This window comes from Coturnix japonica, chromosome 5 (assembly GCF_001577835.2).
Source record: "Coturnix japonica isolate 7356 chromosome 5, Coturnix japonica 2.1, whole genome shotgun sequence".
Classification (NCBI taxonomy): Eukaryota; Metazoa; Chordata; class Aves; order Galliformes; family Phasianidae; genus Coturnix; species Coturnix japonica.
Window position 1 is genome coordinate 42,051,317 of NC_029520.1, and position 257,405 is coordinate 42,308,721.

The following is a 257,405-nucleotide window of genomic DNA, read 5'->3' on the forward strand; positions in this document are numbered from 1 at the left end:
TTTGGAACCCTTTCAACCTGTCTGAGAGGGTAGAGGTGGGTTGAAGTAGAAACATTACTCTAGAAGTAGACTCAAAAATGCTAAGTAGAAAATAACTGCATCCCTTAAACTGCCAGCTATGCTCATACTAACTACCCAGTATGCTGCAAGATCTTTTCTTGCTTATCTTTCCAATTTAGCTACAAGAAATAGAAGATTGTATCAAAAGCCCTGCTAAGCCAAGGTAAACAATATCCACTACTTTTCCTTATCCCCTCAGCCTGCTGCCATTTTATAAGAGTAGGCAACCAAAACGATCAGAAGTTACTTGCCTTTAGTACATCAACACTGATGGCTCCCAAGTACCCCTTCGTGCTTCATGAGTTTCTATAAGGACATCTTTCATAACATCTCCAGGATTAACATGAGGCTAAACAGCCTGAAGTCTCTGTTTCTGGCTTTTCCCTACTTCTGGGTGAGGAAAGTATACAAAAGCAACTAGTAGTTGTAGTTTATTTTGGGAAATTAATTGATGAGTAAGAACCCCACAGCACTATAAATAATCCATTAGTGTAAGGGCAAGAAACACCTCTTTCATCTACAAGAGTAAACATGGAAAAGTAATTTGCCAAATATTCTATGAACTGAGTACAGATCTCTACATGGAAAAAGAAAACTATCAAAAACATACAATATTGGTTTAGTTCCATGCGAACATTATGGCTTTGATGTCCTAACCCTATTACATCAATCTTACCCTTAAACCAGCCCAGTCATGCAGAGGTTTGTAACACTAATATTAAGGGATGACTGGAGTACAAATCTAAAGACATGACAAGAATCAGCAAAGCAATAGTTTAGGAAGCCATGTCCAACAGGGCAAAATTAATAATCAAACTGGTAAACCCTGAAGAATGCACTGCTCATACCAAGTTCATGGCACAGATGATTCATTAGCTGAAGGCTCTGTTCTGGTAACAGAGTTATGACAAGTTAATAGCCTGGTATTGGTGCCATTTCTCTTCCTGTTATTCAAAGCACAATACAGACAACAGCCAGAAAACACAGAATTGTAGGGGTTGGAAGGAACCTCTGGAGATTAAATAGCCCAACTTCTCTGCTAAAGCATGTTCCCTAAAGTAGGCAGCACCAGAAAATACCCAAGTGGATCTGAACATCTCTGGAAAAAAGGAGACTCTACAACCCCCCTGGGCAGCCCACTTCAACCCTTAAAGCGGAGAAGTTTCTCCTCCTGCCTGTATGCAACTTCCTGTTTCAGTCTGCACCCATTACTCCTTGTTGCGTTGCTGTTCACACCACTGAAAAGAACCTGGCCCCATTCATTTGACTCCTGAACTTTAGACATTTTATAAAAAGTGACAAGATGCCCTCCCAGTCTTCTCTAAGCTGATCTAGGTCTCTCAGCCTTTCCTCATAAGGGAGGTGCTCCAATGGCCCCTCATGTTCTTTATGGCCCTCTGTTGGACTTGTTCTAAGTGAGGTCAAAAAGATATCAAAAATGAGAAGATGAGAAATCAAGCAGAGATCACATCTTCTGAAGGGTAAGATAAACAGAACTTTGAGATGAAAGATTTTTCCACACCAACAATTGGTTGCCATGGCTATATAAGCGCATGTTCAAAAACTAGATTGTTATCATCAGTCTGAAGGAAACTGGAAGATACAGGAGAGGCTCAGTAGCCAGAGTTCCACATCCTATATGACATACAATCCCAGTTAGACTTCTTGATCACACATACCTAGGTTTTCATTAATATGGAAGAATGGAGTTAACAAATCCAGGAAAAAGAACAATCTTCTCTTCCTTTACAATCTCACACAAAATTTTGTTAGAACTCAATGGTTTTCTGTCCTTTTCTGCATCTCACCCAGAAGGTAATCAATGCCTACAACAAAGGAAGCCAAACATATTATTGCAGAGACTACTGCTTCACAATTAGAAACGATCGGCAGTCAGATAAAGCAGATGGAGTCAAACTTATTGCTAGTTGTAGCAGGAATTAGTCACAGCCAGCCATTTGCCACAATAATAAGGTTACAATAGTTAAAACACCTATGCTACCTGGAGCTATTACTCTTGGACTTAATTACTCTCATCATCAAGTCTTTGCTTTTTCTTTAACTTGGGTTTTTCTGAATGATGGCAACCATATTTGTTTAACTGGCTTTCTGGTTTGCAAATGCACATTGCCAGTACATCCAAAGAAACATGGCCATCAGGGTGAAGGAGGCAATTATCCCCTCTCTGCTTTGTTCTCCTGAAACCCACCTGAAATGCTGCACTCATCTCTGGGGGCTGACAAAGACCCATTGTAGCAGGTGAAACCACATCACAGATTAATACATAGCAATGAAGATTGGTTCAGAAGATTGGTGTGATCAAGAGACAAGATAGCATTAAGTTAATCCATTTGTCAACTTTCAGCATGACATTTAAGCCTCAGGAAAGAAGAAAATACTTCCCTGCCAAGCAGTGTTTCCTCTACCTCCCAGCAAACACTAACATATTTCACAGCTGTCAGAGTCCTAATTAATTCCATGTATTCATAACAACTTGTGCTGGTGGAAAATCCATTACCAGGAGTCTGGCAAAGTGATGCTAGAGGAAGACACACATAATGATGTACAAACCTAACAATAAAATAAAGCAAGAACCAATATAAGGGCATGTAGGAAGTTCTAAAAAACACACAAACTGCCCAGTAATTTATTGTGTGCAATACAAATGCATCAACTAAACTTTCTTTTCACGTAAATTCAGTATGTGCGGATTGACCAAAAATCCATTAGCTCTTAAAATATAAGCAGGCCAACCAGCACAGCACCCCAGTAGAACCATACCAGTCTTTGTTTTGTCAGGCTTTCACAGACAGCGTATAATCACTTGCACAGGACTTACTCCATGCTGCTGTTTAAGCTTATGGGCAATAGCTTCTACCCATCAACTTCTTCAGAGAAGGCAGGCTTCAAGTATGACAAAGAAAATAAACGTCAGGCATCACTGTAGGAATGGATCTACATAATGAGCATTTAACTGAGATGAAAAATAAGGCATTAGACTTCCAGCTCCTTCTGAAGGCAATAATACCATCTTTATTAACACAGTCAAATTATGGTCTGTTTCAGAGAAGCAGAACCAAGAGTCTCATTTACAATGATGTTTCCTTTAATAGTTATGTCACACACAGGTTTAAAAAAAAAGACTGATTCACACAGATGGACACTGTCATCCCAATAGTACTACCTGCTACAACCCACACGGACAGAAAAACGGGGACAGTTGTTTTCTTCATTCACTCTAATATCATTTGCTTGGTATCATACAATGCAGTTTCAGATGCTGGCTATTCAGTTGAAAGTAGCTTTAGTGCTAAGATAACACTCCAGTATTCAAGTCCATCTATGATTTTCTGTAGAGGTAGGTTGAGACCAGTTCTATTACTTCCAAAGAGAAATGCCACCCTTCTCACAGAGCTGAAGAAGTATGGTTCTGACTGTATGCTTTATGATACCACACATAACAAACCCAGATTTCAAACAAAAGATTGAGTGTGTTTTTCCCCTTATTTCCACAATAAAATATTGATGGAGAAACAATATTAATCTGTAGTCAACCTTCACCTTCTTAGGAGATTCTCAAACATAACTCCTTACAAACACTCAGTAGCTGACACAGCTTCTAAATGCTGACAAGTAAACATCCTTTATGAAACAAAAAAGACACACAAAAAAGCTTTGACTGCCCTTGGGAAAGTCATTTCTACACACACAAGAAAAATTAAGTTTTAAAATAGACATATTTTCTTTGAAAAGTCAGAAATACATAAGAGACCAAAAGAAAAAAAAGAGTTCTTATTCCAGAAAAATGCAGCTGACCAAAAGGAGTACATACTTCAACCAAAATACATACAAAACAGCTTTCTGAACAGTGATCATACAAAAATCTCTCTACTGACAAAGAACAGTCCAGATACAGTTTACCTTAGAGTATCAGATTTAACCAAGGGTAAGAAAATAATGCATGAACAAGATACTATAAAGAAGATAGCTAAGTCTCCTCAGTCATGTGTTTTAGTCATTAAGTCTTGGGCAAAACAGGGAAGTTTTACAGGAAGTAAACATACATAGCTGCAGGAAAAAGCTTATTCTAAGATCCTGACCTACACGCACAGGCAACATTTGATATCCACAGAAAGCAATGGAAGATCTGAGCATAGCCTCTCCCACCTGCCTGAAAAAGGATGCAAGTTGTTAAGGTATTCCTGCTCAAATACCAGTAACCAAAGCTGGAAATCCCAACCAGAAACAGAGAACTACTATTCTCTTCCAAACCCTGGAATACAAAGACAACCAAACTGCCAGCAGTATAGCTAGAGAGAGGAAAAAAACACGCTTAAAAAAGGGCAACAAACAGACAGTAAAGCCACTAAGCAAGACTGTCCCCAGAGAAAGCACATGTAACAGGCCTGAACAACAAATTAATTAATTTTCCTACTATATTCATTTACTCACCATTTGTTGTTTAAGTTAGTGAAGGGAATGCTCAGCTATCCTCTCCTCCAATTTCCTAGCGCAATCCTAACCAAGCTCAAGCTGATTATATCTTCCACAATTACAAGTTATGACTCTCAGCTGCGGTCTCTTGCAGCCATTCAGACAGTTACCCTCTGGAAAACAAGAAAATGGTGGGATAGGGAAGGAGAAAGTTTCATCATCTGTCTGAGTTAATGCTAGTGCAGCCTTATGCTAAGATACTGAAGATTCCATGTTTTATCTCCTTAAATAGCTACAGACAAAGCCTGGCTCACATTCTTATCATCTCCTCACACCCATGAACCATTCATGATTCTTCCCTTGCACAGCTTAGTCCCTCTGAAGCCCTTGAAAGGGGCGAGTGTATTTGTTTCCAGTTTCAGAAGTTAGTGCTGGTAGCCAACTAGCTGCTGGCAGCAAATGCTCCAGCCTCATGAAGAGGGTAGAATTCCCCACATTTGCTCTTCAAAAGGCCACCTGCACTCTCCAGGTTTAGCAGAGTAGAACTCTCTGCAGCTGGGGTTCATTACACTGCTACAAATGAGCTTGGCAAATCCTTCTTGTGAACAAATAAAAGATATTTTAAAAACAAAAAAGTTTACTGTATTGCAGTTGCAAGATAAAGTTATGATCAAGGAAAAAGAAAAACAGAAGAAACTCTTAAATATGGTTCTAAAAGTTTTTATTCAATACTAAAAAGTTAGAACTAAATAAAGAGTTCAGGATGAAAACCTTCAGATCCTGGAAGATTTGAGCTTGAGGATTTTATGATAAGATAAAACTATTGCAGGGCAAGGAGGGATGGAGCAGAAGACGTAGTTAATAAGAAAGTATGACCCAACTTTCAGCAGTAAATAAAGAAAATGTGTTATTTGTATTAGAACAGGTTCAGAAAAAAGAAAAGGGAAATGACTGGAAATCAAAGCTTTTATTCCTGTTGGAAGAAGTATGGGCAGTATTCTAAAACAATACATGAAGGAGTGGAGAGTACGGGCCAAATGCTTTGTCTGGTAGATAAAACTGATAACAAAATAGACCGCATAGGCTATAATTAGCTCTATGTTTTTTCTTGAATGATTTACTTTCAGAATTAGTAATATGTGTGAAACAGAGCAAGCAGGCTGTTCCCTGTTAATTTTTCCTCTGAATGAAGGTGTGTTCTTTGAGTGGAATGCTGCAACCATGGCTGCCATTTCAGCTTTCAGTTTAATTGTATAAATAGAAGAAAAACAGCTATGCCTCTAACGAACATGGAAAAATTGGCTCTGCTGTGATCTCAAATTCAGAATAAAAGTCACTGCCAAAGGAAAAAGGCTCTACTCTCTGGGTATAACTCTGTTTCCTATGGACATTTCTTCCAAAGTCTTGGAGAAATTCTGGTACTGCTTAAAACTTTAAGTGGTATTTCTGTTGTCAGCTGACTGAGAGCGGCCAGAGATCTCTGCTGAGGAAGAGCAACGCTCTTTCTCTTTGAGAAATATAAACACTAAATTTCTTCCCATGAAAGAGGAGAATGTAAGATCATAAATGAGGTATTTGTTATTTTATTTAAAGATTTGAGTCTTGCAAGAAACTAGCTTGCTTAGTTCTTGGTTATGCCTAACAGCAGTTAAAAATAAAATACACACACCATCACCTGAGAACAGGATTGAGGTTGTGTGCATGTGTGTTTACAATTCTGGAGGCTCTTTGCAAACACATATGGCTGTTTCATACACACTCTGTGGGATGTCATTATCTCAACTTGATTTGTATTGTTTACCACCCGTAGTCAAATATGATTGGTCTCATGCTGGTTAAAGCAAACAAGCTGCAATCCTGAAATGAAATACAGTACAGCAGAAAGTCCAGGAATATGATGTCATCAACAGAGGGATGAGTCTGCTCTATTCAGGGAGGGGCAGAAAATCAGAAGTTACACTCATTCATACAACAGAAGGAGCGTGGCTGCTCACTGAGAAGAGTTGCACTCAATTGTTTGTACTTCTTCAGTAGCAAATTTGCAGTCAAGGTACGTGTTTCCACTTCTTTTTCATGTGAAAAGTTGTCATTATCTAAATCCAGTAGTTCGTTACTTTTTCACAGCCGCTTCTTGAATTCTTAATATGTTTCTAGTTCAATTAGAAAAGAACTGGCATCATTAACATTCCAGAAACAAAAGAAGAAAATAATTATCACTGATGCAGTGTGCTAACTGGGCAGATTTTGCAAAGGTGAAATATCTGCAGGAAAAAAAAAGAGCTTTATTTCAGAGTGCTCAGGATGCCAGAGACACACGGAGTGTCAGATATGGGCTACGTGAGGGAAACAACCTGTTCTTTCTGGAGGGCAGTCAGAGTGTTCTATTTGTTTTAGCTATGAAAGAACAGAAAGTACAAGTAGCTAACTTCATTTTCAGCTGAAAACTTACCTAACAAGGACCAGGGAAAAGGCAGTGACAGTTCTTTCTGTGTGCCCTCAACGTCCTCTCACTGTTTGTTGTTCTGATTGTCAACTTTGTGCCACAGCGTGGATGTGTTTGTGCTGCCCTTCTGTCTCATCTGTATTGAATGAATGGCTAAGACTAAACCTCCTGAGTTATTTCTCATGTAACAAAGAAAGGTCTCAGCTCACCTTTGAATATCTCTATTGGTTTCCTTCTGATATTTATATTAAAATGAAAAAATACTGCAAAAGCATGATTTACAAAATGCTTATAAAAATAAAAAGCTTAGAACTGGAATTGTAATTAGAATAGTATAATAAAAGGACCAAATGTTGAAATATGTGCTACTCATTTTCCATTACTCAGTACTGTAAGCAGTAGGCTGTGTATAGTAACCGTAATAACATAATAGTCATGCAGCCGAAATAGTTCACAGTTTGTCATTAGAATCCTTGGTTCTGATATGTTGTATGTAATCATAGATGCCATCTCCTAAGCTTAGAATGTGTTTTATCTTGAACAGTTGTACATAGTTTTTTAGAGAAGCTTGATCAGAGCTAGAAGAAATTCATTAAGGAAAAAACTGAAGAGAAGCATATTCACACCTCAGAATCATTCAGACAGTTCCAAGTGTATCTATCTTTTCATTCTAAAGAGCACAAACACAGAGAGGAGATGAGTGTACTTAAGTTAATAAAGATGATGGGATAGCCAGAGCAGAGATAGCTCCAGAATGGTACTGTCAAATTTTCCACTGAGCCCTGTACAAGCTAGAACAAGATTAGGTGAGTATGTCAGAGTTACCTGAACATTTTGTACTGCCAACCCAACAGAAAAGCCCAGCCTTCCCTCTTGAGTTAGAGCTTCCTCAACTAAGGATCTCAGATCTACACTAGAAAAAAAAAAATCTCAGAACTGTATTCTCAGAGCAAGTGTTACCATGCTTAAAGTCTTTTCTCAGATAGAAAACAAGAGATACTTGAGAGTTTTAGCCTGTTAGTAATGAAGAGGCTAAAATTCAGCTCTTAAGAACAGTTGGGTTTAGATAGTCTATTTCTTCCTGGAATGAATGAGGCAAAAAGCTTTTAGAAACCCAAACTCCACTGCTTTCAGAGTAGGAAAAAAAGATCTTACTGCAAATCCAGGAAGACTTGTTAGTGAATTGAGCTTTGCTTTCAAAACAAACACATTCCCTCCTAGTAACCGTCAGCAACAAATGTACACCTGAGCTCATTAGCAGTGTTAATCAATGTGAAATTTAAAAGAGAGAGAGAATGCACATTTTCTGTCAAAATGTCATTTAGATAAAACCTGTTTCTTCTTTAAAAGCTACACGTAAGCCAGGCTTGTTCTTTTGTCACCAATGGTTTTTAGAACCTTCCCTCCACTCCAAACTTCTGGTTTTCCCCTGCCTTATCTAAACATTGGTCTCTTTTCCTTCTTACATACTTCAAATTTTATACACACACAGATGAAAGGCGTCCTCCTGCTCTGCTGATGCGTGACTGCCAACAAATAGGGCCTCAAAGTGGAGGCAGAAGCCGTCCTTAGCCCGTCCTCTACAGCTGGTGAGGCTCTGTGTACAGCTGCCTGCAGCCTCCAGCTTGTCCTTACACTATGGACCTGCACTGCTATTGCCTTTCTGTTTCTCCTTCCTGTGCTGTTGTAAAGTGTTTCTGATCAGGGAAAGGTTAAACAAGTGACTTTTCTTGAAGTGTATCTATTTCCTGAGCTAGTGATATATTTTGAGTACTGTGGCATCTGCAAAAGAGTCACAGTCTACAGCACTAAAGTGGGAACACACAGTGGGGTAGATGTCTTTAAAGAGACATTGCTGCATGACTCCTCACCTTTTTGAACCAGACAGCCAGGTGAGCTCCTATCCTAGCACAGCTAAAGAAGAAGACATCCCTTGGTGAACATCAAACAGAAAAGAGGTTTGGTTTGTCCATTAGAGACTGGTATGAAATCACAATGATCAAACAGAAAAGTAAGTACGAGCCAGCAGTAAGTACGAACCAGCAGTGTGCACTTACAGTCTTGAAGTCCAACTGTATCCTGGGCTCTATCAAAACAGGGGGGCAGGAAGGCAAGGGAGGAGGTTGTCTTCTGCTCTGCCCATGCGAAGCCTTATCTGGAGTACTGCGTCCAGGCGTGGGGCCCCCAGCACAATGGAAACATGGAGTTGTTGGAGTAGGTCCAGAGAACAGCCACAATGATCATCAAAGGGCTGGAGCACCTCTCTTGTGTAGAAACATAGACAAAGTTGGACTTAGCTTGGAGACAAAAAGGCTCCATGGAGACCTCATTGCTTAGAAGCAATACTTAGAAGCAATACTATTCAATTAGCAATACTAGCATAGTGAGGCTGAAGAGCATTCACCATGGTCCAGCACCTCACTGCAAGCCCCAGAAAGTAGAGAACAGACCCAAAGGAAACAAAGACCAGAAAGAATAGGAAAAATAACACAAGAAGCAAAGCTGCCTGCTGAAAGCAAGGTGTCTCCATTCTGATGATAAGCAAGCTCAGAGAATTCAGACATTGTGGAAAATCTCCATTACAAACTGCTTCAGGATTCTGCAAAAATGCTGAAGTGGTGGATTTTACTGCTTTCTGCTGCTGTGTTATATTTATCTCCCCTGTATATTGACTCTTCAGCTTGATTCAGCAGCTCTGGGCTTGTCTTTATGATCACTACAAATAATGAGAAACTTTCAGGTTTGCAGACCCTCTGGTGCTAAACCTTGCATGTTCAGGTATGCCAGCATGATGAGGGTGTTGCAAACAAAGCCAGGCTTCAAGCTCTTGAATTACCAAAGATTGGAGCTTCCTAAATGCAGAAATCAATTTCTCACACTCATTATCTGCAATAAACTCAGCAATAAGGAGAGAAAGCTGTGGTTAGAGCTCAAGGTGATTCTGATATTAACAGGATCTACATATGAATGCACAGAGGCAGAACTGTTTATAGCAGGTTTTACTCCTGCAAGTTATTTGGGAGCTGCATCCCCATGACCTTGGAGGGCCTTCTTCCGTTTCTTGCAGCCAGCTGAATGCTGAAGGGCTGCTGTTCTGGGGCCACAGGGCACAAAGGATGGGCAGCAGGCCCCCTCCAGAAGGCTGTTGCAAGCTCCTGCCCACACGCATGCAGCACACCCCAGCCACCTTTCTGGTGCAATGGTAAACTGCTCACAGACATCGGGCAGACATCTTATATTCTCCATCACTCTCTTCCTAAAATGGGCTAGGTCCTTCACTCTTTCTATTACGTTTATTTTCTTCTTAGACTACAGGTATTTTGAGGCAAAACTTACCTGTATACTTGCAGGGCTCTTGCACATTTATTACCACCTAAGTGCCAGGTCTCCCAGTTTAAAACAGACAGGACAGTAATAGCATCATCCTACAGCTTTTGCTCTGCCCACTCCTTCCAGCACAGGGTACTGAAAATCACAAACCATTTTTCCCAAAGTAAAGAGCAAAGCAGCAGGCAAATGGTTTGTGGAACTAAAAGTGACTATGAAATCTTTGTTTTGTGGAAATGTTCTTTCTTTTCTATCTATGCAGTCATAGGAATATAGAGAAACACATGCACAGAGGTTATTAGCATCTTGTCAGAGAAGTAAAATGCACGCTCCTCTATGTAATCACTATACCCACCCAGCTCTGTTGTACTCATTTCTATGCCATCCTCTGATTTGGTGCAATCCATCTCAGACTTTCTGACTCCAACATTTGGTTCCTGGTCCCCACATTTTATATTGCTACAAAAAATTATACGTATGTATTGTCATCCATCTGTGATGTGTCCATCCATTGTGATTGACACTTATATGTTTGCTTATTTCTTCTTCTTTGCTTGGGCAAGTATTATATTTTATTTATTACAGTTAATGCTGAAATATCCAAGTAATAAGAATCTGGGAATGACACTCATGAGCGGATTAATTAACAAAAATTCTTGTCTTCTTAGAAACCATTCTTTATAGAGATTTACAGCAAGTAAAAGAATCACATGATGGAAAAAAACCTTCTGGCAGCTTACAGAAGGGTGTTGGCTTAAAATTTGAGAGCTTTTTAAATGGTGTTATTCTTGCTTGTTTGTTTGTTTGTTTGTTTTTCTGGTGAGCTGCAGGTTCATTTTCAAAGTGATGCTATTCCAGCCTGGTTAAACCTACATAACAAATCTGACAAGAAGGCAAATTGTGTACAGAGGGGAAATTCACACTTGATCTAGATCTGTAACATATGCGCTTGTAAAAACACAGGTAGAGACATGTTGCATGAGCTATGGATTGTGTTCTCTCACATTCTACTTACATCGTTTCTCTGAGAAACATTTTTTTTTAATCATTCAAAAGTCACCTCATAGCCAAGAAATTCCAGCCAGCTGGCTCAGCAGGAGGAGTATTTCCCAGAACTAAAAGGAAGGAAAAGTCACAAAGTGAAGTCAGTTCGTCAAGGCATTTCCTGCTATATTTTGGAAACATCAGTCTTTTTCAGAAATGCAAGACAGCAATTTGTTTTCTTCCATAATAGAGTTGCTCTACCAATTGGCATCTAAAGTGTAAATATGGTGCTGCACAAGACATTGGGAAATTCATTCTTCTGCACTTGTAAAAAATCCAGGTTATATAACATTTTGAATGGAAATGCCAGGTAAAAACTCTTATTCATTTGGTGCATATTTGACACAAACAGAAATTCTTATTCATTCCTTTTTGCTTTCAAGCCCCTTTCTCTCTTGGGAGATTAAACTCCTATTTCCCTTCTTACCTTCTTTCCAGCATTCCTTCCTTCCTTCCAATTAGTAATATTTCTCCAGTGTTTTCTTTAACAGTGTTATGTTCTCTTCCAGAACTCACATCCCCTCATTTCCTCACCACCTGTTCCCAGCCTGCCACGAGACTTTTCTGTCTGCTGCGGAGAGCTGTTACATGCCACAGAGAGCTTTATATGCTACAGTGCCTGCAACACTGGAGGTACCTGAGTTCAAACGGGATGTGATTAAACTTAAATGAGAATATTTTTCAAAATTAACCAAGCTGGTCAGAAAGTAGAAATTCTGTTTCACATCAAAGTTGGGAGGGGCAAAAGGAAGAAATTCCCATCTGGAATGAAAGAATCTCAAATTTTTTTGTAGCAGCAAGAAACCAAAACATGTGCACTTGTTTGGGGGAAATCTGCCTGAAAATGGGCACCACAGAATTAAGAATTTTTTATAAGGCATCTTCCTTCTGAAGCAAGCTCCTTGTGTTTACTGTAGTGAGTTGGCCACTTTCATTCTCAATGTTTTTTGGAGCTGCTTCTCTTTGTTCACTTAATAAACTATTTGGACGGCCACTGAGCTCAAAAGCGAGTCTGGGTCTCATGCAGAGCCACAAACTACTTGTCTGTATATCTCCTTCATTGTTCAGAATCAGAAAGCACATCTCCAAAATCTTTCCTGTTATTTTTCCCAAATTATTTGTGAAAAAGATATATATATACATTTTTAAATCTTTTTCTCAAGAAATTTTCAGTTTTGGTTGTTTTTTTAACAGAAAAAAGGAAATTTGCCTTTTCTGACATGTAGGAAATCATTTCATACAGAGCTGCAATAATAGGTGAGGTATGGGAAGTTGAGATCCATGAATTGTTACTACTGTACAGACAGGACAGTATCTCTGATCTCATGTCATACTACATAGCCGCCCAGTAACAACCCAACGCCACTTGACTACTCAAGCTTAGAAGTATCTCTGCTTTTGCTAGATGTGGGTACAAGAATTCTCTGAAGGGGCTGAGGCATGTATTCAAAAAAGCTCCTTTCAAACAAAATCCTCACCATGTTTTTGCATTGGTACTCATAATCTCAAAAGAGCAGACAGACAAATCTTGGCAACTGCCTGTGCTCAAAAAATGTGGCCACAGAGTGAAAAACAGATTTTCTCTATCAAATTCCAGCAAGTCTCTGACCTCTCCTGCTGCTAACAAGGGAGGACAATAAATTAGCACTCGGTTCAATTTCAGAACACTGGCAAAGAACGAAAAGGCAAAAATAAGATCATAATCCAAACACTGTTTGTTATAAATTGGTGCTATAAATCGCACCAGTTCTCAGCTGGAGAAGTATCCTGAGCCTTCCAGACCACACAGAGTTGAAAAACACATGACTGCTTATACAATCTAGTTAATCACCAAATACTTATCAACATTTATTTGAATGCTTCATTCTGCATTTCCATAGAGATATTGTGCACGTCCACATAAAAGTTGTCATCACTGTTCTGCTATGTTTTCAGCAGGAAAACACACTATTTTGGGGCGTGTATTCAATTTTATTGGTGCTGGCTTTCAAAATGACTGAAATGCAGTCTGAGGTTCACTATAGTTATTCTCTCTCTCACACACTCATTTTAAGTATATATATGGTTTTGAACTTTCCTCTGTGATGTACTCATTGTGGTAATTTATATCCTATTAGCTGAAAACTTACCATTTCCAATTACAAATGCTTCATACATTTGCTAAGGCAGGAACAGAGACACAAAAATAATATGAAATGACTGCCACAGCTACTCAGGTATAAACAGAGGTGGCCAAGTTTGACCTAGGAAGTGGCAAGACAAAATGGCTTTCTGAAGTTAGCACTGAATTGAAATTGAATTACAGAGTTTCTTCTCCTTGAGAAAGGAACTGTCTGGTACTTGGTTCTCCAGAGAGTACAAAATAGAAAAGAAAACCTACTGTTACATAGTTAATCAGACTTTCCAGCCTATTCTGTTGTCTGAGCCCAATTTAAAGTTTGAAAGCTGTGCCTTTACTGGATGACGATATCCATATATTGTATGCTTTTTTGGGAGTTATTAAGGCATTCTGTTAGTATTAGCTTCTAGAAAAGACAGATTCTGTGTGTGATATTTTCAGATATCTGTATGCACAGACCCAACAGCTTGCTGGTGAGATTAAATGTATCTGCAGATGAAATCTTAGTTGCAGCAGGACAAAGTGTGCTGTAAAAATGTAGCAGAGTCTGATCAACTCAGAGTAGAACCTACTGGAGATAGCCTTTTTCTCAAAAGTCCTAGTTGTGAGCTTCACTTGTGAAAACGTGCAGAAAATGCTGCATTATTGTAAATGCCATTAATATCTGCATAAACATGGTAGTAATTGGAGTCACTGGAGGCAAATCTGCGTTTTTGCCTAAATGGCTGTTAAAACGCTCTCTAGAAGCTAGAAGCAAAGTACTTTCAGGGCACAGAGCCATTCATTTGAAAGGCAAATCTCAACATTAATTAGTGCACAACGGAAGTAGCATGAATAAACATTATTTGGCCATTAGACCTTCACATTTTACCTAGTCAGAAGAACTTAGAGCTGAAACCAAGAAAAAAATGCTGTTAGGAGAAAGGAATGGCTAGACAGGACCAAAGTCTGGTAGGAGTAATGTAGAGCTGAAGAGGACATCCACTTGTTCATCGATGAGGGAGCCTTAAGTGGAGTCTCATACTCTGCTGAGCAACTCTTCTGAGCAACCAATACAGCAAGGCAAGTAAAGGAGCATCAGTTGCTCTGTTTTCCTGGGAACAGAAATACTTCAGAATTTACAGGTTTTTTTTCCTGTTATTATCCCACCTCTGTTGCTGTATTCATATTGTCCAGTGCTTTCTGCAGGATATTCCCACTTTACATGGTAGAGAAGATACCAAGAATTTATGCTTCTTGGTATGCTTCATCAGTGTTTTCCTATTTATCAGCCAAGTAAAAATAAGTGAATGAAGGCGGGTTCGGTTTATATTTCCTCTGATATTTTGCCTATATATATATATATATATATATACACATATATATATTTCACAGAGAAAACACATAAAAGTAAAATAAAAACAACCCATTGCCTCTAGCTCATCTCTTTTAGCTGTTGCCAAGGTACCGCAGCGCTTTGCATAGCATTCCCAGTGTCCCAAAAGACAAGAAGCAGGAATTTTCTTTAAAAACAACACTAATCCAAAGTCCAACACACTGAGTACTTCATCAAAATTACTCATTTAAAATACAGAAAATTAACTATTTTTCTGATTTTAAGTATATTTCATTGTTAAGCATAATTTTATGTTTCAATCATTTTTTCCACAACAAATCATCATCTTCTCTTGTTCAGCTGTTAAAACCTGGTTTGTTTCAATAGACTAATTCCCAGGAGACTCTTTTCATTCTCTTCTTTTGCTGTAATTCTGCATTTCATTTTATTACCATAATTCTCTATTTTATAGTCCCTATAATGCTCTGCTAAGCTTCAAAATTTGCTAGTTTGTAGTAACATCAAATGCCAAAGAGTCCCCAGCAGCGTCTGGGGTTATTTCAAGAACTCCAAGGTATCTTGCATGGCTCCAGAAGCACATGCTTCTCAGAGGTACTATCTCATTGCAAACTACCCATACTCAAGCATCTGAATGGCCTCCCACACACTTGGCTGCAGCTGTTCTTCAAAATAACTGTTTTTTTTCTCCTATGCATCTCCCCTGCTATAATGACTTAATGTCTTTTCTACAGTCTTCCAAATCTCCTCCTCTCCACACTTCTCCCTATGATCACCTAAAGAGACAAGTGTAGCAACATAAATATCTGAAGGTATATAGATAACACACATTTGAAATGTGACTCCAACAGTCCGCTGTATCACACAACAGCCTACATGGTAGTAATGCTGATGGGAGGACATTTGTACTATATGATCCTGTAGGTCCCTTCCAACCTTGTGATTTTATTATTCTATGACAAGCAGATGTGTCTGGGCACATGTCAGCCCACAGCATCACCTCCCAACCTAGGAATCCAGGCTCCCTTCTACCCTCTCTGAAAAATCAGTCAGTTAAAGTCAGCTTTCAAGATATCAGTTTGGAAAAAAAAGTATTATATAAAGAGCCTTATCTCACTTGATTGAGGTTCTGTTCTTACCACATCTTTCTTCAGTTGATTACAACAGCAAGTACTGAAAGTGTGTGTGTCCCCATCCCACCCATGGGACAGAATAGTAGTCTATTTTGGCCTTAGACTCCTTCTTATTGAGATAATTGCTCTAATAGAATACGTATTTTTCCTTTTTTATCAAACATAATTGACCCTTAGCAGTAGTGTAATGGCTGCTGTTCCATGGTGTGTTTCAGCTTTACACACCAGAGAATCTCTAAAATCTTCCATTTTAAGAAGTAAAAACGTTATTTTTTGTTTATTGCCTTAATTTTGTGATGAACTGGAGATTGGTTCTCATTAAAAAGCTTTTCCTTCTACAAGGTTATTTTTGTCCCAAGTTCCTCTATCTGGTTCAGCATAAAAGCTCATAAAACTGAAGAGTAATTGTGGGGGTAGCCATAGGGTGGAAAGGAACAGCAGAGGAGAATGAACAGGAACTGCTTAAGCCAGCATTGCCACAGGAAGTATCTGCTGATTTACAATATCATGTGAGCTAAAGCCAAGTAAAGGCTACTTATACAAAGGGCGGAAATTAGAAATGAGTCACTGAGGCCATAAAAGCAGAGAATAAATCTTTTCATCATGAAACTGAAGGTAAGAATTATTACTATTATTATATATAATATTATTATATTATTATTAAGAATTATTCAGGCACTTCTTCTGCCTCTCCATAATAATGAATACATTCTCAGTAAAGCAGAATTAAAAGGATATTCTGAGTAACTTTCAGAGCACATTTCAAAACAGCCACACAGTTCTACATTTTTGATATTTGGACACAACTCAAATGCTTGCTAAGGCCAAAGAGAGGGCAACAACCAATCCCATTGCTCTTGGTCTGGATGGAAACAAGAGAGTAAATATAATGGGGACAGATGAGAAAGATTATTTTTGAAATAGTAAAAGTTGAGAAAAAAAGTTGAATGAGCAGCTTTGGAATTAAACCCTCTAAATGTGTTAAAATGAAACCTACATATCCTTGGATGGCAAATATTTATGACCTGTCAGATGGTCTCAGATGCAGCATTTAGAGGAAGTTTTGTCACATCTTATTTTCTTAAGTCAATAAATTTTAATATTATAGGCCCTTAAGAAAGCAGAAGTAATACTTTCACTCAGCAGAAAACAGACTTTCTAGTAAGAACCATGCTGCAGAAAAGCCACCCTTACCAACAGCACCCTTTAAACTCATGTTATTTCTCATCTCAGTAACAGTAGATCTGTCGGGAAGGTGCCTTTTTTTCTTCTTGTGGCTCTGACAGCTCCACTGTTGCCTTTATTGTAGTTTTTATAGCAGCATGAAGAAGCATGGCTGCTAGACTGGTGGGCACTACCAAGGGACAGTTGGCTTCCCAAGCTGTTTTCAGGGATATTAAGGAGGACAAATCCTCAGAAAAATAAATAGCATTGGAACAGCCTCAGGTTTGCATGGGTCTGGAGATTTAGACTGAAGACTGTGGCAGGTCTTGGGTGTTCTGCTGTTTCTTTCTGCTGCTGATCTTTCTTCTAAAAAAAGCACGTCTCTAAAGTCTCACATTTCAGAAGCTGGCCAATGCCACTCTCAATTTGCAGCCACTCAAAACTATTTTATTCCTCACAGATTTTCTGCTCTTCCATACCATCATCACCTGGTTGTATATAAAGCTATATGTACATATGACAAACCAGCTTCTGGCAGTACTTAGATAAACATAAAATACTATTTAGGATGATTCCACATATACTTCAGTGTGGATTTCAGCTGGGTGTTCTACCCAGCCTTCACAAGGCCTTTGTTCTGAATCTTTATCATTGAAATGAATTTTGGGTCTGGATACCCAGCTCCCAGGCACTACCACCAAATAGGTCTGATATAATTGCTTCCATAACCGTGACAGCAGGAGATAATCATTGCAGGGAATAGGACAGGCACAAATTGCTTCTTTGTAATCTCATAAAAACATTGATTTACATTCTGATAAATAATAAAACCTTACCTGAAACAGCTTATAAGAGCCCTGAGGTTGAGTACAACATCAGTATTATACCACTTTATTTCAGGGCACACAATCTGGAGGCATGAATAGATTACTGCAATAACATTTGTCTACAAAATGAAACATGCTGTTTCATTTTAATTGAATACTCTTTCTCTAAGTTCAGTGCATGTACCCCATTAATACAGGAAGAAAAATGAGCATCTGCCTTATGCTGTTAAAAAAAAAAAAAAAAGAAAGAAAGAAAAAGAAAAAAAAAGAAAAGAAAAAAAAGAGGCTCTGGGCGTTATGATTTCGGTGTAATGATTCCAGGCTGCCTGTCTTCTTCTGTGCATGCCCTGCCTGCATGAACCCCTGCACCATGCCCTTACTAACATAACACACCCTGTTTGCCTGAACCACTCCATCATTTTTGAAATGTCACGGAGAACAGGAGAGATGCCAGAGGAAAGCCAATGTTTCTTCAGTCTTCAGAAAGGGCAAGAAGGATGAGCTGGGAAACTTCAGGCTTGCCAGCTCATGATCTAGGCAGTACAGATTCTGGTGACTAGAAAGTGTATTCTATTGTGTACAGGGAGGGAATGTTCAAAGTTTGCCTTGAATAAAATTGAATCAAACCTCCTGGCAAATTTTTTGGTGGATAAGAAGCCTTATAATGGCTCAGAGAGGTAGACATGTCTTAAGAGGCAGAGCATGGACACAGTGTGACACAGTGGGAGAGGGGTGTAGTGGTTCCTTGTGCTTATTCCAAAGTGACATGACAATGGTTAGCTGACCCTGATCTCAAAAAGGAAAGGAAAGGAGAAATTTTTCACGTCTGTGTGAAAAGCTGATAAACTGTGTAAACCCAGGACAACAGCAGTAGCTGTCAAGCACTCGGTGTGAAGACATTTGATAAAAACATAACTGCAAGGATAATCGGTCCCTGTTAAGTTTTAAGCTGTATCTACTATTGCTTGAGGGCAAACGAAGGAGTGTTTATTGTAGGAGACCATAAATTAAAAATGAAAGCATGGAGGCCTGCAGTGACTCATTTCAACCCTAAGATCTAACCAATGTAATTCGTGGACAATTTGATCATACCAGGATGTGGCTATAATTTACAAATAAGAGAAAGCATAAACTTCATAACCTGAAATATTACATCATGCTTGTAATTTCAGTACTTTTGTAATCGGGAATACTGCCATAGGCTAAACAGTCTTGCCTCAAGGAATGTTTATGCTATATTTTTGTTGGTGTAATTTAAACATCTCATCATTAATTTAGATACCGAGAACAAAAAGTCCATAAACTATTAAACACTGAGTATTCTGGCTAAGCTTAAGACAGATAGCCCTCTTCCTCCTATTTGGTCTCTAATACTTTCATTTACATAATAGTTCATACTTAGCTTTCCCAGTCCTCAAGAAACAAGAAGCCAAGAAGGTTGAGGTCATATGGCAACAGTTTCTATATTGTGCTTTGTCCCGTGTTCTTCCTGACTATTTCTCCCTATATCTCAGCACACTAGCAAATATTTAGCATAGTACAACAAAAGTTTAACACCACTGTCAGAGGTACCCAAATCTGATTGTGAAAAATATTCACTTGGTGCACCGTGGCCATTTCTCCATTTGGAGAAGAAAAGATCTCAGCTTTCCTGGAACTCATTCATGTCCATTAGTACTATTAATTGGATTCTGAGCTTTTCCCCCCTGCATCTGCATTCCTTATTTTTCAGCTCTTGATATTTAGAGGGCTTACCATCGTGCTTCATCATATTCTGCATCTCCACCTTCACACCATCCATAGGCTATAGCATGTACAGCAGTGCTGTGAAAACCTTAAATCCTCACCGAATATTTATCTCAAGGATTCCTGGACTCTGGGAATTATCTTTGACTTTCTGCTCCTCTTACACCTCTCTTGTTGTATCCCCCATCCTTCCCAGGATGATACATACAAGACCATTCTTGATCAGTAGAAGAACCCACCAGGTTTCCAGGCAGAGCCACGAGGTGTGAATGTCTGTTCACAGCTCTCAGAGTATTCAAGTCATGGCATTTGTGACTGCCACCTTTTGGGGTGCCTCTTCCCTTACTTGTAAACAATCCAGGACCACAGAAATTACAGTACATGACCCTCTTCTTCCCAGTCTCTTTGTGAGTGTACCTTATTTGCAGAATCAGCAGGATCGTGCCATTGCTCAATATACAACTGCAATAGCCAACCCCTAAGCCCCGCTCCACTGCTTGGGACAGTGTTTGAAAATAGTAGAGGACTGGGTGCCACCTGCCCAGGCAAGGTATGGCTATCTGCCACACAAGCCATGCTGCAGCCTCTGACTACCAAAACTTTGCCATTTATGCCCAATAGTACTAGCAACAGCAACAAATGAAAATCCTGGAACAACAAAAAACAGTGACTGACAATGTACTTATCTGACTGTAAAGGATGAAGTATCCAATAATAAAACGTGAACTTCAGCAGTACAAAATTCAGCTCACTACAACAGTCCTTCCTAATCAGTAATAGTAAACTGCTTCTACTAGACAGTTTACACCAAAATCACCAGATAAAATCAGTTCCAGGTGACACATTAAAACCGCTTTGCATTGTCCACACTATGTCTTTGTGAGGGGACTGCACTTATTTTCACTGGCCTCAGAATAGACAATGACAAATCAATCTCTTTTCTAAATTGATGTTGTGTAAATCATAATTTATTCAGTAAGCACATAGTTTAAATGATTTTTTCCCATGCTGCAGAGAATAGCCCCAGGCGATTGTTTAAATAGGACATGTAATGATGATTATCACATTTTACACCGTTCACGCCCTCATTTCTAACAATGACAGAAGGGTCTGAGCTAAGGACCAAGGAGACAGATCAGCCAGGAGCTGCACAGCACAAGCTTTGGTCACATTCTATCTCCCGAAGTCTGTTTCTAGACCACAGTAATGTGACAGAAGTAACTTATTCTAAACAATTCTTGGTCTTCCCTTTCTAAAGCACAATCATTTAAAAGATGAATTAAAGGAAAAATATCATCAATCATTGGGCAGTTTTTGTGCTTCCGTTTGCTGTAAAATTAATTCCTGGTTCTCGCTTTCCTATTAGTCATAACTATGAGAAAGAGGCATAGAAAATGCCAACAGTATCATAGCCTTTATGACTTTGAATTACTAATGAATGTCTTATTAAGTAACTGCAGATATTCAACCTCAAAGAATTTCATAATGCACTTAGTTCTTGCTGCTGCCTGCTCCTGGCAGAAACAACAGCTTCTGCTTACAGCATCACCCAACAGAACTTCTGTTCTCAGATGACCTTCTGTTGGTCCATTAGCAATTCACTTCACATTTTTAGAGCATGAAGTGCCAGGAAAAAGGGTTACAAAGAGGGTGTGTGAGAAACTGGCTTGCTCAGCCCAGAGTGGAGGGGGTTGAGAGGGGCTTATGACAGCTTGCAGCTCCTCACAGGGAGGGGTGAAGCAGCTCTGTATGACAGAAACAGGGCCAGAGGGGACGGTAGTAAGCTGCCAGGGGAGGGGCAGCTGGGGGTATTGTTTCATCCCTAAATGTTCTCAGTCTCCCTTGTTTTATCCAGTTGACCTGTACTGCCTGACACTTGTGTTGTAAATTTTATGGTTGAGAGGTTTTGTTATACTTAATGAAATGCAGTCTTGATCTTTGCGTTTGGTTCCCAAGCACTACAGTACTTAACTAAAATAAACATACAAAATATGGTCATCATTTTTCAGCAGTTCTTAATCTAACAGCCAAATGTCAATGTGCATACCCAGCACTGACTTTTACCAACCAACTAATGCAGTAACCAGAACATGAATGAGAACTTAATCCTTCCAGGAATTACAGATGTTTTCACTGCCAAGTTACCAGATGAGTCAGAAAAATGTTTTAGTTAAAAATACATCTGAAAAGCTTCCAGTAAAACAATAGTATTATCAGAGGTATTTTAAAGACCTGGAATAACACAAGCAATATTGCTGTCATCTAGTCCAGATAACTGTGCATACAGGCCTGGATTCTTATATTTGGTCAGTCAGTGTCTCAGAAACATAGCAATAATTACCACAGCTAACATTTTAACAGCACCAAGTGGAATATGGACATTCAATTGTTTGATCCTAGTAACTTTTAAACACATATCTGAGATTTACGTCCTTAAATAATTCCCTATAAGACCCTATGCTGTTCTGAATGTTTACAATACAACACCTGGTTTTCACATTGTGCTCTTACAGTCAAATTAGCTCACTGAAGCTTTACTGCATACAGGCAATAAAATCAGAATATCCCAAGTTGGAAGGGGTCCATAATGATCAAGTCCAACTCCTAAGATCTTTGCTTACATGATGGCCACTGTCTTTGCCAACCTGCCAACTCACCTAATATGGACCTATTAAACCTAGATTCCCTTCCAAAGGTTGGTACCATTCATCTCTTTTGTGACTTGCCTGCAGAAAGAGATGCAAACACAAGTACAGAAATATGCAGGCGATTCCAGTGAGCTGACAAAGCCACACTGCTTCCAAATACTAATGTACTCTGTGAGAGGAGACTTTTTATAAAAATAAGGAGCAGTGTGGAGAGAAAACACCTTTGAATTCCACCAGTTCTAGTTTTACAGAAGATAGAAAATGCTGAGAAACTTGCCACAAGCCTATGAGCTTTCCAGGTGAAAGCATGAGTCTCACAGTGATGCATCTCTCCTTTGGGAGACTATGAATATTGATACACAAAGATAAGAAAAGGAAGAAATCATCACCCTCATCAAAGAATTACAAAGAAAAAGAAGAAAAAAGCAGTGAGCTAGCAGTCTCATTTTACCTTTTTTTTTTTTGTTTGTTTTCCCTCTCTCTCTGCACAGGAATGGTTACCATCACAACTGAAAACATTATGCAACTTTACAATGCTACTGTCACACAGGAGTTTACCATCAGTCCTGCAGGTTTCCACAATAATTCAAGTGTGAATCAGACGAATGGATTCAAATGTATTAATCCAGATACAGTGAAATGGCTAGAGACTTTTCAGCCTGGATTCCTTTGGATTATATTTATCTTGGGAACAATAGAAAATGCCTTTGTTCTTATCGTCCTTTGCTTCCACAAGAGTCGCTGCTCTGTGGCTGAAATTTACCTAGCAAACATGGCATTTGCTGATCTAATGTTTGTTAGTTCTTTACCCTTCTGGGCCATTAATATTTCGAATGGTTTTGAGTGGCCTTTTGGCCTCTTCCTCTGTAAAGCTGTCAACACAACCAGCTACATGAACTTTTATTCCAGCATTTATTTTCTGACATTAGTGAGCATTGACCGCTATCTCGCCTTGGTAAAAACCATGTCTCTGGGACGGATGCGGCGAACAACCTGTGCCAAGTGGAACAGCTTTATAATCTGGATGTGTGCATTGTTCATATGCTTACCTACAATGATATTCCGAAACTTGCAGTATTTCAAAGAGTTCAACATCACAGCCTGCTCTCTTGATTATCCAACCCCCTACTGGCACCCTGCAAACAATTGCCTGCTGAATACTGTGGGCTTCTTGATCCCACTCTGTGTAATCACCTACTGCACCACTCAGATCATCAAGGCCTTACGAAGTAATAATTTACAAAAACTGAAGTTAATCCAGACAGAGAGGAAAGCCACCTTGCTGGTCCTTGCTGTGCTCTTGTTGTTTGTCATTTGCTGGCTTCCATTCCAGATCAGCACTCTCATTGACACAATCTGCTACATAGCACAGAATTTAGAATGCCTTGAAGAAATCAATGACATTGTGACCCAGATAGCAATCTACTGTGCCTTTAGCAACAGTTGCTTGAACCCAGTCCTGTACGTTATCGTTGGGAAGCACTTCCAAAAGAAAGCAGTGGAATTCTACAAGGAATTGATCCCAGAAAGGTGCAGAAAATCACAGTCTGTGAAGACAGAAAACTCCCTGGACACTTTAAGAACTTCCATTTCAAGTGAATATCTAAGGAAAAAGTCTGTTTTGCCATTATCACAATAGCAAAATTTGTTCATAATGGAAAAAATAAGTAAACAACACTTTTAACATATCAGTCTCCACTAATATTCATCTGCTTTGGGCCAGCAGAATGAACACATAGCAACATTCATCATTTGAGGGAAAGGTTTGATCTTAAAGCAAACTCAATACAGTGAATTGTTTCTAATACTACTGGTCATTCTTTTGGTAGAATCATTCTTTGTAGCATATTTACATTTTCATGGCTGAATTATAGTTTTTTGCATGTATCATTTGAAATGATTGTATTTCTGTGGAGTATAAGTGTCAGAATGCACGTACAGTTCTCTGAATAGAGTCCCAGTCTAGAAGCTATTGTAAGGGTCATGCATCTACTTATGGTACCTATACCCTTGGATAGAGTGCATTTTTTTGATAGGAGGGAGGCATATTTCTTTAAGTTTAAATGAATCTAGCAGGATTATTATTGAAATGGATTTGCAAATATGGTCATCTTCTGAGCTTTTCTTTTCTCTGTGCCAAAGTAATTTTATTCACTTGATTAACAAGCTGGGCCTTCTTGCAAATGCTCTGACCGCTAGGATCAGATTTATATCTGCCTGTATGTATGGAACATGGTTCAGAAAAGGCAGTGCAGTAAAAAAAGGAAGGCTGCAGCCAGCTTCACAAAGGCAGTGGAGCTTTCTTTATAGCAGGAGGCTTTTTACTCCTGCAGTGGGGTAAAGCATTCACTATAGAGAGCTCCTTTGGAGTTAATGTTATTTACATTCATACCTGTCCTTCAGCTCAGAAACTTGTTTTTGAATATTCACAAATCATAATTAATATTTGCAATATTATTTCATGGAAGGATAAATGCTCAGCACAACAGGCTGAAGAAGAAATAAAATATAGTGGAGAGCATCACCTCATTGCCTTTGAAAGATGACTGAAGATTACAGGGGTCTTTAATGCTAGGAATACTCAAAATATGGCATTTTCAGACTCTAATACTACCCAAATTTTATTTATAGAGTTAGTCTGATTAAGATACGAGATAAAAATTCATAAATTAGACTGAATTTAAAAATGAAAGAATTTTACATAGAAGAAGCTCAGTGTTCTTAATAGCCAGTGAGCACTTTTACTTCTAAGAACCTATATCTAAAACCAAGCTGGAGATGATCTAAAAGCTTCTGAAATTAACAGAACCTTCCTGTTCCTTTCAAAGCACTTAAAATTCCTAAGAAATAGAGTTTTGAGACATCAGTAAACTAAAAATGCTAACGCGTGACCTCTATTCATGAGAGCTAGAATGGAATAATAAAGTTCAATTCAAGCCAGGAAATCTGTATTGAACCTTCAAGTAATTAAACTATAGAAATTCTCCTGAAGTTTGTGAACATGCTATAAAAACTACAGGATTTAAATGGCTGCGGATAATTTATAAACAATTTGTATTGGTTTCATTTAAACACGCATTGTAATTCTATGTCATAAATATTTCTACTGTTTGTTCTAGATATTGTCCTAGATATCTGTGATGAAACACTGCAAGTCTCTGTTTTCTCCAGTGTTACCAATATTGTCTTGTTCACGAGCATGTTGTTCATATAACCCTTAAATGAAACCATAGAGAGGTTATGGGGAAAATGGAAAAGAATTTTGAGTATTTGGTACTGACAAGTAAAATATGAAAATGTTATGACATGTAAAGAATATGACATTAATTTAAACTATGTAAATAAATAGATGTGTTATTTTGCTATTCAGTAAATATACACAACAGAAAATAAACTACCTTAAGATATGACAGTGTTTTGTTCTCTAACTTGAGTTCTCTTACTTAGGAGGGACTTGTCAGATGTGCAACTGTTAACAGATACTTTCCTTCTTTCACTCCCTGTTGTACCAAGAGAAGGCAAGTTGAAAGAGTAGAATTTTAGCTACTTTAAATGCTTTGGGTCACTTTTCTTTTGGGTCATCCCATTGGATAAAGATACTGGAATCCTTTCAATAGCTTTTCTTTGCACCTTGGTAGCTCAATTTCTCATGAAGCAGCAGATGCACCTTTTCTTTCTGAGGTCTTGGAGCACCCAAGAACCTGTAGGTGCCCTCCACAGCTGTTTGCAGGATGGGCTGCCTGCCTAAAGCCTTTACTCTTCTATGAAAGCATAGATACCAACAGAAGGCAAAGACTTTCCATCAGACTCTGTAGACTGTAGAATGCAATAGGTTGGTTTCCAAGTCACCCACTTTCTAGACCTATCACATATTGTCTACTACTGGCATATACCTGTTATGCAGGTAACAAAGTAAAAACAGAGGAACAGCGACTGTATGAAAACCCAGCTGAAATTTTAACAGAATAGTTCAAATGGAAGGGACCTTCAAAAACTGTGAAGTCCAACTACCTGTCAACTTCAAGGGTAACCTAAAGCTAAAGCATTGCCTAAATGCCCCTTCACAACTGACAGGCATGGGGCACTGCCTAGGAAGCCTATGCCAATGTTTGATCACATTCACAGCACAGAAATTTTTCCTAATGTTCTATGCTCTGTGCCATTCCCACCCTTTCTATCAGTTCCAGGATCAGAGCCAGGCACCTCCTGCTTCTTATCCTCAGGGAACAACAAGGTCTCCTCTCAGCTTCCTCTTTTCCAGCGCCCTCAGCCCCTCTTGACAGGGCATGCCTTTCACTGTCACACCTTTGCTGCCCTCCACTGGACACTTCCAAGGACTTTAACAATCTTTTTAGCCTTTGGAGCCTAGGTCTGCAACACCACATGCAACGTCAAGCCACACTAATGCTAAATATAGCTGACAGCCACCTCTTTTGACCACTTGGCCGTGCATAATGCATCCCTCAGTGCAGTTTGGCCTCTTGCCTGCCATAGCACACTGCTGGTCTGTGCTTAGCGCTGTCAAAGTACCCTAGGTCCCTCTTGCTGAGCTGCTCTCTCCAGCCACTCTACCCAGCCTATGACTGGCACAGCTCTGGGCAGCTATGGGCAGGAATAGTGATGAACTTTTTACTGCCTTTTTTTTCAAATGGATTATTGTCTCTACCTGGAAAACAAAATTAACAGTCTTATAAGGAGTTAGTCCAAGCAGCTGACACTTGTTTTGGATAGGATAAGATTGCTGTTTGTGTAGGTACTCTGTGGAGAAGTCAGGAACTCAACCTAAGATTCTAAGATGTTTAAGAGCAACACTGATATTCAATGCTATTCATTTTACAATCTACATGAAATGCATAGAATTGTAATTTTGATTATTCGTTGCTGAAAACAAGTTTTAAGAATGAAAATAAAGAATAGAAAATTAGAAGCAAGATTAACAAAGAAGAGTTGGGCTTGAAAACTGAGGTTTTGATCCTATTTTGAAATGATTTCAGTAAGTTCGCATTTTTTACCATTTACTTTTTAGACATAGCCACCATCTGATATTTGACATCTGTAAGAAAATGTGGATGTTGGCTCCTCTTAGCAAATCTATGTCTGAGCAAGGCTGAATTCCAAACTTCTTGTTATTGCTCAAATGTTCTTCATGAAAAATTACTTCAACACAAATCCAGTAGCGTAAGCAAAGAGGAAGTTATGGAAAGCTTATGACGAAGATCTACTCTTCCATTGCACTTACCTTAGTGACTCAGTGACTCAGTCTGGGATGAGATATTTAAAGACTGGCCTCCTGCAGGTTATTAGGATCCTTTACGTTGTTTGTTCAAAAAAATTCTTCACCAAAATAAAAAGTTTGACTGAGATGTCAAAAAAAACGTCAGATTAGAGGGCAATTAAAATGAAGAACTTAGGTTTATAGACAATTAGTCTCAGTCTATGAAGTCTTATGTAATGAAACAAAATGCAGATTGCATTTTGCATGTCTGAAAAAATACAGTCACAATCCTGAGAAGTAATGTTCACAGAGATTCACGCATTATATAGCTATAGTGGTGTGCAAATGACATTGGTTTTCAAAAATGGTGGAAAGGTTCAGTGATTCCAGGTTTCAGCTACCTTCCCCAAATACCTCCCTCTTCTGCTCTAATCCCAACTCCTTGGCATGGCCCACCACACATGCGATATCATCTTCCCTACACCAGCTGGACAGGAAAGAGTTCTCACAGCAAAAACCTCAGAGAAAGTTTGTCTTTGATTGCATTGGCACTGAGAGACAGGTTTGGAGCTGTTGATAAAATTACCATTGTTGCTGACATTGTTATTCATACAAAGGAACTATTAATTGCCATTGACCTGCACTTGAGACCTTTAATTATGTTCACGTAAAAGTCAAGGCATATAGCTTGACTTTTTCAAGAATTTCACAACGAGAATGAAATATCTCAGATGCCTTGAAAATTACCCCAGCTGACATTTGGAAAGCTTAAAAAAAAACACAGTGGCGTTCTTCCAAATAGTAACATCATACATAACGCGCACGGCTAACAAAAGACTCAGACAGTGCTCAGTCTCACGCGCTGATGAGTCTGAATTCCCTCCGTAATCACTGAACTGCTGCTTGTCAGTTCTTCCTGGATTTAAAACTTCACCTAAACTGCCTGGAAAGACGAGAATAAGGTATGTCTATCTGTTTTTAATGTCTTAGGTAGGTGAAAAGTATTTCAGATGCTTTTATCTTGTGCTCTCAGTTCTAATGTGCGCAGACTAGTAAAACGTTCTCTTACACTGCTCAGCTAAACTCTGAAGATCAGGATTAAGTCTTCTAATCCGTAAAAGTACTTGAAATGTATTAAGGACATACATTAACTGAAAGTCATTACTTTGGCTAATTGTCCATTAGCACTAAATACTTTATGGTACTTACAGAAGAAAATTGCCTTTGAAAGAGAAATGAATTAAGCAACTGCAAATGAACTGCATTTTCTGTCAACAAGGCATCTGGAGTTCTGTGTTCATACAAGGCAGTGTCGGGGCACTGGAGAAATCTGAAAAAATTAAAATGTTTGTTACATCACTGATAACAGACAACATTTAGAATTTTATGCCTTCATTTTGCGGTTCTTTTCTCTTACTTCAAAAATGTCTCCTGTTAATTACAGAACCTTTTAAAAATGACTGAAACTCCTCTACTGAGCATTCCCTACTCAAACCAGAGTGAAAACAAGAGCAACTCAACTGCTTGCCCAGACTTGGATAACTGGTGGGAAATCGTGTACTACTTAGTACCTAAGTGTATCGACATCGTCTGTATTACTGGAATTCTTGGAAATCTATTAGTTCTCTTTGTTTACTTAATGCACAAGAGCCCCCTGAAGATATCTGAAACCTATCTTGTGAACCTAGCTGTTGCTGATCTTATTTTCCTGGTATGTCTCCCTTTCTGGGCAGAGAACATCCGAAATGAGTATAACTGGCCATTTGGAAATTTTCTTTGTCGTAGTGCCAGCGCATCCATCCACCTAAACATGTACACGAGCATTTACTTGCTAGTAGCAGTCAGTCTGGATCGCTATTTGACTTTTGTTCATACCTTGACACACAGAAGAATACGTACTAAAGCTACAGCCAAAGGGATCTGCTTGCTCACCTGGATCTTTGGGATTCTTCTCAGCGTCCCAACCTTTATGTTTCGGAATGTGAAACACCTTCCTGAGTTGAATATCTCTGCATGTGTTTTAGACTTCCCCACCCCATCATGGACAATGGCTAATCGTCTGATATTCAACATAGTGGGGTTTGCAGTGCCATCAACAGTAATAATCGTCTTCAATTTCCATACCATTCGCTCCCTACAGGAACACACAAAAGAACAAAGAGCATTCAGGACAAAGTGTTGCAAGGACCTCAGAGACACAAAGGCCGCAAGGTCGATCTTCTTAGTGGTATTGATGTTTCTTGTGTGCTGGACTCCTTACCATCTTGTTACATTCCTTGATATATTATTCCAGATGAAACTGATACAAGGCTGTTTCTGGGAGGATTTTCTCAATTTTGGTGAACAGTTTAGTTCTACTCTGGCTCTCACCAGCAGCTGCATTAACCCAATAATTTATGTCTTTGCTGGGAAATATTTCAGGCAAAAAGCTTTAGAAGTTTTTTCACAGTTTTTCTGCTGTGGGCGTTTTTTGAGCCAAGTATCCTTCCAAGAAAAGCTTTCATATTTCAATTTGTTTCCACTCAAGAGTAGTTTAACTTCGTGATTCTCAGTTCCATCTTAATTTTGATATTACAACTTATTTTTAATTGCATTAAAAAGGAACAGGAGTTGCATTGTTTCAGCATTCTCAGAATAAGTTAATTATTTATTAAGTTAAGTCACTTTACTGTTTATTTGTCCCTGGGTTTGCTTCTCCTTTTCTGTGTTACCATCCAAACGTATAACGTGTGACACCTGAATTTTATACCAAATGATCTAACTTGTCTCATCAGTTATCAGAGACTGGAAAGAAAATTTCTTTGACAAAGTATCAGAAGTCTGTTTTCTTTACAAAATGCTATAAATTGATTGAATAATTTATTATATTGTATCTATGGTAACAGCTATTGTACCACCAGAAACACTATGCAAAGAGTTACAACCAATATTACAGAGCAATTATGAGCTTAAATTTCGGCTGATAGCTGCATTTGAGCAATTACAGAACAGACTCAGCTATTTTTATCAGTACTTTAAATGGGTTGTATTTTCAGTGTAATGTATTGAAAATTTGAAGAACTGTTCATTTAAAATGCATTTGTTGCAAAAATATTGTATATAAAATGTAGCACAAAGGAAATGCACATGAACTGTAATAAAAGTCCAGTATCATCCTCAAAACTGCACTTTTTTTTTTTGATCCAGCACCATGTTATGCAACCACTCTTCAAGTAGGCAAGGATTCTTTTTTTCTGTATATGAAGAGATGACCATTGACACTGTATAGTTTTGAAATATTTTTCCATCTATGGCAAATCCTTGAGTTCATACTTATATTTTTATGAATCAATACCCACATAATATCCCACTTTACTATAACCTTGTCCTTTTCCTTATTCCTTTGGACAGGAGGAAATGCATATTTCCGCAATAAAAAACCTTTCAACTACTATAACATTAACTCTAATTGTAGCAGTAATAGTAATAATGATATAAAAATAATGTACCAAGCAGGAGATAAGAAGGAAACTTTTCCATCACAGGCACAACAATAAAACAAGTTGATGTAACCGAGATATCTCTTCCCATATCTGTGAAAATACTTGTGTGTGCAGACACTGGAAGGAGATGTTTCAGTACAGAATTTGGTTCAGCCAGAAGGACACCGAGTACAGAAAGGGGCACATAAGCACTTCACTTGTATGACATTTTACTTAGTTTAGTGTAAGTTCTGTTCAGTCTTTCACATGCTGTAACAGCGTTTCTGTTTTTAATATGGAATTAATCTCTTATTATAAAAATCTAACCATTCAACATTCCAAAAAGATTAGTGCTCGTTTTTTTAATGATTTCTTCAAACTTTTTGAGTTTGAATGTTGAAAGCTTTTTGGTGAGTTAAAAGTTTGTCTTCCTGCAACGAGTTAAGAGCTGAGGGTGGATTAGGCAATGAGGGAGGAAGAATTATTCATAACTCCATTCACTTTTCTCGCTCTGTGACAGGCTTTTTTTCTAAGAATTTTCAGCTAGATATTTGTAACAGCAACAGTATGTGAAGTCTGGTGAGTCACAGAATCATAGAATGGCCTGGGAAGGAAAGGACCACAGTGATCATCTAGTTTCAAACTAGGATCTCCACATCCTTCCTGTACTGGGGGCCCAGCTTTTCATCCACCAGCACTTAAATTTCCCATCTTTTATCTTATAGCCATTTGCCCTTATCCTATCGCTAACAGACCATGTAAAAAGTTGCTCTTCCTGCTTAGAAGCTCCCCTCCCCCTGTACTGGAAAGCTACAGTGAGGCCTCCCCAGTGCCCTTACTTTTCCAAGCTAAACAAGCCCTACTCTCTCAGCCTTTCTTCATAGAAGAGGTGCTTGAGCCCTCTGATCCTCTACATAGCCTTTCTCTGGATCCACTCCAACAGCTCTGCATCCTTTCTGTACTGGGGGCCGCAGGACTGGACACTGTACTCCACCTGGGGCCTCACAAGGGCAGAGCAGAGGGTGAAAAGCCTCACCCTCCTGCCCCCCCTCTTTTGATGGAGATGAAGTACTAACCTGGCTTGACCCTGCATAGCTTCTAAGATCAGATGATATCAGGGTGGCATGGTCAGTCTATCTTAAAATACTGCACAACATTTGTTTCACAGATTGCCATCTGAAGCCTTAAGTTCAAATAAACTAAACTCCCAGATTCTTTTTTTTTTTTTTTTTCAGCTGAAATATGAAAAAAGTGCATGGGAAACATTAAAAGGGAAAAATATCTCAACATCTCTAACTCTTGTCCAGTTAACTATAGTCTGTTATCTTGTCTGTTATAGTACTCCTACATGACTAAGGTTTGACTTTCTAACATCGCAACTTAGCCACTTCTGATTTAGCTCTGTGTCAGTATGCTTTATGTGGGAGAGAACACTCAACATAATTAAAGTGTATGCTCAAAAAACTAAATTATCATGTCTTGTATATTAAATACCACCTAGGAGATTGATAGCACATAGCTTACCATGAACTTTACAGAAATAAGTCTTTGAAGACGCATTCAATTAAATTGAACAATTTGTCACAGTGAGATTGTACAGAGACAAATGGGTCTAATAATCAGAACTGAAAACATTAGAAGAACTAAACTAATAGGAATTCGGAAGAAAATAGTCATCAGTGTCAGAGTAGGATAGAACATCCTTCTTTGTAGCACAGTATGATGCCTCACAAACAGTAGAAACCACTCTTGGTCACTGGCAATGAAGGGTCAAAACAACTTTGCCATAGAAGAGTAAGATAGGGCTTTAGATCCACTAGGTGAACAGAAGAATTGGAAATTCCCCCCCAAAAATCCCACTCTATCAATTCAGGGCATGTAGAGAAAAGCTGTAAACACAGCCCCTAGGCTGAACTATACAATTACAGTTTATTTTACTCTAAGGGAATTTGAAGCTTGAAGGAAAAAGAAGCCCACCTGAGGAGTCATCCTTGTCATTCTAGTGTTTTACCTGGTTTATTCTTCAGATTTTCAATAGTTCCTGCTTATTGCTGATCCTGTTATTTCTCACATGCCTAAGAGTCAAATCATGAGTGTTTTTCACAGCCTACTAGATGCCTGGCTTCTCCTTCCCTAGGAACATATAAAAGAAACCCCTTTCAACTAATATGATCCTCTATGGTAGAGAATAGTTATGGATCCATTTATTCATAAGTATTATGTCTTCTTTGGAACACACTGCCTTACAGATACCTTTCACAGTGAGCTGCTGAAAATATGAGCAAAATTCTGCTTCAGGGAAGGAGTAAACATGTCCTCCATCTTTTTCATTGCTGTTGCAAAAAAATGGATATGCCTTGCTGAATGAATTCACACTGTGAATGCTCACAAGGAGCCAATATTTGATTACACCTATTCTGGAGTTTCATGTTATCTATGAAGCATGAACAGATTCAACTGCCCCTCAGGGCCAAAAATCCATGGGCAGCAACAGCAAAAAACAAAAGGTGTGCTCGAGAGCTCTGCTTCTCAGGTTCAAGCAGAGCAGGAATGTCTCACCCACACAAACTACTTTGGCTGTGTTGTTGTCACAGACAGAAGAATTCTCTTGTGCCACCAAGCAGTGACATAATGAAAACCAGTAAAAAGAGATCAATGAATTCAAAACTTTCTATGTTTAAGGCATAACTGAGGCTGATTGCACCGAGTAGTATAAGAAAGAAGGCAACGGATCAAGAAATCCACTTGCCATCTTGCGCAGTCCAAGTTTGTTCTGGCAAAACCTTCACTGTCTGCTGGTTGTACTTTCTTACAGGATCTAAGGCTTATTCTCCATTGAGACCCTAATCTATAGCTACACCTTGGAGAGACATTCTCCTCTGGGAAGTAATTCACACATGGCAAAGTTCATGTTTGGTTTCGTGTATTGCTGTTCACCTGTTTCAACTACTGCAGGGCAAATCCCCAGCTGCACATTAGGAATGAAACAAGTCACCCTCATTCTCCACAGGAAGAGATAAGCCTTACATCCATCACACAACGCTGAATCAAAAAGATGAGCTGTAAGCCTGAAAAAGACTCTTCAAATTATCACAGCACCTTTTATGTATGGACAAATATGCACACAGAGAAAGAAATGCTCATCCTTTAGCACTAAGTGGATACATAGCAATATTTCTTCTGTATCCTCAAACATTTGTCAAACATTTCACATCCAAAGAACAGGATTTTACTATGATGGCAGAAGCTGAAACCTCACCTAATGTACATCATACTGAATCAAATTTGATGGAGATGTACTTAATTGTACCAGGTGAAGGATCAGCCCTGAACAGAGATAGTGACTCTGAGTCTCCGTATCACTCCACAATTTTCAAATTACAATCATTTTTCTATTAGTATGAAGACAACATAATAAGTGAGAGATCTTTCTGCATTTTATTATTTTCTGCAATGCATTTTAGCTATTAAGGTTCTGACAAAGATCCCTCTCAAATGACAAAACTGCTGGTGCATGCATGCTGTGGAAGTGACATAGATTGGTTATGTGCTCTTTTGCTTGATAGATTATGATGAAGTGAGATTCCCATTACAATCAGTTTTTACAAAAGTGACATGCAAAAGAAAGCCAAAATTTAATATTAAATTCAACTAACAGGCAACGGAGATATTTTTTTTCTTTTAAAAGAGGAAAAGCAAGAAAACTGTAAATCCCAGGTTGTCTAGTTTATGAAAACCTGTCCATCTTACAAGAAACTCTGAGCAAGGCCTCTTGACAATACTGCTCAGCTCTTATCTGCTGGTTGCATACCTGGTTCCCAGCATGGATGCCAGTAAGTCACACACAGCAAGAACATAAAAACTGCCTGGTGTGGCAAGTGGCAGCCAGACAATGCGTGACAATGTGTCTGATGGGAATTAAAGCCTTACAAATATCCTACTCTACTGGAAGAACTCAGTTTATTTGTGAGAGGCTGCTATAATGTTTAACACAGTTTTTCCTCTTTCTTTTCTGCAAAGCAGCACTGGATTGGCTAAATACAGACTTCTACAAGTGCAGAAAAACTGCTTTGCGTAACGCCATAAAATACATTACCAGGCAAACTTTATTCTTGATGGTGTTTTGAAGGAAAAGGAATATCCTGCTTTTTTTTGGCAGCCACTTTACGGCTTTTAAGTAATAACAGCCACTGGCAGCTGTCTATCATAGAAGAGGTTATCCTCACCATATTAGCAGAAGGAGGAAGTAACCATAGCAAAGATGAACGAGATAAACTTGGAACATATGTAGTGCACCATTTATCACCAGTAGCAAAATCCCTACAGCCAGTCCTAGGGGTGCTCTTTGTGTTTTGATAATAAAAAAAAAGAGAGAAAGTAATTCAAACTAATGGGAAAATACCTACCAGAAGCAAGTTCCAGAAAAAGAAAAAGTTTTTCTTTTATCAAATGACTTTTAGATGTGCATATTGGAACTGAAGCTTTACACATCCTAAAGCTCAAGGCAATTCTTGGCTAAGTTGTCACTGCAGATCAAGAGTAGCATTCAGGTGCTCATTGATGCATTAAAGACACACACTCGCCTTGTACACATGACCTTATTCACACCACAGCTTAGTATCATTTCTCAGACCTATCCAGTACAATCACCTTAGTGGCCCAAGGGAAGATGCTAGTGGTCTAAATACCAATTGCACAATCAGCAACTCAGCTTCCCAAAACCATAACATACACATGCAGATCCCAGCCATACTCAGCCAGCCTTCTGGCTTTTTGCAACAGTGCTATTGTGTCTCTCAAACAGCTCCACACTCATGCCTTGGAAATGTGAATATCTTTGACAACAACCTTAGTATTGAGAAAAAACCTTCACAGTAAACAATTTTGATTTTCACCTCAGCTACAGATATTTAGTTTCACTGGGGAGAAATCCTTAGTTTCTGTAATTAGTTCTAAGATAGCCTTTTAAAAGTGGACATCTGAGTGTCCTGGTTTCCAGAAGCTTCTCAGGAACCTTTCAGGTGGAAATAGTTCACCTTACCTGCTGCATGTATGCTGCTTAGAGACCCCTTTTGCCCTTTACCTTCTTCATCATAGGATGGTCAGCCGTGGAACAGGCTCCCCAGGGCAGTGGTGATGGCACAGAACTTGCAGAAGTTCAAGAAGTGTCCGGACAATGCTCAGGCATATGGCTTTATTTTTGGGTGGCCCTGTGTAGATCCTGGACTTGATGATCCTTATGGGTTCCTTCCAGCTCAAATGTTCTATGATTCTATGAGTCTGAAAGAAATAGAAGCAGGTAGAACACCGAGCCAAGCCCTCACAGTGAGGTCAGATTCAGTGTGCTGATAATAGGAATCTAATGACAGCCTCTCTATGAGCTTTACATGCAACCTGGATTTGCAACAGAGCTGACCCTTGACCAAACACTGTACAGAGAAGGTCACTGCTGCCACTATTAACTTTGAAGTAATAATCAATAACATGAGTTTTTAAAATTTCACAGGTGTATTACAATGCCTAGAAATAAAACCAAAATAATCTAATCATTCACACTGGAGTAAAAACAATCAAATACCCCTCAAGTACACCGTACATTATCAAACTAATAAAAAGTGCTCGAAAGAGCACACGATTTCCTAAGGAAGTACACAAAAGCACCACTGATCACATTAGAAGGGCAATCCGTGCAAAAACAGTCATGTAAGCCAACGCCTTGGTTTCATTGGAGTAAAATTAGATGTGATTCTGCACCTCCACTGCTCTTCCTGCCTGACTTCTCTCCCCTGAGCTCCGCTTCATTTCCAGGCATTTTGCACAGCCCATCCTGTTTATTCTGATGGGCAAAGGGTCTGGATGGGTTATTTTGGGATAACATCCCAGAATTTAGGGATAGCGATACGAAACACTGCTCCCTTCGTGCACTGGATTCTTTGATCTTTTTTCAAGTCCTAACCCTTCAAGGCTAATATTAGCAGAATGACCCTGTACGCCAATTTCAGTGAAACATTTCCTTTTCCACTTCAATACATTCTTCTCTGGTGTGTTGGACAATACTGTATCCAGCCATGCTGCAGGAGATATACCTGCAGTCCCTGGTCACTGTGGGAGGCAGCCTGCAGTAGCAGATGATGCCCTTCCACAGTGCCCCTCTGTCCAAACCCCAAACCTCTTTCCTATCTTACAGTTAGAGCCCCAGGAACAGCCAGCAGTGGTGGGAACAAGCTGAGCAGCTGAGGCACTGCAGTTTCACAGTGAAATACATAGGCTGCAGAGAGCCATGGGACAGGAGCCAACTGGACAAGAAAAATGCAATGGAACAGAAAATACACCTCTCTTTTTTAAAATCAGAATTATTAAGGTTGGAAAGACAGCTAAAATAATCTAGACCAAACATAAATCCACCAAGTGTGACTGCTCTAGACCATGCCGCATAATGCGTCATTCATATTTTCCTTGAAATTGAAACCCTCCAGGATGGTGACCCCCACCTGATTCAATTCCTCATTAAACACCTCTTCCTACACACTTAAGATGGCTTTTCTGCACTTGTGTCACACAAACCAATTGGGATATACATTTGTTTGCCTATGGCTACCACTATATGAAGAGAAACTTCTGTACTGACGTAGGTGTTCTGATATTGTCAGTCCCACTTAGAGTGAGGTTAATACGTTAATAACAGAGAATTAGCAATAAGCTCATTCCATAACACTATGTTACAGAAAAAGAAAAAAGGAACTATTCCAAGAAACATGAGTGAAAGTTGAGTGAAAAAAATCTAAAACCCACCAACAGATCCTAGAAAAAGATCTTTAAAGATATTAAAGACAGAAAAATCATTTCTTACTGTTTAATTGCAGGATGTTTCTGAGTTGCATGTTATACCTTTATAAAATGCACTACAGTGAGTCAAGTAATTAAATGGCTTCCCTTTTCCCAGACATCTTATTGTAAAACTGTAAATATCATTAATGTGGAAGGTGTTTTTGAGATGCATTTTAGTACGCAGCTTACTCAAATTTGCTTCTGTACTACCCTAAGTGAATGAGCCAACTATGGCATTAAAAAAACTTTTTTGACATAGGAAGAAAATTACATACAAAGGTACATACAAAACAAAGATTTGTTGGCTGAGATTGCAGGGGGTGGTAGGGATACACCAAAAGAAAGATGTCTGCTTTTCTCCAGAGGACCAGGCTATGCTGAGTTGGTAGCACCCCCTGAAGCTGCTCTGCCTCTGTGGTTCAGTTGGACCCTTCTGCTAGAATGTGGCAAGCCATCTGCTTGGCTGCACTGAGGGGACCTCTGTATCCCCCCCATGCCTAGAGATATGCAAATTAATTCAAAGTTTCAGTCTATTTTTATAGAAGCACAAACCAACCCAGAGGAGACCTTCCCAACAGAATAATAAAGAAAGTGGCAGCTGTACATGCAGTGCTGCACTGCAACTCGCAGCACCCTCAGCAGAATTCCACCAGCAGCTGTTACCCTGAGCAATTACAATATTAATGTTGATGAGCGGCTTTTTCAATGCATCTTCAGTCTCAAGGAGAGGTTGTCTCATACTATGCTTGCTGTTGCATGCAGCGTACTGCGCTCCTTGCCAAGCATCTCTCACGAAGACTAATGAAGTTTACAGAGCTTCTTACATATTTGGACACAACAGTTTCATATCAACATCTAGAATTCAGATCACCTCATTGGTCTTCTTGGAGCAGATGAGGGAAATATCTACTAGCAAAAACAATTGGTGAATCAATATGGGCTTCATAAATTGTTAATTTTTCCACACCATTATTAGTTACAGCTGTATTTTATGTAACTATAATTAAATAACTGTCATTTATAACATATAACAATTACAAAATATATCACAGCAGGTCTCTTGAAGCCTGAACCATTGCTGCCAAGCTCTGTAAGAAGCTTTGATTTGCATCGGTTTTGACCTATGTGAACTGACAAGCTAGAGACATACTGTGTGCACAGCCACTGCATGCACGCTCCTTACAGGGAAGGCTGTGGGAACTGAGCCATGCCTCTCCCACAGCCCAGACCCCCCTAATATCAGCACTGCACAGTAAAAGTATTCACTGAATTAAACTGTGCAGTAATGTTCACATAGCTTCCTCATCCAATCCCAGTTCCTTGCACACCTTTGTACAAGGCACAGCACACAGGCTGTCACGGCAGCAACTCTGACATTTTAGATTAGATGGTATTTGCACGATGCATGATAACGCCACAAGGAAGGCCAGGTCCCTAGCTACACATTTACTAACGAACATCATCAACAGAAACACCTATCCCAGGGGTGAAACCACCAATACATTGCATGTGGAAGATGCCATTACAGTTAATGCACTTGAAAGAAAAATGGAAGGAAATTGCACTTAAGCAGCAAAATGAAGGGACCAGAAGCAGGATTCTGCAATGGCCAGATGAAGCCAAGACTCCCTGACACGTTCCAAACATTAAATAACTTTATTCTCCTTGATTACCTTGACTAGGAAAAAACACAGAAGCATTACACAGTTCCTAAAATTACCCACATGGTTAAACAGCCTTTGTCAGAGAAGTCAAGAAAGCTGCCTGCATGCCCATCTCTCATTTCATTTGAGGAAGGATTGAAGAGCAAAACAAAGTTTTCCTAAAAGGTAGGGGTTAAAGTAAAATGTCATTTGTTGGGGACCCATGGAAGCACACCAGGGAAGTACAATACTTATATTTCCTCTTTAAAAGTAGACAAAAGAGATTAGCGTTCTTTTTCTCTGGCTATTGCAACTCCTTTCCTGTTTCAATCTATTTTGGTTATTTTAATTGTTCTGGAGGACTTGACCTAGTACACCAGACATAAACATCTGCACTCCAATTCTGCCCTCCTAAAACATGTGCATTGTCCTCTTTTAATTTTTTTTTTCTGCTTCCTGAGAAACTTTTGGCCCATGAAAAGAGAGCAGAGTTCTATCAAAACTCAGACACCAAAATTCAAAATAGAAGTCTGTGATGCAAAGCAAGGTGCACTACAGGTGCTCACAGGTAGTTTCTTACCAGCCTGATACTTTTCAATTCTACAAATGGCCTATTAAGGCTTTCTCACATACCAGGAAAACACATTCACCTAAGACTTGTGGATGTCCAGAGATCCTCAGCATTACTATTTCTTCCCACAGATGCAGAAGTCAATGAATGTAAGGTCATTCTGAAAGCAATGCCTCCTATTTATTTCCATGAAAACTACAGACACAAGGAGCAAAATAACACTGCCTGATAGAGCAAGTTCCCAGTGACAAAATGCTATTTATCAACATGGCCACCACCATTAGTTATGCATTTCCACCAGCCACAAACGAGAGCCTGCATGTCATGCTTGTAATAGTCTGCACCAGTGTGAGTAATCCACTGTCACCACAGCTGAAATGCACCCTCCACCATCTCACTCTGCTCACATGCACTGTTTGGTCTCCAGAAGCATTCAGCAAACATTGTTGAATGTTAACGAGTGCAACCTTTTTCTGCTTGGAGGAATTCAATGGCACACCTTGCAAAACATAATCAAATAATGGTGGGAAGGTTCAGCCTCTACTGCCATACCACCACCATCTGCCTCTGATGTCATGGGCCAACATAATAAAATAGGAGGCATTACTTTCAGAGCAACCCTCGTAATACTGTTCTGTGCAAACAAAGCGTCATTTGACATAAAGTAGAGAACTAACCAAGTGATGCAAGGTGGGTTGAATGAATTCCGAGTAGCTGAGGATATTGTTGCCTTCCCAGGGGTGAAGTGACAATGCTGACAACTCCTTGGAAAAGGAGTACATATCATTCCTAACCAACATCTGCGATGCTTCAGGGACAACATCAGCACATCACAATTGAACCATGGTGGAACAGTGTCTTTTAAAACATATGTGAATCTGAGATCTCAAGAGACGAGACAGAGAGGATCAGAAAGAGCAGGGGCATGAGACAGGAGCCAGAAGGACTAAGAACTAATAGGGATACATGCTAGATGACATGGTAACAAGAAACAATGCACGCCCTTCCTTTCTGCAGATGCATATTCGGAAATGCTCTTGCCAAAAGAGAGAGGTAAAAAGGTCTGTAAGCAGCTGAACAGGCTCCTAAGGATGTTTGCACAGAATTCTGTGGTATCCTAAACTGTTTTGCACAACCATTGCTAAATGTACACTTTATATGAAGTAAATATATACAACTGTTTAGTCTCAATATTTCCAAAGCATTTCCCCCGTTCACCAATAAAGATGAAGAAAACACCATTAGATGCAATGTTCATAATTTTCCAAGGTTTCAACATCCTGTTTTATGAAAATATTGTAACTGAGCGGAGATGATTTCCAAACAGTGTGCACTTAGGAAGAGAGCTCAGAGATGGAGAACCATTCATTTGAGAGAAATATCCTGAGATCACCCTGTTCCAACACCTCAGCTCACGCAGAACCAGATGCAGCAGGCTGCAGAGGACCATGTCCTGTGAGGCTCCAGGCATCTCCAAAGATAGAGGCTCCAGAACCACTCTAGGTAGACTGTTCTAGTGGCTGACCACTCTCACAGTAATAAATAAATACATAAATAAATATAAAAATAACAAAAAATAAAATAAAAAGTGTTTTCTTACATTCCAATGGGATTTCAAGGATTATCATTTTTGTCCATTGCCTCTTGTTCTGCCATTGGGCACCAGTGAGAGGAGCCTGGCTCATCTTCATCCTTTCCCATCCGGTATTTGTACACACTGACGGCATCCCCCCAGGCCATCTCTACTCCATGCCAGACAGCTCCACCTTTATCACTCTTCCCTCATATGGGAGATGCTCTATTCTATTAATCATTGTAGCACACCTGGTGCTGGATTCATTCTATTAAATCAATCCTTTCTTGAACTGGGGAGCCTAGAACTGGACACAGCACTCCATCTCGTTGCGCCACTGCTGAGAAGAAAGGCAGCATTGCTTCACTTGGCCTAAGAATTTAAGCAGTTCAGGTCACAAAGAAAGAAGTGGAAAAAAAATAGCAATAAACAGACATATGGCACTGTAAGAGGGGTGGCCCATCGCCACCGAGTGAAACACTGCTTTATGGTGGTGTTCCACAGCCTCGCCTGGAGCATGGGGAAAGCATGCACACAAACACACACAGGCACATAGAGGCAGGAACCTTTCAGTCAGGCTGTCTGAAATCAGGGGCACATGTGAGCACACAAGATGCAGCCCAGTGAGGTTTTCCCTTCCTCAGCAGCTGCTGAGCAGCCTCTCCTGGTAGAACAGAATTACTGCTTTACCAGAAGGTTTGGGGTTTGGTTCCTGCTGAACTCACTGCAATAGTGTTTTCATCTCTATCAATTTGCTGCCAGAGAAAATTGCAATGGGTTTATAAATACAGTCAAACATTAAGCTGAATGGCAATTATAATCTAACAGTTTATTTTCATAAAGTCTTGTATCTGAGAGAACGAATTGCTGTTTCTTTAAGCTGTCCTTACGTTATATGTTACACTCCACGTTTGCTGTGAATCTGCTATTTGTATAGAATTTGAAATGTCTTTTCAAGCAAGCACTCACACACCTCCTCCATCATTATAGGAATAGCTAAAGTACATGCATGACTAACTTCAGCTCACCTTTCCCTCACTGTTCTGCTGGATCTAATTGTGGTGCAAGATTACTCACTGTCAAGCCTTTCAGACACCTGAAAGCTTTATTTTGTAACTGTGTAAAATGGCTACAGCATATAAAATGCACGACTGCAAGTAAAGCAAAGCTCTGTACATGTTTTAATGTTTTCGAGGCTGTGCTTGTCTGTCCTTTCTATTACTGGTAAAATCTGCCAGTCAGACCACTTGCACTAGTAGTACAAGTGGTATCTAAGCTACACCACATCGTTTCACCAACACAGCAGTTTCAGTTAACCCAGCACAAGAGGAGATTCAGGCAAAATAGAAAGCAGCTCTTCCAGGTGCTGAGGAGCAAGTTAATAATGGCAAGACAGATTACAACAGTTACAAGTGCTCATAAACAGTCTGCTTAAAGGAATGCGAACTGCCTGAAATTCCTTCCAGAGAATGAAAGATGATACAAATGTAACTGATCTTGCAGAAGCTGGAGTTTCTGGAATACGTCTTTAAGGGTCACTCTCTGGTTCAACCGAAAGCTGCTGAATTAAAGTTATCTTTCCTCAACCCATTACCACCATCTTCTATGAGTGTCCACTTCAAGGAACTCAGTTTACTACTGGAAACCACATCCTGACATTCCAGTTTACTACTGGAAACCACAAATGCTTTTTAGCAGCATTACACCATTTGAGAGGTAGTCACGCAACTAAAACATACCACACTGAAACATCCGATCAACAAAGTTAACGTGACACTGCATCATCACCATTCAAGGTATCTGACTAAATACCTTCAATTTTTTTCTTATAGATCTGCTTTACCATAAAAAATGTATGGAAGTATTTTTGACACTGCAACACAATGTAATTATCATTACTCTTTGCTAGCCCACATAGATGCACATTACCCTTTCTAAATGAGGCTTTAATTGCTTTCTCTGTTGAAGCAGGACCTAACGTATCGTTGGTAGTTAATGTAGTGTTTGCCATATAAAAATGCATCATTTCAGCTGTAGGTGACTTGTAAAACAGCACTGCTTAATTCTCTGTGATATTCCATGGGCTCTGTGAACAACTGCAGCTAATACCATAAAGGGTTATTCTCTCCCACAGTACTAACTTCTTCATGTGCAGTATTTCCTACCAGTTTGATTAGAAGACTCAACTCCAGCATTTCATTACAAAGAGCTGAAAATCTTCCCTTTTGAAGATGAGGAAATTATTGCTAACCTTCAGGAAATGTTTTCCTTATTCACTGCAGAAAGAGCAACATCTGTCAGTCTTCTACATGCATCTTAACTTGCTGTGACTGTCACTGTCATTTGTAGGGACTTAAACTTGCCTTGCAGTAGGTGCACACAGCAGTACCCAAGATTGCATTCAGCATCAGGTATGGGTCTTGATAGCCATTGTCCAACACCTTCTGTCCTGGGCTGGTAGAGCTTTTGCACTGCCCTCTGTACAGTTAGTTTCTATACAGAACTGCTGCCTGGGATGAAGTTCTATCCACAGAAGACAACAGAGCTGCTGGTTTTGATGTGAATGTTCTGAAAACACATTTCAATCAATTTTTTTTTGCTCTATAGTGGTAGCTGACATTTATAAAAACACTGCAATGAAATTCAAGATTTGGAAACTTGTCTCGAATGTGATTTATTGCTGCTTGAAGTCTAGCACTTGATCTTACATAGAAAAGCAGTCTGAAGAATGAAACAGCTTACGGCAAAACAAACACAGGTTCAGCCATGTGGAAGTTCCCCTGCAGACTGGTTGTAGTCTGTCAAACACTCCCAGTTCATTGTCTTACACTAAGTGGCCTCTTCAATTTTCCAGCAGTAAAGAATTTGAAGGAGTCTTCTCCTTTAGTTCTCCTCAAAGTCTTACTTCACCCTTGTTATAAATTGGGAAACAGTTTTTTTGTTTTTCTTTTCTCATTTTTGCTGAGAACACAGAAGATACAAGCAGGAAGGTACACACAGGCCACCCGCTGGCTGTCCTGCCACCTCCCCAAAAGCACTGTACAGATGTGTGGTTCTAAAGGCACAGCTTCTGCTCTTGAGGCCAAAAGTCAACACACACCACCCAGCAGGGCCATCACCAGACTGGCTGCAGCAACATGTCCACAGCAACACAGTGATAGAACTGCATTCCTCTGGAGTCCCTCTCACTGGAGACCCTAGCCTGAGACTCAAGGAGGGAAGGACACATACATCCACAGCTTTCCTCCTCAGCAAAGGAGCCTTTGTTTGGGCATATACTGGGTTTATTATCCTTTACCTATCCAGTATGAATTTTGCTGCAGAAATAGATTTGTGCAAGCAACAGGTATGAAGAACTGACACTCAGAAACACCGGCAGGACTCTGAATATCCGCTCCTAAATTGTGTAGGAAAACAAAGAAACCATTTTCCATGTTATTTCGAAATTAATCCCATGAATCTGCTGTTCATTTCTTCCATTCACATTGCAAGTTTAAATTCAAGCAAATGCCCTTTGGTTAACTGCTCTGCTGATCAAGTAATTTGGACAAAAGAGCACTTATCAGCAAGTCTCAGGGTGGCAGTATTAAAAATACTGCTCATCTTTATCCATTATCCTTACTGGTCTTTCCTGAATCTTCCCAAACCTCTGTTTAAACCTGTTCTTGTTTAATAAGAAGCAGCATCAGAAGAAAAAAAAAAAGGCAAAACAAAAAATCAGTCTGAGGACAACAAAATAAAGATGGTTATGATGAAAATCACATCTGAAAACCTCCTCTCTCAGCGTCAGTGCGGATCTTCACATTAAATGATACGAGAGGCTTCAGGCAAAAACGTAGAGGCATTAATGGTTAATGCAGTGGGACGCGCTCCTTCGTAATTGCCTCCTGTTATTTCTGCACTGTCCCTGGGATATTTCAAAGAGACAGCGCCCAGTTTATATTCTCACATCAGTGAATCTTTTCAAACTTGGAGGTCATTTTTTCTTTTAATGAATTGTCAAAATACATCGTGTAAGCAAAGAATTTAGTCACAGGGGCATCAGCACTGGTCTATGAAAAAAAAGTTGCTACATGGTACTAAATTGCTGCTCTTAGGAAACAGTAAAAATACAAAACAGTGCCCTGAGATGGTAATTCTGAGTGGTCTGAATGAAACTCAGACATGAAGGGGGAGAAATCGCTCAGTGAACTTGGTATAATTGCTCCACCCCCATTTATATCTGCTGAATTTGGCCTGCTGATTACTCAGGAAAGAAAGCACTCAGAGTCAGAAGTGACATGGAAAAGAACAAAAATAGTATATGTCACTACAAGAAAGTACTAAATAGCTCTAATAAGCAATGAGAAAATGGAATTCAAGAGCGTGACTGAAGGTCTCATGCTTAAAATAAATACCTTTAGTGCTCTTGAAGATACTTTTGGCACCAAGTACACAGAAGCACGCCATAAAAGCTGTAAAACATTTCATTTTATTGAGTAATTACAGGAAACATTTCAGATCTGTTAAACATTACTGAAGAGATAAATGGTACCAGGAACTGCATTTCCTAATAACTGGGATCTGTATAAGTAACCTGTTTATACAACTGAGCACTACTTTTTCCATCCTCCTGTACTGCTGTTTTGATTTTCTATTAGCCTTCTGCTCACAGCACCAAGTGTTTGTACAAACATCTGTCACACAGCCACACTTAGCTGCCACTGCCAGGTCCACGTGCTGTTTGGCTTTCCATCAGCAGTGATGGAGCCAGATCTGAGAATTACTGTTCACACCAAAAGATAAACTTAGCCATCAGCTTACAAACGCTGCTATGGCACACCCTGCTGTTCTCAGTTTTTCCTTTCATTGTCCACCATCCACTTCAGCCCACCAATCCCTCACCCTTTTATATCCCCTGACCCACCATTTGCACACAAACAGCAGTTGTTAGAATAAATAGCATGGTACTGTCAAAATGCCTCCTGCTCACAACTCCTTTCACTTACACAAATCTCTCAGACTGTGTTGTATGAAGTAAAAAGCATTTTGAGCCTAAGTTAACAGAAGAAGAAAAAAGTGTTGCGAGATTAATGGAGTTGATAGAATCACCTGCAAGTTTTCAATACCAAAGAACTGCCAAGTGGTGAAATTAAAGCTCTCTTATTGATACAGCTGCGACCTGCTAACTTTTGTTGCACATTTTACCTTAGCGCCCATGAGTGACACTGGACGCAGTCTTCATTCTGTTGAGTGCTGTCATGAAGGACACAGGGCAGTCCATATCCTTAAAAACAAGGTTGCTTTTTTCTCTCCTGAAGCCTGACGATCCCGGCCTGTAATACTCAAATTCAGTGCTCAAGCTCCTAGTAAAGAATGAAATCAACAGCAAGGCAAACAATGAAATATATAACTGAGTTAAGGAACAAAATTACACTGCATTTAACTATCTCAGAAATTCTAATTACAAGCAACTAAGAAGCTTAAACCATTTCCTTTCCTGATAAACAATAGATATTTCATTGCTGACCCCCAATAAATTCTGTGTTCATCTAGTCACTCTGATCTAGAATAGCTCTGAAATGAGAACGGCCACAAACAAAAAAAGCACTTTTATACAGTTCACACAGTCTATCTATCATAATACCAGGTGGTTTGAAACACTTTTTGCTAGAGATATGAATCAACTAATTGAAACCTATAATGTGACGGAAAGCACAGCAATAATAGCAGGGTAATAAAGTCCTAGGCTGCAGCAAGTGAGGAGCTGCTCAAATGCAACATCCACAAGCATAGAAATAAAAGAAAGAAGCTGCTTACCAGAAGGCCTCAGGTACATAAGGATCTCCAGCAAGATACCCTTGCTTCCACTGCCAGCCCTTAAATGAAGTCTGAGAAAGGTTTAATACTGGCTTTACCCCTTTCAGTCACTCATCCACACTGCACGCACTGAGCTCCCCCAGAGTTGGCCCTGCCTTCCCACCAGGTGCTCAATCACTGGTTCAGGCTGTGCTCAGCATTTCTGCTACAGCAGGGAAAAAAAAACATCACTTAATAGCACAAAACAAACAAAAAAAAAAATCACTATGAAGAAAGTAAATAACTAACACTTCAGCTGGGCTCATTGTCAATCAGCAAATGCAGTTCAAGGACTCCAGCTCACGTTGCACCCGGTTGGTGGCACACTGTTGGCTTCCCATAAATTCTCAGCTAGCTGAAGTGCCATAGACCGTGGCATCTTAGCCTCTGCTCCTGGGACAGATTCTGAGATATTAGGAGACTGTCTTGCAGTCATAAAGAGAAATAGATCTTCTCTGATATTCTCCTTGAGTTGCATTTCCATCTTGTGCCATTCCATGTGATCTCCCCAGAGCTCATTCAAGCAAAATCAAGCCTTATGCTCTAACAAGGTGGATACAAGCTTTACAGATGCAAACTTAAACTACAGCAGCTTTAAATTCGGTAGAAGATTTTACATAATTGTTTTCTTACAAGTGTCAGATGAGACCCAAAAATCTTGGGGAGCACTGGCTGCAAATGAGGAGTTTTCATAGCGTATGGGAAATTGGTAATCACAGCCTGAACCTCTGTTTAATCAGCTGAGGCAAGTGTTGGGTCAGCTGTGGGAGCACAGGTGAGGGTAATTCAGCTGTGCTCCTGGAAGGGGTAGAGCTTGACTCCACCTCTTCTATACCTCATTTAAGGGCTGACCTCCACTAGGGCAGCATCTCTTTGAGATTGCTAAAGGAGGACCTGCATTGACTAGGACTCAATTTTCTTCTTAAATGTAAAGTTTCTCTTTCACCAAATAACCATCCATGCTTCTTGGATTTTTACCATTTTAGTTTTTAAGCTATAATAGGATTGCAAAATGTAGTAGGAACACTGCACTGCTACCAGGATTTGAGTATCCAGCCTTTCTAGAGTCTTTTAAGAAAGCTGCAACTAAGCACTCAAACAGGGCATTGTACCAGGAGCCTGAAGGAGTTACTAATTACACAGCTGTGTAGCCAGGTAGATTAAAAAGCATTGGCATTATTTTTGATATCTGGGGATAATTTTTGCTGTATTATTTTGATTCGGGTAGAGAAAACCAACTCAAGGAACAAATTAGTGTATTTATTTAGGTACTTTTACAAATTTGTGTTTTGTTTTGTTTTTTTTTAACCATTAAACATATTTACCAGGACCACCTATTTGCATTCAGGCCTTTAGTATTTTAATAAGTGAAAATATACACATTTAGTGCCATATAAATAATGGCCTAAATATAATTAGCACACAGATTGAGAGGACAAGAATGTTAAGCAAAATAATTCAAGTCAAAAGTGTAAATTCTTTCAACAGTGGTTTCTAGCACATGAAATTACACCCTTTACTCTTGCAGACTATAGACAATGAATACCACAAAACTACTATAAATGCAAAAATGTAAAAAATATACACAAACATTTACACAAACAGCTGCGTTTCTGCCTGAGCTAATTCACTATTAATTCAGAATAAAGGCATATGTAATCATGTATTTAATACATAGTGTTTAATTTTTTTTTTCATTGTAAACAAGATTCAGCACATACAGCAACTTAAAACAGTTGTCAGAAACTTAAAACATAAAGTCCAGAGACTGAGAGAGCTCTGCACGCTATGGATCCAAACATGATTACGGCACTTACATCTTTTCTGAGAATGCTTGTACTACTGTGAACTGTGGGGTACTTGAATGTATCTAACCATTCTAAATGAATTCTTGGATTTCATTGCTTTACAAATGCTTATGTTCCAGTGTTTAAAGTAAAATCAGTACCACGTTTGCAACGATACAGATAATGTTCAGTAAAAGTGTCTCCTTCATTAAGGTTTCTTAAAAAACCTTTCTTGCCAACTCAAATAATGGTAAATGAAACTGAGTAAGGTATGACCACAATTAACCACTTAATGAAAAAACAGGCACACCCAATAAGCATATATAAATTCATTGGTGAGTGACCTAATGCTTATCACTACAAAAGCAAGCATAGTGTATATTGCTAAAAAGTTGGTTTTCGAACTGTCAATTGATAACTGTAAGTAAACAGAGGCTGCCTTTGCATTGAAGTATTTGTTGCTCACACTGTTAAGGTTCTTATGGAGCATAGCTGTCTTTCAGGTGGTTCCTAGGCACCCACAGGTTCCTAGGCAGAACACTTAAGAAAATCCCAGTAGACACTTCTGAGCCTGAACATCTGGCTAAGTAATAGTAGTAGCAGTGTTAGTTCAATGTTACAGAATTTGTGTGTTAGAGAAAATGGTCAATGCCTGCTCATAGACTATAACAATGAGAAGTACTCATTAGTATCTATACAAGTTGATTTCAGCAGAAAACACGAGTACACTTTCATAGATCCATGCTAAGAAAACTACAGCAGCGTGCACAGTTTACTCCAAAAGTAATGTCCCCTATTTATTTCCATGGGATTGACAGCAGATAAAAAAAAAAAAAGAGCACAATAACACTACTCAATGGAGCAAATTCTCAGAGATTAAATGCTAACTTTCAGTGTAGTCACTAACACTGGCTGTGTATTTTTGCCAGTGATGAGCAGAAGCCTCCATGCTGCACTTGTCAAAATCTGCCCTTAGCAGAAGTGACACACTGTTTCACAGCTGCTGTGATGGTATCACTTCCCACAGGTCCATGTTTCACTGCTGGATAGAAGTCAGAAAGTATCATATCAGGACCATGCAGTGGGTGTGGTAGGACAGTCCAGCCAGGACTGGCAATATGCTCCAAACCGGTTTGTTGCAAGACAAAGGTTGCCTTTTTCTCTGCCCTGACTCTAGAAGTTTGATCCTTCAGCTTTGTCAGCATTGTAGTGTAGCAGCCAGAGCTGATGGTTTGTCTGGGCTCCAGGAAATCCAGAAGGATCACTGCTTTCCTGTCCCTTCTATTACTTCACCCACTGTGGGCCACATCTTGCACTTTTTCTTGATGGGGATTTCATGTCACCTCTCCTTGGCCTGCCATTTTGACTTTGTCTCGTAGTAGTGATACCGCACCTCATCACCACTGACGACACAACCCAGGAAACCATCACCTGCAGCCTTATACTGGCTCAGTGAGTCCTGACACACTCACATATGGTATTGTTTCTGCTCCTGAATGAGCATTCATGGAACCCACCTGACATAAACTTTGAAGCATTCCAACATTGCCACCACTGTTGCCAATGCATTGAAGTTGATGTTCAGATCCATACTCTCCTCCCTGGATATAATTCAACAGCTCGTGTGAATGAGACACTCCTCCATACATGGCAGTCATGACCATGGTTTGTATTTCACAGTTCTTTTGCCTCTGCTGAAATGCAGCACTCATCTCCCCCCTGTTCTAACACCTACTGTTTGTCTCCATAAAAGTTTATCAATTGTCATCGAACATTCAATGACACCCTTTTCCTTCATCCACTCTTCGATGTCAGATACCATTTTGTATCTGACTGCACTCCTGCTTCCATCTGTCACATAGTCACAAAATGTAATGGGATACTGACAGGAAAGTTCAACCTCTATTGCCACACAACCACCACCTGCTCTTGATGTCATGAGTCAACATTAGAAAATAAGAGGCATTAATTTCAGAGCAGCCCTTGTATATTATAGCCTTAATTTCCAGGAAATCCATTCAATCTAACTGTATTTGGTGAATTAAATGCTTCCAAAGTATTGAGCAGAACCTTTGATAGGCAACATGTATCTTTTGATTTAAAACTGCTCTAAAACACCATGTACAGTCTGAGGAGTGTTTGGATTTTAAAATATCCAGTGCTACATGACGTCACTGAAATAAAAAACAATACAGAATATACATTCAAAAAATTAAGAAACTGGTCACAAAAATAAAATTAAGGGGGAAAAAATCTTAAAGTTTCCCTAAAAAGGCTCAATAAAATACAAGAAATAAATTCAAGGGTTTAATTAGTGAAACATTTGAAGTTTAATGATTTGTACAATCTGTATTGTCAACAGACACTCTACAAAATATTTCACCTTGAGAGTATGGCCTCGTATAAAAATATGTTCAAACTGCATTGCTGTACAATCAGATGATGACAGAATGGAAACTGAACACTGAAATACCAGTGCTTATTTTAAGCAAAGGAAGAAAACATGCAGATTTCTACTGTTACAGTGTACTTCCATTAACTGGATGAACTAGATCAGAAGGAAGGATGTAGGATGTTAACTGTAATTGAAAATGATTAATTGCTACTTACTTGCACTGACTCATTACCACTTCTTCAGAAGGCAGACAGGAGGTGTGAAATAGCAAGCATGGAACTCATTCTTGTGCAAAATGTTCGGCTTTGAGCTCTTACTGAAGCATTTAGTAACAATACTGAAGAAAAATGTGAACTGCAGCAAGTATTTTTACATCGGAAAGTATTTCATATATGCAGGTATTACACACATGTAGGTATTTGTCCTCTCAGAAGAATTTCCTTCTGCTTACAACGTGTTGCTTAAATGAAATTATCAGGTCTTCAAAACATACTGCAACTACGAAGATTCCAGTGAATGAAAGCCAACTTTGTAATAGCACCTTCCACCCACATAAGAACTTGTTTGCAAACGGATTTGTTTTATTCAAAATAATAAAAGCAGTCTGCAACAGTCATTCCAGCAGAGGGGCCCTCTCTCACAAATCATTTACTCTCCAAACAAATTCTTTGGTGTCCAGGAACAGCTAATTAATGCTTATTCATCTTAATATACTGTTTTCCTCCATGTGCTACTTTTGTCCTGCAATGCAGTATAGCAGCAAAGGTTCTGCTAATGGTAGATCATTAAAAAAAAAAAAAAAAAAGAGAAGGAGATCACCTCCTGATCAACTTTAGAGATTCAAGTCAAATGAAAAGCACCTTTCAGCAGAGATTTGTCCATGGCGCATATGTAGGACAACAGGACTAGCAAAAACTAATGTTCCAATTGGTCACTCAAATTATTAAGCTGCTGAAATTCAAAATAAGTAGTTTTCTATTCAAAGTAGTCTTTACTTTTTATCCTCCAGTCTTTGCAAGCACAAGGAGTAAAGGTTTATTCCTGCACAGCTACTGTCTAGCCTTTTGATTTCCCAGAAATGGTGCACTATCAGCGACTTCATAAAGCTCTGCAGAGACCCTGTTCCCCTATTAAACTGTAAAGAGCGTCAGAATCAACTCTGACTTTTGAAGGTTTTTGTTTTTCAAATCCTCAACTATTCCCAGTTCAAATTAAATGGCTCCAAACTCTCACTGCCAAATAACTGATGATGAATGATTTAAATAAAATTTAAAAAAATCTTGTTAAGAGCAGCAACTCCACAACCTTAAAAGAAAGCAGATAATTAAATTTGGTGGAGAATTTTAACCATGATGTTATAAAATAATTTGGATTTATGTAGGATTCCTCATTCTTACAAAGAACATTTCGCTACAATATGTTTTTTTGAAGAACAGTTATTTTTAGCTTTGTAATTAGTGTAACAGAGACAAGAGTCTTTTTACATATAACAAGCCATTTAAACAAATTTAAGACACTTTCTGTAGAATCATCATCAAATGATGCTTTTTATCAATTACTTGTTTAAGCTTTTAACCACATAAAGGATAATGCACATTACATTTTATTCACGCTATAAAAAAGCACAATATACAGGCCATATCCTTTAAAGTGCAACACAACAGAACATTTCTGCAACATTCAGTTTCTTCAAAGACCCACAAAAGTAGGTATTTAATATTGAGAAACAAATCCTGTTCACAGGTGTATCAGTACTGAATCTAAATTCTGAATGGTTATCAAGATTGCTCCTTAAGTGCCACACTAAAAGCAATGCCTATGACCACTAAATGATATTATCATGTCTGCTTCCATGTTACATTGCCTCCGTATCTCAAGTCCAAAATGAAAGCTGTTATCTTTTAGTCAGTGAAGAGCATCTGCAGAGCCCTTTATTGAAGACAGTTTCTTGACTGAGCTCAAAAACCATCTCTGAAGTATACTTATTTTCATCATGTAGGTTGCTGCTTCAGATGTTTAATCTACCAAGAAAAATATGGTAAACAGAATAGAGCAAGCACGTCTCTTGAGTTGGCAGCGCATGCTTTGTTATGTTTGGCACTATCTACCAAATGTATTGGTAACACACAGCATAAGCAAGTACCAATTTGCTTTCCACTTCATAAATATTTTTGGTTGGATGTTTTGCTAATAATAGGCAAAAACCTTGCTTGTTCCTGAGATGAGCAAAACAAATTCAGCTTCATCTAAGGCTGCCAATGGGAAAATCTTCTGCATTTCTAGCCTTGATAGCTGGCTGCTGAGCCTGATTTATAAATTCAGTCTTCCCCGAGGCGCCATTTCTGAGACTCTTCTTGACGCACATCTGGCCTGATCTGGTTTCTCATTCCACCTAGGACATTTGAGGTTGCCTCTGTTGCAACAATGAAAGGTTTCACCACAGTTGGTGGAATTTGGCGGAGGACTCCTCCTACAGCTCCTGTTACTCCTCTGTTTTCGTGCTCACGAGCAGCAGTCTCATAGATGGTTTGGGCTGTGTCCGTAATTCCCTTTGAAAAATTAACAGAAATTAGTCACACCAAAAACAACAAAACCAATTCTCCTAATTTAAGGGCAACTTAAACTGCTCAGCTGTTTTTTTTTTGTTGTTGTTTGTTTGTTTTGTGGTTTTGTTTGTTTGTTTGCTTGTTTTGTATTGTAACTGTGATCCAACTACATTTAGATAAATCTGATTTAACCCTTCTAACGAGGCTTAAAATAACACTATCACGAGCATACAGATGAAAAAAACTTAAGTAACTTCTGGTTGCATTTCCTGTGAGGAAAGGCAGAAGTTCTGGGCTACTCTTTGCTATTCAGAAATGACAATTCACTGAAAATTCCCCATCTGAGACTTAATTTCCTAGGCATGATATCAAGCACAACCAGAACTATAATATAAAAAGTTCAACAATAACAACAAAAACCAACAATGAAACATCAGCATTTCAACTTTTAATAGGTTGTCATGGTAAAGAGACAGAGCTTTTACTCATCTGCATGCAGCATTACACTAACTGTCAAAATTAATGGTAACTGTTGTTTAAGAACGAAAAAAAGCCTTATATGCCTCTAAACAATAGAATAATCTCAGAACTGAAGACTTACTCATGCTTCTCTGTCTAACATCTTAATTTGTTTTTATTTATTGCACTCAAGGCTTTTCTTGGCTTGAAACTACTGATGAAGACAGTTGCATTCAAAATGTAGTCCTCCGGTCAGCTTAATCTAGCATCTCACATTTTATTTGCTTTGTCTTTTTTCAATATTGTTTCAATATTGTTAAGGGCAACCACATTTGCACTCACCTCTTTTACAACACTGTATGCTTTGGCAACACCTTCCCGCAGATCTACCGGCTGATGAGCCAAACGATGGCGAGGGAATCGTTTGATCTTTTTAGTTTCAATAAAATTTGGCCCTGGTGATACCATATCATACGCTGTTTCTGCAGCCACCTGATGATCAGGAACAGAACAAAGAAGTAGTCTTATTTCAGCATCTGACCACATATTTGAACAATTTGTAGGGAAACATAATTGAAACAAAACTATTTTAATACTACAAATAATAGTCATTTACATCAGATTTAAGTTCTGTACCGCAATAACTTCTTGAATGGGTGCAGCTTCAACTATATATTAAGTTCAAAAGTAAAACAACAAACACTGAAGGTTAGTTAGCTCCCTCCATACTCCCCCAACTGTTGTTGCTTCAAAAGCATCTTCTAACCTGTAGTAAACATTCAAGATGAAACTAAAACATGAACAGTGACATGTTTTCTTACATGCACACAACGAGACACATATTTCCATTCATGAAAAATACCAGTTTCGGCTAAGAACATGCACATGTGAGCACATGAACAATGCTTGCAAAATTAGGCGGTAAAAATATATTATCATGTGGTATTTAACATTAAGGATCATTAATTTGTTACCACTTCAAAACACAAGTAGAGTTATTGCCTATTACTTTTTCTTCCTCTTCAATGAATAAGTACAGAAAATGTTTTTGCAAACTTTTCAGGATCTGTTACTGGAGAAAATACATGCAAGACTTTTCTTAGTATCAGAAATTTTTTTAGTGCTGCTGTTTGACTGGTTAGTCTCTCCAAGGTAACACATACAAGGTATTAACAGTCTGGATGCTGGGCAATATTTTAGTACAATTTTCTAGAGATTGCACTTGATTAAACCATTCAAAGTGCTGTAACCCTTGCCTAATCTCATCTCTGCATCCCTATTTGTACAGCACCTATTTATTCTTAAGCATTCTCCCAAAATTAAACATAGCATTAAGATATTAGCCTAACATAAAGCACTTACTAGCAACACCTCTCACGTATGTCTAACTTTAGATACAATACGCTATACCTGTATTGTCTGAACCATTCTGTTTGTTAGCTCCAGGGCTGCCATTGCAGTTGAAGTACCAAAAGATGCCGCTCCTCTCTGAAAGCCTCTTACAATACGGCCATCCTTTCGATACTGCTCAATTGGTAGCCACACCAAGTCCTTCAGACCTTGAACTGAAATGAAGCAAGAACACTAGAGTTAGTAAGTTCTCAGTATACCTTAAGAGGAAGTAGAAACAAGAACTACCACTGTTTTGTTTTGTTGTTGTTTCAGGAAAACAAAACAATGAAAAGAACAATTTGAAAACAAAAACAAGCAGTGCCATTTTGAGCCTGCATAGAAATTAAAATAAGCTTACCTAACTGCACCAGTGAATGCATAGGTCCTACTCCTCCCAAAATTCCTGGTAGCTGGTTTTTCTTTATATCATTAAGCCATTCACTGATGGCATAGGAAAACAATTTATCGACACCTAATAAACTGAAATAAATAAAATAATTATTCTTTTTAAAAAAACAATTCCTGATAAATGTATTATTCATTGAAGCCAGCAAAGATGTCATACAAACAAGAGGGACACCAATTTCAAGTGTCATCTTTTCTTGCCTTTGGCTAACAAAAGTGTTTCATGTGTCTCATAAAAGCAAAGTCCAAAACTGTATACTACATCCAGTTCAACAGGAAGCAGTACACAAATAAAACTGAAGAGTGTAGCACCAAGAATAGCACATATATTAAGTAGTTTCCTGAAAATTGATGTCCTTCTTTAACTGTCCATTTATGAATATTTCTCAATTATAGTTTCTGTATAATTCAAAAAGCAACTGACCAGAAATTGTTTCAAAATTAAAATACTCACTGTCAATACTGAATTTGAGAAATGTATCTTACCAGAGAATTTCCTTTTTGCTTGCTATATTCAGTTATCCACTGTAAACACAACAAATTTGGAATACTGATGTTAGCTAAAATTTAATTAACTTACCCATGTCTGTAACAAAGTCTCTTCAGCTTTAATTCTGAGCAGTTTAACTGTGCAAGCCCAATAAGAATCCCAGCTAGTGTCCCCTGTAAGTGAAATATTTTGTTAACATAAAAATGCACCCATCTGCACTACCTGTATGTGAGAGATAATTTCAATATCTTAACTCTTTCTGAAGTCATTTCTGCCTGAATTGATTATCCCACCAAAACCCAAATGACAAAAGTCACAGCACTATGAATTCCATATCCAGTTGATTTGCAAGTTATACGAAAACTTGCAAAAAGTTAAAATCTGGCTTAATCAGCTACTATAAGGAAAATAAGAAGAGGGCCCTTTCACAAATACTAAGGTAGAACAAATAATGGAAACATAGCTGTGGTATTACTATGTTTCAGGTATCATAAAGCTGGTATTTCAAGTTATAACTTTTCTGACAGTATTGATGGTTCAAAAAAGCAATTCTGGTATCATTTTTTCAGGGCCGCCACAGTTGCATAGTAGACTGTAGCCTGTCACTGAGCATACAAATGACTTTCAAGTCTCATTCTGCATTAGTCATACCTGCAAGAGCTACTTCTCAGTTTTCATATTAAGAGTAAAATAAGATCAAGTTTAAGCTTTATTGAAACTGCAAGAAAAAACAAGCTCTATTATTCTCAGAATTGCATCAATAATGAGTGGGGAACAATATAAAAAATATATAGCCCAAGTCTTATGAGAGAAAAACAGAACTTTTTTTCTACAAAATCAGCATTATACACAAACCTGATCCATAGATACATGTTTGCCATGGTAATCGAGCCGTATAGGAACTTCAGATGTAAAACGAAACTCTCTAAGATACACAGAGGAAATTTTAGAGTTAGGAACATCAATAAGAAATGAGATTATCCTTTCAAAAAGAAACCCATGGTTTCCCATTCTCCCGGTACAGGATGCAAACCACAAATCCTTTAGACACCATGCTAGAGCTTAAGTGTTGCAGAGTAAGTGTACAGACTGCAAATTCAGCTTTTCTTGGTTTATTACCATCTTAACAAAGTGAATATTCACAGTAATTGTAACAAACCTGTAGAAGTGCAAAGTCTAAACATGAACACCTTCTCCCTATTTTCACAGCCTAAATATTGCAGACAAGGAAATAAACAACAAATGATGGAACTTAATTAAAAATTAAAAAATTCTTTTGGTGATATATGTGTGTATGGGAAATTGGTAATCACAGCCTGAACCTCTGATTAATCAGCTGAGGTGAGTGTAGGGTCAGCTGTGGGAGCACAGGTGAGAGTAATTTAGCTGTGCTCCTGGAAGGGGTGCAGCTTGACTCCATCTCCTCTAGACTTCATTTAAAGGCTGACCACCGCTAAGGCACCATTTCTTGGAGATTGCTCCTCGGTGGCATTTGCCTCAGCGTTTCCCAGCAGACTGAAGGCTTCCATACAGGTGAATTTTTTCTGTAAATAACCTTTTGAATATTTACTGCTATCTTTACATTATTGTCACTGTACAATGTGACAAAAGCAGAACCACAGCCATTCTTTCATAATTTGGCTCTGCCCTGCTTACCAAAACAAACATCTTTACCTACAGTCTGAACACATCATGAAGAAAAAGTTTTTGCACAGCAAGCTGTAATTTTTGTAATCAATTCTCAGCCAGGAACACATTCAGAGTTTTTCTTGTGGTATTTCAATCTCATCCCTCTCTTATAATTTATTTTATGTATTTTTTTTCAAGTACACTCATCTCTATCTATATTAAATCTAATTTACATTGTCAGAGTACAAAGACTGCTCTTTTTATATATCTGCAAAATATACTAATGGTTTTGTACATGGCACAGCTTTAATTCATTTTCTTGTCCTGTGCACAGTAGTTTGCTAAAGTTCATAATAAATGTATTAGTTACTTTCCAATTATGGAAGCAAATACATTTATTTCTTTTATCACTAAATAAACCACCATCACCACTGAACCTAAGATGCATAATTTTATCATAATACTTCTTTAAAACAATCAGTAAAATAACTGTGAGTCTCTGGAAAATTTTTAATTAATATTTACCTGAAAAATACAGGCTGATCACTGTATGATGTCACTTCTTCTGAGAAACGATGATCATCCCCATTAATCACATCCATAGAATCAATGCTACCATTCTCACTTGTTTGCTTGTGTGATGAGAAAGAAATGACTGGACTCGGGTCCTTAAGGCTACTGGAATACCTGGGCAAACTACACGTAACTTCAGCGCCAGGAGACTTTTTAACTAAAATGATAAAAGTTTATACACAGTAAATAGACTCATTTTTCCACAGTGGTTACAAAAATGACTGTATTCATACAACTACCTTAACCTTTGTAACTATTTATATAATGTAATTACATTAATTAATAATTTCTACTAATTACATCAGTACTTAAAACATTACTAGCAGGATAATAGTTAGATTATCTTAGATAATAACTTAGCTATCATTAGTAATCATTATAGGAAGTTTAAGTTGAGATTTATGCTTCAGCAAAAATAATCCATCCAACCTGAATAAGAACATAGTGTGGTACTTCATTACTTAGGCATTTCAGTACAATGTCTCAACTGAAACAAGTAAATCATAGCTGCTAATAAACTCGCAGATATAGTTAACAGAGAAAATGTGCATTTCAATATGTAAGGCTTTTTTTGCATTGGATGTTTAGTTGAAATGTTGATTTAACTGTACATTTTGTACTGCTTAGTTATAAAACTGACCTCTGTTTCTTCCTTAGGTGTTACACAACCCCAAACTGTTAGACATATTAATTTATACAAGTAGTATGAAATAATGTTTTTGTTTTATCTGATGATAACTCTCAATTGTTATATATACTTTACTCATTTTTTTCATATGCTCTTATTAAACATGCTCTAATTTTGGTGAAGCATTTTATACAGCAGAACTCCCAAATGTTGAAAATCCTAGTTGGTGTTTACAAAACATAAAACCAAAAATACCCAAAGTTTGTTGGTTTTTTTTTTTCTAAAAAGTCAAGTACTACTGTTGATTTCAGGTCAATAACATAACTTATTTTATACATGAGACTTGTGTGTATATTTATAGATATGTATATTTAAATAGGAATTACATAGAAATATATATTAATAAATATTAGAAAGAAAACATTTATGTTAGATATTTTGAAGTTTACCTTCAGGATCTGGAGTAACTAAAAGCTCTACTTCTGCAGAGAGGCTAGTGAAAAAGTCCTTCAGGAAAAACAAGGCATCCTGGTGTGAACAAAAAAATATAATCAGATTTAAAAACAGTAAAGAAAAAAATCTCAATTCTCTTAAAAGAGCATCGCAACAACCACAACCCTATAATTACAGGACTTTTTCCTCTCTGTAAAAGTGAAACAAACCTCTCTCATTGTGAAGCCTGTTCCAGAAGCCAAGTGTTTTAATAGCTATAAACTTTACTGATTGCCATTAAAAGCATAAGGAAATTTACTTTATGTTCATTTCTACTAATGAAGCCAACATCAGCCCCATCATTCTGGATAGGCTCAGCTCTCATCACTGCTTCAAATAAAAGGCATTAATACCTCTACTGTTGCTTTATGTCTTGTTAATGTCTTAATGGTATTATACTGTTTGCTTTTTTGAAAGATGCATCACACTTATCTCTTGTTCATCTTGCAATAAGTGACATCTGGGCTTCCTTTTGTCTTTTTTTTTGGAGGGGGGGGGTGGGGGTGGGGAGTGTCATTTTGTTTTACTTCCAGAAAAGCTATCTTTTATTTTATAGAAGTCAAAAAAGTGAATTTAGTTATATTATGAAATATAAGCATTAAAGCTATTAAGAGAAAAGAAATTTCTTCACTAGATGGAGAAAAAACACATTTTTCTACACAAAATTACTATAAACCAAACAGTTGATGGTTAGATTAGACTATCTTACAGGTTTTTCCAACCTTAATGAGTCTGTGATGCAGACTTAGAAAAAATTCTAAGAATAGAAGGAAAATATGCTATCTTGAAATGAGCAAAGGTAAGTAGGGATTTTGTAACTGTGCCCTTGGTGAAACATCAGATGTTCTATTAAGCAAGAAATTCCACAAAAAGTAATACCTACGCTTGAAATGTGAATGCACAGAGATATGTATCTTCCCTACTGGTACAGAAAAAAATGTTTCACTAATACATGAAAAACATTTTGTGTAAAGGTTTGCCAATAAATATACAACAGTTACTCCTGGTTCTGTTCCTCTTGCTGCTGCTGTTGATAATGAAACCTAAAGGATTCACAGTGTATCAGCAGTCCCCATGTGTCGAGTGCCCTTGACTAAAATGCTGTGAAGAAGCTTCTGGTTTAATGATTAACATTCTTCCAGTAAAACCAACAACACTACTTCATCAGTAAACAAAGTAAGATTGCATGAGCATTATGTTTTTTTAGACACCGCCACTTCAAAACATGTAAAAATCATCAGAAAATGCAGAAGATAAACTGGTAGTCTTGAGAAAACAGCCAGCTGTCATTGGCTAGTCACTGTAGTAGCTGTAGCACAAGACAAGATCCAACTTGGACATAAAAAGAAACTGAGACCAGATGTGAATGACTACAATTAAAAGTTAACAAATGAGAGATAGCAGCCCCATAAAATCAGGCAAAAGGGTCACAAGTAAAATAAAATAAAATTTCAATATATCAATCAGTATTTTTGGATTAGCCCAACTAACCTGGTCAATATTGAGGCGAAGTGGCATTAATGAAACACGTAAACAACATTCCTGTGGGGATCTGCCAGACTCTGGTCGGACATGTAATGCTTTAACTGTTAACTGAGGAATAAACAAGGTAAATAAAAAGTATTAGCCTTCACAGTTGTTAAATCTCAAAACACTGACTAGGCCAAATGTTTACTGTTAAAGCTCTACATTAATTTGATTTAATGTGCCACTCATAAACCTATTGTTAAGCAATTACTTCAATTTTTAACAACATTAATAGTAAAAAAAAATGAAAAATATTTATAAATTACAAAACCAGTAAGACTAGAATATATCAAAACTACAACTCTGTATGTGTAGTGAAGTCTAAGAATACGCAAAGATGTAGATGCTTGTTCAGAACAAAACCTGAAAGCTACTAATGTAGTCCTGCACACATTCCTTCTAAGGAAAAATGGAAAATTTATCTGACATACTAATATTTACAATGACTTTCTAGGGAGGTGTCAATAACAGTAATCATTTAAATGAGTTCCATTGCTCTGTGACCTCACTCACGTTCCTCCTTCTGAAAGATTAATAACTGTACATAATAACTTCCACAAAGACAGTTCAGCCTCTATAGTTATAAATGAATTAAAACATTCCATAACAGTACCATGTTTGAATGTGCTTTTCTGGGCATCTCCTTACTACAGTATAGATAGAGAAATTTGTTCATCTGCGATGTAGCTAAGCGGTCTCTGATCTCTAAGTCTTGAACAATAAAAATCTGTCGTGACACAGGTTGTTCCAACAGACCAGATTCGCCTTCTGCACCACTTTGGGGGTACACTTCATGCTGGAATTTCACCTTTTAACACATGAATAAAAACAACAAAATCGGTTTCAGTGATAAACAAGTTTGAAAAAGAATATCTATAAATACACACACCAAAAAACCCACACACAAAATCCTTAAGAAATCCTAAAAACTCAGTCCACTATTTTAAATCTTTGTACACCTAATATAAATCTCTCCATTCATACTTGTGCACACATTTGTATTATAGGATGCAAATTCAAGCCAGGTCAAATAGTAAGCAGTATAAAATGAACAAGTTTTGCTTTTCATTTTAGTATGGACTTCATCCTGTTGCTTTATCTCCTCCTTCTTTCAGTGTATAGAAGCGCATACCATGCAAACTAGCAATTCTACACTTCATAACACTTCTTCCCTTTCAAACAGACTTCTTCCAGTCTGTTTTATTTTAATCACCTTCACAGAAGTGTTTGAGAAAATCTCAGTTAAAAGTTTCTGCTATTCATTGCCTTAACATGAGATGTGGTTAACTCTTTGTCAGTGCTCTTCACAGCATCTCAATCATGCCTCTAGTTTCTAAGTACAGGTTTCAAATCTGCAGCAATATAATTATTCCTGGAGGGTGATAAACAATGTTACGGAAATCACAATAATAACACTATGATATAACTGGATTTTACTTAAAACCCAGTTATCAACAGATGTCCCAATGGATCTACATGTCAACAATTTCACTAAATATTTAATTACAAATAGGTGTACCAATTCAGAGGAAAACCGAGGACAATAAAAATAGAGTAGCTGTACAACATAACAGAAACAAATTTTAACTGTATTATATTAAGCATCTTCCATCTTTAGAAACATATTCAGTCATCAAATAAGCAATACTCTTCCAGAAACACAAATACATTTCTTGTTAACCAATTCTAAATCTACCACTTTCAATGTAATTGCTTGGATGTAGACAGATGCAACTGGAAGAAAGGCCTACTGAATTCAAATGGAAAGCTGCAATTAAATCAGTATAGCATGTAATGATATTTTCACAGCCATGGCTGAAGATTTTTGTCCTTCACCTTGCTTAATTGTATTTCCATGAGGAAATCTGGGTTTCTTCCTCTTCCCCCACATGCTGTACTCCTTCCATGTCTTGTGGGTGTATGTGAAGGAGAGCTATGGGGACTTCTGTGGGGAAAAAAAGAAAAAAAGAATACTTTTCTTAGCTAACCTAAAGCAATCTCACTGTGAACAGAGACTGGAACTTGAGTTAATGCTAACCAAAAAACTCCATTCTATTACTAAGCAACACACGCAGACATGGAATGCTAGCTGTATGTTTCCCAGCAAATTAACTTCTACAAGTTTTGTCTATGATAACATGAATTCATCTCTGGCTTACAAGAATTCCTTCAAACTAGGCCCCAGCTACCACAGCAATAGTCTCTTATACCTCTTAAGGTCCACCTACTTAAGAAATTTTATTTTTCACCTAACACTTAAAAGCAAAACCATTACTTCACTTTCAAAAGAAATTAATAAACAAAATGCCACAACAAAAATCCAGATTGTTCAGCCTCAGATATTAGAAACATACACTGAGATGGACTGAGTAAGCATGTTTATTGTATGGAAAGAGCAAAGGAGTAAGAGAGGCCAACTGAAGGTTAATCTTACAATGCAATCTCCAATCACAAAGGGAAATAAAGTATTTTAAAATATACTCATGTTCAGAACTATGCCAAATACTTACACGAAACTTTTAGCTGGAGATGTTGGTGGTGCAGACCCAAAATCCCTTCCACCATAAAGATGCCAAATAAGAGAGATTTCCTTCACAACGTAGCGTACCAGAGGAACAGGAAAATGAAGGGGAGCTTTACTTGCATCTGTTTTTTTCACAGGTTGACTAAAATGATTTTCCTTTATCACAATTGCATCATCAACCAGTTTTTTTATTACTGGTTCTTCTTCTTTCTCCTAAAAATGTACATAAAAATAAACAACATTAAGAAGAATGAAAAGAGACTGTTCTATACTGTTCTCTGAAGGTTATACAGTGTAGGTTTGGTTTAAGAATGATATATATAAAGTAACAAAAACCAAAAAGCATATAAGAGGGTAAGGACACCACATACTCCACAAGTACATGATGAACATAAGCACTACCGGAAAAAGACAAGCTCAAAGATAACTGGGTTAATACTACTGATCAGGAATCCAAAACTAGTTCTGTTCTTTCAGCAGAATACAAACAGATTCTACATGAAGAATGTGAACAAAAGATTGTTTTCAGACACTTTTGAGTTTAGTTTCCCAAAACTTCTAATGCAGTGGACAGATTGCGGAGTGACATGGCACACAAGCTTTTCTGTGCCTGGTAAGGATCTTATGCTCGGTCTATGAGAAAAATGAATAAATGTTGGAAGATAATAACTTCGCACATCTTCAAAGTATTGTAGTTTTCTTAACTTTTCTTTTAAACTATGCTTTGATTGTAAGCCAAATGGCAATAATTAATCATGAATAAGATGTATATAAGCTTTGACATAATATTCAGCTCGCAAAAGAACATTTTCCTGATATATAGAAAAACTTGATTTAAAAATAGTTGCATATATTTCCAATGATAACAATGAACTTCTTTCACAAAAAAAGAAACAAAACCAAAAAAATCTTCTAACTCTTTACGTATAGCTCATATGGATTTATCTTTTTTTTTTTTTTTTTTTTTAAGTAATTCTCAAAACTTCTTACAGAAACAGCAGCTTTGGGTGCAAAAAGAATGCAGAAATCATCACTTTCTGCAGGAACATCTCCCACAGTCTCATTTATCAGGTGATGAGTGAATGAAGTGTAAGTGGGACTTGGATCTTGTGAGACATTCCCACTCTCATCTGGAAATAGGAAGAGATCTGAGCAACATGGTTCCTGAGTTTGAGATCTGTCATCCAAAACTCCTGGAAGCAGAGAAAAAACATGCTTCATTGGAAAAGTCCTTATAAAGCATTAATAAAACAATGTAATGTTTAAGTGAAACCTGTTACTTTAATTGCAGTATCAAGAGAAGCTGATAGAAGTTGAAGAGACATTTTCAAAAAATTGGTCTACTATACAATTAAAACAATTACAATATATTCATAATTAGTTACTAGTAGAGATGATTTTAAAGAGAAAATGTTCATAGAAATACCATATAGATACAAAACATCATACCATGATAAGATAAGATGACTAAGAATAACTTTCAGTATCACACCAATAGCTTACCTTCAACTGAGGAAATAAATATTATCACTATTCGCAGTACAAAATCCTTAGCCAAATTAAACCTGGATTTAGCTGCACTCAGGATGCATAAACCATAATCCTTTGTTTAAATCAATTACTCTGTTATGTCTGTTAATTACAAGATTTCCTCATAGCTCCAAGTTTTGTTTGACTTGGAAGCGTACCATCCTCCTGGTCTACCTCTGTATGCAGAGTAGTGGTTTTTGATTCCTCTGCACCACAGAAAGCATATAACTTACACCCATACTAACTTGCTTTGACAGTCAGGGGTCATAAAGTCACACTAAATATGATACCTTCCTTGCTACTGCCAGTATTTAAGTAATGTGCATCTGACTATGATCTTAAATAACTTTTACATTACCATTATTACTGAGAATTTACTACTTGACTGTAAGAAGACTTCAGACGTAAAAAGTGTGCTCTAATTATTTCTGCAGTGTCCCAATACACACAAAACTTTCTATCCTAATTTCCTTCAAGAAAGATTGCACTTCATGTTTAGTTATGACTCAAACGCGTTCTTACCATTAGGCTCTTTCTTCGCAGCAGAAGAAGACTGATGAGTCTCAATTTCCTCCATAGCATCACTCATCAAATCCCGTAAAATCTGTTGCTGTGATTCAGCGAGCAGCGGTCCATGTGAAGAGGGCTGGCTAAACGTCTCCACCTAGAGGCAACAAACATATAGCAGTATTTTAAAATAATGGCAATATCATGCTAAATGAGATTCTGCTAGAATGTCCTGAAACACAGCAGTTGAACTTTATTGAAAGTCAGAAACATTATAAGTTATCAATTGAAACTGAACTATGATCTACATGATTCATAAAACAGAACAAAAACCTATGATTCCGGATACTCACATCACTAGAACACTTGGATACCTCCTTATGTTCCACCATTTCTTTCTCTTTTGTTATATATGAATATAGTACATTAAGTAAACAGCAGAAAATATTTACAACCATCTAGTATTAATCAAGCCAGAAAAAAATAAAACTAAGGGTAACATTTTACTCTCGAATATTTTTGAGTCAGGTACAAACTAATTTTTTGCAGCATTTCTCATGCTCTTTGGAGAAAGAATGCAGATATTGAAACTAAAATGGATTACCAGAAAGTGTACAGCTAGTTACATCAGTGTTACTTTGAGATTTTATACCTTCATTTTTGGCTTGTTAACTCCACATTTAATCTCTGTTTTACTTGGAGGATGTAAATCACCGTAACTCGCAATATACTGTATAAGGTTCATTAGCGCAGCACACGAATCAGAGCAAGTGCGAATATGGATTACATCACTGGAACAGCGCAGCTCAAAACGTGGTTTAGTCTGGATAACAAGAAGTCACAGTTAAGAATACTCTTAAAATCCATCTAAATATCCATAAAAATAGCTTCTATACACAGATAGTTGTAAATTACTTAACTAGTCAAACAGAACTAAAAAAAGTACACACAAACTTTAAAATAGCATATTTGATTCTAAATATAATAATGTATAAATTGCAAATCAGTCCTTATTTTTTTAGATTTTGTGGTGAAATACTTACTCTTTCCCCATCTGAATCAGATTTTACTGTTGTAATAGTTAGTTCCAGCAGGCCCATATCCATAACACGAACATAATCTGAAAAACAATGCATAAAAAATTTAAAAAGGAAAAAATGAAAAGAACAAGTATCTTCCCCTTTTTATTTTTGTTTGTTAGAAGTATTAGAATGGACCATTTTGCCAAAACTTTTCCAATACATCACCTCTAAAAACACTATCTGTGTGCAGTGCAGTCTATTAGAAATTCATCCTTATCCTGTCCATGTAAATTAGAGCCAGAGACACACAGAAACTGGGTGACAAAGCATCCTCAGTGCTTACTGTTGAAGTAGTAAAGAGGACATTTTAATACCATACCCATCTTTCAGTACCAAGAGTAACTTAATTCCCCCACTTTTTTGTTTAAACACCATAGGATTGCCTTTATTCTGTCCTTTGATAGAGATCTCTTAACTAAGCTAAATACAAGGACTTCATCACTTCTCCAATTTTTTTTTAAATATTGCTTCAATTTTCTCAATCATAACAGTTGTTACTGTATAAAGACTACCTAGAATTCCAAGCCATACAACAACCTCCAAGTTCGACTACTGAGAATGTTTAACTCATCAGAAGAGCTTTTCTGACATGCTTCTACAGCTACAAATCTAAACTAGAACAATCATGTTTCCTTCAGTATTGAACCACTCACTTCATATCCAACTAGCCACTACTCAGACCTTCAATAATCTTTACATATGTTGAATATTCCTGTGAGGCTCTAACATGTGCTATGTGATATGGTTTAGTAGCTAGCTTTGTGGTAGTAATGGTGATAGGAGGGTGGCTGGACTCGATGATCTTGTAGGTCCTTTTCAACCTTGTGATTCTACAATTCTATGATAGAAATTCAAGAACTGATTAAGTCCTTACCTCTGTGGAGGTTTACCATGACGGTGTTGCACTTGTCAGACAGATGCAAAGCAGCTTCATCTAAAATTACCCTACAACATCAGTAAACCAAAACAAACAAACAAACAAAAAACACACAAAATTCAGCAGGCACAGAAAAAGAATAGAAAAATATATCCTCATTCCAAACTCTTTACCTTAACTTTCCATCACTTCCAAATCTGTCAATTAACTCTATAATGTGTATCTAATAACTGCAAGATTCATTCACTATTGCTAATTATTTCAATTTATAAGTCTGGTCCTTCCTAAAACAAACAAAAAAGCATGTCGACGTACAGAATTATTAGATTAACTTTGTTGATGCTGTCGTTAATAAAGACCACCTAGCAGGTATTACCAATAGAAATTAGTAACCTGGCAGATGTTTCTCATCAGAACATCTGTGTGCTTACAGGTCCTTACATACATGTTCTGACATGAATATACAAAGAATGTATATTCAAATAGAGTTTCATTGTTATAACATTGAAGATGGTGAGTAATACTTAAATATTTTGTCAATTAATACAACATCTAAACATAACAAACATGAAGTGCTGGTAATTAAGAAAATACAATTTTGTTTTTTCAGCTTTCAGCTTCCTATTAAAAATTGCAGAATTGCTGGTTGTTAATGAAAGCAATCCAACAAAAAGAGTAATGTGTTTAGCCTAATAAAAAATAATGACTACACATGAACAAAGTATATTTCAAAGATATAGTTCAACAGTGTGATAATTTACACAATGTGAATGCTTCGTAGATCAAATAGCAAAAAGGCATTACGAGCTTCACATAAGATCCCACGTTTCACAAGGACTTAAATTATACCTGAGAGTAGAATAGGATTTATCTACTGCAACGCTGCTGGAAATGCTGAAAGTTTCAACAGTAAGTAGAGATCTGACTGGCAAATACACGGGCCTAGAAACAAATAGAAAAACAAATTTTTCAATTAAAAATTGTTGCTCGTTATATAAAATGTGTATTAAGTAAATAAAAAATTAAAGTAATAATTGAAGTAATAATAAATAATTTTTATTTTCTCACTGATAAACTTTTACTTTATATATTCATACATCTAGAAGCAGCTAAATCTTTCCTGTCTTATACAAGCATTTATCTTACTTTAGATTGCTTACAGTTTTGCCATCTTTCTATTTAGCGCTTTTTCCAAACGAACATAAATAAATGTTATTAACGATATGCAAACTAGAATGTTTATAATGAATAAATATATTGCTGCAGTGCCACCAAATGACACAGACTTGCATTTTATTTACCTGTAATCAAGAGCACAACTCCATAGATGCACATGAAAGGTTGTAACTGTAGCTGGAGGATTATATCCCAAAACAGGCTCATCAGAAATATTCAAAAAATATAAAATCTATAAAACATAAATATATCATTATAATATTTCAGCATCTGCTAATTTAGAAAACATTAATGCATTAGAAAAGAGAAAATCTGTAACAGGTACAATAATAAAACATTTTATAACTGGAAGGAACAGGTAGTGAATTAAGGCCAAATACTTGAAAGTGCTTACCCCACATATGAACACAGGAGAGCACTGAATGTAAATTGGGCAAAAAAATGTAACAACCAAATGTGTGGACTTAAAGGCATGGAAGAGACTGATGCTCAGAATCCAAAGTGGGTACCTCTCTAGCTACTAGCTAATTTTCTAAAATTAGCTACTAATTTCTAGCTACTATTTCTAAAATATCACACAGTTAACCGAGCAAAAATTCATCTGTGAAAGATGATGTAAAGCAGAGAACACAAAGAAGCACCATATAGAGAAAAAAGTTGTGAAATGGCTGAGCTCACGGCACCAAGTACAGCTCCATACAGTAGCACAATAGAAACAAACATAAAAATATGCATACTGTGTTGAAGGATAAGCAGGCTAAGCTTAAAGGAGAAGGTTTACTTTCTCTAATTCAGTATGGCGTACACGCAAATACATACATCTATTACTGCTACTCTGCTAATGGCAAAACAGGAAACAGAGAAATCAGCAACTGAGGTATTAAGTGAGCAGAAAGAAAAATGCAAAAATGATTTCAGCACTGCACACAGTGGGGGTTTTGTTGTGTTAGTTTGGGGGATGTTTTCTCTGGAGGGGGAGCTTTTATTTTTTTTTTTCCATTCTTCATTTAGGTCAAGGATTACTAAGGTACTTCCGTAGTAAAAAGGCAAGAAATTAATGGATTACTGATTTTTAACCTGAAATCACTTTTCAACGGGGCGAAAAAGTAGGACAAAACCTAGTATGAGAAATCTGAGGTTTACTTTCAAATTTAAAGCAACTGTCGTAAAATAATGTGGCTGAAGTTGAAAACACAGTTGAGTCTAGAAATCTGACCTGTTCGTGCCAGCTTAGACCTGAAGGCAACACTCTGTGTTGAAGGGTGGCTCCTCTTAGCCCAACAGCAACTAGAAATTCCTGTACAAGAAAGCTGTACAAATTAGTTTACATGAAATACATGCAAATGACTGAGATCAAGATCATGAAGTGTTCACACTTGTTCTCCCAAACTGACTATAAATACTCTAAACAGAATTGTCTAGAAATAGAAGGACTGGATCAGAATTAAATGAAACAAAAATGTCTGTTTCCTAAAACAGAAACCTTGTTTAATATAGTGATATTTGTTGCAATGGGAAAGTCAGAAAACTATTATCAGTTTTTCTAGTGGTGGTAGAAAGGCTATTTATTAATTTATTCTGAGCTTCACCAGGAATTACAAGTTCTAACCTAGTGGTGTCCTATATTACAGTGTGTTTTACTCAGTGTCCACTGAGTCATAGTGACATTCTACTGCTATGCAGATTCCTTCCCTCCCTAGATTACTCTACCAACCTGTTTGTCACCATTATGCTGGCAAACAGGTCATCTTTTAGCCATGCTAATGAATGCTACTGTTGAAGCCAACTCAATTATCAGAGAGCTGCATCAAACAGGTAAGCAAAGGCTACGCAATACACAATGCTGTCAGTAATCTGATCAGAATGACTTTTAACTCTTCATATTTGTTTTGCCTGGTTTGATACCAGATTAACCAAATTAAAACACAAAAAAGTAAGTTGGACAGTTAAGTATATCACGTGAACAGCAAAGCACAGTACTGGAAGAATTACCACATTGTGCTGATGGATATAATGCACAATTCACCCAGGAAAGTCTGTTTTTAACAAAATTATAGGAAAAGCAGCTCATAAATCATGGCTTCTTCATCTATAAACCTTGTAATCTGAAATCTAAACGCTCCCATATACACTGAGGCAAATAAAGCACAAACTTAAAAACACAAACCTTTGTATTGCTCTCTATTTTATCTGATTGGATTTTGACTGCAACGGTCAGCATATTTGGGCAGTTCTCTCCCACGCCATCTGAAGATGTTCTACTAAGACCATCTTCTTCCGAAAAACAAATAGTAGGTTCTAACCAATGGGGACGTATTGTGCTGGGCAGTCGTATTTCAGACGAAGGGACGGCCCCATCCACCATACCTGCAGAAATTGTGCAATGAGTTACACTGTGGGTAAAAGCTGCTACTAATGAAGCATTAAGGAAAATCCGTTTTATTCTTCATGCCCTTAAAATCCTTCCATTACTAACAAATAAAGTCAGGCACACACACTTGCAACCACAAATTGCAAAATGAAGGTTACAGGTGATGCAACATTTAAAAACACAGTTGTAGCTAAAATCTTTAACTACAGTTTTGTGAGGGTTTTTTTGTTTCTCTTCCATTGTTTCTTTTGTGTCCAGTATCTTTTTAAACTAAATGTCTAGAACCATGTACAAGTGTCTACATTCATAATAAAGAACAAATTGCCCATGATTTACAATCAAGTGATACAGTACTCGAGGAAAAAGCAAGGGGAAGGGTGGGAATAGCAGTATTTCCTTCTCCAAAAGAAATGCAAGAATATCTACTTCAAGATATTTTTAGCTCCCACGCCCACCTCAGTCCCAACTCTACCTTGATGATACAAATTGAGGCTGCTAGAATGGAGACAAACGTAGTGTCTATCTTCAAAACCTTCATATTTAGTCACACTAAAAAGTGAACCATTATTGAATTCCAACCAAAATTCTCCATATTTTCCTTCTAATGTTTTTCCATCGTCCTGCTGAAGGAAGAGCAGAAATAATATGCCGAGACAGTTCAGACTAACCTGACACTTACTACTAACACCTTTTTTCTGCTTGCATTTCATTATTCTCATGTTGAACTGCGTTTCAAAAAATTGCTAAAATATTACATCACTTTACAGTCTAGTTACATTAGAGTACACAGAATGTAAGATCACAGAGTTACTGTTATATACACTTGTTCCCTCAAGAAGTCACGACATTTTGCATGAAAGGGACCAATGGCCAAAACAAAAGAACTTTCTAAGTACCGTGTTTGATTTTATGTTAGTTTCCAGACCAGTGTCTTACCTTTACATCTGTGAATATTGACACTAATCCATGTGTAACATTTAGCTGAACCGATAGAAAGCTTTGCAAATGTTTATTCTGAGAGTCAAGTTTTTTCCTTCTGCGTGAACGATAATTTGGATCAACAGTGGAATAATATTGTAGTGTTTCCTCTTCAGATCCACTCTCATCATCTAAGAGATAAAAGAGCAAACAACTAGTTTTCCAGTTAACAAACATTATGCCAGTAACTCATTCTTTAACCAGGTGGTACAACATAATTTCACACTTGTTTTTACTTAATTGAAAAGCAATCGACATTTTTTCTTCTCAGTTTAAAAACTTTCTTTCTTATAAATTTACATTCTTTCCAGTGTAATCATAATCAATTCAGCTGGTTATGCCTTTGTATCACAATAGTTCAAGAGGATCTATTAAGTGCATTACCATAATTAACTGCAGATTTAAATTGACTGAAGCTGTCTTTACTGAAAGTATTGATGAGTTGACTGGCCACAGATAGTCCAACACCGTAAGAAAGGTTTTCAAATGTTTCTACAGGAGATGGAGCAGTTGGTTCCCACAACAGCAAATCATTGCTGATTCTAGAAAGAAATACATTATTACATACAATACTATATTCCTAAGGTGAATAAAGCATTATCTCCTTCACAGATTTAATATATCAGATTTCATAAACAAAGTGGAGAAAGTTCAAAAGAACAAGAAAGAATAATATTTCCAGGAATAAAAGCCATAAATAATGAAAATATTTTTCCTCCATAATTACAGCGTGCATATGGTATATTATAGTGCCAATAGTGACATAAAAATCTATAGTAATTGGTGCATGTTGGAGAGGAAAAATATTATTTTAATCACATCAGTTTCAAAGTGAAGTTGCAGGAAATGTTATTTGATTTTACACAAGTCTGTGTCTATTAGTGGAACAGAATTTGTACATTCAATAACATGAACATTCAATGAAAGTTTAAGCATTGCAACCTCGGAAGAGAAATAATGGCCAATACAGGATTGAATAAATCATTATCCTTCTTCATGTATGTAACATATAGCATAATAGTTATCTTTAATTGATATAATCTAGTGGAGTTACTTCCCCCCCCCTTCCCTGGTGATTAGGAACAACTAACAGAGATAGCAATGGGAATAAGGATTTAAGTCAAGTTCACTTTCCCTCATTAGTGTCTGTAAGACTGAAATGAAAATGAAAAGAAATGAAATAAAATAAAATAAAAAATGTACTGTTAGAGTTTTGCCCCTGCCTAATGAATTTTTAATTTTTAAGAGGAAAGTGGCTGAATTAAAAGGAAAAAAATGAATTCAACAGTTTCTGAAGTATACAATTTTATAGATTATTTATAAATTAAATATAAAATATTTAATATTTAAATTAATTAATTAAATATAAATATTTATAAATATTTATTATGTTTATAGATTATTTATAAGGGAGAATTCAGAAATACTAGGGCAGAACTAAGCACCGTGAACAAAGATCTGAATAAATTTTTCACTGAAAGTAAAAGGCTATTTTAACTTTATCCCCTGTTCACAAAATCTGCTACTTTTTCAGCAACTGAGTCCTCTAGCATCAATCAGACATATGATAGTGTCCCTGAAGTTAACTTGGGAGTAAAGAGTGTTTTAAAAAGTACTTCATACTCTTAGGAATCCAATGAAATGAATTCCAGCTACAATCACTCATTTAAATGCTTTCATCAATAATTAATACAGAACTAAAAGTATAGGTAATGATAACTAAATAAAACAATTATCGTACTTACCTGTTGTACAGTTTTTCATAAAAGCTTTTATTTGGTAATGTTAGATGAATGTTTGGTAACATGAGCTCCAGTACATAATGAGAATTGTTAATTGTCTTATCCTGAAACTCAGTCATCTCAACTACATCTCCTGGCATCACCATCTGAAAGAAAAACAAAACCCCAAGGTGAAAATAAAAACAAACAACTGAGGGTTAGAAGATGCATGTATGTGAGAAGATCTATGTGTGAGAATGCATTATCTACTATTAGCACAAATCAACAATAAAATTTCAAAGTACCTCTTCATTTTCAAACATGACTCTACGAGAAGAAAAAGGAGAAGGCTCTGGTCTTCTAATATCACAGACATCTTTCAAAGAATGAGGCCCTCCTTCTTCTTCCTCTTGAAAGTTACCATCTCCTTCCTCCTCCTCAGCTGCTATCCTTTCCAGAATGGAATGCACAGCCAGAGGGTTTATTTTCAGTACAATCCTGATGTTGGAGATGTTACGCAGAACAAGCCATTAGAGATGCCAAGAATTTTTATATTACTGCACAGACACGTCTGCTCTACTATTAATCCAGTAAGCACAAGTGGACTAGCAAGTCAAAGATCAGGGCTATTCTATCAGCCGGAACATTTTGTTAGAGGGAGTGACACAATGAGAAAAACAACAAACTTAAAGGCACAAAGGAAGATAAAGATTCACCAGGCCAAAAGGTTACTATATGTTATTTTCAACTCTATCAAGCAACCATTAGGTGACCAAAGAAAATGCTTTCTTGGAATATTCGTATCGTGATGCCATCAGCAGCTATTAGAAACAAACAAAAAGCAAACTAACATTCTGCATGCTCTCTGTACATCTTAAGTACAAACTGTTATAGACTATTCTATCACCATACAAAAAAAACCACAACACACTGAGAAAATGTCCATGCAGAAATACTGTCAAAAAAGCCACTGAAAATTGTGGCAAAAAGTAAGGCAAATTTAGGCAAATCCTAAAATTACCTTTTTAAACAGCATTAGGTGATTCAGTTCAGCAACTGAGGCATTGTGTTGCCTTACAAGTTGCAATAACATGCAAAACATAAATATTCTTATTGTTGTTACAGTTTTGTGCCAGTTTATAATTATTTTGAGACAAAAAGCCAGGTGGTTTTTTTTGTTGTTCTGTATTCAGTCTTCAGTGTAAACGTAAGAGAAAATGTAAAGTGACAAATTAGACTGTTTCAAGTCTCCTTCAAGATCACCTTGAACTGGAATTTACTGAAACCTATCCAGAAAACATTATCCATCAAAAACATCTTGATAATAAATACAGGAGTTTTATAAGCTCCTGGGTTTTTTTCACATTCTTTCTTCACAATTACTTTTAAAGAATTTGCCACACAAGTAATCAGCATTAAAATTTCAACAGCAGAAGTACTATCTATCTATACTGAAAAATAAAACATTATTTTACCGAGGCCAGTCAAAGTTGTCTGATGATGTTATATCACCATCAACACCACCAGACACTTGAAAAAATTTTACTGGTGCTTGAGTTTTATCTTCTTCAAATGAACCTAAACAGAAAAATATAGTAGAAAAAAAGTTAACTCTGGAATGACAACTGCTAATTACAGCATGCCTGGAATAATCTGAATGCAGAATTACAGTAGAAAATTGATGAAAATAAGGTCACCTGCTCCTCAGCTTGGAGTCCAATAGGTTAACCCATCCAAACTGTACACAAGACACCTTTGTGCATTTTCTCTTCACTTCCACAAAAAAATAAATGTCAACTTTTACAATTTAAAAGCAGTTCGGTTTCCATCTTCTGACTTTATAACATACATGAGTTATAAGAGTATTACCATTCTCTCAATGGCAATTATTTAGGACAACATAATTCACTATATTTTCAAACTAGAACTGAGATTTCTCATTTAACTGTATTGCTCCCATAGTATATACAAAATTTAGCCTGAAACAATGAATGATCCCAGAAAAAAATGATAAAAGACAACATGACAGAACAGAAATATTAGCTCAGTTCAAGCACTGCACCCATGTACATCATCCCCATCTCCTATTTCTATTAATTGACTTATGCTAATATCTAGCACAGAACATTGCACTACGGGAGAAATACCTGCTCCAAAGTGGAGACGGAAAGGTAGTCTATCAAGAGGAGTGAAGTAATTATTAACCCTTAATGGAAGACCTTTGTGTCAACTGTGTGATTTCTGGTAAAAATAATATTAAAAAAAAAGAATACTCAAATATAACGTGAACACACTTACCAGTCAGCTCTTTAAAAGTAAGTTCTAATTTAACTTGTTCTGGAGTTGACCCTCCTATAAACTCAGTTTTAAATTCTATATCTGTAAATTCCAGATGAAGAATCTCTTTCTGAAGTGACTTCTTGAACCATGGTCCTCTTTCCTGATCCGACCGCAGGTCAGGTATTGGGAAGCGAACAGACAAATTTAATGCAGGGGCAGTGACTTGAACTGAAACTCTACAGTTTGCAGGAGTGTGTGAATCATCCAGAAAAACTTCAGTGAATGCTTTATGCTAAAAACAAATAAACAGAAAAAGTTAAAAATAAAAAGTCATCTGTATTAGATGTATTAGTATTAGCTAAAAATAACGATGGAGAAAGCTTTTTCTGTAATACTCTAAAGCTCAGTTTCATATATCACACAAAATAGATAAAGGACTGTGGGAGATGGACAGGTCAGCTCGGCCTCACTGAATGTCAACTCACTGATAATGAGGCTTGAGAAAGGAGACAGAAGGTCTGAATAAACAGGGGTGTTCTGTACCTAGGCATAAGATAAGCTCTCTGCTTGTTATGGAACTTGCTTGCTTTCTAGCCAAGACTGACCTGTCTTTCTGTTGCAAAAATTCAGCAGGTTTCTTAATAAATTTCATTTTTAACTTACCAGATTTATGTGTTTGTTGTAAGAAGTATACATGTGAGATGCCATCATCTCCACTGAAGTTAACTTCTGTGGTTGAAGCAAGGAATTTAATCTGTCCACAATACTAATATCCAGCTCACAAAACACTGGACTTAACTTTATTTGTAGCTCTGCTTTCTGTGGAATAGAACTAAGTCTGCCTTGACTACCCTGGAAAGAAAGAGAAGAAGTACTAAAATCCTTAAAAACAATATAATGAAGCGAATAATTATATGTTAAATACTCTCAGTTGTACAAGATACCTTCTTGTAAAAATGAACAAAACTAGACAAAGGCTATTATGTGGAAACTTGGTGTTTTTAACACCCCTCCTTACCTGAGGTCCTCTATTGTCTGAATGCTTATAATGAAGCTGAAGGCATGGCAGAGCATGAGAATCATTTTCTTCTTCAGAACGAAATGTCAGCAGCTTTAAAATAGTAGAGTTAAGATAATTAATGGATAAGAAGAAGAGTCGCCATAGAGAAGATGCTATATTTTTACTAGAAAAGATAGCACGTAATGCTGAATTCAAGTAAATGAATAGAGCCTTGGCCCAACTAACTCCATCCCTTTGTTCAGTCACTTTATTAGATGCTTCTCATCATTAGAAGAGCTGGAATAATAATCACCATCCAAAGGAACATCCTCATTCCTTAAACTCATGAGTTAGTGTTTGGAAAATGTTAAAAGTTAAGCATACTTGAAAGAGTAAACTAGTGAAGTTTGGGTAACTAATAACACTTTCAACAGGTATGACAGCAGTCTGGTTCAATATCTGATCTTGCAACAAATATCTTAAAACAACAGCATTTATAAACTTTTTACATAAATACTGTAAATATTTTAAAATCTAGCATTTTCAATTACACAATTTACATTTTCTGGGGAAATGCCCAATTTTATTTATGTATTTATTTACCTCTGTATAGTGAGGCTGAATGGAATGAGAGTCAGTAGAGAAAAGGCATTCCAGAAGCTCCATATTCCCAATGGATAAATCCGTACTAAAACTTCGAGAAGCAGACCTTTGTCTTTGTTCATAGGACACTTTGATGCCAGTACCTATAAATCTGAATTATAAAAATTATGAATTATGGAAATTAGCATGAAACAGTAAAATTAAGAAAAGTCAAGCAGTAAGCATGGGAAAAAAGAATCACTACAAACCCTTCAAAAATCATTAAAACTGTTATCCATTGTAACTTAAAAGGATATTTCTAGTTATCATTTTAGCAACAAATTGAAAGGATTTCATATCACACGTTCAACAACAATTAATGTACAGAAATTCATGAAGACCACTTCAGACATTTTACTTAACATATAATTCAAGAAAAGCTGGAAATCTAATGTCCTTATTTAGACAAAGTCTGATGCCTAAGAAAGTTTAGATTGAGTCATAAAGTAAGAAAATATATTTTCACTCCTAAATGTTCTGCATCTCAGGCTGCATTGGGACAATTAACACTTCTGGGCAAAAAACAATTTTTTCTGAACTAGGATCTTCTTAACTGTATTGAAATTGTATTTTGCAGAAAGTAAAAAACTAAGTCTCAAAACCAAATCCTCCTTTTGCTATAGGATGGTCCTACAAATATAGCCATTTCTGAAGAAATAATTTACATAGTGAACCCAATTCCACAGCTTTCTGCATTAGAAACTTTACCTAGTTTAATCAATCTGTAATAGAAGGAAGCTAGGCTCACTCCATTATTCATGCACTTCTCTTATATTTGTTTTGTTTAATTTTTAATATAAAACAGCAGTAGTCTTAGACAACAGGTGTCAAAAGATAAGGCTATTTTGAAATGAACAGTCTAACATTCAGTTAAGTAGCAATCCCAATGGATATAAACTTTACCATTTATTCAAGCTTACTTAACAGATATATATATATACACACATATATATTTAATTGGTTTATTAATAAGCAAATTTATACCTAAGATGGTCATGGGAACAAGCTTCTGAAAATACTTCTCGGAAGGACAGAAAATCTTCAGTTGCAAACTTAGATGGCTCAATTTTTTCTATTTGGGCAAAGAAATCTCGAGCCATTGGTGTCAAAGGGTTATGGTTCAGTGAACTTTCAGGTGGAGGTAAAGGGTCGATATGAAGTACAGACACTGAGAAAGTTCCCACTGTGAGTCTAAAAAGAAGCTCAGGTCTGGATTCATCCACAGAAACAGATCTGGATGGAATAGCTGAAATATAAAATTAAGTTTGTGTAAGCAACAAATTCAAAACATCATCTTACTTCTTATTTTCATTTTTTTACCAAGTTGCTTAATCAATTTCCAGTATAATCTAGCAGAATGCAAAACAGTAGTTTTACTCACACGTCCTCCTTAAGGAAGCCTGATGAACCACATTGGCTGCAAGTGAAGAACCTCTTGGAGGCTGTAGTTCTTGTTTGTTACGATCAAGAAAATCACCCCACATTGGTTGAAGCTAAAACAAAAATATGTACAATCTTAAGTTTGGAAAATAGATGTGTATGTATGTATGTGGCTGTTCTAAAAGTAATGCCTCCTACATTACTACATTAGTCCACATTGTCAGAGGTGAATGTTGGAAGTAAGGCAATAGAGGTTGAACCTTCCCATCAATATTCCACTATTGCCAAGCAACAGATGGCAGCACAGGGGTAGTCTGACAAAACAGCATCTGACAAGAAGGAAAGGTATGAAACTGAATTCCTCCATGAAGAAAAAACTTGACATTCATCGATGCTTGCTAAACGTTTATGGAGACCAGAGAGTAGATATGAGCACAGCAAGAAGGTGGGTGCTGTGTTTCAGCAGCAGCAGTCAGCCATGTGAATGACAAATCCTGTTTCAGATAGCCATGCAAAGTCACACTATGAAATGAAGAGTGTCTTGATCAGCACATCCACACAAATCAGCCAATTATGAACATGGAATGGTACAGAGCTTAACATCAGCTACAACGCACTGGAAATGATGGTGGCAATGTTGGAATATTGCGAAGTTATTACTGTTTGGGTCCTACAAAGGCTCCTTCTGGAACAGAAAGAAAACTGTATGCAAGTTTGTCAGGACTTAATGAGCCAATACAAGACTGAAGGTTTCCTGCCTCACACTATTACTGGTACAAGATGCAATGTCAACACTACAAGAGAGAGTCAAAATTGCAGTCCATGCAGTGGTGACATGAAATCCCCGTCACAGAAAAAAGAGCAAGACATGGTGGGTAAAGTGATGTGCCTGGTCTTTTGGGACAGGAAAGGGGTGATTCCTGGAACCCAGATAAAATAAATAAATAAATAAAATTAAAAAAAGAAACAAAAATCAAATCTAACTGCTACATCACAATGTTGACTAAGCCAAAAGCTCAAACTTCCAGTCAGGCCAGAGAAAAAGATAATCTTTCTCTTGCAACACAATAACACTATGCCTCAAACCAGTTTGAAGACTGTGGAGCACAATCTTGTCTGAACTGTCCTACAGCATCCACTAGGCACCTTCTGACTTCCATCTGTTTCGTCTGATGAAAGATGCACTGCATGGACAACATTTTCCTAGTAATGACACTGTGACAGCTGTGAAACAGTGGGTCCCCTCCACTAGTACAGATTCTTACAAATGCAGCATGCAGGCTCTTAGTCATGGCTGGTGAAAATACACAGCTAATGATGGTGATTACATGGAAAAGCAGTGTTTGGTAGACAAGAACAGCCCCCATCACATAGTGTTATTGTGCTTTCTGTGCATGTTGTAATGTCCATGGAAATAAATAGGAGGCATTACTTTCAGAGCAATCCAAATGTATGCATATTAGATCAAGCAAGCAATAGGCAAAGTAACAACAAAATTTACACATTAACAATTAACAGCACACCATTTCACAGCTTGTTTCTCATTTTATGATTGTCTTTACTGCATATTTATAAACCTAGACATACTTGCACTCTCATTCAACAAATATTCTCCTGTTTCTCTGTAAAAATCACACATTTTCCCTTGTTTTAATTAAACACCAGGCACCTAACAAATTTTGAAAAGACAGAGATATTAACAGTATACATTTTTGTCATTTGAGGAATTAATACAGTGATTATCTGCTTTTTACTGCCATCACTAATGTAGTCAATAATAAAAGAAATATTCAGTTATAAAAATAAAAGGATCTTTCATAAGCTTTCTATGTAAGTTTCAAGGCAATTGAAAACAAATACATTCAATTTTCTGTCTCAGTAGCCAAACAGATGAGAATCTTTCCAATACAGTTCCTATTTCCTATAGCTTCAAAGAAAAACTGGCCTATCCTCAGATAGAAACATACAACAGAAAGAAATGAAAGAGGAAAAAAATACCGATTTCAAGAAGATTTTAAATACAGCTAATACTATACATACCACTGTTGTGCTCAGTGGAGATCCTGCTGGTGTGTTTGTATATGTACTAGTTAAAGACAAGTCTAGATCCATAGTTGGAGGGTCCCCGAGAGGCGGCAGGGAGGAAAGGCTGTGAGACATGTCCATTTCAGCCATTGAGAAGAAAACTTCTTCCTCTAATGAGAATCACACATACTAAAGAATTATTTTCTAATGAAAAAGGATTATTTTTAAAAGAAATAGTTCAGAAATCCAACAGCTAGGCAGAACAGTCAAACAAATATATTATTTACAGGAGTTCCAAGTTAATAACCTTAAAAACATTATATGTCAAATGTTCTGCTTTCATATTCAAGTTGACATAATTTCTCGAAGCTTCAATTTCACTCTTTCAACAAATTAATATATTAAATCTCAATGCAAATCAAAATGCAAATACAAGAACAATTGAACTGTTTTTCTGTATTTCATTTCCTCAATGTGTTGAAAATATGTTACAATTCAAATGCATTTACCATGTTGCACATATTAAATGAGCATACAGAACTCTTAAGTGAAGCCTAGCCTAACCTCGCTGAGCCTGATACTCGTTTTTTATTCAACAGTTCAACTAATGGCTTAGAATAATTCTACATCAAAGTTACTTTGATACTTAAGTTACCAAGAATAAAAGATCAACAGATATTTTATACAATCTTTTATTTCATCTCTCTATATAGCCTAATGATGGGCGTTCTGCTATGGTGTATCTTTTATACTTGCCACGACTAGAAGGCGTTCTGGCAGTCTCTGTCTCGTAGAAGCTTTGTTCAGATGAGGCTCCCGCAGATAAAGACTCTTTTCTTAAATAACGTTTCAATTCCATCTGAATTCGATACTCATCTTCCTGCTGCATTGGCCGGTTCTTCCTATCTTTATTTGACAATTCTATCCTGCTTAGGCTTTCTGAATTGAAAAAGAAAATTTAAAAATTCAAAATGCACTGTTATTTTCTTACCACTATCTCTAAAAACAAAAACCAGAACCAAATCTGAAAATGAACTAGATGTTGGTGCTGAGGTGTGTGTGCATACATATTATTTGAATATATATACACATACACAAATACATATAACTAAATTTATCCTCTAGCATTACTTGCAACTCTGACATATTTTGTGGTCATATATGCAGATTTTACCATTAAAGAATTACAAAAATATCAGGTTTTAAGATAATACAACTTGGAATGCTTTTTCCGTTAACCAAAACCAATTAACAAGTCCAGTAAAAGAAAAATATTAGCATCATCAGGAGATTATTAAGCATGCACCAAGGATATAACAAATCTTCTCAAAAAGACAACTAACCGTCCACCCAAATATGTAATAGTGTTACATTAGGAACACACAGGGAAAACAAAAACCAACAAAAATAAACATTCTCGTCTTGTTACTGCAATAATCTAAATACTGCTGTTGATTACTCAGCAATACAGACAAATTTTCTCAAGCATTGTCTATTAAACATTTTTGGTGTCTGTTTCCAAAACACAGTGCAGAGAACAAACTGGATTGCTAAGCTCATCTGGTCAGATAGAAACTGTAAGAAACAAAACTGTTTTGGCTTCCTGACCATCTCCAACCATCATTTCTCCTACTTCTGTCTTCTAGTATCCTTCCAATTTTTTTTATTTTTTTTTTAGCATATTTTCTTGTCTACATTTTCAAAACCAACAATCTGCAACTGAACACAAGCTGCACAGAGCAGCTAAAGAGCTTTTTTACTAAAACCAAGCAGAAAATAATAATCTATCACCACAAACACCTTTTCCATTAAAGAAACTTGTTTATCTTGTAAATCTTTGTTTTTGTCCACACAAACCCACATTCAAAATCTACAGGGTATTCACTTGCCTGGTCCAGCAATAGCTGCTACCATGTCCAGTAGAAGATGCACTTGCCTGGGTGACAAAAATAGATGTATAGAGTCTATCTGTCCATCTACATCCAACTAAAGAAAGGAAAAACACAAAATCATGATGAACACAGTTTTCCTTAAAAGTTTCAATGTTTTTGATAATAGATTTTCATACTGTAAAGAATGCAGCCATTTCAGTAAAATTTTTATCGTCTGAACAGCTAAAACTTTTTAATTACATATTGCTTCCAATTTGTATCTTGGCAAGATGAACACAGATTTGCCACCCACTATTTATTTGCTTAAATACAGATCACATAATAAGGAAATTCAAGAATGCCAGTAGTTTTGCTTGCTCAACATTTCTAAAAGCATCCTACAGTATGAAGATACTATTATGCACAAAACACTGAAATCAGCACTTTCTGAAGTAGACTTTACAAGCTGTGAATGTACACCTCAGATCTACCCTTTATTGTAGAAATTAATAGATTTAAATACTTCCTTGTAACGGAGTGGGGGTGTTTTTAAATGTCTCTTTTCTTCGACACAGTGTTCAATGAAGCAAGTCACTTACCTCTGAAAACCTACTCAAGCTAAGCTTATCTTAAGAACTTGTTCAGATTTGTCGGTTCTAGATTCCTACACTCGTAGACATTGGTCCAGACATGATTATTACTCATTGTATTGTGTCTCAGTGACAAAGAGTTGGTAGCAAAGGTTTCCACTTCTGTGAAAACGTATTTAAGAAAAAAAACCCAAAGCAACTCCTATTTTCAATTGCTTCGTTTCTTCTATCCTTATAAGTCAAAATATTATTTTAAATGGTGGTACTTAAATTTGGCTGTTATTTTAATGTACATATTCAAAAGGGGAAGCGTTCACAAGAGCTTTATTATGCTGCAGTCTCAATAAGCAATGTTGTAATTATATCCTTGTAAAACTTAAGTGTTTTTAATCAGTCATTTAAACATTCCACACATTCACGGGCAAAGTCAGTCACAGTGCTACAAGGAAAAAAAAAAAAAAAAAGGATAAACAAAGCAGTGGGAGTATCGCGAAAACAAAACAATTTTCTCAAGTCACTGCAATATATAAATTCAGTTTGTCTCCATAACAAAGGCATTCCCCAATAAGAGATGTCAGTGCAGTTCTTGTACCTTGAAATATAATTTTTATTTATTGCTTTGCCATTCTGCGTTCACTTTGCATTGAAGTAGCAGAAAAGTACCAAAGTATATAACGCACCTCTCTACTCAATAAGTAAATAAAAAATAGACCCACAATCCCAAGCAGGACTAATGTAGTTATCCATATAAGTAGAAAAATCCCCTAACAATTATGTACTTGTTGACAGGAAATATTCATGCACTTTTCCTGCTTTTTATTACAAATCCTGAGAACACACCAGCTGGTAATAAAGCAAAATAAAAAGCTTTATTTATAAAGTCCTATGCAACTATTAATATAATGACCAGGAAAGCATCACTAACCTTCGCTCCAGGAAGTACTTCATTTTGCTTTAATGTGAGGCTCAGTTCCATTCTACCAATCAGTTTACTGATCTGTACAGGGTCAGAAGGAGTAATTTCTGGCAAATTTCTTGTTAATTGTGGGTGAGGCTCATAAGTGATTTTTGGGTTCCAGCTGGGTGAAAGCTTTGGTTCAGTTGCCTAAAAACGTTACACAGAGAGGAATCAGAATGCATGACATTTCTTATCAAAATGACTTAAACCTGCATAAGCTTATTAGACAAGTAATAGTTTTAAACTAATATAAATTTGACTGTACTATTAAAAGATACTTATTAATAACTGTTAAGAAACAAGTAAAATCTTTAGTATCAGGCCTTCCCAAAATTTGGAGTAAGTTTCCAGACTGTTAACTTAGAGATTACTTCCGCATATTAGAACTAGAATCCAGATTCCAGTACAGCACCATCTTAAATTTTACTCAGTCCTAAAGCCTCAATTTTCTTCCCCCTTGCCAAAACTAAGAGAGATTATGAAAGTCACCAAGCACAGATTCAAGCAGAAGTTTAATTACTACATCCTCTAGAATGAATCTAATATATTAACACAACATTATATTCCATCCTTCATCACGTGACATTTTACACATTGCATTTCATTTTACCAGCTGTGTAGCTGAACAGACTGGGGAGGACTTTGTTGATGCGGGAAACTCGTCCCAGAAGAAAGAGACACCTGAGAGCTGAAGTAACTTGTGAGCAAAAGCTGTGGGCTGATGTACATTAATTCCAGAGCACTCATCAGCAGTTTCATCACAGTACATAGTTCTGGGAGACAAAAGCAAGGAAATAAAGATGGTAGGAGCATGCAAATTTTTACCTTTATTGTGCCATATAGCCTCTAAGTTTGTTTATACTCTCTCTCTCTTCAGACTATTTACAATGCCGTTGACTGTCCTGAAAGGAGAAACCACCACTCTCTGGGAATGGGTGGAAATCTTGAATTTTCTATATGACAATTGCAGCATGCCTTCAATGTAAATATACCCTAGTGTATTAACCTGGTACTTATGTCTAATCTGACGATAGAGTCTGTGCAACACTTCTATACGATCGTTTCCATTGGGACATACACAACACTTCTTTCAGAATCTCGACTTTTGGAAAATCTACCATATAACACATTTATGTTGTCTATAAACACTACCTGAAAGAAATATTCTGCGAGTTAGAAATAGAGAAAATGCATTCCAATCCCATGAATTATCTGTGCAATTAGATTTCCTACATTGTAATACTGAGATATAGCATAAACAGCAAACGCTTACAAAGTCTCCACGTAATTCAATCCGCAGCAGAAAAATACATCTGCTATTCCATAAATAAAATGTATCAAGCATCAAAACAACATGCTACTTCTTTCTTTCAAGTGAGAGATTGCCTCATTTGCCAGTACTATCCACTGACTTTTGAACTTCCGACAAATGGTATTCATTAACTGCAGAAGAGGACACTAGAAAAGAATTCTAGATCTCTTCTGATTTGATGGTTAAACATTTTAAATATGTTAAGCAGAAGTTCAGTGGAGAAACTCCTTGCTGACTTTATAAAAGAGGTACTCTTAACACAGCTGCTGAAGAATTGCTGTCTGACTGTATATAAAGACAGTGCATACAGGTACAGAAAATGCCAAGAAAATGTACTTTATACCAATAAACAAAAACAAACAAACAGATTATTACAAGAATTTTTACCTTTCAATTCGAATTTCAACTGCAGTTCCACTTTTGGAATTTTCTGGCACGTGTTCTATTCGCAGAACAGTATCTAAGAAGGTGACTTTCACTCTTCGTAATACTTAAATGAGAAAGTTAAAAGACAGCAAAGTCACTTTAGTAAATAATGACATTTATAAACCAAACGAACACTTTAAATTGGGGAAGATTTCAATGGAAATAAATTGCAAAATTCCACTGACAATGTAAACTAACATTAAATGTCCAATACACATGTTTATATCATGCTATTGACCTTCAATGCATGGATACCTGAGCAAGAGACAACTCAAACCAAGTTGTTCCACACCTCAGCATGGATGATCCTTAAATTACCTGCTTCATTATGCACCATGTCTAAACTCTTAAACACTGCCATAAACGTCATGTTGTTGATGCTTCTATTTCTAGAACTAATTTTAAAGATTTCTCCTTAGCTCAGACATTTAGCACTATGTGATGTGGTCATCAGTCTTTATTTTCTTCAACTTAAAAACAAGCAGTTTCTAAAGAACATCTAGAAGCATAGCATGATCACTGAAAAATGTATCATGTCAGTTTTCTGTAAAAATGGTTGAAAAATTGTTGTTTTTTCTTCAAAAGCATCACCACTAACAAGGGACCTCACCTACCATTCAGTGAAGCAGAGATTTACTTGGATGTGCTCTGGTATAAACAAAAGTCATTTTGGCCCTGAAGAAGGGCTCATTCCATCCGCTAAAGGGATACACACATTTTTCTAAGTATACCTGTTGTTTTTTCCCCCCTCCTGCTTTCCTATTTAAGCTTTACAATAAACAAGTGAAGATACACAAGACAAGTTATAGCAAACAAAATGTCACTTTGTAAGACCAAGCCACAACGTAAATTGATAATCTGTGACATTCATTCAGACCTCAATAATGAATTCATACCTGTTTCAATAGTTTCTGCGAATTTTTCAAGTCCTTCAAAAGGCTGGGACCCTTCTCCTTGTTCATCTGTCAATTTCTGGCTAAGACACTCTTTTGCAAGTTGCATACTACTGGTCATAAAACTTGACCAATACATAGGTTCAGAGCCAGATGCTGCAAAGTAAGAGAAATATTAAACAAAATAACAACAAAAAAAGTAAGACATTATGATCTGTCTTTATTAGATATACTACTTCAAAATGCATTTAATCCATTTAGATTGTATTGGTGTGATTCTGGTAGTTGAAAATTCAATATGAACAAGATAAAACCAGAGATAATAGCAACCAATATTCAACACTGGCTTAAGAAAATAACTTCACTTAAATTTCACTGACTTCACAGGCATAATCAGCAAAATGAAATCAAAAGAAATTATTGTTTTTACTCGTTATTTTACAGCTTCCTATTTTATTTGATATTCTAGTTGGGGAAGGACTAAGTAGAGTTTACAATGTTATCTTAACATATTAATTTTAAAAGCTCTTAAACATCTAACACAGACCTGAACTAATAACAGCAAAATAATAAAGCAGCAATCCAAAAGCAAAGCCTGCATTAAGCTGAATGAAATATTTTAGCAATCAGATTAATTTAAGTGAAACTCCTATCAGCTAATTCTGAGCACAAACGCAAACACTGTAAACAGAAACATTCCAGCTTAGTATTCAGGATAAAATTTGCATGACATATTTTTTCCTACTGTGTTATAATGTACTCTGCAACTAACATAAGCAAACAAATACAAGTGAATAAATAAAGATTTCTTCTAACATTACCATTCTTTCAAAGCAGTAATTCTACATCAGAGTATAAGACTGCACAAAATGTAGTTCCAGTTAAACAAACAACAATGAAATGTGGAGCACAAATAAGTAAGTTACTTGAAATATCTTGCAAAGGGAATAAATGAACAAATAACAAGCCTACCAAGCCTTGGTCTTGGTCTGAAGACCATCTCTAATCCTTTTAATTCTAATGCACAGTTATCCTGTAGTAATGACCCCCATGGAACAGATAAGGAAATTGACTGGATAAAACCATCTGTGACTTCCAGAGGTGCATCTGCAGACTCCAGGATCTCATTCAGACACTAGAAGAAGAAAAAAGAAAAAATTAAACGGGGAACCACATAATTTTAAGCACATTAACAATAAAATATACTGAATATATATAATACATATGTGCAGATAAAACATACAATAAATATAACAAATTAGGTTATCAGAAAAGGAATTCTATTCAGAGAGACGATAAACTGGTTATTTTCAAGTATTTTGATTCCATCACAATTTGCTTTCCACTTAGATCTGAGCTTTCAGCATAATACAGTTTTACCTCTGAGTAGCTGCACAACCTGTGTTTTTACAATACATCAATAAATTCTGCTATAACTTTAATACAACCTATTCATTTTCTGGTAGTACTTTCAGACAGTGAAAAAAGGCTAAGAGTAAAACCACCGCAGGTATCTGGCTTCTGTGACAAGACTATTTCATCAGTCCTTAATTCCATTGCAACGCTTCCTTTAGTTTTCTCTGTGATAACTGAACACTATACCCAAATAATCATTCCTTGCTGCATTCTCTTGTCATTTCTAAATCATATTGTAACACATTCAAATTTACACTCAGCACTAATTTCAAATTTTGACAATTAAAACTCAGTTGACAGACCAACATCCTACAGAAACAGCTCAATTACCATTAATCAAATCCATTACAGTGACATTATAAACAAAGCTACAATCACATTGTCCTAAGTAACACAAAGAATATTACTGATGAATCTGATTACAAAAATGGAAGCAGCTCTGAAGAGTTAATTCAGGACTGTGACACTGTCCCAAATCCTCAGAAAAGAAACTTTTTTGCACTATAGAGCTTTCACTGCAACTGAAAGAGCCAACTATAAAACCCAGTATATTCCTGCCAATACACACGCACATAAAAGGAACCCGCTTCTTTGTGCTGATTCAGAAGTTCAACAGTTTCCATTTTAATTCAATAAGCACCACCAAGGCTAATAAAATAAACAAAATCGAAGTCACATACCAAATTTGGTGAGTGCAACTTCCTACACAAGATCCTACAAAAGATGTGGTTGCAGTCTTTAGATATACTATCTGACAGATAAAAACGTGTGGGTTTGACCTTCCTGTCTTGAAGAAAACACTGATTTTTTATCTCAAGAAGTATAAATTTATGATTAACACACAGATAAGGATTTTAAAGACATTTTCTATTTGTTCCATAGAATCAAACATAAAAATGAAATGAAAAACTTCAGGAAACAATATCTTTCATTACTAAGTCTTCAGTTCTACTTGTCACATTCACTTGCTGCTCTATTTATACTCTTAGTAACTTTGCTTTTAGATTGTGTTTACTTTTCCAGTTTCTGTTCCAAAGTCTATTCAAGAAGTAGAAAAAGACATTCACTGCTAACAAACAGGGCCTGAAACAGCTCTGTTAGGAAGTTAACAATCAAACTGCTGGAAGGATTCAGTGACATTAAGATCTTATTTTCAATTAAATGTATTAATCATTAATAAGATAATAACTGAAGATTAAAAAAAATACTTAGCATGAAAAACTTATTTGAAATAACCACCAAATAAGTTAAATTACTCAGACCTTTATAGATAAATTTGCTATAGAAGGAAGTAAACTACTGAAACCGATTTTGAATAAATCTGAACTCTGAAATCTTTTTGCTACCTTGCAATGAAAATATTTAAGTATTCTCCATTACTTTTAAACAGGAATTTACCATTTTAAAGGAAAAACAAATATATGTATATGTGTGTGTGTAAATGTAAAGCATTTTTCTACTAATTGTTCCTGTAAAAAAGAGTTTGGATCATTATAATGTTAATTCTAAAGGTGAAGCACAGTGTTTTCATCAGGACTTGTTCTCACATGGATTGAACACGCAGAGCTGGAATCACAGCTGTACCACCAGCTAAAGCACTATTCAGTGTATATTATAATTCAACCACAACTTTTCTAAACAACCCAGAAAATAAAGAAGTTACAGCAACAGTCCCAGGCATTCCTGCTATCTCTATAAGCCATAAACACACGTATAATATTGGCTAAAATACCTACATTAAGATGAGTAAAAGTATCCACAAAAATGGATAAGCCAACTAGCAAGCCACACTCATTCTGATGATTCATCGAGAACCAGGTTACGATGACTAGAGGAAAACAGAGCTGCAGTACTTCCATAACATCTGTTTTGCAATCTGTCATACAGAGAGTCACGTGCAGAGAACCTTAAACGTGTCATTCATTGTTTACAAGTCAGAAAGACAAATACTGATCTACAAAGGGGAAAGATAACCTGAGTATCAGCAAATATGCATTTAATCACCCTGTATACATAATTAACTATTCATTTAGTACTGTCTTTATGTACTGTACTGCTATGGTTTCCAAGCATTTATATTGTAAATAATGAAGACTGCTGTGACACCCACTAGAGGGCATAACGTTTCAATTAAAGCCTCACACAAGACAGGAAAGCAAACAAAAAAACCTCTAAACAACAGCAAAACCTACATTAAAACGCTGGTCATGCTGAGCATTTCAGCAAAAGTCTGTCTTCTGCCACTTTCAAACATACTTCATATAATAACTGGAAAAGAACTATGGGAAAATCTGACATTTACAAGCATTTTAAAATAACACAGTATACTAAAAACATGTTTTGAAAGCAGCGTGTGAAGCAGTAAGCCTGCGCACTTAATCATATATGCTGCCTTGAAAGTCAATGAGTGACGCGCACAAGCGCTTAAGGCTCCTCATGACAGTCTCTGGACTCACAGGTACAACAAAGTAACATTAGTAATTAACCCCAGAAACTTTACGAAATACTACAATGAGGGACACAGAACTTTGTGTTACTACGTTAGGCTGGAAGAACACATACGTGTGTGTGTACAGTTGTATACATACAGATACACGTTTATATATACACACATCAGGACTGAATAAAGCTTCGGCTGGCTCCAAGCATGGCAGCCCACCTGCTGAGCACGCGCAGCTGAAAGCAGCTTTCCATTTCCAACACAGACCTCCAGCATTTCAAGACCAGGCTATGCAGAGGTCTAAAACCAGCCCCAAGTTCAGCACAACACTGTCAGTAAGAGCTAAGCCGCATCCAAGCTGAAGACAAATGGTAGTTAAAGCAGGGATCGCTGTTTATGTCATCTCTGCTAGCAGCGAGTACACAACATTCTCGGCAGGCACAGGAGCAATTGCTGGTAGCCCGGGTAATATTAGCTCCTCCTTCTCCCTGCCACCAATTCTCGCCTTCCTTTAGTTACAATGCCAACACTGTTCCCCCTTTCCTCTCCTATCGTCAAAAATAACAACAAAACCAGGTCATGGGGACAGAGCACCGGGCGGGTGCAGCCGAGGGCAGCGATCAGCGGCTCCCTCGGGCACCGAGGCGTCTCTTACCCACTTGTCCAGCGGGACCTGCGTCAGAGAGCCGGTGCCCTGGTAGAGATCCAGGCTGAGCTGTTCCAGGCTGAGCTTCTCCTGCAGGAAGTGGCCCAGGTACCTCTGCAGCAGATACCTGCAGGCCCTCTTCTTGATGGACTCCGAGAACGGCCACGGCATGGTGGCTGCGGGCCGGGAGCCGCGATCAGGGCTGGGATCGGGGCTGGGATCGGGACGGGGATGGGGCCGGGGCGGCCGCTCGGAGATGGAGCGTGCGGAAGCGGCCGGGCCCAGTCTCGCCCCTCAGCGCGGGCTGCCCGCAGCCGGGATCCCCCAGCGCCCCTCGCTCGGCCGGTGGGGCGGCACCGCCTGCCCTCAGGCGCCCACAGGTAGCTCCATCCTCACTCGGCCACCGCCGCCGCCATCTTCCCGGCGCCCCGCGAGCGCGGAGGGGACGGCGGCACCGCACGGCACGAGGGGTGGCGGCGGAGGGAAGGGACCGGGAAGCGGCCGGGGTCGTTCCCCGCGCCGGCTCCCGCCGCTGGCACGGCCGGGTGAGAGCGATGCGAACCGCTCAGCGCCTTCCACCCCCACCACGCCGAACCCCGTCACCGGCACCGTGACGCACAGCGGAAGTGGCGTCTCCGAGCGGAGGAGGCGGAGGCGGAAGCGGCTGCGGGAGGCGCCGAGTGGGGGGTGGTGGCGGCGGCGGCCGCACCGGAGGGGGGTCAGTGTAGAGCCAGCGGGGCGGCCGCGCTTCGGCGGGACAGCGGGCGGCGCAACAGTGTGGAGCTGGGCGCTGGGGCTGGTAGGTGGAACGCCTCAGGGCGCGGTGGGAGGAAGGATTCCGGCCCTGCTGCTCGGCTGTGATCTGTGCGTGCTGTGAGCGTCGGTACATCGTAGCAGTTCTCCGAGGAGCAGAAGCTCGGCAGCTCCGCGACCAGCTCTCCCGTTAAAGGGAGATGGCCGCGAATCCTGCTCATGTCTGACACTGGTGGGCTGTGCTGATAGTTGTGCGTGAAAACCGAGTGAGGGAGTCGTTGTTTAGCGAGGCTGAACAGAAAACTGCTGTTATTTTTGCCCTCGTAATGGCTGATAACCCATTTAGTTCACAGGCCCTCCTAAGTCTTATTTAAATTCACGGAAGACAGGTTATTATTTACAACAGCCGCTTGTTAAAGCTTTTTCATACCTAATTTGGTTTTCCCGGTGCTTTTGGGATCAGCAAAGTGCTGAATTAGTTACTGCTGAATCATATCGGAGTCTTATACAACACAGCACGAGCTGCTTGCATAGCAACTCCTTAAGTAATAATACTTCACGTGCTGATGTAACCTGAAGGTTCTCAGGAGCTTTGTTTTGGCTTTTCTGGATCGCTGCAGGATTCATTAGCTTTCATATTTTATTTTTTTTATTTTTATTCTTATTTCCAAAGGTATATACACCTACTTAGGATGTAGCTCTAGCTCTATGGTATAAATGTACTATACTGACCATACTCGGATGATGAATCTAAAACAAATGCTTCCACATGCAGAATGGAAACTGACTGCAGTCCTATGGAGTTGACCAATAACACAGAGTCTGAAGAGGATTCTGATTACAGAGACTTCGAAGAAGCAGATGTAAAAGATATGAGACTAGAAGCCGAAGCTGTAGTGAATGATGTTCTGTTTGCTGTCAGCAACATGTTTGTTTCAAAAACCCTTCCATGTGCAGAGGATGTGGCATATATCAATGTGGAAACCAGGGAAAAAGGCAAATACTGCGTGGAGCTCACTGACTCAGGACTAAGGGTAAACTACCTTGCTTATAATTTCTTGACTGTCTTCACTTTGCGTGATGTTCTTGTTCAGAAGGTGCCTAGAAAGCAACTTCAGTGATACCAAAACTTCATACGTATTCTCTTGTACTTTTATGAAAGCCAGTTCTGTGTGTTCCACCTACAAAGTGGCACTTCTGTTAATGCAAACTAAGGAAGAAGGGAAGTTGGTTGGAAAACAGGCATTTATTTGAGACACTTGGAAAATGAGCTGAAGCAGTTAACATGACTGACAAAGCTAAACGTTGTGATACCTGTTTCTCATTGCGACGTGATCCTAATCACAAAAAAATTAACTGGTGCTTTCTCTGTTGCAGGTAGTAGCTTATGATTTTGATCAGACTGATGACAGTTTGCAAAACCCGTACCATGAAACTGTCTACTCCTTATTGGACACACTCAGCCCTGCGTATCGGGAGGTGTTTGGAAATGCATTACTACAAAGACTAGAAGCCTTGAAGAGAGACAGTCAATCATGATGTACCCTGAAGGAAGATTTAAGACTAGAAGGAATTCTTTGTATGAGGCACTGAGGTCTTTCTTACAAATGCAGCTGCAAACATCTAAAGATCCATTTCTTGCATTGACATCTGATATGTACTAGAACTGTTCTACAACATGTTGCTGCAGAGGATTTGTGTATATCACAGTTCTATCCACATGGATAGACTGTAAAACTAATTGATGTTTTCTTTTTGTTGTAGGTGAGCAAAAAACTTCTTTCAAAAATGTTCAAAAATATTTGGTCTGTTTTCAAGGTGTTACTATTGAAAGCTCTTGAAAAAACATAGAGAATGAATGTTATATAGGCAAGTAATAAGCTTTTTTGTGCTTTCTGGTTATTGCCATATCTGATTTTTAACGTGGAAGTTAACTACCTAGTTACAGTCTATTAAGTGAAATTAATGGAACAAAACAGTTAACTTCTGTTTCTAACTGAGAAATAGATTTTTCACACCCATTTGCTGTGCACAAATCTGAAAGTTCTAAGTTTCAATAACAAGAAAGCTCGAGAAAGCTCTTGAGCAGCTGAGTGTTGCTTATATAACTACAATATCTGAGTTAAAAGTTCATTATTACTTGATCCATCCTTTTCTACAACAAGCAACAAACTCCAAAGAGTAAATGATGTACCGTTACTATATGAATGTACTATCTGAATCGCAAATGAATTAAGCACAGAAGTAACTTAGGATGTAACAGGCTACATTCCTTAGAGATGATGATATATATGATACGTATGTGTGTATGTATGCTATATTGTAATTTTTTGGGAGGCTTGGAAGACATTTTAGCTTGTTTACTCTTCCGAATGTGTGTTTATATAATGTGCAGGATAAATACACCCAGAGTATTTTGCTTCAGCCTTTACTTTCTACCACACGGTAATTTGGTACTCCCGTTTTTCAACTTTTCTTCCTGGATTTTACAGCATCCTCTCCTAATGAATACTAAATATGCATTGTAATACTGATTGCATCGTATTGGTTTGAAACCAAAGGTTGTATGAAATTTATTAGGACAAGTGAAAACTGGAACACATAACTTGTATTTTCTACTTAAAACTGGTACAAATCTCTTTATAATTAATTGCTTTAACTTTTCAAGTATGTATTGAATGGTAGACCTTTTTTAAAAGAAACCTGTTGTCTAGAAATACTGCAACTTCTGGAGTAGCATTCTATGACCATGATACTTCTATTCTTGTATGATTCAATATTTGTGCATCTTTCTTTATTCTGTCATGCTGTTGTGCTGAGTATACCAGTATCTTTATTGGAGCGATGCTTAGGAACATATCAGTCCTTGTGAACTCACAAATTCAGCTGACTTCAGTAGAGTTGTATTGACTTACACCTGTTGAGGAGTAGCCATATTAATTGAAGAAGCCAAACAGTGGATTTTGTTAGCATAGTTTTGGAGTGTTGATGTTATAACTGTGACTGGTAAGATTACCACAGTCAGCTTTTCCATTTTCTAGATCTTAATTTGATGTTTAATTATCTTGTTGATACTCCCAATGTTAATCTTTTGATTCTGAGTATGGACCCATGCTCTAAAATTTGCTCATAGGCTCTGTTTTGCGCAGAGATCTGTGACACGTAGTTAGTCCTCTGTGAGGAGAATGTACTTTATCAAGTTTATATTTGAATATTTTTCCTTGCAGTTAATTTCAATTAAAATGACTAAAGCATTAAATAAACACACCAGCGTGTTGGTGATTTTTAGGGGGAGGGAAGAGACCACAATTATTCTTTCCATAAACACATCTTATTAATAAGAACTTCAGAAGTACCTTTGGCTGTAAACTGTCCTGCAAAGGTAGAGCAGAAAACTGTGGAGGATCTTGGAAAGGAAGCATGAGAATGACAAGTGAAAAACGTGCCAAAATTAATGCTGCATTGCCAGGTTTTATTTCCTTAGACATCTTTTAAAACACTTAGTCATTTCAAATGCTTATTACCAACCTAAGCTGAGAACTATTACACAACATATTGCGTATAGATGTTTCTGGAAGAATTCTCTGCTGTTTCTTAGAAGGTACTGGAGTATAAAAAATGAGAGAGCAGCACCATTTCATAGTGTTTAGTTGTGGGCTCGTGGAGGAAACTTTCCGTTCCAATGAGGAGCTGCTGACAAGGCCGAGGCCGCGCAGCCCCCGCCCAGCGCTCCCCGCCCATAGCAACGGGCCGCGTCCCGGGCGCAGTTGCGGCCATGGCGGCGGGCGCTGCGAGGAGCCGGCGGATCTTCCTCAACCACCTCGATTCCTACTGCGGCCGCAGCATCGGCGAGGTTCGGGCACGGCCCGCGGCGGGCAGTGCAACGGGGAGCTGGGCGGGGTGGGTGTACACAAAGGTGCCTTGTGTATGTTGCAGTATTTATCCGGTTGTGTTGTCGGAGCGTCGCTAGAAAGTGTGGAAGAGGAAGAGGAAAATGAGAATCGTCCGGAGGTTGAAGTTTCCAAGAGGCCAAAGGAGGGAGTCTACCAAATAGTAGGGACTCTCTCTAAGCCAGAGAGTACTAAACCACGCTTTGCAGCAGAAACATATGCAGTAAGTCATAACCTTATTTCAGGTCGTTGTTAAAGAGCATTATAAATATGGCAAGGCATATATATGACCCTCATTAATAAAGTGTTCCACCTAAACACAGTGGTACAGTAAACAAAGCATCTTCCCTTCTCAACACTTCACTGGCATCACAGCTGTCACTGGCAGCTAACTGTTCCAAATGAATACTTTTTTGCATATACATCCTAAAAGCAGCTAACTGAAGGAGGCTCGACTGTTATTCTCTGGAACCACAATTGTTTGTAACCATCAAGTTGATTATCTGGAATCTCTTCAAAAATGGGAACATTTTGATCTGAAATTCTATACAGATGAGCCTTTTAATAATAAAATTAATGTATATACATGGGTAACTGTAATCTCAAGCACTGCTGTCATATGGAATGTTTGTTGGACTTGTTTGAGTGATGCAGACCATCTTCGTTACCAAAAGATGAGATGTTATTTTGTAAGGAAACTAATTTCTCTAGTTTTCTTGTGAGAAAACTACATTCTACCAGTAAGTTAAATCAACAAATTTTAACTATTCTTTTCCCTCAGGTCTCCTCTCAGAAAGAGCTTTTAGGTTATTTGCTTGAATGCGACGTTATTGTATACAATATCACTGAGGATGCAAACCAAATCGAGGAAGCAACATGGGCTGTTTCTGGTTAGTACAGCTATCAACTGAACAGAAAACTGCTTACTATACAGCTGCTAAAGTTTACTGTAGATGTCTGACAAATTAACCTGGGATTTATAGTTCACTATAATATAAAACTGGGTTCCTTGATGGAAACGCTGCATGAATTGTTCAATTAATTCAAATGCATTTCATGGTCCCTTGCTCCCCGGTCATTATCAAGATGATTCTCTAGGATGTCCAGTGTATGTAGGGGAATGGTGTTACGCTCAGTGGGCGAAGGTTTAAATTGGATGTCTGGGGAAAGTTCTTCACACAGAGTGTGGTGAGGTGCTGGAACAGGCTGCCCAGAGAGCCTGTGGATGCTTCATCCCAGGAGGTGTTCAAGGCCAAGTTCAATGGGACCCTGGGCAACTTACACTAGTACCGGGTTTGGGGGTTGGTGGCCATGCCTTTGGCAGGGGTTTAGAACTTGATCCTTGGCTTTCCTTCCAACCTAAGACATTTTATGATTCTCTGATCTTTAGTATATTTTTACTTAAATCTGTTTTCAAAAATGTCATTAACAGTTATTCTGCAGCTTGTTTGTGATTGTCATATCCAAATTCTAATGGGTGTCTGGAATCATTTTATGGTGACAGTGCAACATTGCTCTTCATATTATAAACTAAACTGTTCTTTCCTGTTTACTGTTTAATAATTTTGCTCTAAATTAAATAAACTTCCTTGAATTTTGTAGACAAGCTGCTTCAGTTACAAGCACACTTATTTCAGTATCTCAGCAGTCAATAAAGATGAAGCATTTTCTAGTATATGTTGTTTCTTATTTTCTTTTTCTGGGATATGCAGCTCTGTATAGATTATGTATATCAGTACATCTGTATGGATTATGTTAATTCCTGACCACGTGGTTCCATGTTCTTTTCCTATTTGTTTTCTTATTTATCATTGATTAATTTCTATTTTACACCAAGCAAAATAAAGGGTATTTACTTCAAAACACAGAAGATGAAAGCATAAATATATATACACAGGGACAAAAGCAAATATACAGTTTGTGTGATACAGTTTACAATAGATTAAATCCTTTTCTTTCATTTAACAGCCCTAAATACAGAAATAGAGAATTTTGCAACACCAAAAATATTCATCCTCGTTTCAACAGTAATGAGCTGGGCAAAAAGCAAACCCTCTGACCCAGTAAGTAAAATACTCTCTTACTGTGTATTTCCATTTAATGGAAAATAAATTAACAAATATTTCCATTTTATTTATTTGTTGATTTCAATTAAAATACTGCAGTATGTACTTCAGTAGCATTAACTTCATCTGCTATTATTGAGTATATTTTTCCTTGTGGTCCTTTAACCCCCACTTACTGCTCGACTTGTTAAATCAATTCCACCAAGTAGACAAGGTTAGGCAATGAGATACTGTGATGGGCAGACATTAGGATTGCTTGGACGTACACTCGCAAGTATTAGCTTTAGAAGTTTAAAACATTTCAAATGAAAGCAAAACAGTTTTTAAACAATATTTTAACCACTTGTTTAAACATACAGGCCTTTAAAAATTATTCCATTTTATGACATTCATGATGGTTGCTTTTTTTTTTTTTTCTTCTAGGAGGATCCTGATATTCCTTTCACTGAGGAGGATTATCGTAAAAGAAAACCTCATCCTAACTTTATGGATCACATAAATGCTGAAAAACATGTTCTCAAATTTGGGAAAAATGTGTGTAAAGACCTTTTCTGTTGTTTTGTTGTTTTTTTTTAATATATTTTTAATGAGCTTTTTAAAAACCCCTGAAAAACAAAAACGTACGATGGTCATCCTAGAGAATCATCTTAATAATGAAAGTTACCAACTATTTGATTAAATTTGTAGTGCATTGTATCTTTGATAAATGTGAATATCATCCCTTATGGCCATGTTTTAGAATTAATACGTAATAATTACACTTAACTTACATAATTCATAATACAGATCCCAATATTATTTTTCAGTATCTACTCAGTAAATCATGCTTATCTCATTTAAAACATAAACAACAACAAAACGTCATTATGTTGGTTGTACAAGAAATAATTAAACCTGGAGCTTGTGTGGGGAAATTACAAGGGTAAAAAAGATGGACCAGAAGATTTTTACCTTTACTTTTGTAGCAAAAAATTAGGGAAATGCAGCTTTTCTGAGAGAAGCTGCTGACCCCCTACCACAGATAGCTAGTCTCCCAGCTCTGTTCTCAATGGCAGTCCAGATCCTGAATCCATCGATTTAAAGCTATTCCCACTTAAAACTTTATGAGAATGAAACCAACCATCGAACAGAACGACCAAGTCCAGAACTGATTATAATAGCTGAAATGTGACATCTAGTGGCTTTAATGAAAATTACATAGTAACTTGAGCGTCCTTAACGGCGACTAAATATGTTGTAAGTGGAGCTTACCAAATCATTGCTTCATTTTATTCATGACGTATATCTGACTTATCTCAAGTAGTAACTTCACATGTGTGACTTGTGACACTAAATAGACTATTTTTTTGGTAAGGATATGGATCCGTTTTACTGGTTTGTATTTCTCTGGGTGGTGAACTGTGGTTTGTGTTCCCTAAGTGGCACAGCATCTACTGTGAGGTAAATGGTATACCGTCCTACAAGTTACCTGCTCTTTAGGGTAGATGAGAAATGGCCCTTCCTGTGCTGTCACAACTGTCAGGTTTTTCCTGCTGGGAGACAGAAATTAGTGTACCTTCCCCTGGAGCATTGTGCAGTCTGTCCAGAACAAACTGCTATTCTTAGTTTGTAAACAATTTCTATCTTAGTACTGCTCAAGAAAAGTTAGTGGGTGAGAACTTGCATTACCTCTAATTACCTCTAATTATCTTCTGATTGTAATATTACACGTGATTAACAAAAAGTTGCTATGTTTAACTGAATTGATATTATTTTTTATTACAAAGATTTATTTTGTAGCAGGAAGATATAAATGTATTACATAGATACAATATAGTGATATATACCTGGCATCTCTGTAGATGATGCTTTGATTATACAATCAAATATTGGCTAACAGACTTCATGGTTTTATATCTCTGAAATACTATGAAGAATGTAGCAAAATGTGGTTTTTTTCACATGCAAAAATCTAAATGTTTATTTTTTCTGTTGGCAACTGCAGTTCTGAGATCTTTAGAAAACCAGAATTATTTAACAGTCTTGTTTCAGCTTAAATATATCTAAGTGGTTCTCCATTAAAAGGCTTGCTAGAAATTTCTCTCCTTAGGGTGATTTAAATATTGTTTCTTCCTTGTATATAACCATGCTCGCTAATGAGCAAAGCAGTATCATTCTACATAAACAGCCAACCAGAACAGGCAAATTTATGACCAGGTTGATATATTGGTCGGCAAAAAATACAGGGGTTGACCATGATGTATGGTTAGGAAAACACTTTATAGTCCACAGATTTTGTTTAACATTTTATATCAAAATGAAAGCAAAGCAGTTCTAAAAGTACTGGACTCTCATTTTCTGCTTCTGTAAGCAAAAAAAATACAAACATAATACAATTGGGAAATAAAGCTTCCACAAATTTCAGAGTTATATCTATTGGAAAAAGAAAATTGAAGCATATTTTACCCTGATCACTTCACTGATATACCTAACTTCCATTTTCTTAAGAATTTTTTGAATTTCAGCTCAAATGTAGATTTTTTATTATAATAATTATTTTTTAAAGGAAATATTACCAATAAAACTAACAAAACTAGCAGTTACGCAACAACTGGTCTGGCTTCAAATGTTAAGAGATAATTCAAACACTTTCTACACTTGGTATAGAAGTTCCCATATTTCAGTATGAGCTACTATTCCATTAGCAATACCATATTGTTATAAAAACTCATGTTGATTTTACTTCACAGAATAAACAGGCATTTTCAACTTACGTTGTTGCTTCAGGAATTCAGTATGGAGCTGAGGAAGGAGTCTTACACTACTTTTTTAAGGTAGATATCCAAGAAAGAATGTTTGAAGGTTTGTCTAATAATTAATGGCATATTGCATTGGAATTAAATATGTGTAATAGTTTTGGTGTCATAGCCTTAATGTTCTTGTGAATGGAATTTATTAGATGGTCCCTTTGATATGAGTTTTAGCTATAATTGAAGTGATTTCCATGTGTATGTTTTTTTAGCCTCTCCATAATTTTTAACAGTGTCTCCATTTGCACTCTGCAGTCAGAATATGTCCAACACATCAATATAATGAGGAAAAATGTCTTTTCAACATTACATCATTCTTATTTTGGTTACAGTTACAAAGTACTAAAAATAACATGTTGCTGGACCAATGAATTTTCTTAAAAAGAAGTTTGTTTTCTTTGGAGGTTGCCAGTATTTCTCAGAATTATTTACTGCAGTTCCAATAATGGTTCAACAAATTGAATTTTAAAATCTTGAATGTGTAAATTTGCCAGTGCACAAATACACCTTTTCTCTTCTAACTTAATTATCCACCTTTATTTTCAGATAGGTTGGCTTAGTGAGGCTACTGCAATACCTGTTTTTGGACTAGGAAAGAATTATATTCCAACCATTCACGTTCGTGATTTAGCAGCGTAAGTAAATAAAGTTTCACTTGCGCAGTCATTGATAACAAACTAGGCAACAACAGTACTAGGAGAGCAGTGAGACTTTTAAGTTAGAGTAGAGTGGATTTAAGAATGCTATTTGTCTCCTCATCTTGAGGCATACAGAGACTTCAGTTTCTTCAATCCTAGATATGCCTTCTGGAAACCTTACATATCCATTGCACAGATGCTGTGCAGTTAAGGAATTACTGGCTGTGCTGTATGTAAAGCATAGTATCAATCAACTAGCATGGAACTGAAACTGGATCATGGATTCTACAGCTAAAGTTAGTGTTTTGTACAGGTGTTGCTTTTTATCCTTTGAGCTTCCTTACAAGGAAAATACATATCTGTGTTTCTTTATTGAGAAAAATACACGTGAAAAAAAAACTTCGTATTAGGATTGCTTCTGAAAAGCATCTCACAAGGAAAGGCCAATATGCTTCATGAACTACTGGCCTTAACTGTAATTCCTACATTCCAGGGTGTTACAAAACATAGCAGACCACAGGCCAACGTTTCACTACATATTTGCAGTAGATGACTCTAAGAACACTTTTCAACAATTAATAAAGGTAAGGAACTTTTGTTTTACAGGTATCTACAAGATTATTAAATGTAGACATTTTAACTTAAGTCTCTAAGCTTCCCCAAATTATCTTCCTTTGAACAAAATGTATTACTTGGAGTAATGCTGCAGAATTAACTTTAACAGTTATTGCTCTCCCAAAGAAGCAAAATTGCTTCTGGCAAATTCTTAGTGATGCTAGACACAGTATTTGCAGGTAGACCAATAATCACACACAGAAAGAAGAGCTGAGCTCACTCAGCTAGTGAGGGGACTCTGTAGCTCTATAGTACTCCTTCCCAGGGAGCAGCCTAAGCCCCAGCAATGCCTTCCCTTCAGTGGCTGACCCTTAAATGAGCCAGGGTTCCTCTTCTCTGGGTCCACCCCTTCTGGTCAAATGAGGGAACACAGGTACAAACAATTTGCTTGTGCTCCTCAGGCAAGACACACCCTTTCACTATGTGCTTAATCACCAGTTCAAGCTGTTAAAGCATCTTAATGCTTCAAGATCTCTATGTATGACTTACTAGGGGATATTTATAAAACTGAATTAGCTATAGGAAAGATTATAGAATGAACTTACATAGGTACCCTATGAAAATCTGATGAGTCCTTTCATGGCAATAAGATTGTTTATAAAATAGCAAATAGATAGCAGGTGTAAATTGACAGTTTTTGTGATGGCAGAAAGTTGCTAGTGTTGTAGAGAGTGCTGTAAAGAGCTATTTTGTCAAGGAGCTCTATCAGCCCAGAGGAAGAGTGGAAAGGTATAACTTGAGAGTTAGTTAAATGTTTGGTAGATATTTCCAATTTAGGAAGTCTTTGAGCTAGAGATTAAGAGAATACTTGGAAGGAATATCACATATGTTTTTCCTATTGTTATTTTTATTTAGGTGTCCACTAATTGAAACTTTTTGAGACAGAATATTAGAATGTGTGTAGGGTTGATAGAAGATTTCATGATTTTATGGAATCTAGTGTTCAATTGAATTCTATTTTTTATGTCTGTTTTCAGTTATAGGAGTAACTAACATCTAGTTAGTGATGGGATGGAGATAGTAATGTGGAGAGTTAATGGTGGTATTCCATTGATCTGAAAACATTTTGTGACTGTTCATAGGATTAAATACTTAAAGAATCTGGAGCTAAAATGATGAGAAATAAGAATCCTAATTAATCTTAAACTATAAGAAATTAATTAAACTTAAGAGGAAGGCTTGTCTGTTTTGGGGTTTGTTGCAAGCACTGAAGATGGGTCGATGTATAGTGAAACAGAGATGTGTAATACTAACACAAAAGTTAAAGTTAGCATGATGTGCTTTAATCAGAAAATCATATCAGCGTACTGATTTTTTAGAGATAGTGTAACTTAAAATATAAAGTATATGTTTTTTTCTGTAGAAATTCTGTTGTGTTTTGTTTTTCCTAGGGTTCTTAGAGAATGTATGTATTACTATTTTCTTTCTTTACAGTGTATAAGTAAAAACATTGGACCAGGAAAAATTGAGAAGGTTCCAGAAGAAGATGCATTCTTGAGTAAAGAGTTAACGGTTAGGTTTTCCTTTTTTCCCTTTTTTACATTATGAAAGAAGGTAAACATAGATGTAACATATCATGAGATATACATATTTATTTCAGTGAAAAAAATGTTACTCTAAAATATGGTTAAAAATAAGCATAGAAAATAGACAAGTTAAAAATCTAATTTTCAAACAAACATGTTTTTAGAAGAAATATAGCTTGATCTGGAAAAGCAGTGAAGCAGCGATGTTGCTGGTGTACTAAGCATACTAGAGCATGCTTACAAAACCTAGAGAAAATCATAATAAATTAGTAAATATAATGAGGTACTATGAACATGATGAACACAGCATATGTAAATTAATATGTCTTCATCTACTTACCTGGAATAAACTGTTCATACGTGAAATAAATACATTAGAACTCTGCCATTTTAATGATGGTACTTAAAGAATTTCTGAAATAACACTATTCCCATGAATAGTATGAAACCTCTGCATAGTATTGAATAATTGTTCAGTGGTTGTATCATAATAATTCTTGACAATATTGAAATATATATGGGATGTATATATATATATATATATTTAAAATAAAACAATAACAGCAACAACAAAAAAACCTTGAAATGTTTGCACAAAAACCTGCTTCCCCCGTGCTTAAATTCTTTCTGTTCTCTGCCTTCCATTTTAGTTTCTAGTTGAAGCCAGCAGTATTCTTTTAACATGCAAAGCTTACAGGTGTTAAATAAATGTCCTTTTGCTCCTTCAGCAAACAGATGTGGATATGTTGCTTGTGAACCTGCGAATGGAAGCTATGTTTTTGAAAGAGACTTTCAACATAAAGTGGGTTGCTCAAGCAGGACTGGTGGAGAACATTGAACAGGTTGTTGAAGAATACAAGCAAAGTCGAGGACTTCTGGTAATGGTTTGGTGTATGCTATGTTTTTTTTTTTTCAAATAGAGATGGTTATATAAATTTAAGCTTTCATTTCTTTTAGTAAAAATGCAGAAAAGACTGATAGTGACATAAAATAAGTGAATATAATTGAAAATTGAATTGAATGCTAATTAGAATGATCATCTGATATTTCCTATTACATCTAAAATTTAACCCTTGTAGGTGAAAATAAACTTTCTGATGGAAAGCTTTATCTTTGAAACTAGTTTGCAGTCTACATCATTTTAGATATAGTTGGCTTCAAGAAAGTAGTAACTGTGTATTCTTAAATGTTTTTTTGTTTGTTTTATTTTAGTCAGTAATTAGATGACCATTTTGTGTCCTTCATTATACTTAGTGAGCCATGATATTAACTGGCACGTAGCCTTCCTTTTACCCTGCTCCACTGTATAATATAATGAACAATTTTTCTGTTTCCTATGTTAGCTAAATACTTAGAGCTCCTGTATTCAGGTATAAGTAGCTATTCAAAGGTTTGAGTAGTATAAACCACCAGATCTTCAGAATTAAGATGTGATATTTTTAGTTTTAATTATTAGTTATTTCCTATTGTTTATAGGGGAAAAAGTATTTATTTTAAATAAAGAAAAATTCTACATTATCTGAATGATGTTACATCTTCAACTTATTTTTTTTCCCCAGCCTCTCAAAGTTTACATTCATGGTCCTCCAGGGGTTGGGAAATCCACCATTGCTGAAGAAATCTGCAAGCACTACAAGCTACATCATATTAAGATTAAAGATGTGATTTCTGAATCAATAGCAAAACTGGTGTGTGACTTTAAGATACTTGGCATCATTTACACTGAACTTAAACTCTATAACTTAGCTATTTAAGAATGACCAAAGGCAATAATCATATTCCAACAAAATGTTTAGAGAAATGACAATGTACTGATGACTGTTGGCATTATTCACTTTCTTGTCTTCTTTACTGACCTGAAAAATACATTACCAAAACAATTTCAGAATTGAGAATGGAAATATTTTAGATGTGCTTATGATCTTTGGGGATGCACTGAACTCTTAGACTTAAGATTCCTTTTAAAGAGTAAAGGTTACTCAGTATCTCACTATCCAGGAGAATATGTGGGGCTTGTTTGTTTGTTTTATTTTATTATATCCATGTGAGTAAGAAAATGTGGCCAATTTTGAAAATTTTGAACCAATTCATATTTCTCATCTTGCCTTCAGGAGAAAATTGTGGCTCCTAAAGAAGTGGACGCCGATGATGTGGGACAAGAGGGGCAAGAGGGACAAGAAGGAGAAGTGGGAGATGAAGAAGAAGAAGAGGAGGGTGAAAATATAGAAGAAGCAAATGAGTTGTTAGCTGGAATTAAAGAAAGCATGGAACAAAATGCAGGTAGGAAGGTACTAAAGTGGGACTATCTTACTACTTCTCCATATATTTTATATAATTATTTTTCACTACATAGTGATTGTGTATGTATGTCTATGTGTATATATATATATGATCACTCTAATATCTTTGTGTTTTCTTCTCAGAACAGAGTGCATAACTTAAATAATACAAAGTAAAAGGTGAAATATGTCATTATCAAATTTAGGAAGTAAAGTATTCCAGTAAGAAGAGCACTGGCAGTATTTAGTCTGCATGCCTTATTTTGTTGTTAAAAATGATAATACCTTTTAAGATGTAACATTTTAAAGATAACAGTAGGTTATAATATTTAAGACTATTAATAGCTGAAGCAAAACAATGTAGGAAACTGGAGGCAGTGGTTGCAAGAGGATAATAACTAGGTAAAACTTTTGTAATGCCATATATTTTCTCAATAATGTAGTTCAAGTTGATAAGTTACTTTATCTCAGTCTATTTATATGTGAATAGAACTTGCAAAACCCATCTCACATTATTTTGTCTTGCTTAAATTCTTACTGTTAATTGAAAAAATCAAATGTTTGATTTGACACATGCTTATTTCTGTTGTTTATTTACTTTTTATATAAAAATCTGACTGAATCATTCTTAAATATCTAATTTCATGTTTTGTATCCTTGAAGTTCCAATATTTATGGGATTGTAACATTTATGATTGTAATTTTATTTTGTAGCTGCATATATATCTTTATATTCCCTAAATATGAAAGCTATCCATATATAACTTTTATTCTATAAACCTTTAACAGCACATCGAGATTTAAAATATATATCTTTTTTTTTTTTTTCAGTCTAAAAATTGTCTCTTATAAATGAAATGAACTGTTAGTAAAATAATTCCAGATATTCTTTTTTTTCATGATCTAGGTGCTTGATAACCTTCTTTTTGTTGTAGGTCGTCTAGATGATCAGTATGTTATTAGACTCTTCAAAGATAAGCTCAAATCTATGCCTTGTAGAAATCAAGGGTATGTTCTGGATGGGTTTCCTAAGACCTATGACCAGGCAAGAGAGCTTTTAAACTGTAAGTACTGCTGCTTTTGGTTGGTTTTTTTTTTGGTGCTACTGCTGTCGCAACTTTTATTTTTCTTAGTATCTTATTAGTTTTAAGTGCATCAACGCTGTTTTGACTGCAGAGCAGAACACAAAGTAGTTGTTTATATGCGATGCTTTAAAAATTTAAGAGGGATTGTAATGGACTGTTTAACATATTAAGCAAGATGTTCCTGAGATGATCTTGGCTGGCAACATACTAAATAAATACACAAATAAGAATGATTCTTTCTGTGTTGAACTACTCTATGCAAGAAAGCTCTAAGACACATTTTCTTCATAATACACAAGAGCTTCTTAGCGAAGGGAATTCAGCCAATTCATGTTCTGTGTGTTAGAGTGGGGGTGTATTAGATGAGCTTCAATGTATGCAACTTAAGTGGAATTCCACTATATACGTTTCAAATTCTTAGCCAACACTGTCTATGTATGAAAAACAAGAATCAGCTCCATAAATCAGAGGGTGAGATTTTAAGAAAAACAAAACCTTGTCTTGTCCATCTTAATGTGGTTGATAATAAACCACCTTGTTCAGCTGATATGCATCAAACTGTTGAGGAAGAACAGACAATATCAGAAACCATTAAAACAACACTGTTCCAAGCTGTGTCTCTTTGGTGGAGGAAAATACAAAGCAGCAGGAGGGGTCAGGGACAGAAAAGTAGTATGGACATATTTTGTAATGGTGTATGCAAAAGAGCACCTTGCTGAGCAGCTAAACAACTGTTAGTATCCTGTGATTAATCTGTGGTGGCTGAAAGCCTGCATTCCTTAACTCCCTCTGAATTCGTGTAAGTTTACTCAAATTATCATAATTGTTGGGAAATATTTATTTATGCTATAAATAGAATAGAATTTTAACCTCAAGTGATAATCTCAATTACATATTGCTTTTGTTTTAGTGGAGGAAGAAGAAGAAACTACAGACAAAATACCTAAATATGATAAAATCATCGCACCTGGTAAGTAACAAAACAAAGACCCAAGAAATAAACACAAAAAAGACTTTTCAAATGTTGCTGCCACCAACAAGAAGCCCAAAATATCACTCCATCTGTTCATATTACATTTAAGATAAACAAAATGTCTAATTCATGAAACACGTTTGCCGTAATATTTGAAAGTAAGCAATTAATCAAAATGAGGGTTTTGACTTGTTTCTGTGTTTTTCTCATTCCTTTCTTTTTGTGAAAGTGCCACCAACTGTTGGTTTATATTTACATTATCTGTGCTCATTTGTGAGTTTAAATTTATCATTGAAAGTAAATAGATATGCAAGAGAAGTCAAGAATAATGTGTTCTTCTTCACAGAATTTGTTGTATCTTTGATTGCATCAGATGAATTTCTTAAAAACAGAATAATAAACCTGCCAGAAAGTGTTGTTGCTGGAACTCATTTTACTCAGGATCGGTTTCTGCAATCTTTGAACAACTTCAGGGAGATCAATACAGAAGATGAGACTGTTCTCAACTATTTTGATGAGCTTGAAATACATCCTCATTTTATTGGTATGAAATAATAGAATTCTTAGCTGAAGTATGAATAGGAATTTGTATTGTCACAATTTTAATTTTGAACTTAAATATATACAACAAGTATTTAACAAAATATCTGCAAAAATATCTGTATGCTCATAGGGATTCTGATCTCATTAGATTCTATAGGAAACATGTTTTGTACATTAGGTTTTGTTTTAATCATTCAGTTTTGCAGACCAACTGACCAAAATATGTATTTAACATAATTTATGAACCTCTGCTCTTGCTGTCTTTCTGGAGTGGTATAGTAGTATATTTTCATATACTTCATAGCTGCTTATATTTTTTTCCTTAAATTCATCCTCTGATGCCATGACAATGAATATTCTACAAGGATGAAATTATTAAACATTGAAGATATAAGGTTAGTAGTGCATGTGAGATAATTTTTCTTCCTTACGCACTATCACTGGGAGATCTTGAGAAGATGGTTGTAATCTGATTATTCAGTAAGTAAGAATGGGATAATAACATTCTATAAGCAAAGTGCCTTTAAGCTGAGGAAGGAGGAGGGGAAGAAAAGAGAAGAAATGCACAGAAGAAAAGAACAAGAGAAAGCTGCAACTAGATTGAAGTTGCTGATATTTGGAGCATACACTTGAGATGAGTTATAGAAAGTTAATTGTTAAGCAGTCATAAATAATACAAATTTAGGAAATCAACTGATTAATGTAAATCATGGAGACTGTGAATAAGACTACTTAAATTGTTAGGAAATTTGGTGGGAAAAAAATAGCATGTGATGATTTTTACATTTAGGATTATTTCTGATTTATGCTTCTGTCTTTTAGTTTTTAAGTTTCCAGGTGCTGAGTGATTATTTTTGTGTAACTTGCTGACTACTTTCTCATGCAGTTTTCTGCTAAAATCTTATGTGCCATCTTCTAATTCATAAAAGGAAGGAGATGATAAGATGGAGATATATTTCATTTTCCTGTTTTCAGCAGATGTTGCTGTTTTTATTTGTATCCAAGCAGTAAAAATGATAGTCTTAGAGTCCTGGGAGGATTGGAATGCAGATTAGCTGGCACCTTCATTCAGCTAAAGCTGAAGCAATGTTATTGCAGATTGAGTGTTAGAAATAGTAAATATCGAGATGGTCTGATGTCATTAATTGGTCATAATTTACACTTCTGGGTATGAAAGTAAGTAGCACTGTCCAAGACAGTTTTATTTTGTTAAGGATTATGAAGTGTATGCTCTATACTGCAGTGTTTTATACTGAGAACCATGTCCAAAAATTATTCTGAAACTCTATTTAATTCTAAATAGGAATACTCAATGATCTGCTAACCTTACCTATTGAGGTATCACAGCTGTCATATTCAGTTTGTTGTGTTCATTTACATCTTAAAGGCAGCGGCATCTTTAGATCCTGTTTATCTCTGAGTATTTCTTTCCCTGTATTTGCATGATTCACTGTGATTGCTGCCCACTGAAGTATGCAAGTCTTTATTTAAAGACTGACTACATAGATAATTTCTGTGAGAAATCTTCTACTCTGTGAATACCTCTCCATTGTGGCTGATGTTGCAGTTGGTTTATTAGAAGTGCTGAATGAATATCATCAGATTTAAACAGATAACTGACTTATGTCAGCCAGATTTTGAAGGAAGTTGTCTATATTTACTGACCTTAACTGAGAACTGTTGAAGGACTGTGTTGATTTGATAAATACTGAATCACATTAGTCAGATGTTTCTTCCACCATAATTTTAGAAGATCTTAACATATGGCTTTATGAGCTGCATTGTAGGATTTCTTATTTTTTTTTCCCCCTCAGCCTGAAATATGATTTGTACAAGGTTCTGGAAATTGCATTTCACTACAGTGACTCACTTCGTGAGGTCTGCAAATCAGTTCTCTTTCTGCATTATTTCCATCTGCAAAATGGGGATGGTGGCACATGCATATTAGATGATCTACAAAAAGGAATATTAAAGTTATAACAGTTTCCTTTGACAACCTTAATTTATGAGGACTTTTAGCTATCTTTCCTCTTTTTAGAATCATGGCTTTTTAAAAAATTTCTTTAAAATACATTTTTAGTAGCTATGCATTTAATTATGATTGTTGTAATATTTGTGTTGCAGTCATTCTTGGTCATCTGAGAGAAGACTGCGTTCTTTAAATCCTCAGATTCAATGCCAAGAATGTTCTTAGCAATATTTTAAATGACTGAAAAGTTGCCTTGCATTATAATTTTTATATCCAGCTGCAGCTAAAATTGTGGCATTTATGATGGCATAAAAAAACTTTTTCAGTTTGGAATACTTCAGGAGTGTAATTCACAATATACTGAGAGTGAAGATGTCTAAAAGAAACTTGATTATGTAGAATCATGTTATATTTCTACCTTGATACATCATCAAAGTTTGGACTTCAGATTCAAATGACAGACATACATTCTTATAATAATTGTATTAGTAATGATCTGTTATCTTCTGTCTGAATTAGTGAAGGAAATGAGAAGCAAGAGTGAAAATATTGGAGTTTGTTTCCAAATGCTAGTAACCTGTTGTGCAATCTATGTGGAGATACAGGGTCAGAAGCTGATGGTTTTGTGCCTGTAGATAAGGTGATATTAAGATTGGCAAAAGGAATATATCTGACATAACTTCATCTGCAAATGTCAAGGCTTAGAAAGCCTGCAAGTGTTAAACAGAATAATTGTAAAAAACAACTGTAATACATTTCTCCCTAATATCATCACCTGAGAAAGACAAACTATTTTAGCCTAAACCAATAATCAGATGTAGAAAGTTTCATTTTGCCTAGGGGAAAAAACAATCAAACAAAACCCCAACAACTGTTAATAAGCAACACAAAACAACATATAATAATTGCAAATTCAAACATGCACACTATATATACACTCAGGTCTTGCAGTTATTCATTGCTGGCTTTTGGTAATAGAGAATAGCCTTGAAATGTTTTCTCTTGTCTTGTTTTAAAGATGTAACCAAATATGAAGATCCTGAGAACAGATTAATACTACAAGATCTCATCAAAGAAATTGGGGAACCACGAAATTATGGACTGACAGATGAAGAAAAGGAAATTTTGGAACGTAAAGCAGCTGAGGAAAGCCTCGCCAGAGAAGCGAAAGAAGAAGCTGAACGAGAGCTTAGAGAAATTGAGGAAAGGGCAGAAAGGGCAGCAAACTGGAAACAGTGGGTAAGTCAATACATATTTTGGGGGAAGACATTATCTGTGTGTTTTGGGAAGTAGAGCTTCTGGCAATGTTGCATAAGAATATATGGAAAGGGTGGCATAAATTCTCTAATTTTTTATATTGTACTTTAGATCTGGCTTCTACAGTCTCCAGTTACAGCTATTTAAAGGCAAACTGACCATTCTATAGAAAAAATCATTTTCTTACATTTGGATGCCTGTACATATCTATAGGAAAAATATAACCAAAAATTGCTCACCTTTTAAATAAGCTTTTAATATTGCTCTGACGTTGGCTTGTTCTACCCATAGCTTTTAATACTACTTTTTTGTTTGTTTGTTTTGTTTTCTTTTTAGGTAGCCATCACTATTTAGTCAACTACTATTTTGTAGCTCTTATTAATGTTATTCTTTTTTGCTTTGTAACTTATTTGTAGAGTAAACATCTTGAGGAAGTTAAAAAACAAGAACAAGAATTACTGGAAGCCCAGTCCATTCCGCTAAGAAACTATTTAATGAGGCATGTCATGCCAACACTTATGCAAGGGTTAACTGAATGCTGTAAGATCCGGCCAGATGATCCAGTTGATTTTCTGGTAAGGTGATTACTTTGTTATTATTGTGTGTTAGATAAACCCTAGTGAAAATGTTAATAGATCAAAGGCTGTTTATATAAGCACTTAAACTACTTATTTTACCTGTTTTCATTGTTGCAATTATCTGCAATACAGGTGAGCACTGATTATAGTTAGAGTATATTGATTTTCACGATATGAGATCCTTTCTCACTGTGTACTAATCCCATTTTGCTACAGAGTAACTCAGTTCTGCTTTGGTGCTTTTCTGCTTTTCTTATGGTACTCTGCCAGTTCCACTGGAAAGCTGAGGTGTGCAGGAAGAGAAGCGTCACTCTCTACTCTGCTTACACCTCTCTAGATACAACAGTACTGTTTCAATAATAGCCATTAATAATCTCTTCGCAGTAAACAAATAAATTAATGAGTGGATCTATTAAGACTCTCATGGAACACCTCTGTTTTGCAAGGGACCTGAAGAAGTTGTTTAGTTCAGCTTTCTGCTGAAAGTAGGGTCAGCACTGAATTCCCGCAAGATTCAGATGTTGTAGATTTGTCACTATGTGGCTGTTCTTGCTCTGTTCCCTAGGAAGTATTTAACAAGCAATTGCTATTTTTAATGAATAGTTATTTTGTGTACATTTTAAAACAGAGACTTTAAAAGTAACTTTGAAAATCTTCTGTTTGCAGGCGGAATATCTCTTCAAGAACAATCCTGATGTCAAATGAGATAGCATTAAATCCTTACAGCAGTAGAAACCGCTAAATAGAAAGGCTGAATGTTCCCAATGTTATTTACAGTGAAAATTCTTAGGCTTGGTTTTGTTCAAACACTATTTTAGTATCCAGTTCTTTTCACCCCCACTGTACTACTATGTGGCATTGAGGTTTTTAATAGTCCTTCTACACATTGATTAATGCATGAATGTATCTGTTTTTCATGCATCTTCTTCCAGCTGTGAAACTTAAGAATCTGTTGGTTGTTTTTCCTCCTGGATTTTGTTGTTTTAGTTACATGTTGTATGCAAACAGTGTATTCCTGCTATGATTCACAAAGGAAGTGAGCAAAGAGGCTGAGGGAAGTATTTTCTTCTTTGGACTTTGTATGTGTTTAAGTTCTTAGACGCTGCCAGTCCAAATTACCACCTGAAGCAGCTAAAGATGAAATAACTGGTTATTTTAGAGAAATATGTAGACGGAGATAGTATTTTTCTAAAGCAGGGGCAAAAATAAGATGCTGACATATACAAAAAATGTTTTTTTGTGAGGAATTGCTGTAATACGTGTACTTCTCCAATAATAAATATTTGAGCTGCTTGTGCAAATTATACCTTTTTATTTTTTGAAGTTTAGGACTTGATCCTTGTGGATCACATCCATCCTGTGCTATTTATGATTCTTGCTGTCTGAGACAGAGCTTTCATAACTTATTATTAGTAAACAGGATGCGCACTGTGTGGGATTTAAAAAGTAGGTCTGATTATAGATGAGTAGGAACAGGCTTTTCCCTCATTTATTCAACGAAACGAGGCCGTTCTGAAGCCTCAAGGTCCCTGGCGCCGGGCATGGCTGCGGGAGCCGCATTAGTTTCCATGGCAGTTAAAGGCTCCCTCACTTCCCAGCCCGGCGCCAGCGCGGCCCGTTGTGTCCCGGCCTCGCCTCCTTCCCGGCAGCCCTTTCAGCGGGGTCGGCTCCCGGCGGCTCCGAGGTGAGAGGCCGCCCCGCCGCACAGCGCGCATGCGCCGCGTGCTCCCGGCCGTTAGAGCTTTGTTTTCAAACGGCGCCGTCCTTCCGTCCCGCACTACAGCTCCCACGATCCCTCCCGGCAGCGCGGCCGACTGAGCGCGCGCGGACGAGCTCGTGTGCGCGCCGTGCGGGGGTGGCCGCGCCGCTGCGTAGGGCCCCCCCCCGTTCTAGAACGTTGCTGTGGTAGCGCCCGGGCGCCATGTTAGAAGGCCGGAGGGGAAGAGGAAAGTGAAGCGGCGGCGGCCGGGCCCGACCAAGGGCTTTCTCCTCCCTCCGAGCCCTCGCCCCCGCCCCGGCCCCTACCATGGTCACGGCTCCCGCTTCCCGGCGGGGCGAGTGACCGGTCCGGAGGCGGCAGCGGTGGGGGAGAACGAAGAACAAGAGGAGGAGGGAGAAGGGGAAGACGCGGCGGCGACGGTGGTGGTGGCGGCGGCGGCGGAGGAGGAGGAGGAGCCGGAGAGACGATGCCGTTGTAAGTCGGAACCCCGGCACAGCAACTTGCGGCCCGCGCTGGGCGCTCGCTGCTTCTCGCCCTTCCCCGCTCCCGGTCCCCGCCGGCCTCGTGCCCTTCCGGTGCCGCAGTGTGAGGGGCAGCGGGCCCGGCCCGCTCCTGCCTGCTCCTCGCCAAAGGAGGCTGTGCCGCTGTGGCCTTCACTTAGTCGCCGCTGTCTCTTTGAGGGTCTTTTAGCGGCCGCAGGGTGCGGGGATGTGCGCGGGGCTCTCTCAGGACGCCGGGTCAGGCGGCATCAAGCGGCCGCGTTGCGCGTGTTTACGTCCCGCCGCCAAACGCGCAGCTCCCCTTCCCTTCAGTAGTGCCGACGTAGTCTCTCCCAGAACCCCAGACCGAGCGATTTGCTCTCGTTCTGCGGGCGGAGGACACTCAGGTGGCGGTTCTCACGCGGTCCCAGCCCAGCCCCTGTCCTTGCGGAACTCCCCCGGCCCGCGGTGACTCCAGCCCGGCGCTGCGGGGCACAGCGCCCCCTGCCGCCCCTCCCGCCGCCACGCGGGGCCGGGGACTCCTGGACGCAGCCTCGTGCCTGGGGCCCGCCGGGCCGGCACCCGCGGGGAGCCTGAAGGGCCGGGGGGACACACAGCTCCGGCCTTGTTAACTCACCGCTTCCGTTTATTCCGCCCCTTCCTATTTTTTCTTTTTTTTTTTTCTTTCTTTTTTTCTTTTCTTTTTTTTTTTTTCTTCGCAGCCGTTTTGACGGCACATGGTTGAGATGAGAAAACTCTTTTGTTCCATAGCGCAAATGTTAATAGATAATTTATCCTGCATAAGTCAAGGCAGCAGTGATGGGTGGGAGGTCAGGTGATTTCTAGGGATAAGATATGTGTATATTTCAGAGAGGGTGTGACGTTAAGTTCCAGGTAATTTGGAATTCCTACAGTCACTGTTGTTTGTGCCTGGAGTTCACATACAGAATAGCCTGGTTTGCTTGTTGTACTTGCTTTATTGAACGTAAAATACTGCTCTATTCATCACGTTGCACAGAATTTGAAACAAAACTTTGTGGGGGAAGTTCTTCACTAGGAGAGTGGTGAGGCCCTGGAACAGGCTGCCCAGGGAGGTTGTGGATGCTCCGTCCTTGGAGGTGTTCAAGGCCAGGTTGGACGGGGCCATGGGCAACCTGATCTAGTAAAGGTGTATGTTTGGTGGCCCTGCCAGGCAGGGGGGGTGGAACTACATGATCCTTGAGGTCCCTTCCAACCCGGGTCATTCTGTGTGTGTCAGGATCAACACAGCGGGTGAAGGTAGAAGGGAAAATGATCATTCCAAGACATTTCTGAGGGATGCGTAATGAGAATGCAGCTTGTTTGTAGATAAGCTCTGCATGTCGTTATGGGAATGAAAAGTTGCCAGAAACTTTGAAGCGTGCTAGGTTGGTTTTGTTAATTTCTTTCTTTTTTTTTCCCCCTTTGTTTCTTAAGGGAAACAGGAAAGTCAGACACTTTCTGCCTGCTTTCATTCTCGTTTATTTTGCTGTGACTGTGTAAATTCCAAGTGTTTCGTAACAGCATTCAGAGTTTTGTGCTACTTCTAATGAATGAATGATCTTTTCCTTTGAATTCCTTGCTCATTTTTCTTAAAGTCAAAGTTTGATACCTTAACTACAGATTCTTAAGTAAAACTGTATAGTTAGAGCTGCACATCACTTTCAGATCTCTCAAGGTTCCCCCCTGTCCCACCTTTAAACATATTTGAGGGTGCTGGCTGCTACTGACAAGCCAAGTCAGAGCTGATCTCTCATAACCAGCAGCTTCCATAAGTTTTTATGCCAAAAGTGTGAGTTTGAAGTTGCAAGTGTTCAACATACAAAGTGGTTCAGTTGTAAGTGAGCAAACTCAGGTTCCATTGATGCCAACAGCTGGTGTATTTGAAAAATCCTTCTCATGGTCAATAAAAGCATTAAATTTATCCTAGGGAATTAGGAGTGTTCACCGTGATTCTCATTAATTCCTTGTGTAAAAGAAGAGATTTCCTTTGTGCAAGTCACTTTGTAGGAGTTTCATTTGTTTTTTAAGGGTATTGATGGAAACAAAAGTAAAAAGCGAATATTTCTCCTGTTACAAAGATACGTTTCGGCAAACTGTTAGATGGAGAATAGTCATTAGTGAGCATTATCTAGAACATAGGATGACAAGGAGAAATGAAGCTCACTGAGCTTCATGTATTTCAGAAAGGACAAGATTTGATGGAGAAAGGTTCCAGAATCAGTAAAGTGGTTGCTGTGTTTCTCTAATTTGATGATGCAGCCTCTTTATGTAACCTGGGCCTTTCTGTCTCTCCAAACAGAAACAGCAGTACAAATTTGTCCCTTGTTAAACTACTGATATTGTTGCATCTAAAGCTTCTCTGCTGGACTTACGCATCTGCTGAAGTCTTTGTAAAAATCTTTGTAAAAATACCTTATTTTCTTTAACCATAAAGGGAAAAAGTTTACAAAAGGAGCATTCTGAAGTGTCAGAAGTGCTATGGAAGTTGTTGGTCCTGTTAACTGCTCTTAGAGTTTTGAGGCATGGGTAGTGGTTTGTTTGTTTCCTTATAAACTTGACTTTCTACTGGAGGAGTGTTACCTCATGAGTGGGATGAGATACTGTTGTGTTTCTGAACTGAACTCGGGTTTTTATAGGCTGAATTATGAAGGAATGAAATGCTTTACTAATTCCAGAATGCACCAGACATACTACAGAAGAAATCTGCCTTAAAGCTTGGATAGTCAAGGAGAAACTCATGTAAAAAAACTCAGCTGAAGATGAATTTGTTGGATGTTGTACAGTAGGAACCATAAGGCAAATGCAGTTTGCCTTTTGCAGCAGTTTTCAGTCTTCTACTGTGACTCTGTAGGGGTGGGGGGGGCGGAAATAAAAGTTTGATAGCTGCGAACATAGATGTACAACACAATATTTGGGAATGCAGTTATTTTGGGATGGGTGAATTTCACCTTGGAGACAAGTTAATCTCTTAATATTGAGACACTTCATCTGATTCCTTTCTTTGTTGCTTCCTGTTATTTAGCCTTGCAGGATTTCTCAAAGCACTATCTGGAGTGTTTTGTCTCAAGAATAGCAACAAAGCTCGGGTGGCTTTTTATTTTTTTTTCCCCCTTCAGTTGCTGCCTGCACAGTCCAGGCAAAGTTTCAGCAGTTTAAACTAAAGAACATCAGAAGCTGTTGTTACTAAGAATGTCGTGGATGGGTGTGTGTCTGGACGTGCTGTTTTCGCTCTTCTGTACAAAGACTGTCCCAGACAGATGAGCCGGAGGGATCTTGGGAATGAATGCCATCGTTGAGTGTCTTCTTCCATACTTCTGTTGTTTGTCATTGCATCTGCTTAAGGTGCCTTGAACATAACCAGATTGCTGATTTACACACTTTATTTTTTGCTGAATTTTAGAACCTCTTGTTCAGATACAACAGCTGGATTGTCTTAAGGTGAAATGCGTGTTTCCCAGTGGTGGGTTTGCTCAGACTTCATTGAGACTTCCTATATTCCTATATATAAGTATATATATTATATAAGTATATATATAATATATATATAAGTATATATTATATATATATATATATATATATATATATATATATGTAAGTATTGTAGGTAGTGGTTAATACATCAGCATTAAACAGAAGCTTTAATCTGAAATTGACGTGGTCAACCCCTAATGGAGAAGTCCTCAAAACAAACAGAACTTGTTAAGACATTTCATGAAATCTAACATGCTGGAACTTAACCCCAGTTGATTGATCAGATGTTGTGATGACCAGCACTGCTTCAGGACTCTAATTTAGGCAGCTTATCGATATTTAAGACAGACTAGATTTTACTGATGTGGCCAGTGGGGGCCAATAGAGAGGATAGTTATTGGGAGTGTTTGAGTTGTGTATTCATATCTGGAGGCAAGACTGAACCAGAATTCCTGACTGAAGTTAGACATTTAAAGTTAATGTTCTGTGTGTTGCTGGTAATATTTTAGGACAGCCTATGGTTTTTCTTGTTTCAGTGCTAGCTGTGTGTGTCTGGATGTGATAATAACACAATAGCTTAATTTTTTCTGCGCTGTTGTGAAATGGTTTCAGCTGGGGCTGTGTTACCTAGATTTATTCTTTTTGGCTCAGTATTTATTGATAACTGTAAGGTATGCCCTGTTTTGGTTTCTGAAGGAAAAAAAAGTATCTTAGCTTTGTTCCTGTAAACTTAGTATAGAATGGAACTTCGTGTGTGTGAGGGGCCAGAAAGAGGAAAAACTACATTACAGGTGGCTTTTTCTGAGAGCTTGTGATTAAGGTTTGAACATGAGTTATTACATGCTTTGAAATTAAACCACTGTAGCTGTGGTCCAGTTTGCTGATGGCATAAACTGCTCCTTAAGTGCTCAGGACAAAAAAAGCAGGAGCCGCAGTGTATTTAAATTGAAGTCTACAGATTTTTTTTTCCTGCAAATTTTAGTACTGTGTTATTATTAAGTATTTTATATTCATTGCAGTGCAGGAGCCAGACCTTTATGTGTATGTGATTGACTGGAAATAAACAAAATTAGCCTTAAATGATATCGTAATCTTAATGATCTTAAAACTTTAGTCTCGTTAGAATGAATAAGTGCGTGTGGTTTGAGTTGTGTGCAGGACTCTGATAGGGCCTACTAACGCTGCCTCTTTTGTTAAGATTGAATGGTTGGGTTGGGACTTTCTCTTGTAGTTTAATACTCTGTTTTTTGTTAATGCTTAACTTCAATGACAAGTTGACTTGAGTAGCCTTCCCACCCCCAGTCCTAGGGACTTAACTTCCCTAATCCTCTCAGCTGGAAGGTTAGTGTTGATGCTGGCCTGTCCTTTCCTGCTGTGTAAATTCGGTGCAGGTCTAGGATTGTTAAGTATTTTCTGGCTAAAATGTGAAGACAACATTAAAAATAAGCACATTCAATTCTATTTTTCTGTTTATAAAGCTGTGAGCAAATGCTTCATTTGAAATCTGATTTTTCATTAGAGGTAGAGGAAGAAACATATACTTCTAATTGTTACACTATGATTTGAAGATTTGCTGTCACTTAAATAGATGAATGGTAGTTATGTAGAACCTGACTGATTTTTTGCATCCAGAAATGAGTTTTACACAAACTTTCCATGCTAAATGCCATTCCTTCTCTACTTTACGAACACCTTTGATATGCTGTTGTACTGAGGGCAGTCTTCTGAGTAATGCTTGACTTGGCACCATGAGTCCGGTTTGGTGTATGAACTATCACAATTGGGAGTTCACTAATAGTGTGCTGCCTGATCTGTGTAGCGCTGTTGAGTGAGCTCACTTACAACTCCCTTATTAGTTTAGCAGTGTTCAATCAGTCAAAACTCACATGGCTTGATCTCTGAAAGAATTTTGGCTGTGCCCGTGCAGAAGTCACATGTCTAGCTTAGTGATTGGTGCAGGTTATTAGCAACAGGTTACAGGTTCTTTTAGATTGCTGATGATATTTCAATATCTGCAGAGTATGTGAGGTTAACCAAGAATAATGCGAAGTGTGTGCGAAGAACTAAGAGCCTGGTCCCAAGTGCACTAGGTTATAAAATGAGCTCTGCAGAGATTACTAAGTTTCTCTATCAGCATAGCGGGGTGTGTGAGGCTTTCCCAGTAGAGCTGTCAGTATAGAAGACGAAGACAGGCCCAGCGTCTTGACAGATCCCGTGAGCCAGCAATGTCCTATCTTGTCTACAATGGTACCCTCCCCTATATTCTCTCTCTCATAAACCACTTCAGACTATTTCTTATTCTACAAGTGGAGCTTGAGTTGTACTAGTCATTGCATACTTTTATTCTGACTGGTATAAAATTGTCGAGCTTTGCTTTTAAAGGTGTGGGATAAAAAAAGTTCAGAGTGCATGCTCAGTGAAGAGTGGTCATGCCTTTGAGACAGTAGCTTCTGGGATGGAGGTGTGTTTTGATATTACAGTGACCAAAGTTCACCAAAGGATGGCATTTTGTCAATAAGATGACAGAATTTTGGCCAGGGTGGCAGGTAAGCAGTTCGGTGCCACCCAGTCCCCATCCCTGCATTGTTCTTAGAGTCAGTACATCGGGTTCTGCTATGGTGTGGGCACCTGAGGTTGCCTGGGGAACTACTGTGGATCACAGAACTTGGCCATGGAGTCTCCATTTCACTCCAAATTCCATATAATGGCACACCTGTTACACTCTGCTCTTATACCTCTGCTGTATATCATGCAATTGTTACACGTATGTGAAGGAGCTTGTAGAATGGCCATAACTTCAGTAGATGTCAATGGAGGACTCAGTCAGCATTACTGACTTCACTTCAAGAGTCTGCTTTATTGTTTCTGTGTCAGAGTAAAGCTGAATCTTTTTTTAATATATAATCAGTTTCTGCCAATCTGGGTTTAGTCAGACTTTCCAGTGGAGCGTAGTAGTTGCTGAATTGCATGTAGTTATGGATGAATGAAGCTTAGCGAGTCTGGGGGAAAAATTATGCAAATAAAACTAAATCATTGTTTTAAATGACTGGTTTAAAAACATGTAAAAATAAACAGTACCATTTCAGAATGTGTTAATTAGGAAAAAAGAAAATTGGCAAAGGAAAGGAGAAATTTTAGTTCAAATTTACCTATTTGCTTCATGGTATAACTAGAAATGTGCATAACGTGCAAGGGATGTTCATTGTATTGAGAATTTATATTTTGTGACCAAGTGGTCAGGCACTGGAACAGTCTGCCCAGGGCAGTAATTGTGGCACTGAACTTGCTGGAGTTCAAGAAGAGTCTGGACAATGCTCTCAGACATATGGTCTGATTTTTGGGTGGTCCTTTGTGGAGCCAGGAGTTGGACTTGGTTTTATCCTTATGAGTCTTTTCCAACTTGGATTATTGTATGATTCTTTCAAGTGGCTGAAAGTACTGTTTCTGTTGACATCTCTAAGAAGATTCACTTTACAATGAGAAATCTTTTAGTAATTTAACTTATCCTTAACTTGAATTACTGCTATTACTGCTTTAAATAATTAGTCTGAACATCAGTTGTTTGGTTTTTCTTCCCCAAGTGGTTTCATTCACAAAAAATCCTAAGGTCTATACGAATGTTTCAGCTGATGCCAGATTATTTGCATGACAATTAAAACCTTAGTCGGAGGAAGATATGTTAAATAATGTTCTCAGAGATGATTGCTTCGAGTTGATTTTTATGTACTATTTTTGGTATTTTTTTTTCCCTGCTTTGCTTCCTTTTTTCCTTTTTCTAACAGGCAGTTGTGCCAGGACAATTATGTGAGCACTTGCTTAGCAGAAAAGCTTAGCATGCAATAGAAGAAATTATAGGGCTTGGAATCACTTGAATTAAATCAGTTTAACTTGTGGGAAGTTATACTTGTTTTTGTTGGTTTTGGTCAGTTTAAGTTGATACGTTTTTATTAATATTCAGTCTTCATAAAAATGAGGAATGAAGCCCTGAGCAGATGACCAGAAATTATGGAACTGAAAATAAAGTTGCGCAGTAGCTTTTCATAATAGTGCAGTAGTTAGGCTGAAACTTTTATTCATTTATTTATTTACTTCTTTTTGGTAATGCAGTGATGCATGTCAATGTGGAGGAGTGATAATACATTAATACACAGGGGAATATTACATTTGCCAGGAACGAGACTTTCGTAGAGGTGGTCAGTCTGAATATCTCATAGACACAAATTGCTTTTTGGATTTTATGAAAGCTGAAGGAGACCAAATTGATAATGGAGCCTTTTCCCTTGTAGAACGAATAGCCAAATTCATGAAGAAGTGTTAATGCCTAATCTGAGCCAAAACTAGTGAAATATTATGTACATCTAGTGTTAAACGCAAACATTGCATTGTAGTATTGGAGGAGTAAGGTTGTGCAGCAAGTGTAACAATTAATATTAAACATCTATACAAATATTGCTTTAATGTTCAGATGATGATTTAGATGCTGGAAAAGCTTTTTGAAGTAGCTGTTTGTTTAATGTCTACTTTTCTTGAGGTGTGTTTGAATGAGGGATTGCAATTCTGGTCTTGTAAGAGCTGATGAACAAGTTTGTTTCCTATTTTACTGAAAACATTCTTTTTGGTATACTTAGTGATTTGTCACTTTCAGATATAAAAGGTGGGAGAATAATATACACGACTTAAAGGAAAGTTGTCAGTATGTCCGTATAAAGTTAATGCTACCAGTAACATTTAGAGCTACTTTAATACAAATTTAAATAGGGTAGTTTTTACATCTCGGAAGTATGTAAGCTGCAAGGGTACTAAGTTCTTAATAGTTAAAATTTGGCTATTGAAATACTCAGAATTACTGCTCTGAAAATAAGGCTGTGCTTGAACATGAGTGTCACAAATACATACTGATCATCAAAAACTGCCTGGATGTTGGTGTATATAGCTGCTATAATCAAAGAAGGCAGTTACTGATTTCATAATATTATTATACCTTCATCTCTGTGTTTCTCTTGAAACTCTCTTGCTTGCTTGTCTGAGCTCTCAAAACCTTGAAATATGGGGAATTGACTTGAGTACTGTCCTTGTGCTTGAAGTTTGACTGGTAACTATTTGTTTAGTTTGAAAAGATGATCTTGAAAGGTTCCTTTGAACCTAAAACATACAAATAGCCTCAATTCACAGAACTGTAGTGCTTTTGCCAAAGAAGTTGAGCTGTCATTTTTCCTCTAAACCATCCTGTATTGCTAGTGAGAAGTCATCTCAAAGGTATCTATATGATGCTGCTGAGCTCAGAATGTGATAAAGCTTTCTTACTTAGGTGAATGTTCTGTGTAAAGTCAACTGATAGAGAAGATGGTGCCTCATAGAAATTTGCAACAGTGCAAGAGAAAAGTAATTTACCAATATCAGTAATAACTCAGAATTAATACAAGTTGGTCTGGGATGTCAGGCTTAATTTTTTTTTTTCCTTTGTGTGCATCATGTTTTCTACTCAGATAAGAATGAAATATATGTGTTGTTTCTGTCAGTAACATTATCTAATTGTCTTTATTAGTCCTGTTACAACCCAGGGATCACAAACACAGCAACTGCAGAAGCATTATGGCATTACCTCACCTATCAGTTTAGCTGCCCCCAAGGAGTTTGACTGCATGCTTACCCAGAAATTGATTGAAACCCTTAAACCCTACGGTGTTTTTGAAGAGGAAGAAGAACTGCAGCGCAGGTGAGTAAACACAGTTGCACTAGTTTTCTCTTATCTCAACATTCACATGGTTTACAACTGAACCCCAAGCATGTTTGCATTCTTTCAAATGCTTTTTTAAAAGCTTCCTGATATACTGAATTTATTTTCTACCCTCAAGAGGAGTGTGTTAGAACATAGAGATTAAAATAGCTTTTAAATGTAGGAGGCTGGCTTGCATTTTTTCCCATAACTGTTTTGTTCTGATTGCTCTTTTTATTTTTATTACTATTATTTTTTTTTTAAAGTGTTTAGAATCCATTTACCTAAGATGTGTGTAGACCTTGCATACTTGTGTTTCTTCAAAACTGAAATTACTGAAATATCTTTAAGGAGGAAAAAGTGGTGTGACTATTTTAAGAGTGACTTTATTTTAGTCTATTTTAGAGATGAGATCTATAATTAGATCTACAACGTTACTCTGCTCAATTCATCATATAATGTTTATCAAGGTCTTAAAAAAAAAGTATTACTTTGTTCTTATGCTTGTGGTCTGTGATTCTGCTGTTTTTTTTTTTTTCAATAGGATTTTAATTTTGGGAAAACTAAATAACCTGGTAAAGGAATGGATCCGGGAAATCAGTGAAAGCAAGGTATGGACGTATTTTACTTGAAATAATTCAGTCTAAGACTGCTATAGGAAGATACTTTCAATATGTTACCACTTTAAAAAATGATGCATCATAGGAGTGGAGAACTTAAGATTATTTTTTTTTTTAAGCTGTTTTTGTTTAGAGAATGTTTAGAATTCTATTCATTCTGTATGCTGCTCTTAGCAAATGGGCATTTAGATAAGTACAAGGTTATTTAAAAGGACGTTATGAAAGAACAAAGCACATTATGTACAAATTGTTCCTTGGAAACAAAATAGAGACTGGATCTTGACTGGTTTTAAGATCTGAAAACTACTTGATGTTCATCCAACATAAATTATAAAATTGTTTTCAATTTCTTCTTGTTTTTGTTGTGTTAATACCAGTGAGTTGTAACATAATGCGTCCTGTTCTGAAATGATAACTGTCTTAGGCCACTGTGAAGCTGTGGCTTCAAAACTTTTTAAGCATGAAAATCTAGGAACTCGTAATATTTTTATGATAGTAAATATAACTAATTTTATTGCAAAATAAACAATTCTCACAAACACAAACTTACCTTAAAGAATGTAATCTTGATGTCTGTGAATGAAAGTAATTTAATATGCATTGATAGTGTAAATAATATTTTTCTGTTGCTTTAAATTAAAATGTCATGATTTTGAAGTCAGCTTAAAGCGCGTGAACATTAAGAAAGGTGAGTTCAGCATCTGTAATTTTTTAAACCTCTTGAAGTGTACAACTCCTGAGATGATTACCAAGACTGAAGCAGTAATGTTTAGCATAGTTGCAATGTTACAAATAAGTTTCACAAATGCAAAATGATCTTCTCTTTTGATCAGAAACAAAATTAATATAAGGATTGAGCTGCTACTCAAAATAATGTTAACCTGTAATAACATTAATTTTATGTGTATTTTTTCCTTTTATAATACTTGCACCATTATCATTTGCTGGAGTAAAAATAACCAATTTTATTTGCTCTATTTAGAATCTTCCACAGTCTGTAATAGAAAATGTTGGAGGAAAAATTTTTACATTTGGATCCTATAGATTAGGGGTCCATACAAAAGGTAAAATTTGCATTTATTATAAAAACTGTTTTGTGTCTGAGACAGTAACATCTCTCTAAATGTCGTGCTTAAGTGTTAGGGTTTTGTCAACCACTTCTAGTCTTCATTGTAAGTTCAAACATGGATCTATCCATGTTCTTGTGGGTTGGAAAAAGTGGGGCGGGAACGTGTTCGAAATTGCTTGAGAAAAGCCAGAAGGTTGCATACTTGGCTTCTCATGTCTTGTTCATTTTGAAAGTTACTGCAAATATGCCAAAATAAAAGGATATATTCATTGTGTGTTTCATGGCGTGAACTCCCAGTCAACTCTGGGAGCAGCTACAGAAAGAAAACCTAAATTTTGTTATTTGAAGACAAATCTGACTGCTGTTGACATTTTGTGTGTGTGAGATGTGAGTAACCTGCTTGCATCAATGAACCCTTACAGGTGCTGATATTGATGCCCTGTGTGTTGCACCAAGACATGTTGAAAGAAGTGATTTTTTCACATCATTTTATGAAAAACTGAAACAGCAAGAAGAAGTGAAAGATTTGAGGGTATGTGGTCTGCTTAATATGGCTGGCTGAAGTGATAATGTTGAAAAGTGCAAGAGAGTTCCTTAAATAAGTAATTGGAGATTTTCTTTGAAGGCTTGCAGTGGATTTTTAGTTAAACTGTTGCAAAATGTATTAACATATGTGAAATATTTAGTGATTCTTGCAATTTTTTTTGTTTGTTTCATTTACTAGATAGAATAATTTCAAAATCTGGATGATGGAACAAATCTCCTGGTCCTGTCTTGTAAAATTCTTGCTTTATTTTCTTGGTGGAAGGCAAATGTAAAAATATTCCGTCCTGATCTCCTCCAGGCTAATTTATTTGCTTTTCATAAAAGTTTTAAAAACAGTAGCACAATAATATACTTAATGTCATGCATATGTAAATCATTACAGTGATCGATATTTACTAGATATTCTTTCTTTTCCATCAACTGAGCATCTGAAAATTGAGGTTGCATTTTTAGATGCTTGTGCAAGATTGCCATTGTGTAAAGATGAAGATTTCCCTCCTAGGAAAGAAAAAGACAGTAAAAAATAATAATAATTTTATTCTCTATTATACCTGAATGACAAGCCTTCCTAGGTCAGCTACTGGGAGTTTTCATTTTTCATAGTGTGAGGTTAGAGTAAAATGTTAAATGTTCTTTGGTTTAGTCCTACTCTGTCCCAAAATAAACTTGTCTGTTTCTGCAGTGTTCTCTTGCTCTTTGCAAACATCTGGTGGAAATACTGCATGCACTGAAACTACTGTTCTGAATGCTTTGCTGTCTGAAGTTGTCTTTTTGTCATTTTTCATATAATATTGATTGCATACATTTGCATACAATAGAAAATAAGGGGCTTGTTAAAATAAAAATCTTTACAGGTTGTCTTAGAATGTTTAGAGGAAAAGGGAGGAGAAAAAGAAGCTTGATTGTGACCTACGTTGTGGGGAGGAGAAAAAGGTTAGACTTAGAGGTAACATTGCCTGAGCTGGCTGGTATGAATTTGGGTTGTAAGTTAAATCAAGGCATCTTTTGGGCATAGTATATCAGTGTTTAATTCCTAATTGGTGAGAAAAGATGGAGCTAGCAAATAAAAGTGGAAGCCAAGGAAAGCATCTGTATACATAGTATTGCATCATGATCGTTCAGATCTACTGCCCATTGCTTGTTTTTCTCTATAATGAAAATAAAATACAACTCTTTTTTTTTTTTTCCCCTAGGCTGTTGAAGAAGCTTTTGTCCCAGTTATTAAACTATGTTTTGATGGAATAGAGGTAAAGATTTTACATTTTGTTTTGATAGAACGTGGTTAAAGCAAAGATTTCAGCATTTCCTTAAATAATATTCATGAATATAAATTCTGTTGAAGTGACTATACTAAATTCATATTCAAGTAATTGACAGCAGTCCTTGGTTGTGAAACTTAAGTGCACCTTTAAGACCAGCCTTTCTCAACCTGTTAATTGTGTGTGACAATTTCCCTGTTCTTTTTTTTTTTTTTTTTTTTTTTTAGATATATAAATATATTTTTAAACTCTTGCTTACCTGTATTAGTTACTGATCTATAGGGTACCAGTATTAGTATAGTTGAAGAATTAACATTGAATGGAATCTAGCTCATAAATTTCTCCAGTAGGTTTTTTATTATTGGTTATTAGCTGCTCAAACCTCAAACTAAGATTTGCTTTAATACTTTATACTAAAGGAAGGTGTTAAAAATGTGTTGCTGTAGGGAGTTAGTCAGTCCCTTCACCCCATCTCTTCATGCTTTTGTTAAGGTGACCAGAATTACTGCTTCTATCCATTCTGTCTGCAGCCTCATTTTGGAGTGATAAACTTACTTAACCTGATTTTTACTATTTTGGGACATACTGAAGAAAATGTTTTGGTTTTCTTAGTATAAGATACTGTAAATCTTTTCCAGACTGTCTTACAGGCAGCCTGTCACTTTTTCTTCATGACATGACAATAATACATAATAGAAATATGCACATTCATATACGCATTTCCTCAGAGTTTTACCTGAATAAAACTCTTAACTGGTGGGTGTAAGAAGGGTAGTTCACAGAGGGGAAAAAATTCCCATGCTAATTATCTGACATATTACACAGTTTGAAGAGTAACCGTAGTTAGGTGTAGCACTGTGTGCAAGACTCAAGAACTCATTCTCTCCCATAGTCATTTGGATCTCTTCCTGCAATTATAACTGTCCTTAGGGTACTGGCAGTTTCTGAGTCTCTGGAAGATGATGAATCATCTCACAATTCCAGCTTTAGTTTTTTTTTTTGTATTTTCACTGACATTTATGTAAGTTGACACTTAGCTGGGGTACTTATTCCAAATTAGAGATGCACAGAGGTATGTGATAGTATATGGTAAATTAGAATATGATTTTTCATTTATTTCAGACAGCTTATTACTGTCTGTACAGTTGGACACTAGGAACATTCTTTTGGATAACATTTAGTTTATTTAGCTCAAATATCCATACTAAATATTGAAACTTGTCATAGGTTTTTTTGGTTATTTGTATTTTTTTCACTCAAACAAGTGTTTTCTCTCTCTCTCTCTCTTGCTGTAACATTGAAAAGTGAAAACAGGAAGTAAAAGGATTATCTACAATAAGTGTAATAGTATTTAGCTCTGTTCCAGTCATCTGTAAATGATGGGATATGATGGCTTAGATTTATGAATGGAGACTTAACCCATATTTCTGACAGTGCATCAAATAATTCTCTTGAGCAAGCTCATGATAAGAAGTCTTCTTGTATGCAAGTGTTGTTAGGCTATAGTTTCTGATGGTTTTGTTTGTGGCAAGTAAATTGGTATTGGAAGATTAAATAAGAAAGAATATTCTTGACTTTTGCTTCTTCCTGTAGATAAATGATTTCTTTCTTGATTTGGAATATCTTTTTGTTATTTAAGAACTTTTGAGCTGTTAGGCCTTCTAATGGTCATAGTAATTCATTTTGGATTTACTTTCAATGAGAAGCATGATAGATGCTCAGAAATTAGTGCCTTCTATTTTATTATCTTGGCCCATGACATCAGGCGCATATGTTGGTCATCTGGCAGTAGAGGTGGAGCTCTCTGGAGAATATTCAGTTACATTCTGTTGCCATGTGACAGATGGCAGTAGAGGAACAGTCTAACAAAATGGCTTCTGATGTGGTAGTGCTGCAGAAGCAAAAGTGTGAGACTGAATCCTTCCATGTGGGGAAAAGTTGATGGGGCCACATTCTGAATGACCATGCAGATTTTTGAGTGTGGCATGTAGGCTCTTATTCATCATTGGTGAAGATGTCTAGTTGTGTAGTGACTGTATTGAAACATGTTTTGTAACTGAGAGTCTTCTCAGTCAAATAACATTATTGTGCTCTTCATATCTGTTTTAGTTTCCGTGGAAATAAATAGGAGGCATTACTTTTGGAGCAGCTGATGCAGTATTTCCAATTCAAACGGAAACTTCTGCTTTTTTTTTTGCAGTTTGGTGACAATGTCAACTATTTCATTCCATTCTGGCTTACCTTTTCATAACTCACAAAATTCTACTGTGCCAGTATTCTGGAACTAGAAGTGGTATTTACCCCTAGAAGATTTTAACATTAGCAATGGGCATAATTTTAATGAATTGGTCTTAGTATATACTTTACCCTGTTGGAAAAAGGGCTCATAAAATAGATAAAATATCTAATAATGGTTCATTTGATGTTTGTGAGGGGTGTTACTGTGTATTATTTAAATATATCAGTTATACTAGAAAGAGTGCTGTACTTACTGCTAGTCAACTTTATGAAAATGGATTGCAGAAAAGTAAAAGAGCTGTCTAATGTCTTTCTGTTCTGTTTTGTTTGTTTGAAGATTGATATTTTGTTTGCAAGATTAGCGCTGCAAACTATACCTGAGGACTTAGACCTCCGAGATGATAGCCTACTTAAAAATTTAGACATTAGATGCATACGAAGTCTTAATGGTATGTATATGCAATTTTTATATAGACTTTGTCAAATCTTTTTATAAGTTTCCTAGATTGTTGTATTAGATGAGTTACAGACTTAGCTAAAAATGCAGGAACTCCATCTCAGTTGTTTTTTGTTGACCAGATTTTTATGAAGCTTTTCCTTTCAGTTGAATAAATGGTGTCCTGTAGAAACTGATAAGACTGCAAGACTTCAGTGTGTAGTGCTACCTATTTTATGTCTGCATGCTTTAGAAATTCTGTATATTTTAATATGCATAGACCTATATGGAATTACTTCATGGCTAACAGTTGGGGATTTCAAAGTACTACCAGCTTGAGTTGGGAGTCATTAACCAGTTGAATAGTTAACCAGCTTGAGTAACTCTTAAATTTCTGTAACACTACAGCTTAAAAAATACCTGTTTATGGAGGGGAGGATTGAGACTCTGACCAGTATGTAACTTGGCACATGAGGGAGAGGAGCACATGTATCGCTGGTTTCTGTACAGTCTCCAAGTTTGATAATGATATCAAGGGAAAACTGTTCATTTTTGGCAGTGGAGTGCTAGGATGATCACAATTCCCTTTGTTTTGTGAAATTCATCCTTGTGTGGTTTCTACAGTTCTTGTTTGTCTTTTCATGTTTTCCTCCTATTCCTTAGGAGATTAGATAAAACTTCAGGCTTCCAGGTTTTCTGTGCTGCTGTAAAAACAAGATGAAAATTACCAAGTGGCAAAATAATGAAGTTTTCAGATTCAGAACAACAGTTTCAAAGCATCTAAAGTTTGACAAATTTTATGGTGTGAGAGAGGAGAGGAAAAAAAACTTTTTTTTTTCTTTTTTTTTTTTTTTACAGCAAATGTAATAGACTTTTTCTGTTGGCAGGTTGCCGGGTAACCGATGAAATTCTGCATCTAGTACCAAACATTGACAACTTCAGGTTAACACTGAGAGCTATCAAACTGTGGGCAAAACGTAAGCAGTTTTATTCCAAAACTTGTGAAGTTTTCATTAACTCTTAAGGTTGCTGTTAACTCTCTCTTTTTTGTCTCTTTCCTTCTCAATTTACAGGCCACAACATCTATTCCAATATACTAGGTTTCCTTGGCGGTGTGTCCTGGGCTATGCTAGTAGCAAGAACTTGCCAGCTTTATCCAAATGCAATAGCATCAACTCTTGTACATAAATTTTTCTTGGTGTTTTCTAAATGGTATGTTTTTTTTTTTTAAATTTAGTTTACACTAAAATAAAATTGCTTTGTAGACACTAAATTTTAGTCCTGTTTTTATGGTATCTTTTTCAGCTGCTACCAGATTAAGTTAATAGTGATAAGCATTGTTCTTGCTGCCAGAAAGTAGTTAGCTTGGGTTTTTCAGTACAAGTCATTCAACAAGTCTTGTTCTTAAAGTAACTGAAACAAAAATACTTAGTTTTTTATTAATTTTCTTATGTATTTGTTATAAATCAACATTAGACTTCATCCATATATAGGGCTAAATAAGAACAGGCACCAGAAATCTGAAGTCTTTTGACATTCAGATACTGAGATGATGGTGAAGGAAGGTGTACCAGTAACTGGTCTAGGCATGTAACTTAAATACAGTTCGAGAGAACCAATGGCAAGGGTTTTTTTTTTATTAATTTTTTATTATTATTTTAAATTTTTTTAATTTTTTGAATGTGGAAATGTAGGTGTTTGCTTTTGTATTACTGAGATAGTTGCCTTAGAAAGTTGGTTTGTATAACTTAGGGGAACGATGGGAAAGTTCCACGTAGATTTAGAGTGAACTGGATAGACGTGTACTTCGCAGGTTATGAACACTGCTTCTCCTGGCAGAACATCTCTGGAGACTGTATTCTTCAGGAGACATGGACATGTATTTAGAATCACTGTACCAAAATGTACCTTTATTTCAAACAGAGCAGCTTTTCCTTAGTTCTGTAGTTTTACTATTCTGAGTTAATAGGTTCCATAGCCTCTGAGATTACAGCATATTAAGTCTTATACAGAAAAATTGGTTCCTGGCTCTATTTGTTTCTTATACTGCTGTACATCGTACCATGTGCATTCTGTAGAAGCATTAATTTCTAAATACCAATTACCTGATCTCTGCTCTTTATAAGGAAGATCAGCTGTGTTTGTGATGGTAGAGACATCTAGAGCATAAGTGATAATTTTGTGTTCTAGTGTTTCTTTCAGTAGGGTTTCTTTTTGCAATTTGGATTGGAAAAATCTTTCCTATTTAATTATGTATTCCTTTTAATGATGCTACAGAGCAATTGTCGTGCTGCCTGTTGTATTTTGTCTACAGCAGGGCTAGCTTGAAGATGGATTCGGTATCAGTTTTCATTGAGGAGAATTTGTAGTTGTTTGCTTCGGTTACCTAAACTACTTGTCTAAAAGTTCCAAAACAATAGAAATTAATTGTTCTTATGTTCTGGAGAAGCGAATTAAAGCTATGATGTAGTTCAACACTAGAAGTTATATGAAGAGCTACATTTAGTCCAGCTTTGTCTTGAGAAAATGGTGCTTGAGAAGAGAGTTAAGAAGAGTCACATTCAGAAGTATTGTTTGTTGAACATACGTGGTTGTATCCAATAGTCTTATTCAGTGCTACAATCTTTTTGAACAGGGAATGGCCAAATCCAGTGCTATTGAAACAGCCAGAAGAATGCAATCTTAATTTGCCTGTATGGGACCCAAGGGTTAGTGTATTATTTTTTCCCCTATAAGTCACACTGTACAATAAATTCAGTTGCTTGAAGAATAGTAGGTGAACTTCATTTTAGATTTAATAAATGGTTATGTCTTAGTAACCTCTGATTCTCCTGAATACGCAAGAAAGCTTAATTTTGTAAACTTACCACTTGAATGACACTTGCTGAATAATGTATGTCTTTACTACAACTTTTGTAACAGGTGTTCATAAGCATCCAGTATAACTAGATATGCCTTGCAGGAGTGCGTTTTTGAAAAATTACTTATCTTAAAACCATTTTCTGTCAGACTTAAGGTCTGTTAATTTTTGTAATTATAGTGAATTCACTTCAACACAACAATCACAGTTGGGTGGGTTCAGTTACATGTAAGAGTATATCTAAACTTCTCTTCATCTTGAACCAAAGAAGATCATACCTTGATATCATATCATCATAACTTGATGTCTTAAGTTTTTGGTTATAATATTTATAATCTTTGTAGCACCCATATTAAGGGCTTTGGACATTATATCCTTCAGATGGTCAAAGAAACAGCTTGCCACAGACACATAGTAATACTCAAAGATTTCAATATGGGATAGTGTGGATGTATTTAGTGTTGTTTTACCAGTTTTAAATTACTTTCAACTCATCATTTTGGGGGAATAGTGTAAGCACCAGAGGTTGAGTTATGAGACCATTAGTTTTCTAAATCTTTTGTTCTGACAGACAGATGTCCACATTTAAGCAATGTGAGACAAAGAATATTTACTGTTATCAACTGTAACTACTGGGACAGTGAGTTTGAGATCAGTATGTGATACTACTGTATTGTCTGTGTAGCTAGACATAGTGGGATAAGGTTTGAAAGGGCTCTATCTTTACTACCTACAAGACTGCTACCCTAATGCCATTTTAAATGTATTGTGTGTGTGTGCGTGCGTGTGTGTTTTCCCTCCTTTTTTGTTTCCCCATGTACTGTTCAATAAAAAATATATTAATGCAACTGTTGCTTCTCTCAGGATACCTAGAGCCGCAATTTTTAAGCTGGCTCTTTATTTTCCGTAATTCAACAAATAAAGTATAAATATTTTTCACAATGTCTGAAAACAGTCATTCCTATGAAGATGCTCATGTGGTGATGAAGTATCCTTGTTTTGATATAATAACAAGTTAGTTTCTATTAAAGGGAGTGAAATGGTTCTGTTCAGTTGGTATTTCTGGATTTCTGCATCTTATGTGCTGACAGGTTATGGTCCTCCCACGTCACTGGTTCAGAGTAGTGTCCTTTGTCAAACTACTATCCTTGTATTCTAAACTTTTTGTGAACTGTTTGTAAATTTACGTGGTCGACAGACTGAGGTCTCTTAGAACTTGACTCAATTTTAGCAAAGGGAGAAATCCAAATTTGTTAACTCATCTGTATGCTTGAAGATAAACTGATTGGCTGTTGTTATATATAGGTAAACCCCAGTGATAGGTACCATCTTATGCCTATAATTACACCAGCATACCCACAGCAGAACTCTACCTACAATGTGTCCGTTTCCACACGGATGGTCATGGTTGAGGAATTTAAACAAGGTAAGTATTTATTTTATGCTCTCTATATAAATGCATTCAAAAAGATTTAAAATAGTTCAATTTTGGGTATACATTGGGTGGGGGGGATATTAAGTAACTTTGTAATGTGAGAATCTATTTTGAGAGAGGTGAAGCTAGTTTGTTACACCTGGGTGGCTTGAAGTTTTAAATTCAGCAGAGAATTTTGTGGTTCAGTCAAGAATTCTTCTTAACATTTAGAAACTGAGTGTGATTAATTAGTGCCTTGTGCTCTGAAAAGTTTTTACCTTTATGTTTATGGCTTTGTGTTCTCCCACATAGATTAGTAACTGGCATCAAGTGGGATTGCTGGCCTTAATATAAGGCAACATATATAAGGCTTTCTCAGAATTCACTAGTTTATGCTAGTAATCTACTTCAATATTCACAGTAGCTAAAACACAGTGTAATGAAAGCAAGAAGTAGCTTGGTACAGCGGGCAACCACTGGTAGTTCTCATTGAGCAGTAGCTCATTTTCTTATTGTTTCTTTGCCCATGCTATCATAAAAAAACAACAACAACAAAAAAAACAGATGATTGAAAAAAAAAATAGCTTGTATAGATGATCGAAGCAGTGAAAGACATCTCTCTATGGAGTGAACATGGAGTAAACTCTGGTGACTGTGAAAGATGAAATTGAGCTGTGTGCACTACAAAGAAAAATAAATGTGTAATCCTCAATCACAGTTAATTTAAATTCCAGTGTATGTTTTTGAAAAATGATCTGTGTAAATAATTACTTAAGATCTGAATAGAATATGAAGCTCATTGGTAGATTTGTTTTGAATTTGAAGGGGGAAAATTACCTACAGTAACATCTGCTTAGTTAATACGCTGTTTTTCTGTGGATATAAGTCTGTATTTAAAAAAAAAAAAAAAAAAAAAAAAAGCTTAAATGTTTTTCTGTAATTTAGGTCTTGCTATCACAGATGAAATTTTGCTGAGTAAGGCAGAGTGGTCCAAACTTTTTGAAGCTCCAAACTTCTTTCAAAAGTACAAGTATGTATTTTATGGCATGGCAGAATATTTAAGTTTTATCAGTTAAAATACTTAATGATGCTCTGAAGTGCAGGATCTTAAGTATATTTGACATCCAGTAAGTGTTTCATTAGGATATCTCTATATGCACTAGAAAATGCACTATTACCTTTTCTCTTAGAAAAAGAGCCATTTAATCCATTAAACCCTTTGTGTCTTTAGTGTGTAATTCAGAAGCCTATTAGTTTGTAATCCAGTGTTTAGAATTTCACTATTTAACTATAGAATTGGTATGTTGCCAATAAAATCAGCTGGTCTGACCGGTGTAGAAGTTATCTAATGGTTTCAGTAAGCTTTCTGAAAATTGGTCTTACCTCTAAGGAGAATCGAGATGTTAAAATAACTAATTACGGAGGTCAATGTTCAAGATGAATACATACTCGATACTGTGTGTTTTCTTTTGTCATTGCAGACAACAGTTCACTCTGATAATAAAGCATTTTTGCATTTGTGTTGACTAACTACCAGATGTACTAGTTACTATTGGACTTTTTTCATTAAAGCCTAAGGCTTTTGGCTCTTTATGAATACACTTTCACATCTAGCTTCGCTAATTTTGTGGTGTTTCTACAATAGGAGGAAAATTGAAGTTCACACTTTGTTTTTAGGGTTTCTAGTAATATACTTGTGGGGCAGAAGCTTGTTAAATGTATATTGACTTGATGAAAGTTGTATTTTTATAATAAATATGAATTATTAAATATGGACTACATCTTCTTTGCCCTCAGTTGAAATTGGAGACCCTTTTTCTTGAATCAAAATCAAATATATTTTACAGCTGTTTCTGTGCTGGGTGGTTGGTTGGTTATGTACTAATCCAAACAAGATTGAAATATACAGTTCCCCCATTAAAAGAGACTGATGACCTTCATAATGTGTCTGTGTTTTGTTTCTATACCTTTTGCATGATAAAAGCTTTAAAGCAGTGGATGGCTTTTATGTTGTAGCTTAGGGGTAAAATTTGAGAATGCTCAAAGGGGCCCTGCAAAGTTATTTTTTGAAGTTAAAAATGGGCTGCAGGTAAATTAGTTTGTGCTCCTTCTGATATTTTTTCTTGTAATATTCTTCCTATTTTTGAAAGAAACATTAGATATTACTTGAAATAATCCTTATTTCATCAGGGTTTTGGTTTTTTTTTTCTTGTGTGTATCAACTGTAGCAATTTTATCAGTGCCACAAAAGTTGCTTTTGCCAGCATTGAATATCCAGATTTTGTATGTTTTGTATAAAATCTTTGGTTTTTTTTTTTCCTCTTTTTAACCACGGATGGTATTACGGAGCATGTTTTAATTTAAATTACCCAAGATTCCCTCTGCTACGAGGGACTTGTATCGTGCTTTCTCCACTTTGTGTGGTTCAAATTCTGAGATGGTGAGAGAACTAACAAATTATACTCGCTGGCTGTAATAATTTGTAGGGAAATGACAGGGATGAGTTCAGGTGGATATAACATCACTATGAGAGTTTCACGTGAGTGAAATAATTAGAACTTAAAACCAAGAGGGCAGTGTGGTGATGAGAGAAATACATTGAAGCTCTATGTTTTTCCTTTATTACCAAGTTATATTCTGCTAAATAGATAACCATAAGCCTAGTTTTAAAAAGCTATTTAGCCTTGATAGGACTTTAAAGCAGGGGGTAAATTGTAAGCGTAAATCCTGGAAAGCTTAGGACAGATGAACTGGACAAGTTCACATGCTCTAGAGTTTTTCAGGAAGCCTTTTGTCTCTTAAAAGTACTTCACTTTTCTGTGTGTGAACAAGTCAGTTCCGTAATGTCTGCATTCAGTTGCTCTTATGAAAACTTGATGCTGACAGGGAGGCAGTGGGAAAGAATAAGCACAAATTTCTTTTTAGAAGAAGTACTTCTGACTAATATTGTGTGCATCTTAGGTGAACACTGTCAGGAAATAGTAACTTCATATTGTCTCTTATGAAGTAATGGGAACTCCTGAGTTTCGCATTCTTTTTCTTATGAAATGAAGAGCCAATAACTATTATTGACATTCTAAAATAGAGCAGTGAGAACTTGAACCTTAAAATATTTTTTCAGTAGTACCAGCTTTTTTAAAGCTAAGTCTTAGTGAAAATGGCTGTAGAGGTCTCAGCGCAAATAACGTGTATTTTCTGGAGCAGAGGGAGGAGTTTTCGTGCTTTCTGATTTTTCAGTTAAGTGTTGTATCTAACACTACCCTGCCCAAAGTATCTAATCATCAGTCTCATAAAGAAAGCTTTTTTTTTTTCTTTCTTTTTTTTTCCTAAAGTGTTTATCAGCTCAGTTGAGGCTCACAAGTGTGAAATCCTTGTTTTTTGGGTTTTTTTTTCCTGAAGTTTTTTAGTAAGTCTGTTTTTGTAGTCATTACCTGGAATAATGAGTTTCTTCAAATACCTGCAGCTCTGTCTCTGATTCAGTTCATATTTGATTGAAAACATCCAAAAGATTAAGTTGCCTTTTCCATCTAATGAAGTAGTGTATACACGTATGTGATAGGTAATGATGTAGGGATGCATGATAGCAGTACTTCTAGTTCTCCTTAGAAGAAATCTGCATTAGAAATGAATGACTTAGATAGAATTTGAGGAATGGACCCTTATTTTCTTATGTGGTGTTTGAATTTTACTTTTAATGCTTTTTTTTTTTTTTTTTTTTTTTTAATGCTGTGTTTTTTGAGGGTTCCTTCATCATGACTAAATTGCAGCTGAGATGCTCTGAGCATTCTGAGATTCAATTCTGAGATTTTAGGAATTAAAGTGATAAGAGTCATGATGTTCTAAGAAGGAAATGAAAGGAGGATGTCTTCAGTAAAATAGTATGCAAAACTCCTTAACGCTTTCTGTATGAGGAGGTTAATAACAACGAAATGTAAAAATAAGTAGATAAAACATGCTAATTAAAGGGGGAAGCAGGTTTTTTGAGTCTCATTTTGAATCCATGTAGTTCGGTGACATTTGCTGACTGAATTTAAAAGGAGTAAAGCATTCACCAGGGACTGTTTTTTTTTCCTCTCTCTGTTGTGTACCAGCTATATGGATAAATACAAAAATGCATAGTTACCAGTTTTGGTCTGTTGATTTTGGTCTACTGTTACAGTTTGAAGATCTGTATAATATCTGACCATAGTTTTTCTAGTAGCATTGACTTCACTTTTCTTTCTGTGATGTAAAAGTACAAGTGTATAAACCCTAATGTTAATAGTGTACTTTAAATTCTGCCTGGAGAATATCTTAGTAGACCATATCAGTTTAGTGAGTAAAGACCGTTTAATTTATCTGGGGAAGACTACTTCAACATCGTAAGCTTCAGAAAAGCCTGACTATAGACATTAAGGTTGACCACCCCCCCTCTCCCCCCCATAATTATAAATTCAGATTAAAGGGTTTTTTGTGTGTTGTTACTATTGAAGTTCATGATAATCATCTTCCTTTTTACCATTCTAGGTTGCTTTGATCAAAATACCATTTTTATTTTGTATTTTGTTTCTTTGAAACTTGCTTACAGTGGGCAAATACTGGCAATCTGAGAATATAATTGGAAGCTTAAGTATTTGTCACCAGAGGAAATGGTTTCTTGCTTGTAAAATTCCAGATAAGCGCCTGTAGGCAGTTCTAAAATGCAGATTTTAAACTTTTGTAAACCGTAATTCTATGGTCACCTTTCATCTAAGTACTCAGATTTAATGTTAAAGGAGCAACTAGTGTATGTAGAGATAGTTGAACAGTTGATTTACTTGCAAGGACTTGCTAGTAGCTGAATCACCACTCATTATGTTTTGAAGCTTCTGTGTTGTTTTTCAGTTGGTGCAATGTTCCTAGCCTTTTATTAAGGTTATTGTCAGTATTCCTAAAACTTGAAATGCTTTGAGAAATCTCTTAGTCATGTGCTTGGGGAACATAGCCTCTCTGTCCGTTTAAAATACTCTGTAATAAAATCAAGTTAATCTGTAGTTTGCAATGTAGACCTTACTTATGTTAATATTAAACTTTGAATGTCTAGTTTTAGAAGCATAAATAGAATAGCATATTGTCTTTATCTCCAAAGGCATTATATTGTGCTTCTAGCAAGTGCACCGACAGAAAAACAACGACTAGAATGGTGAGTACAATGCTTACTATTATTGCAAAAAAAATAATGAATTTAAACCTGTCAACCTTGAATTCAAGGAGCTACACAGTGTATTTTTAATGAAACAACATGAAACTTTCAGGGTGTAACTTTTTTGTTTCAAAATTTAACAACTGTGATGGTATGTTTCTGGAAAACAATAAAAATGAAGAATTAGGGCAGGATGACTATCGGCTTAATTATGCTTCTGTTCAACACAAACGGGTCACTTCACAAATCTTATGTTCTTAAGCTTTCCGCGCTTTAAGAAGCAGTTGTTCCTAGGTCTGTGTTTGATCTCTAGAAATATTGTTTATCAAACTTAAAATGCCACTCCCCCATTTCTACATTCTTTTTTTATTAAACAACTTCTAAGATTGTCAAGTTTTGGAAATCTTTTAAAATTCTACATTAGAAATGAAAAGAAAAACCTGGGAGTTCTGTTATGCTTGCTTATTATTTATGTTTACTTGTTTGCTATTTAAATCTACTTGTAAAAGTAGATCATAAAGCTTCAGGGTATTCTTCATTTCAGAGCTTGCTTTGTGTAGGTTTTTGTGACAAGCTTACTTTGCTTATTGATTTGAATTTTTCATGTGTAGTGCATTAGTTCATTTTGTAGTCTCAAATACTTGTGTAAGCAAAATGCTAAAGGCTTCTGCCTGATATGTAATGTTTGATATTTCTGTTTCATATTAATAAGAACTTACTAATGAATGACATTTATGCAGGGTGGGTTTGGTGGAATCAAAAATCCGTATTCTAGTTGGAAACCTGGAGAAAAACGAGTTCATTACACTGGCTCATGTGAATCCACAGTCATTCCCAGCACCCAAGGAGAATCCTGACAAGTAAGCAAAAATATGTTAATCAATAAACTAAGATTTTTTTAGAGTCTTAAGTTATTTTTTCATGATGGAGCCTAAAGGCATACAGTTTTAAGTTGTTTAAGATTTTTAAAATCAGATGCTCTTTGTTTTGTGTAATAATGTCTCTAAGCTAGAAAACAATCTTAAAGAAGGAATATGTCTTTTGCTAATAATTGCATAATTGCAAATAACAGTAGATAACAAGGAGTTCCTATTTAGCTGCTGTTGATGGACTGTCCTGATGTTAGTTGGCATGACAGTTTTACTTACAAGGGAGCACTGACAGTTGAGTAGAAAATCAGACATGGTAGAAGTGAATTTTGAATAACTTAAGTAGATGGGATGTTATAACATTTAGCAGTTGAGATGCAAATCATTTAAACTTGATAAAAGCTAATGCTAGAATTCTGAAGATTTTGAAAACAGTGAAGGAATACCAAGCACTTAATACTGTCTAGTACTGTGTGGGTTGTTTGTTTTTTTTTTTTAACTTTCACCCTGTGCCACTCCCATATTCTCAAAGCAATGACTGGAACTGTGAGGGCTAAAAATTCTCTTTCTAAGATTTCAGCTTCTGTCTAGATAGTGTTGTAATTACCTTTATAAGGAATTGCAGATTTCTGTGAACTATGAGAATGGAGAGGTAGGGAATATGTGAAAAACCTTGTTTACTTTTCACTCAGTTTTTTCCCAGACATCAGCTGCTTGAAATGACAGTATGCTGTTACCTTAAAAAGTTAAACACTGTAATTGTATTTGTTCCAAGTGAAAAATGAATAAAAGAAGGTTTCAGTAGGTAAATACAGATAGAACTGCATAGATAATCATCCGCTGATTAGCTCTTATTTCAGAAGACTTAATGTGGCTAGACTATTAGGAAAGGCTGTTCTTTCTAATGTCAATGAAGTGTGGTTCTTCACCTGCCTTTCTAAATTTCTTTAGTAATTGATTGGAAAGTGGAATTGTTCTGAAATAGTTTTACACAGAAAATGTGTGGAATTAAAACATTGAGTGCCTTGACGTGTTCTGATATATTCTATAATAGGATGTGATAGTTCATTTTTGGTGCACAATAATTGAAAGCAAACTGTCAAAGTGAAGAGTTTCTTACCTGAAACCTGCACTTTGCTGTCAGTTAGAGCTAAGAAATTTGAGACTTTAAAACAAATGTAGATGGCAAAATTGAAATCATTTAGTTGGGGGATATATTAATATTTTGACTTCAAGGTCAGATGCTGAAAAGTTGCTGTCTCCTGTTTCTTGTATGGTTGTAATGGCTAGTCATAACTATTACATAAATTAGAGTTTTTTTAGTCTTTGCAGAAGATCAGCTAGTTAAATGATGTTGTTTACCAATGATCTTAGTTTAAGTTCACTGGAGATGGTCTGTTTCATGACATCTTTGTATTGGAAAAGAAACAGCAATGTCAACAAGCCATGTTTTGGTTTTTGCTTTTCTACATATGCATGGCTCCCCATTGCTAATGGAACTGATCTAGAATACTAGCTATTGCAGCAAGTAACTTGTTGTCCCTGTTGGTGGCTATTGTCAAAAGCGACTTCATATAAAATTTTGCAGGGAAGAATACCGTACAATGTGGGTGATTGGGTTGGTGTTCAAGAAAACTGAAAATTCTGAAAATTTAAGTGTTGATCTTACTTACGACATCCAGTCTTTTACAGATACAGGTGAGTTTTGTATTATAGATGTTCAGATATGAAACTTGTTGCATTATACTACTTGTCTATTTTTTTTCCTGATCTATTCTTTAAGTAGTAGAACTGTACCTAGAAATAGAAGCATTCAGGTAAGGAGTTAGTGTTATTTAGTGAAAAACAGTTATAGTGATTTCTAATGCTTCTAGAAGCTCCTGATTAATAAATAAATTGATTATTATTGATTAAAGTGATGAACACAAATCTTTCGGATCTCATTAAAATGCTAAATTATGTTTGGATCTTTGTTAGGCAGACATGGTTATGATCTGTAATCAGCCTCACCTAACTTCATTTTTACAATGTGTATAGCTTGTTTTCTTTGTATGAGTGTAAATGCAAGAAACTTTTTTCTTAATGCTTATTCTTTGACTCTTGAAAAACTTCTAGAATGTAAGAAATTAATAAGGAGTGATTGGATAACATGGGAGCAGTGTGATTATGCTTACGTTTGAAAGTTCTGTATTACGTATATCTGCTGTTGTCTGTGTGAATGTATTTGTGATTGAATATAGACAAGCAGTTTTTCAGTCAAGGGGGTTATTATTTTCTTAAAACAGTTGGAATAACTCTTCTGATTGTAAGTGGGTAAAGGTGAAACTACAGACATCATCCTACTTTCTGAGATTTCAGGAATGGTGTAATAGCTAGTCTGTTTCTTATAGCAGCGTCCAAAAGCCATGGGCATTTAGTGAGCAGTACTCACTGTTAAAATTCTTACATCTCTAGGCTTCAACAAAATATGAATGCATCTCAAATTTAAATGCTACTTATGAACATGAGAAAACTGATGTTTTCCAGCATGCCATGGAACACAGAAACATGCTTTTGTGATCTTTTTACTTCTGTGTGCACTAACTGGCTAGTTTTCATCTATGTTATACTTCAGAGGTTCAGTTTTCAAGTCAAAAGTTAACTTTATAAGTGTTTAAGATTTGTCACAGATACTTTGTTCTTTTTTGTTTGTCTTCTGTTGAACTAAAGGAAAACTTTCTTTTCAGTACCTTACAAATACTTGAATCAGCTTCTTGTTATTTCTGTTCACGCTTAATTGTTGATACGTGCATCCAGCTCTTCCGAAAAGAGGAAGCTGGTAGTTGAACATTTGCTTTATTTGTGACCTATGTTATCTGGACATTGAAAGGTGCATACAGTGTAGAATGCACTTTTCAAGGCAATTTCTTAAAGTAAACCCAGATACTTCCTGGTGCTTTCTTACGATTGATGGAAATAGCCAGTTAAGACTTAATGCAGTCCTCTTTATAAGTTTTGTAGTGTGACAACAATAAAATTAGCAAATTGTGTGATGTTTATGCTGTTAGTGTTGGCATAGTAGACAGTCCACTTTTTTCTCCAGAGGGCGTTCTTGTGAGTGACAGATATTCTGTAATACGAAACATTTCTTCCTGGGCAAATAAGTGGACTTTGCAATATACTTTGATACATATTTATGTTATGCTAATTGTATAGTTTATAGGCAAGCAATAAACAGCAAGATGTTTGAGATGGATATGAAGATTGCTGCAAGGCATGTGAAGCGTAAGCAACTTCACCAACTGCTACCTAATCATGTGCTTCAGAAAAAGAAAAAGGTAAACTGTTTTTACTTTATATTTTGCTTTATATAAAGCACTTTTTAAAACTATAGAACATTTTTTATTACAAACAGACTTATGCTTGATTTCAGTACATTTCAGGGAACAAATATTAAGTAATGCATCTTTTTAAGTAGTAGTATGTTGTAGTAGGGTTTTTGTCCTCCACTGATGTTCATCAGTGGTCTTTATGCTGTTTAAGTTGCAGTTTGTCTCTTAAGTTTTTGTATTCCTTTTCATCTCTCAAAAATGTAAATTTTGGTGTATGTCACTATTAATTTTGAAGTTAATGTAAAAGCAGTATCTATAAACTGTGAAGAATAGAGAAACCTAAAATAAAAACCAAAATGACAGTCACTAGATACAATAACAGGTCATCTTCTGCTTTTAAACATCATTGAATCTTTACTTGATTTTTGAGTATGGGAAACATACATGCTTATAGTGATACGATAGTGGTTTATTTACATATAAAAAGATTGGAAAATTATCCATTCGTGTTTTGTATTTTACATTGATCCTTTCTTCAGATGCTTCCTTAAAGTAACTATGTTTAAGGCACATGTATGTGCTTAGCTCAGTGGAAGCTTATAACTGTTAGATCACCCCTCATTTCTTCTTTCTTCACAGATGTAATGGTGGATAGTTTGCATGACTAAAATTCCATGTCTTTTGAATCTCACTTTTTGTTGTTGTTTGTTTGTTTGTTTTAAGCCCTTTACTAAGACTAATAACTTTCTTTTGTGTTATGGATGGTAGCATTCAACAGAAGGAGTCAGACTGACAGCTCTGAATGACAGCAGCCTAGACTTGTCTATGGACAGTGATAACAGCACGTCTGTGCCTTCGCCTACTAGTGCTATGAAGACGAGTCCATTGAACAGTTCTGGAAGTTCTCAGGGGTAATGAAGACTTTCAGTCTTGAGGCTACTTTCTGTTCCTGAATTGTTTTTAAGTATGGCAAGTACTGCATTCACAAGGTAGTATGTCAGTTATGTTAGGGTGTAAATATTTCAGACTGGAACTTGAAGACTTCTGTAGCTCCAGTTTGAACACTAGAGTGGAGCTATGCTTGTGGGATGGGGATTAGACTTACCTGAATTTTTGCCTTTTTTTTTTTTTTTTAAAATGCAACTTCTTATCAATCTAAAAATTTCATAGATGGCTAATGCTAAATTCTGTCTTTGCACTACGGCATAAGCTTACATGTTGTGCTCTGTAATGTAGGTTGTTACAGTTGTAATGGCCACACATACAATGTAATGAAAAGTGGATAAACCCGTAGGTATGCTTTACTCGTATTAAGCATTTTTTCATTTTTTTCTTATAGCAGAAGCAGTCCTGCGCCAGCTGTAACAGCAGCATCTGTGACCAACATACAGGCTTCTGAAGTCACTGTGCCACAAACAAATTCCAGTGAAAGCTCAGGGGGTAAGGAAAAATGACGCAGTACATTGCTTCTATTGATTTTTGTAAAGCATTATTTCTTCTGTTGAGGTCTTTATTAAACTGTGTGCTGTAACATATTCTGCTTGTTATATAGATAAACTGATATTTTTAGAGTTGGGAAATCACAGCAGAGTATTTTGTGCAGCAATGTTTGTTTATTCTTTTGTTTCCTTCTCACAATAGCAATAAAGTTTTCCAATGCAGATTATATTTGCAGGTTGACTGGTTTAATGAGGAAAAAATGTCCAAATCTGGAAGAGAGCTTTTTTTTTTTTAATTTCTTTTAAATCCCATTTCATAGTTAAACCCAAGGGGTGGTTCTTTACTGCCTGTAAACTGTTTCCATGATCCTCTTCCTGCTTCATGAAATGGATTCTAGCCCATTAAAAAGCCTCAGCACAATGTATGCTTCTTAGTGATGCCTTTTTAAGCATATCCAACTGTGTGTGCTGCTTTATCTTCTTTATTTTCTACAAGAAAATGTAAGCATACTTCTGAAAAGAATTGATGTTTTTGTGAAGTAACAAAGGCATCTGGTGAAAATGTTCGCTTAACAAGAAAGGAATGGCTGACGTGCTGGTACTTTCACTGCATACATGAAGTAAGGCAGATGCAAAAGGGATTGCAACTGGTTATACTTTCAAGATAAGATCTCATCAGTCTCAGAAATTTAGCGTGGTGGGGTCTTATGATTGTAATTTCTTTCTATCATGTCACAAGTGCATTAATATGAGTAGGTGCGTATTTCTTTTTCTCTTCATGGGATAGAGGAAAAGCATCCTACATATGCTTATTGGTTTGAGAGGGGCAACTGATGCGGTATAACTTTGTCAAGTGGAATATCTTACAAAAGGATGTAGAAAATATCAGATGTTTTTCTCATGCTCTCTCAATTCATTGTTTTGTATTCTGAACCTGAGCAATGATAAAATCATTCTATGAAAAAGGGAGTGTCAGATTTGCCTTGGATTTGATTTAAGGCATTTTTAGGCAATGTACATATGGTTGAGTAAAACTTCTTGTACCAAGATCACAATAGGTATATGAGCACAGAGCTTCACCTGGCAAGTGTAATCTGTTGTTTAGAAGGCTAATTAGGCCTAGCAGTGTGTTGCTGCTGTCACTACCTTGTTTCTGTTATGTGAGTTCTCTCTTTAGAGTGAGTTTAAAACTAAACATTTGCTGTTCCAAATGGAATGCTTTTACCACTAATTTTTCCACTTTCTTGATGACTATTTGAGTAATGATGGCCTTGACTAGTAACTGGAAACTGAAATGTTTGCCTGAACTGATCTTGCTGAAGCTTTTAAAATTATTTACCTGTAGGTTCTTCAAATGAAAGCATTCCTCAAACTGCCACACAACCAGCCATTTCTCCACCACCAAAGCCTACCATCTCTAGAATTGCTTCCTCAACACATCTATTAAATCCATCACCCAGAATTTCAGGAAACGTTGCAACAAAAACGCCTAGCCCTGTCACAGCAGTGAAAAGGACATCTTCTCCCCATAAAGAAGATTCTCCCAAGAAAATGAAAATTGAAGAGGTATTTGAGATTTTGAGATCGTAGCATTCTCCAATGCTACAACCCAAAACTTTGATGATTAATTTCTGCTGCTGAGTACTGATTCTCATGTTCTAGATTTCAAATACTTTGTTAGCTTGTGCATTTCCTACTCTGATTGTATCTCCTTTATATATTCAGCTTACTAAGGTGTTACTGTTCTGTACTGTGCTGATATTCATCATGTGACACATATAACAGCATCAGCACAAATACTTAGATTCCAAAATCCTAAAAGCAATTTTTGAGTATAATATGTTACACATTGCAGTCAATTCTTTCTCCACGTATTTTCTTGTTTTGTTTTGTTTTTTTTCATCATAATAATTTCATCGTTGTTAATAGTTTCTCATTTTGTTTGCATTTCAGCAGGATGAAATAAGTGAAGCTACTAGCTGTATAGATGTGAACGAGCATGAAAGAATGGAAACGAAGGTATTTATCACTGGTCTATCTAATTTTGTCTGCATTCATTGTAGCTCTTAATTTGAAAATCTCTGTGTTTTTTTTACCCAAAAAATGACTGGTAGTACTTGTAGATATAGTATAGAATCTCTGTTAAAGACATAGAATTCGTATATTATTTTTCAAAGGGTATGTTAACAAATTGCAGTATGTTTCCTGATAGTAAGCAACCTTCTCCTCAAGTCTGTTGGCACATAAGACAATAGATAGTGATTTTTTTTGTTTTTTTGTTGGTCATTCCCACTGTGTTACGCATAGCACAAAAAAGCTTGTGCTAGCATGCCAACTTTTAGAGCGTGGGGAAATTCATGGTCTTTTCTGATGGATATTCTATGCAGTTGTAGCAAAGCCTCTGGGGACTTTCAGAGTTCCAGGCATGCCCCTACAGTATCTTGTAAATTGCCAGGCAATATTTTTGCTTACTGTAAGTGGAAAAGGGTGATGGTCTGTCCTTAAGTTTATGGTAACCACTTACACTGTTTTTATAGGGCATGGTACTCGTGGAATACTAAGGAAAATATTCCAAGAAATTAAAGTAATAATGCTTTAATACTTGGATTTAACTTCCCCACCCTTCAGTAAAAAATCTTATTTGGTCACCTTGAAATTGCTTTGAACTTGAGTCAGGTGAAGGCAGAAGTGGTTGAAAGCATTTAATCCTCATGTGGAAACTAGATCCTCTGGATGCAGATCATTATAAGAGTTGTAGGTAATCCTGTTAGGTTTTATTGTAGTCTTCTCTAAATCTTATGTCCATTGTTTGTATGGTGGAACATGAGGAAATAGACTTCTAAACTAACATGGAATTGTTTTTTATTCTGCTTTGGGTGTGGTTTTGGCTTTGGCTTATTGTTGAGTACAGTTTTAAATAAGAGGCAAGATATGCCCTTGGTGAAGCCAAAGTAGCAGGGAAAATATGAATTTAACTTTAATATCAATTTGCTTGGTAACAAATCTGTGAAAATGTTTATTTAAAAGTATGGTATTTATTTGCAACATTTGCAAAAGTGGGCTTAAGTAATTAACCTTTCTTCTGGTTTCCTTTCCCACAAACAATATTGAAAGTATCTTCAGTCCTTCTAGTTTTGAGAACTGTTCTGGGGTAGGAAAATGTGGTTATGTGTAGGGATTGAGGATAATTTGGTCTGTAGCCAAATGTAAGTGTAAGTAAGTGTGTAAGTAAGTGTAGGGGGGGCTGCTAAATAAAATAAAATAAAATAATACTGAGCGATGAAATTAATGTTCAGTTCTTGAAACAGTTTCTGTGTTGTGATTATATGGGAAGTTAGTCATGATCTTCAGCTGCTTATGATCTGAGTTCAGCGACTTCAGCTTAGTTCTATAGTATTGAAGGAATTTACTCAGTTCATAATAGTGGAAAAGCAGTCAGATTGGCAAGAAGTGCATTGGTCTGTCATGTGATCTTCCTTGGTACTACACTTTTTCTTTCATAAACTGAATGACATGTTCGTCATCTGTTTATTTTTAGGAGCTATTGGAGACGGAAGTGAGTGTTAATACCCAAATGGAACATCTTCAGACAACTTTGCAAGCTCCTCAGGTACTGGCTTTGAAAACAGTGGATTTCTGTTTCTATATGTTGATCTGCGCTGAAAATATCAAAATGAAAATAAAGTTCCTTGTTGTCGCTGTCGCAATTTTTGTGTTTTAGATGATCATTGATCTTAGTGAATATGCATTATTGCTAAGCATGTATAGCTTGCCGTACAAAATGACCAAAGCTGGATTCGCTCTTCTGAATTGTGCCTTCAAAGTAAAGGGGCTCAGTTTATTCCTTTTGCTTTGCACGTCACTGAATAATCCTTTCTAACAAGGAAAAAAAAATGCCTTAACTAACCGCTGCTTGAAAATGTCCTGGTAGAGATTGAAACTGTGAAACATTTGGCTTCAGATTCTGATATTTGGTATGAGGGGAGCAAGAGAAGTTCTGATCTGTTAGCTCATTAACTGACTATCTTACTTCACTGCTGGTGAAGGAGTGTAAGTTGCATTTTGTGATAGTCTCTTAAGCTTTTGTTGCTAATACTGTAATCGCTTCTGGGAACATCTTTACTGGCATTTTTAGCCTTAATTGTTGCTCTACTGATTAAAAGTTCACAATTGCAATTTGTTTTATGCTCGCCCTACTCCATAGGTGATTAGGTAAATATATTGATTGAAAATGAGATGTATTGCAATAGTAGTATTTGCTAACAGGCTTTTTGAATTACATGAGTAGACCACATGAGCAGCATTGAATAACAGTACCAAAACAGGAAGAAATTGTAGATGTTATGTAGACACTTCAAACTACTTCAGGGAAATCAGTTTCTTTAAAGATCACATAGTATGCCAGATTTATTTCATCTATTAAAACATTATTATATAAAGTGTTCTAGTTTTTACAAATTCAGTAGTTACTGTAGCAGAGGTTAATCTGGAAACTATAAAAGTCTGGTGGATTTCTTCTGTCACTTTCTCTATATTTTCATTGGCTTCTAGAACATTGCTTATGTTACAGGACATGAAAACAATACAGGTCAGCATGAACCAGGCAGTGGACTGCTGGGTGCAGGTTGGTGGGGAAGGAGCTATTTTGCTGTGAATCTTTGTTGCATTGTGTTTTGCTATCATATCAGTCAGTGTACTCTGCTGATTCATTTTAATGAAGCAACAGTTGAGAGCAGTCACTTCAATGCAGTTCTTCCCCACGTGTGAAATGTACTTTTATACTTGTTTTGAATGTTTATAAAATAAGGAAACATTTTCTGTTAAATTGTGTGAAGTAATAAATAATAACTGCCTTATTGTGATGTCAAATAATATGCAGAAGTGGAAGGCAAATGAAGGGGTAGTGGCTTAAAAATAGAGGCTTCCAGCAGTGGTTTGTCATACCATTTCCATGTTAATCTATTTTGAATTGTTCTGGAAATTTGGTCAATAATTATTCTTAAGCAGTCTGAAGCATAAATGTAAAAAGACACACATTGCATAGGGGACAGCCATCTCTCCTTCAATCCATAAGAGTGTTACTGAGTTATTCATAGCAATTTTGAAATATTAAACATCTTCATCTGATAGTAGATGTCAACCTTATTAGGTGGATAGTGTGTCTCTATTATGGAACAGACTCTTANTTCTCTGCAGCACCTCCTAATTTCTTGCAGTTGTGCGAGTAGGAAATGCACGCTTTGAAAGATATAGTTGCACTTTGTTGTTGTTAAATATGGTTTTGTAGGCAAAAGGAATATCTGCTTCTGTCTTTATAGTTTGTAATTATCCTTATCTTGGTATATTTTGAACTACTGTTCAAGATTTGATTTGTTGTTGAACACTGGTGCCAGTTTCTACAATATTCCTGTAATTTACAGTTAAAATACAACCAAACTTCTTCTTTTCTTTTCAGAAAACACCCAGTACAGATCTTTCCGATATCCCTGCTCTCCCTGCAAATCCTATTCCTGTTATCAAGAATTCAATAAAATTGAGATTGAACCGGTAAAAACAACCTCAGGGGTCCATAAACAATATCTGCCAACTCAACCTGTTGTCTTCTAATGCTAGAAAAAAAAAAAAAAAAAAGGAGAACAGAGAGTGCAAGACTAGAACATGATCGGAAATGGATTTAGGTATATTTTGTGCACTTCCCTTTCTGGGCTAAAATCACCACTTGATTGGAAGTCCAGGTTAGTATGTGAAGCCAGGAGTACTATTAATGTGTTAGCAACAGTTGCATTAAGTATTTCAAAGGATTACTGCCTTTAAAAACATGAACACTATTTGTATCCATATTTGACATACTGATTGAATTTGTTTGATGCATTGTTTCAAAATTGAGATAAAACTGGCATAAGAATCCCTTAAATGCACTTTTATGTACTTTTTTTTTATTATTGGAGTATGACTAATCTTAGATCTTCAGCTGATGCATTTTTATTTTATTGACGAATCTCTTCAGTAGCAATCTGCAAATGGGATGATGATCTATGATATACTATACATTGAAGACAGAGTGTATAGTATATCTAGTTCAACTGCCATCAAGCAGCAGTAAGCCTTTCAAGTGGAATGTCCAATCCTGGGGTAATGAGACATATGTTGAGGAAGTAATTGGGAAGTTTTTGGTATTGGTGGGACTTGATTAAGATGTTGTCTACTTTTATTTATAGGATTGTTTTAAGGTGCATACAGATCAGCAGTCAAACAGCGAATAAACTTTCCTTTGAACTAATCAAACTTATTTCCTTTTTGAGCTCTTTATTGTATTTCTTGGGAAAAGCTTTTGCATTTAGTGTTGGGGTTTTTATTGCAGCTTGTATGCACCGTATAGGACAATAGTTATACAAAATAAAAACAAGCCAGACCGTAATATTGTTTTTTTGTTTTTTGTTTCCCCTTACATAATCATAATACCTTGTGGCCTGTAGGCACAAATTCTGAAGTTTGTCCCATCACTGAAGTGTTTAAGTAAATACATATGCCTGTGAAATGTAACACCTGTCTTGATGGCCTTTGAGTCACTAAATATAAGATGATTTTTGTACACTCCATAAAAGTTCTGTATGCATTTAAAAGGTTCAAATTTTAAATAAAGGAAAAAAGATTTTTCCCCAAGGATTTTAAACTTTTTGTTTTTAGATGGCTCATCAAAAATAGTTTTACATACTGAACAACATTGAATTTTTAAAAATCATATTTCTAGTAAGCACTTGACATCTATTAAACTCTCTTACTCCTATTTTTTTGTTCTGTAGACCTATGAAAAAAGATAAGTAACAACTATCTCTTTTGAAAGAACTGAATCTCTCATGGCAAAGAGCAGCAGTATTGAGGAATATGAGGGATATCAGCAGTAATAACAAATGTAGATAACAAACTTCATGTTACTGTTACTTATTTGATATGTGGGATATCAAATCATATTCCCTTACTTTGATTAGCATGTTTTATGAACTCTCTTCTCCCATTGTGCTTCATCCTCTTTACACGTGCATCTTTCATGTTAAAATTAAATTACTTACACTCTTCCCCTTATCCTTCTAAATTAAGTCTCCAAAGTCAGAGTGTAGCTTATCTTTTACTTAGGCTGTGCAGTAACTGAAGGGTTTTTTTATTGCCATTTGTCTAAGAAGTCTAGTATACAAATCTTCACTTTTTCCTTGCCCTGTGCAGCCTGCTGTTGTCCACCTCCCAAAGAAGGTTATATTAACAGTTGAAGTGTACAAGGTGTCTGTGTATTTTGTGTAGCTATGGAGTTTAGATCGAAATTGCCAGGCACAATTTTAGTCTTGTCATTTTGTTTACACATCAAAAAATCTTTTTCATTTTATTAAACGTTTCATGTAACTGCACCCAAGTTTTGCCAAGCTGGGAACTTGGAACTTTTCTGTATAGTGACTTTTTAATTCTAGTTTTCATAACCTGGAGATCAGACTGTTGCTTTCGCATGATGTACGTAGTGTCTCATGACTGGAGTTTGCTTTGTTTTATAGTATCTGTACTCCTTGTATTTTTCAAGAGCTATTTTGTAAACAGATGATGTATTTCTCCATTGAAAACACAATAAAAAACAGCACAATCCCATAGTTGCCTCATTTTTCTGAATGTACAAAAGCGTTTTTACTTGGGATTCATACTTTTCTCCTGATCTTTCTGCTAATACAAAATCCACCGTGGTCTAAAAGAAACGCAGCATAAATCAGTTAATTCTGTAAGTAAGCATATTGTGTGTAGAAAGTAACATTTAACGGGATGTTGAGTTCTAGTCTGTGAAAGGGAGAGGTTGTGGATTGTGCAGTGGGCTTGAGGATGGAGATGCAGCTTGCCAGAACGCTTCAAGAACATCTCTTCCTCATCTTCTGATTAGGGTTCCATCTCAACTTTAAGACAATGCTAAAATAAATGTGCGTAAACAGTCTGGGGATGCACTACTTTCTTTAGAAGTTGGAATGAATTTTATTAATAAAATCATTAAGTCTCATTGTCTTATACTTGCTTTCCCTGCTATTACTTCTTTTGTCAGCAGATGGCACTGTTTCTTGTCAAACAGTATAAGCTTGCCCTGAAATAAAAGTAAAAATTACAGATAACTGTGCATCGCTTGATTGATCTTTGTATCAGCGTGAGCCCAATCCTCCAAATGCTTGATGTGAGTAACTTTAAGTAGCCCCCCTTTGACTAAAATTTCTTTAACTGCTAAAACCTCTGATGATTATGGTCTTCATATTATAATTACCCTGCGTAAAACAATGGACCTTTGTGTTGTATATATTTTTCACAGCATGCAATTGCTTGTCTTGTTTAGAGCAGATTCATCATCTTTATATCTTGCCCGTCCCTTCTCCCTTTCATCACAGCTGATGTTATTTATGGCTTTAATTCCTTTCTATTCTTTCCAACCAATAAAAATCTGCAAGTAGATGTACAGATTTCTGTTCAGTGCTTCTCATCCCACTGGCAATGGGCTTCAAAAGGGTTGTTCTGAGTTACCTATCATGAACTTACAGAAGGGAGTTTATGAATTCATAAGGATCTGCAAAGATGACATTGAAAGTTACTGTTATACCCAGAATAATTAACATTAATAATCCATGGTTCTAACAGATTACTTTAGACATGCTGATTTGAATCATACTTCTGAATAGGTTTTAGCTAAAGTTGTGCTTCCTTACTATAGTGTGCAAACCATGTTTTGGTGCATTTTTAACTACAGTATGTTGACAGACTCTGGTAGTCTTGTGTGTAGTAACTGAGTAGCAGAGAGTATCAAATGGTATGATGTGCATATAGTAAGAGAACCAATTTTAACAAACAGGAAAAGGTGAGTACCTCAACACCTGGAATAATGAAAAAAAGATTATAGCAAGGGTATGCTAGATGTTATTGTAGCCAGAATCTACACTTATGTGCTGGACAAAATGGTAGAGAAACCATTGATGGTATACAGAATGTTTTTACTGCATATGTTGTTACAAAAGGCATTTCACATGTTAAAGTGATTCTGGCTTGCCTTATGTGAATTTATAAGGACACTAGTCAAGTCGATTAATCTCTTTTTGACATCATTGTTGCTGAATAATACAAAATTTTTATCACTTAAAGAAGTACATCTTGATAATACACTCATATATATATGTCTGCACACAATACATTAGCTTTGTACTTGATAGGTTCACTTTCTAAAGATACAAATGATAATATGCAAGTACATCAGTAAAAAACAATTTTTATTTTACTTCAATCATCCTAGTAGAATTAAGGATCTGTTTAACAGAAATAAAGGATCTTGGGATTGTTGATGGAAGCAGATGCAGTTTGATACGTCTACAAAGTTCAAACTAATAATTTGAAATATCTACAAACATCAAACATCTGCTGCTGTCATCACCAAAGGAATGCGAACTTTGATATCAAACTTCAGAGGGCACATTTTATTATGGAGAAGATAATACAATGAACCATTGCTGAATGTCCCATCTGTTTTTTTGTTGTTGTTGTTGTTGCTTTGTTTTTTTGGATATTTATGCTTTAATGGTTTTCTATTGAAGTTTAGGCACAGCTAACGTGCAGCACTCTGACTAAATTCTGGGTTGTTATCTTTAGGTGTGGATGTGGTATGTTTTCCTATTTGGGTGGTTGATTACCCCTTTCCCTCCTCCCTGTCCCCCCTTCTACACAGTAACTGTGATCTGGTTAATTCATTTTTGGGCATGTCTTGCAATTATTATTTTTAATGACTTTAATTCTCTGAGTCCTGTTTTCTGTTGGAATGTTTGCATACACTAAGAATATGGCACACATTATGAAAACTTTATCTTACAAGCTTGCAAGGTATTGAATTACATAAGTTAAATGTAAATAAAAAAGTTAATAGCTTCCTAATGGTTCAAAAACAAACAAAAACCCACACCTGGTATATGCAGATATTATCATGTTGGGTTTTGCAGTAAATTTCCATCTTTAAATAAGAACTTGAATGCAGATAAGTAATAGGAGAGGATAAAGAGGAAATTTACTTCTGATGTATGGTTATAAAAACTTCAACCTGCTGGCTAAGTAAAACTGCATTTATTTATTTAACTTGAGAAAATAGCCAATGCATTTAAACTGCCCAATAAGTATGGCCTGCACAGATACCGGACAGCTTGCAAGTGCAGATGTCATTTTTTCTGTCTTGTTTGCAAGCTAGCACATCTATTTTATGAATGCATTTTATGTTCATCTTTTGAAAAAATAATATCTTCAATAAGGCTACTTAAGTAAATGTTTTGCCTGCTTAAAAGTCTGCACTTCAAAGTTTTCGATTAATTTGCGATTATTTCTGTGATGTTTGCTTCACTTAATGATAATATGCTAACCTAAGGCAGATGCAGTTATTAAAGTTGAACAGTATGTTTGGTCGTGTACACGTAATTGATAATACATTTCATATGGGGTTAAAACTGGATTTGGGGGGCTGTTGGTGTTTGAAAAACACCTTTTTGTTTTTTCCATCCTCCTTGCCTTTCCCAAGAGAGAAACCTGAGTTTGTTCAGTTTTCCTTTTCTGACTTAAATACACGATGCTTCTGAAAACAGCATGTGAGAGTTTGGAGTTGCAGCTTCTGGTTTGGATTTACTGAAACCTTGCCCTGCATGGTGTCTGGTGCTGTGTGCCTTCCAGAAATCTGGCATGCGCGTTGTCCTTGTTTGTGTTCTCAGTCTGCAGTGGAGCTGTTAATAAAGAGATTGATGATAAAGTTGTCGAAAAGAGACAGTTGGACAGGACTACTCGCCATGAGTGACAGAGGGCATGCTCTGCCTTCACAGCCAAGAACGTTGCCCCCAGCAGAGAGCTGGCCATGCCTGGACGCTGTGCCAAGACTGTTCAGTGCGTGGGGAGAGAAGAGTCTGCAGCTTCTATGAAGAATTTCTATTAGATTTTTAGCTTGCCCTCTTAAAGTAAGATTTCCTTTATTTAGGATAATCACATTTAAAAATATATATACATATAATTTGTCTTGAGAACAAATACTGTTTTAAACAGTAATATAAAGGATAATACAGTTACATTTTGATATTTTTTTTGTGAATGATCTGGTAGTGCTTTTGAAATATTTCACAGTGGGCTGGTTCAATGAAGTGAAATGGAGATGCCTTGTTCTTAAAATCAACAGTTTTTTTAAAAATAGGGAATAAATGCATTATTCATGTATTCAGTCTAGATATTAGCTTCTGTAGGAATGTCCCTGCCAAGATGTCATAAACTTGATTCAACTCAATCACATGATTGGAATAAGAGAAGATCGGAATGATGGATGGAAGCATTCATTGTCTCAGCGACAGTTTATCATGTATAATTTTTATCCATCACCACGTAAGAAACAGAAAGACTGATAAAACATTCGATAGTTTGGGCCATCTGCTCATGCAGGATATTAGAGTTATTAGTGATTATTCCCACTGTTTCTTATCTTCATCCAGAACAGTGTGTGGATTTTCTATATGTTAATGATCCCTGTGACCACTATAGGCGGTATCTCGTCTATGGTTACTATTTTTTTCCCCCCTCTTTATGTAGTGAAAAAGATATTCTTGCAACCTTAAACAAAAACAATTACTTAGAAGCAGTTTCAGTAGCCTGCTTTCATGTTGTACTTTTGAATGTATTTACAGGAAGAAGATTAATCCTTTCCATCTGACCACGCTTCAAGTGTTGGTTGATTATTTTCTGTGGACAAACTGTACAAATGCCATCGTTGAATTATTGCAGGGCGATTCTCCTAGGACAATCTGTTAACTAATTTTTTTTCTTAAACTGAGTTATGTAGTAGTTGACCAATGAATCCACAAATTAATGCTTTATGTGGATTCTTTGTCATTCTTTGTCATTTTGCATCATGATAGGCTGTTATTTCTCTCTTTTTAAATCACAAATTTTGAGTGTTGTATGAAAATGCTGGTTTAATTCTGGGAATTCTCCATCTTTTTTCTTTTTGAGTGTGGTGATGTAACCTGACTTGCATTTGTTTGTTCTAAAGTTGTAGGAATCGGTTTGTAGTCTCTGAAGGGTTCTGAATAAGACCTGTCTAGCCAGAAGCACACCAGATGTTCTGTCTCTACAGATAAAGTCAAACCAGCAAGCTTGATCTGGTACCATTAGGATTTTTATATATTTTTTTTAACATTAAGAATGCTTTTACATTTGATTTACTTGGTGTTTGTTACAGTCACCAAAAGTATTTGCTTTTCCTTTCTGGCCTGTTAATTTTTCAGTGCTAATATGAACATCCACGATGGGCATTTAGTTTTATTTATAATAAGGATAACATACCTTTTGTTACTATTTGATGTTCTAATATGATACATTTTTAGATTGCCTTAAATTTATCATTTTTAACTCGTGGCTCCCAGAGGGATGTTAATCTGGCATCACTAACCTTAATGAAAACAAAGCAGCGTCAAACAATTGTGAGAGTCGTCTGCTCTTGTGCATTCCACCAAGATGACAAGACATCGGGCTTTCAGCTGTAACAGCTTATTTTGGTGTTATGAGATGCTTTCTGTTTTTATAAAATAGTCATAGTTGTTTACTCCTCAGAATTAAAGCGACAGTAGTTTCAAAGAAGCTATAATATGAATATATGAGAAAAAAAAAATGTGTAATGTAGAAAAAACACAACCCCGCTGTAACTTGGGACTGTGATGTGGAGCAGTTTGTTGGAACGACTGGCTCCCAGCAAAGTCATATCTGAATTCTAATCTTGAATTATATGTAGCTACACAACCTTGACTGGGCTGTATTGACTCTTTGCTTCAACCTTGTGTACGAAATGAGATTAGTGATTATCAGACATTTCCTGAATACTGGCTGTTAACATATGAGACTTTGAGGATGTTTTGGAATTCTGATATAGAAGATGGGTTAAAATTATTCCACTGGATTTTACGTTAAGCATAAATCACACATCTCTTGAAACTCATGTGCTAACTTTCCCATCTTGGTTTTGTATCAGATATATTACCTTGCATTATCTTTGCATCCTGCTGTAAATTAATTCTCAGGATATCATATGAAAGGAGTTACCTATATGTGTTGTTAGAACAGTCTTCCAGTAGAGGAAATCAAACTGCAGGGCAGTTTGGTCCTGCTTCCATTAAAGGCATACTACGTACTATTTTGTCTTTTCAAAGTATTTGTATATGGTGGTTTTCCCCTAGGAAACATACAGAGATTTAGACCCTGTAAACAAAGAAAGGGAATGCAGCGATGTTTTTTGGAAGACCGCTTTCCTTTTTGTTTACCACTTCCAGCTCTTTCTAGTTGTCCAGGCTCCAATTGTTTTCATACGGAACGCTGTCAGAAAATTGGGGAAGGCACTATTTGCATGAGTGAGGCTGTTGCACGACTTGCATTCTGGTTCTTCAGAACAGTAAAATTGAAGGGTTTTAATTTTTAATGAAAAAAAAAATGTTTTAAAGCTCAGTTTGCATGGTAAATGAAAAGAAGAACATTCTTGTTTCCTGTTGATGTAAAAATAATAATTAAAAAAATAGTGCTTTTTGTGTAGTGTATCTGACAACATCAGAAGAAAGAGAAACACATTAGTCTTACAAAGTAGCAGAAGGAAGCGCATTGCTCCTCCCATGCACATAGCATTGCACTGAAGTGCTACCTCGATTTATAGAAGATAATCTAATGGCAGAGCAGAACCTCAGATTCACTGCCTTTCAAGAGCTACCCTGTGCAACACAGTGGAATAAAACCCGGAGGTTGCATAGACCTTTGGTAACTGATCATGAAAACTACTTCTTGACTGATTTATGTAATGCAGAAGTAAGTGTCTATACTTGTACAGGGGAATAGGATGTGTGTGCTCTACGATGATCCCATTCCCCCTCAGGTCTCCTCATCGGCTTTCTAAATAATCCTGTTATTTTAAGATAGTTCTACCCACTTTCTTCTCACTTGGGTGGCTGAACTGAGGAATCAAATACAAAACCCAGGTAGAACAATATTACATTAATGTCTGCTGTACTGAATGCTTGCCAGTAATGCTGTGATTGCTGCCCACATCTCTTATCCAGGCCTCTTTCAAAGGCTCAGAATACGTAAGTCTTTGCCTCATATCTTCTGGTTTAGCTGTATTTTTGTTAGACAGGACAGGTCAGCATGTTCAGGATTTTCCCTTCCTGCATGAGCACATTTAAAACTAGTTTCTGAGAGGCATGTAATTAAAGGCCATGAATACAAAAGGTGCGCTAGGCTTTTGGCAGGGGTGAGAGTGAATATTATATGATACGAAGCAAACCCATAGTTGGCTGATTGGGTCCTGTCTGAGGTAGGACAAGACCTGAAAAGCAAAGTTGTGCTGCGGTATCTTCATGTTGCTTCTATAAGCCAAGGCTGCTCATGACCAGATTGGAAAGAAAATGACAACAGGGTCTTTTGATGGGGATTCCATCAACCAAGGAATAGTTTACTGTGGATTCTGGAGTTATTCCTGACTCCTCAGTGAAGAGCTGTGACCTTGATGCTATAGCATTAAGATAGCTGTGGAGTGGAAAGCGTATTTATTTAGGCAATGGTAATGTGCTTGGCAGATAGTAAATTCAAGCTCTTTGTCATAGAACAGACAACAGAAGATGCTTCCCAGTGCCCATGGATTGAAGAATTGGAGTATATAAGAGTGTTAACTCAAACCCTGTGTATATGCTGCTGACTGCCACTGGGAATTTTTCTGTAGCATATACAACCACCCTGGAGAAGAGACTTCCAACTGTAATAATCTTCCCAATAGAACTGTGAAAGCAGTCTGATGGTCAGGTGGAATGTGACACTCAGCACAGTGATGATAGGAAACCATCACCACAATTAACATCCTGATTAAATGCAGTCTGACTTGACCTTACTATACCTTGCTTACCTCAGAAGTGCATACTGAGGATGTGGTGTCCTTGTTTAGCTGGGAAAAATAATTAACCTGAATCAGAACCAGAAAGCACATACCAGAACAATCTTTCAGAACACAGAAAGGTTGAATGCAGGAAGATTGTAACACATTTATCATCACCTTCCGTTAATAACTGAATTTCTAATTCTTCTTTCTTTCTTTCTTTATTTATTTATTTATTTTAGACCACATAACAGTGAGTAACTTCTTAAGTTAAAAAAAATGGCTTAAACAGCCTGACTCCTACCTAGACTGCAGAGAGGGCACTGTTAATTACTGAGCCTAGCACTCTGACGGCCGCACTAAGCCCAAACTTGAAACACTGTAGATGGATAGAAGTTTTGCTAGTTAGATCTGAAACAGTGCTATGCAGCCTGGATGATGTATGTAATACACTGGATTAGGTCTAATCCTGGGGATAGGACCAAGATGTGTGCAGTGCACTTGAGTGTATGTATTCTTCTTTGTAACAGCTCCATTCATGGCTAGCATGGACGGGATGCATACTCCCTCCTTCAGTGTGTTGCATCTCATTAGCAGTCTCTTTCCGTGGAGTGTAAGAAACTCCTTTTGACCAGGGCATGTTGTTTACTTCCAAACCTGTGTACAGCTGGCATAAATCCCTCCAGGCTGTGGTCAGAGCTGGAAGCTGGCCATTAATACAGGCTTCTTCTTTGTCATGGTATAGACTTAAAGAAAGGAAAGCAGGTGCCCTCCTGGCATTTTATAAAGAGTCATTCATGAATACAAGATACTGCATTTTGCATATTAGTGTGAGTGCCAATATAAACCCAGCTGTGTGCAAAATAAAGTGAAATATGTATTTCAAAAACTAGGCCACAGCTTTTCTATGGCGCAATCTGAAAGCATTTGAATCAACTTTGCATATGCATAGCCTTTTCTTTTAAAATTATATTTTACCTTTTTTTTTTCTTTTTTTTTTTCTTTTTTTTTCCCCAGTGTGTTGATTTTATGACGCTTTTCCTAAGGTAATAAGACAATACCACAAGCACAAGCTAAGGGAAACACAGGCAGATGCTGCAAAACATGTCTTAAAAATGTACCTCTGCAGCAAGTTTCCTTCTTTTCTGATCCCAGCCTGGAGACTTGCTTTGAGCTGGGATTCTCTTCTATGTGCAGATGGATCATAAAATGACTTGAGTTGGAGGGGACCTCTAAGCTGCCACCCACCAGGTCAGGCTGCTCAAAGCCCCATCCACCCTGGCCTTGAGTGTCTCCAGTTATGGGGCATCCTGTGCCACACCTCACCACCCTCTGAGTGAGAGATATCTTCCTAACATCTAACCTACATCTCTCTCCTCAGAGGGAGAAGGTTGTCATTAATGTTATTTGGAATTTTGGTACATCTAAGAACAATCTCTGCAAAGCTGAACATTTTTAGTGCTATTTTTCAGTAGCAAGGGTCTAAATTAAGGTGGATTTGAGAAAGAAGATAGCATGTGGGTAATGGTGCAGCAGAAGAGAGCCCTCATGTCCATAGCAGGGTTCTCTACTTCAGCAATGGCAGTCACCGGGCCCATAACATCAGGGATCTTCTTCATGCCCAGGCCTGGGCTTACCTTGCCCCTCCTTGATCCCTCTATGCAGGTAATAAACCACTTGAAGAAAATACTTGTGTAGAAATATTAAAGAGTGTCATTTGTTTGCTTGTTTAATTGCCCTGGGGAACTGGAAGAGGTCTTTTGTGTAGAATCTGGGTGTCTGCTGCCCCAGCCTCCTCTGTGGGACCTGTGGGGTTGCAGTGAGCTGCAGGTGGCTGCAGGGATACTGGGGGGTGGCTGTGGCCTGCAGGTTTCTCTCAGGGACCTGAGCCAAGGTCAGCTGAGAGAAGAAATGCATTCTTCCATCTCTCCCTGCCTGTACCCTGCTTTCTCCTCTGCACAGGACACAGGTGTGGGATTGTTGCTGAGAAGCTGGTGGTCCGGACCTGTCCTCAGAGCCTGCTTGGGAGCAAAATGAGAACACACTCTCAGCTCCCATGTGAAGATATTCAGGGGTGTGAGACTGCACATCAGGGCCTCAAAGAGAACTGTGCTTCAGGAGCCTCTGCTATCCTTCTCAGTTTTGTAATCTAACCAGCAGATGACACTACTTTCTTTTTTGTGTGCTTCTCTGAAGTCCCATAATGGATCCATCTGCATCTACATGCAGTTAAAAAGTCTGATCTGGTGACGACTCAGTTTTCAGCAGCAAATTGTAAGTGACAGCCTGTGGCACTGATGCAACAGAGGATTTAAAAAACACATGTGCACCTGTGAAAGGAAGATGTGGGGATTAAGGTTGCACTGATAATAGATTTTAACCCAAGTAGAACTATATCTGGTTTAGTTTGATCTAGAGTGAACGCTGTTTTTTTTTTTTTGCTGGGATTCTTTGTTTGCCTCTTGTTTTCTTTTGCTAACAGGTGCTTGGCTTTAGCAATATTCCTTTGCTGTTTGGTTCTGGTAGATTTAATAGCGTAGTTACTAAATTGAGTTTAGATAGCTTATCCCGTGTATATTTAGAGATAAGAAGTTCATTTAGGGATTAGGGAATGCTTCTTGTCTATGCACCATTAAGCATAGCACATCTGCTGCTCAACTAGCAATCAGCAGAATATTGACAAAAGTTATAAAGAAATCTCTTTGTTCACTTGTACACATGTCTATATGCAAGGTTCTAGGTGCTTACCTGCCTGAACAAGTAACACTGAGAGCCATAAAGAAGATCCAGATTCATGCTGTGCTTGGGTGAAATATGAGTACGGGTTTCAGTTAGAATCTGTTTTGGAAGTGGGTTGAAAGAATCAATGATAAAAGAAAGAAAAGTATCTTACAGGAAAGTAACAGATTTACCTTTTAGTTGTGTTTTCCGCTTTTGAAAGAGAAAAGGAAAGGATCTTGTCTTCTAGCATATGGAAAGTAGCCGAATAAACAGCATGTTGTGAGAAACACGAACAACTAAAGTACAGATTTTCATGCCTTATTTTAACTGGAGAGTCAGGCCTCTAAAAGTAGCTCTCAGATTACTAGTCCAAACACAATACCACTTCCAAACAAATCTGAACAACTGTGGGCCTTAAATAATGAGGAAAAAGAATAATTCCTGGGCTGCCTGGGTGAGAAGGGGAGCAGTGCCCACATTACTGACCCTCACCAGCTGGTAACCAAACTGAGGAGGGAGTTGTGAGAGCGAACAGGAGTCATCAAGATAGTCAGCTTACCCAGCCCTTATTCATACCGAACGTAACACTTTATATCGCAATTAATGGAAAAGCGATTAAATCTTTGAAACATGGCGATGAGCTTTTCAGACAGGCAGGTGGTTCTTCTGCAATGCCTGCTTGTGGAGGAGAGATCTGCGTGTATGTGAATGCATGGGCAACGAGACTCCTGCCGAGCCGCTCAGGGAAGATTTTCTGGGCTATTTATGTATTTTATGGCAGGCTGTTTGCTTTATACGAGGAAAAGCTGATTCATGCTGGTGTGGAAGCTGATTGTGCTGCCAAGGGGAGAGGCAAATTCTGGGTACGCGAGGATAATTAAGCAGGAGATATGTATGGCTATAACAACATGATTCAAAAATAGGGATGTATTTTTCTAATGAGATGTTTGCAGGCAAGTGTGTAGGGCCCGACTGCAGGTGTCACTGTTACATCTAAAATAGCGCTTTGCTTTTCAACTACGGCTATCACAATGGGCTCCTCTTTTCTAGGAACATCGCGCTTGTGAAAGTAATGTGAAATCCAGAAAATGTATAGGAAACCATAATCAGCTCCAGCTATGTGTGTGCATGTGTGTGCACGTGTGCTTAGGTGTGTGCTGAAGGTGCATGTATGTATGTACCTGTGTGTGCATCTCCCCCACCAAAAACCAACCTAGCAGCTTCACAATGAACTCAGATGCCTCCACAGATTAGGCTTACAACTTTCCCTCCAAGTCCTTTGGAATCCTCCCTTGCTATGGGATGGGTGTTTAACTTCCACTGACCCTTAGCAAAGTCATGATGCAATCTTGAACACAGCACAGGCATTAACAGGAGGATTTGGTAGTGAGTATCTGAGATTGTTCACAACGATTTGCATTAGTGCAGTAATTCCATTCCGCTCTTTGTAAATGATTTCGTTTGGTTCTTTTTGTTTTGCTTTGCTGGGTTTTTTTGGTTGTTTGTTTCTAAATAGTCTCTTAGTTTTCACTCAGGTGAACAGCTCTGATTTTTTCCACTGCTGTTATTCAGATGAGTGAAGTGCTGCAAGTTTACTCTCTCTTTGCTTTATTTTTTTCCTTCTTTTTATCTTTCTCTTACTTTCTTTGAAAGAGATTTGAAAGAAAAGTAGAGGGGATGAGAAAGAACTGAAAATGGGATTTAAAACAGCTCAGGAAAAAATGTCCCGTGTGCCTAATTTGAAACTGTAACGCACTGTTAGGAAAGTGAAGGAAAAAAGTGATTCTGAGTGTGTTTTGGAGAAGCTCCTCAACAGCTTTTTACAGAAGGAATTTTAAGAGAAGGGCAATATTCTCATTTAAGTGCCCGGCCGCACAGTCTGTTCTTCCCCACCTGGATACCGTGCCTTCAAAGCTGGTGGTTCTGTATGTGACACTGATTAGCTCACTGTATTAACATTTATGACGCTTTGTGGTTTTTCTCTTGTTGGAAGAGTTTCTTAACTAATTCCATAATGTTATGAAAAATATCCCTAATCTAGGTTGCTTTTTTCTTCTTCTTCTTTTTTCTTCTATTACACTGGTCCTGATTTTCACTTTCTAAAATGTTACAGCATGCGCCTTCATAAGGGTTGTTGTTGTTGTTGTTGTTTCTTCTCAAATCCTGAGAGATGCTGATGGTAGAAAACAAACGTATGTTTGTGAGACTGAAAAACTGTCCGTCTTCAAATCAGACAATGGAGTTTTTCACTCACACAAATAATGGTGTAAGTCTCTGAACGTGCTCACCCTAATTGATTTCTGAGTGTTCGGGAGGGGTTTATCCATCCCTTTTTAATTTTTTTTTTCTTCTCAAAACAAAACCTAGAAATGAGAAAATATTTTGAGGTGGGAAGGAAACGGGAGGGGGGGAATGGAAAAATAAAGCAAATAAATTTTTGAATAAGAATGACCCGTGTACTGTGACCGTAGGGCAAATGCAAATGTCTGTTTTCAAACACAGACTCGTGAATTCTTATTAGGGGTTCGTGACTGTGCCTCCAAGCACATCATTACATATTCATAAGTGTGAGGAAAATAGACTCCTTCCACATTCAGGTGTGTTCAACTAAATGCTGCCCCTTTAATCTTAAAGAACAGCTCATTTGGTCTATTTTCTTCAGTTCACAAAGTGTTAAGGGAATATGAGATAAAAGATGCACACGCACAAAAAGAAAAAGAAGCAGCAATATTCCACAAAGATCTTTTTAGTGTCAACTTAAATGCACACAAATAGCAGATGATGATCTCTTTTATTGGACTAACATTTATCCAGTAATATCCACACACTTTTAAAACCATTGAGACCTCCTCTTCAGGTGTTCATTTGAATAGAAATAGCTGAATGAGTGTTTTTATAATTGATCCCCTGAGTACTGAATGTCTAGTGCTGCATAACCAACATTTTCCCATTGCTGATTTTTTTCCAAATTGCTACTCTGCAAAATTAGGATTTTGTATAGTTTTGATAAGAAAATTAACCTCCCAAATGCCAGATCCCCTTAATGTTACTTAGGAAGTGATGTGAAGGTACAATCCGAACTCTTGTTCTCAAACGGATTATTTTATCTACATGAGCAAAGAAAAATATTTCTTCCCATAAAATTATGTAGAATCTACAGCTTTTCCCCCTAAAAGGGTGCTTGTTTTGGTTGAAGAAGCTGTCACCTGCTTAATGAAATGCCTTTGCTTTCACAGCAACACAGAAACTTTGTAATATTTGTTTGCTATTGTTTGTTTTTTACACTGGGGGAAAAATCAACTTCTCTTTTTATCTTTAAAGTTACCTTTAGGAGATTTTTTCTTGCAACTTGTATTGAGTGTCACAGAAGCTGAAGTTTCCAGAGACATATCCATACACAGCATACATTTCTCTCTCTATATATATATATAAATTTTTATTTCTTTTAATCAGAAGACATTGCAATTTTGGACTTGGAATTTAAAAAGAAATGATCGCCTGGTGAAGATACAGAGCAGCTGAAGTTTAACAGCATGCGTTACAGGTGGCTGTTCCTTCAGTGGACCCTTGAAGGAAATGGAATTCCTAATTGATATGAAATCATTTTGCTGCAGCAACACCTGAGTAGTAGAGAGAAAGGGAAGAAGATATGATAATGACTGTGTGATAAAACCGGTTAGCATTTGTGTGCCACGGTAAACACTCATGAGTATAAAGAAAATACTAGCCAGCCACTAGAGATATCCACTTATGTTCATGATACAACCACTACAAACTCTGGTTCTATCAAACTAGCATCAAGCACAAGATCCATCTTTAATTAATTTAATCCTGTAGAGCTGAGACTCATTTTATTTGTGACTGTGTAGAGAGAAATTACACTTTCATACTTGCCTTGAACTTCAACCTTATCCTTTCCTATCAGTCATATTGAATAACACAAAAGCACATGCTCTGAAATTCATGTCCTGTTTTTTTCTTTTTTTCCCAAAGATTATGTAGGAAGATCTGAATGTGGCTTACTCAATAAAATGCACAGAAAATGCTTCCACCTGCCCTCCTGCCCCTCCCCCCCACCTCACTCCTCCTTCTTCAGGAGAAAAAGTGATTTCTTTTGCAGACGGGAAACAGCTTATTAAATCAAAAGTCTTTCTCATAATGAGAAAAATGTATGTTCCGTAAGAAGGCTGAATAATTTCTTTCTTTACTGCAGGAATAGACAAACCGTGTCCTACTGAGGGTTATACCTGATGGACGTAGGGTAGTGTATTTTGCCTTTTTTCTCCCCTTTAGTAGTGTGCTTTGTGGAAATGACCCATTCTGCATGTGCAACTACAGCACAGCTCTCATTAACCTCTTCAAGATGCCATTTGGGTGCCACAGTACAGCACCCAACTAAAGAGACTCTTGGGATCAGCCCTACCAGTGAGGATCCTCGTGATGGATTCATTTCCTAAGCTCTGCTTCTCCATATCAAGGAACAGTACAAAAAGTTATTTTAAACATTGCTTTTTCTCTAGAGAAACGTGATCAGCACTATGACCCAAGCGAGGGGAAGCTGTGATATTGCTGCACAAGGCACATGCAGAAGTTTGTAGTGTCTCTGATATGACTGTGAGGGACTGGAAAAAAAACACTATGTATGTTTTGGTGGTTTGCATTTAGGATGTTAAAGAGCATCAGCTTTTATGTGAGCCTCTACATATATCCCCAGTTTTGGTTCTCATCTACAGGGTGCAAGAAGGAAAACTGTCCCACTGCCTCCCTTGCCATGACCAGCCTTGTTTCCTCTTTTGGTAGCAAAACTCCACATTAATATAGTTTGTTTTAATTTCCAGACTAAACACTAGTAAGCTTTGTAGAAAGAAGTTGTTATCGCTTCAGATTTCCCCTTATCCTTATGGTCATCTCTCAGACTCACATCACTGCCGGTTTGTTATTCTTAACAGTGATGCTGGTCTTAACAAATACTGGCTTGTATGTCTGAGAATCCCTGTGTTTAAAAGAATGATAACAGAATGTGTGGGCATACAGAAACACTGTAGTTGCACTTAAAGTATTTTGCATAAGTTACATTTCATATTGAGCCTGGAACTATCCCCAGCTTTCCTACAGGGAAGTGCAGAGAACATGGTTAATCTGGTTAAACATGGTTAAACTATTTTTCTTAACTGCCAAAATCTGAGGCAAGAAGTGTCTTAGTGCAAGACATAAGAAAACAAAGCAACTCTTCAATAGTTTGATCCATGGCTCTTCCTCTCAGCCTTGCCCACATTAGCTCCCACCTTCTTTGGAAGATGACTATTATGCCTGCTTCCTAATTTCCCCCTTCAATATTTCTGTTTTCTCTCACACTTAAGAGGAGAGAATAAGAGAATTAAATGTCAAGAATTATCTCATTTCAGTATGTGGGTTTTCTGTGATCTGAGCCTGCTGCCAGACTCCCATTCAGCACAGCCAAGTTCCTGTGTTTTATCACTAGCTTTATCAACAAGACCTTTGCTAATTCTTCACCGTCTACAAACATGGTGTTTTTTATTATTTTTCCTATTCAAAGACAGCACAGCAGTTCACTTTACTAGTATGAAAGAGCATTACTCTGGCCCTGGGTTCCAAAGGTTCAGCATCTTGTTGCCTTTTGCCATTCTTGGCTTGTATTAACTCATTCTGCTGCTTTCTGACTAGCTTTATTTTTCTTTAAATTTTTTACTCCACTGTTTGAGTTTCTGTCTCTTTTTTTTCCTGCCTTTTACTCTGGTATAGAAGAAAGGACGGGTCTCCTATACAAACATTTCTGTCTTCCTCTGGTAATAGAATTACCCCTTGCTGTGCCTGAACAAGGGAGTTATTTCCCCCCCTTCCTCCCTATTACAAAGTCACTTCTGGCTCTGAATTCCACCTTCCACTGCTTTTATCCTGGATTATCTTTCTGATGGGCTAATAATAATAATACTTACCTGCCTCTCAGGGGTGTTGTGAAGATTAATTAGTTAATGAGCTCTAAAGACGGAAAGTGTTGCATCATTGCTAAATATTATTTTTGTTCTTATTCTGTACAAATTGAACTCATCAATATCAGTATTTCAATTACAAATCTCACCCTACCATTTTGCAATTAGGCCCACTAGATAAAATTATCCATTACTCACACTACCTTCTTGTTCCTCTGGCTTATTTCTCTTTCCTCCTTTGAATAGACGTGTAGTGATCATGTATTCCTGAGAAGAAAGGATGCATCTTTTGTTTCAGAATGTCCCCATCTTTTTTTAAAAAAAAAATAAAATACTGGAGAACTCTTTTTTAATACCCCAAAGGACTCTGAGCAAAATGAAAGTTTCTATTCCTTTATTTGAAGTAAAATCTCCTTCAAAGTCCATTGCATTACTTCTTCAAAACAACCCTTCACAGAAGAGCTGTGGGAGTTCAAGGAACCAACTTGTCTCCAATATCTCTCTCTTAGTGGGTCACCATCCTGTGCTATGGCTGTGCCTTCTTTTGCCTTCTTTTAGCAGCTAGTGGGCTTATCTTTAAGCCAATGGAATCCCCCTTTGCTCCTACAGACTGCAGTGGATCTGCTGAGTGAAACACGAGTTCCCCTTCACTATTCAGCTCCCCAGAAATCTTTCTTGCTGTGCTGTTGTTGTGGATGTTAAGGATGCACCATTATTCCTTTAGGTGCGCGTGAGGTGTTTTGATTGCCCTTTGCAGATCAGTTGTCAGTCAGCGTTACTACATTTTGTGTTTGCTTCCCTTTTTCATCCATGGCTCATCTTCTGTCTTTGGATGCTGCTTGGTCTTATATTCTCCAAATCAGGGTAGGTTCAGGTTGGATACTAGAAAATACATATTCTCCCAAAGATTGGTGAGGCATTGGCACAGACTGCCTAGGGAGGTGCTGGAGTCACCATCTCTGAAGACATTCAGAAAGAGTGGAGCTGTAGCACCAAGGGATGTGGGTTAGAGAGCATAGTGGGGATGGGTTGTGGTTGGACTAGATGATCTTAGAGGTCTTTTCCAACCTCAGTGATGCTATGATTCTAATACATGCTGAAAAGATATCTTGGGAATGAATGTAGATTTGCCTGGGATATCACCTAGTCCATCATTTCATCTGCTCCTGTCTTTATCTAATCTGCATCACCCTGTTTAGGAAGCATGATGACTGTTGTATAAAAATTATAGTTAACAGTGTTTACTATTACAGGTGGCAGAATTCCTAAAGCAAGCACCATCGTGCTATTGTAACCACGGCAGAGAGGCTAGAGATGCTCTGGCTTGGATATAAGGCTTCCTTGAGCTGCTCTGGTGCAGCAAGCAATGCTTGCTTGGGAGCAGCTCCAAGGTTGTAATTTCTGCACTGAGAGAAATCCACATCTTTCTTGAAATTTGTAGAAGTAAATTCATTCCCACTGCCCTGTATGCATGTGTGGGAGGAGAGAGAAATTTGGAACAACCAGGGGCATACTGTCTGCTCACATCTCATGCATTCATCTTCAGACCGGGACTGCTGTCAGCCTCAGTCACTCACCCTCATTCTCATCAGAGCTGTTGCACTTCATACAAATAATTATATAGTCATTGGGTCTGAGAGAGGGAAGTGCCTACAACATTGCTTGGATTCAAGGAGGGACACGATCAGTCCAAACAGCCTACAAAATTCAACTAGCCCTGCAAGACATCTTAACTGTCCTGTCTTCTGTCTAGACCTTGGGAAGCATAATCTTTCTTTAGAGAGACGTTTGTTGGCAGATCAAGCAGAAATAATGCTGGCTGAGCTTAAGCAACAACCATATTTGATATTTTCTGCTGATTGAGCTGTCCAGTTGACTGGAAAGGGCTGACAGCAGAGAGAGCCCTGGTCTGAGCAGAGCAGCTCCCAGGCCAGCTGGCGAGGGAATGGGGCTGCGCCAGGTAATTATTGCTTAGTGCAGAGGTCGAAAGCCTCTGAGAGCCTGATGTACTAATGAAACACAAATGGGACATCTGTGTTCAGGAGTTCAGCAAAGCACAGAAAACAGAGCTCTGCCAGGAATATACGTACTACTGAATGCAAGCCCACTTTCTTGAGCTGAGGGAAGCCCACTGAAGAGGAAAGACAAGAGAATGCCTTTTGCAAAAGACCTTTTAAGTTGTGCAAACAAAGGCTTTAAGAGATTGCTCTAGACATTACAGTATTACAGAGGGGAACCAGATGCATCCTAATAGCATGATGCGAGGTAATGTGAGGATGCAAGGGAGGGTTGAGAAAGGTACTAAAAGAACAGCTGATATAAATGAGGTTACTGGGAGTCTTTACTGATGTGACTGATGTTAGATCTGATAAAACTGTGTGATGCTGGAGATAACTATGTGGGTTGCTACTACTAAATGGCTGTAGTTACAGATAAAAGGTTAGCATATCAATATTTTGTATGTGTGTGTGCATGCATGTGTGTGAGTTCTGATCTTTTTGTGCCTCACATAGCCATGACATACTGCATTTTGAAAGTACACTTGGACAAGATGGAACTATTACATGTATACATGCATATCTGTACACATATAAGAGAGCACTGTCTGCAGAATAACTATGAAGAGAATCATGGTACAGATATTACTGATATCACACTGTCATAGTTGCATTGAAGTGGAGATGTAGGCTATGTAAAAGGATTTTAGCTTAAAGCCTGGACGTGAAGGTCAGCCTCACAGTCTGGCTTGGGATTTCAGCGCTGATTTAAAGAGATCCTTTAGGCTTCCTTACCAAACCTTGATATCAACCTTGGGGTTCAAGCACTGGTCCCCCTGTGAGCCCCTAGTCTGTAGGGAGGGAAAGCTAGACTTAGCCCTGCCTTTTTCAGCTTCCTCTTCATCTTCATCAGTGAGGAATGGGGGAAATTTAAATCAGCTGGAGCTGCTTGTAGATGAGTGTCTCCTATCCACAGAGAGCCTTACTCTGTCCTTCCACCCAACACTGGTGAAGTGCCTTCAGAGCAGCAGACCTTGGTGTTAGCTGTCTTCTTCTGGAGTGAAATGGCTAATGTTTCTGATGTTGAGAGTTTTCGTGTGCTTCAGGCTGTCCTTGTGCAGGTGAGTGCAACACTTCTCTAACATTGCTGCATCAGAGCTGGGTGTGAGGTGATGTCTGAAGAGATTGTACCTAGGACCCTGTGGCTGGGAGGTGAGAACACAGCTGCTGGCACAAAGGTCTTGACTGTGAGATGTTGTGAATGAACTTTACTGGAAAGTGGTCTGTAATAAGAACATCATGTGTGATTCTTTTAGACCTTCGGGGCTGCTAGTTCTGAAGAGCTGATAGCTCCTTTTGTATTTAAGGCCACCAGAGCTGAAGAATGTGAGCCTAGTTTCCTAGTTTGATTATATAAAGATTACTACTGTCAACAGTAGGGTAGAGTATTTGTAGCAAAAAGAATCTGAGTTCAAATTGGCTGGTGCCATGACACTCCCTCAGGCTGTGACCCAGCCACATCTCTGCAGCCAGGCAGGAGGAGAATGCTGGGGAAATCTACAGTGCTTGGTGTTTAACAAGGGCATCCCTCCCATCCAGGAGCTGCTAATTCTCACCCATCACAGGAAGGGTTCTGTGGCTGGCTTCTGTGCAAGGCCCAAACGTGGTCTTTAGCGCAGGCATCTGAAGGGAGTGCTCATAAGAACAGGGCTTTTTGCTGTGTTCTCCTGCTAACCAACAAGTTAGTTAATTAAATTCAGCATACCAATAGCTTTCTCCTCATTGTATACAGTATTCCTTCTACGCTATGTTGCCATATCCTGCTACTTTTCCTTGTCTCAGTGCTGCAGATCTTCACTGGCATTACTGACTTCATTTCTCAGATAGGTGAATTATGTGTATTTAAAATAAAAAATAGTTACCTGAACAAAGTTTGGGAACAAAATATCATCAATAGAAAAACAGAGAAAAAATCCACACCCACCAATAGCTGAGCAATGTATTGGGGCAGATGCTCTGCTTTTTTAGACCTTGCTTGGATTTCTTTCCACGTTTCTCATATTACAAGTTGTTGTAATTCAAGACTTTAGGAAATGATCACTTATGCTGAGCAATGCATTTTAATCAGCTGTACTAACCTGCTTCTTGCACACAGTGATCACTGTAGCAAACTTTAGTTAATTGCATTTACGTCAGCACATAGCTGCACCTTGTCTGGAGAGGCAGCTGATAGGGATAAACCAGTGTCTACTGGACCGACTGGGAACTTATCCAAGGGAATGCTGGATTAATTGCTAAATCTGAGGAAAAAGCATTTGGGGGAGGAGAATGCAAAACTCATTTTTATTTATAAGAAGCAGTTTTAGCTTCTGGCCGTAGAGTAAACATTCAGGAGAAAAGACATAAAATATATTCACCTATTGCTGGAATCAGATCTCAACTCACTGCAGTCTGATCTAGCAGGATATATCCCTGCCCATGCAAAGGGAGAGAAAAGCATGCTCTGTAGTGAGGGAATGTGGATTGGATGGACATGGGAAGTCTGCTGCTTACTGACTGTTGTGGAGTCAAAAACTGCTTAACGTTTTCCCAGTTCAGCCTAGAGATGTAGAGACCAGGAGTCACAAAATAAAATAACAATTCAACCAGTCTTATCTGCTTTCCCATCTTCCTTCATACTACATTTAGGTTCATAATTTTCTTGTTTTCCTTCTAACAAACTATTAATTTGTACTTGAAGAGAAGGTGGCACATCCTAACCAGTCCTTGGGAGTCAGAACTATCTTAATTCTGTTCATCCAAATCTCAGTCCAAGTCCTTCTGAATTCTTTTTCAGAAGAAATAGTTAGCCTGAAAAATCTGGAGTACTGCACTGTATTTCCAGCTGGGTGGCTTTATTTAATCCACTCAGTGACTCCACAACACACAAATTAGCTCATTTAATACGAGGGAATGTAGATAAAGCTGGAATCATTTGGAATCGTTTGCCCTAACAGCTTTGGGGAAGATTGCAAAAAGAGCTAGAAACGGAGCCTAGAGAGAAGGAAAATCTGTCCAGATTGCCCAGACTGTAACCTTCAGAGGAGATTATAGACCGTGGTAACCAGATAGAAGGCTTCCCATTAGGAAATAATGCACTGGGAAATATTTTTTCTTTTTTTGACTGTTTCTCCAAGTATGGTTTCTGCTGCACCAGAAAAAAACTTGTTAAGGATGAAAGCCTTTTGCCTAGCAAGAAAAAGATGCTTATAATGCATCTGAAAAAGGCAGTTGGGGGGTGTGAGAGCTCAGTTTGTAGGAGGGGGTGATTCTTCATTGTTTTTCATGACTGCTGGGTCAGAAGAATGAGGTCTGAGCTTGTCTCACCTCACCTTCCAACTTCTAGTGTACAAAGGAGTGAGGAGGTCCAAGATCTTGGGGCTGCCAGCACTGGGGCAGGGACTGGGAGATCCCACTTGGTGATGTGGTAACTGACTACGTGTGGTGCTGCTGTGCAGTGGAACCAAATTGGCCAAAATTAACACAGAACCTCACTAACTGACAAACACCTTGGCTTTCCTCTGGATGGCAACGTGTGTCTGGACGTGACTGCTGATGAGAGGCATCAGTGATGAAGTCCTCCCTTTTCCCTTTCTCCATCAAGCTGCCCAGGCCACCAAGCATGTAAGGTGGGACAGAAGAAGAAAGGAGGTAGCTCCCTCCTACAAGTACTGCACCCAAGCCATACAGCAGCAATTCTCCTACCTGAGCAATTCAGAGGCAATGCTGTGCTCCCACCAGGCTGGTCTCAGAGCTAGAGATGGACAGACAAAACACAGCCATCTCATGAGAATGACAGAGCCAAGAACTTGCTTGAAATGGTGGCACGAGACTTGAACAGAGGCTGCAGGAGACAAGATAAAGTGGAGGTAAAATAGATGATGAACAGCAAGGCACAAAGATGCCCTTTAGAAGGAAATGTTTTTCGACCATGAAGATGGTGAAACAGTGCAACAGGCTGGCTTTGCAGGCTGTGCTTTATCCAAGATCCAGCTGAAGAATGCCCTGAGCTTGTTTGTACTCATTGCTGACCTTGCTTGGGCTAGAGCTCTCCTGAGGTCTCTGACAGCCTGAATTATCCTCTGATCGAAAGGTAGCAGAAGAACTGGTGAGTCAGTGATGTGGCCTTTTCTTGGCAGGAGGTGCTGGTGGTAATAGGTGGCAGGGCCTCAGTGAGCTTGCTTAGTAGCACTCCTGGCTATGCTCTTGCCTATCAGAGATCGAGGATGTGGCCAAATTTGGGGTTTCCTAAAGAATAGGAGCAGTTTAAGTACCAGAGATGTCAACAACCTTATGCCCATTTAATGAATGTAGTTCTAGGCTTGTTCACTCTACACAGAGTGCTCCATTTCTATTGAATCATCAGTTTTGCACTAAGATGGTAGGTGCTGAGCTACTTTGAAACTCTGGCTGCAAATGTGTCTGTGATTACAGTAGGACTTCTGGTGCTCTGAAGAACTCAAGCCTGAAGTGTGCTGGTGGGGCCTAAGTGCTGCTGAAAGTAAGTCTGATGTGGCTTTGGATGCTGAGACCTTGAAAAAGTGACTCAGAGCTGTGAAAACATGTATCAGAGAACTGTGTCCTGTGTGAGCTATCTGTCTTACACTCAGTGTGCTGGCATGAGTGATCACTTAACATGGAGCATGAAGCAGAGGTGGGTGATACTGCAGGAATGGAAGCCAGGGTGTGAGTGCTGATGGGGATGAAGAAAAGCCCACCTAAGCCCAGTTTTGTGCTCCAAGTAGAGAGTATGATGCAAAAGAGGCACAGAATTAATGCTCTAGTCTTAGAGGAAATTCTATGCTTTAAACTTAAGTGAAAAGCAGAAAACAAACAAACAAAAATTCCCAAATAGGCTTTTAATCTTCATAAGTGCAGATGATCTGTACTTTTCACACACGCACAAAAAAAAAAAAAAAAAAAAAAAGAAAAAAGAAAAAAAAGAGACGTAGGAAACACACACACACCTTTTAACTAGTGAGCAATTTAAAGACTAATAGGATTCATCCATAATTACATAGTTAAGTAAAATTTATGTATGAAGGAATTAACTGATTTCCCTGAGGGCAATATAAACCATAGAGACAGTGCTCTCATTTAAAAGTACCATCTCAATGTTAAAATACTTTGTCATTCTTCTGTAGCGATGGTTAGGTGCTGTGAGAGCCACATGGAAGTTTATTTACTGATCCACAGACAACTGATAACAGATCTCTGCTTTGTTTGGAATAGAAAACTTGAACAGCTTGTCTGCACCTCTCCACTCGGACATTAAATCAACATGGCTCTATTAGTGGCCCTAGGATGCCAGCTGAGCCATCTCTAAGCCTGTCACCGTGATGTCTTCATCTGTAACCAGAGCAGACGTGAGCTCCTGGCAGCTTCGGGAGGTGACAACAAATCCAATTAGCTCCTCTCCATGGCGCCACAATACTACTGTGAAACGGCCTGACAGGGAGGGTGGCTGCAATACCCCGCACAGTGGGCCATATCCTTCGTATTAAAAAAAAAGAAAAAATCTCCCAACGCTTAATTGCTGGAGTGACTTTCCAGGCGGCTGCTGGAACCTTGTGCACAATCTGGTCAGAAATGTGAGCTGTCCTGGAGGGCTGGTTCATGCACAGTTTGGGGAGGGCTTTGAGAAAGGATGAAATGCTCCAAGAGGATGACTCTGTGCCAGCACTGTTGTCCTCCTTCCTCACAAGGAAAATTCAGTCTGGAAACCGTGCAGAAGCCAGTCCTTTTCTGCTCCAGTCTCACAATTCAGAGACTGGTGCCTGGAGGTGGTGTGCGCTCCATACTGTCTGTTTTGGCTGTGGTGTAAGCCAAAAGATGGAAGCAAACTTCCTGCTCCAGACTTCATCTGCTAGAATGAAAGCGTGGGGCTGTTCAGTGGTTGCAGGATTTGGAAGGAGGCAATCTAAAAGTCTTCTGGGTAAGATGGGAAGAGTTAGTCATTGCTCAAAAGCTGAGGCTGATTGAACTTAGGCAATTGTATTTAAATCCTGCTTCCTTCCTCCTGAACTAGCAGGAAGACATATTTTTGCATGCTGGTTTAAAGTTGTGAGGCATAACACATTAAGTAATTTAATTTGTTTTAGACATAAGTAATGTGATATTTCTCCATTTTCTGATCAATACTTTTACCTAACAGTGCAAGATGAGTTAGATGGGAAAAACAGAACTGAATTTAGGATAGTTTCTTCCATTTTATTCGTGAAGTGATAGTCTAATAGAGGCCTTCGGAGAAACCTGAGCATCTCTGCTGCTAAAGGATTGTATATTTGAGATGCAAGAATGCTTTCAAAATCAGTGTGTAGGTGTTCCCCAACCCCATTTATGTAGGGAAATTCTGTCTCTTCTAATGTTGGAAGCTATTAGGAATCTTTGTAATCATACCCTGCTCTCAGGGAGATGCCTGAAATTAGTGACTAGCTTGATTTCTCTGTTTTCAGTGGTGTTAGGCTGGTGTTACATCAGACACCTCTCACAGTATACATTCTGTTTTCCTAGTAGAAAGGATGTGCCTTCTTGCACATTGTGAATCTGTGTGAATGTGTAATGTTAACAGAACTAGCTTACAGAATGACTATGAAACTAAGGCACCAACAACGTTGTCACACCAGCAAACTGTTGCATTGCTGCATGTCTAAAGACTTGTTTGAATGGAGAATCTTCATTCCTCTGAGGAGAGAATGTCTTAGACCTGGGCAGAAGACAGTAGGAATCTGGAGTCTGGGTTTGCCTCATGTATGCTTTTACTGGTGATGGGAGTGATGAGAGAAAAACAACTGAAAAAAAAAACCTGCAGAAGTAGTGCTAGGAAGAAGCACAGTATTACTGCTTCCAGCAGCTTAAATGCAGATTCTTTAACTGTTTCCCCTGATGCTCAACTTTCGTACTTCAAAAATGCAGTGAGATCTGGGAATGCTAGATGACTAGCACTAGCCATGATTACTGAGGATGGATTTCTCTAGGGAGAGCATATTGCAGCAGTGTTTGCCTCCCAGAGCCAAGCACACGCTGCAGTCAATGGGCAGCAGTTGGCAGCCCACCTATCCCTTGTCAGGAAGCCAGTTGTACTGTTGTCTCCTGCCACATCCCTCAGGAATACCTGTGGGCACTGGCAGGCACACAGCTAATGAGAGAAAGGTAAAAAGGTGTAACTGCGATGAAACAAAAGACTTTAAAATATTTTTTCTTCTTTTTCTTTTTCCTCTAACAGAAGCAGCTTGTTGCGAATATACATTGTTAAATCAAACTCATTCCAGATTAATTGGGCACAGTATCTAGGCATGTGGCTGCTTTACAGAGCAACCAAACACTTTGTGAGCTTTGGAACTTATGGACTGGTTTTGGAAACCAATCGAGTGCTGCCAGACCCAATTATTTTCAGCAACATCTTTCTGCTACCAAATTGTGGCATTGTGGACTTTGGCCTGCTTGGTAAATGCTACTCACTGATGGGCACAGTCCAGACTGAGGGCCTTCAAACGAGACTGCAGAGCACAGAGAGAAAGGATACATACACTGATCATTTGCAAGAGGCTTTGTCTTAACCAGCAATTAGCAGTGGCAGTGGTTGAGCCTGAGTTTTATTTAAAACTAATTACACAGGTGGCTCCAAAAGTAACGCCTCCTATTTATTTCCATGGAAACTACAACAGATACAAAGAGGACAATAACATTGTTTGATAGAGCAGTTTCCCAGCTACAAAACTGTTTTTCAGCCTAGTCATTATCATTAGCTCTGCATTTTCTCCAGTGATGAACAAGAGCCTGTATGCTGCACATGTAAAAATCTGCACCAGTGGGGGTGACCCACAGTTTCACAGCTGCTATGATGGCATCACTGCTAGAAAAATGTTGCCCATACATCTTTTATCAGCCTGAATAGAAGGAAATCAGAAGGTGCCTAATCCAGACTATATCATCGGTGTAGTAGGACAGTCCAGCCAGGATTGGCAGTGCGCTCCAAGGTCTTCACGTATGGTATCTTGTGTTATCATGTTGCAAGAGAAAGGTTCTTCTTGGGCCTGACTCTGGAAGTTCAAGCCTCCATTAATTTGTTTGGCTTTACTTTTGGCAACTGATTCTTGCCTTGCCAGTTTAGGGAGAATGAAGAACTGGCTGTAAAATGAAACTTGGAGAGTGCTACTTCTGTATTAGTCACCACAGAAGTTTTTATTGAGTCCTCATCCCCACCCCTCCCAAAAAGTTACACACTCCTAACTTGCTTACAGATAATATTGTGCCAAACATCAAGACTTGCTGCCTCAGCATGCAATGAGAGCTTGCCTCTACACATTTGCAACAGGCAAAAGAATATATTTCTCTGTTGTTCATCATCTCCCAAACATTGTTTTTATGAAGATCATGAAAAAAAAAAAAAAAACAAAACAGTGGGCTTTAATACCAAATTTTAAGAATCTGTCTAATGTAACCGGACACTGGAAATGGCACTGAGATTTCAGAGACTTGAAATACATGGACAAGAGAAAGCTCAGATATGATCTATTTGAGAAGATGGAAGAATAGGCTTTGGTAGAGTGACAGCAGAGAGATTTAAAGAGCAGGACTGAAGTGGAGAAGTAATTTGAGTGGGCTAGGAATGGAGGAGATATCTTATTTGACAACTGAAAGTGATAAAAGGACATGAGGAAGAGGAGAAAGAGGAAGCATAAGACAGTTTGATTCTAAGGCTGGTATGGCAGGGAAGAAAAGTTTCGTTTCCCAGAGTTTTTATGCTAGTTTATAACATTGGCTATATGGTGCTCTCCAGTCCTCTTCTCTAGCTGACCAATCTGAATGCACATACTAAAAACTCCACCTTTTTGCCGTTCTCTGGTTAGTGGTAAATACTGGTTACAATATGCCAAATATTTTAATTCTGTTGAACTTGTATCAAGCAAAACATATGACTTGTTTTATTAGAAAACTTTGGGAAACATTACCTGTTAGACTATCACAGGAGCTGAAAAACACATACTGAGATACATACTCTAAATGGGAACTTCAATGAGAAATGCTTAATTAGGTGAGGAGTTCTCTGAGGCTTTGCTCTACAATGATTTGATGGCAAAGTGAGTGTGGTTTTTTTTTTCTAGGAAAACTTTTATCAGCTCTTGTAATCAAGACAAAATTTGCCCCCATCTTGAAGGAAGGTTTCCTAAACGTAGTTGTTCTCTTCTTCTTTGTGGGATGTGACTTTCTGAAATCATTGAGATGTATTCTGGGTGAGGACAGTTGCATAGTCAAACCTCTGTTGTAATTTTAAAGCTGCTAACCAGAATAATATGCCTGCTGAGCATTCCCAACCCATTCAAAGGTTGGAGAGGCATCTCACAAGAGCTGGCATTAGACAAACAGCTCCCTTGGTAGGCAGAGGGCCTGTTCTGAAAGCCTTAGCAAGCCTTTATATAAAATCAAATGGATTTTGTAGACTTACTCTCTCTGCATAAAGTTTTTCAACATGTCAGTGATAATGGCTTCTGTTGAGAGCAGAGGGTCATACATGTGCTCATGTGAAAAGACTTACATCTCACTATGTGATTAACTGTCTTTCATTTGAATAGAAATCAACCATTTTAGAAGGTATGATTTTAGGGTCTCCTCAGCTGTCTTCTATCTTTGTCTCCTAGTTACTCTATAGTTTAAGCTTTTAAAATAACTGTTCTGAAATGGGACTCCTGGAAAAGTATAATGTTGTTATGAAGAAAATAGCTAGCAAAGATGGTGTTAGAGCCAAGACAATTTCCCCTTGGTTTTTGGCCAAACCCTCTAGTGCTTAAGTATATGCCATCTGCCTTTTTCCTCTATGGTACTGCAACTTCTCATAGGCCTAAGGGCTCCTCTAGGCAATAAAAAATAATTGCACCAAAAATTATTATTTGAATCACAGCGCTAAGTTTTGCTCAGGACAATAACTTCACAAAATTCTGTTTTTTCTTGTTCTCTTCTGCTCAGACTTGTTTTATGAGCTACATGCCATGTTTCCATGGCTTGTAATAATGCTGTTGTTGAACACTTGCATTATGATAGTGCTCAGGAGTCCAGTCATGGACCTAACTGTTTTAGGGGCTAATCACAGCATTAAATCTAGTTTTTGTTGGGCAGGTAGCAAACAGAGTAATTAGAACATCACTCACTAATCTTTCTTCCTAATATCAGTGATTATTCAGACTAATGTCCAAAACAATTTTGCACACAAAATACTATCTGCTTGTCCCATGATGGAGTTAGGATATAGAATAATTTAAGATGCATGAATGGAGCAATGGAGAGAACTTCATCTCCCAGTGACTGCTGGGGAAGGAATATGTGTCTTGCTCCCCGTGTTTCCATGAAGTTAGCTGGGCTTAGAGAGGCTTTATTTTCAGTCCGGAAGCTTTGCAGCTCCTGGCAGTTCTGGAAACAAGCTCAATCAGGATTCAGACTTAGGCCTCTTACCTGGGGCTACTCAGCATTGTTTCTGAACTGACAAGCCATTTTGTAGGTGACTTCTAAACATGCAAAGAAAATTAAACAATTCCTTTGAATATCCTTAGCCAGAAGAGCAGCTCAGAGGGTTATTGAATTTTATTTATTTATTTATTTTTAGTGCACAGTTCTTGTTTATTTGAATGCTGCATCAAAGCTATGAGAAAAGGCCACGGTGCCTTTGATTGGATTGGAATTTTCTGCGGCAGCATTGGCCAAAGGCGGCCCATCCTCTTGCAGGCTCCCACACGTGACCCAGTGGGGAATGGGGGAGGGGGAAAACCTGACAGACAAGCAGACAGATCAAACACGACACTTCAAAGGGAAGAAAAAATGCAAGAATGAAGCAATCCGGCACTACAGTCCCTCAATGCTAAGAAACAAAGCAGACAACCCTCTACACATGGCCATTCCTGCCGTCCAGAGACTGAGGCTGTATAGATGAGATCTTACCGAAAGCACTAGGGAGTGGTCTCTAGTGACTACATGACCAGTTATTGCACTATCCGTGCTCAGACACTCTGAGGGGCTAATTAGTGCTTTTAATATGTAAATCAGAGCCTGAACAGATTAAATCTAGGGGAAAAAAAAATAACCCAGCTGGTGAATATGTTGTTTTAATTATTGCTCTAAAGAAAATATGGACATGGCTGAAGATGATGACAGAGAAGACCAGCTAACACCAGCTTTAAGAAGTTGTCACTGTTCATAGAAAATCAGCAGGACAAACTCAGAGCTGAGCAAAGGAGGAGCAGAGGGAGCACATACAGGGCCAGTAGAGGGCCCTGCCAGCAGTGTGCATCCTTCCAGCCTTGGGTCTTCCAACCCAATCAAGGAAGTTTTCAAAATCATCTTAGTTTTACTTCTAAGTATACGTATGTTCAATGGTTTAGCCAGTATTTCATCTTGCTGGGTATTGTTTAAACATGGAGAACGAGCTCCACAGAGGCTATTATTATTATTATCATGCTGCATGCTACTCTGTAGAGATGGACGTCTGTAATCTGTTTACTTCCAGGTTAGCTCAAACCTTTTCTATTAAAAGGAGACATAATTTGGATAGAAATAAATGCTACTTTCCCAAGTGGAGTTTGACCTACATCAGAAGAGAGGGAAAAACAGCTAGGATGGGTGGAAAAGAGAGATTAAGATGAACTGAAAGAGAGAATGAGGAAGACTCTATGGAAAGGGACAGATTGGATAATTGTCTGTGTTAGGTATAAAAAGCTATAAGCAGGAAAGAGGCTATTAACTTCTACTGAGCTGTGTCCACCAGTACTGGGATGAAATAATTTGCACAGCAAGCCTGTACTTCAATCCTCTCTGCCAAGCATGAGTTAGGAGGAAGTTTGCTTTCCAAGAAAAAACTTTTCAGAAAGGAGGGCATCTGTATGCCTCAAAGGCCTTGTGTTATTCAAGTCAGAGCTGCCTTCCAACCTGCCTGAAGGAATTCAGAACAACTTTTCTCTGTCTGTTGCTGAGGCTCTTTTGCAGCCTCTAGTGAAGAACATTTTGCTATGGTTCAATTTTTAGCTTCTGTCGGTATTGAAACTCTGAACTGTTTTCCATAGAGCAAGGGAATAGAAGGTAATTATGTTTCCTTTGAACATTCATGCCCTTTTATCTGTGTCCTGCTGCACACCTGTCTGTCTGTCTCCCCATTTATCTGTGTACTACAATTAAGGATTGGAAGTTGCATGAGAGGCAAGTTCCTTTTCCCATTCTTTTTCTCTCACTGTTTGCTTGCAACAGATAATTAAAATGTCTTCTGTTGTTCTCCCAGTATACATATAGAGATACATGAACATATTCTTATGTATCTCAATATATTTATTTAGTCACAGGATCAAATACAGACTCCTTCAATAAAAGAAGTTACCATGCGCTCCTGATCAACTGTAAGAATTAAGCAGACTGACCTGATTTGCCTATGATATAGATATTCCTTTCTCATAGTTTTTGTAATGATATTTAAAAAGTGCACAGTTTTATTCTAATTTCACCCTTTACTCATATTCTTCCCTCCTTCTCAGCCTTGCTGCTGCACTGTTATTGCTGTAAGAGGCAATTGTGCCTCACCTAAAAACCTCTTCCCTCCTCCTTGAGACTTGAACTCAAATAACAGTGACTATGGGGTGTGATCTTCCTAATGATAGCTCCTCCTTTGTAAATCAAGAATGACTTCAGTGAACAAATCTGAACACACATCAGCCCATGTTAACCTCTCTGCTTAAGTCCTAGTGTTCCTTGAAGGAATTTCTATATGGTTTGGTGGCTAAAAAGCTGGCCAATGCTGTTGGTTAAAGACCCGATGCCTTGCTACATGGATACTTTCACTTAGTGTGTGGACTTTGGACTTTCTGTACACATTTTCAGTATACGTTAGTGTGTGTATACATATATATATATATGTATATATGTTTCCCTCTGCTAGGAAAAAATCTGAATGTAGAAATTTGAATGATGTGTTTATTTGATGAGGTTGTTCCGGGCCTTTTAGCACTGACATTGTACTGCAATAAAAGCATCAAGGATGTGTAAGCCCTCCTCCTATTTTAAAACTTAGAAAAAATGTCAGAATTTGCTGTTATTTTGCCTGGGAAAATGCATGGTGAACATTGCTGGGTGACCATTTTGTATTTGCACCTCTTCATATCAATATTCTAATGCTCTCAATTTACCTCAAGACCTCTCAGGTAGACTTATTTGCCTTGAGCTGAAAGTTACCAAGGGAACTCCATTCCCATCTGTGCACTGCAGAAGTGTAGGATAATCACCAAACTTGTCCTTTCTTCAAGGAGAGCTAGAAATACTGGTGAAGTTTTGCTTCTAGCCAAACTTCTTGGAACCTGGACTTAGGAATGAGAGCGGCTGTATCACAAGGCTGGGATGCATCCTTTGGAAGATCACCAGATTCAGTTGTATCTCAGGCTGAAGCCATGATCTTGTACATTCCATCTCTTCGGTACACTATTTGCACAGTGATCAGTGTTCCCTACTTTGAGCTTTAGATAGTGCATTCCTTCCAGCAAAGCCAGCATCTCTATTTGATGTTGCTGGATGTTTTTGGCTTGGTATGATAGTTTGGGGCATTACCTAATTTGTTTGACCATTACGCAAGGTAGATAATTCCCTGTCAGCTTGTTATTTTGTGTCTTCCTGCAAGAACAGAGCAGACTGGAAGCCTGCAGATGTATCCATTGTGCCTGATTTTTGCCAAGAGTCTTTCGGATTGAATGGAGTCTGAATGAAGAAATAATGGCCAGTTCTGCAGGAGGTTGTCCTGGGATTCACTACACCGTAGAAGTATTTTTGAATTGTTTTTGTCAATTTTTTGCATTCCTGTAATTCATAAACAGATACAAGCTGCTGAAGCAGCCAGTCCTCTGTCATTTACCTGTAGCTAAAAATAATTGCTAGAAATGATATTTTGCTGATATTTCAAATCCATAAATGCAACCGAATTAATTTGCTCTAGACATTTTCAATTTTAGTGTCTGTATACATATATATAAAACATAGCCACATCCATATTTATAAGTATGAAAATGAATATATTTTATACCTAGCAATATCCCCACGTACCTATTGACTTGTCATTGGGAAATACACACAGGACTCGGCAGGAAGAAATAAAAGCAGCAAAGTTGATGTCCTGGGGTCTGCTACCCTCATGGATAGTTATGTGTTGAGGAAAGCCCTGACAGGGTGTGTGTCCTTCAGCAGTTCAGCTCAGGTGTTAGATGTGCTATAGGACAGTCCTAGCCTGTGCACACAGGGATGCTGCTCCCATCCTATGTGACGCAGGTGATACCCAGAAACAGGCTGCAGGGTTTAGTCTGATTTGACTCTCAGAATTATGCCCCACATAATTAAAAGTGAGGTCTGTTGAAAGCCAGGGATATTCTGGCAAATAATGCCATGACAGAAAAAAAAATGTGTCTGAGCACTCACTTTCTTCCTCCAAATGTTTCCACTACAAAGACAGACATTTCATTAGATGGAAACATAATTTTAATGAATGAGGAAACGCGTTCAGCCATCTAGGGCAATGTGATGTGTATCTCTGTGTTTGGATAAATCTATGTGCAAACACACTGATAAGATGGGTCTTTTCTCTTACGCTGGGGGATGTATAATACTTCCTAGGAATTGTATATAAATATTTTTTGCTTGTATTACGAAAGCATAGAAAGCATCGATGTATCTCTGGCTGAGGACTATTTCATGCTCTACGATAGCCATGTATCTGCAGGCAGAGATAAGCTGAGATTTCCCATTTTCCTCTACAAAATTAGTGATCTAAAAGCACAATAAAACCATCACCTTGTGTCACCGGTGGGGACAGTGGGAAGCATTTAGTTAAAAAATGATAAAATAAGAAGTATTAATGAGGAAAAACATTAAATGTTGTAGGGGGGAGATTCTCTGCACAGGTTTTTTTAACTTGAAAACAGTTTTGAGAGAAAGGGAAGTGCCTTAAATCCTGTGGAAAGGAAATTAATGCAGCAACAAAAGGAAGGTCCAGTAGCCAGCAACAATTGGAAACTGATATTTGCAGCTAAACTGGCAAAAAAAAAAAAAAAAAAAAAAAAAGGTAGTTTAGGGGAATCTCCCTGGTCCTTTTCATTGAGTACTTTTAGATTGCTATTTTCTGTCCGCAAAAAAAATACACTTGGTAACAGGACTCATTTGCAGGTAATAATTTACAGGGGTTCTCTTGGCACTGTTTTCTGTGAGACCGATTTTAATGCGAAAGCATAACCAGTTAAATTTTTTTTTTTGCAAATTTTGTAATCTGTTTTGTTGTTGTTATTATTATTATTTTTTTTTAAACCCAGAACTAAACTGTTTTTCTTCCCTGCTATGGGGCTTTGCAGCATAATTAGGGGGAAAATTCCCTTCCCTGATGCAGAATGCTCTCAGAAGGTAACGTGGGGCTCCCCCGCTTTCCTCAGCCTTTCAGAGGCCCAACACGCTCTGAACTTTGCACAAAGCCCAGCCCCAGGAACAAAGCCCACCACCACCACTGGGAAGTGGTATTAGCCCTTCCTGCAGCCTTCCCACTGTGGATGCATGCACAATTCCCGGATAAATGCACCTTTTAAACTATATTAATGTAAAAGTTTTATTTGAAAGATGCCAGCTGTGGTCCTAGCCCAGGTTTATTCATGTGGGACATTTACTGGGTCAACTTAATACTTGACTACTGCTTATTATCCCATCAGTCTTCGGGGACAACCCATGATCTAATTGCCCGGCATTTATGTTGCCCTGGCAACTATAAATACAGAGTAATAATCCTTAAAGGGGCAGTGTAGAATTTCATGCCCCTGCAGTGAAGTACACTTCATTTCCCAGAGCACCCTGTGTTTTTTAATTCAGTGAATAAAAATGTGTAATGAATAATTAATTATGTGCTTGGAGGCACAATAGCTGCCTACTTTTGAATATTCATCAGTGACATTATTAATTCACTAGAAATCCCAAGGAGCAGTGGGATAGGCTTTTAGCCTAGCTGGAGGACTTACAGATAATACTCTGCAACGCGAACAAACTTTTTTTAAGCAGACTTTTCTTTGGTAGAGTTTTTTTTAAATTTAATTTACATCTTAATAAAATAATAATAATAAAAAGTTCTCTGTTGGCTGCCACGAAGCTGCAGTGAGCAATAGCTGACCGCAGCTGGCTGAGTGCAGTGAGCTGAGGTATCTCTGCCCCACTGCCCATCCTTTGCTGCATGACCAGGAGAACAGAGGGAGAAAAACCTGAGGGGCCCTTTCAATAAGCTTTTGGAAAGAAAGAGGATGGACATTCATTATTTGTGATTGGCCTCTTTTTCCCAGTTAACAGCAATAGGATGAGAGGGAATGTCCTCAAGTTGTGCCAGGGAAGGTTTAGATTGGGTATTAAGAAGAACTTCTTGTAAAGAGAGATGAGATAATGGAACAGGCTGCTCAGGGAGGTGGTAGAGTCTCCATCCCTAGAAGTGTTCAAGAAAAGGGTAGATGTGGCACTGGGGGACACGATCTAGAGCAGTCACAGGCATAGGTCAATGGTTGGACTAGATGATCCTATTGGTTTTTCCAACCTGAATGATTATATGATTCACTTCTTGTAATGCATCTAATTAACTGATGAAAAAACATCTTATTTGTCTGTCAAACAAAAGAAAACACCTGAAATCTTACCTATGGTGAATAATTTGTTGTCAGACCCTACCTGTGAGTCTTTTCAGGAGGTAGGAGTGGGACTTTCCACGTGCCCACATTAGGTTAGCGATGCCGTTCCATTTACAGCAGGAGACAAATGCCAGCTGAAGGCTGGAGTAAAGAAACAAACCCCATCAGTTTCTTGACAGAAAAGAAGTGGAATGATTAGAAAGAAATCTGAGGCCTTCTTGTGAAGTTTTCCTTCTTTCCCTATCTGATTTGCAATGCCAATGCTGTTTCAGTGCAGTCTCTTTTCACTGCTGATACCTAAGGCCAGATTCTGTGCTGACACGATTTCTTTGACTTGAGAGAGAATTTGATCTTCAGCGCTTTGGGCCAAACCTTGCAGAGCCCTCTCTCCACAAACAGCCCACCTTAGGGTCTTGTTGGGAATTTTGCTTCTGAGGAATTTTTAGATGAAAATGTTGTTTCTGCAGAGATCAAAATTCATGGTTACAGTCACTTGAAGTCCTATAAGACACTGCAGTATCAGAAGAAAATGTAGTTTATTCCTTGAACCAGTCCAACAAACCTAAAATATCTGTAAAAGTATTCCTTTTCCCTCTCCCTCTTGAGGCTGCTACTCAGCTGTAGCTCCTGTTGGAATATTTGCAGGCCTTGCTTTTTGTTGGTGAAAGAATAGAACTTTTAAACCCTTCACAAGGCAGATCTGGGCTGATAAATCACAGAGACATTTTTAAAAGTGAGACTATAATCCACTGAGGTTCCTAATGGGAAGAAATCATTATGCCTAATTAAATTGAAAGTAGCTCAATTTGGGTAAAGCTGGCAAAAACAGAACTTACTTAAAGCATATGCTTGTCATAAGTCATATTTAAGCTACCTGCGAGGTAGTAGGGTCTTTCCCATAAAAAGATGAAATCGTTAGTTTGTTTCCTTTCAAATCCTCCTTCTCTCTTCTCCATAAATGATGATCCTGCTGGCATGTGGGGAGCTGCACCTGGAATCCAGCAGTGGCCTCATCTTTTTCTCTTCTGTTCCAGCAGCACCAGAACAGTGCACAGCTTGGATCAATCTTGATTCTCTGCAGAACTTGCTAACCACATTGTGATGGGAAATAGTTGTTGCTGCATACTCTGGTTAATGCAATGTAAAACTGACTGGCAGTTGTAGTTGCTTGCTTTGCTTGTAGGTAAAAAGGATATTTATTCCTTCAAAAGCCAAAACACTATTTAGCAACATTTTTTATAGCTGAAATATTTGTGGACTTTGTTTTCCTGTGCAGCCATGGTGGTGTGTACAGCTTTAACAACAGAACAGATACCATCCAGCTTGGTCACAGGTTAAACAACAGTCATTTTGCTCAGCAATTCAAACTTTCATTACAATTTGTAATGCAGTAGAGCACTTGGGCTATGTAGTCATTTATTGCAGTGATTTGCATTAAAGAGGGTGTCATTGTATTACCTCTTAGCTTTGGCTGAGATTAGAAGTAATATCTACATTTATCTTTCACTCCTAGGAGTATAAAATTGTGCTAATAATAACAATAATAAAGCTAGTTCCTAAAAGCAAGTGAACTCCACACAGCTTTCTCCCACTTTTTTTTTCCCTTTTTTTTCCCCATCTACTCAAGTGGGGGAGTAGAAGAATCATGAATAATAAATATGGAGATAAGAGAACTGAAACTGGGAAATCAATTTACTGCAAAATATTTGCATATTTTATTAAAAGAAACTGTGCATAAACCCCACAACAGGGTGGAATGATTTATATTTTGATTTGATTTGTATACATTATACCTCTGGGAGAACCGATGCAACTTAGTCATCCCTGCAGGACTTTTTCAGCCAGGGTTTTGTTGTTGTTGTTGTTTTGTTACAAATATCTCAGACAAGGGAGCAGTAGGTCCCAGTAGAAATTTTAAGTCAGTTTGATGCTATGTGGTATTTTCAGAAGCTCACGTGTTCAAGTATCCAGGAGTGCTCTTAGCAAATGCCCAGTTCCCTTGGGTGCTAGTCTGAATAACCTCTGGGGTTCTCCTAAACTGCAATTCAGGTCAGAAGGCTTTCAGCTCTCACTTGTTAAGAAAGCTACCTCATTCAATGCGGGCTCTTCTTATAGGGTCTGTGATTATAAATGCAGATCATTAGAATAAAGGAGTGTGCTTATATTCTGATTAGCAACGTCTGAATCGGTGAGCAACCTGTCTAATACCACAACACCTGGCTGTTCAATGCATGCTCAAGGTGTCCTGGTCAGAGGGTGCTGGGTGCAAAAGAAAGCTATGGTTTAATGAAAAAGTTGCATTCTGTCTTTGTTGGGCAAAAATAGATCAGGTGTATATACATACATCTACATGTATATGCTTTTCAAGCACATATCAGATTTCAAATAGCTGCTTAAGCAAGCACGGCCAAATTCCATTCATGTCCATGAAGTCAGGGAGTTCACATCAGGAAATGAGTGGTAATATTTCAAGAGCAGCTTGAAGTCTTCTCATGTATCTGTACCAGCAGTGATGATATTTCTAGCAGCTTCCAGGGGTCCGGAATTGAGACCAGTGAGAACACAAAAATAATTCCAGGCTAATTTTTACTCTTTATTGCTCCGACTTTGCTGTTTATGGGATCCCTAAAATACGTATATGTGCTCTAAGAAGTTTCTTAACTGTGTATTGAACATTTTACTCCTGAAGATCAGAGCGGTTTCCATGTGGTCACTGTATAAGTGAAAAGTGACATGTTTATCAATATGAAAATATGCTTTATCACATACCACATGAGTGAATGAGCAGTGAAATTCAGAAAAGCTCCACAATTAATCTTCGCCGTATATCCACTTTATTCAATTTACTTCATGCGACTTCTGAATGTAATTTGTGTTTTCTGAAAGTTGTCAGTGATGTACTTTTGTAAATAGGTGCAGGCGATTTGGTGAGGGGTATTTCCTAAGTACAAAATACAATCATCGCTATCACTGTACATTTGAAAAAATGGATTATTGGTGTGTTTGGTAAGTTACGTAATTCATCATTTTCCTCACCCCTGATGCATTGCATAGCATCCCTTGTCTCAGCAGGACCTTTAAAGGTTAATGTAGTCCTCTCCCCTGCATTGTGATAGGATTAATTTAATGATTTACTGATCCACTCATCAAAATAACTGCTCCTATCTATAGTTGTCTGTGTATTTCACATCTTTCTATCTTTACCTGCTTCATACTCATTCCATGTATAAATTAAGGGAAAGTATCTAAGGCCTTGAGTGGTAGCAGAGAGCTGCTTTAATGGGATCAGATCAGGCAACCTGAAACTAGACTGTGTTAGAGACAGAATCCTGGAGAAAGCCAATCCGGTGATAGAATCCTTGCACACATGGCAGAAGTAAGCATCCCTTACCAAGTATCATACCACATAAGTCCCTTGGTAGAAGGAATACCTCATTTTGTCCTATTGGGGTATATGTGGGACTGGGCTGCGACTGCTGGGGAAGTGAGTTAGGGACTTAGACATGTGAATCAACTTGTAACAGATAACTGCTCTGCGTATGGAATACAAGGGGTGTTTTTATCTTGAGTCTACAAACAACAAGCATCAGTAGGGATTCTTGTATATGCACAAGTTTAAAGATGATTCTTTACCATTAAGAGTGTTTTGAATATCCAGCTGGAGTCTACTTTGAATGTGAGACAGCATTCACTTCAAATGGATTTCAACATGTCAAAGAAACTCATGACATCTGCTAATACGAATTTTGTAGTGGGCAGGGATGGACTTCTGCTGTGTTTCTGTGTGCATACTGATGGTTCTATTGTGTTTCAGTTTTCTTCTTGTTAGGACAAAAGTTTAGGGATTGTGGATATTTGGGCACTCTTACACTCTTATGGAGACGGTGGTTTCAGTCCCTGCTAACCACAGAAGTATAATGCAAAATTACTTTTCCTTTGTGCCTATGCAGCTACTCTCTCCTGCAGAGAATGTCAGGCCCTGCTCTGCTGGTTAAAGAACATTTTGCTGCCTCTGCTATTTACTCCTTTCAGCAGCTATTGTAGGCTGAACTCTCAACTCTTTTTACAGAGGAGTCGTGATGCCAGAGTACATGGTTCTCAGGGTGGCATGGGTATGAGCAGTATGTTTCTTTCTTCTGGTCTGACTTTGACTAACACACACTTATTCTAGTAATAGTTATTTTTGGTACCTCTGACACAATGCAGACAGTGAGTATTTTAAGAGAGGATAGTGAAAGTGGGTGAGAAATGATCCTGAAAAATTAGGATAATGCTGTTGCCAAAAGAGACTTTTGGATACAGGGGGTCTGGGTTTCAACTCTAAGGTTGATATTAGAGCACTGGTGATTCCAGCACAAAAATATTCTATCATTTAGACTCCGTTCTTGATGTCACAGTAACAAGTTCCATATTTTCACTTCTGATTTGGTGCCTTGCAGCACCACATCTATTTTCTGCTATTAATGAGTTGACGGCTTGAAAACTTACTCTCAGTTACAGTGCAGCCTTTGATTTCACAAAACTCCTCCAAATGCCTCCAGCTAATTGTGTTTTCTATAACAAATTGTTGAAAAAATCTTGGCTTAGCTGCATTTGCTTCAATTTGATTTAATTAATGTGTTTTAAAAGCACTATCCCGAACAGCCTGGACTGCAGGATTGCTTATGTTATTTGCAGGACACAGCAGAGAGGACTGACCCAGAATTTACAACCTTCTTGCACACAATCTATCACATCACAATGCCATTACTTAAAATAATGGCGTCCTCTTGCCTCATACAAAATGATTTTTGCAGCTGTGAAGACTTTGACTAATAGGGAGTTTTTTATCACACAAAAAGCAGGACTGAACATTGGTGGCGTGTTTGCAAGCTTGACTGATTTACAGAGGTCAGCCTCTATTACAGGTGGATTACAAAGCTCCGGAGCTGGCACTCTTTCCCAGTCACAGGACTCTTTAAAGTAGTTTGTACCAATATTGGCTATTCCATGCATTTATGTGTTCTGCTTTGAATCGTGTTTATACTCCTTGAATTTACTCATTCTTGCTCTTGCTACTGAAGAACCTGATGCCACCACAGCCAATCTTTTCTGCCTTTCCCTACCTACCTACCCAGCCCTTCCACATTAAGTAATTCTGGTAGGAGATAAAATAGCAGTTGAGTTTTTATGATAAATTGTGTATGGTCTGTAATTCTCCACCAGAGCTTCAAGGCACAGAAATGTCATAATGTGGAATTCACAGATTAGTGTTATCTGATAATATATGTGATCTGCTGGACAATGTGGTATCACACTTTAGAGATATGAAATTTGCTTGCTAGGAGTAAGAAAAAGCCTTCAGTCTGGGGCACAGAGCTGATATTTATAGCCTAATTTTAAACAGGGAAGCTCTGCTGTCAGTTTTCTGAATTACCAACGCTTGCAGAAATCTTAGCAGAACAGTTTTTCTAGGACAACCCAGATGTTTGATATTAAAAAAAACATCTGTTTTGAATAGAAAGTATTCCATTCCTCTCTGCACCATACCAGAGAACTGCTGGAAAGAGCTGTCATGGCTATAGTTTTATTTAGTTCTCTGAACACTGCTGTCCATAGTGTCAAAAACGCACCAAAAAATAACCCTTGGAAAGGTTAATAGTGGCCTTTCCAGTGTCATATTCTACACTTTATGTGTTGTGGTAATTATTATCATTATAGCTGTAAGGATGTCTAGTTATCTTTCTTAATCACATACTATAAAAAGTGCTTCTGAACACATATCTATTATTTAATCAAAATTTCACAGTTATTGGCATTTATGCTCTGGAAGGGCTGTGTTTATTTTCTGTTTGCAAAGGGGAACAGTGCCTCCCAGAAGAAAGGGAGACCTCCATCCATTCCCACTTTAATCACTGTCATATCATGTGACAATCCGTACTATTAATATCAGAGACTGCTAATACATGTTATTACATCCTGTTGCCTTGTACTTTTTGCACCCTAGGAGAGCACTTTCATTAACAGACTAAAAAAATATTGTGAGAACTGAACTGTCTTTCCAAGGCAGAGCCAAATACAAGAGCTCTCCTGCTCAGGGCAGCCTGAAATGGTGTCAGGAATGCCTGTATCTAGTAGGGTCAGTCATACACCTCAGGTGTCATCTGTTCTCTCACCACTGTATTTTTTATTCAGTCCTTCTGCAAAAGAGTGTTCAATGAGTTCTCCAGTTCTAAAGCTCAACCCCATGCCCTTTTATAGGACTCAGCTACCCCTGGTATCTTGATTGCCAGTGATTGCCTCTGGCAAGATTGTCCATGCTCCTACTCTGGTATTGGGAAAAAACAGACTGAGAAGCCACTGTTCTCCTCCATCATTCACATCACCCCAAATATCATCTCAGAATTTCTGAACATCATGCTCAATTACACTCTTTGTGCCACAGCATTGATGACACAGCTTCATGTGATGTTCCCCTACAAGAGCTTGGTAGGTCTTAGTCTAATTGCAAGGGTCACCTTGAAATTCATACTCCTCACTCTCAAGGTCACTCTGCATGATGTTGGCATTCATGTCAGCCATAGCAGATGTGTGTGTGATACTTCTGTCTTTTACAATATCTCATGCATACTTGTATACCCTTCTCCCTCTTAGTGACATTGACATCTTTGGTGTCAGATGAATTGCACATACCACTACCGATAGTGCTTGCTTCCAGCTGCTATCCTGTATGCAGTATTATCACAGTAACCACAGAGCCCATGATGCATTGCCAGCTCCCTCAAGGTGTCCTTTGAAAGCTCTCAGTCAGTTCAAGGACTTTTCCTGAAACCTAGAAGATCAGCTTGACATTAGTGTAGGAAATGTCATGATAGCCATTGTATAGCAGACAAGTAGAGAGTCCTTCCAACTGAAGTGCCTTCAGCCTGTATGGACATGGTTCCTGTAATGGAAATGCTGCAGGTGATATTTCTGTGCCTGCACCAGTGGATCGATTCCTCCTTGAGTTGCGTGCTCACAGGACTAGGGTCATATTCCTTGAGGTGAGCTCTCATAATGCTAGGTGCTGTGCAAACACCAAATAAATATCTCTTCAATGTGAAGTAGGAGAAAACGTGTAGAGTGTGCTGGAAGAGATGCAGTAATGCTGAAAAGTTCCTAGAGCTCTTCTGAATTACCCCTCATATATGCATTGTGTAGTATCCACCCACTGCCACCAAAGCCAATCCCCTATCTTGTTGCTGGTATTTTGTTGTCAAAGGCAAACAGCAAGGGGGAGAGGTTACTGTCAGGGGGCTAACTCTGAGCTGTAGCCCACTCTTTTTCAAAGATTTAATGCCTCCTCATTGTAGGTATGATTCTGACATATAAAAAAGAATTTGCTTACTAAACCCATCTGGAAACCTCCTGTCTCCTGTATGAAAATGCAGCTATTATTCTTTCATGCTATGTTCTTGGGCTAGTTGCTCAAAGAGACCAGACAGGCCATGTTCTTGCCTTGGCTTCCAAGATGATTTGAACACGCAGAGAAACCCCATGGCCAGACTGTTGAAGGCATGGATGCAGAGGAATGATGTCTACATACAAGGTGATTTAGAGAATGTCCTACTGAAGGACAAGTTTTACACTGATCCTTGGATATGATGTGATCCATGTGCCGGGCAGTGCTGCATGTGTCACACTGTCCCCTCAATAGGCCTGAGAGACTTGGAGAGACACTGTACATAGGCTAGGGATTGCTGGACTGGGACAGGAGGCAATGACATGGCCATTCTTCATGATCTTTATTCCACAGACTGGTAGAGTTTTGAAGAAGAACGTGAGGAGAAACACATCCTCAGTCCATGTATTGGACTTCCATTGCAAACTTTAGGCAGGACTAAGAAGAGAGTAGTTTATTCATTGGTTTCATTCTTTAGGCCTTAATATGAACAATTTGGTCTAAGTTCTCAAATATTATAGTGAACTTGCACATTTATTTGGCAGTAATAGCTTGAAAATCTTGATTTTCTGATTCAGCTGTGTGTAGTTTATTTGCAACTATCCCAAAGTCAAGAATTCTGACTGCAGAAAATTTTTTCTTGTGTTAGGATTCATAGAAATGCATATGATTGTGAGCCAGTTTAGTGTGTTTAAAATAATAACAGCAAAGAAATACACTTTCTAATGCAAAAACCAATAGCAGGGTATGTGACACATCAGTGCTACTATCAATTCTATTTTGCTTAATATATCTCACTATGTGATTATTCTTAATTTGAAAATAGCTATCCAGTTTATTAATCTATAAAGAAAATGTACTTGCATCTTGTAGATATGCTAATAAATTTAACACAGAGGTGCAGCCATTGATTATTCAACAAGATGAGTATGTCTGCTGTAAAATATATTTTTAAAGGTAATCTCTAATAGCCATTTCATAACAGGTAGGCTTTGCACTAATATGCTTGTCTAATGTCCCATTTAGATTCTTATACTCCAAATTAGTGATAAATCATGGGTGAAAATTTGTATTTTATATTCCTAAAGCATCAAAATAAAGTGTGACTTCACCTTTGTTGCAGCAGAAATGACTGGTAGTGGTTAGAGGAGAATGTCTTTTGTCATAAACCTTTAGCAAAAGTGTCCAGGTTTTATGGGAGTTCATAAAAGTATACGAATGTGGTTCAACTGAAGCCAAGGCTTGAGCAGTGAGCCTAGGTGAACATCATGAAGTTCAACAAATCCAAATGCAAGATCTTGAAACTGCGTTGAGGCAACCTTCACCACCAGAGCAAGCTGGAGGATAGAAGGCTTGAGTGCAGCCCTGCTGGAAAAGATCTGGAGGTACTGGTGGATGGAAAGTGGGACAAGAGTCAGCAATGTGTCCTTGCAACCCAGAAAACCAACCAAACCCTGAGCTGCATCAAAAGCAGTGTGGTCATCAAGACAAAGAAGGTGATCCTGCCCCTCTATTCTGCAGTGGTAAGGCCTCACCTGGAGTACTGCATCCAGATGTGGAATCTCCAGTACAAGAGAGACATAGAGGTGTTGGAGTGCATCCAGAGGAGAGGCACAAAAATGACCCAAGGGATGGAAGACCTCTCCTACGAGGACAGGCTGAAAGACATGATAGCAGCCTTTGTGTGTCTTTAGACTGAAAGACACTTTAGACGCTGGGGAGCTATAAGGAAAGAAGGGGACAGACTCTTTTGCAGGGTCTGCGGTGATGGAACAATGGGAAGTGACTTCAGGCTTAAAGAGGATAAATTTAGGTTGGATATAGAAAAAAGTCTTTTTTTACAGTGAGGATAGTGAGGCACGGGAACAGGTTGCTCAGTGACGTGGTTGGGGCCATATGGTGGCTGGTGGGATATTTTCGACACTTACAAGGCTACATAACACAGTACCAAAGGCCATGGTGTAAATGCCCTTGTTAACTGTGAGTATAATTCATTAGTAGTCAGAATCAGCACAGCGGCCTCTGCATGACAGTGAAAACAAACTAGGACCCAGAATAACCAAACTCCTAAAGTCATCATCATTTTCAGAGAAAACAGTTGTTATTCTCTAGCCAGCCATGTGCATTTCTAACTTGTCTAAAAAAGCAGAAGGAGATTTCTGGTAATCAGTCTCATTGTACTAAATACACGCATTGTACTAAATACACACAGGACTAGAGAAAGAGAGAAATAAGAGATCATCCAACAGAAAAGCAGTGAAGCTTTTTGCTACATCTATGCCATCAGTTCCCTCTTGTTTCCCCAGCCAGACCTGGTGCAACAGAGAGCACAGCCCCCTCATTGCTTTGTACACCTTTCTGAAGCTCTTCTCCCAGTGTTTTAAGCTATGCTTCCCAACTGTCAAAGTTAAAAATTCTTAATGATGCTACCCAAGGTTACTATGGCAACTAATGTCAGTGCTGAGGTGGTGGTGATCATATAATGTGCATTGCCATTGAAATTTGAAATTATTTTCCAAAGACCTTTCAGAGGGTTGCAGTGAACCTCATCCGGAAAACCAAACCAAACCAAACACCCTAGTAGACACTGCACAGGAAGTTATTAAAACGTACTTCTTTAATGTATGGAATTAAACCTTAATATCTGAAGAAGGAAATATTTTAGATATTTTTATGTAGTGTCATCAATGTAATTTTGAGGAGGATAATTTTCCGTATGATGTAGCCATATCCAGCTATTCTATTTATATTCTGTATCTTCTCTTTATATAAAAAATCATTTTTTTTTCCTATGTTAACCACTGGGAGAACTACAAAATCCTAATGACCTCACTGAAGCAGTCTTTGTAACAAACTTCCAGTCTCTTTTGGTGCAGTGGTTGAAAGTCACCATTTTTGATGGTGATTTCTAGCTTGTAACTCAGGTAGCAAAGTATTTAGCCTCCACTGTGACAGGCACAGCATTTGAAGCTCAGGACACGGGAATTAAGTTTATTACGTTAACTTCATTTTAGTCTACTACATGATACAAGTTGTATGATTTCCCTCTTCTATGTATCAGGATTCTTTAGAAAACAGATTGCCAGGAAGTCCATCATTGCTGACATATTTATCCTTCTCTGTTAATGGCTGGTTTATATAGAAGCTACAATCACAGGGATGGTTACAGAAAAGCATCCATTTCTAGGAAGAGGTAGATAGAGACATTGGTGAAAGAAACAGTTGCAAGAATTTTTTATTACTGTGTAGATATGTCCAATTTTTCAATATCTGGAAAATAATTCCACTGCAGTTTACAACTGTACTCACTACATGTTGCTGGAAATAACACGCTCTTTCTAGGCACTTTACACTGTCACTGTTCTCTCCCATTTCCAAGTGATCTGCAAAAAACTTGCAGTCCAATAAAGGCTCTTGCAGGCTTTATCATGCCTCTGGTGGCAGTCTTGTGAGCAAATGGGTGTTTCAGTGCTAGGAAGAAGCTCTGTGGCCAAGGAGGATTTTCAGCCTCTCTAAAATGTGATAAGGTGGTAAGGTTATGGATCTGTTTGTTATTTATGTTGTTCCCCAACCAGATACTTGCAACTGTGAATACTCTCTGTTCTACTGTCGCAGATTTTGTCTTGTCAAAGTTATAGGCGCTTGATCCACATGTTCAAATTTGGCCTTTAATATGTCTAGGAAATTTAACCTGCCGCTGAGTCATCCATTTTAGTGGATTCTTTTCCTTACCTATATTTACAATTTTTGTTTGCTCATTTCCCTGGTACTGGACATTAAAATACTAAATTACTGTGATATTTAAAAGCTTTTCTGCAGACCGCTTTGGACAGCGCAGGATAGCAGCTATCAGGAATGAATCTGATAAGTATGTAGTACAAGGTCAGCAATCAGAAAGTTTCATATAAACAAATAATTAAGCACCTGCCCTGTACCTATGAAACTGTTGAAGTTCAGCCCCTGCTGCTTCCATAATTCTCCACCTTTCCTTCATTTCCTGAAGGGTGATGAAGAAAAATAAGCTCAGAAAGAGTCAGTGTATATTTTTTTCTTTTCCCTTTCAGCCTTTTCAGCCCCAAAGCCCAAGATGATGTATCAAACATTCCCTGAGGTAGAGACTTAGCTTGAATAGAAAGAGAATGTATATCCATTCATTTTGAGTGTGAGCTCTCCAGTTCCTTCATATTAGGCATCCATAATGCCTGCAGACAATAGGCACAATTGCGGGAGTCTATGCAGTATCAAAGCGAGAGGCAGTTATTTACAGCATGTCAAGGTCTTTCTGTGACGGTGTAAGAACACTTCGATAATAATAATATGGCACTTAGAAGTAATGATGTACTTATAAGTATAGATGAAGCACCTTTAATTTATTTGATAAAGTGAAAACTGAAGAGGGCAGCTTCATAGAAGCGTACACCTCTGGTCCTGACTTGCACTGAGTGTTTACTCTGAGAGTATGTGAACCCTTGCTGCAGCTTTGTCATTAACAAAAGAACTTTATAAATGCAGAAAATACTGAGATACAAAGGATTTTTTTTTCAAATAGGGAAAACCTGTTCGCGGGCAAATACAATATGCATGTTATGTGGGCGAAGATTCTACCTTCCAGAGGTCAGCTCTCACCTTCCAGCACAAAGGGTGAGTCTCATCTCAGAAAAATGTCTCACAAGTTTTTCTTGGGTTTTTTTTTTTTTTTTTTTCATTTGAATGATAATCTGGACATTATGCTTTTAAACTGGCATTATTGTGCATCTACTTGAATATTTAGATTAAAAGTCACCATTGGGTAGAGGCAATTATTACCCAGACCAGGTCAGTCTGCCTTGAATCCTGAGAAGTCCTTTGAATTTGGATTTGCCACAGTTGCTCTGTGATGTCCCAGGATTTAGATTGCAGATGTACAGATGATTCTGTATCCAGACTGTAACATTGCTAAAGATTCTAGGTCCTGAGCAGGAATATTTTTATCTCAAGACTGTCCCTATACAAACCGCATTTCTCTAAATCCTGAGTTTCTTAAGTCAGTTAGATGAGTTTAATTTGATTTAATCAGAAGCCTGTTTGTAAGCAGCAGAAAATGGGATGTATTGTAATTTCTGTGATAGCATACGGGAAAAAAGAAACCAACAGCGTCCTTCAGAAATTCTGTCAAATTCACAACCAAACACAAGTGCCTCGTTACGTTTCTGTCGTGCCATTCAGACAAAAAGAGACCTAGTGGAAGGATCCTCTTTATGGAAATAGAACATGTGTATTTTGCAGCCAATGAAGATGTCTTCAAGAAGGATGACATTAAAAGTGGGATGAGAGAGAATGGAACTTGCTGGTGATTTGAAAACCCTCCTGAGATCTTTACGGGATGGTAATTGGCAAGATCTGAGCTCTCAGGCATATGCTAAAGCAGTTCATTTAGTCCTGGAGGCCCCCTGTTGATACTCTGGGGTGTTTGTCCAGGAATCAGCCATTGTAACAGCAGAAAAATTGTGAAATAAATGCAATTGGCTGGCAATCCAGCTTAGTGAAGAGCAAAGTAAATGAGGGTGAAAGCCAATGAATGGCTAGACAGATACCAGGATCTGTCGAAATCTGTAGTACATGTATGTACTAATAATCAATTTTTATGGGAAAGCAGAAGAAGAGAGGGTATGAATTTTATAGAATACCGAGTCAGATTTAAATGTGTTGTTCTCCATTCACAGAAGAAAAACAATAGCCTAACCCTTGAAAGGCCAATTTAGAGCTTAAATATCAAATGCTCCTTCACGGCAGCCATCCCAAAGCAAAATGAAGACTGAAACACACTTGCAGAAAAGGGAAGCTTAACAATAAGTAGTACGAGGAGAAATATTCTGTTTTGAGTAATTCATCAGCAGAACTAAAGGATACGCTTAATCGAGGCATATTCAGAATGAACAGATCGTTTAGTCCCAGCTTGTGCATTATATACTGTTGCTTTCAAAGGAAAGCTGTTTAAAGATGGAAGCTTTTTTTTTTCTTTATTTTTTTCTTTATTTTTTTTTCCAGGGAGATTATTCCAAACCAAACCAATCTAATCTTCTATGAATGAGTCAACCTTATAAAACAGGCAAACTGTGGAGAAATCTGTAAATCGCAATGACTTTTTTTCATGCACCTAACTTATTCAGACCAAATCAAAGCATGCAATCTGCTGATAACTTACTGTATTACACTAGCTGCACTTCCTTAGAAGCCTAGTAATTTCCACAATGTTTCTCTTTTCCTTTTTATTAAAAAGAAAAGAAAAATAAAATAAAAAAAATAACATTTAATCCTGGTATCTGCAATAAAAACCATCTGAATGTAACTCAGCACAAACCTTCTCTTTGTGCTTTCAGGTATCTAAGACATAGCTTTAAGTCCAGTTAAATAGTCTAAATTTGATCACTGGTTCATTTTTGCCTCCCCAATTCACTTTTGTATTTAACACAAATCTGTTTCTTTAAACTCATGCTAATTCAGTCTTACTGATGTCTTTTCCTTTTCTTTTCCTGTCCTTTCCCATACATCCCACATTCTCTTTCTCCGAATGAGGACTCAGGCAGGTGTTTACAGTGTTTGTTTCTACAGACACTTTTCTCTGGGTAAGCTACAAAGTGGTAGGAAGAGAGCTGAAATAAGGGCTATTGCTGTGCTCCCCTCCTTCCTTCCTCCTTCTTCCCCCCTACCCCAAACATTGTCCCCCCAAAGGGACAACTGGGGGAGCACCACCCTGTCAGCACTACTGGGCGCAGCCACATCAGCCCACACTGTTCTTGGCCAAACATCCCACTTGGGACTTATATTTTACTTATTTCTTTCTTTTTCACAGTTCGGGTCAGGTTTCTTGTAGTGCACTGAACTGCAGGTTTCCCTAGATTGCAGGAGGCAGCTAAATATCTGTTTTTATAGAGCCTGACAAAATCCCTTCCTGTCCTTTCTCTGTGCCTCCTGCTAAAGTCAGACCAACATAATGAATTATGGAATCATAGAATCGTTAAGACTGGAAAAGACCTCTTAAGTTCGTCTAGTCCAGCAACCAACCATGCCCACTAACCATGTACCTCAGTGCCACATTTCCACCGGTCTTGAATACCTCCAGAGATGCTGACTCTACCAACACCACGAGCAAACTCTCTGTTGGAGGAAGAGAAGAGGCAGAGAGGAGAGAGATTGACTGAAAGGCACAAAACCAGGGAAAGAGCACAATGCTAAGGGAGGCAGGATAAGACAGGCTGCCCCCAAAAGCCCTGGTCTCCTGCTGCTTTTAAGTAATGTATTTTTAACCTGTCACAGGATTTTTCTTTTAATGTTCTCTTTCCTTGTCTTTTATTTATATCATGTTCCCTCTTGACTGTCCCAACATACCTGATGCTTTGCTGGATTTTCTTCTGCTGATGGTTGGTGTGGAGAAGTATATGTTTCCCCATATTTTCTTCTTCAGTTGCCTTAAACTTTGGCAACTGAAGAACTTCCTTGATGAAAATTTTCACACATTTGGACTATGCTAAAATTATGAGTTGTAACCAGGGACAAATCTGTCTGTTTATTAAATCAGAAATACTAAACAGCATTGCTTAATTATTCCACAATTCTCTCCTCAACTCTTCTTTCACATCCTGCTTCTATATTTATTTTCTTCCTTTTCCAACTCAACGTGCACAAGAACTTGATAGAGATTTTTAATATACTTTGAAGTCCCCAAGTTGGTCGTAAGGTTTTATTTCAAGTTCTTTGATTGAGTCAACTAGGTCAGTGCAAGTCTTACGGACCATCACCCACATATAGGCGATCGTGCTGAGTCAGAGGCAGAAGGTTGCACCTCCCCGTACGAATCCATTGTTATTTTAATTTTCTCGTTCCACAAGTGCTCTCCCACCATTTCCCTCCCACTGCAAGAAGATTTGCTACAAAATGAGCACAACTAACAGCGCCCAGGACTGCTATACAAAGGAAAAGAAAAGCTGAGGGAAATCGCTGTAACCTCTCATGTCTGCAGCAACTTTATTATGTCACTCGACACAGCTTGAACGAAAACTAGAGATCTCACGAAAGGCCACATTTAAAAATAATCCCCCTCCCCTTTTCTTTTTTTCTAATTAAATCCAAGTGTTTTAAAAATCTCAGCACTGACAAGATTTGTTTTTCTTCTTTGTTTTTCCCACTTTTGAAAGGAAAGCTGGAAAATGTGCTTTCATCTCAGTCAGATACTTTTCAGATTTTTAGAAACATAGAATTGTAGAATGGTTTGAGTTGGAATGTACCTGTAAAGACCAAACTGCTCTGCTGTGCATGGAGACACCACCCCCATATCAGGCTGCCTAGGGTCCCATCCATCCGCTCCTTGAAAACCTCCAGGGATGGGGCACCCATGGCTTCTCTGGCTGACTTGTGCCAGGGCCTCATTGCCTTCCAAGTGAAGCATTTCTTCCTAATTTATATCTAGTTTAAAAACATGAATCCTATTCCTATCACTACAGACCTTGGTAGAGAGTCTCTCCATTGTTGTTGATTGCAGAATATGAAGGATGATCCTCTTGACCTCCATCATTTAAAAATTTAAATTGAACATTAGCATGGAATTTCCACGCACACCAATGTTGTGTTTCTTTTTCTCTCATTCTTTCTTTTTTTAAGTTTAATTGTGATTTATCTGTGAGTTTAACTTTGCTTTAACAAAGCTTCTTTTTTTTTTTTTTTTTTTTTTTTTTTTTTTTGTCTGACGATGTAAGATCATTATCACCCCTGTACATACTGTGTAAATGATCTGATGTGTCTATGGGTATATATGTCATTCAGAATATTCAAAAAAACCAAAATTTGTATGGCATGCTGCAGGCTTGAGTAAGAATACATTTGTCATCTCTTTTTGCAGTAGAACACTTTGAGAATGTATTTTTTTTCATGCGGTATATTATTCCCCTTAAGTAAGAGACCCAGGCAGAGTTGTTAGTTTATACAAAGCTTTTCTATAGTGATGACCTTTTCTGGCCCTCTGTGAAAGTTAAGCATTCACTAACAACCAATGGAGATGATATCTAAAAATAAGCATCTGCATACAAAGAATTTTAACCCTGGGCACACATTTGGGTAAAAAAGGGACATTTTCAAGGGACACTTGATGACAGCCTAAGAGGAATCCACTATAGATGAAAATGACAGATTTGTGTTGTGATGCTCCATGCATTTTTTACAATAAATGGGTTACTCATCACAAATGACAATGAGATTATTAAGTTTATTTGAGAAAGTGGGAAATTTGGCACCAAAGAGGCTTGATTTGTTTTTCCTACCTCCATTGTCGGCCTCAAGGGTGAGCTGGGGCACATCCTCTTGCCTTCTGGTGCCTCTTTTTCTCTCTCTATAAAGCTGTGAGGTGGATACTGATCTCCACTCTAAAGCATTCAGAGATGTGAAGAAATGTGCTGTCTGTCTGGGAGCCAGGTATTATTATAGCTAATTTTGAAAGGATCAAAACTTGTGTATGCAAAAGTGCTGCCTCAATTTATTTGTAGGATTACCATGGTCCTGTGCACTATTTGGTCACTGGGAAAGAGACTTAACACATCACTTTGAACTGGAAAAAACATGGTTTCCTTTCACAGAACTTCCTGTCGGTGGAAAATTCGATGTGATGTTAAGTCAAGTTCCTTGCTGCTTCTAATAGAACATTAACTTAATGATATCTGAAAAATTACAGTACTTTATGTTATAGTTTGTTTTTTATTATTTTTTAAATTGAGGCAGACGCTACATAATACATATTTAAATATTTTCTTTCTATATCAAAATGCCTCTACTTTGTATTGAAACAAAAGTTTGACATTAACTTATTTGCTTGTTTAAAGTGCCAACTTGTTTATTTTCAGAGCAAACAGGAGACACATTCAAAACAAAACCCAGCCGATTTCATTACTGCACAACAAAGGCACATATTCATCTGGAAAAGACAATATTTCAAATTGTACAATGTCATGGCTAAGCTTAATTATTTTTACAGTAAGCTAAAACCTATAAACCAAAAAATAAATTATGCTACTGTTTTAACAGTGTCATGACAGAATACAGCATCACACAGCTTTAGAGTGAATAACTCTCACCATGCGTTTCTACTACCAGCATGTCCAAAAGTAATACAAAAACAATCTAAAAATGAAATATTACAGTAGTCTAATCATAATTTTTAGAAACATAAAAATAACCAAAATGCCTCTTTTCAAAATAAGAACAAATTAAAAACACACTAAATGGAAAATGCATGTTTCAGGTAGCTTTGACACTGATTCCATGTTACTCCTGCACATGGCGAGGATGGAAAAAAATAAAGCCTGAAGTCTGCTCCCCGGTACATGGTGCAGCACAGATGAGGTGGCCAGCAGCCACTGCAATTTGCTGTTTGCGTGTGTTAGCAGCGAACAGCCTGGTGCTTCCTTCTCCTGAGGACCCAGAATGTGAGTGGCAGTGTGCAAGAATGCAACAGGCACATGGAAAACATGCTTGGTGCATGGATGGACCTTAAAGAAAGGAGCAGTGAGAATGGATATAAAAGAGGAATTTGGCTCTTAATTGGAATGTATCTTATCAGGATTTGTTTTTACTGGGAAGTGTCTCAGGTAGCTGATTTATGACAGTGAATGGTAATGACTGCTGCTTATTAACATAGACTTGGCCTAATGGGGAGGCTTTCAGCAGGTGCCAAGTAACTGCATGGTCAGTTGACTCTGTCAGGTCAAATTAAACTCAAATTATAGGTTTTGTAAAAAATAAGTGTTTACTGGTGCTAGAAACAGCAGAAACATTTTCTTTCTTTCTTTTTTTTTTTTTCTTTTTTTCTTCATTTCAAAAGCAAATAAGTATATAAACAAGTGGCCCAGAGCAGACTTTGCAGCCCCACCATTGATTTTGCTAAGATCATGGTAACTCTGGTTGACACAGAATTCAGCAGAGCAGAGTGAATATTCTTGTGGCTTCTGCCATGTCTCTGTGGTGTAAGTTCATCTCCACGCTCACAGTTAATGTGTTATCAAAACTTCCACTGCTGTTGTAGCTACTATGAATGGGTCCAGAAGGGGCTGAATATTGGACATCACACAAACTAATTATGCTCCCTGATCTCTGTTGGTATACACCAGTTGCAAACTGAAGACAGCTCAGCCAAGAAGCACTCTACAACCTAAGCTCTTGTAATAGTCATTATGCAGATAGCCAGGTGTGACACACATTAGCACTGCATCACACCACCTCAATCCTTTCACTTCCTTTCCAGCTATGCTTTAATTCAGTGCACCTCTCCTTGCCCTGAGCATTTCTTGGATGGGGGGTATGTTTGAAAATACCCTCAGCTGATCACATTTATTGCCAGGCATGCTCAGATCAGTGAAGAGGCTATTTAAGAGCTTAGGTGAGGGAAAAGCTTAGCTTTCCATGTGAGGTGTTGTTGGTAGTTGAAGAGCAGTCTGGATATTCTGCAGGTGTTCTACATTCATCATGGACACAGTATTTGAAAGACAATTTTATTTATAGAAACAATTAACACTTAAAAGGAATCTCCTCATGGATATAGGAGAAAGGCTGATCCTTCTCCAGTGGTTCTTGTATAGGCACACCACAAGCTCACAGCTGGCAGCCATTCTACCATCAGTGTTGGTGCTTCAGCAGCAAGGTAGGTACTGACAGAGTGCAAGAGGGTCCCTGGCTTTAATAATTCAGCAATTAGAATTGAAGTAGATTAGAGCTGAGAGAGTCTCTTGTCAAGAGTATGAATGTTATCCTTGACTAGTATTGCAAAGATCTAAGCTGTTTCTGCTCATAGTAATCTAAAAAATGTGAAGCTAATGGAGTGTGTGTGCAAATCAGGGGAGTGCAGAATTTAAGAGGAAGGAAAAGTAAGATGAAAGGATGGAGCACAACACAGAAAAAAAAAAAAGGCATTAAAAAAAAGAAAAAAAAAAGTACTACAATGTTCTATAAGGAAATAAGCCTTCTTTCCCGCCACAGGATAGTTTTTACCCTCATTTGCTGAAGTATACTTCATCAAGTAGTAGAGGAACTTCAATTTAATCTCTTTCATTGCAAATCGAAACACTTATTAGTAAAGGTACCAACATAAATGGCTATTTTACAGTAGCTCTAAAATCTGTGGATCAAATTTTACGCTTACCTACCCCACATAGATTGAGTCCACCTGCTGGGATAAATTCTTTGTGAAAAGATACTTGAAGGATAATAAATCCTCTTTCTTCTTCAGTGATGCATTAGGTGTAAGATGACTATAATTTCTCTTTGTAAGGATTCTTGCTCAAAAAGAATTCCTACTTCCAGAAAGGTATAAACAAAAGTGTACGAGAAATTAGACCAAGGCAAGAAAAAAGATGTAATCATAACAACATTGTATATTTTTCTATTATTCTGATTGTTCTTGGGGGAGAGTGAGAGAGCAAAAGAGAAGCAAACATAACTGCCAGCTTCCTAAAGTTACAGGAAATTAATAACAGCATCTGTGGTTTTTTTATAATAGTGAAATTTTCCCTGCTGTTCTGAAAATAAGAATAGAACAACATAAAGAGACAGAACATCAGTTAGTATAAATCATCATAGCTCCATTAAAAGAATGATTTTGGTTTTTTTTTTCCCAGTAAGTTTAATAGGAAGAAAATGTATTTACATTGATCTAGTGCTGGACAGTATTTCAAAACTATGAACAGTACACATTTTGATGTGATGTTTTCACTGTGATTTCTGCAGTGTTAGTCACTGGGGTCTTTGAGGGGCTCAGAAATCTCTCTAGTCTGAGCAGAGGCTCCGAACAATTGGAGCTGTGTTTTGCAATCTTCAGTGCCTGGACACCCGCTGAGGATAATCCAGTGGGAGCTGAGCCTTTCGTGGGGTTTTGAAAGCAATGTTTGTTAATGCCCACTTTGTCAGCAGCCCTGGTGGTATGAAAGAACAGTGGTGATGGTATTGCTTAGGGGCTGGAAGCCAAAATATATTTCTTGAGGCCTCACTATGTGCAGGGACTCCTGTTATTCAAGGCTGAGTATAGAACCTAATAGAGTAATTTGGGTCTTTGACTACAGAGGTGAAACTTCAAGTATAGGATTAGAGAGGGATCATCAGAGGAGTGACATGGTGGGAACAAAGAATGTCTCTGCGTCCTAGGAGCTGGACCATGACCAGAAGTGCAGAATTTCTGCTGACTTTTCCACAATGATGGCATTTGGTAGCTCCTCCTTTCTTTCCCTCCTTCCCTTCCCTACACAGATCTAAGAGATGGGAGCAAAACTGGTGGTGGAGAAAGGAAGAAGCAAGGGAAGGCTTTGAGCATGGAGGATGAGAGCAAAGAATTTAGCAGGTACTGAGACTTGGGCAAAGATTTAGGAGACTGAGATGTGGCAGAACATGGAGCTTAACAGCTGCCATGAAGTGTTTACATTGAGATAGGCAAAACAGGCAAAGACTTAAAGAAAAAGTTGGCCTGGTGAGGTCTCCAAGCTCCCTTAAAATCAGTAGTGCTCTGTTGGTAACAAAGACTTCTTGCTATTTAGAGAGCTAATGTCTGCAGTAGTACACTCATCCCTATCCCTGCAACCCCAAGCTGGTCCTATCACACAGCTGCCTTTACACCTTGCTTTCCAGCCTCTGGGCTTCTAAGAGGCTGTCTAACAGTGTGCCAGTTTTTAATTTTCACCAGCCTTTTTCAGCCATAGAGATAAATCTGGAATTAAAGATGAAACCATTGCTAAAACCATGATAGAAAATCATAGCTAGAAAGGCCATAAATTCTCTACTTACAAATCCTGCCCCTCACAGCATGGCTCTACTTAATCACTGCACATGTGCTTTTAAAGCCAACAGGTTTCTGGAAGGACTTTATTTGCATGAATCACAGGTTTCAGCATAAGCTGGTCAATACCTCCTGTTCTCTTGCAGTTTCATTTCTTTCCACAGTGGGAAAATGCTGGAAAAAGCTACGCACATTCACCTGAAAGCATAGGGCACAATGTTTTTTGGTGTTTGTTTTACTGTGGAGTGGGGTGTTTCTTTTTAGATGCTATGATAATGGAGAGTGTGGACAGTTTTAGCAGCTGGATGGAACTTTTGTGCAAGGGATAAAGCCAGACCCATGCTGGACTGGAATGACTGGAGAAGCATTGGAGGAGGGGAGGTGGAGGATAAAGGGACCTTCTTTGTGAATGCAGGGACCTTCAAACCGAGATGAGACAAAGGTGAATAGTCCTCCCTCCTTTCTAATTCTTTTCTTTTAATGGCATTGTTCTTTTCAGCTGTTTAAATGTCTGTCAGAAAGACATTCATGTGATGCTCCTTTTTAGAATGTAAAGAAGGAGAAAAAGGCAGATGTGCTTCTTGAAGTAATTCCTGTTATTACACTGGATTTAAGCAAAATACATTTGGATGTAAATTTTTGTGTTCTTGGGGACATTTGCAAGCCTTTGAATTTAACTAGACTGTGTGTAACTTTGAGTCTTTCCTTGAATTCCAAAAATGTTAGTTTTTTAAAAGTACTGAATAAAAGTGAGATTTTAAAATAGGAAAAATCAGTAGTATGAGTGGGAATTCCAACATACAACAGCTATAATAGAGAAGTTGTTAGCTATCTGATAACATAAATCCAACAAGTTTTGAAGCAGAGAGAGAATAGGAGTTGCTAGACTTCACAGTCACTCCAATCTTATAAATAAATAAAACGTTGTACAGGAAAGGTTTTTCAATCAAAATGAGGTCTTCAGTGAGTCTCTGTGCAAATTAAGGAGCCTGCCTAAATGGTTGTAGGATCAGGGTTGCTCCTGGGAAGGTGATCTGGGATGAGTCACTTTTACCTAAAGACACTGCACCAAGTGGTTCCCTCAGTCACTCCTCTATACTCTACTTGAATTCAACAGAATCTAAATCTGTGCCTTACAAGTTCTAGTCAAGGAAATCAGTATTTCAAGCATGACTGAGAAAGATGTTTGTCAGCACAACACATTTTCTTCTCAGACTCCAGCTCCAAAAATTAACTGAAGATAATCTCTATTTATTTACAGTAATACATGAAGAGATTAAGAACATTTATAAGATTTTTAAGACTACAGACTTAATTATTTATCCAGAATAGCACAGGTTACTGCCAATTTACACAGGATTGGAAATAGAAGCTCTGGTAAGAAAGAAAAGCAGTGGAACAAGTACAGGATCAGGAACTGCACTGAACAGAGTGAGCTGTTGCCGAGGGCAATGAGTCAAGAGTGATAACATTCCACAAGGGGAGGAAATGTTGAGTGGGGAGATAAAAACTGAAAATAGTGTCACAGGATCAGGGTTATGCAACAAAATCAGACAGCTTCTGTATGCAGTAATAATGGACACATATACATACACACATACACACACACATATATATTTTTTGCCAAGCTGGTAAACTTCCTTAAACTGTAACTTAGTCACCCAGTACAACCTTAGTTCACTTAAATTTAAGATTGCCCCGATGAATATTCTGCCAATACAGTGACAGAATACAAAAGGTCTAGCAGTTCAAATAAATCTCATTTACATGCACTCCCTCCCTAAGGCACAAAGTCTTGGGTTTGCCCCTAAATTTGCACTTCTCTGTGCTACATATGTTCAGATTCTAATTACTGAAGGCATCTGAAGCAACTGAGTAGGGATGTACACACAATTCTAGAGAGTGGTTCATATAGCAAGAAATGGATTACTTTCTGGAATGGTCTCTCCTCCTTTACTGACTGCTCAGAGCCAGGAGTAGCAGCCTGAAGAACAATAGCTTTAGCATCTGCTCCTCTGTTCATGTTAGAGGGCTTCAGTCAGGCTCATAGTACCCTATCCTGCTCCCTGAAAACTTTTCCTCAGCATGTAACCAACCACAATGCTGATGGTACATGGCTGATGTACACCATACCTTGAAAAATGCTGCAAGACTTAATAGGCTCTTGCCTAAGAGAATCTTGTTCAACCTAGAGGAAAATCCACATATTTCAGCTGCAGTTTATAGTTTCACATATGTAGGATTACTGCTGAGAAGTGACAAATTAAACAAGAGTTTAGTCATAGTGATCAGGACTGTAAAATTCCCAGTCAGGCTGGAATTCCCTACAGTTTGTGTCTTTTTCTATGCCTGGGCCTATCATCGCAGTGCTATTAGCATTACTGGGGATGGTACTGATATGTGGTGTCGATGATCAACATCAGTGACTCCCTTGTCTTAGGTTATGACTTTAAGGTACCGTGACTTAAGACTTTATGATACAACAACTTAATGATACGGTGGCCTTGTCTTAAGTAATGACTTAATTGATACAATATTTCTTTACAGATTTAAGATTTACGTGTTGTAAGGATTCAGAAAAGTCTTATACTAGGGTTTGGATACAAGTCTAACCCTGAGATATTCATGTTTGCCTACAACTTACCTGGGATAAACTCTACAAATGATAAATTTCTTCTGAAAATGTTTACAAATTCAAATGCCTGTCAAGGATGAAACCTCTGCTTGCAGAGAGCTAAGAAACAATCCTCTTGGAATAAGCAGTCACCATCTACACAGCTAGCAGGGAAACAGGGACAAAGCATGAGGAAACTTTCCCTGAATGCATTGGATAGATGGTGCCCTGATCTTGTGATCAGATCATTGGGAGAAAAGTTTCTGTTAACAGAAAGAGTTTCTGTTAAATTGGCAGCTTTAGAAACCACTGTAAAGGTGCAAATATCTGACTTTTCCCACAGTGTTTGAGAGGTGGCAGGGACAGGGACTAAATCAATTTCAGGAAGGCAGTGCCATTGCTTTTTAAGGGACTAGTAATGAGTCAAAGACTTAGTTTCAATTCTTGACCTCGTTGCATTACTCTGTTCAGTAGTATCTAATCCCTTAATGATGTATCTTCTTACTCCATTCCAACAGAATTTTACTTTTAAATTTGCAATTATTAAATGTTTGTTCTTTTCTAACCCAGTGAATAATGTGCTTAATACTTAATACTTTTTGCTTAAAACACAATTCTACGGTATCTGAGATTTATACTATCAAGCCCAACCATACAACTGGCAGGTGGAGTTTTCAGTGGATTCCTCCAGGGATTGCACAGCATAGGTCACAGTTGCAGATATACTCCCATGCCTTGTGAATAAGTTCCAGGGCAGCTTCTCTAGGTAAAACAATGTTCCATCAAAAACATACTTTCAGAAGGCTGTAAAACCTAATTAGGTTTTATTAAATTTAATTGTCCTAAGACAAGGATTATAAGGATTTCTGTGTTTGTGGGAAGCATTCGATGAACTATCGTAAGTGTCTTTTACTGATAACGTGCCAGTAGAAGACCAACTTGCCAAGCTCTATCTTTCACTGTCAGCAGTCTCAGTATAGCTGCTAAAATCCACCCTGGCAAAAGAAATTTGGCTTTACATAATGTAGACAAGTTAAGTGGTCATGCAAACTCTGAGAGGCACTTTTAGTGGTTACTAGAAAGCTTTTGGAGGTGAGATGTGCTGCTTTGGACAGAGAGATGATTCCATGTATTATGTGAGGACTCTTGTCTGTAGCATTCAATTCTGCAGTGAAGCAAGCATCTATGTGAATTCAACATATCCTACTCCCTCTCCAGAAAGGATATCCCATGGGGAAAAAGGGCATCCTTTTATTTTCCCAGATGCATGTAAACATATTCTTTGGAACGATGTCCAGTCTGATATAAATCCTGAAGTAAGCAGGCACGAGGTGAGTCATCGTAACTGTAGCTGCATGGGTTGTGGCCTCGGTATTTCCTGGGTCCCATTTTGTTGGCCTTGTCAGATTTGTGTCTGAAATGTTTAGTATGAATATTAATTGCCTTCTTAAAGAAAAATGAATGGTCTAATGTGCTCTTCAGCAAAAGCTTATAAATAGGACATAACAAAAACAAACAAAAAACAACAACAACAAAAGAACCAACATATAAAAAATAAATTATCCACACAGGAAAGCATTCTACATAGCTGTATATAGACTTTGGGTATGCTTGTGTAGACTTTGTGGTTCTGGGGTTAAATCTTATTTGAGGACTTGAAGGCACCTTCTTTTTATATGTTCTTAAGCCTGTGTTATTTAAGCCCTGAATGAATTCCCCCTAACAATCTCTCTCCCTTCCCCCTCCTTCTTCCTTTATACAATAAAAACAAGGTCTTTGCATTAAGAATAAGATTGACCACAGGCTATTTTAACATGCCTCAGCAGCCACTGTCTCTCCCCTTTACTTCCTGTCACGTATCCATTTCTGCTCATGTGAATCAATCACACCTCTCATTTATAAGATATGGCAGCGATATATAAGAAATTAATATAACAATTAAAAGCAATATTACTTCAATATCTAAAGAAATGTAATGCTCACATTTCAAATGTTCAGTCCAGTTAAAAAACTGACATCAAGGAATGTGTCTGTTCCTTAGAGAGGGTCTTCAGTACTATGTATCTCATGGGTGTCATTGGATGTAATTGTTGCCATGCTAAATATTCATGTATGAATAGTCTGGAATAAATTCTCTTGTAAATTGACAGAGGGCAAGTTAGAACTGTCCTTGAATCTCTCATCTGCATCCTCATTTTTGAAAAACTGTCTAGTGAGTGTATGCATGTGTGTGTGTGTACTTGTTTAATTTAAGCAGAGAAAGCTTCTCTCTTTCAAACAGTCTGTGGCTTTGTATCACCTGTTACAAGCACTGGTTCTTTATAACAATGCAGTTGTGGTAAGGTAGAAACTGATTAAATACTATTTATTACTGGTAGTTGCTCTTTATTTCTTATACCCACTGGACCCACCTGATGGTGGACTTTGGTCTTCCAGTCAATATTGCAAACACGTACAACAGAGACATCTCTGCTGTGTGGTACTTGACATCTGAATAGATGGAAGGGTGAGACAGAAAACTAACTTGGTAAGGGCAGCAAAGGAAAACTGTAAGGAAAGGCAGAAACAGAATCTGTATCTCTTACTCAGTGCTTTCACCACAAAGTCATCCAGTCCTCTTTTCAGCCCAGTGATGCTCTGATGGCAAAAATACTGACAGTCAAGGCAGAGTTAGGGATATCTAGGCTTCTCTTCTGAGTGTTGGCAGCCCTTGTTACTGTGTTTGGAGGCCTAGATTTATTTATCGCTTGCTGATCTGGTGTCATGTAACCTCACCCCATCTACTTTCTCCCAGAGATCTGCATAGTCAGGTGTGAGGCTTTTTTTCAGGCACTAATTTTATTAACTTGGCTAATTTTGCCCAACTTTTGAGAAGAATCTGTTTTACACTCTTGTGTACTGAACACAAATATTGCTTCTGTACTTTCGCCTTCCCCAGTTCACATCACTTGCCCACATTCCTTCCTCTGTCTTGCACTGTGCCTTGTGCATGTCCCATCACTGTGCCTGCAAGCAGAACCTGCGTTAGGTGCCTTTGTTGGGGCCAGGTGTCCTTGACTTGGCTGTCTGTGTGGACCTTCCTCAGACTACAAGTCCTGATGCTGCAAGTGAGTCTATTCACCATTACTTTCTGTACAAGTTTGGTGAACACTGCATTCTATTGTTTCAGATTGTGTTGGATGAAAAAAAGCATGACAAGCTTTGGTCTTATGTTGGCTCTTCCCTCTTTGCTGACATAAATTGAGTACTCTTCAGTATCTTCCTCCCTGTGCTCACTCTTGGCTCTGCTTCCAGCCACAGAGCTGGGAAGTCTGATGGCTGATGTCTTCATGTTAGACACAGTCCTCTGTGGACCTTAAATTACTAGCGCTGTTTCAGCCAAAACCAAGTGCTTGTGCTGTTGTGAAGAACCACAATAAAATGATTGAGATAACTGTCAATGCTATATTCCTAGCCAGCAGACTATCTGGTTTAATAGCAGAGCCTCCTTCAGCCATAGAGCTGGTAGAGAACCTGTGTGGTGTCATAGTGACATTTTGCAGATCTGGGAATGAAGCTAAAGGGCTTTCTGTGTACAGGCCATGTGGTTAGACTGACATAAATGAGAAAGAAGTTGTAATGCTATACTATGCTTCCTTATGTTTCTGGACTCCTTGAAGGTCATAGTTCTAGCGTGACTGATGGAACTGCATAAAAAGTACTAAATCAAATTAGAGGGTGTGTACCTGGATGGATACAGCTGTGAACTTCCAGGTGAAATGATTATGAAAACATAGTAAAGTCTGTGCTGGTAGCCTCTTGAAGCGGGTCTCCTCTGCACTGTATTTCCCAAAGCCATTTCCAGACACTGGGTACAGCCAGGTTTTGGGGCTGGCAGTATTAGGGGCTGGTGGATGGCGGGGGATGAACCAGGATAGGGAGTGCAGTTAGCAGTGTAAACAAGCTTGGCTCTGGTGGTGAAGTGGTAAGATGTATTTTTTTAATTATTGAGCTGTGTACACATTATGAAACCATTACAGAACCAAAGTATATAACATTCCAAATTACAAATACCAGCTTATACAAAGGGGTAATAAAATAAATAATACATTAACTAGCTCAAGTACTCTATATTCATAGACAGTAATGGAACCATATACATCAGAGACCATAAAAATGCATACATTAAACAGGGTGCACAGTGGTAACTGAGGGTTCATCTTGATGCTTCCTGACTACATGAGGGTCTATTAGTGCTGGAGGATGGGAACTGTATTTGCCACTTAAGCAGTTATTGATTGAGAGAGGGAAACACAAACCGTGCAGGCCAGGCTGGCAGGAAAAAGGGTGAGAACTTAGCTTTATGTAACACATTAATGCTGTCAACAAAGTGGGCTTTGAAGGTTATTATATGTGATTGCTATGTCCTGCACTGCTGGATCTGCCTTGGTGTGGGATGACAACAGGGAGAACTACATTTTCTGCAGATGGAACAGCAGTCCATCATGTATGGAGGAGGTGCCTTCATCCATCCACAGTCACCCTGCCGATTTTAGTAGGAGGATAAATTTACTGTAGGAATAATCTGACCCAGTAAGAATGAACTGCAAAACCCTTACTCCTGTAGAGTGTAGAAGCATGGATATAGCTCAGGTATCCTGGAGGCAAAGAGGGCTGTTGCTGCAACTTTTATATGCCAGGCTGGTCTAGGTGGACTTGAACTAGCATCCTGTTCTCCTATTGCTGTAGGTGTGTTCAATTATATTTCACTGAGTTATGAGAGATTTCCCTGGTTCCTGCACAGCACCATGCAAACAAGGGGAGTCTAGAAATTTGGGATGATGGTGAACAGAATGCTTCGTCAGGGACCTAAAAGCCAACCCCACCTTCTTCAAAGTAACAGTCCTTTAATCTCACCCTGGTTCTGCCCGCTAAAACCCCTACATTAACATTTCTATGCATACCATTTGGTGACCATTGACTCTTTGATGAGCACTTGGTCTTTAAAAAGCCTGTCAGTGGGAGAGTTTGCTGTGTTAGGGTCTGTGTGACGGATAGCTTACAGAATCAGTCTATCGTGAAAACTTTGGAGATTCTTAAAAAATGCTGGAGAAGAAATTAAATAAAAATATCAGTCTGTTTCAATGGCTAAAAGAAGTATATGCATATAAATTATGGTACTATGATAGCCATTTGACAGCATCAGATTAATTCAGATAAAAATGAAGCTTATTTCTTGACACAGTTCTACTGCTGCCTTTTCCCAATGTGGCATACAGATGCCTGCCCAGAAATGTGTTGTCACCAGATCAGGAGGCCATTCTGAATCAGGATCTCTTTGTCTACTTGACTTGGGTGATATGAATGTTATTATCCACTTGTTAGCACTACAGATCCATCGAGAGGGAGGGGAGAAGGGGAGTCTATTAAGCCTCCTTTTGTTTTAAAATTTCTAATCTACTAATGGAAAAGAAGGGAAGGGAAAAACTAAGGCAAAGGGGAAGGCAGGTTTGGATGCTTCTGGGTATACTTTCTTCTTTCTCTTTGGCGAGACCTTCATCTGATGTGAGTAAACACCATTTCATCAATTTTACTGACTTATAATGAGATAAGGATAGAGCACTGTAATCGATTAATGCCCTGTGAAGCACCGTTTACATCCTCATTTATGTTCTGTATACATACAGAATATGTGTTTGATTCCTAAGCACCACTAAGTGTAACAATGCTTCTCTCCCTTGTTCTGCTTCTGGGTCAGGCTCTGATCTCACTTACTCTGATATAAAGTTAAGGAGTTTACTATTACATTCCATGGAATTACACCCTGTTTGCACTGATGTAGGAAAGACTAGAACTTTTGTCTCCCTTTTCTTCACTTACACAAACCCTGATACAATCCATACAGGAATCCGTGGTGTTTTAATAACTAATAGAAAAAGAAATCAGTAACAATTTATTTTTAAATGTATGTACTGGTCGGATGCAATACCATTCCAAGTATACTGAGTTATTGTGCATCCTTTTAAGAAATTCCGTATGATTTCAGCTCAGAGGGTTTGGAAAGTCTTTTTTTTACCTTAACAATCACCCATATTGCAATTAAAGCTCATGATGTGGGTTTCTTGTTCCCCCAAGAAGACAATAAGATTTGCTGTGTAACTTGAGAAGCATTTATAATGCTGCAACCCATGTTGTAAGCTGATTATAAATAAAGTTCAGCACAATTGCTTCCATCAGAAAATCAGAATTCACAGTCAGATAAAGTGTACAACCCTGATGTGTAGTTGCTTCTAACTGCTACTGTACATAAATCAGATTCTGCTTAGCAACTGCTGCATATCATGTTTATTAAACACCTTCTGCTTATTACAGCAGAGGGTACTAAAAATTCTTCATGAAAATTTCTCAAATGTATTTTCACATCTTGGATATTTTTAAAGGTCTCATTTCAGTGAACAGAATCCTTCTGCGGAAATGGTACTTGGGGGCTCTCAACATGTGCTTCCTGTTCAAGCAAGTCACATGGAAACTGTTCTCAGTTTACAAACCAGACAAATTGTTTTGTGTTGTTGCTTTGGTCCTCAAGCTCAACTCAGCATAAGGAGAATTAAGTTTCCCACTTGAGATAGCACTGAGTATTTTATTTGGAGTGGTGCTATTTATGAGTCCTGGGAAGTATTTGAAAGACAGCTATTTCATAAGGAAATACATATGCTACAGAAGCATGCTGGAGCAAGTGATAGTTCATCAGAGAGAACAATCTTTCACTGATCAATTATTATTTGGCAGAAGCCACAGTAATCAAATAATTTCTCAGGGCTAGTTCACCATTTCATAAGTGAAGCACGTCATCACATGTAGGGTTTCACATTTACATGCTACAGCGAGCCTCTTAAAATAGTCTCAGATGCTTCCAAGGTCTAATAGACTGAAAGTAGTCAGCTGAATACCCTGCCAATCATTAGTGTCACAGCATGAGGAACATATTCTAAAATGTCAGGCTCCGTTTCGTTAAGTATCTCACAAAAGTAAAATAGCAATAGAAATAATCATCTTTGAAATCACTTTCAGTCTGTCTCTTGCAGCTCGTTCTCTGTTCCCGTACCAAGCTTTTCTTGTCTGTTGCATGATTTTCACTCCTTGATCTTTATATCTGTATTCCAGACATAGTACAAATATCACATCTCAATCCCTACATTACTCTCTGCAATTTCTGTCAAGCCAGCCACCAAGTCTGCTGACCTGATTGCACAGCTAGTTAAGGTGGAAGAGAGCAAGGGTTAGCAAGTGCCTCCCAGAGGGATTCAGGGCCATGAAGGCCAGATACTCCCATGGACTCCGGAGATCACAGCATGCAGCTGTTCCTGGACTTCTCTATTTTTTATTTTTATTTTTTAAACATAGATTCGTGGAATTATCTAGGTTGGAAAAGACCTTCAAGATCATCAAATCCAATGACTGAATTCACTTATCGAGTTCCATCACACATTCCTCAGCACCACATCCAGTAATCTCTTAAATGCTGTAGGGGTGGTGTCTTCTGGAGTTAGTACCTCACATGTTGCACTGTGCTGCTGCTGGTACACAAAGTTTTTTATTCTAACACATATGCTGTACCCGAAATGCACTTTTCCATCATAGTTGATACAGACACTGAAATTAATCACATCTCAAAGTGAATTTCTGTGAAACACTGCGCTAAATGAGCTAGCACCATAGAGATTATGGCTCTGCAGAACAGAGTGGCCATCTCTTCCCCAGTACAGCCAAAGCAGGTAGCGGTGCTGTGTGTCACCAGTCCTTCCAAGGCCAACGCTGGCACTAGCTTAGGCTTCAAATCATGTTGGAACATACCTTTGTAACAGATTTGTTATATAGCTGGAACCTGAGAGAAACTCTGCCTTGTTATCTGCTACACGGGACACCTCAGAAGCTCTTTCTCATAATCTATAAACTTTCTTTTAATTGTGCAAGTTCCTTGAAGGTCCTGTCTGTGATACAAACAATGAAAAATGTTACCTGGATAAGAATATATTTACATAGTCATGAACTAATTACTATTTGTTATAACTAAAATCAAGAAATTATTACCTGAAACTGTGTTTGATTGTACGTTGGTACTGGAGAACTGCTGCCTCGTTCTTCTCCAGAACTGGCTGCATTTGCAATCCAGTGATATGCAAACAATTACTCATCTAATGGCCAGATGCACTTTCTGTTTCAAGATGTGCTGTTCTTTCTCTCATCTCTTTTCATTTTTCTTTCTGAAGTATTCCTCCTGATTTAGTCTAGTGCTCCTGTAGGTGGACTCTGGCACTAGAATCTGTAAAACACATTATACACATTATACTGCTTTAAAGGTGTTACGTGGGCATCAGTTAGTAAGAATGACATTCCAGCACTTCAGGTGTATTTGAAAACAGTTGGCAGTACTTGATGTATGCTAGAAATATGAAAGGACTATATCCTGCACTGGAATATCCCAACAAATATATCCTGCAGCTAACTGAGCTGCAGGAGTTTGATGGAACTGAGGATCTGACCCCCGAGCTTCAGACTTACCCTGACTGCAACTCAGGACCCAGCCATGTGCGCCTTAACTTCTTATGTTAATTAAAGTGGGGATTCTCTTCTATTTTTGGAAGGCTGTTGGGAACGAGGTATGGATAACAGCTTGAGAATTCAAATTTTACTACAGATAAACATGGCCTGCAAGAAGCAAAAATGTTTTGACGATTATTCTAAGCAAAAGCAGGACAGATATCACAGATTATCTTTCCTGCACAAATCCTTAGTGACGTGATTTATGCTGTTCTTGAGTAGCTTTATTAACAAAAATTGACTGACTGATTTGAGCGCTTGTTTAGGAAAACTTAACAAGTAAATAGTGATAAAGAGCACTGTGCTATTTTTCTGCAGTCATCTTTGCCTCTTTATGTGCATTTTAGGATTTTTTATTTTTATTTTTGCTGTTATGATCAAATAAAAAAAGAAAAATCCAAAAGAAGTACAGTTAATTCTTTATTTTCAGAAGCATTGTGTTATATGCAGTGCAGGGAGGCATTAATCATGCCAATATGATTAGAATAAGACATATAAAAGGACGATGTTCTCAGAAGTTTTCTTAAATCACAGTGCTCATAACTTCACTGCATACTTCACATTACAAAAAGTCAGTATCAGTTGTATCCAAGTAACGGCTGCTTGTTAACCCAACTTTTGTCTTCTTTTTCTTTTTTTTCTGTCTTCTTTCCCACCCTGCTCATTAAAGTCAGTTTCTTTCCAACCATCTTTATCCTCTTACCTTCTTCAGTAGATTGTGATTGCTAGAAGCTGCCGGCTCTCAATGGTCTCGGTTGTTTTCATGTAGTATCAGTCTAGTTTGAAATAAGAAATATTGAGACTGATTTCTAGTTATCTTGATTACTCTAAATGGACAAATTGGCAGAGCTTTTCTTATTCCAGTGGTGATGTACAGAAACTGAGATCCACAATTTCAAGAACAGTACTAATACAGTTGAAGATCTGATTATGCAGCTGACACATCTAGAGGGAATAATGCTTCATTGCTGTTATTTCTTCCAGTGTTTTTGTGTTGTAGAACTAAGGAGGTTTTTTATCCTTGTCAAGCAACAAAAACTACAATCTCCGTTAAGAATTCTCTAATGCTACTGGAAATCATATCAAAGCTACGTTAGTAACTGTGGTTAGAACACTTTTAAATCTAGAAACAAATAGGGATTCAGGCTAGGTAGCTGAGGGGAAACATTTTCCATTCTGCTGTGAATTTGTGCTCTTTAAATTCTTACATTTCACAACTGTTTTTCATGTATGCATTATTTGCAGTCATCAGTTTGTTGTTGTTGTTGTTTTAATAGTGATACAGCAGAAAGGACCACACACAACATCTTTTCAGGATTGGTCTTTGTAAGGAAGACCTTACAGCGCTCAGGCTACGTCCCTCAGTTTCCTTCTAGCTAGATTCAAACCATGTGCGCATATCATATTTCTCTGTCATTATACAAGTAGTGATATTCTTTTGTAGTTGCAGAACATTTATGACAAGAAAAGCCTTAAAAGCACAACATTCTTCAGACCAAATCTGCTGTCGCAAACAAAAAGGAATCAAAGTAGAAGGACATATTCATGCGATCAGTGCTAATAATATATGATCCGATCAGTGCTAATATATGATCCGATCTGTGCCTCAGTGTTTTTAGTCTTGCATTTGACACTTTTTATGGAACATTAGGATCAATTGTAATAACATTTTTGCCTAGCCATATTTGTACTGATATGTATAGAACAGCATGTTGAATCTCCCCTCCAAAGAAGATCCTGTAGGTCACATGAAACAAACAAATAGACAGACTTTCCTTCCTTAAGCTTATCTTGTTGTGATCCTGGAAGGTGGGGCATTTTTTTCCTCTTTGGTTATCCCTGTTGACTATTAAAATTAAAAACCTGCTATGTAAGTACACATGGACATTTAACAGTGTTTCTTTTCCTTGTAAGCTAGATGATTTGAGCAAATGATCCCTTTACTGTATATGGTTTTCTTTTACTTGGAAGAGATATTGGGGTGAGGGATGGGGGGAGGGAGGGACAGAACCTTTTTTGTTAATCCTCTGCAGGAAACAACAACAATCAATTCCCCTTTGGCAGCTGTTTTGTTCTTCAAATATACTATCACTTTTTAAACTGATGGTGAAGGAAAGAATGCATTAATTTTCAACCCGATCAGGCTTCAGGAAAAAAAGCAAGTTCTAATGCTGAAGAACAACATGGCATAATGTTGTTTTTCAAAACACCTCCAGATTCATCTTCCTTTTTAACGTTCTTCACTTTGCTTCTTAGAAGAGGGGTTAAAATTAGTAGGCACATTTCATATTAGCGTATTTCATGCAATAAAGCATAAATTATTTAAAATAACACGACCTTTTATCTTGCACCTTTTGAAGGAAGCAAATTAAAAATGTAAATTGGGAGCTAATTAATATGCAAATGTATTCATTCGCAGTTAACAATTAGCAATTAAACCTGCAGTGTCTACAAAGAGCACGGACAAAATTAGTAACTTAATTTATCATTAAAAAATGAAAACGTACACAAAATTTTAATTGACTTTCAAAATATTTCCCCTGCTTTTTCCCTTTATTTTTAGTACAAAAAATCATATTGAGCTTTAGATATACAGATGAAACTTGCTACCTACAGCTATCTACAGAAGTTCATTACAAAAGACCGAGAAGGAATCACGTTAGGAAAAGTTTGTCTTTTACACGAGACAAATTAAAAGGACGATTGATTTCTGCTAGTTATTCTGCCCGAAATGTAGTTATTCCAAAGCATACAAGCACGTACCCTTAGCATCCAGCTCGCTGCGTAAGCATATGGAAACTGTGCATGTGTGTGTACGTATTAAATATGCAGAGCCACTGGAAGGTTTGTGCTTTGGTGTTTGATGCTTCAATAGAAAAACAGAAACACAGGAAATTAACAGACAATAAATAGCTGAAAAATCTAAATAAGATACTCTAGATAGATAGTCACGCATGTTTATATTTAATGCTTGCTTTATTCCCCTTCTACCAGGTTTTCGTTCCTTTTACTTTTAGAGGAGTTAAAAAACCCTCTGCATATATTACTGCATTTTATGTCCATTTTCTCTGTTTTCTCATAATTAGTGCTGCTCTTTCTGCAGATGTGAGCCTGTATTTTTAAATATTCTCTTTCTAATGTCACACAGCACACTGCAAACAAAATGCGCTTAGTCTCACAGAAACATTCACAAACATTTGTTTGAAGAAGAGCCACGATGCTGTGATCATTCACATCTTTGCCCTCCTCCATACATTTTTCACGAGCATTTTCTCCCCAGCATTTTCCTTGGGAAAAATAAATAAAAATAGTAATCATATATTGCACTGTCTTTAGAGATACACAGATGGAAATTCAGCTCCATAAAGTCAAGGTGCCCAGTTTGTTGTGTGGCTGCTTCTGCAGCTCTTAGTGGCTGACGATGTCTCCAGCTGAGGGGCAACCCTGGCAGCAAATGGCCTTCATGGGCTTCTGGGCAGGTGCTGTCTGCAGGGCCTGGGTTTGGGCTCTTTGGGAAGCAGAGCTCTATCGTAACTGCACCAGCAATTGCAATAGCTAGTTTGCAAGCAAGTCAAGAGCTAGAATGCGTACGTGCAAATTAATCATCATATCACTTTAAATATCAATCAAAACAGAACTTGGAGTTTGTCGTTTGACAATCTGTGTACAACAAAAGAGGCAAAATAATCAAATAAATAAACTGGAGACGTCTAACTATTCAGTTCCTCTTAATCCCTACAAGACCTGTTTTTGCTGCTTGTTTGCAACCTTTTAAAAATTTATTTAAATAGCATCTGCTAAATTCCACTTGCAATCACTCTCTTGTTTTAATCAGTTTAGTGTTAACTTTTTGCTAAACTCCTTTTTATCAACGGAACTCTCCGGCTGCTCCCTTTTCAGGGTTCTGTTGCTTCTTTTTAAAACATTGAGATTACACTGTCTGAACTTGGATATCTCCTCCTGTTCAAGGGAGACAGATTTCACCACCACCAGGACACCTTTGTGTGCCAGCATAAAGCTGAGAAAGAATTTTTGATCCTGGGATTTATTCTGGGGCTGCCCAGTGACTTTTGCCTCCAGAGCTCAGAATTAACTGCATCAGTGTGGGCAAGAGCTGCCCTCCACCTTCCTGGCCTCTATACTCTAAAATACTTCCTAAGCAAGGTAATAACAAAACAGTTAATTTGGTTCGATGGGCAAAGGGATGTCTAATTCCAGGCAGATTTCAGCAGTTCAGCATGCTGAATATTGTCACAGCTGACTTGAATTTTGTGTTTGTTGTCTTAACCCTTTACTCATTTCTGCGCTGGGATTTTTACACATATTAGCATTTGAGCAAAGGGAAAAGGTTGCTTCACATCTTGTAGTTTATACACACATATACGTTAGAATCTATTTATGCATTTGTAAAATAAGACTTCCTAGGATGCGTGTGGGCGATAACCTTTTGCAGAAGATCTGCTTGCTGAACTGGTTTCAGTACTTTCTCATTAAAATGACTGAAACAATGGGATTAGGATATCCAGAAAAATCGCTTGCAATGACAAATTATTTCAAGAACTCTTTTTAGCTCGTATCAATTATCCCCATGTTTGTGGGTGATTTTTTTTTTTTGCTTTAATTTAAAAACTATCTGTGTCAATACCAAAGTTGGAACCTTTTTAAGAGGAGAAACTGAAAATTTAGGAATTACATGGGATGGATTCCACACACATGCAACAATAGTTCAGGCACACGGGAAGATCGTGTGCTTATAGGCACTCACCTACCTGTCATCAGAAATATAATGTCTGAATTTCACATGATTTCTTTTGTCCTTTGAATATATATATATTTTTACATTTCTGTGCCAGAAAAATATGAACAGAATGCCATGCTGCTCTCTTTAAAAAATACTGAAATATGCCTATGTGCCTCTCCTGGGTCTTTGCTTTGCAGCTTCTCTAACTGTTAAATTAACAGGGATTTTTTCAGCATGCACTTGTAGGATTTTAACACATTTCTCCGCTGGAAAAGTTATTTCATGGAAATAAAATCTGAAGATAGCTGCACCTTTTTATCCGGTGCTGTGTTTTAAAGAACTTAATAGCCTCTCAGTATTTTTAATGCCTGTGATATTACACAGCTAACAAACAATTTCAGAATTCAGTTACCACAATTAGGAATTTGAAGCAGGTGGCACAATAATGGGGCTTTTTCATTTCATTTATTAGAAGGGGGAGGAAAAAGCCCAGCAACGCAGAGCTTCATTTATTTTCATCAGCTCCACAGTAAGAGCATGGCAATTTGCAACACCAGAATCATTTCAAGTACAGCTTTGCATACATCATTCATTTCTTTAGTTTTAAAAGCTTCTTATCGCTCAACCAAAATTTGAAAAGATAATTTCCTGCCTGAAGTCCAATACGGTCTGTGCATCCCGCACACTTTTTAACACTGTGTTGGCTTCCTCGGGGAGCAGATGGAGTGCTGCATTTGCGTGACCTCAGGTGGGTATGACTTTGCTGTGGTGCCCACCCGGAATTGCCCTGAGCAGGGTCTTGCCTTGGTAACTCCCAATTCCAAGTTTGCTTTGGCTTCCTGCTTGCTGGGAAGAGAGCTTGAGGTTAATTATTCTTCAGTCCCAACCTGAATGCAGAAACAGCACGCTGGCGGCAGGAGCACCAGGTGGATGCAGCAGTGCAACCCTGAGCACAGCAAGTTCTGCTCCTGCTCATGCATTGTGCCAGCTACATGCTACCCATGTATGCAACCCTGCACAGCTTCGATGTGGAGGCAAGGCTGTCTACAGGGCTTTCTATGCCTTTTCCGCTATACAGCGTGCTTTCTGCTGTGCATGGCTGTACAGCTGTTTTGTGCCATGCCATCTACTGGAACAGGTTGCCCAGAGAGGTAATGGATGTCCTTTCCCTGGAGATATCCAAGGTCAGACTGCACCGGGCTCTGAGCAACCTGACTGAGCTGTGTAGGTGTCCCTGTTAATCATAGGGAAATTGAATTAGATGGCCTTTAAGGGTCCCTTCCAACTTAAAGGATTCTATGATACTCTCATACAGCCCCAGGCATGGTGCTGACCACATGGCTCTCCAGCACAGGAGCCATAGTTGGCATCTCTGCTATCATGAGGCTTTTATGGTGCTTTGAGAGCAGCAAGGCACCATTACTCTTGTGCCAAAATACAGGCAAATCTAGTAGTGGAATCATAGAATCATAAAGGCTGGAAGAGACCTCTAAGATCATTTAGTCCAACTCCAGTAGTATGAGGCAAAGAGACTTGTTTTCCTATGTGTTGTGAGCACAGTTTTACATCTTGACACAGTGTCCTGGCACTGCTCATGACACCTCACAGCTCAGAAGTTAATTCAGTGCTTCAACATCCATCCCTGTCACAGACCATAAGCAAGCTACAGCTTCCCACCGTCCATTTGGAAGTGTGCAGCCCCTTCTGCCCACTGGAAATTCTTATATAGGAGATGTATGCAGAGTTTTAGTATTCTGCTATAGTTCTGGCTGCACATTCAGCTGGTTTCAGCCTTCTCAGTATGACTTTGTCCAAAAATGTTCAACATCATGCACAAATTTTGTAATTCTTAACCTGCATGTGACTTGATGTACTGAAAAGATTCTGTTTGCCCAGACCATTTTCCTTCTGAAGAAAGGAGAGAATATCAGTGATAATATAAAAAGAGAAAAAAACTTAGCTTAGCCCTCAGAAGCCCTCTTATGCTGAGACATGTGAAGAATAACTCTTGCAAATAGGAGTTACTGAGTTAATAGGTATATACTGTCTTGTATATTAATACCATAATTCCCACCATTTTTGAATTAGCAAGTGGCTTTAGTGGTTTCCCTGTCTCCTTGTAGCCATTATTTAGGATCAAGATGACAGTCTGAAGACCCAAATGGATTTCTCTTCCAGGACACAGTGCTGTGCAATTGCATGAGGACAGTAAGGAGGTCTGATGCCTTGCAGCAATACATCAGCTGCAGACACCAGCCTCTGTAGGCAGAAATATGGTCATGGGTGAAGGAAATATGGGCTGTTATCACAAAGGTAACAGACACTGCAGACTTCATCCCTAACATGAAGGAAGACCCCAGGCCTCATTTCATTGCTCATCTATAAAACAGAGATGATTTTACCAGATATCTAATGGCATGATGTGCGAATATTATTGAAATTAAGGGATAAGTTTCTAAGATAGACGAATAGACAGATGGCTCACAGTGTCACCCTGCCCACCTGTTGCAGAACGTAACTGAGCTACAAGAGTTGTGTTGAATTAGTTGCAAAATATGAAAACTGCTGAGCCTACAAACCCCTGGTGAAAATGCAGTGACACCATTAATTAAGGTATCTCTTGTATTTGCACAACAATCAGATTTCTGAGGAGCTGACAACTATTTCAAAAAGCTGTAGGTATATTTAATTGATGGAAAATGAAAGCTCAGTTGTAAGAGTTTCTGAAACCCTGACGTGCTCTTTGCCACCAGTAAGGGTGGGCAAACTGTAACCGCAACTTTATCTTCTTTCAGAGGAATTTTACTAGGATGATAGATGACTTTCATTGTTTTTGTGATCAATGAAGCATTTCCTTATTAACCGCTGATACCAGACACTTTCAGCCCTCCTCAGTGCTAAGTTTGTGCAAAATATTGTTCCTTCATAAAAGGTTTTTTCATTGCACTGTTATTGCTTACAGTACATGTGTGCTAAGTTACATATTAGTATTAATACTGTTTACCTTTGTTAGATTGCTTGTTGGGTTGCTGAACTATGAATTGTCTTTCTGGTTATTTTCTTATAAACCCTCAGAAAGTTTGGAGGAGGAACATCGTTGCAGCCTCACATTTATCAGTGAGAGCCGATGCATGTTGATGCTATGCAGAGGGGCTGGTTTTATTTAGGCATTCAGAAATTGATATTTAATTAAATTCTGAGATGAAATGTTAAAACCAGTGGGTGACAGACTGTCTGTAGGCGTGTCCCCTGAGGTGCTCCCTATTTTATTTGCTAATGATCTTTCTTCTTTGCCCATGCCAAGTCAAGCTCTACTCACTACTGCCGTAGCACCATTATTCAGCAATTGACTTGCTCAGTCCTTTAAAATATAAAACCCACTCTCACTATACTTAACTATTGTTCTCAGTGGGGATGATTTTTTGCCCCCAGTGGCATTGAAGCCATCACTGTCTGGATCTCAACCTCTGTGTGTAGATACTTCTGCTGTTTAAAAGACTTAAATGTTGTTTTGCAGCCACACAACTGTAGCACTGACAAAAGTTGATCTGAAACAAATTAAACAAATTCAAACCACTATAACAAGAATTTGCAGGACATCAAGGACTGATCTCTGATATTAACCACTGTATGTAGAGAAGTATGGATGTGTAAACAGATGGCTTATGGGCAGATGCATGACCTAAACACTGAATTTGAAACTTGGACTTCTTGGAATTTTCCACTCAAAGTTTGCTTTATATCTATTATCGTGACAAAGATGCCACAACAGGAGTACCTGCAGATTAATAAGTGGGCATTGATAAAGGTTGTAAAACCTATGAATCTCTTTTCAGTAGGACTAACCTGAGGGCAGGGCCCTGCTGAAGTTAGTACAGATCTGGGTGGAGTAAGGGCATCTTGTTTGAAGCAAAATTTCCATAGGTATTCACTTGGTTGGGATCAGATTAGACAACGACAAGGACTTCTTGAAACTGTTCCTTGATCATATTATATTATGCTATTTCAACTTTTTTGCTATTTTGCTTTACATTATACTTAATGTTACCATGATGAAAAAAGTAAGAGACTACTTTGTGGATAAGAACGAATGGTTGATTACAGGAAGTCAGATGAAAAAAGATTGCAAAATTAAGTTGAGATATGCTTCTCTAAAGTTAGAGAAGAAAGAACCGTTTAATTCCCAATGAAGTGAACCTTGGAGACACAAAGAAGAGAGACAAAGTCAGAGGATTTCAGGATATTAGTTAAGCCTAAATAAACTTCATTCTCTTCAGAGGTAACAGAATGGACCAGGATGCTGCCTGCCGTCACTATCATGAGTTAAAAGCCTGTTTTCTTTCTTTTTTTCCAACCTTCTTCTCTATTAACTCAATGTCAGGAGACTATTTCTGTTCAACTGTGAATGATTAGAAGTGTTTATTCCCTTCAGTTCAGTTTACAATAATCACTAGACAGAGATTTTATTGTTGTGGGTTTTTTTTTTTTTGTTTGTTTTTTTGTTTTTTTTTCATAGTCACTAATATAAATCTCATGTAAGGAAATGACTGCAGAAATGTATTAACAAGCACATGCAGTAGTTTGTTTCAGTCTGTGCCACTGGATGGCTCAATGTGTCATAAAAGAAATCTGTGTAAGTGTGGTTGTGAGGAAGCTGTTCCTCAAGGAGGATTTCAATGTATTCTGCTATGGATATGAAGAGGCCATGATGGTCATGTTATTGAGATGTGTGAAGTTTTCCTGGGATATAGTTTGGTAACATTGCTTTTAAAGACTCTTGAAAAAGATGGAAGTAAATTGTTTGCTGTAGAGAAAAATGGCTTTGAGCAGCACAGTATGATTCATGATGACTGAGAAACTAATAACAGGGAAATGCAAATTTAGTCATCACCACCTCAGAATCTGCTTAATATAATTAATATAATTAATATAAAATAATGTGTTAAGGATCAGCTATGGGCTGTGGCTACTCCTTACCATTATCTTAACAAGATTAGTATGTGTGCAGGTATATGCTAGAGCAGTGCCCCCACGTGAAATTAAAACAAAAATAAGTAGATGCCTGAAATTTCTACCTGCTGTTACACTTTGCATGATGGGATAACAAGATTTCATTACTGGAGTTGCTTTGTGTTGGGTTCAGAGTCGCAAATGTTTGAGAACTGATACAATGGGCTGTATCATGCCACAGGGGTGTCTCACTTCAGCACTGACTGAGTGGCTGCACTAAGGAGAGGTGGCACTGAAGTTCTGTACACAGTATTGCAAGACAGACTTAAAGTGCACTGTAACAAGCAAAAAACTGCTCTTCTGTACATAGTTAATTTTATGTGTACAGTTCACTTATTTTTATTTTTATTTTTATTTTTATTTTTATTTTTATTTTTATTTTTATTTTTATTTTTATTTTTATTTTTATTTTTATTTTTATTATTTTTATTTTTATTTTCCCCCCAAAAATTACAGCTTCACCATATAACCTTCTAATTACATGCTGTCTCAAGATCATTTCATGCAGTGAGAAGGGAAGGAGTGCAGTTCTCAACCATCACAAATCGTCAGCACAGCAGGTGCCAGCCATAGCATGCATGGCCATGCTAAACAAACTTGGCTGGGAGACTGAAGCTGGCAAGGATGTTCTACCTGCTGCCTTGTCTGCTTTAGTTTCCCTCCTTCCTCAGCTGGAGAAATTCATACTTGCTAGAGTGGTGGAAGACCACTGAGACAGCTATATCATATTCTTCTCCTCCTCCTCCTACTGTCTGTCCTTTTCTTCTCTGATCATTGCTGATCTGAAAAGGTTTTCCACTTGGCCAGCCCTTCTCTCCAGCTTTTTCAGCTCAGTTCTCCTTGCCCTCATCTGTCTAGATTCTCTGCTCTCACTCACTGCTTTACCTGCTTCTCAGCAACACGAGTGCCCAGAAATGCCAGGTGCAATGTTTCTCTCCCTTCAACCAGACCAAACCACTCAGTTGCCTACTCCTACCTGCTGTCACTGCTGTCATTCGTCTGTTAAATCCCCAGGATTCCTGCATTTCTAGGCAAATGTGCCTTCTGGTTCTTTCTTGGAACATCTTCAGTGGGTTTTGTGAATCTTTCTCTGTGTGACAGTATCTTTCATGATAGTTTTAGTTTTTTGTGTGTGCTGTTTCATATGTTGGAACACAGGAGGAAGTTGAATTATTTTAATGTTCTATATTGTTTACTCACAATTCACAATGAATTGAAAGGGCATAAAATATTATTAGATTACACCTTTAATGGTTTGTATTCACTCTGCATCCACATTGCCTTGGTAAAAACACATTAAAGACAGACAAATCGATTTTTATGATGCTAGATTGTTAATTAAAGAAAAAAAGCAACAAAAACCAAACGACTAAAAATGGTGTTTTGTAAAAAGCTGCTCCAATGCCTCATAATAACTCGCATCCTTTATCTTATGTTTAGCTTTTCAGTGTTGGGATGGATGATGAAATTGATTTAGTCCATCTCCCACATCTGGCAGAAGTTCTGGTAATCTAAAAAAGTGAGAAACAACATTTGAAGGAAAAGCTTTTTATATCTTATTTGACAAACTGTATGTGGAAAGGAATGGTGAGATCTCAATGAAGACTTAGAAGCAAGGTTGCATCTGTGTTTGCTAGGCTCTCTCTGTCTAATGACTACAAGGAAAGAGTTTTTCATGCCTGAATTGAGGCCTAAGTAACAGTCTGCACGAGAGGCAGCAAGATGTGGTGTCTGCACTTGGGCTAGTTTAGCTATCCCTGCATGCAGTGTTGAGTAAATGGGGCCAACAAACCCATGCCCAAAGCAGGCAGGCCTGGTCTCTTGCTCAGAAAACCATAGAAATTCAAGTCAACAGCAAACATTTAGGAAACATTTTCAGCTTTAAAGAAATATCTTAGTAAAAGGTGTAAAACACCTGATGAGGTAAACTAATCCATTAAAAAGTTGTTCCCTCTTGAGTTTCGTGAACTAGAAATGCAGGCAAAGCAAGCTCTACTTTGGGGCTTTGCAGATAAATTATGTATTAAAAATATGCTATTACTTTAATGATCATCCTCAAAAGACTCTCAGAAAAAGAAGCAAAAGCAAAGTTTAGATTGGTGAAGGACACAGGACACAATTCTAAGAAATATTCAAGAATGAGTTATATAAAATTCATGAATCTGGAAGATTTACTCTTACCCATCAATTTTGGCCCAGCTCAGTTACTTTCATCAAGAGAGCTGGAATGCTTTATACTTACAGCCTTTCTAGCAGTCAATATAGTATTGACTGTATCGCAGCCAAAGTAGCCAGTGTGGTGATGAGATACTGTAGTCTTCAGAAGCTTTCACTAGGTTTGCTGTGAAATGCCATATTCTCATTTTAGTCATCTTCCCTGCTTTATATCTTAGAAGATGCATTTCAAACTGTTTTTAAAGTACATTATTATTCAGCTGTTCACAAAAATAGACCAATATACATTATAATATGTTTACGAGGTGGCAGTCTTACAATTCAACAATTTAAAAGTTACATTCCATCAAAGATAGCTACAAAATTGTTTCAAACGGCGGTGCTTACTTTTTGGAGCAAGTAGTTCTAAATGAAAAGGTCGATGGCTGCAATTTGATTATTAGCAAGTAAAAGAACACAGATAGAAAGATTGCAGTCAGTATGTTGATATTCCATAGAGAATGAAAAATGTTTAGTGGACAGTTTAGAATACTGTAAGTATATGGTGCCATAAAACTGCTGAACTTGCTTCTTTATTTATATCATTGAGGTAGGCTTCAGACCATTTGAATATCTTCAAAGCCAGGTCTTTACTGACAAAATTAGCTGTTTCAACAACAGATAGCAAACACTTTTCTCCCAACATTTTATAATTTAATACAAGCTATAAGCAACTGGAGAGTGACAAAGCTTGGCATCTCCTGCCAAAAAGCTGCCAGTCTGCAGGGAATGCAGAACATGGAATACGCACTGTGTCTTTCCTATGTGTAGATGGAGCCAGGTTTAGGTGTTTGAAGGGAAAGAGGTAATGGGCTGAAAAGGAAGAAATTTAACATATTTTTAAGATTGAGGCATAAAACAGAGCGAGAGATCATATCAATTCATCTTCTCTTAGTGCCCTGATAAGTTCATTGTGGCAGAGGACAAAGCTCATTAAACATATTTTCTTAGTTGCTACTAGTACATTAATTAATTCAATGCTTTCAACAGATGTCTGCATGAAAATACGGGAACTCAGCTAGAAAAAAAAAACGATCTCATAAACAGAGATCTCGGGAGCTGTGATAATACCCAAGTAAAACAGTGCTTCTCTGAATAACAGGGCCAGTTCCAATTTATGTAAAATAAGCAAATGAGACCCTGAGGACAGATTGAACAGGGAGAGAAGGAGCACATTTGTAGTGTACCTCTTGAGGTCAAGGTTGGAAAAATGCTGGGATTGTGTGTGAAGTTACATGTGTGCTTCTATAACTTCTTAAAAGCTGTACATATGTCTCTACTGCAAAATTTGTTTGGAGTTAACCTCACCCATCATTGGAAAGGAAGAAATGCATTATCAATTTGCTATTGGGTAAGAGATTATCTTAAGCTATCTAAATATTGTTATATCAAATTACCCCAATTTTGAAATATCCAAAAAAGTGACTTTAAAACCAAAAATCACTGGTCATGTGAAAGATGCTCAAATTAACAGCTCTGTCTGCGGTATTACAAACCTCCCATCCACAGCTCTCCCCATGCTGCCAGGAGAATGCACTCCTACCTCCAGCCCATTCATTCAGAGCCCTCACTACCACCAGCATGTGTGGCAATAATTGTGACAACTGTGACAGATGTTTTTGTGAAGGGGGGAAGTCTGTCTACATCAAATCAGTCTGGGGTCTCCAAAGTCATTCACAGAGGTCATGAAATAGTCATCAGATGGTAAAAAATTAACTCCTTGGTTAAAAGATAAAACCACTGTCCCAAAAATAAGAGAAATTGTATCATCTCTGTACTCAAGAATCCTTGTAATTGCTGTCAGATGGGTGCTCATCTAAAGCACTTTCCACCTCTATATGAATCTTGAATGTTCTGAAGTGCTAACTTCAAAAATATACTCCCCACCACACACTAAAAAGCAGGAATTTTGGAAAATGATGCCACTATGTCCAATGACTGTCTTATCATAAATGTGAGCTGTTTGTAACCTTGAGTGGAAGCCCTGGGGCTGTTCAGCCTGGGGAAGAGAAGGCTGAGAGGGGATCTCATCAATTCTTATATATGCCTAAAGGGTGGGAGGCAACTGGATCAGGCAGGACTCTTTCCAGTGGTGTGTAGTCATATGTCAAGGGGCAATGGCAAAAAACTGGAATGCAGGAAGTTCCACACAAATATGCAGAAAACTTCATCACACTGAGGGTGATGAAACACTGGAACAGGCTACTTGGTGAGGCTGTGGAGTCTCCTTCTTTAGAGATATTCAATACTTGTCTTGATCCCCACCTGTGCAGCCTGCTGCAGTGAATCTGCATTAGCAGGGGGGGTCGGACTTGATGATTTCTAGAGGTCCCTTCTAGCCCCTGTGATTCCGTGATGCTGTGAATGCCCCAGTAGTTTTCTAGACTCCCACAGATGGGACTGTCCAAGAGTAGCTTCAGCATGAACCTAACTGTATTCTTGGCATCTTATTTCTTTGCTGGTTGGTTCTCTAAATCATTTGTTTACCTTTCAGGCTGCAAGCCCAAAAGCCAAAAAAAAAAAAAAAGCCCCCCATACAGTTGGTGCCAGCAAAGCAAATTAAAGATCTAGATTTTTAAACAAAAATAAAAATGACACGGACAACATTTAAGCATTTAAAGCATGACAAGAATTAGTACGTTATTCAGTGAATGGGAAGGCAGTTCCATTAACTCTTGACATTCTAACTGATGCAATGTATTTGCAGAGTACATGCATTAGCAGTTCAGTGTTTCTTTAATTTTCGCACAGAAGCATCTTTCTTTTTTTTTTTTTTTGTCAGATCACATTTTGTAACACAATATCAATCTTGCCATATCCGTGTTCTAGACGGGCTTTCGGGATTCTGCTGTAATTATGTAAAAAAATGAAATATTTCAAAATCTGATTGACAGCTTGATTACAATAATGCATGTGATTAAATTCAGGGTGTGCTGGTGTAACGAAGGAGGGAATGTCAGTGGTAATTAACTGTATTTTTGTTAAATTTTGTTGAGCGTTTCTTGCTCTTGGGTTGGAGTATATTGAAACCAATGAGACACCTAGTGGTAGCAACTTTTTAGAGCTTCTCAGTACCACTAGGGACTGGGAGAAAACAAGTTCTTATGCAAATCGTGTATTTTGTTACATGTCATGTAAATTTTATGTAGATTAGTGTGGTCATGAACACCAAGAGTATACTGTGCAGCAGCATGACAGGAAGAATTCCATGCTATGCCTGCATACAGAAGAGCTGCAGTCAGTGTTTTTTCTTCTCCAGACAGCTAGTTCTGGATAAAACAGCTTGCCAGAAGACAGAAAAGTGTGGATTGTAATAATATGCAATAGTTTATTTTTAATTTTCATGATACGGTACCTTCTCTTGTGGAAATATTAAATGGCTTCTGTAACTTCTCCTCACTTCTCCTTAAAGAAAATGAGGCAATTAATCCATCAAATACTTATATGAATGGAGATTAAAATTTCATATGAAAAAACATACAATATGCACTGCTTTTTTTTTTTTTCTTTTCTTTTTCTTTTTCTTTTTCTTTTTCTTTTTCTTTTTCTTTTTCTTTTTCTTTTTCTTTTTCTTTTTCTTTTCTTTCTTTATTTTTTTTTCTCTGAACAATGAACTCCTTGGATAAAAACCGTTGTGTCCAATCTTATGAAAGATCTCAGGTATTTATGGTGTTGTTTGGATGTAAAAGAAAAAGGTTACCTATAGGTTAAATCTTCTCCCTGTAGCTCTGCTCTTCCTCCAAATGTTAGATAAAAGCAGAGATAGGAATCTGTTATTTCCTTGAACCAAATGATTCCAGGTGCTGTGCAACAGCACAAGGGGAGGAATGGAGCAGAGCCACAGCTGTGTGGCCTCACTGTTCGGCTGGTAATTGCTGACATTGCTATTCTGCTGCCCATCTTTTCCACAACTTTTACTTTGAAACACCTTCTTTACAACTCCAACATTCATTCCAGGCCACTACCTTTCCCCTTTCTCCAGATTTTATTCCCTTTTAGACGCTGCTGACATGTCAGAAACCAGGTTACCTGTATTCCATCTATTATTTGGGGAGCAAAGAAACAGGTTAGAACTAACAGAAAGTTTTAGAATATATTTTGTATCTACTGACTGTAAACTCTTTGAACAGCTGTAACATTACACTCTGTATCTGGGTACCATTCAGTAAACTTGGATTTCTGTAGTAAAAATACATAAATGCAATGCAATGTAATATTACAAAGTGAAATATAAATATAAAAACTGACATCCTCATTTATTTTCACAGAATCACAGAATCACCAAGGTTGGAAAAGGCCTAAAAGATCATCCAGTCCAACCATTCACTTATTACCAATAGCTCCCACTAAACCATGTCCCTCAACACAACATCCAATCGTTCCTTGAACACTCCCAGCATCGTTGACTCCACCACCTCCCTGGGCAGTGCATTCCAGTGCCTGACCACCCTTTCTGAGATGTAATACTTCCTAATGTCCAGTTTTAATTTCTTGAAACCATTCCCTCTGGTCCTATCACTAATGACATGAGAGAAGAGGCCGACCCCCTGCTCACTACAACCTCCCTTCAGGAAGATATAGAGAGCTATAAGGTCTCCCCCGAGCCACCTCTTCTCCAGCCTGAACATTCCCAGCTCTCTTATGCAAAAGAAAATGCTAAGGAGATTATTAGGAAAAGTAACACATTTATGGATCTGGTCAATTATTTTTTATCTTTTCCACCACACAAAAATATTTTGAAAAAGTGGAGATTTAAAAAAAAATAATTTTATTATTATTATTATTATTATTATTATTATTTCTATTTTCAAGACTCAAAGTTATTGCTGCAGTTGTTCAAAAATTCACTGTGGAAAACCGATGCTAACCTAGTGATCCCAGAAGCAATGGCAATGTCTTTAAGCAGTGGGAAATATGGAACTGCAGATTGGGAGTAATTACACAAGGTCTTGCAAAGCATGGAGCTCTGCTTATTTGCATCAAAAGAGAGTTTAAAAATGCACAGCCTCATTCTCCCCTGCATCTTGCTAAAGCATAGTCACCTTAAGAAAGCATTATTTGATCAGTAAGTCTATTGCTAGGGGTAAGCTCACCTCATTCAAGAGTTCTGTATCCTCTGAGCTACAAAGGATAATAAATAATAAGTTTATATATTCCTGGTTTCTTATTTAAATAGCACGCAGTGAGAACACCACTGCAATTTAGCAGAGAAGTGTTTGGAGGTATGCTAATGACCAGAAGAAAATTTCAAACCTCCATAATGTGCTTTAATCACCAGCTGGAGATCAAAAGCCACCATGTGATTTTATACAGCATGGGCAGCTTCCAGAACTGCCTTACATGGAAAGAGATCAATGGTAAAATTGGTAGATACAGCAAAGCTTTTGCAATAAAAGCGTTTTATGTATCTTGTTCAAAGCATTTAAGTGCCTTTTAGATCACCGATTGAACCATAGACATTATAAAGTGGAACCTTTTAATACCAAAATAAATTTGCAGAGTAAAATTCCATTATAGGAAAAAGCATTGCACTGCAACAGGATAGATAATAATTCTTTCACATGTAATGTTTGATGATAAACAGAAGTTCTTTGTATTATTATAGTTGGGCTCCATGTACTGTTGTTTGTCTGCATGTGAATGTATCTACATTGTAGGATATCCACTGTTCCTTAGATAAAATGTGTGCGTACCTATAAATATAGCTTCTAAGATGGATGAAGACGCTTCACATCCAAGACAGTCTGTCTGTTTATTTTTAAGTAAAAAAGAACTGCCCATGCCTCTGAGTTTTGGACCTTGACCAAAGAAAACACAGTTTAGAAACTCATGGAAGTCCTTTAATTGGGATTAATTTAATGTGCTTCAAACAACATTTTGTCTTAGAAGCTTCAAGGCATTTAAAACGATTCCCTTTAACAGCTTCAAATTACATGTCTGTTAGCATCAGAAAACTTTAGGAAACAAAGTGAAACTTCCAGCAGATCTGACTATGTCGCTTTCCTTCCACAACAATTCATTAACTCCACTAATATTACAACTCTTCCTTATTAAATTTGTGGGTAATATGTAGAGTTTGGGCCTCTTCTTCCCTATATTCAATTCTTTGACAATTAAGCTAATGTGGGGAATGAATACAGAGAATATTTTCAAAAAGCTGCAAGATTTATAAACACATTTCTTTCTTCTGCATCTTAATTTTGAATTTAGTCTGTTTTGAATTGTGTAATTAAGAATGGCCTTGTGATTTGTAATACTGAATTAGGAGTCAGGAAATCCAGGTCTGTAGCATCTATGAAAAATCTGCTTTGTTGCATCCAGCTAAACAAAATTCAGTTGACATCTGTATGTCTGATTCTTCATTTTTATTGGGGGTAAACAAGAATTTGCTTTATTAAGTTCTTTCAGAATTTGATGCTATTATGAAGCAATACCTATTGAACCTACCCTGAGTGAGAATAACGTAGGTGTCAGCCCTATCTCAGATAGAATTTTTTAGATAGAGGTGTAATATCTTTATTGATCAAATCAGTTTTCTTACCAAATGGATTGAATGTAAAAATTATAGCTGATTCTCTCTGGTTTCTATTCACTGCATTCATAAGCAAAACTTTAAATGCCTATCCAATCAAGTACAAAAAGTAGTCCAACTCGTGAAGGTAATTGGAAAGATCTTAAACTGATTAAAACCAATTTCATTTCCAAATAACTTTTAATAGCACTCCTTACAGTAGGATGTTGTACTGCTCTGTTAAAACATACATTGCTCTGAGGTAACCTGGCAGATCTTCTTAAGTGCTCTTAGGATGTATATTATTGGGTGAACAAAGACAGATCTGGAGTGTTGTACTGCTGTTCTTAAGAAACAGCAACTACCCTCTTAAAGATGAGTAAGGGCACATTAAAAAAAAAACAAACAAAAACAACCACAGCTTATGTTTTATTTGTATGTGTCTTCCCACTAAGGAAAATACTGTGAAATGTGAATGAGAGAAAAAAAAGAAATAAATTTGCAGTAACCACATTTTTCCCTGGTGTCAGTATAGTCACACTGCAAAATAACACTTTGATGTGATTGGAAGCGTAATTCACTGCACACAGCGGTGGAAGGCAATACAAGGAAGGCTACTGAGTCAGGATGTAATCCTGACTCTTAGTGGACCTCTTAGTAATTAATCTTAATGGACCTCTTAGTAATTAATCATGCCCGTTTCTTCTCAAAACGTTTGTGACCTCTAACCACATTTTTAGGAAAATGGTTTTGGACTAATGCTTCAGGATTGCAATTTGAAGCAATCACAGCGAGTTTTACAAACTCTTGTCTTTGCTCCACAAACCCATAGGAAGAAATGTGAAGAACACAATGTAAAAATACTATTGTGGCATTGAATAACTTTTAAAATCCAAAGGTCACTTAGTTTTGTTTTTTATAAAGATGTGAATGACAATTTTGTGAGGTTTTATGGCAATAATTTTCAAGAATAATATTTTCTGGCAAAGTCATATCCCTTTTACAGTTCTTTTTTTTTAAAATGACTCTGGATTGTAGTTTGCACACTTGCATTTGTATGTGGAATTACACATGTGCATCTTTCACTCCAGTATGCCCTTCTGATATCTTGAAGACCTGTGGCCCATGAATCACAGCCTGACAAGAGCTACAATAAAGCAGAAATTAGCTTAACTTAAGTGTAAATAGTGTATCTCTCTGGCTCTCACTACCTGCAGACAATTGTCATTTTCTTATTTGGCATTTTTCCTGGAATCCTCATATCCTTGCATTCCTATATTGCATTCTATCCAGCTTTGTTAGAAAGCACTCAACCAACTTAAGACATTGAGCTCGGCTTTTATTCAACATTGCCTAAAATTCCCCATTTTCTTACTGTCGAATGAAAATGGGAAGACAAATCATTTGATCATTTGGAACACTCTTTTATTTTTATTTTTTATTTTTATTTCATTTTTTGGTGATGCAGGTAGTTTTAAATGTTTTGTGCAATTTTGAATCCATTGCATGGAACAGATCTAAATTTCTCCAGGTAATGGGAATGTGGAAATGTAACTTAGTTTTAGAACTGATGTGTAGCTCTCCTCAATGAGTTGGCATTCGAGGAGAACATTACCCTGGAGATTCATCATTCTTTTGAAAACTTTCAAAGTTAACCAGTTTATTTTATGAGATGCCAGCTTAGAAGGATTCATGCTGTAGTTCGATCTCTATCATTTCAGACATTCTTGTAGAACTATATTGGAGATGTGATTCTTTATCTTTCATAGCTAAAGTATCCAACTGCTTGAATAATATAGTGCGATATGTATATAGGGTATTTAACGCTACTCTAAGGCAGCATTCAAACCCTTAACTGCTATACTTGTAGTGCACACATATATTGGATTACTCGTTTTGTTTAAGATTAGAGATCTTTAATTGAAAAGATTGAACATCCTTTCTGCGGAGGAGAATCGAACACAATTACCAAATCTAAGATAATTTTAAAAGCATGTTTGAAAGTTGCAGTCAGTGCATTCCAGGAATCCACTTACTACACATTACATGATAATGAGAAACCCATACAATGTTTTGATAGTTTGGTCAATACCTGCTTTTTCTGAAATCTTGTCAAAAAATTAATAGTATGCAGTGGTCATCCAAGAAGAGTTGTGGGATGTAGTTAACTCTTGAATCTCCTGCTATAGCAGTATTAAAGCAGATGCATTCACACTGGCTAAACAAAAGCCCAACCCTTAGTGTACAGAAGGATAATACAAGAAAAGTCTCTGCTCTGAGGAAAAGAAACAGGATTTGTGTATCATATATGTAACTTTTGCTTGAAACTGAATTGATTTTTCAGGCCAAACAGACTAAAATCAGAGGTCTGGGCTTCTCTCTTTATGTGAGAAAGTTTTCTGTACCAACTTTAGATGGGATAGCATTTATAACATTACTTTAAGTCTCTACGGCCTTGTTCTCAAGACCGTTTTCAGAATGTCATTCTGAAGATCATCTTTTCTCTGCAGTTCAGATAATTTTGTTTTGGAACTAAGAGCAACTAAATCATATTAAATTAAAACGGGATTAGTGTGTAGAATTTGAATATTAATTAAATTTCTCACTCTGTTTTCCATATTGGCAACTTGAAATGTTTTTTATGACCCCAGTAGTCTGGTATTAACCAGATAGTATTAAGTTTTAAGGTCCTATCTCAATCTTCTCCAGGTTCATGTGGGAGCATGTTCCACTTCTTCTGAGCAGTCTTTTGGGTGAAGTAAGATTCAGCAGCATTCAGAATAGCTCGGATCCTTAAATATCTGCAGGATGCCTAGTGTAGATTTCTATTATTCCCAATTTAGCGTAAGCTTTCAAAGGAATCTCGTGCTGAACACACTGTGTAAAGACAGCTCTTGGAGAGCGAGCTCAGGGACTGCACCTCCCATCATGTCCCGCGTTCCAGGAGGGGCGGACCGGCAGAGCGGCTGTATCCAATGGACATGAGCGATACTGGGATGTGGGCGGTGGGGCGGGCGGGTCGCTGGAGAGCTGCGGGCAGTGCGGGAATTTCGGACGGTGCGGAAGGAGCGGCTGGGCCTGGGGCAGGACGAGGTACCACGAGCGGCGGCTAAGTTGGGGTCGCTGCGTTTTCTTCTTCTTTTTACTCGTCTTTCTTTAGGCTCCGAGCTCTGGGCCGCCTTCCCCCCTCGCTTTCGGCCTGCCCTGCCTCCTCCGTGCTGGCAGGTCTGCGTCTGGGCTCTCTCGTTTCCCTTTTTGGGTAGTACATGAGGCCTTCTGCCGTTCCAAACCGGGGGAGCCTGTCCGGGCCGGCAGCGTGAGGAGAGCGGAGGCTTCCAGCTCCTGCAGCTTCCTCGTCGTCTGTGCTGCTTTTATTTGGCGGCGGGGCCTACAGGGCTTTCCTTCATGTTGGTGAGGTGAGGGAGGAGGAAAAGTGTCGGCAGCAGCTTGTCTTGTTCAGCCTAGAGAAGAGAAGGTTGCGGGGTGACCTCATTGCAGCCTTTCAATACCTGAAGGGAACTTACTCCCAGGAGAGGAGTAAACTCTTCGAAAGGGCTGATAATAGCAGGACACGGGGAAATGGTTTTAAGTTAAAAGAGGGAAGATTTAGGTTGGATGTCAGGGGGAAGTTCTTCACTAGGAGAGTGGTGAGGCCCTGGAACAGGCTGCCCAGGGAGGTTGTGGATGCCCCGTCCTTGGAGGTGTTCAAGACCAGGTTGGACGGGGCCCTGGGCAACCTGATCTAGTAAAGTTAGTATGTTTGGTGGCCCTGCCAGGCAGGGGGTTGGAACTACATGATCCTTGAGGTCCCTTCCAACCCGGATAATTCTGTGATTCTGTGATTGTCACCTGCAGGAGGATCCCTGCGTGGCCAACGCACTAAATACTGCCATGGCTGCAAAGCATTTCTGAGCTTTGCTGTTCAGTAAGCATACATACATCACTGAATTCCTCCATGTAGAAAAAATGGCACCCACTGTCATTCACTGCTGTTTGCTGAACGTTTCTGCAAACCAAATAGCAGGTGAGAGTGCAGCTGAGCGGTGGGTAGTGTGTTTCAGCAGTGAGTCACCTCCTTTGGTGCAAATTGTTAGCAGTGTGGCATGCAGGCTCTTGTTTATTGCAGGCAAAAATGCACAGCTCATGGTGATGACTGTGTTGAAAAACAGTCTTTTAGAGTGGAGAATCTGCTCTATCAGCTGAGTGGTAATGTGCGCTTTGTGTCTGTCGAAGTTTCCATGGAAATAAATAGGAGGCATTACTTTCAGAGTTATCTACATGGTATTCCTCTTACATACAAACCTCCAAGTCACTGATCATTGGCTTTAGGATCAGGGTAGTTGTGTAACAACTGGACTAAGCTGGTTCTGGCAGTAGTTGTGGTTTTCATTTCCCACGTCTTGCCCTTTGCATTTCTCTTTGAGGTGCAATGGCAGACGTGTTCAACTTGGTTGTCTTCTTGGGTTTTCAGCTTGTGCTTAAGGCTTTTTTTTAAATTTATTTAATTATTTCACAGTGATACACAGTCCTTCTATATCATTAACAATAATATGCAAACTTTTGTGAGACTTCCTGTAGTTATTACTGTGTCAAAAGACTGGTGCCTTCTTTGTGTGAATAAATTATCTCCTTCGTTTTCAAGAATAATCCCTCAGTCAGACCTAGATGTCTTGCCATGACTGATGAACGTTATTAATAAACACGTATGTTAAAGGTATTTCCGGAATTGTCTGTTCATGAACAGGAGCACAGGTCAGCAGCATGACTTCTCACTGTTGGGAGTGAAAATGGGCCCAGTTGAGATCACCATTAATAAAAAAGACAATTTCTAGAGAGCGAAAAGAAAGATCATGAGGAAATCAGTCTTACTTGCCACACAGCAGAATTACATCCTTCAAAATAAATTGGATGTATGTTAATTACAAAGTTTCATTGCAAATGGACGCCAGCACAAATTCAGAAGTGGCTACTTAAGTTTCTTCTAAGAGTTTAATTATACCTAGAGTTACAGCTGCTGTAGATGACATTTGTAAAGCTAACAATACTTCTGGCACTACCGGTACAAAACTGTCTGCATATCTCAAGCATGGTTTATTTTATTTCATCCAAGATGCTTTTTTTAGGAAGGAGAAGAAGAAATTGCCTTAATGTTACTGAGAATCTTCCAGCGAGATTTTAGGCAAATAGACTTTGGCTGTTTACATTTGTTGGAAGTCAGGTCTTTGTCTGGAACACAGTGTAACCACATAAAATGCTGCTGTTTACAGTCGCACACCTTGTTCTTATCGGGTACCTTAGCTAAGTGGGGTCCTATCTATTTGATGCTTGTGTGACGATGTACTACTTGACATCTATGGCAACCTTTTCAGGGAACTCAGATGGTAGCGGGCACTAATGAACTGAGCTTCATGATGCCTGTAAAATAGAAAATAGTTCCGTTTGCTGATGGGGAAGTGTAATTGAGTTGCAGGAAAGGGAAAGGTAATTTTTGAAAATGTAATTTTAAAGATGATTCCAGGGAAGAGTAGATGACTGTATTTCAGCTGTTGAAAGTACAGGCGGGCAGTTCTGCATTAGATTCGCAGGTTCATAAGTTTCCTGACAAAAGCCTCATCTTTGGTGTTTTGTGAGCTGACAAAAACGTAGAATGGCAGAATTCGTGCTACAATCTCAGAATCTGTTTATTTATTTTTTAAATCTTTTGCTATCTATTTTGTTTTTCAGTTTTGTACTTTTAACGTAGGAAGATTTTGCTCTCTAAAGGTCTTTCAGCTTTCAATCAGTAGAATGCCTTTGAGTTGATTTATCCAAATAAATGTGTGGTCATTGCCTAAATATTTCAATGGATAACAGCTTTATTTTTTGTAAAGGAGCGCTTGCGTAGACTTGTGGATGCTGCCCATTGAAAGCGATCAGCGTTTGGCACCTCTGGCCTACCGATAGTTTGACCAACTTGTAAGTAGGCTCACTGCCATCCTAACAGATGGATATGAATATAGACAGCCAAGAAACCATGTATGTGTATCTAGTGTATTTGTTAAGGGCAGGGATCCCAGCTGGGGATGCTCAAACTTATGTCCATTTTTAATTTTTGTTTTTATGGGTAAAGGGAAGTCATTGTTAATTTATTTATTTATTTTTAACTAAATACCTTCAGGCTTATAATTACTGACTGCATTGAATGACAACAATAACCAAAAAGAGAAATGCCAGCTCCTTCCTTAATACTTTTGTGAAGCTATTTCAAGTAAACTTAAATCTCTTTAAAGGGAATCTGCTATCAGTAGAATTGCTGTGGAAGTCAAGGATACTAAATGTATCAATACATTTGTTTGGCTGGCTTGCTAGCTTTATTGAAGGAGATGCTGTGAATTTTGCTTTTACTGTACTGTCCAGCGTTCAGGGACCTGAATTCCACCTATCCAATTCTCTCTGGAATTATTTACAGTAACTCTGAGGTCATGTTGCAGTCTTTCCACTCCTCTTTACGTCCCCTTCATATCTCTCAAATTGTTGTCATGATGCCTATTTTCTCCCCTGGTATGGCTTTTTTTGTACCCTGTAGAATATGTCAGTGATCACAATCTTTATGCGTATCTGAGTCCATTGGGTAAGTGCTGATTTTTCCTTACCTGTGTCAGTCCAAGGGTGGTTCCAAATATTTTTATTATCCCGTTACCTCTTTTATTGGCTCTACTCAGTGCTTTCTGATAATGTCTTTTCCTTCCTGATCTGGATGTACTGCTAAGCTGCTTGCCTTATTGAACAGTATAATGGAATGGCCACAGCCATTCCTACCTCTATTTCTTCTGATGCTTTGACTTCATCACTTTTCCACTTCCCTGGTCTTAGCTGAACTTGCATCTGATGCTTGGATCTACAGAATAGCTGGAGGAGGACTCTTCCTCTAAGGCAGTACAGTATATATCCCATTTTAAGTGGAAACAATAAGATAAAGACGAGAGGATATGGGTAAAATTATGAGCAAAGTTAGTCCTAAATTTTAAGTGTAGAATGTCTAAGTTGTATCTTGACTATAGGGAAGAATGGTAATGTATCTAAGTAAAATGAAATATGGGGAAGTGATGCTGAATTAAAACATCCTATGATGAGGATGCAAGTGCAATTAAGGTATCATTAAGTACCCGTCTCTTCCAGTGATGCTGATGTTTGATAATAGTGCTTTGTTGCAGTTACTCGTTTCATCCATGTAGGTATTCAGGTGTGGCTCTATGACAGAGAGAAAATTCTCAGATTAAAAAGGAACCAGAAAAAGCAAGACATCTCTTTGGTCTAGAATCATATACCTTTTCACTTCATTCCTGTGCTGACTGGCCAGCTTGTGAAGGAGCCCAAACATGTGTTTGCTTACAGTGACGTTTGTTCCAGTGAGCTGTTGTGTTACTTCTAGAAATGCTGCTTATCTGGAACCTGAGGTTGGAAAGTTGCGACAACGTTTATTTTACATCTGTAGTCTCCAGACATGTAGTTAGGTGTAGATTTTGGTGATCTATTAAGTCCTGTCCTGTGAATGATAAATAGATTCACTCCTGTTGCTTGCAGTTACGCAGGAGAAAAATACAATTAACAGTTTGAATCACTATTTTTTCTGATATTTTCATACAGATAGAAGGAATCTGTGAGAAATGTAGATATTACTGGTTTGTTTGTTTGTTGTGGTGTAAACGTTAATACCTGTCCCTATTATTACTGGAAACTTGGATTATCTGACATTTTTTTTGCAAAGCAAATTAAGCTCCTGGAAAACTGATGAGCTTTGTTTCGTTAGTTTGCTTTTTTTCTAAGCTCAGAATTACAGTCAGTTGTGATGAATTTAGTATAACAGATTCTGAGATTTTTCTGCTGTGTGTTATACAGAGTCTCCTAATAACTTTCTCAGGTGAACATTTTTGCTTTCAGATTTCTTTTTTTTCTGAAGCCTGAAGAAATTTGTTGTTTTTGTTTTGAATTTATGCCAAGGAAAATACTTACTGTATTTCTTTTAAAGTATCTTCACAGTAACAAATTAAACAATCTACATAGGAAGCTATCAGAAGCGAAAGCAAGCATAAAGCACTGTCACACGAAATACCATGAAAATAATTCTTGTCAGCACATAATTCTTGCTTTTCTCTATTTCTCTTTCCCTTCATTCCTCTTCTCCCTCTGCAGCAAAGATGCCATATATTAAGAAGACAGCTGGAAAAAAGGCCCCCACGAAAAGGAAACTTGCTGAAGTGTTTGCTTCGGGGGAGGTTCTAACAGACACATCAAGAAAAGAATGGAAATTAGGTGTTCCTATAGGGCAAGGAGGCTTTGGGCGCCTATATCTTGGTAAGTCTGTTCATCTGTTGGTATTAGTTCAAAGTGAGATGTTTGTGCTTGTTCAAAACAATGAATAATTGTCCCTAAGTTAGAAACCCAGAGTATCTTCAACTTAGGTTTTTGGCTAGAACCATGGCTTAACTCATGCTCTGGGAAAAAAAAACAACAGGAGTGGGGAATGGTCATTGTAAACACTGAGTTTTACCAGGTTCCAATAGTATTTTTTTTTACAGCAGTGAAAAGATAATTGAACATTTGTTTTAAGCGAAGTTTTGTTCAGACTAGAAGAAGGGATACTTCTGTGAGCGTACTTAGCTTGTGAAGTGAAACCTCCTAAGCACATTCTGTGGAGGCTACTGATAGCAATTTGGCCGTTTTTGACTTCTGTTGATACTGACTTCTTCACTGCATTGTGAACTTCTGATGTGAGTTGGGTACTTTATCATGTACTCAGTGTTTGGAACAGATTGTAGCGTTGGACCTTACTGTTTAAGGCATCAGAACACCCTGTTTTACAATGTTGTTTATTGAATTCAGTGTAAACTTTTGATGAGAGTGTTCCATAATTAGTATATCTGTTTTTTGAACAGATGAATAGAGTTCTCAAGGATAACTCAGGGAATCAAAAAACCTTGTTTTCCTCTTAGTCATTTTCTGAACAATTGTGAAGGGATAAAATGTAAGGTGATCCAGTTAACAGTCTTTCTCCTTTCTTCATCTTTTTTCTTCATGATAAGATTGCACTCGATTCATACTAATTTAAAAACAAGGTACATTATTACTTTTCTTAGCTTCTGGGTGAACAGAATGTAGCTTAAGTGGATTAAGAGATAAAACAGGACTAGTAGGTGTTTTGTTTTTTTCTAAAGAAACCTTCTGCTTATTTTGCCTTGCTCATTGAGCTATTTAATTCATAGAGACTGGAGTTAAAGTCACTCAAGTTACTCATTCCCTTGTATACACAGTGCCTGAACTGTTCAAGCCAAAGCCTGCCCAGTATTTGCTTAATTATGATCTACACAAAACTGTAGTCTTGATTCCTTCTGCGTTTGGTACTTGCCTAATTTAATGTCTTTTATACTTCTTTCTCCTTTTGTGACAACTATCAACATCTTTGTGCCTACAGTCACTTCTGGATATGTAACATGACAAAAAATTAGAGAGAATGTTGTTTTGACCTTGATGCCCTTGACTCTGTGTTCATCACAGTCCTAGAAAATGAAGTGCTATTGACTGGGAAAAAGTTTTTAAATATTAGATGAAGAAGCCTTTATTTAGTAAACTGCCTGTACTCAAGTAGAAGGGAGAACGTGAAACCATGTCCAAAGTACTCTTGCCATATATAGTAGTTCTCTTGCCAGAGTATAATGTACTGACTGATACATGCTTATTTCAGTACTTAATTGCTCAGTCATTTCTTCCTGATAGCAAATAAGTGTATGTTTTGTGACAGCTACCTCTCATATTACTAATATACCCTTTCTTTTTAACAGCTGATGTTAATTCTTCCAAGTTGGTTGGCAGTGATGCACCTTACGTTGTGAAAGTGGTAAGAGCATTTGAATCTTTACTTCACAAATTGAAAATGTTTCACAATAACATGTAATTTAAAACATATTCTTACTAAAAATAATGCAGTTTCACGGTGCGTTGTTGAAATGTGCTTTGTTTAAGTCTATACCAGGACTGTGGTGATACAGAAGAATTCTGAGACACGGAATTCTTGCATATAGGAGGCGAACAGAGCAACATCAACAGACTTGAAAAGAGTTCATGAAATGGGTCAGATTCTGTTTTGTTTGCTGCTTATTGTAAATAGCCCAAATACAAAAAAAAAAAACCCACAAAAAATAATAAAAACCTGGATAGCTTTTGGACGATTTCTGTGATTCAACAATGGGTCTGTGTGAACTGTTGCTCACTGGATATCGGTAAACTGACAGATGGCTTGGGAGTGGAAACAGCAAAACGTTGATTCCCAGTGTCCCCACAGATATAAAGTAGTTTAAACATCATATGATAAAACACACACATATTCTATTTTCTAGTGAATTAAAATGGTATAGAGGCATAATTTTTTAACCTAGCAGCTAGATAGAGGAATCAGCAGTGTTAGTTGGTAGCTCATATTTTAGCCTGCTGAACTAATTCAGCAGGTCCTTTTTTTTTATTAAATAAAATTTTCTGTTGTTTTAAAGTTAAGCTAACAAAAGATTTGATCAATTTGATTTAACTATCATGCTGTTTTCATAAATGTGCAAATTATTTTTTTCTTGAGTTTTGCTAGATTATTTTGTATAGATCCTGCTGTTATAAAACAATAGTTGTAAAATCAGGAATGTGAGAATGGTCATAGTGAATGGTCTGGATCTACTGTCTTGGTAGTTTTTGGCCCTGTGATAAAAGCAGATATCAGAATACTCCACAAGAACTTCTCTGAAGTTTGATTTTCAGCACAGTTCAGAAGTGTGGCAGTTTCATCTGTAATGCTTTACTGTGATAACTTGTCACTTATGCAAATATATTAATATTCCTAACTGCACCCCCGCACAGTGGGGCAAGATGTATGAGGAGCAGCTGAGGTCCCTTCCTGTGTTCAGCTCTGAGCAGAGGAGCTAAGGGGAGGCCTCATAGCAGCTACAGCTGCTCACAGGGAGCAGAGAGGCAGTGCTGAGCTCTTCTCTATGTGACAGTGACAGGACATGAGAGCATGGCAGGGAGCTGCATCAGGGCAGGGCTATGTCGGGGTTAGGTCGTTCCCAAAAGAGTGACTGGGCACTGGAAGCTCCTTTTCTCAAGGTTCAAACCTATTTATCTGCTTTTCTTCCTTCCACTTTGGGCCCTAATAATAAGAATTATAACTTTTGGTTTGACTTTATGCTAGATGCGTTTTGTTGCAGCTATTTGTTAATACTCCCATTTCTAATCTCCCTGATGACCACTCGCTTTTAATTTGTGTTTTATGATTTCTTGTTGATGGCAATAAAGTGTTAGCTCAGTTTTGTGCTGCCCTCACAAATGACTGATAACATATTATGCCTCTACAGTGTAGTATAACACAACTATGGATAAGGGTCTATTTTCTAATGCCTGGGTGATTCCTAGTTGATCCAAAGCAGAGTGGTTAACAGCTTTGAACAATTATTAGTGTTTAACAAAATGTGTGCTTCTGTAATAATGTTCTTCAAATTAAGCTATTAAAGCAGGATGGAAGTTGGCTTAGTCTTTGACATCCTCATAGTATTGATGTCTGAGCAGTACAAAATGAATTATAGCTTTTATAAAAAGAAATGCTTTTTCAACATGTGGACCTTTCAGATGCCATTGTTCAGGAGTGGATGCAGAGTTTAATAACACTCAATTAAATTGCTGACTTACAGAGATTGGAGTTCTTAAAATACTACCTGAAGAAATTCGTTGAGATTTGACTTGTTCTCTGTAATCTCTTCCATTGTATCTTTTATAATTAGAGCTTAATTTCAGTTCTGCAAGTAGTGTGTTTAGAGTGACTGTGGGCATAAGCTGTAGAAATTTGTGTTTGAAGTCCTTCTGATCTTAGTGTGTTGTAAGATAAGTAGTATGGCAGACAGTGGGCATCACTGTGAGCCTTTTTAATACACATTTGTTTCTCTTTATATAGTACTAATGGTGTTATAGGAAACAGTATAGTAGTCAACATAAATGTCTGTTTTATGATGAAGTAATTTCTTCAGGAATGACAAGATTTTGTATTTTCAGCATTTGCTCTGACTAGAGAATTTTTCTTCAACAGAGACATCAGATTTGATGATTCATTTAAAGATAACTATTTTAAGAATTGTTAACACCTACAGTTTTTCCTCTGCACTTTAGTAACAATAGCATTCTTCAAACATAAGTAAATCGAATAAAAAATACATAGAGACTTTATGTTCTCATTTAGATTATTAATGGAATATGCTATGTGGAAACAAGTGAAGCATTCATCCAATATAACCACAATAAAAGAATTCAAATGTTAAACTATTCTCCACGATATATGAACTATTTGTAGTTGATAAGTATCCATAGTAGATAAGTGATGGTAGTTACAGATGCTCCAAATTTTGTGTGCATACATCAATAGGTTGTGGTGTTTTTTTTCCAGTTCTTGGCTCAGGTCTAAAGCTTGGCTGCACAAGAAAGGGCCAAAAAATGGTTGTCTTTGTTCCACTGTTTGTCAGGGCAATGCTGCTGCAGAAAGTGAGGTGGAGATAGGCTTTTTAATAGTGTCCTGGTCTAGGACTTGTGCTTAAGCTGGGTCTTTGGTCTCATTGTGAGTGGTTTTCCAACTCTACCTGTAACCAATAAATCAGATGCGCATTAAAGGCCTTGTTCATCAATGTGTTTGATCTCTTTGTGTTACTTTGTAGATGTACAAGACTGCTGTGGTGCAGTCTGACATTCAACAGTTTTCTGGATTGCTGCATCTACATTTAAAAATTACACTTTTAACCATTTGAGATCAGTGTTAAATATCTTCTATGTTTTGTTTGTCGTGATTGTAGACTTTCTGGTTGTCATTGCTGGTAATCACATACTTGATGAAAACATCTGTTTTGGGATGTGTCTGAACATATGAGTAGCCAGAATAACATTAGTTGTTGAAGCTTGTCTCAAAATCAGTCACTTAGGAAGTGCAAGAGTTGAAGTCATTTTTCTTTTTTTTCTTCACTAACTCCAGATAACATATAGTTAAGGTACTCAGATACTTGCAGTTCTTGTGGTATTTCAAAACCTTGGTGTTTCAGACCAATTTCTCTCTTGCACTGTGCATGTAATATGTAGCTACTATAGCCATCCAAAGAAGAAGAAGCCTATCCAAAGAAGATTAAACTCAAATTAATTGCATAAGCGTCTACCTGGCATTCAAACTAAAGTCGAAATAAGTGTAGTTGTTCAGTTAGAGAGAACTCGTGAAATCTTAAGTAATTTTTACTTTGATAACTAAGGTATGAAAGTCACAAAATACCTCATGTTCAGCAAGAGTTTAACTTTTGTTGAGGTTTTTCTTTCCAGTCATTACAGATGTTATTTAAGCTCACTAATGACTATTGCAGCTCTGGCAATTCAACTTTAATTTGGAAAATCTGAGATAATAAATGTTGCTTAACGTTTTTTCCTAAACTGTTATTGCCAATTACTGGTAATATTTCTATATGTTTCAGTTGTTATTTTTTTATTCTTCCTTGTTATGGGGAATAATTTTTTTTATACCTTTACTGTTAAGCAATTTGTAATAAAAATAACTTTTTAGAGTCAATCTCACTTTATTAAAAAAAATCATTCTATTGAATTCATCATTTATATGCTTCTAGAGGGTGAAGTTACTTTTTTTTTTTTTTAGCTCTTAGTGTTAATGTGTAATAATTACAGCAGTTTTTAACTAATTTTAAATTGTCTTAAAGGAACCCAGCCAGAATGGACCTCTTTTTACTGAGTTAAAGTTCTACATGCGAGCTGCTAAGCCAGATGAAAGTAAGCAGTCTATTAAAATGTTTTTAATGAATGACAAGCATTTAGGAAAATGGAGTGTACAGGAGTAATGTTGATCTTTAAAGTAATTTTTTTGGTAGTTTTCAAAATTATTTTTAAATGATTAAAATCATGTAGGCATACAATCTTCATATAGTAAAGGTATATAGTAAAACTAGAAGGTCTGGTAACATTTCGTTGCAGTTGTGTCAATGGCATTGTCTAAATTGAAACCTTAGGTGTATCTCTGTCCCTATAAATGATGCATTGTTTATTTTCCAGAACAACTGGCATAGTAATTTCCATAAAATAAGCAGCTCACACGTATACAGAAACTGTTAGTGATGAGTACCCGCCTTCTATGTAAACTCTTCTGATGCAAATTCATGAATTTACTTTTATTTGTATTTCCAGTTCAGAAGTGGACTAAGTCCCATAAACTGAAATATTTAGGTGTACCGAGATATTGGGGTTCTGGCTTGCATGAAAAAAGTGGAAACAGGTGACTATATCTTTTGTTCGCTATACAAGGGTTTGTTTTATCAACACCCACCATCTGTTTTAACCTAATTTGTTTTAACGTGTGTTTTTCACTTATCTTCATGTTGTTCACTTCTAAATAAAAATTCATTACAGGGTATATATAAGTAATAAATTAATAGATATACTTTATACTGTTTCTTATTCATTTGTGCATCTTCTCAGTTTTCATTTGTCTCAAATATTGCTGGAAACAGTAAGGCTACATATATGTGTATGTGAATTAGAAACTGTTCATATGTGAATTAAATCAAAATTTTAATTTATATACCCAAGTTATTTATGTATCATTTTTCATATTTATTATTATTTATTATTTGGTATTGAATGAAATACCTCTTTATAAAACCTGGCTTCCTAGTGGACTTTCCTTTTATAGCTATATCACAAAGAAGTTTTACTAGTTCTCTGGCAGTATGTTAGGCTTTATCTTATGTAAAAATTACATGAATTTTAAAAGACAAAAGTAAATGTAATAATGTCTTTTGGAGTAAATTTTTGATTTTATGCATAGTTGAGTATGCAAAACTCTTCTCTATAGTTACTGTGAGCTCTTACATTAACCGCTTTGGCTATAGTGAAAAATGTCAGGACGCCTTTGGCAAGTGAGTCTTACTTTTCGTAGTAGGCCAGAAGAAAGTTTGTAATAGATTTCAAGAATCCACCTCTTTAAAATAACAATATTAATTATATGTATAAATATCACTTGGTCGTTTAGAAAGCCAAAAAAATTTTATTTCTGTAAGTACTTGGTGCTTAATTTTACCTATGCTGAATTGCAATATTTTCCTGTCTAAGTATGGTACTGTGTAACCAGCCAGGCATAAGAAAAGACACCATTCTTTTAAATGGGCAGACTTGAGTAGCTCATGCAGAGAAAAGCTACTAGTTGATATCAACATCACTTTATAAAAGAAAAGAAAAAATCCAAAAAATCCAGCTATTTCCTATAAATTTGCTTTCTGTGAACCTGCAGCTTATCTTCTGAGATGTTTTCACTCATTTGTACAATTAACATATAGGTAAAATACTAAGAACTACTGATTAACTTTGCTGCTTTTTTTCCCTTGCATTTAGCTATCGATTTATGATAATGGATCGTTTTGGCAGAGATCTTCAGAAGGTGTATGAAGAGAATGCAAAGCGATTTGCTCATAAAACTGTACTTCAATTAGGCTTGAGAATAGTAAGTTTAAACAAATGTTTTTATTATTATTTTTTACAGTCTGGCTTCCTTGTGAAGCTCTTTCAGTTAAATCACATTTTAATGCTGAGTACAGGTCCTCTGCTGGGTGGAGCTGGGTACTGCATTTATATTACTGTTTTGTTTTGTTAGCTTGATATCCTGGAATACATCCATGAGCATGAATATGTGCATGGAGACATCAAGGCCTCAAATCTTCTTCAGAGTTACAAGAACCCTAATCAGGTATTTCTGATGCATTTTATTCCCCATATTTTAAATCTTCTGTTTGACAACACATGGAAGTGCTTTGAACCAGTGAAATCTAGCAGAAGCTCATTTTTAAGAATGTATATAGTAACATTATTTCTGCTTGACATTTATATCTAGTTAATATTCTGCGATTTTTTAATGCAGTTTGCTGGACAGTTATCAAATTGACTATTTGCCCTAAATAATAATCTAGAGAAGCTCTCAAGATTAAAAAAAAAAATTGACTCTCAAATAGGTATTTGCAGGGGGAAGCTTAAAATTATATAGCACACCAGTAAATTATGTTTGCCTGTCTGCATTGTTAGTTCATTCCTTTGTTCAAGAAATCCATCAGATAAGTGTTCTGTTAGTTGGAAAAATTGGTCTTTAAAGTGTTGATTGTTCCATTTGATTTACAGAAGTCTCATTTTTTCTGCATTTGTAACTTTCTTCACTGTTAAAAAAAAAAAAAAAAAGCATATTAGAATTTCAGTCTTGTGTATCTTCTTGCCCAAACTTTAACTCATATAATAAATAAAATGATACGAGTTCTCTTAAAGCAGCTCTGATTTCAGTGAGGGATAATGTGAAAGGTGTATAGTAGTCAGTATTGTTTAAATAGTGTCAGCTGACTTAGAAGAAGGTAGGACAGTAAGTAAGAGATAAAGAATTACTCTGAATACTGAGATTTGGTAAGAGTTTTTTCTTTGTTTGAAATTAAACTTGTTGGCTATAACTGCCTATTTTACTGGACTTTTCATTGGCAAGAAGTGCTCTTTAGACCAAAGTGCAATAGGAAAAAAAGACATTGTTTAAAATCTTATGTGGTGATCTCAATAAAATGAGGATCACTTACATGAAAAAGAGAGAATTCTTTAATCTTTTCAAGAAATGACAATAATTGGGATTTAATTTATTATTTGCATAATTCTTTAACCTTCAAATTCTTGGTGGAAATTATTAGGTGTATTTGGTGGATTATGGACTTGCCTACCGATACTGTCCTGAAGGAGTTCACAAAGCATACAAGGAAGATCCGAAACGGTGTCATGATGGAACTATTGAGTACACCAGTATAGATGCACACAAGGGCGTTGGTAAGGATATAATACTTTGTTCTCAGTAATAAATGTTTGTACATCCGTTTAAAAATTAATACTTAAGACTTTGCTGCGTTGTTTTTAAATGACCAGCTTTCTGAAGCTATTAAAAATTCTCTGAAGGCTATATGAACATACTAAGCTAACATTCTGCTAAGTGTACTGACATTTGTTTTGAAGGTAGTTTTCTGTACTTGTTAGTTAAGATATTTAGTGTACTGCTTTTTATTAACTACGTAAAAATGGATTAGTGCTTATGAGATCTTGATAGACAAACTGGTCTTGTATTCAGGTGAAAAATCTTTTATCAGTGTGAACATTATTCATATTTGATAGAGATGCACAGTATTCTTTATAGATTAATTTTTAAATAATGTTTTAACAAAACTCTTTTATTATGGATATTAATAATTGGGGCTATAGTCATTGAAAATCAAAATGTCGACTGTGGAAACAACATCTGTGTGAATATGTCTTGTTGATTTCTAGTGAATATCAATTTTATTTTCTTTATTCTTATTTTTTAATTAGCATCAAAGTACGTCTTGCAAAAATGTCAAATTTTGAAAATTATTTCAGTGTGAACTTTAAACTGAACATGGACAAAATGTCTCAAATTGCTTATCTAAAGTGTAATTTGTATCCAGTATATGAGATGTTTGTTTTGTTTTGATGAGTCTTAGGAATCCAGTATCTTTCTGTCCTGTATTTGGTTTTCAAGTAAAGTATTTCAGCACTATTATAGAGAAAGGGAAGTAAAAACTGTTTGGAACAGAAAGTCAGTCACTTCAGACACTTGCTTAATTTTTTTCTAAAATGGGAGTACTTAAAAAGTTCCCCACTTGGGATAACTGCAGCATGTCATATCCTTCAGTAGAAGAAGGAGGTTGATAAAGGACTTGAAAATGAATTTATCCTTCCAGATGCAGGAACAATCTATTTATTTTTCCTTACTTACTTTTGCACTTAAATAACAGATACAGTAGCATTACATTCTTAGCAGTGGCTTTTTATCATCTTTAATGCAAATACTAATATTAACTGTTGTTCAACTCTGCATGTTTTTTTTTTTTTTTTTAACGACTCTTACTGATGTTTTTTAAATCTTTGTATTTCTATTTAGCACCATCGAGACGAGGGGATCTGGAGATCTTAGGTTACTGTATGGTTCATTGGCTTAGTGGCCATCTGCCGTGGGAGGATAATCTTAAAGATCCAAATTTTGTCAGAGACTCAAAGATCAGGTGAGAAACCGCTTTTATTTTGTTTTGTTTTTTGTTTTTTTTCCCCACCTCTTTTGAAATCAGAAATAGAAATCAAGTTGTCTTAGTGTAGATATACTTGGTACTCTTGGGATATTCTGTTTTGGTCAATATTCTGTC

The 257,405-nt window shown here is 37.6% G+C and overlaps 6 protein-coding genes and 1 long non-coding RNA gene across 22 annotated transcripts in view; 5 read left to right on the top strand and 2 right to left on the bottom strand.

The window, feature by feature from the left end:
- Window positions 1-1,745: 1,745 nt before the first annotated feature.
- On the bottom strand, window positions 1,746-48,174 carry LOC107315221. The gene is made up of 9 exons (XR_001555819.2): window positions 47,369-48,174; window positions 46,757-46,914; window positions 36,038-36,234; window positions 29,426-29,627; window positions 28,703-28,823; window positions 27,518-27,635; window positions 8,995-11,379; window positions 4,513-4,667; window positions 1,746-1,886 (listed from the first exon to the last, which is right to left on the bottom strand). It is a non-coding gene; the product is annotated as an uncharacterized LOC107315221 (long non-coding RNA).
- Window positions 6,296-25,690, top strand: BDKRB2 (bradykinin receptor B2). 5 transcript variants are annotated; one of them, XM_015865332.2, is made up of 4 exons: window positions 6,297-6,544; window positions 8,430-8,526; window positions 11,818-11,941; window positions 22,770-25,690. In XM_015865332.2, exon 4 carries the CDS (start codon window positions 22,772-22,774, stop codon window positions 23,915-23,917), a length of 1,146 nt encoding a protein of 381 aa, XP_015720818.1. In that variant the 5' UTR covers window positions 6,297-6,544; window positions 8,430-8,526; window positions 11,818-11,941; window positions 22,770-22,771; the 3' UTR covers window positions 23,918-25,690. The 5 variants fall into 5 exon arrangements, with proteins under 5 accessions (XP_015720821.1, XP_015720818.1, XP_015720817.1 ...); XM_015865331.2 differs by lacking the exon at window positions 8,430-8,526; XM_015865335.2 differs by lacking the exons at window positions 8,430-8,526; window positions 11,818-11,941 and having other exon boundaries at window positions 6,296-6,544; window positions 22,770-25,688.
- Window positions 27,629-30,655, top strand: BDKRB1 (bradykinin receptor B1). Its single transcript, XM_015865337.2, has 2 exons — window positions 27,629-28,455; window positions 28,938-30,655. The coding sequence occupies exon 2, from the start codon at window positions 28,950-28,952 to the stop codon at window positions 30,036-30,038; it is 1,089 nt and encodes a 362-aa protein (XP_015720823.1). The 5' UTR covers window positions 27,629-28,455; window positions 28,938-28,949; the 3' UTR covers window positions 30,039-30,655.
- An 895-nt stretch (window positions 48,175-49,069) lies between the features above and the next one.
- ATG2B (autophagy related 2B) lies at window positions 49,070-92,573 on the bottom strand. Of its 3 annotated transcripts, none has more exons than XM_015865249.2 (42): window positions 92,385-92,546; window positions 88,846-89,008; window positions 87,877-88,029; window positions 86,942-87,044; window positions 85,853-86,015; window positions 85,210-85,389; window positions 83,713-83,809; window positions 82,580-82,762; window positions 81,839-81,993; window positions 79,800-79,911; window positions 79,403-79,664; window positions 78,380-78,530; window positions 77,795-77,887; window positions 77,440-77,628; window positions 76,795-77,068; window positions 75,972-76,074; window positions 74,802-74,994; window positions 74,521-74,663; window positions 73,160-73,317; window positions 72,734-72,906; window positions 72,270-72,420; window positions 71,594-71,793; window positions 70,643-70,723; window positions 69,552-69,658; window positions 69,100-69,192; window positions 68,248-68,318; window positions 67,335-67,411; window positions 66,944-67,114; window positions 66,307-66,448; window positions 65,245-65,447; window positions 64,241-64,467; window positions 63,567-63,675; window positions 62,344-62,538; window positions 61,695-61,796; window positions 60,161-60,239; window positions 59,036-59,240; window positions 57,737-57,806; window positions 56,972-57,054; window positions 56,345-56,466; window positions 56,005-56,159; window positions 54,937-55,086; window positions 49,070-54,138 (listed from the first exon to the last, which is right to left on the bottom strand). In XM_015865249.2, exons 1-42 carry the CDS (start codon window positions 92,544-92,546, stop codon window positions 53,908-53,910), a joined length of 6,234 nt encoding a protein of 2,077 aa, XP_015720735.1. In that variant the 3' UTR covers window positions 49,070-53,907. The 3 variants fall into 3 exon arrangements, with proteins under 3 accessions (XP_015720735.1, XP_015720736.1, XP_015720737.1); XM_015865250.2 differs by having other exon boundaries at window positions 51,493-54,138; window positions 72,270-72,417; window positions 92,385-92,573; XM_015865251.2 differs by lacking the exon at window positions 92,385-92,546 and adding an exon at window positions 91,026-91,121 and having other exon boundaries at window positions 53,908-54,138.
- Window positions 92,385-96,391, top strand: GSKIP (GSK3B interacting protein). 3 transcript variants are annotated; one of them, XM_032445052.1, is made up of 3 exons: window positions 92,385-92,483; window positions 93,904-94,162; window positions 94,506-96,391. In XM_032445052.1, the coding sequence occupies exons 2-3, from the start codon at window positions 93,905-93,907 to the stop codon at window positions 94,665-94,667; spliced, it is 420 nt and encodes a 139-aa protein (XP_032300943.1). In that variant the 5' UTR covers window positions 92,385-92,483; window position 93,904; the 3' UTR covers window positions 94,668-96,391. The 3 variants fall into 3 exon arrangements, with proteins under 3 accessions (XP_032300943.1, XP_032300942.1, XP_015720744.1); XM_015865258.2 differs by lacking the exon at window positions 92,385-92,483 and adding an exon at window positions 93,041-93,174; XM_032445051.1 differs by lacking the exons at window positions 92,385-92,483; window positions 94,506-96,391 and adding an exon at window positions 92,499-93,174 and having other exon boundaries at window positions 93,802-93,910.
- A 129-nt stretch (window positions 96,392-96,520) lies between these two features.
- On the top strand, window positions 96,521-153,597 carry LOC107315190 (poly(A) polymerase alpha). Of its 6 annotated transcripts, none has more exons than XM_015865253.2 (22): window positions 113,222-113,333; window positions 124,573-124,743; window positions 125,288-125,354; window positions 126,346-126,427; window positions 126,855-126,964; window positions 128,172-128,225; window positions 130,813-130,924; window positions 131,799-131,888; window positions 131,985-132,123; window positions 133,547-133,619; window positions 135,077-135,197; window positions 136,131-136,215; window positions 140,293-140,346; window positions 141,087-141,206; window positions 142,804-142,913; window positions 144,411-144,532; window positions 145,295-145,437; window positions 145,866-145,966; window positions 147,311-147,531; window positions 147,922-147,984; window positions 149,504-149,575; window positions 151,421-153,597. In XM_015865253.2, the coding sequence occupies exons 1-22, from the start codon at window positions 113,314-113,316 to the stop codon at window positions 151,514-151,516; spliced, it is 2,226 nt and encodes a 741-aa protein (XP_015720739.1). In that variant the 5' UTR covers window positions 113,222-113,313; the 3' UTR covers window positions 151,517-153,597. The 6 variants fall into 6 exon arrangements, 5 of the variants coding, with proteins under 5 accessions (XP_015720742.1, XP_015720739.1, XP_015720738.1 ...); XM_015865252.2 differs by having other exon boundaries at window positions 113,224-113,333; window positions 147,919-147,984; XM_015865254.2 differs by lacking the exon at window positions 113,222-113,333 and adding an exon at window positions 115,126-115,530 and having other exon boundaries at window positions 147,919-147,984.
- Window positions 153,598-242,127: 88,530 nt separating this feature from the next.
- The window catches only part of VRK1 (VRK serine/threonine kinase 1), a 31,198-nt gene continuing 15,920 nt past the window's right edge, over window positions 242,128-257,405 (top strand). The window contains exons 1-11 of one of the 3 annotated variants that reach the window (XM_015865408.2): window positions 242,128-242,223; window positions 242,986-243,154; window positions 245,001-245,085; window positions 247,303-247,464; window positions 248,949-249,004; window positions 252,882-252,951; window positions 253,363-253,450; window positions 254,566-254,674; window positions 254,825-254,917; window positions 255,888-256,020; window positions 257,147-257,267. In XM_015865408.2, the coding sequence (XP_015720894.1) occupies window positions 247,308-247,464; window positions 248,949-249,004; window positions 252,882-252,951; window positions 253,363-253,450; window positions 254,566-254,674; window positions 254,825-254,917; window positions 255,888-256,020; window positions 257,147-257,267 (827 nt within the window). In that variant the 5' untranslated portion in view covers window positions 242,128-242,223; window positions 242,986-243,154; window positions 245,001-245,085; window positions 247,303-247,307. The remainder of the gene's footprint in view (window positions 242,224-242,985; window positions 243,155-245,000; window positions 245,086-247,302; window positions 247,465-248,948; window positions 249,005-252,881; window positions 252,952-253,362; window positions 253,451-254,565; window positions 254,675-254,824; window positions 254,918-255,887; window positions 256,021-257,146; window positions 257,268-257,405) is intronic. The other 2 variants (XM_015865407.2, XM_015865409.2) reach the window with 2 other exon arrangements.

Excerpts from the sequence above, each read along its gene's own strand:
- GSKIP (XM_032445051.1), top strand. The coding sequence starts at position 92,521 with ATGGACTCCGAGAACGGCCACGGCATGGTGGCTGCGGGCCGGGAGCCG.
- BDKRB2 (XM_032444819.1), top strand. The coding sequence starts at position 7,692 with ATGGTACTGTCAAATTTTCCACTGAGCCCTGTACAAGCTAGAACAAGA. Across the intron at positions 7,744-22,769 it reads ACAAGCTAGAACAAGATTAG|GAATGGTTACCATCACAACT; the intron begins GTGAGTATGTCA and ends CTCTCTGCACAG.
- LOC107315190 (XM_015865252.2), top strand. The coding sequence starts at position 113,314 with ATGATCCAGTTGATTTTCTG. Across the intron at positions 142,914-144,410 it reads CCAGTCTTTTACAGATACAG|TTTATAGGCAAGCAATAAAC; the intron begins GTGAGTTTTGTA and ends CTAATTGTATAG. Across the intron at positions 144,533-145,294 it reads TGCTTCAGAAAAAGAAAAAG|CATTCAACAGAAGGAGTCAG; the intron begins GTAAACTGTTTT and ends TATGGATGGTAG.
- ATG2B (XM_015865249.2), bottom strand. The coding sequence starts at position 92,546 with ATGCCGTGGCCGTTCTCGGAGTCCATCAAGAAGAGGGCCTGCAGGTAT. Across the intron at positions 82,763-83,712 it reads AGCAGCTATTGCTGGACCAG|AAAGCCTAAGCAGGATAGAA; the intron begins GCAAGTGAATAC and ends TTTTCAATTCAG. Across the intron at positions 54,139-54,936 it reads CATACAGTGTTGTAAAAGAG|GGAATTACGGACACAGCCCA; the intron begins GTGAGTGCAAAT and ends AATTTTTCAAAG.
- BDKRB1 (XM_015865337.2), top strand. The coding sequence starts at position 28,950 with ATGACTGAAACTCCTCTACTGAGCATTCCCTACTCAAACCAGAGTGAA.